The 268,778-nt window shown below is 60.9% G+C and overlaps 15 protein-coding genes across 23 annotated transcripts in view; 6 read left to right on the forward strand and 9 right to left on the reverse strand.

Moving 5' to 3' along the window:
- The first annotated feature begins 8,971 nt into the window (after positions 1-8,971).
- Positions 8,972-85,694, forward strand: FRMD5 (FERM domain containing 5). Of its 3 annotated transcripts, XM_068410282.1 has the most exons (15): positions 8,972-9,073; positions 66,103-66,207; positions 66,889-66,931; positions 67,174-67,252; positions 70,476-70,573; positions 71,458-71,581; positions 72,564-72,651; positions 74,482-74,570; positions 75,271-75,334; positions 75,972-76,063; positions 77,758-77,832; positions 78,496-78,564; positions 78,659-78,765; positions 82,813-83,165; positions 83,345-85,694. In XM_068410282.1, the coding sequence occupies exons 1-15, from the start codon at positions 8,972-8,974 to the stop codon at positions 83,390-83,392; spliced, it is 1,536 nt and encodes a 511-aa protein (XP_068266383.1). In that variant the 3' UTR covers positions 83,393-85,694. The 3 variants fall into 3 exon arrangements, with proteins under 3 accessions (XP_068266383.1, XP_068266381.1, XP_068266382.1); XM_068410280.1 differs by having other exon boundaries at positions 82,813-85,694; XM_068410281.1 differs by lacking the exon at positions 66,103-66,207 and having other exon boundaries at positions 82,813-85,694.
- A 1,326-nt stretch (positions 85,695-87,020) lies between these two features.
- WDR76 (WD repeat domain 76) lies at positions 87,021-99,126 on the reverse strand. Of its 3 annotated transcripts, none has more exons than XM_068410413.1 (13): positions 99,048-99,126; positions 98,301-98,639; positions 97,255-97,347; positions 96,501-96,556; positions 95,305-95,425; positions 94,239-94,340; positions 94,100-94,143; positions 93,863-94,016; positions 91,691-91,843; positions 89,943-90,157; positions 89,361-89,513; positions 88,172-88,225; positions 87,021-87,417 (listed from the first exon to the last, which is right to left on the reverse strand). In XM_068410413.1, the coding sequence occupies exons 1-13, from the start codon at positions 99,114-99,116 to the stop codon at positions 87,162-87,164; spliced, it is 1,809 nt and encodes a 602-aa protein (XP_068266514.1). In that variant the 5' UTR covers positions 99,117-99,126; the 3' UTR covers positions 87,021-87,161. The 3 variants fall into 3 exon arrangements, with proteins under 3 accessions (XP_068266514.1, XP_068266515.1, XP_068266516.1); XM_068410414.1 differs by lacking the exon at positions 99,048-99,126 and adding an exon at positions 98,832-98,913; XM_068410415.1 differs by lacking the exon at positions 89,361-89,513.
- A 998-nt stretch (positions 99,127-100,124) lies between these two features.
- Positions 100,125-118,256, reverse strand: BLM (BLM RecQ like helicase). The gene is made up of 21 exons (XM_068410334.1): positions 118,119-118,256; positions 117,357-118,045; positions 116,010-116,199; positions 115,460-115,581; positions 114,079-114,211; positions 112,375-113,099; positions 111,124-111,300; positions 110,562-110,680; positions 109,009-109,122; positions 108,166-108,264; positions 107,933-108,081; positions 107,302-107,408; positions 106,515-106,675; positions 105,928-106,123; positions 105,312-105,502; positions 104,126-104,273; positions 103,566-103,765; positions 102,622-102,814; positions 102,045-102,167; positions 101,062-101,269; positions 100,125-100,420 (listed from the first exon to the last, which is right to left on the reverse strand). The coding sequence occupies exons 1-21, from the start codon at positions 118,214-118,216 to the stop codon at positions 100,237-100,239; spliced, it is 4,326 nt and encodes a 1,441-aa protein (XP_068266435.1). The 5' UTR covers positions 118,217-118,256; the 3' UTR covers positions 100,125-100,236.
- A 398-nt stretch (positions 118,257-118,654) lies between these two features.
- On the reverse strand, positions 118,655-126,020 carry CTSH (cathepsin H). The gene is made up of 12 exons (XM_068410503.1): positions 125,905-126,020; positions 125,699-125,730; positions 125,496-125,601; positions 125,336-125,406; positions 124,718-124,822; positions 124,303-124,389; positions 123,540-123,595; positions 122,617-122,698; positions 122,459-122,527; positions 121,883-121,989; positions 120,034-120,159; positions 118,655-119,408 (listed from the first exon to the last, which is right to left on the reverse strand). Exons 1-12 carry the CDS (start codon positions 125,975-125,977, stop codon positions 119,333-119,335), a joined length of 990 nt encoding a protein of 329 aa, XP_068266604.1. The 5' UTR covers positions 125,978-126,020; the 3' UTR covers positions 118,655-119,332.
- Positions 126,021-127,009: 989 nt separating this feature from the next.
- RASGRF1 (Ras protein specific guanine nucleotide releasing factor 1) lies at positions 127,010-155,990 on the reverse strand. The gene is made up of 27 exons (XM_068410514.1): positions 155,715-155,990; positions 147,901-148,007; positions 146,798-146,945; positions 145,680-145,772; positions 144,838-145,091; positions 143,668-143,747; positions 143,197-143,390; positions 142,648-142,757; positions 141,375-141,493; positions 140,545-140,705; positions 139,906-139,969; positions 139,285-139,421; positions 138,345-138,427; positions 137,309-137,557; positions 136,644-137,014; positions 135,536-135,661; positions 134,853-135,023; positions 134,456-134,562; positions 133,772-133,884; positions 133,596-133,656; positions 131,937-132,040; positions 131,506-131,590; positions 130,883-131,080; positions 130,152-130,231; positions 129,433-129,550; positions 129,057-129,125; positions 127,010-127,102 (listed from the first exon to the last, which is right to left on the reverse strand). Exons 1-27 carry the CDS (start codon positions 155,988-155,990, stop codon positions 127,010-127,012), a joined length of 3,771 nt encoding a protein of 1,256 aa, XP_068266615.1.
- Positions 155,991-197,824: 41,834 nt separating this feature from the next.
- On the forward strand, positions 197,825-199,369 carry ANKRD34C (ankyrin repeat domain 34C). Its single transcript, XM_068410785.1, has one exon. The coding sequence runs from the start codon at positions 197,825-197,827 to the stop codon at positions 199,367-199,369; it is 1,545 nt and encodes a 514-aa protein (XP_068266886.1).
- Positions 199,370-202,018: 2,649 nt separating this feature from the next.
- TMED3 (transmembrane p24 trafficking protein 3) lies at positions 202,019-204,605 on the forward strand. The gene is made up of 3 exons (XM_068410515.1): positions 202,019-202,191; positions 203,009-203,257; positions 203,755-204,605. The coding sequence occupies exons 1-3, from the start codon at positions 202,054-202,056 to the stop codon at positions 203,989-203,991; spliced, it is 624 nt and encodes a 207-aa protein (XP_068266616.1). The 5' UTR covers positions 202,019-202,053; the 3' UTR covers positions 203,992-204,605.
- Positions 204,606-205,733: 1,128 nt separating this feature from the next.
- On the reverse strand, positions 205,734-207,629 carry LOC137668388 (gonadotropin-releasing hormone II receptor-like). Its single transcript, XM_068409832.1, has 4 exons — positions 207,597-207,629; positions 206,922-207,491; positions 206,307-206,499; positions 205,734-206,173 (listed from the first exon to the last, which is right to left on the reverse strand). Exons 1-4 carry the CDS (start codon positions 207,627-207,629, stop codon positions 205,734-205,736), a joined length of 1,236 nt encoding a protein of 411 aa, XP_068265933.1.
- A 1,748-nt stretch (positions 207,630-209,377) lies between these two features.
- LOC137668982 (mesoderm posterior protein 1-like) lies at positions 209,378-210,769 on the reverse strand. The gene is made up of 3 exons (XM_068410810.1): positions 210,026-210,769; positions 209,798-209,947; positions 209,378-209,440 (listed from the first exon to the last, which is right to left on the reverse strand). Exons 1-3 carry the CDS (start codon positions 210,767-210,769, stop codon positions 209,378-209,380), a joined length of 957 nt encoding a protein of 318 aa, XP_068266911.1.
- A 3,195-nt stretch (positions 210,770-213,964) lies between these two features.
- On the forward strand, positions 213,965-215,047 carry LOC137668389 (mesoderm posterior protein 1-like). The gene has a single exon (XM_068409833.1). The coding sequence runs from the start codon at positions 213,965-213,967 to the stop codon at positions 215,045-215,047; it is 1,083 nt and encodes a 360-aa protein (XP_068265934.1).
- Positions 215,048-216,048: 1,001 nt separating this feature from the next.
- On the reverse strand, positions 216,049-224,969 carry ANPEP (alanyl aminopeptidase, membrane). Of its 3 annotated transcripts, none has more exons than XM_068410032.1 (21): positions 224,798-224,969; positions 220,836-221,488; positions 220,533-220,678; positions 220,307-220,443; positions 220,097-220,223; positions 219,853-220,007; positions 219,661-219,774; positions 219,392-219,535; positions 219,246-219,311; positions 219,083-219,148; positions 218,818-218,990; positions 218,656-218,732; positions 218,406-218,539; positions 218,264-218,319; positions 218,018-218,165; positions 217,818-217,909; positions 217,569-217,679; positions 217,325-217,492; positions 217,106-217,246; positions 216,831-216,912; positions 216,049-216,545 (listed from the first exon to the last, which is right to left on the reverse strand). In XM_068410032.1, the coding sequence occupies exons 2-21, from the start codon at positions 221,423-221,425 to the stop codon at positions 216,387-216,389; spliced, it is 2,886 nt and encodes a 961-aa protein (XP_068266133.1). In that variant the 5' UTR covers positions 221,426-221,488; positions 224,798-224,969; the 3' UTR covers positions 216,049-216,386. The 3 variants fall into 3 exon arrangements, with proteins under 3 accessions (XP_068266133.1, XP_068266132.1, XP_068266131.1); XM_068410031.1 differs by having other exon boundaries at positions 220,836-221,747; XM_068410030.1 differs by lacking the exon at positions 224,798-224,969 and adding an exon at positions 223,316-223,430 and having other exon boundaries at positions 220,836-221,747.
- A 738-nt stretch (positions 224,970-225,707) lies between these two features.
- Positions 225,708-231,796, reverse strand: AP3S2 (adaptor related protein complex 3 subunit sigma 2). Its single transcript, XM_068410261.1, has 6 exons — positions 231,602-231,796; positions 231,072-231,163; positions 230,875-230,986; positions 230,002-230,073; positions 227,193-227,300; positions 225,708-226,366 (listed from the first exon to the last, which is right to left on the reverse strand). Exons 1-6 carry the CDS (start codon positions 231,668-231,670, stop codon positions 226,238-226,240), a joined length of 582 nt encoding a protein of 193 aa, XP_068266362.1. The 5' UTR covers positions 231,671-231,796; the 3' UTR covers positions 225,708-226,237.
- A 2,000-nt stretch (positions 231,797-233,796) lies between these two features.
- On the forward strand, positions 233,797-254,076 carry ZNF710 (zinc finger protein 710). 2 transcript variants are annotated; one of them, XM_068409953.1, is made up of 5 exons: positions 233,797-233,880; positions 250,331-251,696; positions 252,186-252,377; positions 252,511-252,685; positions 253,187-254,076. In XM_068409953.1, exons 2-5 carry the CDS (start codon positions 250,359-250,361, stop codon positions 253,357-253,359), a joined length of 1,878 nt encoding a protein of 625 aa, XP_068266054.1. In that variant the 5' UTR covers positions 233,797-233,880; positions 250,331-250,358; the 3' UTR covers positions 253,360-254,076. The 2 variants fall into 2 exon arrangements, with proteins under 2 accessions (XP_068266054.1, XP_068266055.1); XM_068409954.1 differs by lacking the exon at positions 233,797-233,880 and adding an exon at positions 234,097-234,159.
- A 948-nt stretch (positions 254,077-255,024) lies between these two features.
- Positions 255,025-259,441, reverse strand: IDH2 (isocitrate dehydrogenase (NADP(+)) 2). Its single transcript, XM_068409955.1, has 11 exons — positions 259,291-259,441; positions 258,046-258,137; positions 257,547-257,712; positions 257,039-257,199; positions 256,816-256,959; positions 256,554-256,690; positions 256,292-256,443; positions 255,996-256,108; positions 255,821-255,918; positions 255,620-255,715; positions 255,025-255,391 (listed from the first exon to the last, which is right to left on the reverse strand). Exons 1-11 carry the CDS (start codon positions 259,370-259,372, stop codon positions 255,304-255,306), a joined length of 1,329 nt encoding a protein of 442 aa, XP_068266056.1. The 5' UTR covers positions 259,373-259,441; the 3' UTR covers positions 255,025-255,303.
- A 5,534-nt stretch (positions 259,442-264,975) lies between these two features.
- The window catches only part of SEMA4B (semaphorin 4B), an 8,772-nt gene continuing 4,969 nt past the window's right edge, over positions 264,976-268,778 (forward strand). The window contains exons 1-2 of one of the 2 annotated variants that reach the window (XM_068410267.1): positions 264,976-265,026; positions 266,710-266,854. In XM_068410267.1, coding sequence (XP_068266368.1) covers positions 266,746-266,854 — 109 coding nt within the window. In that variant the 5' untranslated portion in view covers positions 264,976-265,026; positions 266,710-266,745. Of the gene's footprint in view, positions 265,027-266,516; positions 266,568-266,709; positions 266,855-268,778 lie in introns of those variants that run through there. The other variant, XM_068410265.1, reaches the window with a different exon arrangement.

Here is a 268,778-nt window from a genome sequence, read left to right on the forward strand (position 1 = left end):
TCTGTCGGTCCATCCAGGTGTACGTTTGGGCTGGACCAGCCTCTCCTGCTCATGCTACGTGCAACCGAGTGGTGAGTGCTGATCCCCGGCAGCCCCCGTGCTGCTCAGCTCCTCTTTATTCTCCTCTCAAAGGCCAGAAAAGAGCTGCAGCCTTTGGGCTCTGGCTCAGGCCTGAAGACCCCATGTCCCCCAGCACCCAAGTGCAGGAGCCAGGATGTGCCCCCGCCTGGCTGGGTTGGAGGAGGCAGTGACAAGGCAGACCGAAGGGGGAGAGGAAAGCTCTCTGCGTCGTGACCCTGAGCAGTGTCGTGATAATGGCCCAGATCAATGGGCTTCTTGCATTTTGGAAACCAGTCACTACAGATGCCAGCTGCTTTCCTAAATATACTTCCACCAGGGTATCTTTTCCTTACGGGAACTACTTCCATTTCCCATGCACAATACTACTCTTTAATTTCTTTTCTGCAGCTCGGCACAGTCTCTGGCTCCCAGACAGCATTCAGAGATCCGCAGGGACAAGAGAATTTCATATTGACTCTAAATAAAAGGGTAACTTTACACATAGGGAAAAAAAAACCCAGACAAAGCAGAAGCAAAAACCCCAGGGTTTCCTGAAGTGGAAAGGAAGGTTTAATTTGTTACCCGGTGCCGCTGCGTAGCGCGAGAACAGCCCTGCTGCAGCACCACGAGGCTGCGTGAGCTTTCATCCTCCCCTGTCCTCCCCTGTGAGTAAAACCCCCTGAAATAAATCCTTTTCTTATAATTCATTAACCTTAAAAAGGATCCGTTTTGTGGAGAAAAGGGCATTTACTGCAATAACAAGTGGACATCATCGCTGCATCGATTTTCCAGGGTCTTATCAATAGAAGCAGTATTGACTCGGGCAGATGGAGGCTGTGCAGTAGCACGCTGGATTTACCTCGTTAGGCGCTAACGAAGGCCGGCATAGAGGATGGGGTGCTTTCAGAAGGGCAGAATGAAGCCAACGGCAGTGCTGGCAGAGCTGGCTGGCTGCATCCCCCCAGCCCACCCGTCGTTACCCCGGCTTGCTGCACACCCCGAAATGGTCAAATAATTTTGTGTCATCCAAATGCCACAATTTTTGAGGATCATCCATAGGGGCAGCAGCAGCTCAGCGCGTTCGCTGCCTTTCCCGGTGGGCCCGAACAGCTCCTGCAAATCTCTTTATCTCTTCCCCGCCGAAATGTGCAGTAAATGCAGGAGCCTCAGGAACGCAGGGGATTATCCGCTCCCTGCTGACGGCCTGATGACGTGTCCGCAAATGCACAAATTATCTGTGCAGCGACAATTGCCCCAAAATCTATATCTAAAATGAAGATAATAAGCAGTAAATATTCAACCCAGGCTGTTGAATTTTTAGATGGGGAAGCACCCCAGGAGCCCATTTTCTTCAGACAACAGCGTTCTACTGGAAATATTTTGAAGATAGTGATTTTAAACATATTTAAGAGAAAAATAAAAGCAAGTTAGGAAAAGCAATGCCCATTGCCTGAAACACTCATCATGCAAATGCATTTTCTTTACACGGTGCCCAAGCATGGGTCATTCTAGGAAGATATCAGAGGCTGACCAGCTCCCTCCCTCCCTTCCCTGGGCAAACACGGTTTTAAAGTCTCTTGGATTTGCACAATGTGTGTTTCAGTCTCGGAGCTTCACCCGTTCCTCCTTCCTTTGGAAAAATACTGAGCGTTGGATTCTCCGGCACGTCGGCAGGGCAGTGCCCGTCAGCAGCGCGGCGCGTCTCAGCCTGCGCGGGGATGGCAGGATGAGACCCGCGGGCTGGGAGCGCGCCCGGGCAGGCAGCTGTCATCCCGCATCCGTCTGCGGAGCCACCGCGGGGGCAGACGGCCCCTTCCCACCGAGGCTATGGAGATGTGTTGCAATTGGAAAGGAAGGTTCTGGAGCCCCGTTTCATGGAAATACTCCTGCGCTCAAGGTGGTGCGGCGGCGGCGACCGGACAGCCCGTCCTCCCCACCGTCCCTTGCTGTCCCTGCCCCGGGCGCTGCGGCCGTCCTGCCCTGCCCGCGGGGCAGCTCCGTGGGCAGAGGGACTCGGGGGTGTTTTGCCCATATGGGGAGCCTGTACGAGAGCCGAAGCGACAGCCCCTCCGCCTGCCACTGGGCGAATCAGGCAGAGTTCAAAGCAGAAATGCCATGAGTAGTTTAGATTAAATCCAAATTAAATCCAACGCTTGTCAAACCTTGTGCTATTAGGAGGAGCGGCTGGAGCAGAGTGCTCGGCTATTTGCTATTAATAGGGTCAGGCTGCTGCTGAGCAGACTCGCTCTGCCTCGGGGCAGCGCACCTCCCTGCCTGCCTCAAGGAAAGCGGCATTTTGGGAGGGTTCCCAGAGCCTCGTGTCCTGCCATCCCCTCGCAGAGGCTGGGGAGCAAGCTTGAGTTAACGCTGGAGGGTGAGCCGTGGTTTTTTCCGTGGGACACAGGCCAGCTTGGCTGCACTCTGTGCACAGCTCGGAGCCTGGCTCGGCTCAAACCGTGGCTGGCAGCCCACAGGCAGATGGGGCCCGTGGCGGTGGCAGCGGCTGCTCCTCTGTGGTTTGGAAAAACACAGAGTTCAGGCAGTTGTGGGGTTTTATTTGCAAGGGCTCATCAAGTGTCGCGCTATGGGGTGGCCTGTCTGGGTAAGGTGGGAAGAGTCACACCTGATACCTGCCCCCATCTCCCGGTGCCATCCTCGCTTGCTGACACCCCACCCATCACACCACGCACGGTGGGACCCAGGACCACGTGCTCGGCTTCTCCTGCTCCAGACCCAGCCCTACAGCTCCTGAACCCAGGGCTGGGCGGTCCCCACGTGCCTGCCTTGGCACCTGCTCTAAGTTAGTACCATCTTCCCCTGCAGTGAAAGGCCACCCAAATTCCTGCAGCGCCTGGGCCCTCCCAGACTTGGTACCCTCCCGCCCCTTTTGGCTGGTCTGAACGCTGGCTCTAGCATTGTGAGGGCTTTTCTTCTGCCTCTCAGCACCCAGTAACACCTGACAACGCCCGGGGAGCCCGGTCCTGGTCCCGGGGAGGCAGCAGGACGGGAGCCCTGCACAGACGAGGGTTCCCACAGCACTTAAAGGATGGGGCTTCAGCAGAGCTGAACAGTTAGGGTGCCCAAATCTTGCTGGGTTATGTGCCCAAGTCCATCAAGAGCCATTGAAAAGTAAGCATGTATTTACACTTAAACTCTTGTGTGCACATCAGGGACAGCATTAGCAAATTCAAGACCTCATGCCTGAAAATCAGGAGCCAGGGGTGCGGAGCCTGAGATGGAAAGCAAAGGACCCCAGGGCTGCTTTCCCTGCTGTCTTATTTCCGAGCCCTGCTGAGCACGCTCTGGCCCATATGCCTCCCATTTTCAAGCCTTCTTTTGCCATCAGGAGGGATAGATGATTTTTTTTTGACAGAGGCTGTGATTACTTCTTAGTCATGGAGAGCAAGAAGGGGGACTTTCAGAAAAATACCACTAAATATCACAAGGATCGTAAAAGAAATGACAAGCGCTGGCCATGATGCACAGTGGTGGGTCATGGCAAAATTTCACTGGGTGTGTTGGTGGGGACATGCGACCCCAGTAACACCTTTGGACCCTCCAGTTCACAGCACAGAGTCCTCAGACACAGACAGAGATACCCTTCGCTCTGCCTGTTGCAACATTGACAGAAACTGTCTGTAAATAGAATTATAGGAATATTTTTAATGGATTTCTGGGCTGGAGTCAGGCCTGTTCCCTATTTGTATTCCTTAGATGGAAACCAGAGCGTACCTTGCTAGCAAAAAACTGCCGAGAGCGTTTTTCAGTGTTACCTCCGTGAGGACCCAAGGAGACTGGAAGTTGTATTTGCACTTTTAAGGGCTGGTGATGTAAGTGTCTGCCAAGCCAGTGACTCAGAAAGAGGAGAATATCCTGCGTGCCCCATCCAGCCAGTCACAAGCAGAGTGCCTCCAGTCTGGAGTCTCTGCCGCCAGCGCGTGGAGCAAAGCTTTTCCTGACATGCTTATGATTAGCTCTGCAAGCAGGGGAAGAAGTCAGAGCGATTGTGTGCTGTGGATTGCTGACGGGAACAGCCACGCTTGGTGCTGTCTCTCTCCTTCACAAGCGCCTTCGTCTACGAGGGGAGACGCGGTGGTGCCGCGGGCGCGATGCGGGGAGCAGGGACTGAGCTCCCCACCACGAGGGGCTCGGCCGTAAAGAGCTCCCTAAGGAAAGTGAAGGGATCCAGGGGTGAAGAGCCTTAAAGTGCTCTTTAGGACCAAACAAAGGCTGATAACTTTGAGCCCACAGGGAACTGCATAAAAGGTGCAGGCTCTGCACCTTCCCCACCCCGAGAGCTGCTCTGCATCCCTGCAGCTCAGGGAGGACTGAGAAGGTCTGTGTGGCCGACTACTGCGACCTGCCTAGCAGCACAGGCTCTAGAATTACTCCCTGACATAGTTGCCTCAAGCCAAAAATTGCGTGCTAGGACTGAAGGAGACCTCTGCCTAATGAGCCTGTCCCTGGATGTCAGCAGTAATTAATGCGCATCACCCTGCAGGTTCCCACCTCCTCCGAACAGGCTGAAGTCTTATCCTCTGGTTGTAATTGCAAATTATGGCTAAAATTTTAAATGCCTGGGAGTCGGGAAGCTGGATGCTATGGCCTGTTCACCCGTGGGTACATGTGGGGCGGTTGCTGGGACGGTTCTAGCCCCTTCTTCCCCTCCTGGCCCTCTTACAGTTGACTTCCATCCTCACCACCCTTTTCTCCTCCCTCATCCCCTTTTCTTCCCTTTCTCTTTCATTCCGAGTCTCCTCCTTTCCTCACCTGTCTTTGCCTCCTTCTTCTCTCTTCAGCTCAGCATGAAACACCCTCCAGGAGCGTGGTGGGGGATGATCAGCCCTTGTGGCACAACCCGTGTTGGTTACCAGAGTGTTTATAATTCTTCATTATTGTGGAAAAATACTGTCTGAGGAATATACGGGCATTGATTCCAGATTCAGAGCAGGGGAATGTAAGGGAACCCCGGCACGCAGCAGGCTGGTTGAGCCTCTTTTGGGAAGAGGTTAAGTCTTCTTTTCTAAAACTTTTCATCAACAAAAAATAATTAAGGGATAACAGAGAATTTGGTCTTCAGTTTCTCTCTCTTGTGTATAGAAAACCGAGAGCAAGTGTGAATGGGTGAATCGATGCCTGCTCCACGCTGCAGGTAGCCTGGGAGAGCAGAGGAGGGACTGGGAGTTCAGCTGGTTGGGAAATACAGCGATAAGGCTGACAGCACTGTTGACTCTTTAAATTGTGGGCAAACCCTGTGAGCTGGGCCCCGTCTTGACATCTCGTCTGGATGGTGCTGGGCTCGTGCTGGAGCTCAGTTGATAAGGACAGGCTGCAGCTAACCAAGAAGTGCCAGTTAAAGCAGAGGTCCATATTTTGGTCATCTTGAGCACAATAATAGTTATTACTTACAAACATTAGCATCATTTAGAGATGAACAGCCATCCTTTAACGCTGTGCAGGTCAGAGTGGGGGGCTCCAGCCACGGCCAGGGCCAGGCGCCGGGGCAGCCCCCCGCGGGCAGGTCTCCGCTGCCAGCTCTGCCTTCGGAACCCCCAGGGTTTGTTCTCTGTGCCTCGTGTACCACTGCGCCCGCTCCCAAAGCTACAGCTAGTTGGGGGTGATAAATTAGAGTGGATGATAAAAATGTGGATTATGGATGGTGAGTAGATAATGCGTGACATTTTCTATTGAAATACCTGAGACAGGTAGAGCGATGCATTGCTTTTGAATTTAAGGCAGTTATTGCATCTTTGCTTCTGTTAATGTTAAATATTCAGACAGCTGAGGACTTCCCAGACATCACTTGAACAGAATCACAGAATCAAGGAGGTTGGAAGAGCCCTCTGGGATCATCGAGTCCAACCATTGCCCTGACACCACCATGGCAACTAGACCAGGGCACTAAGGGCCATGCACCAGACTGGGTTGGTGTTGACTTTGTCAATGCACCATCTATTATTGCACCAAAGAAGTGCAAAGCGATACATGTAATTGGCTGTTTATGCTTTGAGATAGATCAGAGATATATTAGATATCAGAGATCAACCAGCCTGACCGTGCCGGTTGAACAGGCGTGTTCGAGCCAGCGCCCAAGCCAGCCCAGCAAGAGAATTTGTAGGATTTACTGTGTTAATTATTAAAAAGAAAAAAAAAAAGCACATTACTCATCAAAACTGCATTCTTGTCGATGAAAGCTGGGGAGCAGAGAGCATTGTGATAAAGGCATCTCCCAGCCTTTGATGCACTCGGTGGAAACCTTTTCAGGTAGTTTGAGAGGGGAGCGTGGAGCTGCCCTCACATGTCTGGCTCCAGCAACGCGCCCTGTTCTGAGGATGAGTTGAGGGGGATGAACTCGGCCAAGGGGCTCCTGCATTGCCTCAGCGAGGGTCTTTTTAAAAAAAAAAATGCGCTTTCTCTGCCGAAAACTGGAACCTCAGCAAAAGCGTTCCCTTGGTCGAGGACCCAAGTTAATAGGCGCGCCATGGCATGGGTGAGAAGCTCCGTGACAAAGCCGTGGCTGCTGTGGCATGAATGCTCTCTTCATTAAGCCGCTCAGCTGGCTCAGAAGCTTCTGTTCGTGGTGAAAGCAGCACCTGCTAATGCTGAGGATCCCATTCTTCATTAACAGTTCAGCTGGTTCGGAGGGGGAGCTCTGAGGCAGAGCAACAATTTATGCGGAGTGGGATCCATGACAAAGTGGCAGCTACTTTAGTGAATACAAGCATCTTTGTAAAAGCGCCCAGATGGTTCAGGAGCGAGGCCCGCTCTTTGTGAACAGCGCCGTTGTTGTTCTGGGCTCTGCATCACGCCTCCTAACAACGTGCCGGGCACGGCCCATCCTCCTGGGGAGCTGCAGAATTCGCTCGCCGTGGGCAGCGCGCACAGGCCGGGTCTCGGGGTTTGCCATCGCTTTCTCCAGCACAATAACACCCTCTCCAACATGTGGCCCATTGTCTGTGTCTCACTGCTGCAGCACCACTGCCTGAAACATCGTGTTCCCACTCTGTCATCTACATTAATTGGACATTTAGATTAATTGCCTATTGGATACTAAGATAACCGAGCCTGGTCCTCCTCTGTGGTCCCTCCACGAGCACAATCTGGTGGGCAGACGCAGTGTGGCCAGCCTGGCTGGGACAGGGAGGCAGGGGCTGGGAAAGACTCATCTCTTGTTACCCATCATGGGGACAGCTCCTGAACTGTGAGATCCCAAACAAAAGCGCCCGGGTCCCAGCCCTACACGCCAGAGTAGGGACAGTGTGTCAGGGATGCGAGAGCCCAAGAGCCACCAGTGCCTCGGAGCAGTTCTCCTTTCGAGCAGAGCTGGGAAGAGCTCAGCTGGAAGGGACGCTGCCCTGCAGCCAGGAGAGGTCTGGAAGGGTTGGTGGGGAGGGAGCCTGCGCTGCCTGGGGAAGGGCGAGGAACGTGGTTTTGTAAACCATCTTTCAGGCTGGGAAGGCAGGGAATGAGCAAAGCTGGAGCAGAGATAATACGGGGACCAGTTAGGCGGCTGCACAGCTCGAGTCTAAGGCTGGGGCTCCTGGAGGGAGGCCGGGAGCTGCACTGCGGCCTGGGAATGCAGCTGGGGGGGATGAAGGCGAGTCTGCAGGCAAAGATGAGCTGAGTCAGGCAGGCGCAGCGGGGACAGGGCCTGTGGTGCAGTGGGATGGGCCGGAGGCAGCTTAACGCAGACCCTCACTGTGGCCTGTTTGGTTCGGGCATTTGTCAGCATCGTCATTTGGGGTGGCGGTGGGAGGGCTGCTGAACCCCCCTGTGCAGGGTGGCCGTGGACAGAGTGTGACACCCAGGCGGGGAATGGCCAGGGCCAGAGGGGGGATCTGCAGCACTGCTGGCTGGGCTCCCGGCCCTGGGCGCTGCTGGTGCTGCCACCAGGTATTTCACTTCTCCGGAGCAGCCCCAACTGCATCCGAGCGAACACCGATCGCTTTGAGAGTCCATTTTGTCTAGTACCAGAGATTTAAAAGTTTCCTTCTGTAGCAAATGAACGCTAAGAGAGAAGCTCGTGCCCTGGGGACCACCTCAGCGCTTGGGCTGGCATACTGCTCTGCTCCCAGGGCCACGCTGGCTGACCCCGCCGTGGGAACACCAACCCGTTAACCCGAATCTGGCCCTGGGGAGAGGGCTGGGTGCACTGGGTGCTTCACTGGGTCGGGCTCGTTCACCTGCCGGCCCCGGGGGCACAGCCCCCGCTGTCACGGGATGGGAACGGCAGCTCCCCACCTCTCCACTCGGGCAGTCCGGGGCGAGGGTACACCCCAGCCTGCCTGACACCGCTTGCCACACGCAGCGCTCGCCCCAGCAGCGATGCTCCCAGTGCCGGCTGCCCCCGCAAACTGGGGGCTGCCCGCGCCGCCCTGCCCCGCTGCCCCCGCGCGGGGGGAGCCCCTCGGAGGGCGACAGGTTGCGGGCAGGAGGCGAGGACACCCGCAGCCGAGCCCCGCTGTCCCCGGGGACCCTCGCCGCCCCCTCCCGCCGGCCGCTGCCGCGCCGCCCCCCGCCCCTCCGCGCCCCTCCGCGCCCGCGGAGCCCCCCCCACGCGGGGCTGCCCAGCGCAGCGGCGGGGCCGCGCCGCCCCTGCCGCATTGGTTTGCGGCGGAGCCCGTCAGCGCCGCGGCGCCGAGATTGGCCCCCGCAGCCGGCGCCGGGCTCCCCCCCGGGCCTGCCTCCACCCCCCCCCGCCGCCGCCCGCCCTGCGCCGCGGCCCGGGCACGGGCACTGCGCTCCGCTCCGCGCTGCTCCGCCCGCAGCGGGGCCAGGGCCGGGCCGAGCCGGGCGGGGGGCTCGCCGCACCGCACCGCACCGCGCCGGCAGCGGGGATGTGAGCGGAGGCTCCGCCGGCAGCGCCCGCCGCTCCGCGCCCGCTCCGCGCCCCGCCGCCCGGCTCGGGAAGATGCTGAGCAGGTGGATGAGTGGCAGCAGCAGGAACCTGGACCGCGAGTACAACTGCACCGTGCGGCTGCTGGACGACAGCGAGTACACCTGCACCATCCAGGTCAGCGTCCCGCGGGCGCGGGCGGCCCCGGAGCCGCCAGACAAAAGGAGCGGAGCGGCGGGGGCGGCCCGCTCCTGCCCCGCCGCCGCGAACAAAGGCGGCCCCCCCGCGCCCGCCGCCCCCCGGCTCTCGGGAGGTGACCGGGGCGTCGCTGCGGGAGACGGGACCGCGGCTGCCGGCGGAGCGGGGCCCCGGGGCAGAGCCCCCCGCCTGCGAGACCCCCGCCGCGGAGCCGTGCGGGGCTGGCGCGGAGAGCCGCTGCCCGCCCCCGGCGCGGGGATGCCCGCAGCCCCCGGAGCGGGGCAGGGGCAGCCCGGCACGGCCGCCCCGGCACCGGGGGTAGCCCCGGCCGTGCCCCGCGGTGCTCGCCCTCCTCTGCCGGCTGCGGCGGCTCGGCGCATCGCGGGGAGGACTCCGGGGCGAAGTAAAGTACCGGGGATGCTCCGGGGCGGGGATGGGCTCTCCCCGGTCCCCGCCGCATCCCGGGGTGCCCCGGGCAGCCTCCCTCATTAGCGCGCAGCTCTGCCCTAATGAGCAGTCGCGTTCGGCAGCGGTCCGGAGCGGCGGGGACGGGGGGTGCGCATCTGCCGCGGCCCGTGTGCCGGGCGGGGCAGGACCAGCACCGGGACCGGGACCTGGACCCAGACCCAGACCCGTGGCCGTCGCCCCCCGCCCGGTTGCTGTCGGGGGCTGCGCGGGGCCATCGCTCGGCGCTTGTAAAAACCAGCAAACCACGCTCGCTGCGTCCCCTGCAACTGGTGAGGTCCCGGGACCTGGTGACTGGGGGCTCAGAGGAGCCTCCCTGGCTCCGGCGGCTTTGACTCTTCATCCCTGCAATTACCATCATCCCTGCGAGGCAGCTCGCCGCAAACCTGCCCGCTGGAACACCCGCAGCTCTTCGTGCTGGTGTGAGCTGGCCTCAGCCCAGTCCGTGGGCGATGGAAAATTCAGGGCAGAGTTTTGAGTGCAGGTGACTCAACCCGTCGGTAGCAGCAGCTCCCACCTTCCAGCGGGGTCCCCCCGGTTCTCGCTGCCCTCCCAGGAGCAGCTTTGCATTTGCAGGCGGCACCACGCGTTACATGATGATGCTGAGGAGTGGGTGCCGAGGAGTGGGTGCCGAGGGGGGCTGCGGGCTGCGGGAGGCACCGTCGTTTTCGCTTAAATCGTCTAAAATAGATAAATAGGCTGTTTTATGCAAAAAAACGGCTGAAGAATGCTAATGCCGCTCCTTCCTCCCCCACCTGGGTTGTAAAGTGTGACCCAGTAAACAACCATCACGGCAGCCTCGGTGGTTTTGCATAAGCAAAACTAATTCATCTCTCAGAGGCTGTTTTTAATACCAATTAAATGGAAGGCTGTGGTTTGGGAGAGAAAGTGTGGGCAATGCAGTTCAGAAAAATCTGGATTTTCTGTCCTTAAGATAATTTAACAAGGTGTCGTCATTTTGCATGTCTTTTGTTTCTTTTTTTAAGAGAAAATACTACTTGATCATGTATGTCAGTGGCTTATTTTATGTTCAGCATAGTAAATAGTGAATCCTGGTATTTAGTATGCGTGACCTAAGGTAGAAAGAATTCGCTCCTATTTCCCTCACAATGAAGGTTACCCCACTTGAATATTTGTTTTCTGTTGCTTTCATGCTGCCTTATAAGCCAAGGATTTACAGTCCGTGCCCAATTAAAGCGTAATAGGTGGAATGTATAATGTCTCGCAAGTGAGGAAGCCCGTCCCCATACGGGCTGCGAGCAGTGAGTGAGTTTTGAAGGTCATTCCCTCACGAGTGCAGATATTTCACGTCTTGCCGAGCTCCGTCGTGTTTCCTCACCCAGGCTCTTTCTGCGCCTCTTGTTTCTAATTGATGTATTTCTATTTTTACTTAAATATGGAGAAACCATCCAAAGCCTAAGTCATCCTTCTCAGTCGTGGTGCTGTTCATCACGGCGCACGTCTGGGGAGCGAAGCTGCTCGCTGGAAGTTGGTGCCGGGTGGTTTTGCTGCTGTAGCCGTGTGTTCGTGCCGCTCGCCCGGCAGCGTGTGGGGCTGTGGATGGGCCTTTAGCCCTCCCTCACTTGTGGCCCATCTGACGTGTCATCTGGCGTCTCCATTGCTGGGGAAGAGAAGGAAGCTCTGAGGCAGAGCTGATTTTAAGAGGTCATATTTATGTTTCAGATAATGGCACTGGTTAAACCTGTCAACAAAATTAACCTCTGGCTGTGCCCATAAAGGTGTGTGAGTACGGGTTTGGTGCTGCTAGATAACACCTGGACATTCTCTTTCTAAATAAAGCCTTTTCTGTTTGATTGCCCGAAGTTTACTGTGGTAATATTCCCACGTTGAACTAATGGTTCATTTTCTGAGCTTGGATGAATCCTTCCTCTCTTTTGCCCTGATTTTCACTCCCGAGCAGCCCATCCGAGCAGGCGGAGGACCCTGGAGGGCTCGTCCCTGGGTCCCCCGGCCCTGGTGGGCTCAGGGATGGTGTTGGGGGGACAGAGCTTCTGCAGGCAGTGCAGTGGGTTGGGGCTGCTGGGTCGGCACCTCCGTAAGCAGTTTTGTTTGGGTTTTTTTTTTGTATATTCTAGTAGTTTGCTGGTTTGGGATGGACATTGTCCCAGCATCCATCTCCGCTGGCCCCAGGGGATGGACTGTGTCTGCTGGCGAGCAGGGCTGCGGGTCCGGGCCACTTGCCAGGACTTGAGGGCTCCCATCCTGAACATGATGACGTTGGGCTTTCTTGACTCAGAAAAGCTGCTGTTTTAGTAATGTTACAGGCCACGGAGGCACCTTTCAAAGCCCTAAAGGCAGAGGTTTGCAGCGTAGGGACCATGAGATGTGAGAAGGCATCAATGCCCATTAATGCTGCATCCCTTGGCGTTGTGCTGGGTGCTGGCCATGGGTGCTGGGGACCCGCTCCCGTGGGTGTCACTGCCCTGAGACGCATCCCCGGGGAGCGGCTGGGCTGGCAGAGAGGGGCAGCCATTCCCGAAGGCATTTTGTCTCCATGGCACGGGTCTGGTCTAGCGGTGTATTTAATTCCTATTTACCCCCTTGTGCTCCGTGGCTCCCACCCAGCGCGGGCAGCGTGCCAGCGAGGAGCCCTGTGGCCGCGGGCGGGAGAAAGCCAGCCGTGAGGGAACGGAGCGACGCTCTTGCGCTGCGGTTTTGCTGTGACTGAGCCGCTTGTCTGAGGAAATGGTTTAAATTCTTCACTGTGGTGTCAGTGGTGGTATAAAAGGCTTGAAATAATTAATGATTTGCCATTGCTCGATGCGTCAAGCATTTTCCTGAAAAGACAGTGGCGTTTTGTTTCAGACCTCACTGGTACTACAAGAATGTGGAGACGTGAGAAAATAAACACAAAAATGCAGTTTCTTAGTTTCAGAGTGTAAGAAGTTTCTTGCCTAAGACTGGAAATAAATGAAAACGAGCTCTTGACTGTGCTCCTGGACAAACTCCATGTTTTCCACATGAAGCACAAAGTTCATTAGGAGACCTGACAGGATCATTAATAACAGGCAGTCAACACAAAGGGGAACCTTGGGTTTTTGCAGCGCTGGCTACTGTGAAGGTTATTTGTTCATTATCTTTTTATCTTCTGAGGGTTTCCAATTGCTTTTGCTGGGAAATAGGTGAGCCGACGGCTGCTCGCGCAGCGGGGGCTCTGTCTGAAGTCCTGAGCACAGGTGACGTGTCCTGCGCCGGAGGCTGCTCCCCGCTGCCGACAGCGCCCGCAGCCACGAGCCTTCGTGCCGCGAAGTTCACGTCTGCTCCCGGAGCCTTCCCCTGTGTCCCGCAGCCTGAACCACTGCGGCATCGCCAGCGCGTTGTGGGAGCGAGGAGAAGTCCTGGCCCTCGAGAAGTCCATCAGCAAAGTCTCTGGGCTGCAGCGGGTGCCGGATCGCCCCTCCGAGCCTGCGGGTCCCCGTGGTGGTGGAAGCCACACTGCGAGGTTTCTTTGGCCGGTTTGCTGTTGACTCTATTCAAGGGAATGTTTTTATTTGCAGTGTTGGAGATGTATTTGTGACAGAAACCTGTCGTTCTCGCTGGGCTAAATCCCAGCAGAGCTGCCCGCTGTCAGGGCCCGTCATTCCCTGCTCACACATTCACATACAGACGGTTCGTGGGCTCGGAAGAAAACTGCCCGAAATGGACAATGTTTGACGACAAAGTAACAGCCAAAGCTGGGAGTTTCTTGCATTTCATCTCCTTTTCCCTTTTAAATTAATTTCCAAGTATATGATTTTAAATACAAAGGATACAAAAGTCAGCTCAGGAAAACATCCACTAAATGTCCACTGAAAAAACAGTGACTATTTACTCGCATCTTAATGGGAGGCAGAAACACAAGTTGTTATGGAAAATATTTCTAGTGCTGCTATTTCTTCCCGGGCTGAAATGTCTGTTTTCTGTTAACTTTTCATACCTGTTTTACAACGTTACCTGCTGTGAAACTGCGGGCTGTCCCCCTCGGAGGAGCCAGCTTCCCTGAAAGAACTACTTTGCTGATCACTTACCCATGTAAGATGTTGGAGACAAGTGTAGATACGTGCACACGCACGGTAATACCGTTGTAGAAAGCTGTGTGCAACGGCATCATGAAAGAAGGAATTTTCTGCTTCTGTCATGTAAAAATTAGGTAATGCACAGTAGGAGGCTTTTTTAAGCTGCCTGGGGAATATTAAAAGTGCCTTGAGCAGCCCATTTATTTTTAATTTTTGACTCACTCCTCGGGAGCTCAAAGGGATCGTGAATGACGTCTGTGGGCACACTCCAGCAAAGCCGAGCCGTGCACGATGCTTCGGTTTGCCCCGTACAAGACTGGAGGCACCGAACGTGTCTGTGATCCCTCTCTGTTGACCTGGCAGATCTGGTTTTTGCCTGAAGCCTTGCAGGTTGGCTTCTTCTGGAAGCCATGTATGAAGATGGGCAAAGACTGTGCAGCGAGCAGGACCCTCCCTGAGATGCCGTCAGTGGTAGTGGGCAAGGTCCTGATGGAGATGCCATCAGTCTGTGGGAGCTCCTCCACAGCTCGCGGAGGGCGGGTGTCCTCTCCGGGGTGTGTAGCATCATGTGTGAAGGGGGTTCCTGAGCACGGGTCGGGGCACTGGGAATGGCCTCTGCCTGCGCAGCGGTGGCTGAATTTGGCATCAATGGGAAGCAGAGGCCTTGTTGGCTTGGGGGTAGCTACTCAAGAGCTGACAGACACTTGGTCCTACGTGTTGGAGCATGGCGTATGCTTATCTTTGTCTCACACTACATGAGGTGGGGGTTTGCCAGTGGGAAAAACCAAACCCTGTGATACCCTCGACACTTCAGCCTTCTGGGGGGCTTGTAGGAACATCACGTACCCCGTGGTGAGCACAGTTTGTGCAGGACTGATGGGAATCCCGACCTGACATGCGTGTGCTCCCACCGAAACGGGAGCAATCCCTCTGCCTCTGTCTCCGTGTAGGGGCTGGCGTTGGCGAGCAAACCCCCCAAAACCACCGCACTCCTGGTTTCCAAGCGGCGGAGGAAGCGCGGCGCCTCAGTCCCTTGTTAGCAGCGATGGCACATTACTGGAACGAACAGATTTGCCGTGCGAGAAGAAGTGCTGTATTTTATTTGCTATCAATTTTGTCAAGATTAGACAATACCTCGTTAGCACAAGGGGCAGGCGTTGGTGCTGTTGCAGGGAGAAGTGAATGGTGCTTCTGCCATCAGCCGCTTGTTTGTGGTCAAAAAAACCCAATTATTGTTTGGTTACAGAAAGCTTGGGAGTTGCTTCTGCAAATAAGGAGGTTTCAGGTCAAATTCTTTTCTTTGAAATTTTTCCAGAGCAGATTATCACAGCAGTATGAGAGCGATTTCATACTGATGATCTGGGATTGCTGGCAAGGCTGGTGAATCCCCAGCAGACGTGGCCCTTGCATGGCGAGAGGGAGGCGGGGAGCAGGTTCTGGTGGGTACAGTTAGTGTGTGCGGGTACGTGGGCCTGAGCTTGTCCTGCCAGGGCTGCGGGGGTGACTTCAAAGGATGGGGCTAAATCCCCTCTTGGGGCAGGATTGTAGTATTTATTTATTTTTGGTTGCTGGTCCTACCAGCCTCTTGGAAGCTTCAGAACTCAGGAAAACAGATCCTAGTTTGTTTCTTCATCAGACACCTCTTGTGGGTTCCCCCCTTGTATTCCCAGCGGAGTTACGGCTGATGTGGCTCTTGGTGACTTTCTAGACTCTGCTCAAGTTGATGTGGCACCTCCATCATCCCAGCAGATGTGTTTGCTTGTGCTCCCTCACCGCGCCAGCAGAGCTCTGCCGGAGCCCAGGAGAAAGGCAAACCCTCCGTCCTCGGGCACAACAGAAAGGAATTAGTACTTGGAACGTTTTCTGGAGCTTTCACCTAAGCACGGCAACATCTTAACCAACCCCAATGTTGCACGGGGCGCTGTGAGCTGGTGCAGTCGGGCTTTATGAGGTCCCTTACAGAACTGGATAACGAGCTACAGACCTGCCCAGGGCTACAGAGCAAACTGCTGGTGGAGGCCAGGCTGAAGGTTGCTTTGCTCCGAGCACCAGGACGAAGGAGGAGGGGGGGAAGAAATGGGGTGAGTTTTCAGAAGGGTCTGAAGAGGTGAGAAGACTCCGTGCGTGCAAGTAAGGATGTCAGGGTTGGGGTTTATGTGGTCACCTGCATTTATACAGAAACCTACGGGTGTCTTCTGAGCACGGAACACGGGGTTTCCTTTAGGAGGTGGTGGTCTGCCAAAGCCGCTCCGAAGTCCACGGGCCGACGTGACGGCGTTGCTGCGGGCTGGGCGATGCCGCAGCCGAACCTCCCGCGCTCACGGCCGTGCCTTCCCGAGGGCGCAGGGCACACGCACGGGGCGAGAGCAGCCTGTCGGGGGACGGAGCGGCGCGGAGCGAGGAGCGAGCAACCCCCTGCGGCTGCCAGGGCGTCTGCGTGGCGAGGAAGAGGAGCGCGAAGGGCAGCGGCCGGGGCGCTGCGGGCTGGGGATGTGCGAGCTGGCCCGACGTGGGAACATGTTCGCTGGGACTCAACGGACACGAAAGCTTCGTGTTGTTACGCTGCGACGAGCGGGTTGCGATGGCAGAGGGAAGATCCCGGGCTTCGCGTGTCACCGCCCGTGCGCTGAGCCGTGCGCCGGCGGCGTGTAAAATACCGGCGCTTCCAGGAAGGAAAAATGTGGGTATGAGACAGTTTTATCTATGTTTAAAATATTTTGCTTGTAAAAAAAAAGAAAAGAAATAAAATTGAAATGACATCTCGTGAAATACGTCACCCCAGAGGTGTATTTGCCTGTGTGGTTTGTGTTGGGGGGGGCAGGAGCGGGGCAGGAGACGTGCTGGCTCCTCTGCACAGATCCCAAAGCTCAGCTCCTCCGTCGCCAGCAAGGGACGCCCTCGGAAGCACCCTGCTCTCCCGAGTCCTGCGTGTCTGTGCCCGCAGCGGGGCCGGGGCAGAGATGGTCCTTCTCCTCCATCCTCCGCACGGGACACTGTCGATCAGGGGTTTGTGTGTGCGTGAAACCACTGCCCGTAAACCATCCCCAGGCTGGCGGGCACGTGCCTCCCTGACCATCTCAAATGAAAACGTATTTTTAAGCTTCACACTCAAATTCCGCATGTCTCCACCCGCTGCCTCCACCCGCCTCCTGCTCCAACAAGCCTGTCTTTTATTTTGTACGCTGTGGGACATGGACACGAGGAGTTCTCGCAGGTGGAGGTGGCTGTTAAATATCCGTTACGGCGTTTTCATTTCTAGCCAGAAGCGTAACCGCTGCCTTTTGCATTCAGCAGCGCTGGAAAGGAGCAGGGCAGCGAGGTCTGAAGTCGCTGCAGCCTCGTCCCCCGGGTACGCGGTCGGGGGGTGGATACGTGACAATCTTTCTCTCCCGTTGCACAGATTTTGCAATGATCTGATTTCCCAGTTTACCAGGTGAGATGGACCAGGATATGGTTGTTTCTGAGGTGACCTGTGGGATTTGGGACTGGCCGGGCAGTTTCCTGCATACACGCAGCGGTGGCCGTGTCTGGTGTGTAATTACGGCCAAGACTGAACTATCTGCAAAAACCGCCTGGTCCTGGGAGGTTTTGGTCCTCCTGCACTGTCATTTTAAAGATGCAGACTGTCCTTTGTCCTTAATTACCCTTCGGCAATTACCGTCGGTGGAGATCACCTTCACTGGTAGCCGCTGCCTTCATTCACAAGTGACTTGGAGCTGACATTTCTTGAGGAATGCAGTTTGTTCTGCACACACACAAAATGCAAGGTGGCATCGTGCTTCCTCGGGCTCGTCGTCGGTAGGGGACAGCAGGGTACAGTGCAGTGACATCTCGTTTTACTCCCCAAAGGCAGCAGCTGTCTGTCTCTCCAGACACGCGTCAGGAGCTGGAGTAAGATGGTGCCGTTTTTACCTCACCAGTTTGCAGGGCAGAGCCGTGTTTTAACCCGCGGGATCTTCTGGCTGCTCCGAGGATCAACTTTGTGCTTCCATTGGTGGGTGTCCCCAGCTCTCCGTGTGGAAACCGGGGGGTCTGTTCTCCCAAATGGTTCAGTCTTTGCTCCCGACCAGGGAAGTTGTGGTAATGTTGGTGTAAATGGAAACTGCTCGTCTGCAGCAAGGGGACGGGGCTGTAGGATGACCTTGGTGTTGTGAAAATGCAAAGGGTAGGAAGTCCCTACTGCCAGTGTATCTGGCAGTAAAGCAGACAAGCGCTGGGCTCCTGGGGACGGAGAGAAACCTCAGGCTGCTTTGGGAAGGAGTGAAATCCAGTGGGTCAGAACTCACCAGGTACCGGTGTCTCACCAGGTAGACGAGGCATTTTTATAAATGATAATTAACAAAGTCTTTGTGGCGTTGTGCTTTGTGAGGCCAGAGAGACCTCAGCTAGTTAATGCTGGGTGTCAAAACGTGATCAATGCTACAGCTGGAAATAGAATAATTTGGCTGCATAATGTCTGTTACCAAAGACTTTAATTATAGCGGCATATCTGTCACATCGAGGAGGGTTTTCTATTTTTCAGGGGTTTATAGCACGGCTGTTTCAGATCGTATTGGATTTTAGCTTGGCACATAAGCTGGGATCCCAAAGGAAATATCCATCTAGCTGCCAATAAGGAATTTTTCTTTAATAAAAAAATCACAAAAATTGACTAAGCCACTCTGGAGCCAGAGAGAGACTTTAGGAATATATAGATTAGGTAGTTCATAGCGATTGTAACTATTTGTTATCTATATACTGAACTCATAGAACAGACAGTGTATTGGAACTGAAAATAAAGGCAGAATCCAATGTAGTTCTGTTTGAAAAATAGATAAGAAACATGCTGAGCAGGTACTTTTCCTGAATCGATTTACTTCTCATTAACGATGCACTGTGTAGTATGCTGAGCAATACTCCTGGCTTGCAAACAACAATGGCTTTCCAAAGGGAATGTGTAATGAGAACAGAGTGTCTTGGGATCTGGGAACCTGGAGCTCCAGGGGCTGTTGGAGAAGAGAAACTGGGAGGGTGGTAGAAAGCGCAGCAGCGGCGGAGAGGGATGGGATTGGAGGTGATGGTGAGATGGGATGAGGGCGATGGGGGTGAACAGCGGCCCCGCACAGCCTCCGCGCCGGCTTCTGCGTGGGGCTGGGGAAGCCGTAAATCAGCCTGAAGGGGGTGACTGCACGCTGACCCCCGCCGACACGGCCTGACTGTTGGGTTTTGCTTTGTTCCGCGGGTCTCTATGGAGAGAGAGAAAGAGTCCACGTCGTGGGGCCGGGGATTGCCATGGGAACGGCGGAGCGGGGCTGATGGCAGGGGCCACCGCCATCGCCCGGGAGATGCCCTCGTCCCCGCTGCCGCCTCGGGGACGTCGTGCTGGAACTTCATGTCCAGCCCGTGGCAGTGACAATGAGGAGCCGTAACCCACGGGTGTTGGTCCAGATCCAGCCTTGTCCCAGCTGCTGGGTGGTGGGGACCCCTCCGTGGGGCTCCTCAGGTCCCGGCCAGCGTGGCCCTGGGCATCGGTCACATCCTCAGCACCAGCAGTGGAGGGAGCTGAGCTCCGCCGTGGACCTCACCCCAGAGGGGTGCCCACATCTAGCACAGGGGATTAGGACCGCTGATGGGTGGGATCTCGGCCCACCTCTTTGTTCCTTATTTATTTCATCGGTCAAACCCGCAGTTCCCTCTGAGTGGGACACTGAGCTCACGGAAGCTGCAGCGTGGAGCTGCCGCCTGCGCGTGGGAGGTGTCCCGGGGCGGGCTGAGGGCTCTGATCCTCCAGGCTGGGACTTGTAGGTGTTCCCTACACCTCAGACCCTGGTGAACCTCACCCTGTGGGCTTCTGGAAAAGGTCACCTGGGTTTAAAGCACCATTTAGGCAAATAAATTGTGCTAAAATAGCATCTCTGTAGTTCGTGCTGTCACATCAACCAGCGCTACAGATAAACCTCTCCTTAAATGAGTTGTTACTTGAGACTTCACTGTCCTGGCATGGGTGGGTTTTTAAAGCACTGCCAGCAGAGCAGCAGAAGCAATTCAGCTTGGAGACTGCAAACCCCCGCGGTGCCAAAGGCAGCAGTGCCTGTCCCGGGTGCTGTGCCAGGGGACGCGGGTCTGGTCGCTGAAAGGCTGAGCCTGGCAGGGGGACAGGAGTTCAGGGCCAGAGGGAAAAATCACCCTGGGGGCACATCTGGGTGTGTTTGACATCAGTCCCTTGCAGAAGGCGTTTCAGAGCAGAGTGGGACCGCTTCTGGTGGCGATGCACGGGGCGAGCGTCCCAGCACTGGGCGAGTGTCCCAGCTCAGGGTGAGCGTCCCAGCTCAGGGCGAGTGTCCCAGCTCAGGGCGAGTGTCCCAGCACAGCACCTCGGCGAAGGCCACCTTCAGACACGCGGCTGATGAGCAACGTCCTTAAGGCAAGTGGGGAAGGATCCAGCTTGTGTTACAGGAAGGAAGGAAGCAGGCGAAAGTAAACGTGGAAGGAAGTGAATAAATAACCCCTTTCCACTTACTTTTGGGATAACTAAACATGCAGCTCTAAACTGACCCCTGTCTTGGTGCTGGGAGGGCTTCGTGATGCGATGCAGCTTTGCTCTGCGGTCTCAATGTGTTTGAACTTGCTGGTGGCAGGGACAGAGGGGCAGGGACAGAGGGGCAGGGACAGAGGCAGCAGGCAGGAGAGCACACAGACGCTGGCTGGGTGCTGCGGCGCGTGGTTGCTCTGTAGGGTCTGGGGAGCTGTTCCCAGTCCCACCTCCTGTCAGGTGCTGTTGTCGTTTTTATACACTTTTTCCTGCCTGCCTTGCTGAGACGCTCTCCTGCCCCGTGCTCAGGCAGTGCAAGCTGCCGCCAGTGCTGCTGCTGCCTCTTCTTTATGCTTTTATAACGGTATCCGCACTTGCATGTCTTGTGTGCTACAATAATCATAAATAAACTGCATATCTGGGTGATTCTCTTGAGTCCTTTAAACGAGGGCAGGGGAGGGGTTGCACGGGTGCATCCCGGGGCTGAGGGGCAGCGGGGGGGTTTTTGATGTCCCTGTTTCGCAGGGGTTGCTCCTTCCTCCCCACCCCGCCGCGGCTCCCCGTGGGCCTGAGCCCGCTCCTCGCTGCCGGCCAGAGCGGGGCTGCGCCGCGCTTGGGGACGGGCACTGAGGAGGTTTTGTCAGGGCATGGAGATACTGGTGACGCTGCCATACGTTGTGGGGAGGCGGATTCTGTAAGGGCTGGTGATTTACAAGGCTGTCTTATTTCTGCTCACTGTTTTCCCCGCGCTGGCTCTGCTGGCTGGTGGCATCCTTGGGGCGGGCGTAGTTGGCTGCTTTACATACCTGTGGCTACAGCCTGTGTATTTTTTACCATCCTATGATGGCTCTAGAAGGTCGGGTCCTCTTTGGCCAGCCTCTCACGCGCACAGACCTTGGCAGGACGGCTGGGATGTGACACACCACACAGCAAGGGTTGTTTTGGCAAAACCAGATGTCCCCCGATCACACCGGGTAACACGGCTGGGGGGACGCGTGTTCCTTCACCTGGCAGCAGGCTGGGAGCGAACTCCCCACCCCTGCGGTACCTGAGCAAGGGTGGGCACAGGGACCGATGCTCTGTGCTTGTTGGAGGACGGGATTTGCAAATCCTGCGCCTGTTGGGTGCTCCAGTGTGCCCCTTCCAGAGGGATGAGTTGGTTGGATGCTCCAGTGTGCCCCTTCCAGAGGGATGAGTTGGTTGGATGCTCCAGTGTGCCCTTCCAGAGGGATGAGTTTCTCTTCAGTGTCGGGCAGAATCGACCCAGATTGTTCCCGATGACCGTAACAGCTTGTCTGCAAATGCCGGGGTTATTTAGGATCTGTGACAGCTGCCTGGGCAAACTGGCACCCTGTGCCGTGTGCTGGTAGCGCTGGCGTGTCGATGCTGCTGACGGGGCTGTGCCGTTCCCTTCCCTTCCCCGGTATTTTCTCCGTGGCTGGGCAAAGAAAATACGGTGCCATTTTGCTGTTGTATTCTTCCGAGTGAGCAAGCTGGCGTGAAATAACACACAGAGCAAGCACGAAGAGGGCGAGTGTTTATGGCGTGCTGTCTTTTAGGTGTGTTGGGGAAAATAAAATCATCTGATAAACTACAGAATCCAAAATTTTGAATGCACGTGGTTCTTCTGTAAGTGCTGCGGTTATTCTGGCCTTTATTTAGAGTGTCAGACACGGTGATAGCACTGGGGTCAAAATGTGATGCATTTGCCTGGGTGGCATCCACCGCCGAGGGGAGGGCTGAGAGGGCCAGCGGAGCCTGGGGCAGGGTTAGCAACAGATCCACTCAAGCCCTTAAAATATTCATGCCGTTGTAACCCATACACGTTTTAAGTGTATTTGGCATCATCCTACGCTGCTCTAGTGTCTGTCGTTGCTTATGGAGAGAGTCCAGAGAGCGTCGCTGGGCGGCTGGTGGGAGGTAGCTGCAGGTAGCCGTGTGTTTTTACAGCTGAGATTTCGAGGGGAGTCATAAAGTCCGTGCCTGGAGAGCTCTCTGTCGTGAGGAGGGGCTTTGCGCAGCACTTGCAGAGGTGCAGCGGGTGGGAGTGGGATGCAGGATGCGTGCCGGCGCTGGCTGGGCGAGGAGGGGTTTGGCTGCGGGGCTCGTCCCCCTCTTGCACGCCCAGCCGCCCCCCGCGCTGCCCCCGGCCCTCGGGGAAGTGCAGCAGCCTGGGGATAAGAAGGTGTCTCAGATGTTTCTGCAGTGTCTCAAAGTCACCCCGATGTTTGCTGCGTTCCCGAAGCGCCTTCCCCTGCCCCGGGGTGCTGGAGGACCTGTCACTGCGGCTGTGAGCGCTGGCACCACGGGGCCTCACGGGCTGCCACATCGCAGCGGCTGCGTTGGGGGAAGCTGTGCGGCTCTCGGCGCGGCTGGGAGGATTTTGGGTTCCTTTGAAGCTACCAAAACCCAGCTACATGGGGTGGACCGTCTCTTCGGCTGGGGGATTTGTCTGCGCAGCTGCAAGGCAGCACCTCTCTCTCCCTCCTCCCTCCCTCCCTCCTCCCTCCCTCCCTCCCTCCTCCCTCCCTTCTCCTCCCTTCCTCCCTCCATCCTCTCTCCATCCTCCCTCCTCCCTCCCTCCTCCCTCCCTCTTTCCTCCCTCCTCCCTCCCTCCTTCCTCCCTCCTTCCTCCCTCCATCCTCCCATCCTCCATCCTCCCTCCCTCCATCCTCCCTCCCTTCATCCTCCCTTCCTCCATCCTCCCTCCATCCTCCCTCCATCCTCCCTCCTCCCTCCCTCTTTCCTCCCTCCTCCCTCCCTCCTTTTTCCCTCCTCCCTCCCTTCATCCTCCCTCCCTCCATCCTCCCTCCATCCTGCCTCCCTTCCTCCCTCCCTCCATCCTCCCTCCCTGGTTTTCGGTCGTGTCCTGCGTGGCCGAGGGAGCAGCCTCCTGCTCCTGTGGTGGAGAAACGCCGCCGAGGGCCGGGACACGCGGTGCTGGTTTGGTGGGACGGGCTGGGCATCCCGCAGGCCTTGGGCTGTGGGTTCCCCCGGGCAGCGCCGGTGCGTGGAGGGGGACGGCACCAGCGCTTGCACGTGGTCCGAGAGGCCCCACTGGGTGCTGGTTCCTTGGAAACTGGGCTCAGTTATTGTGCAGGAGATTAAAAAAAATCATCAGCACTGAAATGTTCATGCCTCCTTCCTCTCTGCCGTGGCACAGGGGTGCATTTTTTAATTTACAAACTGCCCTGATTTTTTGTCTCTTATGGCAAAGCAGTTTATTTTTAAAGGGTAGCCCAGAGAAAACCCTCTTATGTCACATTGCATCAGACATACTCCAGCATCTTCCCCTTTCCTCTGCACGGTGTCTCCCCCATCGCTCTCCTCACTTCTGCCCCTTCCATCACGCCTGAACTGCCGTAAGCAAATGCTCCTTGGGACGATGTCCTCCTGCTTGGCTCCACACGCGCTGTGGTTTTTCTCCAGGGTTGATATACAAAACCACCGAGAACCTGGGAGATGGACTGGGAGAAGCAGCAGCCCATTCCTCACCCATCTCTTGGCTCATTGGCTTCGCGTGTGCAGCCCGTTGGCGTGGTGGGGACATCGCTGTGCCACCCTGAGCCACGGGTAACGCATGAAGCTGCTGCCTGCCGAGTGGCCTTGGCACTGATCTGGGGCGGAGGAGGGTGGATGGCTGCATGGGGTGGAACCCCTCCTGAACCCACTTCAGCTGGTGGGAGCTGTGACGGGGACAGGGTGGCCGGTGCACGTGGCAGAGCTGCAGCTCGGTCCCTATGGAGTCTGCAGCCGTGGACGCGATGTCCTCCCTGCCGGGTGCTCAGCTTTTTTAGGAAGCTCCTGCAAGGCTCTGAGGTGGGGCAGAGGAGCTGCTGAAGACACGGGTGGGTGATGGTGGAGATGGTGGTGCCCAGGGGTGGCTGATGGGACTGGAATTTATCTCACCTCCAGCACCCTGTGGGATGATGTCCTGGGAGGACGTTTCATTGTGTCCATAGCACGCTTACCTCCATGGAGCACCTTACGCGGTGCCGTCTGCCTGCTGCAGGCCGTGCCTGGGGAGCAGGAGTGCCGCTGTCCTGAGCTGTGTCAGCGTGGCGAGAGCCTCGGTGCTCTGCAGGGCTGCAGGGACGTGCCTGTGCCGTGGGCGCGTGAATAAATACCAGTGTGCTTGGAGCTGCGGGAGGGAGGGTGGTGTGAGACCGTTCCCTGCTCCCATGCGCTGAGGAGGAGAACGGGGAACTCTTGCCGGGGACGAGGGAGGTTGGCTGCTCCCAGCCAGGGACACCTGCGTGAGCATCGGCCCTTTCTTTTACCTTTTTCTCCCTCGGAGGCTCAAATCTCCAAGCGTTTCACCTCCTGGGCTTTCTCTTGACCCAGAAATATTTCTGCCTGCCTGCAGTTGTCCGTGGTGACCGCAGGCTGCTGTGTGCCGGGCTGAGGAGCACAACGAGAGGGTTTTGTGCTCGTGGTGGTCCCCGTGGGAATGGGGCAGTAGGGCTTTTTCTTTTTTGGGAAGACCATTCCCATGGCCCCTTCCCAGGCAGCCTCGTCTGCCCCATCGGGGTCTGTGGTGCCGCAGCCACCACGGCTGCCGGCACGTTCAGCTCACGTGCGTGTCCCCAGGCTGGTGCAGGGTGATGCCCTGGGGTTTGCCATCGGGACGATGCCTGTAACAATCATAGTGGCAGGGTATTCAAAAGGGTCTCCTCAGACACAGGGGGCAATTCCAGGGACCTGAGCAGCATCTTCGGGGTATTTGTCATTATGAGTGTCCAGTTGGGTGTCTTCCTGGGCGCTGCGCCGTTCCTGGGGTCATCCTCTGTCCCCACCTCCTTGGCCACGGCGCCGTTTGTCTTTGTGTTTTGGGGGCTGCCGGGAAGGCGATGGACCAGGATCCCTCCCCAGGTCTGGAGGACACCCACGATCTCTGCATGGATCCCTGCAGGAGGCAGGGTTGCCCCGATGGGGTGGGTGACTCCGGGGTGCTGTCACTGCAGACAGGGGACACTTGGCTCCACGCCAGCCCTGGAAGGGGATGTGACCCTGGCCATGGTGGCCCTGGGACCACGAAGGGGTTGCTGTAGCCAATCCACACGTGAAGATACGGCAGAAGAGCAAGAGGCAGAGCAGTGGATCCCCAGCCCAGGGGCGTCCACCGGCGGGGAGCTGGGGCAGGATGGGCGAGGGGCCGTCGGCGGTCGTGGGCTCTGCCCGGCTCTGCTCCTGGTGCTCCCAAGGGACAGGAACTTATTTTCCAGTCAAAAAAGAAGTCAGTTTTCACAAGCTGCTGCCTTACTGCTTGAGGGATAATTCTTGTCAATCTGCCACTTTTTACTCTGATGTGCTAAAAATAGCGCCTTATTTCCAGGCAGTAATTGCACATCCTGCAGCCGTAATGAGCTCTTGAGGTAATTACCTTTTGGTGGGAAGGAGCTGAAGAGGGGGTGTGGCTGGCTGACAAAGGAGGGGTTTCAAGAAGCCTGGTGGACTCAGCGCTCCCAGTAAAGGGCAGATGTCCCCCAGCAGGGCTGCAGCAGCTCGGGGTGCGTAGGATGGTGGTGGCACCTTGGCCCTTCCCTGGTTTCTCGGTGGGTGTTGGGGAGTGACGGGCTCCATCACACACCAGCCCAGCCTGCGCCGCTGCTCGGGGGAAGCCTGGAATAAGCAGCAGCATCGTGGCCGTGCTTGTTACCGAGGGTGAATGTCACCTGGGGAGGTGGCAGGAATCAGCTTCCCATCTAGAAAATAATGTTTTAATGTATTTAATTTCATCAAAACGGTGTTTAAAAGTGCTTTTCCATAGCTAGGCGTTGTCTTAAGAGGAATTATGGTATAGATTGAGAAAGTACAACGTGCCACCCTCCCTGTCAAGCTTTGCCCTACAAGAGGCTGCCCTCAAAGCCACCACTGCCCCGTGCATCCCCTGTGCCTCTCTGCCCCCGTCAGCTCTCGGTGCCCAGGGGGCTGCCGGAGCGGGCAGGGAGGGGATGGACCCACCTTTCCCCTGCGCAGGGTTTGCTGTCCCCGGGTCAATGAATAACCTCTCGCAGGACTGCTTTGCCTCCCATAAATCAATTTACCGTGTGGTAGAGCATCCAGTGCTTGCTTGAAATAGGTAAATTACATCTACCGCTGTTACATCTTTGTACCTAATTTGATAACATATGAAGAATATAAACCATTTAGAACGTTTTTGTCCGAATCAATTTCCCTTTGTGAGGCAGAGGTGCTGATCTTACAGCACAAAGCGTTCCCCAATCCTGTGTAATCCGGTGGCTTTTCTTTATCGCGGTCTCCAGCGTATTCCCACAATTACAGCCAGATTTATCTGTCTGCAGCTCCGTGCCCGCGCGGCGATGCTGGGATATAACCTCTCCAGCTGCGGTTGCTACAGCCGTGCGAGCGCCTTGCTACAAGGGGAGAAGCTTGTAGAGCCATAACTCGTGTTTATGGAGACAGGATTTCCGCTGGTTTCTGTTCTTTCCAAGCGTGGCTACAGCCAGTGAAGTGCTCGGATAAACCCACCGCCTCCCGCCGGCGTCGGTGAGGTCCGTGGCTGCAGGTTAAAGCTTTCTAGTGACATTCTAGTGACATTCTAGTGACAAGTGACGTTCCTGAGGGGTCGGGATTGGGACTGGCACTGTTTAACATCTTTGTCGGCAACATGGACGGTGGGATTGAGCGCGCCCTCAGCAAGTTTGGGATGACACCGAGCTGTGCGGTGTGGTGACACGCTGGAGGGAAGGGATGGCATCGAGGGACCTGGACAGGCTGGAGAGCTGGGCCTGTCAGCATATTATTTTGCACAACCTTCTTTAAAATAAAGGCCCTTATTAGAAATCAGGCTTAACAGCCACGTCGCAACCATTGCTCGTCAGGCAGAAGCTGTCAGAGAGGATCGAGCGCGGTTTGCTTGACGTGCCTTTGCCGGCTGCGCGGCTCCGAGGACAAACCCCGGCTGCTTCTGCAATCGCTGCGGAGGGGGAAGGAGCCCAGCCCTTCCCTGGGCCCCCCTGAACCGGCTCCCGATGCGGTTGGCAGAGTGACAGCCGCTGTAGGACGGACTGACGGACTGACAGCCGCTGTAGGATGGACTGACGGACTGACAGCCTCTGTAGGACAGGCTGACGGCTGCTGTAGGATGGACGCAGGTGCTGTCCTGAGGCTGCTGCAGCTCCTTACAGGGTGTAAACTGCCGTGGGTGTGAGGGAAGAGGCTGCAGTGCCTTTGTGCAATTAGAGCAGCTCCTTTGCAATATAAATAGCGTCACTTTAATAAAAGCAGAGTGATCTGTTGCTGGCAGGTACCAACCAGAGCAGGGTATCACCATGAGCAGAGCCTTCTGTTAACAGTAATCCCTGTCCTCGCTGTTAGAAGGACGTGGCAGGGGCGTATGCGTGTGGGGTTACAGGCCAGGGCATGAAATCTTCATCTTTTAATTGATTAACACCGTGTTCCATCACCTTGGCTGGTGCAGGACGTTCGCCGTAATTAATACTAATGACACGTCTGTTGGAGGATGCGGAGGGAAGCCCTTCGTCCTGGGCTTCGTCCTGGGAGGAATAACCTGGGGGTTATTCCTCCCCAGGTGCAGGACCCTACACTTGCCGTTGTTGAACTTCATGAGGTTCCTCTCCCCCAGCTCTCCAGCCTGGCCAGGTCACGCTGGAACTTAGACAGGGAGCAGTGGATCTCAGAGACAGCGAGTGGCCTGAAGTGTGTTTCTGTGTGAGGCCCGATACGAGGACTTGCTGGCAGCGAGAGCTGCCGTGGTTGCACAGGGAGATCACAACTCCTGCAGGTGCCCGGCAGAGCTGGCCTCTCTCCCCTCCCTGCCACGCGATCAGCACTGACCGTGCAGCCGCCGCAAGTTTGTAGTAGCTCAGCATGACAGGATTGTGCTCCTCTGTCTACTTACCCGGCTATTTCTGCGGGTAGGGACCTAATTGAGCGAGTAACGTATGAGCTGACGGCTCTGGAAAGCCATCGCGCAGCACTCGGTGTTTTGGGGAAAGCTTTTTATCCTGAGCCGTTTGCGGTGTGTCTGGACCATGGCCCAGCGTGTGTCACGCGTCCTGCCAGGGGCCCGGTCCCCGGGGGTCTCTGGTGTGGGGGTGACTGCCCCGTGGGGACAGGGTCCTGGAGAAAGGCTGCGTTGGCCCCAGGGGTCGCAGGATCAATCCCTGCTCGTTCAGACCAAGCCCAGGAAACACCCCTGGTACAAACATCCCCGTTCCCCTCGGGAAGGGGAGATCAGACCGGGCAGCTCGATGGGTCAGAGCGGCTCCTCGGTGGGATCTCGGCGCTGGTGCCCCAGAGCTCACGGGGCCTCTCAGCCCCCGCGAAGATGCTGAGCGAAGGCAGCACCCGATCCAGGCGTGAGCAAAGCCTGGTCCTTAGCAGAGCGTTGGAAGCCCGCTGAGCCCCGGGGAGTGGTTCCTCTCTTAACGTGGTTCAGTTTTTGCTCTGCGAACATCAGCTCTTGCAGCTGGAAAAGTGAAATCTCCCACCAGAACCCCCCGTGCAGCTCAGTGAGAGACGATTGTGTTGTGTAATCAGGCGAGTGACACAATTTGAAAAGTCCTTGAGGGTTTTTAGAGGTCGGTGATGTGCGATACGTAACCAGCCCAGCGCGAGTCGTGTGCTGAGCCGCTCTTTGCTGAGGTCCAACACAGTCTGCTCGGTTTCTGCTTTACCTTTCGTGCTTCTCCACGAAAAGCAGCAGCTGAGAACGGATCCGTGTGCTCCAGGCGTCACTGAAGGGGTCTCGCTGCTCCGTGGGGTTACGAGGAGAATCTGGGCAGACGGGGTTTGTAGTGAGACCCACCGAGGACTGAGTGCGGGCACGTGGAAATCACAGACTGTGCTGCAGGGTGATTCGGGGCCGTTTAACGGGGCAGCTGGCGGGTGGCGGGGGGACAGCATTGCCCACGTACCCGCTGGGCCATGGGTGACGTGCCGCAGCAGCAGCCGCGCTTCGCACGCACACAGACGCTGAGCTACGGCACCAGAGCAGGCTGCAGCCCGGCAGGTCTCGCTCTCGCTTCCCCCTTACACGGCACAACTCCTCGGGAGCCGCCCAGCGCGTTGCCGGAGGAAGGGCTGCAGGCAGGGCACTGCCCGGCTCCGGGAGCGGGATGGGGATGGGGCTGGATGGTGCTGAAGGAAGGGCTGCAGGCAGGGCACTGCCCAGCTCCGGGAGCAGGATGGGGATGAGGCTGGGAACGGGATGGGGATGAGGTGGATGGTGCCCCTCTGCCTCCCGCTCCGGAGCAGCATTGGCAGAAGGGACTGTCACTGCGGGGGCAGAAACTGCCCAGATTTGGATCCGTTCTGTGCAGTAAAGCAGCTTGAGCAGCCCGTGCGTACGCAGACTCGACTCAGCCTTCCTAAACCCGTTCTCCAGTTTTACACAGCGCTGGGGATGCTGTGGACGCAGCCCTGCCTGGGACTGCTGCGAGTCCTTTGCTGTTCTGTTCCCAACTTTAAAGCAGACTCTGGTGTCTCGGGTGCTGCCTCACGTGGCTTTGTGATTTTCAGAAAAATGCCGATGAAAATGGCAACGATGCGGCCGCGTGTGCAGGGAGCGGCGGCGGCAGCAGCCCCAGGCACAGGCGTGTGGTGCCTTTCTCATAACCCTGCGTCTGTGCGGGATGGAGGGAGGGACAGGGGACGCGGGGTGGCTGCCGGCCATCCCCACCTGCCGAGGAGCCGGGGGTCTGGCTGGGAGCTGGGTGCGGAGGGGGCGGTTGGGTGAGGTGGGTGGGCAGGATTCAAGGTGAGTGCGGGAGCCGAGCTGGGTGCGCCCAGGGAAGGGTACAGCGCACGTGCGTCATTTTTAAGGGCTGCACTTTCTCCAACACATAATACAAAAATCACTTCTCCCTCTTCATCTACTACCGACACATGTTTTGGGCTTATTTGTGCCAAGACACGCTGGCATCCATGCGGTTGTGTGGTCAGCAAGCACGGCTCGTCTCGGGCAGCAGAGCCAGGGTGCTGGTGCTTTCTGCACGATGTCTTTTCTCCTGCTGACGAATTAGGGACCCCTGTGTCCTCGTGACTTTAATTCTTCGCTCATTACTCCAGTGTAACTTGCTCTGAGTTGGTGGATCGCTCCACCGTGTCCCCGAGCGAGGTCCCCACGGCTGCAGTGGGTGAGTTTGGGCACGCTGCCGTTGCCTCCGCGGGCAGCATGAAAGGGCCCTCTCGCCTCCCCCTTGCCCAGCTATTTAAGCCCAAATTCCTCTGTGGTTGCAGTGGGTGGGCAGCGCACCCGTGCTGCGAGGCCTCTCGCGCTCTGTAGGGCCACGCACAGCAGCATGTGGTTGCATATTTTTACTGCTGTTGTCAGCAGCAGCATCTCATTCTGAAGAACCGCATCTCCCGGGGATTTTCTAATACTGGAGTTTCCAGAAAATAAAAACCCACCAAACGCGAGGTCTGTGCATCGCCAGCCCCTCCCTGAGTCAGGGGTGGGGAACCCTCTTCCCTTTATTTCTCTGTCCCTTACATGTGTGTACACATGTAAATGCGTACTGGTCTGAGACCCTTCAGTGGTTCTTGTAGCACAAATAATACATCAGAGAAGGAAAATGTAATCAGAATGTTTATTCTTGATTAAATTAGGGCAGTTTGCATTGATTTCTCTAACCCGTGCGAGCGTTCCTTAGGTATATTTTCATTTTTCTTCCCGCAGGTTTCACAAAACATTGCTTCCCTTTAGCAGAGACACTCTAATCATACGTGAAGCCTGGTCTGATGGGAGTGAGTGGAACGGGCAGACAGAGCCTTTACTACATTAACCTCGAGTCGCAGAGCCCTGTGCACGCCCTGTGCCGGGTGGGTGGTGTCTGCAGACGCGATCCCTTGGTTTACGCGCTCTCAGGACGCTGCAGGAGCAGCACGGCTCCGTCGCTCTCTGAGAATGACGAGGTTGAGCTGTTTGCAGAGAATCCCTCGTTTCGCTTTGTTCTGTCTGTTAAAACCCATCCCTTTGGCCCGTGTGGGTTTCTGTTCCGATCTGATCGCTCTCTGCGTTAAGTGCAGCTCACAGGGGTGGGTTTTTAAGCCCCAACAGAGAGCCGGGGTGAGGAATCACAGGATCACAGAAGGGTTTGGCTTGGGAGGGACCTTAGAGCTCATCGAGTCCCACCCCCCTGCCACGGGCAGGGGCACCTTCCACCAGCCCAGGTTGCTCCCAGCCCCATCCAGCCTGGCCTTGAGCACTGCCAGGGACACACTCACTGTCACAGGCGCCTCTGAAGCTTTCACCTGGGGTCCGGGAGACCCATTGCTGCAGGGAACGCTCCCTTTCTGGTTTGCTTCTGAGGGACAGCATAAAAATAGGAGTTGTGCACTGCAGTAGGGTTCGGAGCGCTCCACCACCAGCAGCACCTCAGATCATTAAGCCTGAAATAATTTTAATTGGATCCAGAATTCACAGGAGATCTTTTTTTCTGTGTCTCTCTGCTTCTGCTGCCGTCGTGGAGCTGGGCTAGTTTCTCTGGTATCACGCCAACCATCCGAGCCCAGGAGAGGAGAGAGTCCCTGCTTGGCCGTGGAGTGCCTTCAGATCATGAGTTACTGGGTCTGGGGCAGAGGGTAAAGATTGAGAGATAAATATTTTGTTTCCTTTGGAGTGGATAAACACCACCTAAAGAGCTCTAGGTTGTTGATTTAAGTTCTTGAAACAAATTCTCTCGTTTAATGCCCAGACAGCCTCTTGACAGGCCGTTCGCAGGGGACCAGGTGTGTATCCGTGGGGCAGACGTGCCTGCAGCTCTGCTGGGATGCTTTAGGTGTGTGCAGGAAAGATAAAATTTCAATTAAACATTTTGCGTGTCCCAATTAAAAACGAGGCATTTGTCTTTGCAAACGGGTGTCAGATCAGTAGCCCTCACCCACGCAGACAGGCTCGTTCAGTTAACGTGTCGTTAGAGCGCGTGGACTTCTTAAAATGAGTTAGGCATTAATCAGAGGGGCTGACTCAGTGCGCTGAGTCTGCAGGGGAAAAGTAAACGTTAAAAATTTCATTTCAATAGACTGGCCTGAGCACATTTGCAGCCTGTAATGCAGGTCTCTATATAACAGTGATGAAAAGCTGTAGCTTCATCTGCGCACCTTGGAGACAGCAACAGATTACTGGAGGAAAATGCAAAAAATGCCATGAGGGTTAAAAATGAAATTGTACTGTCACAGAATTCGGGTCTATTTTTGGAATGACATCTGTGTAGCAGCTCACTTCAGTTCCTTTACCTGCAGGAGAAGAGCCCTTGTAGGAAGGTCCATAGGATGGAGAAAAGCCTCTGTAGGAAGCTCCGCAGGACAAGGCACGTGGAGGGGCTTGTTGAGCTGGACTCCTCCCCGACGCGGCTGTTGCTCCTTTCAAAAGTTATAGGACAAAACTCATCTTCTTTTATGGGAGAATTGTGTCTGGGAGTCAGGAAGGTGGGTGTTCCCCACCTTCCACCGGCCGAGTGGTTAGAGAGCGGCCCGGCAGAAAGAGCCCTGGGGGTGCTGATCGACAGCCGGCTGAACATGAGCCAGCAGTGTGCCCAGGTGGCCAAGAAGGCCAATGCCATCCTGGCCTCTATCAGCAATAGTGTAGCCAGCCGGTCTGGGGAAGCGATTGTCCCTCTGTACTGGGCACTGGTGAGGCCGCACCTTGAATCCTGTGTCCAGTTCTGGGCCCCGCACTTCAAGAAAGATGTTGAGGTGTTGGAGCGAGTCCAGAGGAGGGCGACCAAGCTGGGGAAGGGTCTGGAGGGTCTGAGCTGCAAGGAACGGCTGAGGGAGCTGGGGGTGTTTAGCCTGGAGAAGAGGAGGCTCAGAGGTGACCTTAGTGCAGTCTACAACTACCTGAAGGGAGGTTGTAGCGCAGTGGGAGTCGGCCTCTTCTCCCAGGCAACCAGCGCTAGGACAAGAGGACACAGCCTCAAGCTTGGCCAGGGGAGGGTCAGGTTGGACATGAGGAAGCATTTCTTCTCAGCAAGGGTCATTAGCCATTGGAAGGGGCTGCCCAGGGAGGTGGTGGAGTCACCATCTCTGGAGGGGTTTAAGAAAAGCCTGGCCATGGCCCTTAGTGCCCTGGTCTAGTTGCCATGGTGGTGTCAGGGCAATGGTTGGACTCGATGAGCCCAGAGGGCTCTGCCAACCTCCTTGATTCTGTGTTCTGTGATTCTGTGAGTGGGATCTTACCCAGCAGCCGGGTGTGTTGCACCTCCTGCGTCCCCAGTGAAGAAGAGATGGGCACCCAGAGGGGCCCCCGGTATTGCAGCTGCACGTAGGCTTCCGTCTGGGAGCTGGGGGCTCCTTGGGTCTGATCATCACAATAAACTTCCCATTTTGTCCTTCCAGTCTAACACTGGGACTGCGGTTGCGAATGCCGGTGCGTGTCTGCTGGCAGCCCCGTGGCAGGGCGTCCGGGCACCCGTGGGCGCGGCGGGGGGAGCCAGCCGGGTGGCTGCCACGGAGGGATTTATCACTTCTCTGAAGTGCCCGTGACAAACGCTGGGGTTTGAGTGGGAGTCAGCTCTTGTTCAGGTGTCTGCGTCCCTGCTGATAAGCAGCGAGGGGAATTAAGAGCTGAACTTGCGTCGAGAAGCCCTGTCTTGTTTTTGCTGTCACCGTGTGAATTGACAGGGTATAAAACCATCAGTGCTGATCGAGTGGTGCCGGGGCAGCGACGGCTCTGCCGGAGCACGGGGCTCGGGGCAGCACTTTGGGGTATTTACCGAAATACGGCGACAAATGTGTTGATTTGGGAATGTCAGGGGGATATTTCTTGTGCTAAACTGCAGTTCATGGAGCACCTGATGGGAAACTGTCAGGGCGAAAGCTGCTGCTACTGGCACAGCTCGACCGGGTGCCCGGGAGGGGGCTGGACCTCGGCAGCGGGGTTAAAACGGGACGAGGGGATTCTTCCAGGTGGTGAAGATGGGGCTGCAAATGGTTTGTTTCCCGGCACAGGAGCAGCCAGGGGATGATTTAAAATGTATGCCCGAAAGCCCCAGAGAGCATCAGAGATTTAGCCGTGTTTGAGGAGGGCTCCGGTGTGCAAACAGCACGCGGTGTTTGCATGGCAGCCCTCCTCCAGGTCGCAGTCGGGTGGTATTTGTGCAGCGACATAATGCAAACACGGGGAAGGGTATGGCCGAACCCCGGGAGGGTGAAAACCTTGGGTGCTCTGGGTGCTGTGCAGGGTGGGAGCAGGGGGATGTGGGGAGAAGGGGCTGAAGGACCCTGGGGACGGGCAGGAAGGGCAGGCTGGCCGGGGAGGGCAGGCTGGCAGGAGCTGCTGGCAGAGCAGCCAGGGACACGGTCCCAGGCTGCGCAGGGTGCCGGCGCCGGCCCCAGCCCTGCCCTTGGCCTTGGTCCCTCTCGGTGGGCGTCTGGCGAGCGGCTCTCGAGGAAACGCCGCCACACCTGCGCTCGCCTGCCCGGCCTGCCGGGGCTGCGGCTGCCGAGACCAGCCCGGAGCAGGGCCAGGGGCTGCCCATCGCGGGGGAATGAGGGGACGTGGAAGCTGGTGGGTAAACACACGGGGGGAAACTGGTGCCGTTTGTCACCGTGAGCCCCAGCACCACGCGCTGCGTCCGCCCCGTGCAGGGAATCGGGCCCCGGTCAGCTCGTGCGAGGGCGGCAGCGCCGGCACGGAGCGGTCCTGAGCCGGGGTGCCCTGGGCAGGAGCCGGAGGGCTCTGGCTGGGGTGCTCCGTCCTCCACCCGGGTGGGCGTTGGGTAACTGCTGATCACCTGGCACAAAAACCGAGGCCGCTTTTGCACGCAGGTTTTACAGCCGGAGTTTTGTTGCTGACGTTCGTTTTTCTTTCCCTGACGGACTCTGGTGATGCCGTCGGGTCGCCCTCAATCTGAATGTTTAATGAGATGCTTACATATTTAATTGCGCATTGCGTGCTGCGAGCGTGCGTGCCACGGAGACGTCGCGCCGCCGGTACAGCGTTACCCTAACGTGGTTTGTTCTGCTCCAGGCCAAGAGGGCGGCGGGCAGCCTGCGGGCAGCGTCAGCCGGGGGCATGGGAGCCCTCCCAGCCCCGGGTCCGGGCAGAGCTCGCCCGCAGGAGCCCGGCTGCTCCTCCGCGGGGACACGGACACAAGGCCGTTCCCCGGCGTCAAGCCCCGCTCCTCTGCCGAGCCCCCTCTGCCGTGGAGCCCCTGGGGGGTGGCTGGGTCGGGATCACCCTTCCTGCTGCTGGAGCGGGGTTCCTGGTGCTGCTGGCTGGCAGCCACCACTCGAGGCCGTTCCTCCCCAGATAAAAGCTGAGCTCGACCCTCTCCAGCGCGGGCAGAGCCGTGCCGCTGGCGGCACACCCAGCCCTTTCTTCCACCTTTCCCATTTCGGAAGCAAACTGGGACCCCCAGTTTCCCTTCCCCACATCAGTTCACTGTGCTGGCCTTGTTTGCAAAGCCCCTTTTTATTCTTTTTTCCTGACTTCATAAACATCCCTTCCTGCTGCGCCTTAAATGTGGGTTCATGCCGCCGTCCCGGGGGGCTCCTGCCCGTGCCCTGGCCCCCGCGCAGGGCTGACCGACCGTGCGCTCTGCAGCTGAGCTTGAGCAGAGAGCAGCTCATCGCTCCCGTGTCTCGCTGCTCCGGGCCAGCTGCAACTTTCTGGACTGTGGTGGCTTTTTTGTCCTCTTCCTGGGTCCAGCTGCCAGCCCAGCTGCGCTCCCAGCTCCCGCAGCAAAACAAAGCGCCGAAGCTCAGAGCAGTTTGAATGAACCCGAGCATCACCCCGGCTTGGTCCCCCGGGCTTGTTGTGCCACGGTTCCTCATTATGCAGCCCAGAAACTCCAGTCCTATTTTTATTCATAATTATTAGTTTGATCCAGTCAGAGCCTCAGCGTGGGTTTCCGAGGTAGGTTGCTTGGCCCTCGCGTGCCCTGGGAGGATGGCAGGAGCGCTGGGGCACGCACACGTGCTCGTGCCGTGCAGCTCTGCCCTGCCCCGGCTGTGTCACCCCCGAGCCCCCCTGCGGTACCGGGGCCGTGGGGGCTGCCCCTTGGCAGGGGTCACGCAGAAGTTCCTCGTGAGGTCCCTCCCCAGCCTGCACCGTACGGGCTTTAGCTGAATGTGGCTGCTGGGAGCGGTGGCTGGTGGGTGCCCGGGGGAAGACCGAGGCAGTCCTCGGTGTTTGAGCTGCCTCTGGAGCCGCCCGAGGTTAATGAGCTGTTGCAGAGCAGCAGCGTGTTCGTGCGTCTGCCAGGAGCAGGGTGGTTTTGAGGTGCCGCTGTTGCATGGGTGCCCAAGCCTTTGAATGTCGTGTTTTCTGGTAAAAAAACCTGCAAGTCCCCAGTGTCAGAGAGATGCATTTTGGGGCCGCGATGTGTGCTGGAGGTGACGCACCTTCGCTCTTCGTTCTCCATCTGCATCACTCGCCGACACCGCCGTCTCCCTGGAACGGGCAGAGCCGGGTAGTTCGTTGTGGTGACGACCAGCCTGACCCCCACTGACAGGAGACGCTGCTCCTGCTCCCTGGTTATCGCAGTGCCCCAGTGCAGGAGCAGCACTGGTTTCCATGCTGGGGCTCCCCAGGTGGGAAGGTGGGAGCGGGGGGAGCTGCTGGCACAGCCGTGCCCTCGGCTCCGCCTCGTTGGGTCACTGGTGCGGTGGCTGTGGTGGCTTTGGGGGATTTGGTTCCCCTCTGCCTTAGCTTGGAGGAGGAGGTGGGTGTTGGGAGCGGTGCCTTGACCCGGCTCCCCTGGAGAGCCCGTGGGCCGCGGCTGGGCTGTGCGGGGCTCAGCGAGGGCACCGGCGTGGCCCCCGACGTGTGCTGGTGGCTCTTGGTGACACCCACGGAGCGATGGGCAGCAGCCGGGACGGGCGGGTGCATCATCCTCACCACCTACCTGCTGTGACAGTGCTCCTCAGGCAGGAGTGGAGGGGCTGTGCAGCAGCGAGGCGGGTCTCACCCGCACTGCTTCTCCTCCTGCCCCGCGTCCGCGGCAGCCCCGGGCTGGGGGTTTCTAGCACTATCGCGATACAGGTGCCGGTAAGCGCCTGGCACGTCTTCAGACAGGCGGGCCCTCCTGCACGGGCCTGTGCCTGTGCGTTGCGTTTCTGGGGATGAAGGTGGTCAGTTTGCGGAGGGAAGGAATGACATTCCCTGGGTTTGTGTGCTGGACGGGTTCCCGTCGCCGCGGGCTGCGGGACGTGAGCAGCCTGCCCATGAGCCTGCCGAGCAGCAGGGCCGGCCCCCGGGCCACGCCGCGCTGCTGCAGGCCCAGAGCAGAGCGGCAAATCCCTTCTGCCACTTTATTTTTCTGGAATTAGAAATCAAAATCTTTTTTAGTAAATGCTAACCCTTAAAAAAATAGTAATTCCCAAGGCAGGGATCCTCCGTTGCGAGTTCCATTCAGCGCCAACGCTCTCAGCTCCCCACTCCTGCAAAGCCCTTATTGCCAGTATAAATCGTTACACAATCCTAATTCTCATGCTGCAAACGGCTTCATTATGAAAACATAACATCAAAGTAGACCCAGAAACAATCAAGTTTCTGGTCAGAATCCAACATGTTTCGGGAGGATCAAGAGTTCAGCCTTGCAAACTGCTCCAGAGAGCAGGTTGGGCTGGGTCCGGGGAGGGCGAAAGCGGCTCCTTCCCCCTGCAGCCTCCAAAAAGCTGTAGTTTATCCTGAATTTGTAAGGGGGGATGAATGTGGAAATCCTTCCATGCCCCAGTCGGCACGCTGAGTTAGCGTGGAGTGAATGTGAATCATGTGTGAAATAAATGAACAAGGAGTCCCCGTGTCTGCTGCCTGGAAGACCTTCCCAAAGCTCATGGGAAGCCTTCCCGATGCGGCAAAGGATTCAGCTTCCCGTTTTTCTGGCTGTGGCTTTGGATGGTGATAGCAGGAACATCAGTGCCGTGGTGACGGTAGTGATGGTAATTAATGAAAACACTTTTTCATCTTTAAACCTATTGCTTTTCTCTCGCCGGGTGCTCTGCACGCACGGGCTGGTTGATCCTCCTGCCCCGCCGAGGGTACCTGGGCCGCGGTGTTCGGTGCCGTATGGGGCGATGCCGCGGCTTTTCGAGCGTGGCCGTTCTGCGCAGGAGCTCGGCTGGTGCGGTGGGTTTGACAGTCTCCATCTTTATAGTTTCTTTCATGTTTTTGAAAGATTTATTTGGATAAATTGCCAGATGAAATAGTGCTTTCAACTTGTCATCCTGCTGGGGTATTGCAGCCTTCCAGCGGTGCCATCAGGGAAGATTCAAGCCTTAGAAGTTTGCCTGGTATAAACGAATTGCTTGGAGGTGTTTTGATGCAAAAAAAGCAGAAAGGGGGGTTTAGTGACTGTGTGTGTTGGGTAAAAAAAGAAAACTTTTCCCCACGTCGGAAGGGCCGAGTTGTTTGGCACGGTCGGCTGGGGCTGGGGGTGGAGCGGAGAGCTGGCAGTGCCGTGGAGCTCGTGGCACACGCTGAGTGCAAACCCAAACCTCGTGCTCAGTTGGTGGCAAGAGTTGTGCAGGCACGTTGGAAGTTAGGAAGCATTTCTTCTCAGCAAGGGTCATCAGACATTGGAAGGGGCTGCCCAGGGAGGTGGTGGAGTCACCATCTCTGGAGGGGTTTAAGAAAAGCCTGGCCATGGCCCTTAGTGCCCTGGTCTAGTTGCCATGGTGGTGTCAGGGCAATGGTTGGACTCGATGAGCCCAGAGGGCTCTTCCAACCTCAGTGATTCTGGGATTCTGTGATTCTGTGGCTGCTGGGATGAGGAGCTGCTCGGGATGCGAGTGTGTACGTGAGATGAAACGTGGCTTAACGACATTTTTAGGTGCTGTTTCTCCAGAGCCTTCCCAAGGGTGATGGTTTCAGACTCCACGCCAGAGCAGGGCAAGGTGAGAACGTTTAAGCTGAGCCAGGGCGGCAGAGGTGGTAAATCCCAGGTCTTTGGGAGCAGCCGGGCTGCACGGGGGTAAAGCTGCTGCAGAGCTGGGCTTGGCAGTGCCTGCTGCCGCAGGTTTGCCGAGCTGATCCCTCTTCCCCAGTGCTGAGACAACCGCCGGGGTTTAAGCTACCAGCCTGGGGTGAGAGCGTGGCCAGCTCGGCACGGGGGCTCGGGCGGAAGCACCTCCAGCTCAGCAGCAGCACGACGTGCTTTTGCCCCATTTCCCTCTCCCTCCCACCCAAGCCCCCGCGCTGGGAAGGTGCTGGGGGAACCAATAACCCCCGCTGGCAACCGGCTCCCTTCCCCAGCCACACCTGGGAGCGTTCAGCGCTTCAGGGAGCTTGAAGACTGAAAAGCTGATGGTCTTGGGATGTTCATCCAAGAAAATTGCTCCTAGAAGCAGCGCGGTAACTGAGATAAATCCCATTCAATGAGCACGAGCGTTTGTTTTGTGCAGAGATGTTCCGAGCTCCTCCGTGCTGCAGAGTACGTGCCCTTGCCCTGCGTGGGGTTGTGTCTGGCTCTCAGGAGATGGTCACGCTGGAGGCCCCTGGTTTCAAGGCAGATCTCAGCGAGGGCGGCCGGCAGTCACTGCTGTGATGACCAGGGATAGGGGATTGCATCCGTTGGAGGCAAACCTTGCTGGAGCCAGCCAGGATTTCCTTCTGTACAGCAAATAATTTAACAGCACAGCAATAGCTACTGCCGTGTTTGTAAGTAGGAAAGGAATTCCAGGCTTTACTCACGTGGTTGTGGCGTTATCCTCGAGGTGCGCTGGGTAGCTTTGTGCGCACAGCCATGCCCCGTCCTTCATCATCATCATCATCATCATCATCATCATCATTGTCATCCACCTGAGCTGCTCCTTGCCCAAGATGCCGGGGCGTGGAGCTCCTGGCGTCAGGCCGTGCTGCCCCCGGGCTGCTCCGGCACGGTTTGGAGCGAGGTGGCATGAAATGGGGCATAACATGTTGGTGACTGACCCGTTGTTAATCAGCCCGCTCCGTATTTCACGGCGTGTGGGCGTGGGGGGGAATCGCAGCGCAGCAAACCGCTCAACTTGGAGCTGCGTTGCTGGCCTTCAGCCTCTGAGGAAGCGCTCTCCAGGTTTTCCTGGAGAGCTCGTTACAGAGACAATAAAGGCCCGTGACAAATAGGACGCAACCGTTATTAACACGCGGTCCCTGGAAACCGGTCTAAAACACTCGGTGCCTGGGCAATGAAACCGCGTCCCTGGTTTGCGCGGTGCCGTGTTCCCCCCGTTGCCATGGCTGCGGCAGCCCCCGGCGATGCTCCCGGCTCTGCCTCCCGGCCTGCTCACATCAACGCTCTCCGAGCTGTATCCTCTCGGGCAGAGGCGTTTGCATCAAACCCCCAGGAATGCCTTCACGCCAGCCGCCGGATTCACATCCATTTTACAGAGCATTCCCATTCCTTCCCGCCCCCTTTCCCCAGCGCCGCGGTTCGTGCGAGCGGGGTACCCGGGCGTTGCGTGCCCGCTGCGGGGGCAGAGCTGGCTCCGAGGGCAACGCTCACAGCGGATGGGATCGTTGGCCTTTGTTTAAAAATCTGCCTACGTGGAGGGCGGTGGTGGGGAGTGGGCTGGGGACCAGAGGGGCACCTCTGCGCCGGCCCCTGCGGCAGGGGCGAGGGTGGCTCCAGGGCTGGTTCGGGGGCCGGGTGGGTGCCCCCGTCCCACCAGCCTCCCCCTCCTTCTCCCAGCAGTTCAGGTTATTTAAGACCACGGGTGACGTGCGGGGAGGTCTCCAGCACGTGTGCCAGGTCGGTGGAGCATCCCCTTGGCGCGCGTCCCCGGCCGGCGCTGGGCACCCGGACCCGTGCCACCTCGGGGGGCTGCAGCAGGGCTGTCGGCTGCGGGTACCAGTGGCAGCGCAGAGGCAGTGGCAGCTGGGGATGTTTTCTGGAGCCTGCATTCGGAGCAGGGCTGGTCTGTATTTGGGGGCACCATGAGCCGCAGATCCACCACCTCCCGGGGCAGTTTATTCCTCTATTTAATCACCCTTATTTTTAAAACCTGCGTCCTGTTTCTAATTCAAATTCGTCTGCTCCCGCCTCCCAGAGGCTGGTTCTTGTGCTGCTTTTCTTCACTTGATTGAAGAGCCCTTTAGTAGCTGATATTTCCTCTCTGTGAAGGCACTTACCGATGATAATCATGTCACCTCTCACTCCTCTTTGTGATATATTAGAGACACGGAGCTCTTCAGCCCTCCCGCTGCCAGGCAGCTCCTCTGGCTGCCAAACAATTCGTGGCTGTTTTTGCAGCCTCCCCAGTGGTGTCACCTCCCTCTTGGCGATGCAGGTGCCGGGGCCGGGCTGAGCCAGGTGGGCTGTGCAGGGGCAAAGCCTCTCCCCGGCGCTGCCTTGGAGCCCCCCGCTCACAGCCCCAGCTCCCCGCTGCTGTTTGGTGCCCGTGCCAGGGCTGCCCCGCGGCTCCCCGCACCGTGCCATGCCCTGCTCCTGCTCCCCCCCAGCTCTGCGAACGCAGCCAGGTAGCGCCGGCATCGCCGACTTGTTGCATCCTTTATGTCATTATCTTTTCGGTCACCTAGGCAGGCGGCACAGCAGGTTGGGTCTGGGGGGCACCTGGCTGGAGCTGCTGTGGCTGTGCTGGTGGCATCACTGTGTGGCACCTGCGGGCCCGTCTAGTGCTTCTCCTCGAGAGCAAAGCCGCTTGCCAGGATGGGTCCCTGTGGGCACCCGGCACCCAAAGCCAACACCGGCACAGAAGTGGCATCGAAACGACCACCAGCAGACCCCGAATTCAGCGGTGTGCTGGCCGTGCCCATGCCCGGGGATGCGGCACGCGGCAGGGAGCCTCCGCGCAGGCGGTCACACAGCGCAGGTGCTGCTGAAGGGAGGCAGGGGCACGGCGGCGTGACCCTCCTCTGCTCCTGGCACTGCCCCGGCTCCCACCCTCCCTGCCCAGCCCCTCTGCAGCGTTTGGCTCCCCGGCTCCCCGCATCTGCCTGGTGCTGCCTGTGCCAACCCCCTGCGTCTGCCTGGTGCTGCCCGTGCCCAGCTCCCCGCGTCTGCCTGGTGCTGCCCGTGCCCAGCTCCCCGTGTCTGCCCGGTGCAGCCCCTGCCCAGCTCCCCGTGTCTGCCCGGTGCTGCCCGTGCCCAGCTCCCCGCGTCTGCCCGGTGCTGCCCGTGCCAAACCCCCGGTGATGGATGGGGATGAGCTCCATGGTCTTTTGCTGCCCATCCCACCGCCCCGCTGCCGAGGGGCTTTGCCCCAGGGCCCCGGCTGCTCTCCCTGGGTCAGGCTGTGCCCTGGCACGGGGCACGCACCCGCCGTCGTCAGAGGGTCCTGTGGGTCAGAGGCAGACAATGTTGCCCTGATAACTGGTAAATGCTAAAAATCTGCGTGTTTTGGTAAAAAAAGCTCTCTCTCAAAAGGAGGATTGTAGTCAGAAGAATTTCTTTCTGTTCGTCCTACGCCCAGGGTCTCCTCTGGGTGCGTGTCTCTCCAGTTACCGCTTCTGACAACGTCTTAGGGATCTGCTGCCGTTCTGCATTAATGCCTGTTTGTACGAATTCCTGCCTGAATCCTGTGGTTTGGTGCCAGCGTCCCCTGGGGGAGCCGGCCTGGAGCCTGCCCCGCTCCCGGAGAGCTCCCGGCTTTGTTTGCCTGAGTGGAAGAGCTCAGCGTGAAACAAAATCTGGTGGCAATATTTCCTCTGTCCTGGAGAAGAGACGGGAGCTCATATACGTGGTTCCTTCAGCCGAGTACACCTATAATTCACTCTGAAACCACGAAGGGAAAAATACAGACGGGCTAAATTGAATAGCTGAAAAGAGAGAGCAGCAAAGGCTGGAAGCGTCGCTGCTGCTGCGGGTGTTTTCACGGCGGAGGGGCAGGAGGGCTCGTGGCCAGGCGGGCAGGGGATGCTCAGGGGGCTCTTTGGCCAGAGCTGGTGACATCGCGTGGGATTTCTCAGCTCCTTTCTCATCCGACGGGTTTTTTTTTGCTCAGGAAAGCAGTGAAGGTGAAAATTTAAATGAAAACACGAAGGGAGGCTTTAGAGCGAGCAAACTGGAAAACAAACTCAGTGGAACAAGGAGAAAAGGCCCGTGGCACAGGAGGAATCGTGTGGTTAGAAACAGAGCTCAGCCAAAACGGAGCCAGGCACAATTTCCCCCCCAAGACAATTAATGGAGGGTTAGCTCCTGCGTTTTGGAGGGGCTTCCTGGGCTACTCTGCCCGCGCTGCTCCCTCTGCTCCTCACTCTGAGGTTTTGCTGTTCCTGAGGGGCCTCGGCAGGTCTGGGCTGGTCCCACGCTGGCGAGGAGGAGGACGGAGGCAGCAGAGCGGGTGCAGACCCGCCGCGAAGCTCTTGGGCACAGAGCTGGCGGCATCTGCCTCACCCCGAGGGGTTTGCAGCGGGTCCCCACACCCCCGGGCACCTGCCAGAGACGGGCACAGAGGGTTTGGGAGCACATCTGCCCACCGAGCCCCTGCGCCCTCGGCCCCGGGGGGCTCTTTGCAGCCGCGTGGGCTTGTTTGTGATGTGACCTTCTGGTCGCGCTGCAGCAGCAGATTGCAGCTTCCCCTCGGCAGGCGCGCGGGCTCGTTCGGGGACGCCCGTGTGACATAAACCAATGTGACACTTTTGCGCATGATGTCACGCTCCTACAAAAATACTCGCGGCTGTCCACCGAGATCTGCGTACGGCCGCATCTGGGCCATCCGCGGCGCCCGGGGCAGCGGATTTCCATATTGTCGGGTGCGGTTAATAACCGTGTTCACGGCGAGCCCGGCCCCCGCCGGCGCGCGAGGGAGGCAGGCGAGGCCCCAGCGCTGCACGGGCTGATGGTCTGACTCCTGCCAGTCGTTGGCAGGGGGGCAGCGGGCAGGCACGGCGTGGCTGCGGCGGGCAGGACGTCCGATGGGTCGGGGGACAAAATGATTGTCACTTGTTTGTATCTGTGCTGGGGTGACGGTACCCAGGGTGGTTACGCGCTAGGAGGAGACTCGGGTGAGCTGCAAACGCCCTTTTTGTCCCTTTTCTTCTCTCCCCGTCGTTTGCAATCGCCACCAAGCCCTTCAGGGCTGGCCCGTGGGCAAGCAGAGCTGTGGGTGCCGTGGGGAGCCGTGGCCTCGTGCCCTGCGGTGCCGGAGGGGGAAGGCAGAGCTGTCTGCAGCGCGCGGGCCCCTTCGCTGCGGGGAGGCACAGCTGGGATGTGGCCGCGTGTCGTGGGGTGGCCACGGTCTCTCTCAGCAGAGGTGCCTCTTCCAAACCCTGGTCTTCCTCTAAAAACTTGTCCGAGAGCTCCCCCTCGGCGTCCTGGCCTCCCTGGGTGGGATGGTGCTGCCTGGGCCTGTCTGAGGGGGGTGTGTGTGTATATATATATATTTAAAAAACACTATATATACACTCTTTATGAATCCTTTGCAAGGTCACCTTATGTGACAAAGGACATCAGCACTTCAGTGTACGGCACCGAAATGATGTCGAAGGCTCACGCAGACGCCAGGCTATTACGGGGGTCACTCCGCAAGCGTTGCAGCGCGGGGACATTTTGTGCCAAGGCGTATTGCGAATTGAGGAGGTGAGGGCTGGGGTGAGGAGGAGGAGGAGGAGGAGGAGGAGGAGGCAGCACAGCCGGGAGGGATGCGGGGCTGGCAGCCGGGCTCAGGCAGGGTGGTGGATGGTGCAGGGGCTCAGCGCTGCTGGGGCACAGAGGATGGGAACGGGATGATTTATAGTTCGTGCTTGGCAGGAGGGATGGGGAGAGAGGGATTAGCTGTGCAAGGGGAGCGGGACTGGCAGGCAGAGCAGATGGCAGAGCTCAGAGTTACGGGGAAATACTCTAAGTTTGCTGCTGAGGGATGGGCTTTTGTGACCGACAGGGACGATACGTGGGGAATGAAGCTGCTGCTGCTGTTTCCAGATGACTTGGCTGGTAATAAATGAAGTCTCAGGGCGATACCTAAGGCGGTGTTCGGCAATGCTGCTCTGCCCTCCCCTCCCCGTGCTTCCCCGCAGAGGCGAAGGAGCAGCAGCCGCGGGGCAGGACACCCGAGGCACGGCTCTGTTCAACCCCGATGCCTCTGATAACACAGGCCTGTTCCCAAGTGCTGGGCTGTGTGGTGCCAGGCTGTGCGGTGCCGGGCTGTGCGGGGCCAGGCTGTGCGGGGCCAGGCTGTGCGGGGCCAGGCTGTGCGGTGCCAGGCTGTGTGGTGCCGGGCTGTGCGGTGCAGCCCCATCCCTGCAGGCACCTCCTCTCCATCCCCTCCCGGGGCCGGGCACAGCCTCAGCTGAGCATCTGCAGCTTTACAGGTGCACCCATCAGCCCGTGCAAATGATATTATTTCCCTATGAGAACCCCATTTTGCACTTTATTTTCACTGCAGAGGGGGGGCGAGTCCCGCCGTAGCGTTGCTCCGCATTCCCGTACAAGCGAAGCTGAGCAGCAGGACCTGCACGTGGCTGCTCCTGCAAACGTGCTTCCGCGATGTGACCTTGTGGTGCTCACGCTGGGTCCTCTGCCAGGACAAACCCTCATTCATCTCTTGCATTGGACCAGGCTACAACAGCCAAGGCCCATCAAGGCCTATTTTTTTGTCTACACATGCGTGAGAAACAGCCGGACACAGCTTCTGTATTGTGCAGAAATATTAAGTATCAGTAATATTAAAATAATGGTGGATATCACCAGCGACTATCAAATAGGTTCATCATAGAACAATATTTTGCAGCATTCCCGTTTGATTGACTTCTGTGGTAGGGCAGAAAAGGTGATGAACGATAACCCGTGCTGCTGATGGATGGTGGAGGTTTGCTGAGGGTGGCGTGGAGCTGTTTAACATTCTGCTTAATCCTCAATTACTGCTGGGGGCCGTGTGCTGTCCTGGGTAGAAATAACCAGCAGATATTGTTGCCTCAGCTGCTGCAGTGCTGCAGTTGGCACCTCTGGTGTTGTAGCTTGGTCTGGGCAAAGGCACGGACGCTGGAGGTGTGTAAGCACCGAGGCTGGCCACGGGCAGCCCTGCACTGCCCGCTGCCCATCCCCGGGGTGGTGGGGGCCCCTCGCAGCCCCGGGAAGGGCATCGGCGCCGGGTGTCTCCATCCCCATCCCCACCTCGGGCTCGCAGCCTGGCTCTCCCCATGCCTCTGTCCTCACTGACAGTCGGCTGGAGCCTGTGCGTTCCGAGGCTCGTTTCGTGCCTGGTTGAAGCTGGGTGGTAAGTGTGTTTTTCTTCTCAGCAAGGGTCATTAGCCATTGGAAGGGGCTGCCCAGGGAGGTGGTGGAGTCACCATCTCTGGAGGGGTTTAAGAAAAGCCTGGACATGGCACTTAGTGCCCTGGTCTAGTTGCCATGGTGGTGTGAGGGCATGGTTGGACTTGATGAGCCCAGAGGGCTCTTCCAGCCTCATTGATTCTGGGATTCTGTGGTGGGGTGCTCTTGCCAGTTTAATGGCAAAGCTGCTTTGGAAGATCTTGGAGCACCACGCACCACCTCTGCGCCGACTGCGTGGCCACAGCCTGCGCTGGGTTTCTGAATGGGAAACACCCCTCCCTCGCTGTGTCCCGGGAGGTTATCTTCCTTGTCCCAGGAGGTTATCTTCATTGCCAGTGGCGTTATTAAGGTGTGGGGTTTTATTGAGTGTCAGACAAGGAAAATATCTCATTCATCTTTGGGACAAATGTTGATGAATGTTCACACCTGAAAAGACATCACATGAAGTCCGAGGTGGCAGTTGCGGTGGACAAGGATGAGGACTTTGATGCCACCATGAGGACACAGGAGATCAATCAATCAATCAGTCAATCAATGAGGTTGGAAGAGCCCTCTGGGCTCATCGAGTCCAGCCATTGCCCTGACACCACCATGGCAACTAGACCAGGGCACTAAGGGCCATGTCCAGTCTTTTCTTAAACCCCTCCAGAGATGGTGACTCCACCATCTAGATAGAGATGAACGACTGAGAAATCAGCTGTTTTGCTCTCCTGGCATTAATGGTGCTGAGAAATTCTATTTTACCCCCAAAAAGATTGCCACTTGTGTGCACCAGCTTCTTCTTGTCACGGTATACGGAGATGAATTGCGACCTGGCATTGCAGCTCAGTGACTCCTCCAGGACTCTCGTGGAAACCAGCGATGAACCTTTGCTGAATATTTACAGCTTCAGACTGTCAGTGAGACCTGGGCAGGCGGCTCTTGCAGCAGCCAGAACTGGGGGTGAAATGCAAAAGTCAGGGTAGGAACTCTGGAGATGGTCCGTCCCAGCAGCCTGACCCCACAGAGGTGCCTCCGTGCCCCGCAGCAGGTGCTCAGCCCTGTTCCTCCCAGGTGGACCCAGCTGGGCTGGATGGGGTGGGGGCTCCTCCCTGGTGTTAATGGGTCCCAGGTGCACTGAGCTGGGCTGGGTGTGCTCCACCCCCCTGGGGTGGGACCAGGCACCATTTATAGGGAGCAGCTGTGGGGCCAGCAGCTCTTTGGGGCTGTTGGCAGCAGGTAGCTGTGTGCTGCTCCAGGACACTTGTGAGGTCAGTACAAAGCCCTGTACAGGGTCCTCTGGTGGTGCTGAGCTGGGTGGGATGGAGCCCCTTGGCTTCCCAGGAGATTGGAGAGGTTTTTGTACTTCTGCAAGCTGTGGGGCTGGTGGTGCTCCCACGGGTGCTGGGCAGGCGGGTGGCATCCCTGCCTCAGTGTCCGTGTCCCGCTGGCACCAGCAGCTCCCATAGTCCATCGTCCCACCACCCCGTGGTCTTCAGTTCCTTCTCTGCCGTGAGATGAGGACGCTTCGTTACCTTAACGAAGGAGGAGTGTGTGTGTGCTTCCCATCCCAGGTGCGTGCGCTTCACTTGGCAGAGAGAAATGTTGATTTTTAATTTGGGTTTAGTTTACCAAGCGGTTCTGATTGCTCTGTACCAGCGGCCTGGCAGCTTCAGGTGTGCTGCTCTGTGTTGTCTGCTGGGTTTTCTCACAGATTTTTGGTTAAAATCTTGGGAGTTGGAGCCGTTTTCTCGGGGGTCCCTGTTAAACACCCACCCGGCGGTTTCAGCATCCGAACTGTGTCACAAACAGCCTTTAATCCGTTTAGTGCGTGTCATGTCGATGTTGTATCGTTCTAATTTTTAATCAGAATGTCATGCAATGCCAAGTGAAGTGCCTTACGGAAGTCTGACTATATTAAATCAGCACCATTGCCTTTATTAGCCAATTTTAAACCCATCAAAAATCAAATAGGTTTGACAGGGTTCATTTTTCACGAGCCGTGTGTCGTGTCAGCAGCTTGTGTTGGTGGTTCCCTTATTTCCCCGTGGTCAGGGATGGGCTGGAGGGTGCTGACACCCGTCAGCAGAGCGCTCTTCTCCTTCAGGCCTCTGCAGCTTTCTTGTGCAGAGGAAGAAAACGAGATAAATTTCTGATTGTGAGGGAACCTGCATAACCCCGGAGTGAGCGACAGTCCCGAGCCCGAAGAAATCGCAATTTAAATGCTTAAACCTGGAGTCTGCCAAGAGGCTTCTCTTTCTGAATGCAAATATTTGAATCCTGCCACTGACTGCAAGCCGTGAGCTGGGTCCTGGCTCCGCAGGGGAAAGCTCGTTGGGCATTGACTGATTATTGCAGGTTTGGTCACCTTGAAATCCATGACTCGGAATAGGAATGTGGGGAAAAAAGGGTTTATGGCAACAGCTCCTGGAGGAGACCCAGCCTTTGGTTCCTCCGTGGGGCAGATCCGGGGCTGGAGGCAGGTGGGCACATGGATTTCCCTGGGAAAGCGGTGGCGACATGCCTTCCCTCCCACCCGGGGAGGTTCCAGCCTAATTTATTGTAATTATTTTTAATATCGCTTTTATGTGGCGATGTATTGTTTTACTTTCATAGCAACGCAGCATCTGATGTTGTTTCCAGCTCGACTCCAAGCTCCCTGAGGCAGTATTTATTAAAATCTTTTTTTTGTCCATTTTTCATGTTTATTACTGCTGTCTTTAATTAAAGGAGGTAAATATTGCTGGTGGGGGCTGAGGGGCCTTTTTAACATGAATAATTAGAAATGCACTCAGTCATAGGAGACGCAGGAGGGGGACAGGAGCTCTTGGGTGTTCTTGCTGCCTCTCCCCACGCCAGAGCCGGCGGCTTGGCAGGGAAACGGGTCCTTGCACCCAGGAGCTGGTGGTGTTTTAAAATTAGCAGTAAGGTTGGGCCTGTGCCAACTGCATGGAGTTCAACAAGGCCAAGTGCAAGGTCCTGCACGTGGGTCAGGGCAATCCCAAGCACAAACACAGGCTGGGCGGAGAATGGACTGAGAGCAGCCCTGAGGAGAAGGACTTGGGGTGATGGGTGATGAGAAGCTCACCATGAGCCGGCAACGTGTGCTGGCAGCCCAAAGCCAATGGTGTCCTGGGCTGCATCCCCAGCAGCGTGGCCAGCAGGGCGAGGGGGGGGATCCTGCCCCTCTGCTCCACTCTCGTGAGACCCCCCCCTGCAGTGCTGCGTCCAGCTCTGGGGCCCAACAGAAGAAGGACACGGAGCTGTTGGAGCGAGTCCAGAGGAGGCCACGGAGATGCTCCGAGGGCTGGAGCCCCTCTGCTCTGGAGACAGGCTGAGAGAGCTGGGGCTGTTCAGCCTGGAGAAGAGAAGGCTCCGGGGAGACCTTCTAGCACCTTCCAGACAGCCTCTGCCCGCAGCGATGGGCAGGGACGCGCTTCCTCACCAGCTCACCACAGAGGAAGGAAAATAGTGTTTGAGATTAAAGCTCTGCGGGGAGCTGTGCCGACCCTGGCGATGCTGGGGCTGTCCTGGCAGCGCTCCTGGCTCCCTTTGTGAAGGGAGACACTTCCTTGGGCCCAATCTTTTGTCAGCCTTGAGGCAATTGGATGTGATAGTGCAGGCACAGTGACTTCATTTCTGTAATTACATTTATTTCTTCTGCAGGCCTGTGTTGTAAAATAAACTCGGGAGCCAGTGCATTGAGTTACCTCTTCGTCTCCTTTAGCTCATTTTACTTCAAGCACTGAATGCCCAGTTGTTCCTCGGTGCCAGGTTTACCAGCTTTACTTGCTTTCCCCCCTCTCTGGGTTATTGGGGTGGGCTCAGACATCTGCCACACAAGGCTATACCAAGGATTTTGAACTTAGGCTTTGGTCTGAGGGATGGGAAATGCTCCTGCAGAAGCTGGGACCCCATCGTGACGTTGGGAGGATGGACAGTACTCACAGGTAGGACTTTGTAGGCTTGTGACCCCATTCTAGTTTCACTTGAGAAGATAAAACCCACCGGCAAGCTCATGCCTGCATCCGCTCTGGGTGCATCCTGGTTCTCCACGTGCTTGCCCACTGTTGAGGCTCTCCTGCCCTTGCCCTCCCCATCTCATGCCAAGGGTTTTCTGGAGGAAACATGGGCATCTGAACCGGCTTCTGTAACGTGTGCCTTGTGGGACACGGGGAGAGCGGCTCTACACGGTGCAGAACAACAACGAAATCTGTATTTAGTGTAGAGCTGTTGCCAGCAGAGTAATCTCGTGTGTCACGTTTGGATATTCAGCTCGCGTGAGCTTCAATCAAGCCCTCGATCGGAAGTCTCCTTCCATTAAGTCGTGCAATTCTCGTCTGCTGATCCGGGCTGTGGTAAAGCTTACGCAGCCATCTGGGCTTAAAACAATGACTTTCCGCATGGACATGAGTAATCCTCCTGCCTGACATCATTTAATCAGGATTTTGTCTGAATGCATCCTAAATGCACGGGGCCGTGGGTGGAGTTTGGGTTCCCAAAGCTGCTTCTGCCCTGAGAGTGGGGGTCTGTGGTGCAGAGGGGCCGTGTCCTGCGCCCGGGTACCAGGGCTGTGTGGCAGTGGGGTGCTGAGGTCCCCGTGTGATGTTGGTGCTCAGGGTGGGTGTCCCTGGGACCCCTGTGCCCCAGGGGGGTGCAGCAGGGCCAGCCCCTCCTGGTAACTGCTGCTGTCAGTGTGGATCTGTCCTACAATTCAGGCTGTGTACAAACTCAGCTGCTTCTGAGGCCATGGGAGAGCCCTGGGCCATGTTCTGTGGATTATTTTTATCTCTAGATACGAAATTCTCTCTAAACAGCATTTAAAACTAATGTTAAAATAGATGTGTGGGGTTGTGAGAGTGGGGGCTGCCCTGGGCGCAGGCGGAGGTGATGCTCTGCCAGGTTCACGCTGCCCCTCCTCGTGCCGGCAGGACCTGATTTCTCACTTATTTCCCCCAGAATCGGCTCAGATGGGCCCCGTCAGGCAGGACACGGGCTCTGCAGCGCAGCCCTGCGGTTCCTGTCACGAGAGATCACCCCGATTTATGCAGTGAGGGTTCAAATGACATCTCTGTCATCCTGCTGTCATGTTTTCAGCCAGGCAATTCAGCATTGCAGTAATGAGGAGGGGTGACCTCGCCCCACTTAGTGTAACGAGGCGGCTGCTGGGCTCAGCCCGCTCGGGGCATCCTCCTCTGGGCAGCCCTTGTGCCCCTCTGTTCCCCTCCTGCCAAGGGAGCGGTGGAAGCCGGGCGCTGGTCCTGCTGCCTGCACGTGCTGCCTGCACTCCTGTGTCTGCCCTGCCACGGTCCCGTTGCCAGAGCGCCTGCCTGGCAGCCGGGCACTGCCCCGGCACATCCCGCTCCACGATGTGGCCAGGGTCTCTGGGGCTCGGCCCCCCTCCCCGCAGCGCTCCCAGGGATTGCCCCTGGCACTCGCCAATGGGTCGGGGCATGGCAAGGGCTTTGGATTTCGATTTAAAATGAAAATCTCAGCAACTCTAAACCACTCCTGTTGGCCCCTCTGCCCGGGCACGCTGGCAGTGTGCTTCCCCAGCTCTCCCTACGGCCCCGCTGCCTGCAGGGAGGGCAGCTTTGAGCTGTGCCCTGCAGTGGGTCCATTCAGATGTGCTCGAATGAATACTGGTACCCAAAAGTCCTGGCACCTGCGGGATGGGCATGGTCTGCAGGCTGGCTGTTGCAAAGATGGCATCTTTAATTTGCATATAAATTGGTAGGGAGCAGCCATGGCCGGAGCCTCCTGCAGGGAAGGGGCAGGGGAGCCCTGTGCTGCCAGACCCCCCCGAGGGCCGCGGGGAGCGAGGTGCCCCCGCGGAGGCTCAGCCTTTGGGGTGCAGGCGTGGTGGGACCGGGCTCCTGCGTGGCCTCGCAGACAGGACTTTGCGTAGTGCTTGTGGGTACGATATAAAATGAATTAAGTCGTAAGAGCTTCTGCAATTTTAGCAACTAAAGGTTGTGCAGAAGTGCCAGAGCCGCAGGTGGTGGGTCTGGGTCCCCGCGCACCTCTCCCTGCCCGTCCCACTGCAGCAGGAGCCCGGGACCTGGCATTTCTGGGGCTGTGCCTCTTGGCGACCTTGGCAAAGGCTCTTCACGCTGCAGTTCTCCACCCACCTGCTGGGTTTGAGCGCTTGGGCTGTGGGGTGGGATGGGAGATGCTGGAGCTGCCTTTTCTGCGGGGCCAAGAGCCCGGGGGGTCCATGGGGGGACCCAGCCCTGCGGAGGGGCTCAGCACGGAGGGTTTGAGATGGGCTGTGCATGGCTCCGGAGTGCCAGGCGCTTGTGCCCGTGGCCTTGGTGGGCTGTGGGCTCATCCATGAGCCGCGTGGCAGCGCCTTCGGTCCCTCCTTGGCTGGGTTTGGCCCATGGTTCTGGGGGCCTGGTGGGTTCCCCCTCCCTGGGGATGCTCCTGTCTCTCCCCTGTTGTGCAAATGCAGCAATAAGCCGCTCTGAAGCTCAGCCCACCCCATCTTGCTGCCTCTCATCTCTAGACATGATGCTTTGTCAAACGTTTTGTTGTCGAACGGAGCTAAGAGTCCTTTGTTCTGTCTTTTTTTGATATGGAAAGTAAACAAGTTAGCGTGAAGGCGTCTTTCTAAAGGGGTTTGGGTTTAGTGTGCAGCAAGGCTGGGCCTCGGCTCCTTCTCTGCCAGCCCCTGAAGCCGTGTTCGGGGGGTGCCCTGTGCGTGGTGCCCCTGGACGTGGGGAATCAGATGGCTGTAGAGCGATGAAAGCAGGGCACTGCCTGCGAGGGTGGTGGCACGGATTAGATCATTTTACAGACTATGATGTGGGAAATGCCTCTGCTTTTGGGAATCCAGGCTGGTTTTGTGTGCTTTTCCCGTGCACAACCTCCAGTCCCTGCTCCCCTGTTTGCCTGCCAACGATGGGTTGGGGGTTTGCAAAGAGGCAAAGTCGTGTTTTCTCACCAGACTTTTCCATGCCCTTCCTCGTAACCTGGCAGCAGGGGGGAACAGCCCCCAGCTCTGTGCAACTGCCCCTGCTCGGGGGTGGGAGGGGGCCAAGGGGGTAAAATACCCCAGTGCTCACAGAACGGAGGAATAAGGTCACTTGTTTCTGTTTAAAAAAAACCCACAAAAAGAAGTAATCCTGCGTAGGGCTTGCTGTGGGTAATCAGATCCTGCCGGAGGACTTGGGAAATGCACGGAACAACAGTTTTCTTTCCGCTTCCCCAAGGGTTTCCGTGAAGGATGGCACATCCTTCCTGCAGATGTGAGCTGCGGATCCTGACTAAACCCGTGGCTTTAAATACCAAACCAGCCCCTTGTCTGTGTTCACAGTCTGCGTAGGGACTGATTATTCTTTTCCCCAGCTGGGTTTAAGCTGGGCTGCATTTTCTCCCTGCAGCTTCGGGCTCTTGCTGCCCCAGTGCCCTCCAGCTCCCCGAGGGGTGCTGCGGAGGGGAGGTGGGGAGCCCCCGAGGAGAGGGCAGCGAGGCGGGGGCTGGCGTCAGGGGCAGCATCGCCCGCTCTGAGCTCAGAAGGGCCTGAAGTTCCCTGACGTGTTTTCTGCAGAACACCAGCGCTGTGTCCTGCGGGGGTTGCTGGGGGAAGGTGTCAACCCACGTAACCCTTCCCCAAATCACGGTGCCAAGAGAAGGTTTTTTGCCCTCTTGGGTTAATCTGAAAAGGTCGCGTCTGATGCTGGCGTGTGATGGGAAGCAGCACCACGAGGGCTGTGTGCCGAGCCCCCCCAGGCTCACTCCCCCGCGGCACGGTGCTGTGCCCGGTGCTCTAGCAGGGTGCTGGGCTGGACCTGACCCCGGGGGTCTGTGGGGAACAAGCACCTTCAGCAGGATGGTGTCTTGCCGACCCCCGTGCCTGCGGCTTGTCCCCAGAGCGGAGCCACCGACTGCGTGGCACAGGGAGGTGTGGAGGGTGGCACGGGCCGTGACGTCCCTGCAGGCCCCTGGGGCTCCTCCGTAGCTGAGGGGTGGCCCAAGCGATGCCAGGGGGCTGCCTGGGCGTCCCCAGGGAGAGGACTGTGGTGTCCTCTGCCCGCTGAAGAGCTGCTGGGCAGTGCCACGTTGCTGACGCTCTGCAGCTCCGCGGGGTTTGTGCCCCAGGCCTGCCAAGGGCCTGCGGTGGCTCGGGTTGCTCCCAGCCCCGTCCAGCCTGGCCTTGAACACTGCCAGGGAGGGGGCAGCCACAGCTGCTCTGGGCAACCTGGGCCAGGGTCTCACCGCCCTCACAGCAAAGAATTTCTTCCTCATATCTCATCTCAATCTCCCCTCGTTCAGTTTAAAACCGTTCCCCCTCGTCCTGTCACTCCAGGCCCTTGTAAAAAGTCCTTCTCCCACTTTCCTGTAGCCCCTTCAGGCACTGGAAGGTGCTTGCTGCCTGGCAAGGTGAAAGGTCCAGGTCATCTCTAAAGGCTTTGATTTACAGCAGAAAGCAGGAGAGATGGAGAGTCAATGGGAAAGGTCAGCATTCGTTTTGGCAAAAGCTTTTGTTGAAGGTGGAACCAGAAATTTGCATTTAAATGAATATGTATTTTGAGACATTGAACCCACAGGCGAAACAAAGGCCTTGCTGAGATGACAAATAGGCAGCTTCTGGTGCTTGTTCCTGACGTTACAGCAGGCAGCCTTTAGAAATAAAACCACGTCAGCTAAAGCAGTTTTTCTTTCTTTTCTTTTCTGAAAACCAGAGTAAATATTTGCTGTGGACCTGAGCTGCTGGAGCTTTACATGATAAAAGAAATGAACTGGTGGATTTGCAGGCTCTGTGTGATGCGCAGGAGAGCCAGTCTGCAGTTCCAGGTCAGCTTCTTTTTCACCCTAAAAATCTGAATAAAGGGAGAAAAATCTGCTTGGAGAGAGGTGGAAAAATAAGTCAGCTCTGGGTGATGTGGGGAGCAAAGTGGGCAGCGGTCCTGTACAAACCAGAGCGGCTCCTCGGAGCAGCGGGCACCGTGAGATGAACAGTTGCGGGGCTCCACCGCCGTTACCAGTTCTCATCCGCACGTGGTTTTATCTCTGACTTCTGATGAATAAAACAAGGCTCTTTGCTGCGCTCTGAAGTCGACACCCAGCTGCTCGACAAGCTTGTAAAGCGTTTAGTGGAGGAGCGGAGCTGTGATCAAACGTGCCTGGGGCCGACAGCTGGGGAGACTCAGAGACTCAGCTCCCCCCTTGGCACAGGCGATGCTGCCCGAGCCCCTGCTGCTTCCCCCAGCCTTGGCCTCAGGGGACAAGGGGCCGGCGCTGGTGCCCCTTCCCTTGGCGAGGTCCTGTTTTGTGCCCACCCTGCCAGCTGCTGCGGAGGGGCCGGCCGGTCCGTGTGCTGTGGGGCTGGCTGCTGTGCTGCATCCCTGCGGGGACGGGGCCCTCGTTCCTCGGAGGTGATGCTGGGGACGGATTCCCCTGCCAAAGGTCTCTCTGCTGTGTCTTTGCTATATCCCAAAGCCATCCAGCAGCGTCTGCCTGAGCTTCCTCCCCCTTGGCCGAGCCAAGGTGGTGGTGATGGGGGCTTGGTGACATCCTTGGTGGTGGTGATGGGGGCTTGGTGACATCCTTGGTGGTGGTGAGGAGGACGCTGGCAGTAGAGCGCAGGCTGAGTGTGTTTGCCCACCGAACCCCCCGAATTGTGCATCCCTGGCTCGGGAAAGGGAGAGGGGAGCAGCTCCTGGAGCTGCGTCCCCGGTACCCGCAGCATCCCTGTGCGGGGCAGGCCGGTGCTGGCACAGCCTCCCCCAGACCCCTGTGTTGGGAAGCAGCGTTTTCCCCCAGTTTATGCTTTTCCAGCCCTACAAGAGGCTGCTCTCACCAAGGATGGGCTCTCTAAAAGGCACTGCAGGTACTCTGCTCAGGGTGTTAGCTAAGGTTTATTCCACGGTGTTATTGGTACAATGCCGTTGTCATCGTGGAGATTTACATCACGCAGCGCTTGCGTCTATATGTCATTTTCTGCTGAAGGCAGTACCAGATTTATTGGACAGTTTCTGCTGTGGATTGTTTACACCTTAAAGGGGCTCTCCTCCCTCTCCCAAGGAAATCACCTTTTGGGGGATTAACAATCTTGCAGTCAAGTGATATCCGTGGTTATTAAAAAAAAAGTCATCTTTGGAAATAGGCAGTGAGCAATGCGATGTCTCCGAGGACAAAGACCTTCCCGTCGCTGGGTAAATCAGCGTTCGTTATCATGTTAATCTGACTGATTACAGTCTCCCAAAAGGGTTCCACATATGGTCATTGCTGTAGCACAAATAAGATCCATTTTGCCTTAATCACGAGGCTCGCGCTCCTCGCCTCCTTCCCTGATGATCTTCATTCTTGAGCTGCAGTTCCAGGAGATTTAATTATAATTGCTTTTGAACCTGCTCTTAGTTTTGATTCCGAATCAGGGGTTTGGGCTTGTGCCTTGTGTTTGGGTTCAGGATTTGCCCTTATATTTTGTTTTATTTTGGTTCTGTTGTTTCAGTCTCTGGGCGCCCAGGCCGTACCCCCTCCCCTCCATCCTGGAGGCTGCGCAGATGAACGTCTGATTAATAATGGTGGGGGAGGCTGTGACCCTGGCGCTGGCCTCCGTGGGGTGCAGGGGGGCTCACGTTGGGCTCAGGGGTCTTCTCTGCTCACTCCGAGGTCTTACAGACGCTGCTGGCCCAGGGCGTTAGTCAAACTGCTCACACCAAATTATTCCAGTGGTGTATATGACACGATACCCAGGGTCTGGGGACGCTTGTGCGTTACAAACCAATTAAACATCTCGTTCCATCTATCTGGCCACGCTGGGATGCCTGGGCTTGTCTGCAGCTCCATCCCCGGGATGTAACACTCGAGCGGTTGGTCCGGGGCGGCTGCAGGGACCCTCGGGGGGTGGCCGGTTTGGGGGGGCCGCTGCCGTGTCCCACCGCAGCAGGACGGTGGAGGGGAGGGCGAAGGAGGAGCCCGGCCGGACCGCGGCTTCTCCAGGCGTCACAGCAGCTCTCGCCCTGTGCCGCTTCCAGCGCCTCGCTTCGCTTTCATCAAAAGTAAATTTTTTATGAACCATTTATGCTCTTCTTTCTTCTCTCCCATGAGCTTTTTGCTGCGTTCACTTGCTGGAAGAGAAGCGAGCTTCTCAGCAGGAACGTTGCCAAGAAAGCCGAAGGTGCCTGGTTTAGTGGCTGTGAGTAGCACGCACGGATTTCTATTTTTGTTGTTTATTTTATTTTTCATGGGTTGTGTGTGCAATAGCACTGACCACAAAGCGCAGAGCTCGCTCCCGCAGGGTCTGGACAAGGACACTGATTTGAAAGGGAGATTCCCCGTGGGACCTTGCAGATCCCCATCCCCCCACCGGGCAGGGCCCAGGCTGTGCCCTCGGCTCGGGGTGCCCCGAACCCGGCGTCCCCAGGGCTTCCCCAGCAGCTCTCGGGGGGTCGCAGCGGTGTGGGTGCCGGGGGTGCTGCTCAGCACAGCTGGTGCGAGCGCTGCCCGTCCCTCTGCAAGCGGCTGCTCGGTTTCACAGGGTCTGAGGCAGCTTTGCTGGAGTGGGAGGACGCTGAGCTGGCGGTTCTGGGATCCCCTGGGCACACGGGGCTGGGTACCGGTGTGCGCAGGGACCGGAGCTGTACGAGCCCAGGTGCAGCATGACTTGACGCCAGGCTCGTGGCATTTCGCGCTGCCCTGCGGATCAGAGGGTGTCTGCAGGCGGGCACCAAGACCTTGGTTTCATTTGAGTTTAGAAGTGCAGTGATCCCGTTTGCAGAAGCAAAACCCGGCAGCTCCGCCGTTCGCTTGCTCACGCAGCCGTCGCGAGGGAAGCTGTCGCTAAAGCAGTTTTAGAATCACAGAATCAGTTTGGTTGGGAAGGACCTTTGAGATCAGAGTCCAACCGTTACCCCAGCACTGCCAAGGCCACCACTAACCCCTGTCCCTCAGCACCACATCTACACGGCTTTTAAATCCCCCCAGGGATGGGGACTCCACCACTGCCCTGGGCAGCCTGTGCCAGCGCTTGACAACCCTTTGGGGAAGAAATTGCCCCTGATCTCCAACCTAAACCTCCCCTGGCACAACTTGAGGCCGTTTCCTCTCGTCCCATCACTTTTAGTTCCTATGTGCTACAAACATCACAACTTGTGTGAAAAGTCTCTCTCTCGTACGCAGCACGTGGGGCTTACCTTGAGACAAGGCACTATTCCTCATCACGGGATTACTATGAACATGTTTATCAGCCTCTAAATAATACATACCAGAATTAGTTGCACCAAGGATCTTGTGCATGCTAATGGGGAAGAGTGCCAATTTAAACACGAGCGCACATGGAGCCACTCCAGGCTTGCCTGAATGAAAAAAATTACTTGAGTTATCGGAAAAACCAATTTGGTTTTATGGAGGGAGGTGTTCAGTGCCTCTAAATTATAGACTTATAAATTCTAAATTTAATTCATACAAGTTATACAGTAGCAATGAGTAGCAAAATGTAAGGTGGCGTGTCTTCAGTCCGTGGGACTTAATGTGTGGGTTGCTGGAGAGCTGTGTGGGGCTGGAGGAGGCTGGGAGCATCCTCTCGAAGGCTCTGCGGCAGGACCCACACTGATGCCAGCGAGGACCTCATCACCCCAGGCCATAATTAGCAGATGGGGACGTCCTGCCTTGCGCTGGCTGGTGTCAGGAGGGATGGAGGAAATGTCATTAGACACTGGAAGGGGCTGCCCAGGGAGGTGGGGGAGTCACCATCTTCACACATGGACCCACTCGAGCCCTGTGTGGCTGCGCCGGGGATGGTGCGGAGGAGTCGGAGCTTTCACGGGCACCGCGGCGGTTTGCTGCCTGTGCTGCCTGCGGCTGCTGACCCCGCAGAGCCGGGGGGTCCACGGAGTCACGGAAGGCGCTCGCCCCCCTTCCCAGCAGAAGCACGAGGTACACATCGGGCACTGCGGCTTCGGGCGGGTGGATGCTGGAGCTGGAGCAGAGCGCCCGGCTCCCGCAGCCCCGAGCAGCACCCCGCAGTGGGGTTTGGGGTGAGCCAGCTGAATCCCCCGTCCTTTTAACGGAGCTTGTCCGGATTGGGCTAAAAATAATTAGAAGTAACAATGGAGTCTTCATTTAACAATTAAATACAGCTCCAGGGCTCAGAGGTGTCACAGGGACACGTTGCCATTACTGGGTGATAACGTCCCTTGCTGTGGGGTCGATGGGGTCCTGCTGCGGGGGGTCACCCCTGCTGCTCCGTGCAGCCTCGCCAGGGAGCTGCGGGTGACTGCAGCGCTGCTTAGGATCGTTCTGAAAAATTAAGTATTTTTTTCCTTTAATTAATTTTTAAAAGCCCCTGTATTTATTCCATGATAAATATTTGAATGGTGCTAAATTCGCCGTTCTGGCAGACACTCGTGCCATATGTGTTCTTAACCGGGACTCGCTGAGGAATATTTTGCTGTGAGAACAGCAAACAGATGGCCCCGTCGCCGGCACCGAGGCGGCAGGGCTGGAGCCTGAGCAGGCGCCGTGTCTGGGGGAACTGCTGGGGTTCGTTTTGGTTTGTGTAGAAGGCGGCAGCCGGCGGTGGCTGGCACCCTGTCCCCTGGCTGGGGTCTCGTGTGTGCTGGCAGCCCCCTCCCTGGCAGTGTTCAAGGCCAGGTTGGATGGGGCTGGGAGCAACCTGGGCTGGTGGAAGGTGTCCCTGCCTGTGGCAGGGGGTTGGAACTGGATGGGCTTTAAGTTCTTTCCTAAATGGGGACATGAGCAGAAATATCAGCAGCTGAAATTCAGTGATGCAGAGCCGTGAAGGACCTTTCGCATACACCAGCGCGTCAAAGGTTTTTGAAAACCTGCTTGTGGATTAAAACAAGGAATCGATAATCTGGAGTTTAAGGCTCCAAGAGCCGCTTCATTAGGAACTTTCCTTCTCAAGCTTTATAAACTTCTGGAGCAAACTCCTCGGATAAGTCTCGAAGACAGAAATTACTGTGTCAGCTAGGAGGAAGGATTACAGATAACAGGGAATTAATACTGAAATGCATACGCTATAAATATAGCAGGATTACATTCCATGTTATGTAAAACCCTTCTCCTCGCCCTTCGTCTCCTCTGGGGGGCCGGGTGGCCGTGGGGGGCTGGGAGCTGGGGCTGTCAGGGCACTGCTCTGCATTTCCCACTTCACTTCTTGCAGCTGCCCTTTGCTCAGCAGACGACTCTGCTCCTGGTACCACCTTTGCTGAACGGGCTTTTTGTGCGTTTCATGGAGACCTGTTTGTTTGGCACATGGTGGCCCAGGGCAGGGTGGGCTCGCTGGGGTCCAGGCACCAGTGCATCCCAGCACCTCGCTGTTGGGGGCCGGTGCTCCTCAGGATCCGCGTATCCCTGTTCCAAGTCCTCCCCAGCCACCTGGTTCTCCACGGCCTTTTATCCTCCTTTTTCCCCGCGCTGGGGCTGCCTTTGGAAGCCATCTGCAGCATCCCCCCAGGAAAAATCCTTCCCCTCTTGCCATCACCCCTCAGAATCACAGAATCACTGAGGTTGGAAGAGCCCTCTGGGCTCATCGAGTCCAACCATTGCCCTGACACCACCATGGCAACTAGACCAGGGCACTAAGGGCCATGTCCAGGCTTTTCTTAAACCCGTCCAGAGATGGTGACTCCACCACCTCCCTGGGCAGCCCCTTCCAATGGCTAATGACCCTTGCTGAGAAGAAATGCTTCCTAATGGCCAACCTGAACCTCCCCTGGCGAAGCTTGAGGCTGTGTCCTCTTGTCCTAGCTCTGGTTGCCTGGGAGAAGAGGCCGACTCCCACTGCGCTACAACCTCCCTTCAGGTAGTTGTAGACTGCACTAAGGTCACCTCTGAGCCTCCTCTTCTCCAGGCTAAACACCCCCAGCTTCCTCAGCCATTCCTTGTAGCTCAGACCCTCCAGACCCTTCCCCAGCTTGGTTGCCCTCCTCTGGACTCGCTCCAACATCCTTCCCGGTCGCTGCGGCACCGGGGCTCAGGGCTTTGACTGGAAACGCGCCAGCGCCCACCCCTCTGCTCCCCGCTGCACCGGGCTGCTCGAGCTCAGGGCTCGTCCCCCACTGCGTCTTCTCAGAAGCCAAGGGACCATTCCTGGGAGCGGTCCCTTGGTGCTCTCCTGATGCTTCACCGATGGCTCTGAGAGCAGCTTCCCGGGGGCTTTGTGTGACACTGTGGCTCCCTGGTGTTGCTCAGTCATTTCTGGAAACGGGTTGGAGCCTGCAGCACGCTCGAGCTCGGCAGCCTTTTGCTGAGCTCTCGCTGACGGCGGGGTTCTCCGTGTGTCTGAGTCGGGGGTGTCCTGGGCAGGGTGGGTGACCCCCTCCCCTCCTCATCACTGCAGGGTCCGGTGCCGTGCAGCCTGGGCAGGCACCCAGTGCCCTGCTTACACGGAGCCAGTGCATCAGCTGGTGCAATAGCAGCGAAATAGCCAATAATAATACATCAAAATAGCCAATAATAATAATAATGCTGCTGCTTTCTGGTGGGGGACACCCACCCCCATCGGTGGGGACCCTCCGGGCTGGCGCTGAGGCTGCTCCTGCCCCTCTGCAGCCCCTCTTGGGGGGCCGTAGGGACAGAGGGGTCATTGCGGGTGACGCGCCCTGTTAGAGGCTCGCAGATGGAGCACTCTGCCCCGGGCACGGGCACGGATTTCTGAGCTGCTGGTTCCCTGCCTGGAAATGAATATTCTCAGGGGTATTTTTGCCCATTTCCTCCTCGTGCCGCAGCTCGGATGAGATGCCAGCTTACTTTGAGGGCTGAGAGCTGTCAGTTAGGACTTCGCCCTGCCTGCACAGTGAACATTAACTTTGTCCGAGGGATAATAAATCCCAGGCTCTTCTGGTACAATGCTGAATTTTGAACATGAAGCATTTAAACCACAATATTGCAATCAAATTGCTAGCGAAAAGCTCGTCACGTTGGCAGAGGAGCTGGCGGGTCTTTGATCTCTCCCAGCTCAGATGTTGCTGCCAAAGAGACTTAAGCTTAAACTTCACTTTGTAAAATAGACTTTTTTTTGATAGTTTCTTTTAAAAAAATAATCTTCTCCAAAGCTCAGGAAGCAGGGAGGAACGGCCAGCCCCACGAGGAGATTTCCAAGCCAAATAGCACAGAAAGGAGCCGCTTTCAACTGCTGCTATTTCTGCCGTAAATCCTGTGCTGAAGCGGCTGCGGGGTAATCGCCGTGGCAGCTCCAGAAGTGCTGACGTTGTGGTGGGGCTGGGGGGCTGGCAGGGTCGGGCTGGGGCTGGCAGGGTCGGGCTGGGGCTGGTGGTGGCCAGCACTGCTCCGGGTGAGCAGTGTTTTCCCACAGCCCCAGGGCCGGTTGGGGTCCCTCGTCCCGTGGGCTGTGCCCTGCCAGGAGAAATTCAGGTTTGAGGTTTTCTGTCTGCCTGTGCCATGGTGCAGCCCTCTGCGAGGGGCGGCCCGGTTTCGTCTGGTTTAACACGAGACCGGGCAAAACTAGGGGCTAGTGAGAATGAGAGGGATTCGGTGTGGTACGGCAGGGCTGGCGAGCCGTGTTCTCCTCCGCAGCTCTGCGCTGGGAGCAGCAGCCCAGCATCGGCACGGCCGCGCTGGCTCCTGGCACAGCCACTGCGTCTGCAAACCAGCCTCCACCGTGAACGCTCCATATCACAGAATCACAGACTGGTTTGGGTTGGGAGGGACCTTAAAGCTCACCCAGTCCCAACCCCCTGCCCCGGGCAGGAACACCTTCCACCAGACCAGGTTGCTCCCAGCCCCATCCAACCTGGCCTTGAACACTGCCAGGGAGGGGGCAGCCACAGCTGCTCTGGGCAACCTGGGCCAGGGTCTCACCACCCTCACAGGAAACAATTTCCTCCCAATATCTCATCTCAATCTCCCCTCTTTCAGTTTAAAACCATTCCCCCTCGTCCTGTCACCCCATGCCCTTGTAAAAAGCCCCTCTCCAGCTTTCCTGTAGCCCCTTCAGGCACTGGAAGGTGCTAGAAGGTCTCCCCGCAGCCTTCTCTTCTCCAGGCTGAACAGCCCCAGCTCTCTCAGCCTGTCTCCAGAGCAGAGGGGCTCCAGCCCTCGGAGCATCTCCGTGGCCTCCTCTGGACTCGCTCCAACAGCTCCGTGTCCTTCTTCTGTTGGGGCCCCAGAGCTGGACGCAGCACTGCAGGGGGGTCTCAGGAGAGCAGAGCAGAGGGGCAGAATCCCCTCCCTCGCCCTGCTGGCCACGCTGCTGGGGATGCAGCCCAGGGTGTTGTCCTGCTCCGTCGCACAATTGACATTAATAATGGCCATACCCCACCTTACAGCATCCAGGGGTGTCTGGGCTCAGTCCCGCGCTTATCTGCAGGTCCTCGAGTTTTTATACGTAGCAGAGCAGGGAGTGCTGGGGTGCAGCTGGTGACAGTCCCCCCGTCAGGCTGCTGCGCCCTGACAGCCCAGCCTCAAACCTTCAGACAGATGTCAGCCTTATTTTGTAAGAACATATAAAGATCAAAACGTAGAATATTTAAGCCGATATTATGCAACAGACAGCTCTTTTAAGTTGTGATTTGTAGAGACAGTTGGGATAATATCCTGAAAGACGTACTCGTGATGATTAATTTGGAATATGTTTAATTCAAGTTAGAGAGATCAAAGCGAAAGCTTTTCCCCCTGAAATGCCGTTTGCTTTTTTGCACTTTCACCATGTTCTGTTGGACTGGGGGGATGTCTGCTGTGTCCTTCGTTGTGATTTCTCTGTGTTAAAACTGCAGAGGAAAGCGTTATGCGGGTGTTCGTGCTGCTTTGGGGCACGGGTAGGGAGAGGGAGAGGAGCCTGCAGGGATCCCTGCAGGGCTGGCTCTGGGAGGGGAGGGCGCGGGGTGCTGGCGGTGGCAAAGCCCCTCTGCTCTACCCTTTAGTTCAGCCTGCGCAGTGAGCTTTTCTAGGGGAAGAAAAGAAAAAATCAGTATTACTATTTTCTATATAATGCAGGAGAAGGTCCAGTCTTCCTCATGCACGTAGCAGCTGTTCTGGGAAGGGTGTTTCGTGCCTGACAGGTGAGCAAGGCTCAGGTGAAGCATTTCTTCTCAGCAAGGGTCATTAGCCATTGGAAGGGGCTGCCCAGGGAGGTGGTGGAGTCACCATCTCTGGAGGGGTTGAAGAAAAGCCTGGCCATGGCACTTAGTGCCCTGGTCTAGTTGCCATGGTGGTGTCAGGGCAATGGTTGGACTCGATGAGCCCAGAGGGCTCTTCCAACCTCAGTGATTCTGGGATTCTGCTGCTCAGAAGATGCTGCTGCAGTTTCTCTCTTCTCAAGCTCCGTGTTGCTGCTTCGGTCCTCGCTGAAAAAATTAATAGTATTTAATGAAAGAGCAGTAAGTTGCTGTAACTCAGGACGAGGGATTTGGGTTCTGGCAGGCTCCCTTACCCCGTTTTGTCCCGTGCCCTTGTCCCTGAGCCGGGCGCACAGCCTGTACCGGGCGGTGGTTGTGCTTGACAGTGATGGATGATGCAGCGGAGCCTCAATTAGCCTGGTAATAAAGCACAATCCAGGCCACGGGTTTCCAAGTTTGGCACCTGAATCTGTATTTGGGCTCATAAATGAGCAGCCTCATTTCCCAGGAGGCTGGTGGCAGTGACCACGGTGTGCTGGTGAGCCTGGCCGGCAGCTCCCCGCGCAGCCAACCTGGAGGGACTTTGCTCCACGTCCCCGGGCGCAGCTGTGGAGGGGCACAGGGCAGAGGGGACCTGCTTTGGGGTGGGAACGAGTGGGCTGCGCTGATGGCTGCGGGGCTGCGACAAATGCAGCTCACCTGAGTGGTTGGGGGGACCGACCCGCACCGTTAACCCCCCCCGGTGAGGGTCCGGCGTGCAGGGCTGGCTGCGGCTGCTGGCAGCTGAAACACAAGTTTCGGTATCTGAGGGTGGAAATGGGAATCTTCCGTTTTCCCAGCGCCGGGTGAACAGCCCCAGCGCCCTCAGCCTCTCCTCGGAAGAGAGATGCTCTTCCCTCGCCGCTCCGGCTGCCTGCCCCTCTCCTCCCTCCTGCCTGGGCCGCAACCGGAGCGGGCTCCGCACGCCCCGCGTCCCCCAGCCCTCCCTGGGCGCTGCACAGCCCTTACTGCTGCTGACTGCGAGACACGCCATCGGCCCATTGCTGCTGGCCGAGGGCCAGTGCTGCAGCAGCCGGGCGAGCAGGACAGACTGTGCAGCCCGGGACTCTCTGCACTGTTTATTTAAGATGCAGAGACATTCACAGTACTGCACCGAGCGCTGGGAAGGGGTTAGTGCCAGACCCACGGGGTTCCCTGATCGCACAGCCCGGGTCTGCTGAGCGATGATTTGATCAGATGATGCTTGTATTAAATGTGTTTGTTGGGACACAGAATCCTGTGTTATCCCAAGGAGGCAGCCTTTGATCTGCGGAGACGCAGCTCTGCCGTGATTGCACCTCCTCTCCCTCCCTGGGCCCCGGCAAGGGGGTTCCCAGGGCAGCAGCACGTGGCTTAAGCTTTTCAGAAATAAGTAAAATACTGGTTTTGACCCCAAACCTGACACAGACTGAGAGGACCCCACTGTCAGCTGAGCCTCAGGGAGCGAGACCCCCGCGGAGGTACAGGGCAGCCCTGCTGAGCTATGGGTGAATTATCAGGGTTCTTGTCTGTGAGCACAGGGTTACAGTGGTTGTTTATAAATTGGATGGGAAATTTTGGGGTAGTTAAATTGCTGTTGTGTAAGGGGTTCCATATACGACATCACCCTTGGTCTGGGTAAATCCCATTGCTGATACATCAGCTCTCGGGGGGGCTCTGTGGCACCAGGGAAGTTGGTGGGATTTGCACCGTCCTTGGGGTCATTTCACATGTTTCAGACCCCTCACCCGCCCAGCGTGCCCCAGCTCCTCTGCTCCACCGCCCTCCTCCTCCTGCTGCTTGGTAAATGAGTTTCTTTGTCTTGCAGAGAGATGCCAAGGGCCAGTACCTGTTCGACCTTCTCTGCCACCACCTGAACCTGCTGGAGAAGGACTACTTCGGCATTCGGTTTGTGGACCCTGACAAGCAAAGGGTGAGAGCCCTCGGTGCCCAGGCTGGCTGATGGGGCTTCGTGTGGCTCGGTGGCACCAGACGTGTCCGTGCTGGGGCTTGAGGGAAAGGGCTGCAATAAAATGGGGTTTAGGCAGCGATGGGGGGGTCCTGCCCAGCAGTTCTCCCTGCCCCTGCTGTGGAGCAAGGGGGGTTGTGGGTGCCCTGGCAGGTCGTTGTGTTGTCCATGGGAAGAGCATCCACTCATGCTGCCCTGAGCACCCTGGGGAGACCCCCCACCCCTTCCCACCTCCTCTGCCAGAGCTGGGGCTGAGTCTTGTGCTGCAGCCACGGGCAGGGGGGGGCCAGGGTGCACCTGGTCCTCAGCGTCTGTCAGGATGTGCGAGCTGGAGGAACTCGTGTGGGTTTTCTCACCCAGAGTACCCTCCTCTTCCTCGTCCTGCCCTCGTGGCTAAGCTGGGGCCATCAGGGAGCACGAGATGCTGCTGCCTCTCACAGGTCTCTGGACCATCACCCCACCACGTCACCTGTGCCCCCGACTTGTGTTTCCTGGGCTCTCTCCCTCCCACCTCTGCCATAGCACAGGCTTTGACGTCAAGCAGAGCAGTTTTTTGGTTTCTTTCATTTTGCCCCAAAGAGTCAGTGTTGTTAACTGCAAGTATTTGGTACTGATCTGCTTTAATTACCTTCTTTTCCGTTTCAGCATTGGCTGGAATTCACCAAGTCGGTTGTGAAGCAGATGAGGGGTGAGTATGGCTGCGAGCAGAGGTCGGGCAGGCGGTGTGCGCTCCCCTCACTTTAGGTGTGTTTCCATTTCCTCCAGTCCCTCCAGCGATGCCCCTCTCGCAGCTGGGTGTGTGTGTGGGTAACGGGGAGGGCAGGAGAGACCCCAGGCAGTATCTGACCGTCTCCTTGTGTGGGGTTATTCGGGAGGACGAAGGGGACAAGCCCTGTCACTTGGTGACCGCGGTCTCTGTTCTCCCTGCAGCCCAGCCCCCCTTCACCATGTGCTTCCGCGTGAAGTTTTACCCCACGGACCCCGCTGCGCTGAAGGAGGAGATCACCAGGTAGGGACCGATCAGCCCAGGGTGGTGGGACCGGCCAGCCTGGCGTGGTGGGACCGGCCAGCCTCGTGTGGTGGGACCAGACGGTGGGACCGGCCAGCCTGGCGTGGTGGGACCAGCCAGCTCCGTGCTGGCTGGCACCGGGCAGTGGAGGCTTGGCCAAGGCAGGAACACTCTGCCGAGCTTCCCGTTGTAGCCGAGGCAGAGCAGCAGCCGTTTAGATTTCCAAACCAACCTGAAGGTTTCTGGGGTGTCGCGGCTGTGGAGCCCACCCCAGGATCCCACTGGCCTTCTTGGCCCCAGGGGCACATTGCTGTCCCATGGATAAGTTGTTGTCCAACAGGACTCCAAGGTCCTTCTCCCCGGAGCTGCTCTCCAGCAGATCGCCTCCTCACCTGGGCTCGTGCATTTTATTCCTCCTTCCCAGGTGCAGGACTCTGCACTTATCCTTGTTGACCCTCGAGGTTCCTCTTTGCCCAGCTCTCTGGTCTCTCCAAATCACACTGAATGGCCACACAGCCCATTTTCTGTGTCTGCTGATGCTGCTTCTGAACCTGCTGCTGGTGCCGCTGCCTGAGCCCACCCTCAGCTCGGGCTGTCATTCTGTGTTCTTGGTCTGTCGGGAGGGGTTTGAGTGTCTCCAGCGCCCTTGATGTCCCCTGGAAGTAATTAGCCCCGTCCCGTTTACGTAAGGGGCGTGAATGCTCTGGGAGAAACGGGTGATAAACCACGATGCAGCAACTTGACGGCGCCTCTCTCGAGTTTCTATCTTTAGGGGCTCTTCGTGCCGCTCTTCCTGCCAGGAGGAAGGAGTGAAGAGCACTCGCAGCAGCTCTGGGAAACAAGCTGGGGCTGTGGATCTGCGGGGCCCGACAGCCCGGGAGCAGAGGGTTGGGTCTCTGCCTGGGGCAGCTGGGCCTTTGCCAAAGGTTCTGCATTTTCCCCTGGGACCTTTTGCCGTTATTGCTGCAGATAATTCTTTAGTTGCTTTTGCAAGGGGTTTGCTGGGGAGAAGGTGATAAAAACGGTGCGGGGCGGGTGCAGGCAGGCTGGAGGGAGCATGCCAGGGGCACGGAGCGCTGCCGTGGCGTGGGCACCCACCGTCCCCCACCAGCACGTGTCAGTGGTGTTCCCGTTGAGGCTGCAAGGTCCCTTGCCAGCCCTGCGCCCAGGAGAGGGCTTGGGGTTTGCCATCAGGGTGCTTTGGCTGGTCAGCGGACTGGCACCTTTTGGGCAGCAGCTCCTGCTTACCAGCTGCCCTCTTCCAATGTCCTGCAGAGACCAGGGGCAGCTCATGTAGGGACCTCTCCTCTCCTCCGGCCCCAGGGATGGAGGCAGGCCAGCTGCCTGCTCTGTGTCTACCCCAAAACACCTTCAGTTCCCCTTTACCCTCTGTTGTATTGTGGGGAAAAGTTGCTGCTTCTTAAAGGCATCCAAAACTTTATGGTGAAAACCAGAGAGAAGTAAACACTGAGTAAAGGGCTGGCAGCCTTCCCGCGATGCTGAAGCAGCCCAGCCCAGCCCTGCTGCCACCAGAGCTCCGGAGCACCCACCAGCTCTGCCCGGGGAGGGCAGCAGGGCCCCGGCCGGGCGCTGGGATGCTGCTGCTGCCTTCGCCCTGGCTGCCCTTACCCATTCCCCATGAGTAGCTGGGGTCTGTGCTAAGCGCGTGGAGAATTAAGCAGGCTTACTGCTAGAGCTAAATATACTCCAGGATTTAATTCTTGGGATTTTGGGTCTCTTTCTGCGGGCAGCGAACGAGAGAGGATGTCTGGGCTTTTGCAGCGTGTTTGGAATGTACCTGGGCTCAGCTTTTTGCTTCAGTTTTGCATTAGTGATACCTGTATTTTTGCTGGACAGATCAGTTAGAGGATGGTGAGGTGTTTCAGAAACTTTCTGGAGTTTGGTTTCCCCATGATAACGTACGACACTGATGAAAGCTTTGCTTGTGTTTCACAGAAGGACCCAAAAACAAAAAATCCCTTAAGATGTGATTTGGGAGCCTGGGAAAGTTCAAGTTCTTCAGGGTCTGGTGTAGAGGGGCGATGCAGATGAGGAGGAAGGCTCTTGTGGAGAGCCCTGTGCCCCCTCGCTGGGCCTGGTTTGAGGTGTGTTCATGTCCAGCTGCAGGCAGCTGCCTTGGATAAGACTGAGGTGGGTTTTGGACAGGCACGTTTTAGGGGACCCGCTCGAGGTGTGCCTGCACCTGCAGCTGAAACCTGGGCTGAAAATCCGCTTTCCTCTGGACCGAGTACACTTTAATATCTGGATTTCTCTTTAATATCTTTTATCTGTGAAAATTAGTGGTTTATCTCATGATAAATACAGACTTGAGAAATGAAGCGTGACAGAGATATTGCAGAGTGCAGGTCTGAGTATTTAAACACATTTCCCAGCTCCCCAGTTCCCATTTTGCTCCTTCACTCTGTCACTTTTACCATCAAAAGGTTTTCCCAAACACGTTGCCACGTGACTCAGCCCAGACTGTCACTTAGGCTTAAACTCATTCAAATATGTGATTTTCCAGCGTAGTTTATATTTTCACTGGGCTTTGGGGCATGGAGATGGGCGAGCGCAGGAGGCAGCTCGCTCTGGGTGGGGTGGTGAGCACGGAGAGGGCAGGGGGTGCGTACGCAGAGACCTGGAGGGTGCAGAAAGTTGGGGAAGGAGAAAAATCACCTTATGGGGAGGCTGAGCAGTGGGCAGGGATGCAGGACTGGGATGCAGGATGGCAGGACCAGAGCATCGTCCCTGGGCGCCTGGGCTGGGGCGGTTGCATCGCGTTGGGCATCGCTCCCCGAACCAGGGTGAAGCATGGCGGGGAGCACCGGGGCTGGCAGGCGGGAGGGACCAGCAGCCCTTGGCTGTGGGCTCCCTCCCTTCGTGTCCTCCCTGCTGGGACCGCGCGGCCGAGGGTCTCTGCGCCGAGGGAGCTCTGGGCCAGCAGCTCTGCCGCGCTGCGGGGAGCTGGGGCGGTGGAGCCCTCATCAGCCCAGCGCCGTGCCCCCGTCCCCGCGGGCTGGAGCGGGGCTGGGACAGCCCCTGCCCCGGGGAGCTGCCCGGTGATTAGCACTGGTTCACTCCTAGCAAGCGTCATGTCTTAGAAATGGGCTGCTCGGAGAGAAGTGTTAGTGCAAGTGTCTGGTGGCAGATATTCCACATCTAAATTGCCTGTTTAGGTAATTTAAACTTTGCTTAATAAATGGACTCTCTCGTCTGTCCTCAGGTATTTAGTCTTCCTGCAGATCAAAAGGGATCTCTACCACGGCCGCCTCCTCTGCAAGACGTCGGATGCTGCTTTGCTGGCCGCCTATATCCTTCAGGGTAATGCTTTGTGACAAGATAAATTTGCTTTTCATGCTAAGTCCTGATTACATTATTGCACTTACAACAGATCACTGCACCCAGAATACAAATGTCATCCCGCTCGTGCTTCAAGACTGTGCTTGTGCTGTGCGGTGCTGGGCTAGTGGAGGGTGGTGCTGGGCTAGCGGGGGGTGAGGATCGCTGGTGGGGTCTCTGGTCCATCCTCCTGCCTGCCCTGCCCGCAGTGCCAAGGTGGTGTATGGCCATTATTAATGTCAACTGTGCGACGGAGCAGGACAATACCCTGGGCTGCATCCCCAGCAGCGTGGCCAGCAGGGCGAGGGGGGGGATCCTGCCCCTCTGCTCCGCTCTCCTGAGACCCCCCCTGCAGTGCTGCGTCCAGCTCTGGGGCCCCAACAGAAGAAGGACACGGAGCTGTTGGAGCGAGTCCAGAGGAGGCCACGGAGATGCTCCGAGGGCTGGAGCCCCTCTGCTCTGGCGACAGGCTGAGAGAGCTGGGGCTGTTCAGCCTGGAGAAGAGAAGGCTCCGGGGAGACCTTCTAGCACCTTCCAGTGCCTGAAGGGGCTACAGGAAAGCTGGAGAGGGGCTTTGTACAAGGGCAAATAGTGACAGGACGAGGGGGAACAGTTTTAAACTGAAAGAGGGGAGATTGAGATGAGATGTGAGGAGGAAATTCTTTGCTGTGCGGGTGGTGAAACCCTGGCCCAATTAATTGGGCGCAGTTAATGCCTTACAAAGGATCCCTCCTGCTGGGGAGGGTCGGAGCAGCGTCCCCGGGGTGCCCCGAGCCCTGACCCTGCCAGGCCGGTGCTGCCGGGGTGGGGATGACGCTGCGGTCTGGGCTGTGCTGCTGCTCCTGACCAGTTCTGTCTCCCACCAGCCGAGATCGGGGACTACGACCCGGGGAAGCACCCCGAAGGCTACAGCTCCAAGTTCCAGTTCTTCCCCAAACACTCGGAGAAGCTGGAGAGGAAAATTGCGGAGATCCACAAGTCGGAGCTGAGGTAGGGCCGGCGCTGCTGGGGGGGTTACTGGTGCTCGGCTGGTTTTTATCCCTGTTTGGGGTTTTTGGTCGTGCCGTGGGGTGAGCACTCACCGCTTGGGTCTGTCAGACCCAGCTGAGAGGCAGCAGGGCTCCTGGCAGCGTTGGTGGCAGCAGGGATGCGGAGCAGGGCAGGCTTGGGGAAGGCAGGTGGTTAGGGGGTGTAGAGGCATCACAGCAAACACCCCACGAGAGGAGCGTGACCGAGCGGCCAAGGACAAGCTGCAGAAAGTGCAGACAAATAAAAAAACACACCAGCAACTCAGCAGTCCAGTCCTGCTGCAAAATCAGCCCCGATCCCTCCTGCCCCAGGGAGGTTTTCTCCTGCTCCTGGCTGTTGGCTCAGCTAGCGCAGCCTGGGGGATCCCTGGTCTTCCCCAGTGGGACGGGGACAGTGACCAACCCCCCCGAGATACCCTCCTGCCATCTCCCCTCCTGCCTTTGCCCTGCTTGGGAGTCACGAGGTGTGAGAGACCGTCAGCAGCGCCCCGTCCCCCCATGGCACTGACGGGGCCTCCAGGGCCACGTCCCGACCGGGCAGCCCCGTGCTGGTCCCCGGGCAGGATGGGGGGTGGCTTTTAACCCCCCAGAACCCTGTCATTACGTGGGCTGCTGCCCTCTGCCCAGCTACCTCCCCTTTCCTCCCCGCTGAAGAAATGCCTGCGCTGCATGTAGGAAGTTCAACCCTAAATTTTGCAGATGCTCCTGAATTTGGGTCCTTGCTGGTGCTGCTGGTTCAGCGCGTCTCCTGCTGGGTCCAGCTGGCAGGAGGAGGGCTGGGTGTCAGCTCTGGTCTCCTGCAGATTGACTGTGCTGACGAGTGTAACGGGAATATGCCGTGGCTGGTGCCTCTCGTCGTTAGCAGAAGCCCCGTAGCCGAGGGCTGACTGTCACGTTCGTGGCTCCCATGGAATAGCCTTTTTTTCCTGTTTTCCCTCCCGTAGTGGGCAGACACCAGCTACTTCAGAGCTGAATTTCCTCAGGAAAGCCCAGACTCTGGAGACCTACGGGGTTGACCCACACCCCTGCAAGGTAAAACAGTTTTGTGAACACCATCCCTCGCTCCAGCTGGTAACACGCTGCAGAGGTACCAGTGACCAGTCCCAAGCGCAGCCCTTTGTCCCCTGCCCGCGGGCTGTGGCGGGGCAGAGCCGTGGTGCGTGGGACGTGCTGGAGCCAGCGGCCCCCCCAGCCTGTGCACAGAGGGGAGCGGGGAGGGGGGACTGCAGAAGCCTTTAGGGGAGCTGTAAGAAAGCGGTTTCACACGCAGACAGCTACAAAAGACAGCGGCCACCCATCTTCTGCTGGAGCGTGTCATCTGGGGTGGGAGCAGGGTGAGGAACGCGTCTGAGGAACCACCACGTGTTGACCTGCCAGAGACAGCCCATTGCTCTGCCCTCCCCTGGCCAGTGATCCCCTTTGCTGTTGAAGTGCCCTTTACTGACTGTGGGTGTCATTGCTGTTGGGTCCCTCTGATCCCTTATAATCCCATCGGACGCAGATGGATGCGGGATGCAAAGCAGACGGGGAATTCTGCATCCCCAGCCCCTGTCCAGCCTCTGCGCCCCCAGCTCCCGTCCCCCAGCGCGGGGGGTCCGGACCCACCAGGACGGTACATCCCTCTGCCGAGACCCTTTCCCAAAGATTTTCCCAGGTTTGGGAAAGAGCCAAAGCGCTTTGGGCAGCCCGAGACCTGCACTGCGGGAGCTGCTGCCGGGCCGGTGCGTTACCCACGGGCTGGTTTCTGCACAGGAATGTTCCTCCGTGAGACAGAGCTGCTGCACCTTGGGCACGAGGAGTTTGGGGGTTCACGTCTTGCCTTGGGCAGGGCATTGAGTTGAGGTTCAGGGCTCTCTGCTTTTGGCCATTCACCTTGGATACATTAAGATGGATTTTTTATATAATCTGGACTTAAAACCCATTTGTTCTCTGCTCAAATTCACATGTCTCATCACGACACTGGCTCCCTGCCATCCCTGCACCGCGATCCAGCGTCCCAGGGTGGAAAGCAGACAGCAGAGAAGGTGTCTTGGCTCTTGATTAAGCCAGAGAAGGGCACAACTGGGAGCAGAGGGGGAGAATTGTACCCCTGAGCTGGGAACACCCTGGGCACGGGACGTCCCCGCGGCGAGCAGAGCTGCCCCGCCGATGCTCTGTGTCTGCTCATCGCTGGGATGCCCCGTGCCACGCTTTCCCCCGAGAAAACATTGCAGACACCAAGCGGGCATCACTGTTCTGTCACTGCCCCTGTGAAATTCCTTGCCTGCTTTTCCTGCCCAACGCACAGGAATCCCGAGCCTGGCACACACCTTCCCTTCACTGGGCGTCCTCCGAAAGCCGCCTGGGCGTCTGCCGGCCGAATAAAAGTCAGGGCGAATCCAACAGTTGCTGATCAGCCGCAGCTGCATCATAATATTGTTAAAATTCAGCATCTCTGTGCGCACCAGTGCAGTTAATGATCGCTTCCCTCGAGTCTAGACATTATGATTAAGTTAAACTGCTGCCTTGCTCCGTCCATGACACTAATTACTGGTTTTAAACCGTCTCGGTGCCGCCCAGCTGCACTGGCTGTGCAGGGCTCGGAGGGAGTCAACTGTGACGGGTTTTACCATTTTCTGGCTTAATTATTAGTGAGAGGGCTGGCGGGGCATCGCCCCCGCTGTGTGCCCCCCCTGAGCGGTGGGACCGCGGGAGCTGGGAGCTGCGGTGAGGCTCCTCCTCGGTCGTGCTGCTGGCCCCGTTGTTTGGCTGCGGGTTTTGGTGCGGGGCGCTGGGGTCCGGGTGAAGCTGGACAGGTCGCCGAGGGCGGTGGGCTTGGCGGGCTCGGCAGCGTTGTGCTGAGGTGCTGCTGTTTCCTTCCAGGACGTGTCGGGGAACGCGGCGTTTTTGGCCTTCACTCCCTTCGGTTTTGTTGTGCTGCAGGGGAACAAGAGGGTTCACTTCATCAAGTGGTGAGTTCCCCCCCCGCCAGCATTGCCCGCGGTGCCCGGCTCACTCCTGCTCGCTCAGCCCTGGGGCGTGCGGGGGGCTGCGGGGCAGGGGCAGGGGGAGCCCCGCGTCCCCCCAGGGTGTTCGGGGATGCTCAGGGGAGCTCCCACAGAGGGGGCATGTGGGGATCTCAGTGCTGGGTGCTCACACCGCACTGGGGCAGGGGCGATGTGCCAGTACGGGATGGTGGTCAGCGCACCCAGTGCCCACGTCTGAGCTGGGACGGGGTCTGAGCAGAGGACACGGAGTCTGTTGCCCCCAGGCTGCTTGTTTTCTGCATTTGTCAACATTAACCTGCACCACCCATGTGTTGGCCGAGTCCCCCGAAAGCCCCCCCAGCCCCTCTGAACCCAGTCGCGTTGTCCCTCGGTCCTTGCTGTGTCCCAGATTTCGGCCGGTGGCATTGCCACTGACGAGGTCCCCAGTGATGCTCAGCTTCACCCCAGGGCATCCCCCTTCCCAGCTGCTGGTCCCTGAGCTGGGGCTCCTCTCACCACCCCGTGGCACCTCCCAGGGGTCCCGAGGCTGCCCCGCTGCCCCCCCAAAGCACCAGCCCACAACCGGCACCTCCCGGCAAGCGCGTTGGCCGGGGCCGTGCCGTGAGCCAGCCGGGCTGCCCCGCGCTCCGCGCAGCCCCTCACCTGCCCGGCCTTCTCCTTTCAGGAACGAGGTGACCAAAATGAAGTTCGAAGGGAAGACTTTCTATCTGTACGTAAGTCAGAAGGAGGTGAGTGCTTTCCCCAGCACCCCCCTGGTGACCCTCTGTGGGCGTTAGAGCCTGCGGACGCCGGGTGAGCCCCAGGCTGTGCCGGGGAACCTGCTCTGGCAGGGCTTGGGCTGGATGATCTCCAGAGGTGCCTTCCCACCCCAGCCAGGCTGGGAGTCTGTGTGATTCTGCGGTGAGAGCTCTGCCCTCAGCACCAGCCTGGGACCTCCTGCAGCTGCTCGCTGTGCCTGCCCACAGCGGCCACACGCTGCCGTTGGGGTTATCATGGTTATATATAGATATATATATACACACACACCCCCCCCATCCCACTGGGTCAGCCCTGGTTAGTGAAACCAGCCTGAAAACCTCTGGCTGAAGCTGGCTCCCATGCAAGCCATCAGCATGATTTTTTTAGAAACACATATTTCTGGACACTCAAAGAGGCAGGCGGGCGGGAGGAGGAGGGTGACAGGTCGCGGCTGCCCATCCCCGGTGCGAGGTGCCGTGCCGGGGCGCTGGCCGGTGCTCCAACGTCTCCCCGTGTCCTGAGCAGCTCTCGGGGAGGATCAGCCCCGTGTCACCGCCGCTCGCCACCTCTGTCCACTCTGGCACCGCTCACCCGTTCCCCTGCCCACTCCTTGTCGTTCTCCTTTAGGAAAAGAAAATCGTTCTCACGTACTTTGCCCCGACGCCAGAAGCCTGCAAGCACCTCTGGAAGTGCGGGATAGAGAACCAGGCGTTCTACAAGTGAGTGCCAGGCGTGTTTGGGCATTTTCCCTGTTAATGGCAGCTCGTCTGGCACCGGTTAATTATTCATGGGAAACATTCAAGGGCCTGGGGAGGTGAGGTGCAGTCTGGGCTCCAGCCACGAGCCTGCACAGCTGGGTCGGTGGCTCAAGGGACCATCCTTGACCGTATCTTGACCACAGGACAAGAGGACACAGCCTCAAGCTTGGCCAGGGGAGGGTCAGGGTGGACATCAGGAAGCATTTCTTCTCAGCAAGGGTCATTAGCCATTGGAAGGGGCTGCCCAGGGAGGTGGGGGAGTCACCATGTCTGGAGGGGTTTAAGCAAAGCCTGGACATGGCCCTTAGTGCCCTGGTCTAGTTGCCATGGTGGTGTGAGGGCAATGGTTGGACTCGATGAGCCCAGAGGGCTCTTCCAACCTCATTGATTCTGGGATTCTGTGATCCCTGCAGCCTCCTCGCTCTGGGGTCCTCCGGGCTGGTGGTGGGAGCTCCTGTCTGGGTGGGACAGGGAGGGTTGTCCCCCTCCCCAGGAGCTCTTGGCTCCCTGGTTCATGGCAATCGAGGCAGCTTTCTGCTGATGGCTGCTGTGGAAGGGCTGTCACCCCAACAGGAGGGGTCATGGACTGGCCTGTGCCCAAAAACCAGGGAGGTGCCAGGGGGAACTGGTCAGTTTGACCCTCCTGCTCGTGCTGTAGGTAAAACCAGCCAGTTTTGTGCTTTGTGATGGGTTTTATTTTAATCAGCGAGATGCGAGATAGAGCGTGTGCTGTGTTCTCCGTGGGAATGCTGCAATCAGCAGGTCTCATTTCTCATTCTATTAACACGAAATGAAATTGCAATATTGCTTTACAAATCTTTTTATGATTAATCACGCCAGTAAATTACCGCTGGATTAAGCACCCGGTGGAGTGGACTGAGGGCTCGGACGAGGTGCTGCTGGGCTCCTCCCGGGGCGAGGGAGGGGCTACCCCGGGATGAGGAGGGGACAGGACGGTCCCTCACGGTGGTTTTACCCACTGCTGGCCAGACTGACCCTGGTGGGTGCCATCCTGCCTGGGACGGGTGATTCCTGCACCCTGGGCTGGTGCCATCCTGCCTGGGACGGGTGATTCCTGCACCCTGGGCTGGTGCCATCCTGCCTGGGACGGGTGATTCCTGCACTCTGGGCTGGTGCCATCCTGCCTGGGACGGGTGATTCCTGCACCCTGGGCTGGTGCCATCCTGCCTGGGATGGGTGATTCCTGCACCCCGGGCTGGTGCCATCCTGCCTGGGATGGGTGATTCCTGCACCCCTGCGGTGCAGAGGTCATGGCGAGGGTTTTAGTCCCCCTGGAGAGCATCAGCCTCGTGCAGCTCCTGCATGCTGGTGGCCCCCGGGGACCTGGCATGAGCTGCAGCCCCAGACCGCTCCAGCCTCCGGGGAAGCCGTTGGCAGCGGGTCAGTCTAGGATCCTGGGCACAGGCTGGGCAACGCTCCCGCTGCCAGCGGAGAGGTGCTGTGCTGGCAGAGAGGGCTGCGGGGTGATGCCACGATGGTCTGGGTGCTCATGTCCTGCCAACCAGTGCCACCCCACCGCTGCCGGCAGCTTGTTTGGTTCCTGGTGGCGTTTCGCATCTCCAGGGCTTTGCTCTGGTCGTACCCCACCCCGCCGGTGCCGCAGGGCGCTCACGCAGCTCTCGGTGCCGTTGCAGGTTGGAGAAGTCGAGCCAGGTCCGGACGGTGTCCAGCAGCAACCTGTTCTTCAAGGGGAGCCGGTTCCGGTACAGGTAAATAACAGCAGCAGGGGCTGTGTGTGTGTTGGGGTGCTCCCTTGGATGGGCTGGGGGGAGCAGGTCAGGGCTGGGGGGAGCAGGTCGGGGCTGGGGGGAGCAGGTCGGGGCTGGGGGGAGCTTCCCAAGGGCCCTCCTGGTACCATCACCGCTCCTTTCTCTGCTCAAATCTGCCATCCCTGTCCCCAGCCCCAGAACTGCAGGTTTTTGGAGGGACAGGCGTGGAGGAGGGGACAGGATGGAGCTTTGGGGTTTGTTTTTTTGAGAACAAGGAGCGAAACGAATCGCTGCAATTCCTAAATGCTGGGGGGTGTTGCTCCTCCCTGGCCCTGGGACCCCGTATCCCTGCACGACGAGAGACCCCAGCGCGTCCCCAGCTGCGAGGTGCAGGATGCTGGCACGGGAGGGCTCAGGCACCCGTGGCGTGTCCCTCCCCAGAGGGGAGGTGACCCCACGGTGTCCAGCCCCAGGAGAAGCAGGGAAACGTGGCAGCAGAGGTGTCAGCCCAGCCTTGCCCTGCTCTTGCCATCACCCCCACTTCCAGCAAATATGGAGCCGTGGGCAGAGCCCCCCCGTACGGGCCCGTGTGGTGGGGAGGGGGCTGTGCCAGGGGGGGTTCACGGCTCAGTGCTCATGGCTGCTCTTCTTGAACCCCTGCAGTGGCCGCGTTGCGAAGGAGGTGATGGAGTCCAGCGCCAAGATCAAGAGGGAGCCCCCGGAGATTCACCGGTAAGAGCCCGGCGGCAGCGGCGTGGCGTGGTGCAGCCTCCCGGCGCTCCGGCACCCCCCGGGGCTCTGACGCCGCCCCGGTTCTCGTCCGCAGGGCCGGGCTGGTGCCGAGCCGGAGCTGCCCGTCCATCACACACGGCCCCCGGCTGAGCAGTGTGCCCCGCACCCGGAGGAGAGCCGTGCACATCTCCATCATGGAAGGTAGGCGCGGGCGGCTCGCGGGGGGCACCGGGGACAAGCACACGTGCGCCCACGCACACACTGTGCCCACGCACACACGAGAAGCAGGCACTCACCACCTGGCTTTTGCAGCCCCTGATGGCTGGTGTGAGGACGCCGGGGCAGGGATGGGCCCCGACGTGTCCCCAGGGTCTCACAAGGCTCCGCACACCCCATGTTGCTCCTGCGGCTCGGGGCCGTTGGTGGCTGAGCGCAGGCGACGCGGAGGACGGCTGTGGGACAGGAGTGTCCAGTGGAGGAGAACTGCTCAGCAGTGCTGGGTCAGACTGAACTGGAACCAGAGCAGAAGGCGCCGGGGTGCCCTGGTAGGGAGCTCCCGGGAGGAGCTGAGCCCTGCTCCTGAGCTTCCCCCCAGCCCCGTCCCTCGCTCTGCTCTGCCCATGCAGGGTCCCAGCAGGGCTGGCGGCACTGGGAGCTGCCAGGCTCTGCCCCTGTGCAGGATCAGCTGCTCTGCAAAGAACTTGTCACCCCCTGGGAGCTGCTCCTGGGTGGCCGGTGGCCACCGCCGATGGCTTGCCAGGCCGGAGCGCTGGGCCAGCCTGCGTCGGGGAGGCTGGTGCCCCTGTGCCCGGGGCTGGGGCTGTGTGGGGATGGGATGTACCAGGAAGGAGGGTTGGCAGAGGACAAACTGGGACCAGCCCTGGAGCTGCCCCGCGGGGCTGGGGACAGCGCTGGGGCTGGGGCTGTGCCACAGTCACCAGTGATGGCAGGGTCTGGCTCCCGGGGACACGGGGGTGACGCAGAGCAGGGTGTGTGGTGGGTGCTGAGGGGGTGAGTCGGATGCGCAGAAATTTGGAAAACGGAGGGGACAAGGGCCCAGGGACAGCAGGGAGCGTGGGGCCGGGGTGGGGGCACCCTGCGGGGCCAGCCCGTGCCCTGGCACAGCCGCACCGATCCTGCTGCCTGGGCTGCGGGCAGGGACAGGGTGCGGGGACGCTGCCTGCCCGCGGGGACGGGCCCCTCGGAGCGGGGGGGGTTCATTTCCAGGGAGGGAGCCCGGGGCTGACGTCGGCGCTGATTTTGGGGGCAGGAGCGTGCCTGGCAGCTGCCAGACAGGGTCACCAGTTAAATGTGAGCACCCTCTCCCCCCCGCCCACGTGCCGTTGCGAAGCGGCCAGAGCATTAAATAGCCTCCCACGATAAACGACCCCGAGCTGGCACAGGCTCCCCGCACCACCCCTGCCCCGGCAGCCCCCGCCCTGCCGCCAGCTGCTTTCCTTCGCTCTCACTTCAGCTCGGTCCTGGGGAAATGCAGGAGCCCAAAATAGCCCCGACCCTGGGCTTGCGTCAGCCGCGCCGCGGGCGAGCGGCCGTCCCCGCTCCCACCGCAGCCCCAGTGGGTGCCCGGTGCCGCGGGCCGGCCCACGCCGCCATGGTGAAGTGCCTGGTAAAGATTAAAACCAAAGTCAGCGTCCACCTGCGGCTCATCAACCACTGCTGCCGGGAGGTGCGGGTCCGCGTGCTGGCCCTGGGGCCGCGGCTGCTGGCCCGCGCGCTGGGGGCTCTGCCGCTCCTCCCCGCTCTGCCCGGCCTCGGCCGCGACGCTCCGCGTGGCCCCGGGGATGTGCCCACACCAGGTAACGCCGTGCCGCTGGGCTGCACGGGGTCTGGGGTCTCACCCGGAGGGATCCCCGTGGGCTCCCCCTGACCGCAGCCCCAGGCGGGTGTAGGGTGTGGGGATGTCGGGTGCGGGACGTGCGCTGCGGGGCGCGGGCTGGGGTCTCCGTGCTGGCTGGACCCTGGGTCGTTAGTGCCATGAAGCAGCTCCAGTTTCGGGGCCGGACCCAGCTCTCCCCGGGTTCTCTGGCTTCTTACATCCATCCTGTGGAGCGAGCTGGTGGCAGGAAGGTTTGGGTCTGGGGGGAGCAGCACCGCTCTCACTGCAGTGGTGAGCAGGGGACCCCATCGGCTGCCCGCCCCGGGGGGTGCCCACCCCGCTGGGGGTGCAGCAAGGGAGGGGATGTCCCCATGAGCTTTGTGACACCCCAGCAGACAGAGCTCTCGGGGTGAGGACACGTCGGTTCCCCCGCTGTGGTCGTCGCCTGGGCTGCCCCTCGCGCTCGGTGCCCGCGGCAGCACCCGCGTTAAGCCGGGATGGATCCGGAGGCATCTGGGGAGGATTTACAGCAGGAGGCTGCAAAGCCCCGGGGAATGCAGGCGGGACGGGCTGCGGGCTCCTCGCTGCACCCTGCAGCAGCGTGGGGCCAGGGCACCCGGTGACACCGTGCCGTGGTGCTTGGGTGCACTGTGCCCCTCACAGCCAGGTGGCACCGGGGACCCGCTGGTCCCAGCCACCACCACCTCCAGACACCATCCCTGACGCACGGGAGGCTGCGGTGGCACGGTGCCCCGTCGCCTGCCCCGCTTGCTGTGAGAGCTGCAAGGACCAAGCCCCACATTTGTGGGGTTTCTGGGAGGGAGGGGTTGTGATGGGGGCGGCTGGGGGGGAGAGGAGCTCCCCTCGTCCTGCCCGATGTGCCCAGCCTTGGCGCGAGGGGCAGCCTGCCCGGCTCTGCGCTGGGCTGGCCCACGGCTCGCCCTGCGCCTCTCGCTCCTCCGTGTGCCTCAGGGGGTGTAAAACACTTTATTTTTGGTAGTGAATCAATAGAAATCGGAGGCGTCAGTGACTCCAGTGTGACTCCAGGCCCTGGGCAGCCTGCTTGGCACGGGATGGGGCTGTGGCTCCTGGCGTGTCCCGTGGCCGGGCAGGCGCAGCCCCCGCGGCCGCCCGTGTCCTCCCGGGGGGTCTGAATCCCCACCCCGGGCGGGCGGGTGCTGGTCCCGGGGCCATGCTGCGCGTGGGGCTCCGGCTCGGCCGGGACCCCACTGTGCCCTTCGGCGTGCGGGGGTCTGGGGGGGCTCGGCTGTCACCACGGCGCCGGGGGAGAGCTCACCTCCCGTCCCCGGCTCGGGGCCAGCAGGGACCCACCAGCTGCCCAGCGCGGACCCCTCGGGGTGCGTTTCTGCCCCCCAACCCCTCCCTGCACCCCCCACCGCAGCTACAGCCCAGGGACATGTCTGTGATGGGCTGACGACAAGCCCCGGCTGATGGCCAGCGGGTGACAGTGACAGGTCACGCGGGTGTTTGAGCGTCGCTGCTGCAGTCACGAGCCGCAGCGAAGGGGCTGCCAAGGGCTGCGGCTGCTGGCCCCGAGGGGCCAAGAACAACAACAAAAAACAGCCGGTGGGAGCTGTGCCCTGTCCCCGTGGGGGACACCGCCAGTACAGGCTGGAGAGCAGCTCTGCAGAGAAGGACCTGGGGGTTCTGGGGGACACCAAGTTCCCCATGAGCCAACAATGTGCCCTTGGGGCCAAGGCCAGTGGTGTCCTGGGGTGCGTGAGGAAGAGTGTGGGCAGCAGGTCGAGGGAGGTTCTCCTGCCCCTCTACACGGCCCTGGTGAGGCCACACCTGGAGTAACTGTGTGCAGTTCTGGGCCCCCCAGTTCAAGACAGACCAGGAGCTACTGGAGAGAGTCCAGCGGAGGGTACGGAGATGGTCAGAGGGCTGGAGCATCTCTGCTACGAGGAGAGGCTGAGGGAGCTGGGGCTGCTCAGCTGGAGAAGAGCAGACTGAGGGGGGATCTTATCAATGCTCACAGATACCTCAGGGGGGTGTCAAGGGGATGGGGCCAGACTCTTCTCAGTGGTGCCCAGTGACAGGACAAGGGGCAACGGGCACAAACTGAAACATGGGAAGTTCCATCTGAATGTGAGGAGGAACTTCTTTGCTGTGAGGGTGCCAGAGCCCTGGCACAGGCTGCGCAGGGAGGGGGGAGTCTCCTTCTCTGGAGATATTCAAACCCGCCTGGACGCGACCCTGTGCAACGTGCTCTGGGTGACCCTGCTTGGGCAGGGGTTGGGGTGGGTGATCTCCAGAGGCCCCTTCCAACCCCAACCAGTCCGTGACACCGGGCTGGGGGCAGCACCGGGTGAGGGGGGGTTCCAGCGGAGGGACCCCTCCCTCCACCCCACTGAGCATCTCCCTTCTCTCCCCTGCCGTCCCCCCAGGCCTGGAGTCCCTCCGTGACAGCGCCCACTCCACCCCGGTGCGCTCGGCCTCCCACGGCGACGCCTTCGTGGCCCCCGGCCGGAGCGGCCGCGCCGAGAGCTGCGAGCGGGTGGCCGTCATCGCCGACGAGAACTACAGCCCGGCGGACAGCGTGCTGCCCACGCCGGTGGCCGAGCACAGCCTGGAGCTGATGCTGCTCTCACGGCAGGCGAACGGGGCCCCGTGCAGCATCGAGGAGGAGAAGGAGTCGGAGGCCGGCACGCCGGCGGCGGCCGAGGCGGAGGAGGCGGGCGGCGAGCTGCGGGCCCTGTGCCCTGGCGCCGGCGGCCTGGGGGCGGCGCAGGCCGAACAGGTGAATAAGTTTGTTTTAAGTGTCCTCCGTTTGCTCCTTGTGACAGTTGGACTCCTCTTTGTTTTGCTCCTCCTCCTCATCGTCCTTACCGAGTCCGACCTTGACACTGCCTTTTTCCGTGATATCCGCCAGACCCCCGAGTTCGAGCAGTTCCATTACCAATACTTTTGTCCCCTCAGGCGATGGTTTGCCTGCAAAGTCCGCGCCGTGGTAAGCCTGCTCATTGACACCTGAAGGCTCGTGACTAGCCGGGGGCCTGGGGAGAGACCTGCCGCCGTCCTTCGGCACCCACCCTCACCCTCCCCTCCCGACCCAGAGCACAGCGCGGCCCAGGAGGCTGCCCGGGAGGAGCGGGGAGGGGGTGGGCGCAGCCCCCGGGGCCTCCTCCTGCCCGTGCTCCCACCCCCGGAGCCCGCACAACACTCCACCGTTTCAATTCCTACGACTCTGGAAGCACCGAGAGGGATTTGTTTTGTTCTTACCGCCCCGAGCAGCGCCCGGCGATGCGTCTTACGCAGGAGCTTTAGCACTGGTGCTACCGAGGGTTGATTTAAACACTCGTGTGCTGTGTTTAACCCGCCACTGTGCACACCACCGCCTCCCCGTCCCGCTTCGCAGCCACCCCCCCCCCGCTCACCGGAGCCTCCGAGGCGCAGCGGGACGATATCGGGGGATGTTTCACCCAGGGGGGTGTGAGCCGGCTCCCCACGGCGCAGCATCGCCCGGTGACCAGGAGCCCTCGCCCCGCTGCAGGCTCGGCCTTTCGCTGCTTTCCGAAGCCTTGAGGTGGCTCGGAGGGCCGGGAGGGCGCGGGCAGGCGAGAGCCCCCCAGGCACCCTCGGCCGAGCCTGGGCGCGCAGCCGGTGGTGACCGTGTCGGCTTTATTAGGAAGACCTTTAGCCTCCAGCAGTTGTACCTGTTTTGTACAAAACAAACAAAAAGAAAAAAAAAAGAAAAGAGACTGTTTCAACGTCTATTTTAACAACAAAACGCTATTTTGTTATCGAATCTAATCTTTTTTTACTGTACGGATTGGGTGAGCTGTACCAAGCGGCTCAGGCTGAGCAAATGGTTTAGGAGTAAACGCTTTTGTAGCCCGGACGCCTAACACCAGATTAACCCGTTGCTAGTTTTGAAGCAGAGAAAGGAGCTCTAGTTTTGTGACTTTCCTGAAGATAAAGAGGACGGGAGTGGAGGTGACACTGAACAAGCCAGTGGACAACCGTTAGACCCAGCTGTTGTGAAGCAAAAATCAATAAACCCGACTCATCGTACTCGTGACACACCCGCCGGGACGCCAGCGCCGGGGAAGCCGCAGTCGATTCACAAGGGAGCAATAAAAGCCACTTCTGTTGAGTTTGGGGTGAGGAGTTGGCCATACTTAACAGAACAAGGTGAACACAGGTGAGCAAGTTTTTTCTTTCATCTCAGGGAGAGATTTTTCCGTAAGCTGGGGCCATAACTGCAGTTTTAAGCAGCCTGATCTCCATGGTCTTGTCTCTGAGCATCCCACCGCCGGCTCCTGCCCGGTCCCGACCCGCTCAGCTGGCGCCTGGCGAAGGAGCGTGATGATGATGATGATGATGCTTGATCCGACACCACGAGTCAGCCAGACTCGGATCATTTGTCACTGCAATAACGAAAGGGGTCCCATTAACTGCTCTCTGCCGGGGGGATCAGACCGAAGCCGAGGACGCCGCGGCGGCCGCCCGCTTACAGCACAAGGGCTGAGGAGGGGCTCGCGTGCGGCCCCCGGCTCCCGAGCGGGCAGGAGACGCTGCGAGGAGACGGGAGGAGCGATTTGTATGTGATAATCCTGTTTTATGCAACACAAGCAAACCGAACTCTTAGTGTAGTGTTCCTACCTCAGTCTGTAGTTACTGGTGTTTCTATGCAGTGCGTGGTAGTCCCGAACCTGCCGTTTTTCGCCCCGGGTTGAAGATGCAGCGTTCCCTCCTCCTCCTCACCGCTGATGTACCGCGTGACGTCGTTAACAGCACAGCCCCGTCCGCCCCGTACACGGGATCATCCTTCCACACGGAGCCTCCGAGTAGGGCCCTTGGCACCTTCCACACTGGCTTACTCTAGACTAGCGCTGCCCGACCTCGGTTACCTCTGCAGTGTTCACCCAGCGTTTTACTGCAAAACCACAAGAACTGGTGATTTTTTTTCATTGTATGTTTTTCCTGTATGTTCCATATTACGTCTCGTGTTTCACTACCTGTTAGTTTTACCTGTCTTTATATTAAAATGTTGTTTCCATAGATTCTTATATCAGAAAAAAGTCATACTAGCATACTGCATCTTTAAGCAGTAGATGGTCAAATACCTGAAAATGTGAATTTCTTAGTTTTCATAAAAAAAAAAACAAACTAGGAATTAACCTTTCATGTGCCAAATACTGTAAGTTACATTTTTTCCTTCAAAAAGGTACCTTTTTCTACATATTCAATATCTTAGTTAGCATAAAATCATTGGTGCCATTAAAAGTATTTTTAAATTTAAATAAATATTTAAATATCATGAGAACCAGAGTTGGTATGAGCTTTGTACAGCATTTATGGTGTCGGGACCAATTATTTGACTTGAGTAAAAAAACTCAGCTCAAAACCCTCGAGGAATTTGGCCTTTTAGCAGCCCACTCACCCAGGTCACCAGGAGCCTCCCATGGCCTCGCCGCAACTGCGACACAAACCCCCCCCTTTCCTCCTGGTCCCCCAAGCTGCTGCACAAGCCCGGTCTGGCCGTGATGGTTGTCCAAGGACTTGCCCAGACGTGGGTACCTCCAGCTTTGCTTTATTGCCAGCTCCGAGCTGGGCCACCACCTCCGTGAATGGCAACTCAAAGAACCCGCACAGTTTCTATACTACATGAAGTCCAAAGCCTTTATTATTTCCATTTTAGTTCTCAAAACTCCTCATTTATTGAAGTCCATCACAATCCCTTGTCTCAGGTAAATTCTTCTTTTCTGGTTCCAATTCCTGTTCCAGTTTCACGGTCGTCTTTGGGTCATCATCTTCTTAATCACGTCTGCTGATCCTGTCTCACACACTTCTGAGACTTCAAGATGTACTATTAAGAGTTTAGCTAAAGCAAGCACCCTCTGCTTACTAATTTCTCTTTATCTAGCAAAACACCTGTTTCTAATTAATTAATTGTCCTTTGTTTAAACTTCTCTCCATGATTAGCTTGTGTGGGTTTTAAACCAGCCCTGGGTTGGGTCTGTCCAAGGAGGAGGCTGAGAACAAACACTCCAGGCCTGGTGAGCAGCACTCTGGTTGCATCTGGTAACGTATTATAAGATAGCTCTGGCCTAAACACATCTTCCTAAACCCAAACTCAGATCAAAGCTTATACTAAAGGTTGTGCTTAAAAATTCTTCTACAACAGCGCAGCGGCAGGTTCCTGCTGGACCCCCCCGTCAGCACTGAACACCGGGGCTTGGAGACCTTCCTTCTGCCTCCAGGAAAGATTTAATTAGACATCAGACACCTTAAGGGACAAATTCTGCTCAAGACGGGGATGCTGAGCACCTGCTGGAGACCCTGGGAACCCCCCCAAGCTGGCAGAGAACGAGTGCTCCAGGTTCCCTAACAGAAACCATTGCACAGGGCCCCTGACCCTTAGCAAGTACCCTGCTGAGCCCCCATTTTTTTCCTTTTCTTTGAAAAATTACTCCAGTATTGGGGAAAAAAAAATATCTATTTTGGTACAAACTGACTGTCAGAGCAGGATTAATATATGAAGAAGAGAATGCCAAAGACAGGTTAGAAGAAGTTTTTATTTTAAATTTATTTTTATTTTTATCCTGAGTGTCGTAGCAGGATTAATATATAAAGAAGAGAAGGCCAAAGGTAGGTTAGAAGAAGTTTTTATTTTAAAGCTTTTACAATACTTTTGTCCTGAGAAAATACAGTTAGCCTGGCAACAGCTTAATACAGATTAAAGAAATTTAATGCAAAAAGGAAAAAAAAAAATATATCTGAGCCACTTTTTTTATTCTTTGAACACATGAAGGCGGCCACTGGCGTTGCCACCCACTAAGATGTTCTTACTGGGATGAACCACGGTAATGGAGCACACGGAGCCCAGGCAGTCAATGTTACAGAAAGAGTGCAACAATTTCCCAGTGTCTTGGAAGACTTCGATTTGCCTGGGCCGCGCCATGCTGCCCACCACGAAGCAGTCCTCCTGCTTAGGGTCCCAGATTGCTCTGAACCTCGTTAGCCAGCGTCCCGTGTTACAGTTACGCCTTCAGAGAAACAAACAGGGAGAAAAAGAGAGAGAGAAACGTTCCTCTTATCAAATCCAGTATTTTTCAGTATCGTCACTGATGCCGTGTTTGCTCCAGCCCATCTTCCTCGCCTTCTAAACCATCAGCACTTCCACCCCCCGCTCGGATCCACCCAGGGGGTCACCATCCCGCGGCGGGTGGGACGGGACAAAGGAATGTAATGGAGCAAAAAGATAAAGCAGAGGGGACTGTGACAGAAGCGGTTGTTGGTCAGAGTAGTTCTGCTTCAGGGTTGTGTGTTTCAGTAAAAATAGGACACGCACACGTCGAGCCTTTCGCTAAACCACCAACTATGAATTTTCAAGCCAGTCCCTGATCTAGTTCCAGCCCCGACGGTGAGGTGCCCTCCTGGAGCACAAAGGTGTTGAGACTACCCCAACCCATGCGATTTACCGTTAAGAAGTAACCTTTGATATTTAAAAAATGCCCAAAGAAAAAGCATCCTGAGACAAAACACGTTTCAGACGTCACAGAACGGTCTGTTCCAGGCACGCAGGAGACATCAAAGCTCCCCCGCAGCCCTCCCGGCTCAGAGCAGGCTGTGCCCAGCCGTGCTGCATGCAGGCACCCGTGAGGACGAGGGCAGGGAGGGTCCCGGGGCCGCTCTCGCTCCACAGATGCCCCGAGGCCGGGGGGGAACACGCAGCCCCTGCGCACCCACGGCTCGTGCCACGAGGGCACTGGAGCAGCACGGCCCCAGCGCTCAGCTCACCTGATGGTGCTGAGAGCTGCGACTGTCGGTGCCAACGAGGAGGTGTCGTAGACCCTGGAACGCACAAGGGTGAGTTAATAACGTGCACAGAGGCAGCCCTTCCCTCACAAAGCTCAGCACGGGCCAGACCTCACAAGACTCAGGATAAACTCTCAGGATCCCACCCCCCCCAGGGCAAAAAGTCCAACGAGCTGCTGGGTTAAAAGCCGCTTTCTTCTCCCTTGGGAGGAGGCAGTGAGTAAATGATCCTGGATCTGTTTTCTCCGTTCCGTCAAGCACAAACACCTGGTTTGCTCCTACCCACTCTGTACCCTGACACCCTGTCAGCGCCAAGGATTTAAGATTTTCAGAACCAACTTACTACAGAGAACAAATCTTCAGTTACGTAAATACATCACAGGAAAGAAAGCGTTACAGCAAGGCAGAACTCACACAAAACTCTTCCCTGCGCACGTGGAAGGGGAAGAAAGAAAATCAAATTTCCAGACAACACATACAATGCTGTGACAACTGCACCACGGTCAGACATTTCCAGAACACGTGTGCTTACCCCACCTTTTAAAACCACACGCAGGCTGTGGAGTGGGGCCTGATTTTCAGCCTGGCCTTAACTGGGGCCCTCAGTTTGTACCTGCCATTCGCTGGTAAAATTCAGGACTTCTGAACATGTACATGGTGAATATGCAGGTGCAATCAGGCATTTACATGAATAAATTACCTAAATTATGGTCACAAAACTACAAAGTAGAAATAAAAACTAGATCTCTAATACACCTCACAGCAGTTGGAATTATCAAGTGGCAGACTAGTCACAGAAGAGCTGATATTATCAAAATTTTAAGTACCAGCAGCTAAAGATAAATTCTGTTTCCAAGCATTTTGTACTGGTATTCATTAGCTGGGATTTTGGTTGGTTGGGTTGTTTGTTTGTTTGTTCTGGGTTTTTTTTGAAGACTAACAGCACCTGCATACTTTACTGCTCACTGTTAAATATTCTTCAGGAAAATGAGAATTAAAAAAAACCCCACAAAAATCATGCAACGTTAAAGATAATGCAAGTAAGTCTTTTTTTAAGAAGTGATAAGCCAGAACGCTCTCAATGATGGGGAATGCAGATGGGAAATAATAATTATAAAAAAATACCAGCTGATATTTTCCATACAGATTATTCCCTCCCTCGCTGCCTTACCTCAGCTTGTCGTCAGCACACACTGTCACCACCCTGCTCCCCGTCACAGGGGAGAAATACGCCGAAGCAACACTTTTTGTGTGTCCGTTAAGGGAGCTCACAGGCTTGTTCCCGTTAGACTTCAGGTACCGAACATCATAAATACAAACATCCCTGCAACACACAGCGCACACAACACTTACAGGGTGACAGGGGAACAGCCAGTTTTATGTTCCATTTACCAAGGAAAGCTCAAGGGACCCCACAGGTTTTACGTGAGCTGCGGGGATTTTGAGAGCACCAAAACCCAGCCCAAGCCAACAGCCCAGTGAAATCCCCTGTGGCTGTGATCTGTCAAACCACAGCCACTCCTACCACCACTTTGTACCCACTACCAGAAGGTGAAGGAAAGTTGAAGTGCATCACATTAAATCCTGCTTAGAACTAAAAACTTGTTCTCTAAAAAGCTTTGACTATACAGAGGCTGACACATCGTCTGCCCCATCAGCAGCTGCCCCCGCCCTCCATCCCAGTCAGCCTCAGCCACCGATGCAGACAGAGCACTGAGCACAGAGGAACTGCAGGTCACGCTGAGCTACGTACACTGAGCCAGCAGCCACGAAATACTGTTTGTTCACGGGGTGAACGTGCACTGTCCTCGTCCTCCTGAAGCCGATGTCTGCAGAAAGCTCTGAGGACGTCCCTGGGGTCCGTCTGTCCACCACAGCGACGTCGCCATCCCAGTACCCCACCAGTGCCGTGGAGGCATTGTCTTCCAAGAAGTCAAAGGAGGAGAAGCTTTTTTCACTTCTGCAAACCTGAGCACAGAAAAGGGCAAATGTAACCAGAACTATGTGACAAAACCAGAGTTCTTCACAATACCCAAACCACTCCACGGGCTGTCGATTTCCTGCTTTCCCCTTTTTAATATACTAAAAACACTAATGAAGTCTACCTAATTGGATAGCTCCACCTTAGCTATCCATGCAGGTAACCCTTCTGTAAAACTGGTGTGCTTTCCACAGAGGAGCTAATTAACCACCCAAACCAAACGGGCAATAACACACTCTGAGTTCTGTCAGAACTCTTACAAGGCCCTGCCATCACCTCTGTGTTCCAGTTACCAAACACTGTCATCCTCGAGCGCGTACTGAGCGAGGATTAATGATACTGGTCCTTTCTCCAATGCTACAAAAGCCTTTAACTCAGTGCACAAATGTGAATTTGGCTTCCTATAATTTGGAGATCAGAGTCAGGCTGCCAAGCCATCTTATCCCATGGCAGCTTCCTCTCAAAGCAGCACTTGGCCACCACTATAACAACGCTGCAGGAAACCTTCCCTGTCCCTGCTCTCTCCAGGTGTGCAGACTCTCCCCAGGAGCAGCTGTGTTCTTTCCAGGGGCAGTAACACTCCCAGAGGTATCACAAGGCTGTGCAAGTTGGCATAAGGTAAACGGAGCAGGAGAGCAGACGTTCTCTTCTCCTGACCTCTAAAGCCACATTCTTGCAAGCATTTGTCTCCAAGAGTGAGCCCCCCTGGACCTCCCTGGCCTCTTGACCAAGCAACTGGTCAAGGCCAGGTTGGATGGGGCTGGGAGCAACCTGGTCTGGTGGAAGGTGTCCCTGCCTGTGGCGGGCGGGTGGAACTGGATGATCTTTAAGGTCCCTTCCAACCCAAACCCTTCTATGATTCCAACTGCAGACACTTCCCAAGTGACTGGCCTGCCTGCAGCCCCACCACAATTATGGTGCCTGTAAGGGCTGGGGGAAAAAAAGCTTTAGACTGTTGTAGCTTGTTATATTTTGCAACACTGGAGAGCTGATCAATGCAAATGTATCTGTCAAAAAATAAGCAACCAAAGCAAGCACCGAGAACCTGCTCAAGTTGAGCTGTCTGGCTCACCGTGAAGACAGTCACAGCATTTTGCTCACTTGAAGCCTGAGAAAAGCAAAGTCAACTCGTGTTGGTTTACAATGTTCATTTGGGTGAGTTTTTTTCTCTTAAGATTTCGTTCTTTAAATCACTCTCATTGGTCATTGTTAAAGGTCCTGCTTTTGAAAAGAGGCACACACTGCTTAAGTACAGAGATATGAAATTAAATTCAATAAAACAACTGCCTCTGCAGGAAGGGAATCAGGAGTACCCAAGCTGTTGCTATGTTTTATTGACTAGGAAGCACCTCCATATTTTTATGACGTTAATTAAAGGTTACTTCATGTGTCCTTGTGGAAATGCAATCTTGAACTTCCTCATTAAGAAAACAACCAACAAATAACACCTTGTGTACAACAAGACTAAAACATCCCAGCAGTCCACACTAAGAGACTTCCAAGGAGGCGGGAGCACTCACCTCATCAAAGATAGCCCTGGTAACGTCACCACACCGCAGAGAGTCATCGCTCAGGGACAGCAAGTGAGCAGGGTTAAAGGGAGAAAAATGCATGCAGTTGACTGGATAGTTGTGTGGAGTAAAGGCATGTGCTCCTTCTTCAGCCTGACAGTTCTGAAAAAGAATTGAGATTCAGTGCACACGGATGCTGATCACTGGAGTTGTTTCTATTAATTACTGCAACTTTCAAAGTAAAGTTCTCGGTCTGCTCTGGGTAACTGCATGGAGGAGGCAGTAGGTGCGTGATGTGTGGAGACACCAGCACAAGTAGCAGGCAGCAAGGCTGCCTCGGGGCACAGCTTGGCCAGGCAAAGGGAGTTCCACCTCTGCACAGGAGAGAGAACTGCCCTCACAGGGACCACTCAACACAGCACTGCTGGGCTCTGGCCTCCCTCTGCTACCTTCTTCACCACTACACGAGTAATTTAGCTCAGAAGAGCACTAAGAATTTACTCAGTTTCAGAATTCTGTTTCCTAATTAGGAAAAGCTGCGACTTCCTGCTGTAATTTCAGTGCCCTTCTGTCACTGCAGTCACCAACACTGTACCCGGACATCGATACCTGGCTCTTTTCCACTGACACAAATGGTTTCTCAGTTACTGCAGCTGAACACCTTGCTGAGGAGCAAACGTATGCATTTACATCAAAATATGTACATATTAGGTTGCTTAGAACTCAAGTTAAATTATAGTGACCCAAACAATGTAAAGCATAACTCCCAGTATCTTCTCTTCTAACTGTGGCATCACTCAAGCTCTGTTACTTCAAAAGACAATGAATAGATCATTTTGGAACAAGTACCAGTTCATTTCACAAAGATTACTCTGCTCCCAAACCTGGCCAAGTCCAACTCACTTCAGGAAAAGAAAAAAAAAGGGAACAGAGCAGCTTTAACAACTCCAGGCTTCCACTGAAATGTCTTTGCAAGGCCACAAAGAGAGCCTGCAGCACTCGGAGACCTCAGCCTCCCCGTCTCCAGATCACACTCTTCGACAGGTAGTAACCTCAGCTGCACAGTCAGAGCTTTCTACATTGTATGGAGCATTATAAACTTCTTTATAATTGAATAAAATAATTGAATTTGCAGCCTACAACTACCTGAAGGGAGGTTGTAGCAGAGTGGGAGTCAACCTCTTCTCCCAGGCAACCAGCGACAGGACAAGAGGACACAGCCTCAAGCTTGGCCAGGGGAGGTTCAGGTTGGACATGAGGAAGCATTTCTTCTCAGCAAGGGTCATTAGCCATTGGAAGGGGCTGCCCAGGGAGGTGGTGGAGTCACCATCTCTGGAGGGGTTTAAGAAAAGCCTGGACATGGCCCTTAGTGCCCTGGTCTAGTTGCCATGGTGGTGTCAGGGCAATGGTTGGACTCGATGAGCCCAGAGGGCTCTGCCAACCTCAGTGATTCTGGGATTCTGTGAATACGAGTCTCAGAGCTGAATTTAGTTGATGTTTTCCTGAAGCTGTCAAAGCAGAAATGGCTCGAGAGAAACTCGAGAAGTTAATGGCACTGCAAAAAACGAGCAGAAACTCTGCATGGCTGTGAACTTGGAGGGTGTGGGATCAAAGCGGGGGGTGCAGGGCGAGGTTACGAAGGTGTAAGTCGAGGGCATGAATAAGGATTCTTGCTGCAGGAGTAATTAAGGCAGCGTATATATTAGCACAGCAATTTTATGTCTGCTGTCTGGAAAGACAGTGACTCGCTGCAGCCACCCCAAATCTGTACAAACTCAAAAAACAAGTACTTGAGCATCCATCTCCCCTCACTCTCCAAAACCTAGTTGTGGTGTTGCCTCAAGGGTTCTGTAATTAGACCCTGAATCTCTCGATGCTGAATTGCAATTTTAACCCTCACTGATAATCTTATTTCAATTAGTGATCCATTTTCTTCTGCTCTGTCCCCAAAAATTACCAGTACAACCTTTCCTCCCATTACCCCTGGGCTTGCCAAGGACCAGACAGACCTTTCAAGCAATTCTGGTGAGCCTCAATTTAACAGACACCCTGGTGTTATCTGCAAGAATGGGGAAAGGACAAAATACCACGGCCAGCCCGACAAGCCACTCCAGGCCGTGCCCCATCTGCGCCCATCCTGCAGCAAACAGCTCTGCCAGGTGCAGAGCACTAACAACTCACCACATTCCAGAGACCGATCTGCCCGGACTTGTCTCCAGCTGCCACGAAGATGATGCTCTCAGAAGGATGGATGGCCATGGAGCACACTCGGTATTTCACAACCTTTTTAATGTTGTTTTCACTGAGGACCATGCTGTTCAGGCTGTCCTGGTACCTAGACACCATTAAAACGTCAGCTCGTCAAGGGAAGGAGGAGAGCAAGACAACACCCAGTCTGTAGCTCTGCCTTGGCATTACCTTTCCATGTCACACGTGCGCTTTTCAGTCTCATTAGCTTTCATCTACAGACAGAAAGGAAATATTTATCAGCATTAGATTACTTAGGACTCAAGCTAAATTCGATTATCCAAAAATAATTAATTGTAAGTAATAATACCTCACTTATCCTCATCCACGTCGCCAGTAAGTCCTCTGTCAATTTACTGTTCTCCATCTGATCTTCTGGAATCATTGGCAAAGGTCCCTCTGGAACCCGAAGCTGGAATAACATCAGCAATTTTTGTAACTCAAATCAACTAAAACTACGAGTAACATGAATTGTTACTTTCCACATACCAGATATTCTGAGAACACACCTATGACAGTACAAGAAATAAACATAACAAGTTTGTATCATATCTTATTAAAAAGATAAATAGAATTTCACTGAACACACCACCAAGACAAACAGCTCGCCCATGGTTTTTCCTCTCCTTCCTCACACTCCAGCAAGGCTGATCTTCAAGGACAGTATGACAGAGATTTAGCTTTATTCTACAGCACCATGGAAGATTTAAACTCCCATCTCTCAGAGCAATAGAATTTTCACTTGTTGCTACATAACTGATTCAAAAAGGTAGTAAATATTTCAAAGGAAAATAAACTAGATCAAAAGCTACAGTGAAATAACATTAAAACAGAGAAATAAAACTTTGAATTTAAAGCTGCTCAAATCTATGGGCTGTTGAAAAATGCGTAACGTTTTACCTCAGGACCCTTCTGATCACCCAAAACCACACTGCTTCATCAGCCTGAGCCACAGAGCACTGACTAACTTTCAGAGAGGACGTGGGAAGCCTGCTACTCCAGATGCTTGAGGGTGAAAGAATTTACCTTTTATCATTGCCACTGCATAAAGCACTTCCCAAATGCCTAAAGGTTTTTCCATGAGCTCAGCAATGACAAGTATTACCAGCCAGCTTCACCAGCACCATTTTTATAAAGCTTCTGTGTGTACCCACACACATCTCCTCTAACCCTTCCCCATCTTCTCAGCAAGGGTCATTAGCCGTTGGAAGGGGCTGCCCAGGGAGGTGGTGGAGTCACCATCTCTGGAGGGGTTTAAGAAAAGCCTGGACATGGCACTTAGTGCCATGGTCTAGTTGCCATGGTGGTGTCAGGGCAATGGTTGGCCTCGATGAGCCCAGAGGGCTCTTCCAACCTGGTTGATTCTGTGATCTTACATATTCCTCTGCTTCTGGCTGGGCAGGCACGTCGGGCACTGTAACTCCTGCTGGCTCTACCCTCTGCAGGCGCATAGACCTTCGCCGGACTGTCTCATCTTCTGCCTTTTTAGGCTTAGCTCTAGAACAATTAAAACATTTCAAAATCACGGGCACAGTCAAATAACATAAGCCCTCTGCATTGACGTACAAGACTACAGAGGAGGTTCAGACACAGCTCTGACAACGTGGCCCAGACCTAACCAGTCCTGGTTCACTTCAGGAGGGCTGTGATGGCTTTTTCCTTCAGCAACAAACAACAAGAGCGTGTCGCAACGCATGTGTGTGCATGCACTGCATTTTTGTTTGTCACACTTTGCTTGTAATACATCCTGCCACTGTCACTTTTCTTCCCAGACCTCCTTATTTATAATTCATCCTTCCGCTCATTGATCTAGTCATCTTTTCCCACTGTCTTTCATCACGTATCTTATTCCTTGTTTTGTACTTAAGCTCATTTTTGTGCTTTGCCTGGCGCTGTTTTAGCACTGCCAGATGTCTTGTCTTCTGCACTAACTGGTTACCCTGTCCCTTGCATCTAGTTCTCCCCCCGCCCCTTCTTTCCCATGCCGTTTCCCATCACTTAGCATTTCTTTCTTTAGCCATCATGCAAAAATATCACCAGAAAAAAGAAATGCACTTAAAATACCTTAATACAAATATCACAAAAAGGAACAAATTCTGTAATTTGACAAAAAAGAGAGTAATGGAAAGCATTTCTTCTCAGCAAGGGTCATTAGCCATTGGAAGGGGCTGCCCAGGGAGGTGCTGGAGTCCCCATCTCTGGAGGGGTTTAAGAAAAGCCTGGACATGGCCCTTAGTGCCCTGGTCTAGTTGCCATGGTGGTGTCAGGGCAATGGTTGGACTCGATGAGCCCAGAGGGCTCTTCCAACCTCATTGATTCTGTGAAAAAAATTCTGTAATACTGTCATTTTCTTTCCAAAGGATTGCAGAGGAGAGGCACTACCTAGAGGAGCTCTCTGTTCCCAAACACACACAGCTTAAGGCAACCAGTTATCCAGATTTAGCTTTATAGGGAGGCTCCTCACTAGCTCTCCCTCTTCGCAGTATCGGGTATGTGCAGACCCAAGTGCTGAAACACTGAAGCCAACACAACGAAGGAACAGTGCTACAAATCTCATACACAGTTATTTTACCTTTTGGTGACATGAGACTGTGTTTTACTTGCCATTTGGTGAAGTCTTGCAGCTGACTTAAAGAGAAAAAAATATATTAAAAATATATATAACAAGCATAAAAGATCAACCTATGTAAAACACAATTCTCTAATGGCTGCAATAAACTATATTGTGACTATTTATAACAATAATAAAAAGGGATTTTTAAGCATCACCTTAGGGGTGGGTGTCAAGGGGATGGGGCCAGACCCTTCTCAGTGGTGCCCAGCGACAGGACAAGGGGCAACGGGCACAAGCTGAAACATGGGAAGTTCCACCTGAACATGAGGAGGAACTTCTTTGCTGTGAGGGTGCCAGAGCCCTGGCACAGGCTGCCCAGGGAGGGGGGAGTCTCCTTCTCTGGAGATATTCAAACCCGCCTGGACACGACCCTGTGCGACGTGCTGTGGGTGACCCTGCTTGGGCAGGGGCTGGGGTGGGTGATCTCCAGAGGTGCCTTCCCACCCTGAACCATTCTGTGATTCTGTGAACCTTACTGCCTACTAGACAGGCTCAACCATCTCTTGCAGCCTGGTATAAACAGCAAGCAAGCGTGCAGTTGCTCAAGGAGGTAATTCAGTCCCTGCTGCCAGAAAAGGGACACGTTATGAATTAAAAAAAAAAATCTGAGAGAACAGAAGAGTGCAGAAAGAAGGGTAAAGATTTGGATCTATCCAACTATCATCACACAAGGAGAGAGCACATTCTGAGGCTACTTAGAATCTGTACAAACCTCATGCAGCTTTAAGGCAGCAAAGAATTTAGCATTTTCTGTAATGTTCTTTAGCCTTTTCCTCTCATAAGCTGACAACTGTGAGCATTCATCCTACAAAAAGAAAAGCCAATTACTCTTCATCGTACAGGTACACGGCCTGCAAGAGATGTCTCAGGCTTCTGGGACGTGAGTCTCTAAATTGGTTGTCTAAATTATTTAAAAGTGGTACGATGCACTTGTAAACAAACAAAAAACCACACAAACTGGGGTGATCCCGTATCAATACCAAAACTTGTCCGTGTAGGTCCTAGCTTGTGCTACAAAACCTACTCCTAGCATTAATTCTACAAAAAGGGTCAGTTCATCAAAATCTTGCTAGAACAAAAACAGTACTGAAGTGAAGCAATAAACAACTTAATAAATAAACAACTTCAGCAATGCAACACATGTTACAAATCCTTCCGCTTTGTGTTTCTGCAATGTCTGATTTAAATGGCTGTGGGGAAATTGGTGGTTAATGAGGCTTTGAGCAACCTGGTCTGGTGGAAGGTGTCCCTGCCCATGGCAGGGGGTTGGGACTGGATGATCTTTAAGGTCTCTCCCAACCCAAACCATTCTATGATTCTATGATCATTTTTATCTTTCATAGAGGATACGGTGGACTTGACAAGTTGAAATGATGACTTAAATATAAATTACCATTGGCAAAACTTTCATATCTTATGACTGTAGCCATCCATAAAATTATTGACAGCACACGAACACACTGATGCTTTTGCTACCGGGTTTTACGTACTCTGAGAGCAAGAGCATTTTTTTCATCCCTTATACATTCTGAAAGGGTACAATGAAGTGTTATGCTGTCAGAGAAGCTAAAAAGAAAACAGACTACATGGAGAGGAAAAATACTTCCCACCTTTACTCTTACAAACACAACAAACGTGCGTCCTGAGAACCGCAGCCCCGCTCTCCTCCTCTGCTGCAGCCAAGAGCAAACAGCTCCTAATGGCCACCGCTGCTGCTGCGGGAAGGCAGCGGGGCCCGGGCCCCCCGCGGGCACTCACCGGAGCCGCGTCGCCCCCGTCGCTCCCGTCGCTGTCCGCATCCCAGACGCCGTCCGAGCCGTTGGCCGCCGGGGTGCCCGCGGGCGGGGTGGCGGGGGGCGAGGGGGATCCCGGCGGGCTGGGGAGGGCGGCGGGGGGCTCCAGGCAGAGTCTCTTGCCGGCCGGCGCCCTGCCCTCCGCGCCGCCGCCGTAGGCGCCCAGGAGCCGCTTCTGGGGCGGCCGCCGGCCCCCCACGGCGAGCGGCGTGAGCAGCACCCGCAGCTGCCGCTCCGCGCCCGCCCGCCGCTCGGCCGGCTCCGGGCTCGGCGGGAGCTCGGCGCTGCCCCGCGGGGTGGACTCCTGGGGAAGGAAAGCGGGAGCTCGGCGGGGATCCGCGGCCCGGGCCGCCCCCTGGGCCCCCCTCCTCACACACCCCTCCGCCCTCAGCAGCCCCGGCCGCCCCTCCTCCGCGCCCCCCGGCCTCCCGGCGCGGACCCCCCCGGGCCCCGCTCCCCACAGACCGGACCCCCCCGGGCCCCGCTCCCCACAGACCCGGCTCCCCCGGCCGCCCATCTCCTCGCAGCCCCGGGCCCCCTCCTCGCCGCCCGGCTCCCCAGGCCCTCTCCTCCTGGGCCCGCCCCTCCCCTCACAGCCCCGGCCTCTTCCGCCCGCCCTCCCTCCCCTCTCCCCACCGCCCCGCTCGCCCCCTGTCCCCCGCCCTGGGCTGACAGCTCTGACGGCCGCCCCCGCTCCCCACCCGCCCCGCACCTGCATCCGTTGCCGGCTGCGCGGCGACACCTCCTCGGGTTCCAGCGGCCCGGCCTGCGAGAGCGCCATGGCGGGCCGGGCGCGGGGGCGGAGCGGCCGCTTCCCGCTCCGGCGAGGGGCGGCCCGGCCGCGCTCCCGCCCACGGCGCCTTCCCGCCCGGGCAACCGCCGCCGCCGCCGAGCCCTCAACCCCCGCCCGGCTCCCGGCGGCCCCGGAGCTGCCGTGATCGCACCCCAGCCCGCGCTGGCCCCAGCGCTTGGGTGCCCCGGGCTGTTGTGTAAGGGGTGTAAGTGCGGACAGGCGGAGCCTGGGCGGCCCCGAGGGATGGAGTTGTGCTCCACAGATCATGCTACAGCTTGGCACGCTCCGGCGAGAAAACCTGAACGTTTTTAGCCGTGAGGTGAAGTGAAACGGTCTGAAGGCTTGCGAGGTGCGTGATAAACTACCCCAGAGCAGCCGGCACGGAGTCGTGGCCCAGAAGTGGCTGATGAAGCGCTCGGCGAACGGTTCATCCAGGTGTTTCATGGAACAGGGGGGTCTCCAACCCTCTCTCAGGAGCTCACCAGGGTTACCTTGTGCAAGGCAGGGAAGTGGGAGCTGAGAGCAGCTCAACTGTCTTTCCCCATGGCTGTGAGAAGAGCACAGTTTGTAAAAAAACCCCTAAAAATAGAAAAATAACAACTAAAAAAAAAAGCACACCCGGGGCAGGGCTCTCCTGGGCAGCAGCCAGGGAATAACATTTGAAACTGACAAATGTTAATGATATTTTCTCTCTCAGGTGAGCATCCCCAGACTTGCCTCTTCAGAAGAGCAGCTCAGCTCTCGAGCGCTGAAGTCCTTAACGCACCCAGCAAGGGAGAAGAACAGAGGCAAGCACGGCTTTGGGGTGAGCAGCTCCAGTAACTGCTTCTGATGTGTGGTCTCAAGTGTAGCCCGAGGCAGCTGTAAAGCAGGCTCACAGTGATCATTGCCACTGGAACAGCAGGGTTTCTAGAACCAGTCAGAGCTCTGTTTACAGTAGAAAGAAAGGTCTAAAGAAGCTTATGAGTTTAAAAACGTTGATTTAATGTGAGGTTTTTGTACTTGACAAACGTGCAAGTCTCAGAAGGTTTAGCAAATGAAACAAAGATTTAATAAAAAATGATTACACACTCAGGGGTTGCTATTATACATATTTACATTCTCCTAGTTACAATATTGAATACGAAGGCTGAAGGAATTGCCTGTTTCTGGGTTTGGGGGGTGCCATAATCCCCAGCTTTCCAGCAGCTCCTTGTGTGCCACTAACACTGCACACTGCTGAGCCGTAGCCCGACGAAGCTGGAGCCTTGGAGCTGGGCGGCCTGTTGGTCCTTCTGTTCCTGCCGTAACCACTGCAAAATGCAGAGAAGGTGTGTGTCAAAGCTGCTCTACTTGCCCCATTCCCTACACCCACGCTGTACTTACATATCATCATTAGATTTTCTGGAAGACTATGCTTTCATTTTTAAGAAGTTGGGTATTTTTAATACACATGGCTGCAGAAATACCTTTGAAAGGTAAATCAAGTGTAGCTGTTGCTCTGGCCTTTGCCTAAGGGCAAGAAGCAGCCTGAAACAGGGACAGAGAATGCTGAACCAACCTGACTCCTATTAATCCAATTAGAGTATCAACATTAAGTGACACTTCAGGGTCAACAGCACTTAATGACTAATATTTTAGCAGATGGGAAGGTGAAAAGGGCAGGAGTAAAACCTACGGAGCTGGGAACTGCTATTTGCTACAAAACCCAAAGACCAGAGTGAGGAAAAACAGGCAGAGGAGGAGACCAACCAGATGCATCCAAATGCTGCGGTCTTGATGCAGGCATTACTTTGTATGGTACAACTGGAGGGAGAAGTTCTGAATTCACAAGGGTCTGGGAACTGAAGTTCAAATATTCCATCAAATCTTTGAAGTTTCAAGCCATCTTTATGGGATCATCATCATGCTATTCTGGACTAAGAAAAGTTACAGATGACCACAAGCAACGTACCCTTTGGGACGGAAGTGCTGGTTGCCACCATTATTTGTCTTTTTCCTCTTTGATTCTCTGAAGTTTGGCGGCCTTTTCCTTTTCCTCCTTTGGTTTGCATCATTGCAAAAATAGCTTGAGGTTGTCACTACATCTTCTGCTTCTTCATCACTCTCGGGTGTGCCAGTGCTCCCCGGAGCTGCGTCCATGCTCTGGCAGGCAGCGTCTTCTACAGACAGACAGGGAGTCAAAACTAATGAAATCAAGACACTGCCTGGGCCTGTCAGACAGAACACACTGACTGTACCAAAACTCCTGTCCGTGCTGTTCAGAGCCTCCTTTGCCCTGCTTTCATGCTGGTGGTGCTCCAGGCTCAGCTAAAGGTGGTTCATGGGTTGGTGCAAAGCAAGGACAGAGGCAGTTTTGGTTTATCTCATGACATAGAGGAATACTGCCCAGTCCTATTTTCTCTAGCTTGGCTTCTTGTCTGAACTATTTTGGCAACACTGGACTTTCTGCGTTTACACTCTCTTCCCTATGTCAGCTGGAAAGAATTATGGAATATACCATAAATACTACAGTCAAATATGGCACTTGTTTTTAAAAACAGCATCAGGAGACACTGATACCCCATACATAGTAGATGCAGGTGTAAAAGTATGCAGGAGGTGCAAGATCTTTAACCTTAAGGTCAGACTTCTCATTATAACTAAGCATATTACATAAATCCCAATAACTAACAGGTTAGGAGCAGAGCAGTCTGCTTAGTTCTCATTTTCCTTTTTTAGCCTTTCAGAGATATGCCGAATTTAACTCGTGAAAAGATTGCAAAAACCTCTGTATGTTCTGAAAGCAGGCAATTGCTCCCTTTTGGTAATTATTAAACTGCAAGAATGAGTTATTTGCTTTTAAAACGAGGTAACTTTTGTGTGAAACTTCTCACGGAGGAGGAGAGAAGGGCATTGAACAGTAAAGCAGCCATTTAGGTACAAAGCATACTAAACCTGGCGTGGTCCACTCAGAGTACTTATCCAGCACTTTAATTATTTCTGCACCGTATTTTTCCAGTTTGTCTTCTGTGACACCATCAATCTGCAGCAGAACCTCCACATCAGATGACAAGGTTTCTGTAACATAACAAAGTACCAATTAGACATGTCAAACAAACTAACTTTATTTAAGAGAGATGATGGTAGAGTATTCTGGAGGAAACTGATTCCTTTTAGTGCCACACTGCATTAAGTCCTTAGGGGAGTAAAGCCTTTCTTGCAGCAGATTTGCTTCTGCTTGGTTAGCACAAAAACTAGTCCAAAAGTCTTTTCTGACACCACTTCAAAGTTTGTGTTGCAGTATGATTACTTGGGTGGCTCTTGTACTTCTCCAGCAGGACTGCAGCGTCATAAACTGCAGCTCCAAGGGACCTGTGCTGTGCCAGCTCCTTCCCCAGGTCTCACCCAGTTACGTCTGCTTAAACCTGTTCTTGCCAAGTGTTAGAAACTAGAATTTCTGTCAGAAAAGGGGACAACTGCACACGCAGCCTGCTGCCGACGGGGGCTCCCAGTAAGGAAAAGCTGGCCTTACCTGCTATTTTCTTTAGAGTTGAAGTATTGAAAATATTGAAGTAATGCACATCAAAGACTTTCCCGAGCATTTTGCACGTGTCCGTAAGCTCCCCGAGGCACTTTTTAACCATCTCTTCCCGCTGGGACATCTTTGCCACAGAAGCCCTTTGCTTTCTGATGGCACTGGCGCTTTCTGTCTCGTGAAACTCCACCTGTTAAAAGAAGCCAATCAATAACTTCAGTCAGGGCAGTTACTGCAGAGCCATCATTGGAATATTGACTGATAACACAGGAAAACAATGAAGGAAACAGAAAGTATTCTTTGACAGACAAAAATAAAAGCTCTCTACCCAGTATACGCTTTTTAAATTATTTTTTTACAGGCTACTCAACCACCCCTAAGTTTCTTCTACAAGGAACTAGCAGAGCGTACACAACACAGGGAAAAAATCCTGAGAACCCAGTTTACAGCTAGCTTTAAAGAGAGGTCACTAGGTCTAATGCTGAGGGCTCTTCTCCAAACACAGCACTAATGCAGAGGAGACACTGCCTCAAGCAATTCTGGGACTGGTTCCATGACCTTCTTGAAGTGCATTTTCCATCAGAGCTCACCAATGACTGAAAAAAAAATGGAGCAGAAAATGCAGGAGAAGGTAGCACTGTTCCTTCTTCTTAGCTAGCTTTTTCTGTGTTGGCCATAACTTCCCTTTCTTGTCAAGCTGGAATCAGATGGATGTGGGGAGAAGAGAAAGATTTAATCCTCTCCAGTCCTCTCAAGCTCACCTTTTGCCTCACAACACTATTATTAGAATACTGGACTGGAAATCATGCTTGCTGGACTCTGTTCCCTGCATCTGCTAAAGATTAGTTCCTGTACTTCAGCTGGCAGGCAAGCTATGTTTCACCTAGCACGTCCCTTACAACAACACATTAGAGGAAAAATAAAAATTAATTGTTACACACCTGCAGTGATCCATCTAGCACAGCCTGAGCTTTCTCTCCGAGAGTTACATATGCTACTGCTTGGTCGTTAGCCGTGATGTACAAATCTTCATCCAGAATCTTGTCCAAGACCAGTTTTCTAAACAGTCTTTCAACATTATGCCTTGAGTAGGCAGCTCCCTTCCCAAATATTCCAGACTGAATCTTCGCACTCTTTGTACCTGTGCAACAGCAATCACAGGGTTACCCTGCCATTCAGAAGCCTACATACATATGTATTTGCAGACCTGTGGAAGATTCCCAAGGGTATTCCATAGTCTAAGCACATAAAAAAATGCATTTAAGCACCAAAAACCCCAAGCACCACCAGAAAACTAATATCACTATAGCAACCTGAAACGGATTAAAGCTTTAGCCTCATTTATTTTGTATCATTTACCACCGAGAGATTCCTGGGAAGAATAATTTTGCAAAATATATCTTGTTTTAAACCACTGCTGGTATTGCGCAGACCTGATACTTAGTCAGGGATTTATGCACCAAGTCTACTCAGGTGTTGTGTCTGGGAGAACAGTACTCACCTAAGAAAATGTCTACCATCATATTCAATGTGTATCTGCCAGAACCTGTGTTTCTCTTCCCATTTGTTCGGCCCATTTGCCCACAATGCTCTTGTACAAATCTTATAATGCTCTTCACTTCATCCGTTACATTTCTTGATTTGTAATCCTATTAAAACAGACTCGATGAGGAAACAACGTTATGTGCTTCTGTCCTGATTCAAGTTGTTACTGACAACCTTGTTTTTCATAATTGAGCTTTCTCCAGTCATTAATTCATTTTGTTCCAAACACAGAAACAGTGATTTTCTAGTTCATACACCTACAGGGATAAACTATAGTCACAGGAACTCTGGGTTTAAGATAACTCTGGAAAATGCAATAATACCCACCAACTGACAGTGTATCATCTCTATTGTGTTAATTCTATGGGGTGAGCTGCAAGATTGCTGGTGAATACTCATAATCAAGGTAAATTGTTTGGAAAGCATTCCCGTAATTACTCTCCTGCCATGCACTAGAACTTACACCTCCAATATGCATTAAAATGAGAAGAATGGACCAAATATGCATGTTTCTAGTCAATTTTTATTACAGTCACAGCTGTGTAAGGTAATGCTTCAAACACAGGACTGAGAAGCACTATCATCAGGTACAAAACTGATCTGGTTTATAGAGACCAGTAACCCCTCCCCGTCTGTTTCAACAGCTGTCTTCTCTTCTACTCCCTTTCCTGCCATTAACAAGTTTGCTTCAGTCCTTGGTGAGCAAACCCTCATCTTTGGCCACCTCAAGCAGCACACACCTCCTAACGTGGCACTTGTGCTACTCTGGCAGCACAAAGCTGCCCTGAAAACACCAGAAGAGGCAGCTGAAGGGATTTCCCTGTAGCCATTCCAGTGGATCCCATCTTAGCTCCTGCCTCCTATAAGCACTGTAGCCAAGAAAATCAACACTAAGGAACACCCTCACACCTTGCTAGCCCTCCTCTGACAGAAATAGGAGTGTCGTAAGTCCACAGATAGCCCGTGTAATTCCACTCTAGGTTAAACCCTGGAAATAATTCGAAGCATCCAGCATCACCAAAACACAAGACATCTTACTCATTTTCTCCATTTGCCTCCCCAAATGTCATGTAAGCATTTTTTAATGCAGCTAAATGCAAAATCAGTTTAACACCACTACAAATAAAAGCTGTGATTTTTACCTTATTTCTGCTGCAGTTATCACAAATTACTTCTGGGTGATCTTTACAGAAGGTGGGATTAAAATTAGTTTCCCCAAAGTAGGCCAAAAGCTGAATTCTCCGGCAATCAACTACGTTCTCACAGTAGTGAACCATACTGTACAGGTTGTTAAAGTGGGTCTGTCTCGTGTGACTGTTTCCATCTTTCTCCACTGAAATGCAATAAATTCAATTGTATTTGTTAAATCTGCACCTCTGCATTTTTTTATATTATCAGATAGACAAAACACAATATTCTTTTTTGCTTCAAAAAAGATGAGTAGGTTAGTACAGAACTAACCTTGGACAGATTTTACCTCTAAAGTTTTAAAGAATGGAGAAGGGAAATAAGACCAGAACGACAAGAATCAAGAGATGGCTATGTATGAAGCAAAATGTTTCTGACTAAAATTAAGTGACAAAAATCTTCCATTACAGAAAACCATTCAGGTAAAGACACACAGTTCTCCCATCCTTGCAATGCCAAACTGTATGTGGCACTTCTAAACGAGCAAGTAACACAGTCTAAATAAACCAGAGACCTGTGACTAAAGTGACTTAATATTGTCTCTATTAGGTTACAACCATGAGAACTCACTTAGTATCAGCCTTCTAAGTCTGGTGACATCACTGTAGCTGTAGAAGAGCAGACAGTGAGACATGTCACCGTCTCGTCCAGCCCTGCCCGATTCCTGGTAGTAACCTTCTATAGATTTAGGAAGGGAAGCGTGGATAACGTAGCGTACATCAGGTTTATCAATGCCCATTCCAAAGGCAATTGTCGCACATATAACCTAGGAAGGAAATAATTTGTTACACAGAGTTATGGAAGTTATTCATGCAGCACTCTGCACCGAAAATAGGTGATCAGAAGTAGGAAACTGTGCAGAACCTAGAATTTCAGTAGTAACACTGCAAGATGAGTACAAAATAGCCCAAACACTTCTCCTTTCAGGAGAGCTATGCCAGACAAAGAGAAAATTCCAAATTTGAGTCTCAATATACAAAAGCTCCGAATAAAAAGACAGCTAACATGTTTTGGCAGATCTGTTCAGATCAGTTACTTAATGCTGCATCTGATTTGGCAAGAACGTTACACAACTTCGCTTTTATTTACTAGGCCAAGAGGGATACAAGTGCTCTAGATTCTATTCACTTTTTTCCCCCCAGTTGCTTTTCTTTTACCTGGCATCCTTCTTGGTTAATCCACTTCTTCTGTACAAGATCTCTGTTGGAGTCAGGGAGGCCAGCATGATAGGCAAGCGCAGCCAGACCTTCCTTCTGCAGAATAGCCGCTGTTGTGTCACACTCATGACGTGAAAGGCAATAAATTATTCCAGAGTCATCTGGAAATATATAAAAAAAAGGATTTATGCTACGATACAGCTTTATTCCCTTTCACTTGCTTAACAGTCATACCTGTGAAGCAAATACATTTATTCCAATAGGGAGAGGTTGGTAAGTGTAATGCAATAACTGCTTAATAATAACGTAATTTCATTAATATCAGATGTTTTTGTGAGCCTGGTGTAGTCAGCTTCCAGCGGCAGGAGCTGCAGGACTCCAAAAGGCAGCCTACAAAGATAATAATCTCTGAAGAGATCTTCAAGGGGAACCACAGATAAGCAGACCAACAGAATTAAACAATTAAAACAGTACGGATATTAGATGTCCTTTATGATCTGAAGATACGATGCTAAAAGGTCTGGCAACCTCCAGAAAGATTACTCAAGAGCATCACCATGATTTACTTTTCCATCTTAACTTGAACTCTTAACTTTAGGATGCCCATAAATCTGATTTCCATTATCAACGATATCATTTTGCCTCCAACATGTTGTTCTTGTAAGTATAGTAGCTGCTTACAGAAAGGCACAAGTTTGGGGTTTTTACAGCATTATAGAAGCTTCTCCTGCCTGAAAAAGTAGTCCATAAAAACGCACGCAAGCACACTGTGCTGCCCAGTACTCACGTGGATGATATTTTTTAATCCATTCCAAGCAATCCATTGCCACCTTCTTTGGCTTCTTGGGCAATACATCATACTTCAAGTTATGCCTGTTGAAGCTCATTGTAAACCTAAAACACGACAGTTCATGGGTGCTCGTCAGCTTTATGGGTGCAGTAATACTTTCAACTAGGCATTGACTGGAACGTCCCAAATTCAACTAACTACTATTTTTCCATTGTGTACAACGAAAACACCACAACACAATCCAGGCCCGATGGCATCTCATTGTCTGTGTTACTGCCAATGCTAATTAAAAACCACTTCCAGCTTTTACAGTTTTCCAGCATTCTCATGGAAAGCACCCGAAAATACAAGTTGCACATTTTGTCAGTGACACAGAAAATTTCATAATGTTATTTTCTATTAAACAGCTTCCTTAATCATCCAAGGAAGAGTTTGGTAAGTTTTTTTTCTTGTTACTTTATTATTTTGCATATAACTCCCATTAAATTCCATGCATACATTCTCATTTAATCAGACACAACTACATCAGTATCTCAGATGGACCTGGCTTCTCTTACTGTACTAAGTTTTCCTCTCAAAATTTCTGCAGCACAAACAAAGGGTTTCAGGAAACTTCTGAGCAACTTACACTTGTGGTTTTAGCATCTCGAGCTGGTTCTGAATGTCCTTCTGTACCCTGGGGTTGGCAGTGGCAGTGAGAGCCATCATAGGAACAGAGTGAAACCTCTTGCGGAGCATATTCAGGCGTTTGTAGTCTTGTCGAAAATCATGACCCCACTAGTTCAAAAACAAAATTTAAGTGTGAGTGAGCAAGATGCTCCAAGTCTTCTGCCATTTTGAAAAACAACTCAGGGTTTTTACCTGGCTGACACAGTGGGCCTCATCAATGACAAAACGTGCTAGGAGGTTCCTGTTGTAGAGGTTTTCCAGGGCTGACATCAGTCGGCCGCTTGCACAGACCTAGGTGCACACCCACCCGTGGCGTTAGAAAGCAGAGTAAAGCCTCACCCTACCTAAGAGTACAGAAATAATTGTTCTGTACAGCAAAGTTAATCCTGAATGCCCAGGTAAAGCCTGACAGCATAAAGGAGATGGCAAATCGGCTTCATTCTGATTGGCAACGAAGCAGCTGGTGTGGGAGTACCAAAAGGTTCTGGATCATCTACCCAGACATCCTACAATCTGAGTAAATTTAAGTGACTTATGTCACGAAAGACAGGGAAAGACAACGCTGAAGAAAGAAACAATCAGCACACTAAAGACTCCCCTCTTACACAGCTCTTGTAGAATAACATAATTTTTTAAGGCAGCATCTAATTAAGTACAGGGCAATCTTTAGACAATCACCTATTACCTTGACAGAGTTACATATTTTTCCCTGTATTATGCTACTCATAGTAGTCTAGATTTTAATAGCTACTTGACAGCAATTAGCCACTAACATGTAGTAAGATATATTGAAATGGATGGGTATGGGGCTTTTGTTTTAAGAATTTAAATTGTACTGATGTACTCAGTTCTCATTCTTTGTTAATTACTGATTAAAATTAGTTACATCTGTGCAGTCTTAACGAATTATCTAAAAAATATTTAACATTTTTTTTCCCCAGAAGCCTACTCTAAATTCAGTGTTTCCCCTTCAATACTTTGTAGCATCCACTTCTTGTTGCCTCTCTGATTTTACAATTCAAAGCAAATACAAACCTTCTCAGGGGTAACATACAGAAGCTTTATTACAGGATCTTTCTTTGACAATTGCATATATATTTTTGAAGCATCAGCATCTGTTCTGTCACCAGTCAGATATGTTGCAGCAATCTATATTAAAAAATACATATTAAGTTTTAATGTGTGCAAAACAGAAGCATCTCCAAATATAGTCCTATGTCTAGTTATAAACCAGATAAAAAAGTATATGCATTTACTATCCTCAGTGAATATAACATTTTCTGTGTCATTACAGATAACACTCGAACCCCCACTGTACTCTAGACATCACAGAATTTTTCTAATGATAAAAGCAAAAGACTTAAGCCAAATTCTATTCTTCTGCTCCCAACTCTACCAACAGACCAAGAGCTGACATAGGGGATGTGTCTGCTTTCTTTGAACTCTCTCTCCAGTAAAGAAAAGAGAGGTGGTGTTTGTTTATTGCTCAATACACTGTAAGTTTGAGATTTAATTCAGAAAATAGAGATCTTAAGAAACAGAGTTTCCAAGCAGCACAAAAAACCAAGAACACCCTCAATAACAGTGCTCACATAGAACAATATTGCATCAGAAGAGATTGAATACAACTTGGAGCAGCAATTTACTATTAAATCTGAACGTGTAAGTTACTATTCATGCTAAATAGTAACAAAGGAATTAGATCATGAGCACAAAAGCGATGTAAGAAAAGGTCACATCAACAGAGCTAGTTCTGCTTCCGTGTCTCCTCTTCCTCTCGCAAGAGGCAGCTGCAGCTCTGCAGAGATTTCTTCTGGAGCTACAAATTCCCAGGAGTCACAGAGCCAGTTCAACTGTTACAGCCATGGCACCCTGAATGCCAGACAGAGCAAAGAGCAGGGCCAAAGCTTGGTGTTGTGCAATAGTCACTCAATGGTGGACAACCATTCAAGGGCCACGTCCAGTCAGACTATCAAAAACCGTACTTCATGAGGGAAGGATTTGTCTCAGCTTCAAAACCCTGTGTCATAGTCCCTTCGGTCTCCTACCCCAAAGCATCTCTGTATTTTTGCCCTAAAACGTGTTATCCACCTTTGTTTCCCCGATCTCTCAATCCCAATAATACACTAAGGATGAAAAAGACACTTCACTGAGGCAAAAGCAGTTCATAAGTGGTCAGCCTTAGGGACACACATCTGCACTTGCATTTCTTTCCTCTGTGTATGACTTTTCCAGAAATGCTTAGCATCTCCAGAACCCTCCTAGCTCAGGAATCGTTAGTGCTTGTTTCTGCTGCTCCTGTTTAGGTGTCTAAATACAAGTCTCACAATCTAAGAATCAAGTGTCTGTACTTGAAAACTAAGCGCCAGTAACAAATGGACACAAGTATCAATAAATCTAGAGGTTAGACTGCCAAGATACTCGAGTTCATCTAATTTAGTTCTTCCTACACAACTCTGTGTGCCTTTTGCAGTTTCCATCTAATCAATTTTTGCATTTATATTTGAGAGACATAAGATTTACTGTAAAATTTCAGCTAATTCACTTATCTGCAGTTTAACTAAATAAAGTAAGCTGGCTGAACTTACATCTAAAGTCTTCAGTTTCTGAACTTGATCTATTATCAGCGACCTCAATGGAGAGATGACAATAGTGACTCCAGCAGAGACACACGCTGGTAACTGGTAGCACAAGCTTTTACCACCTCCTGTAAGGATTAAACAGAACATAACAAATGTCAGACACCAAGAGCAGACACAGTGTGGAGGAGCAGAATAGGGGAGACCTATTTCTTACTTCCCCTTTTACAGCCCTTTCAGAAACAAGGAACTTTTACCAATGACTGCCTCTAACGTGATACCTGTAGAGGTAGTTAGGAAGAGTTATCACGTGAAAGGAAGGAAGAGTTATCACGTGAAATATTATGGCAGGCAGCAATTCAGTCACCTTGTTCAAAACACCACAGTGTATATAATATTCCAGAAATCCTGCAGCCACAGAACTCAAGCAGCACAATTTATCGCCACCTCCACAAAGGCACAGAGAAAGAGAGAAGTTTGCCACGGGCCTTGCAAAAGGAGCTTCAGGTGTTTATTTCTCAAGTGCCAGAGCTCAAAAGCCTGCAGCTGTGTGGTGTTTGGAGACACATACCAGTGGGCATCAAGATGAAACAGTCTTCACCCAGAAGAGCAGCGTTGATGGCCTCCAGCTGATTTGTCCGAAAACAGTGCAAACCAAACTTTTTGTGAAAAATGTTCATCATTTCTCCAGAATGGGAAAATTTCACCCCCCTGAAACGTTCCAGGGCAGGGTTATTAACCAGCGGATCTAGCAGACAAAGAAAATGTACTGACAATAAGTTACACTATCAAGCTGTGCTATCCCTCGTGCAACATAAAACTGCTTCACTGTAACAGATGCCTTAGGCACCACCTCGGCCCTTTAAGCCTTTTAAACTTAAATCATGACTTACTAAAAAAAATTGCATTCATCTACAATTTAAGACCAGCTAAAGTGTGAATTTTGATTATATGTGAGTCTCTGGAGACAAGCCTCTTACCCATAACTGTATAAAATGCATAGTCTTAGGCTGACAAACTTCCTCTCTGTCACAACTGGCTAACATTTCCACCTCCCCCTTTACCAACCCCTTCCTACAGGAGCCACAAATAACACCGACCCACCCCTGTGCCCCAGGGGATTAGGTCTGCTTCAACAAGTGCCCATTTTTGAATGTTTTGCATAAACAGCTACAATGGTTGCACAGCTTTGAATTAGCAACTGCAGAATCATTATTTAATTAAACCACAGAAACATTCTAGTTTCCAATTTTAGCAGCTTCATCTTCCCAGCAGCCTGCAACCTGCATGGCAAATAAACATTCAAGAAGTTCGGCATCTCTTGGAGGAAAGAGACCAGAAGATGACTTTGCAAAGAGAAACCAAAAGAACTTTCCACAGAAACAAAAGGCATTGGTGTCACCTACAATAAGTTACTTGGCTTTAGGTTTAAAAATAAGTAAATAGAAATTTAAAAAGGGAAAGACAGTAATCCTAATGAGCATAATTTAGCACAGCCTGAAGGGAGGTTGTAGTGGAGTGGGAGTCGGCCTCTTCTCCCAGGCAACCAGTTCTAGGACAAGAGGACACAGCCTCAAGCTTGGCCAGGGGAGGGTCAGGTTGGACATGAGGAAGCATTTCTTCTCAGCAAGGGTCATTAGCCATTGGAAGGGGCTGCCCAGGGAGGTGGTGGAGTCACCATCTCTGGAGGGGTTTAAGAAAAGCCTGGACATGGCCCTTAGTGCCCTGGTCTAGTTGCCATGGTGGTGTCAGGGCCATGGTTGGACTCGATGAGCCCAGAGGGCTCTTCCAACCTCATTGATTCTGGGATTCTGCGATTTACCTGAACGGTTCTTTGTTGCCATGAAGCAGCTTGATTTTGGAGCAGCAGGAGTTGATACACCAGCAGATCCTTTGGCTCTGGACATTATCTTTGACAACAGCGATTTGGCAGGTGGCCCTTCCCTGACGGGCTGATACAACGGCGTAGACGGCGTCTCAGGCGCCGAAACGTTCACCGAATTCTCCCAGCCCTCATCAAAATCATCAATATCGAAGTGATCAAGGTCAAAGTCTGTATCGTTTATACCTAAACTGTCCCCTGCAGGAGCTCTGCCCTGACCTTTCAGGGCTGTGCTGGTAATGGGCCTCTCCAGCAGATAACCCTTCCCACCGTTTCTCACCCCTGGTTTTTCACGCCAGCTGCTGTCGAAGGACCTCTCTGAAGGGAGCCTGAGGGAAGGTCCCTCTGTGCCATTTCCCTTGGAAGAAGACAGTGCTGCAGTTTCTGGGCAGATGATCTCCTCAATACTTTGCTTAGAGGCATAAGAGGTATCCAAGGTTTGATTTTTTTTAGCAGAAAAACTGCTTGAATTAACAGTCCCAGAAAGCATAGAGGGGAGGTTCGGTGAGTTTCTGTCAGAACTGAAGCTCCAGTTTGGGCCAGAACCCCGAGCAGTGACGGGACGTGCGAGAGGGCCCCGCTCCACACATGCCTTCCCGTTCCTAGGAACAGTGGTGTTTGTGCTACCGTGGTTCAAAGTGACAGAATTAGCCAGCAATTTTCTCCTGGGAGAGAAGGGAAGGAAGAAGAAAAAAAATATTTAGTCACAAGCAATGATTGATCAAGTTCTACAACATATACTGAACAGTTTTGTCTCTCTCCTATTAAAAATATTAACATATGGTGGTTCCATCGTATTCTGTGTCAGTATGTTTTAAAAATATTTCAAACAAATCTAGGGAAGAAAGAATAATACTCAGTTGAACAAAATAATTACAAAATGACTACATCTTCTCTGCAGATATAAAATAAAAGAACTCCTAACAGCAAGGAACTGATCCAGGCAAGGTAGAGCATGAAACAAAAACAAAAACCTTAGAGGCACAAACCTTAAGTTAAAAAGTAAACATATGCTTCAACCAAATTATGTTTTTATGTCCTTCTGAAGCCTATGTCTGACTACAGTAATAAGAGGAAATACCATAAATTAGTTTTACTGAGTGTTCAGAAAAAGCACATAGTCCTGGTCCAGTAAAAGAACAAAACAAAACCCCAAATCTCAATACTTTGTCTACAGATTATGTCATCAGATGATGTTAAAGCAGCAGGTTGCAGTAGCAGTAATCAGATTGAAAGATGACAAGTCCATGGATATCAGAAGTCATAATCGCTGTAGTCAGTGACAGCAAGTCTTACAAAGGGAATATGAAGTGAATGCCTCCGGTTACAAGCAATCAGGGTGACACATAGCAGGTTATATCACATCACCCTGCTGCTTTGGAAGCATCTGGTGCTAGTCACCTTCCAGAGGACAGATGCAGGACTACCTATGCCTCAGACTGAACGTGGAACTGGAGAGAACACTGGGATTGTTACTACTTCCAGCAGGTTTGGGGATTATTTTTAATTCATTCACTCAGTAGTTTTAAGCTTTTAAAAACCTCCCTCTGTATCGCCTTTTCCAGTGTGACAGAGGAGACACCTGCAGGCACACCACCGCCTCACAGGGGCGCAGCGAGGCAGGGGCTGCTCCTCAAAGCGTACCTGAGATCTCTCTGCTGCAGAAGCTCTTTCGCACACGACAGAGACTGAAGCTCGTGGAGTGGAATGGCATCCACCAGCGTACAGATACCATCCATGACGCCGTAGAGGTGCTGGTCCAAATGCAAGCCTTTGCCTGGCAGATGGAGTGAGTTTAGCATACAGCAATACTAATTTTTGTTAGAGTATGTAACAAGATGATACCACTCTCTCAAAAGAGAGAGTAAAGGGCAGTAGATCAGTCTAAATAATATCTATTTTGACTTTTTAAAAAGTCCATTCACATAAAGAAACTCTGTGCATAATTAGTCTACATATTTCTGCCCTTGCCTTTTAATTCTCTCTCTCTCTCTCTCTCTCTCTCTATTTTTCAAACCTCATCACAGTTCTTTCAGACTTATTTCCAAAACCCACTCAAGTTCACGTTTTGCTTATCTCAAATTACCCCTCTCCAAACACACTAAAACACATTTTATCAAATATTACATTGCAATTCTAGTCTAGAAAGTACCATAGAAAACCTCCCACGCGTGAAAGTCAGCGTTTGTCACCTCTTGACCTTCCCTTCCAAGCTTGGTGCCACTGCAAACCACCCAGATTTTGCCAGTGAACTGCACTTGACCTCAAAATGCTGCTACCAGGGGTGTGATCCCTCGGACTAAATCCTGGCCTCTGCTACACCCGCCGAACTCCGCTGTACCTGGTGGTCAGAAGGGCCCCTCTCACGACAAGCTAACGGTCCAAACTGCCCAGAGTTTGCCACAGGTACACTGAAGTATGCTGAGATGGAGCTTGACTACATCGATTTCCAGAACAGCATTGTTAAAACATAAACATAAAAACACTGCTCTGGGTATTTATAAACACAACCCTTTAAATGCCACTGTAGAACAGTGCCATAAGCTACATTTGTATGTATCTCGAGAGGAGAGATCTGCAGCCTTAAAACCAGGCTGGGCCACACCTATACTGAGTAACTTTTCATTCTGCAAGTGTAACCCAGGAACATGTTAGCTCAGCCCTTCCCAAAGGCAGCACCTGTGGGGGTCACGGGGAAGCACTGCCACAGCTCCAGCTTACAGGGACGTGTCTGTGCCGTAGCTGACTTGGGGAACGATTTGGTCAACTTGTGCTTTTAAGTTCTGGCAAGGAGGTCTGTGCAGTATCCCAGGCTGGTACTGAGAACCCCAGAATCAGTGTTGGACAACAGCCCCGAGTCCACACAACATCTGACAATCCTGTACGAGACTCAGTCCACAGCTTCCTCGTCCCCGTCGGTCACTGTTAGTTAATGCTCTCAGACTACTTGGGATACGCAGGAGAACAAGAAGCTGCAAACCATCCCCAAAATCTAAGGCATAAAACTTCCAAATGCTTCGTGTACCTGCATCCTCCACACCAGGATCACTTCCAGCAACAGGCTGCATTGTGGCCATCTGTCCAGGCTTGGACTCGATGCTGCTGGCTGTGGGTCTTCCACCGGTAGGAGATTCTTTGAAAATATTACTAACATTAAAAGAAAAAGTCATTAAAATAAGAAAAAGTCATCTGTAAACTAACGTAATTCCATAAGAGAAGTTTATCTTTTAGAATAACACTTAAGATGTGTGGAAAAGATAAAACAAATTTCTGAAAACCCCGTTAAAATCGAGGCAGCTGAGCAGTCTGTCACTCCTATGCACCAACACGTAGAGGCTTGTTTCAATCATTTTTTTTTCCTCCCACTACAAAAGGAAAAATAACTCTGCTTTTTCTGAAGCACAAGCCACCTTACACCATGGCCATAAACCAAAAAGTATTTCATAAAACATTAATAGCAGCTGTCAATGCTCACCTGCCAAGCAACAAACAGACACCATCGACTCAATCTGTAACTTCTTAACGAGTGTCACATCTGTCTTGGTACTTTTTAAAGTCAATGAGCTTTGTTTTACCTAATGCTTTTCACAGAAGGCGAGAAGGAAGGCAGCTCTTCTTCAGGGGAGGGTGGGACAATATCTAGGTAATCACCCTCATCAAGCTCAGTGCCTGTGAAGGGCTCGATGTCGGCCTCACCCCACTCTGGGGGGCTGTTTTTCTCATCACTGCTTGGCTTCTGGCTCACACCACTTTTATCATCAGCAGCTGGAAGAGAAGTGTGTTAACATTGCTGGGTAACACTGCAAACTCATTCTAGTATAAACAAAAATGCAACTGAACAGAGGGAAAAAATTACTCGCCAGATTTCAAAACACTCGTTTAATAGAGTTTCTGACTTTTAAAGGACAAAAAAATTTATTACTGCTCCCTTTTTCTCCCCATTAAAAACAGAAAAAAAGCCCACAAACCCTCTTTAAATGGAAAAGTTACACAGCTTGCCTATAGTTATCTTACCCTGTCAGAAGAGAAAAACTTAAGAAGTATATTTTCCTGCAAGAAGTTTTATAGAAAACTATTGTTTGATTATATACTAGCTTAAAAAGCATGTAGACTCATCAACTAGCATAGCCCCTGTACTGGAATTAGAAGGTAAATTTACATGCATGATGCCTTATAAGATAAAACCTACTAAGAAAGGCCAATATCATTAATGTATTAAAATTCATTTCACAGAAAGCAGGGAAAAGGCAACAAAATATTCTTAAGAAGAAAAATACAGTTCACAAATCCTTTCACCCTTTAGTGTAACGGCAGCATCACAGAACACCGCTCAATATCATCCAGTTGCAGAAGTGTATTCATTTCACAACTAAAGATCAAAAGTTTCAAAACATAACAGGTAAGGCATGTCAAATAGAGAAGCTAAGAGGAACCCAGAGCTGCCAAGGAAGCACTGACTGGTGCTCATCAACTTCTTGGTCATGATCAAGAGTTGGAGTTTTTTGGGGGTTTTTTGTTGGTTGGTTTGTTGTTTTTTTTTTAAATCAAGAGAGATTTCTTTTTCTGGTTTAATATTTCTCATCATTACATTTAGGCATATGATTATTTTATGATTCTTTTGTATGAATTAAGTGCTTTTCTTTCTGTAACATGCCGACAGATTGTTGCTCTTCGTTTCTGGAATGCACTATGGGAAATCTTGCAACTCCAACGCTACCGTGGGACCAGCTGCTACTTCTGCCACTCTTTACAGCCCTGCACTCCACAAGCTGTGGTTACCAGAACGAGATCCACGTACCCACGACCACTTGGCAGATATAAGCCCACAGCTCCCTCGGATTTCTGAAAAAATCAAAGCCCTTGCTGTGCAAACATGAACCTATTTTCATCTAGCTCACTGGCGCTTTACAATAAATCGTTACCTGGGTGAGCCTCTCCCCTGTCGTCATCCAAAATCACGTCAGCAGATAAATCCTCCCAAAGGCCCTCGCCCACAGCCTTGTTAGCGCTGCAGGGAGCGGAATCCTCAAGACAGATCAGAGATTGCTGCGACAAGGGTCGTGGTTCAGCCTCTGGAGAGGTCTCCCTGCGCCCCAAGGTGCCCGTGTCCTCGCCCACGGCCCCGGGAGAGCCGGGCGGCTCCTCCAGGCGGGGCTGTGGCCTCTGCGAGGCCTTGCAGGCGGCCCGCTGCCCCTTGGGGGACAGCACCGGCGGCCTGCCGTACTTCTTCTCGATTCCTGATAAATCAAAGTCGTCAATGTCATCCCACTCATCCTCTATGGTGATGACGGGGCCAGGCGCAGGGCCGGGCCCGGCCTCCCGGGCCGGAGCGCCGCGCAGCCCCTCGGCCACGCTCCTCTGTGCGGAGACCGCGGGGCCTCTCGCCGCCTCCCGAGGCCTGGCACAGGCCGGCCCGAGGCCCCGTCCCCCGGACACCGCCGGGGAGAACCCGGGGATCTGTGTCCTCTTGTCCTTGGCGGCACGGAGGGGCGAGGCGGGCGCGGCCAGGGAGGTGTTCACGTCTTTGTCCCTCAGTGCCGAGGCGGCGGCGGGGCCCCGCGGCTCCCTGGGCCCGGCGCCGGCCGGAGAGGTCTTCTTGAAGGTAAAGCCCCTGCAAGAGACGAGCCCCGTCAGCGCCCCGCCGCCTCCCGCTGCCCTCCGCCGCCCGCCGCCGCGGTACTCACGCCGGCCGGTGCCGCGGCGGGGGCGGCTTGCTGAGGGCTCCGCGGGCCGAGTGGAGCTGCAGCTGCTCCCGCAGGTTGTTCTGCGGCACAGCCGCCATGACGGGACTGGTGGGGGGGGGGGACGAGGCCGCCCCGCCGGCGGGGGGCGCGCTCCGCGGGGCCGCCCTCACCGCCCGCTCCCCGCCGCCCCCTTCACATTCGGCGCCAAAACACGGCCCGCCCCGCCATTGACTGGACGCGCCGGAAGTGACGGCACGGCGCTTCCGCTTCCATGGCGAGGGCGGGCTTTCCCCCCCCCTCCACAAAATGGCGGCTCCGGCGGGGCCTTAAAGCCGGTTGTCAAAGCAAGTCCCGTCACCGCGGGAAAGTTTTTTAACGCTTTGCGCCCCCGTGTCGCTCGCAGGAGTTGTGTGAGGAGGACGGCGCCCCCCCCAGACCGCCCCGGCTGCGGCACAGGGGAAAGCACCGAGTTAACGGCCCAGCTCCCACCCGTGACCGTGCCGGGACCGCGCGGGGCCGCCGAGAGCACACACCGCACCGGGGACGGGGCGTCTTTATTCAGTCAGTGGCAGGTTTTAGCGTGCAGTAACACAAGGGAAGTGGCGCCTGCGGACACGGCGTTCTCTCACCATTGCGTGTTTATATGCTAGCAATAAGCCTCCTGCTTTCTTCATTGATTCATAAAAGAAAATCATCCATTTATTCTCTATTTGCATTAAATATACAAAAATACTAAAAACATTTAATTAAAATAGACAAAACAATACAAATCTCAGCGTTCATCTTTCTCTAGAGAAAGGAAAAATCACCTTCAGAGAAAATTAAAAATCCCTAGAAGTGATACGATTGAGAAACACCCACCTTAAGGAAGGGGGGAGCTTTGTGGAGGCAGCGTCTTAAAATCGGGTGACCGTGTGGCATTGCCACCGCCCCAGCAGCCCCTCGCTGCGGGCACCCCCGGCAGAGGTGTGGGGCCTGGGCTGGGACAGGGCGAGGAGGGAGGCTGGCGCTCCCCGTTTGGCTGGGGAGAGGAGGCACGGGTCTTCCTCCTGTGAGCAGCTGTGTGGAAGCGGAGGAATCTGGCTGCGGGTAACGACTTTCAGCAGACTGGTATTTCATCTTGTCCTCACTTTCTTGATTTTAGCATTCAGAAATCAGGACACCATCAGTCGCTCCTTTTCCTATGCCCACTTTCCCCAGCCTGCGCTTTCCTCTTACACCTGAGGAACTGGGTAAGATGCACAAGCAGCAAGACCACACATATTCTTGCCACGTTCAATAAGGAAGTACCTAAAGAGAGAAAGAAATGAGTGAGTGTTCCCTCCTCCTGCAGAGGCAGCACGACAGACACTGGCGTAAGGTGACTGCTCTCATTATGTGCAAGCTCCTTTCTCATGCCAGCACAAGGAGCAAACACCTCTGACGGAGCTGTTACTGCAGCCCTTAGCCAGGCAGTGCTATCCCTGTCCCCCTTATATCACAAACTGGCAGAGTTAGCACCTGACTCCCAAAAATGTCACCTGCAGCTGGAAATATGTGCGGAGCTGGAGTGAAAACTCACTCCTCTGTAAGCCCAGAAGAGGCACGGTGCTCTCCTGGCACCAACCAGCAGCACGGCAGCTCTGCACGCTCTGCTGGCCGAGCCCCTGGTGACAATGGCAGGTCCACGGATCTGGGGGTCTGCTCTAACCAGTCACCCCAGGACTGGTTTGCAGAGCCGTGCCTCCTGCGCTGCCGAGCCTGGGGTGATTTCCTCCGTGTCCTCCCAGAGCATGAAACAGCTGCGAAATTTCAGCTTGGGAGCGTAAGGGCGACCCGGGGGCTGATGAGGGTGGGTGGATCCCACGCACGTGACTGTCCTTTTACCAGGGACAGGGAGACTGCGGTGGGTCTGGCAGCGCTGGGACCTCCTTACCCATCCATGCCCCACAGCGGGCCCCAGGAGTTCTTCACAATCCAGTAAGGAGTTCCATTTTCTTCTCCATACCCCACGGCGAGGACAGCGTGGTTCACCTTGTCAGGCGTGTGCTCACATCGCGGGCTGCAAAGGAAAAATAATGCAGATTTGTTACATGAAAAAACAGCCTAAATTAATTGTGGCTTAGTCACCATTCTTGATTGTGCTCCAACTGCAAGAAGAACTAATGGGTACCCTGAACTTCCAGCTGTGGAGAGCAGGGAGGGAAGCCAAGAAAAGGGTGACAGGCGACGTGCACCTTTGATCTGAGCCCCTGGTCACACGAGAACGAGCTATAATGAAAAAAACTGAGCAAAGGAATTTTTCCAGTGAAAACCAGAAGCTCTTAGTGCATCCCAGTAATGGTTTGTTCTGCCCCAAAGTTCAGGGTACTGGTCTGTATTTTTCACAGGGAACAGCGAGTTCCTCAGTCTAAATACACGTTTGTATTTCCTCTGAATTTCCAGCTCTTAAGTTGCACTTGGTAGAAGTTGCTGCCTGTGATATCAAACAAGACAACACAAGGTACAAGCTCCCATCTCTACAGCACCTATTTTTAAACATTTTCAGATTGCAGGTAACTAAAAGATCGATAATCCCCACAACAGATTTACTTTTCTTGAATCTTAATAGCTGGTCTGGGGAGCACAGGCTGAAGCCACTGGAGCATCAATTATTCCATATGCTCTGACCTTAAATCTACCTTAGACTATAAATCTACAAGATAACTTTATGTGGCGTATTCCTCGAAGTGGAATCCTGTTACAAAGCATCTCGCCCATCTGCCTGTTGCGGGCAGTTAACTTGGAGATTATTTGGAGTCTTTATTGCAGCAGCAAAGCCACTCGAACTCGCAGTGCTGCCTGCTCTTCCCCTTGCTGCTCCCTGGGGCAGATCACTCGTGCTTAGACTCTCACTTTAATCTTCCCTGCAGTTTTACGTGACTGAGGATTCATTACTCTGAAGTATTTTTCTAGTTCTCTCCAAACATGCACTCCTCCCATTTCTTGCCTAATAGAAATCTATCCTGCTGCTTCCACAGTCTTTCCAAAACATAACAACTATCCTTTTAAGTGCCTTTTTGCCTTGGCTGTTGAGCTGACGCCACACTTGAGACCTTCTCCTGCGAGGTCCCTTGTGTCTCAAACTGATTTTTCATCTCTGCTACTTTTCCTACACGTCCAGCTGCAGAGAGGGGCTGGCACGAGGTGCTCGGGGACCTGTCTGCCCCGTGGAGAGCAGCGGTGCAGGGCCCCTGCTTTAGTAACGCAACCTGCAAACGTTATTTGAGCAGTGAGCTGCACTGCTCACCACCCCCCCTCCGACGTCCAGCGCTGGAAGGGCCGCCCCAGTCCCACAGAAAACTGACTTTGGCTGCGGCTTACCCTAAGTAAACCACACGTGTTCAGCTGCAGCAGCTGGGCTGACCCTGCCACTGTCCCCAGCTCAGACACACACCAGCCCTGGGACAGGCCTCCCCCAGCTCTGTGGCAGGGCTTGGGAGGATCTGAGCTCACCGACTCGCCGAGTTTCGTTCCAAATACAGTCTGGCCTCCAGCTTGGCCTGGCTCCTAGCAGTAAATTGGCTCTAAGCACACTGTTCCCTCCTCCCTGTGCTGCACTCTCACCCCCCTGGGAAATCAGCACATCAAGGCTCCGTTTACTCCTGTTTGCTATTTTCTGTTTAAAAGAAAACGCAGTCCAGTGTCCCTGCGTGAGCACCGCAAAGGAGGAGGAATGGGGATGTGAGTGATCCCAGCCCTACACCTTCCCCTCACCCTCACCTCCCAGGGTCAGAAACACTCACTTGGAATAGACTCCTTTTCTGTAGTGCATGAAGTTACCCGTCACCTCAAACGCAAAGCTCACCGGGTTGTGCTTCCCCACAGCTTCTACCATGCCATCCTCGTCATACTGCAAGAAGAGGATCCCAGGGTCATTTATCTCCCGATGACACCGGGACCAGCAGTCAGAGCAGAGCAGGGAATGCCAACCCCAGCTTTCTGCTTGCAGGCAAGGAGACAAGTGCTTGTTGAAAGACAAGAACCAAGACTTTGGTACAGTCTGGAGGTGCATGTGCTGTGGGAAGCAGGCAGAGACCTAGTCCCTGTATTTTGACTACAGCGCTTCATTGGTGCCACCTTCAGACAAGGGCGTCCATGGCACACAGGAGAGGAGGAGTGCACAGGAGAGGAGGAGTGCACAGGAGAGGAGGAGTGCACAGGAGAGGAGGAGTGTGCACGCCAGCATAGCTCCATTCCAAAGAGCAAGCAGGCTGCAGCTTGCGCTGCAGAGCCTGGCACGCCTCAGGGCATCTGAGCACCTTCCAGGTCAGGCTTGGCACAGCCCTGGAAGTTCAGAAACATAACCCTTGCGGCCTTACCTGCGTGATATTGATAACATCCTTGACAAACGCAATGGCCTTCTCCGGCTGGAACTTGCACGTGCCATTCTGGGCAGACAGAAAGGGAGCGGTGTTAGAGCCCGCTCTGCACCCTGCTCTGCCGCTGCAGAAGTGCCTCTGAGCTGCGCTGGGAATACCTTGGCCCGGTACGGGTAGGTGTCCTCCCCCATGAGCCCTTTGTTGTACAGTATGTACTCGAAGGCTTGGCTTGGCAGCCCCCTGCAAGACAACACAGCCAGAACGCAGGTTAATTAGGACAGTAACGCTGAAGCCACCTTGCCCCCACAGCACCAACCCTGCCAGCTCAGCTCCGCAGCCTCGCGCGCTGAGCGCTGCTTTGCCGTGACCTCTGCCGGCCTGGCCGGGGTCCCCAGCTACGCAGCACGGGGGAGGACAAGGGACCCACACCTCCAGCAAGCAGCTGCCTCCTTCCCCGGCCACCTCCGGGGAGCACATCTTGCAGAGGGAAGAAAAGGGGAGCGTGATCAGGGTGTGCTCACAAGGAGAGGACTAAGGAGGAGTCAAGAGAAAACCAAAAAGCACTGAGTGGTTTTTCTCAGCTCTCTGAACATTCCTGTGACCGCTTATCTTACAGAAAACACAAGGTTTCAGAAAGCTTCATTTTCTGCCCTCTCTAGCAATGCCAGTAGGAATTTACCAAAGGGGAAGCAGAGGTTTCTGTGGGTTCCTCACAGCACCTGACCCACGGGCAGAACAACAGATAAAACTTCCCTTGTTTTCCCTGGGCATGTTAAAGCCTAGCACTCGTGACTGCGGCGTCAGAAGACATCGTAACAAACAAATATCAGAAGAAAAACTAATAAACAAGAGAAACACCAGAGATTAGGAAACGCTGGAGATTCAGTGAAACATTCTAACCTCTCGGGAGGCCGAAATTAAAACAAGCAAACGAAGCCAAACCCAAAACTGTTTTCCCTGACACGTCTCAGCCGAGCGGAAACAAAACCCATTCCAGGATCCCGACACTAGACCTTGAGGAAGGCTGTCATGGAACATCAGATACTCTCATTTCTATTTTTTATTACTTTATATTACTCACCCGCTGCAGCCATGGTTGTTAAAAGCCTGGGCGCAATCAACTAACTGTTGTTCCGCCTGTGGAGAAGGTTTTTCAGTCAGTGTCTATTCAACACCTGCATTTGGAGTGAGCCAGACCACAACCCGAGCGCCGGTTCTACCCGTGCAGCTGGCTCTTCACCCCCCGTGAGCAGGGAGCACCCAGCCGGGAGTGGGACGAGGCAGAGTGGAGCCGGCGGCCCAGGCTGCCAGAGGCATTCCTGCCTGGACACCGTCCCACCCGCCGGAGCGCTGGCTGGGAGCTCTTTCAAAGGTCAGGTTTGTTTTTAACACTCACACCCAGCCCTCAGCTATTCCAATAAGTGATATAAGCGGCTACTGTCTTTCTAGTTCTTCAAGAATATAAATTCTCTGGGAGCTTAAAAATAAACAGTCTCACAACATGCTGCTTGCAGCAAGGAGCTCCTGCTGGCTGGCAGCACCAGCTCTAGCTCACCGTGCCTGCTCCCGGCCGCAGGGACCCGCCAGCCTCCGGCCCCTCCGGTTTCGTCCTGCTCCAAGGGCTCTGCCCAAGCCCGGGGCAGTTTTGCTCAGCTTGTGAATTGCTGCGAGGTGTCTGCAGGGCCAGGGGTGCCTGCCACAGCCACACACAGCCACGTACAGCCGGACTCGGAACACGCAGCCGGTGGCTGTCCCAGCCAGGAGCGGGCTGGCCCTGCCAGCAGCCCCAGTGGACAACTCGGGGCAGGACTTGCCCTCAGCGCACAGAAAGGAAAATCTCTTACCAGAGAGAGGAGCTTCCCCGTCGCAATAGCAATAGCAGACTCCAAACACCCCGTGGTGGAAAAGGTCCAGCAGCTCCCGCAGGGGCCCTGCATTAGGAACCGGAGAGGAACTGGTCCATAACGTGCCGCAGGGTCACCGGCCTCCCCCAAACGCCAGGGCCAGGGCAGAAGGGCACTGCCAGCGCTTCCACTCCCTACCGGCAGCTGGGCTTTGCCTTCTGTGAGCCCCTGCCCCAGGGCCGATGGCCTCCCCCTGCCCCAGCCCCCCCGGCCCAGCCACGGAGGGGGTCCCGGGGGAGCCGGCTTCCCTGCGGCACGCGCACCCCAGCACTCCTCCTCCCGGCACGGTGCCCTGCCCGCGGCAGTTAGCCCCTCTCCCAGCCCGCTCTCAGTGCCGGTGACACGTACTCCTCACCTGGTTTTTCACGGGTGTCACATAATTTCCCTTCTTCCTCCAGTCGATGGCGTCGGGATAGGGCCCGGAGCTGCGCAGAAAATGCCCCTTCGTGGCCGAGCAGTTCTGCAAGAGAGGCGGGAGGCCTGCGGCAAGCTGCCGTGCCGGGGATGGTGGCCCATGGACGGGGATGGTGGCCCATGGATGGGGATGGTGGCCCATGGACGGCCGCCCTCTCCGGGGTGGAGGGAGCAGTGACTGCCGCACTGCGTGTGCAGCCCCGGCCCGCTGCATGCCAGCCGTGCCAGCCGGGAAGACCCGGGCCAGCCCCGGGGGAGCCCTGCTAGCCCGCACCCCCGCGGCTGGGGCTGAGGGAGCCCCCAGCTCCCCAGACAGCCGGGATCAGGCCTCAGGTCTACCCACAAACATACAGATCAGCCCGCAAAGCTGGAGGCAGAAGTAACAATTCGGCTCGAGCCGGGGTCAAGAGGCAGAGGCGGCTGGAAGCCGGGAGAGGAGGGGCTGGGGGGTCCCCTCGCCCTCACCCAGGCTGCAGCGGGACAGGGCACGGCACCCAGCGAGGTGGGTTTCAGGGGTCCCCGTCCTGCTGGCCCCCTCCTCCCCACTGCCGTCACCTACCTGGGGCTCTCGCCACAGGTACAGCTTCTTAAACTCGGCGAAGGTCAGATCTGAGAACTGGTTCAGGCCCACTAGAAGGAGGAGGAGGAGGAAAGGGGAGCGTCGCCGCGGCCCGAGGCCCAGCGGGGGCCGGGGGCGGGGGGCGGGGGGCGGCTCCTACTCTGGAAGCTGTGGTTGCCCGCGTTGTGCTCCTCGATCCGCCTCTTGTTGCCCACGAAGACGCGCAGTCGCCGCGGGTACTCGCCCGGGCCGTACCGCCGGCCGTTCTGCGGGGGCAGCGCGTCAGCGGACCCCCCCCAGCCCGGGGGGCCGCGCCCCGAGGGGTCCCCGGTGTCCCCCCCGCCCCCGCACCCGGGGCGTTACCTGCAGCATCCAGGCCTTGAACTGCAGCTCCTCTGCGGAGAGAGCGGGACGCGTCAGCGGCTCCCCCGGCTCGGCTCGGCACGGCTCCCCCGCCGCCCCCCCGGCCCAGCCGCGGGCCCCGGCCCGGAGAGCGCCCGGGGCGGCGAGCCGAGCCGAGCCGTGCCGAGCCGAGTCGAGCCACCCCCTCCCTCCCGGTGCCCCTTTACCTTCGGCGGACGGCGCCCAGGCGGCGGCGGGCGCCAGCAGCGCGGCCGCGGCCAGCAGCAGGGCCCAGGCCATGGCCGAGCGGAGCCGGGCCGAGGCGAGCCGAACCGGGCCGAGTCACCGCCGGGAGCGGGGCAAGGGGCGGGGAAGGGGCGGAGCGTCCCCGCGGGGCGGGGAGAGGGGGGGTGATGTCTGCGGGTCCGGCTTCGACCCGCCGATAAAAACACCCCAAGTCCCGGTTCACCCTGAGATAGAATAGATTTATTAGCAAGAGGTAATCAGGAAACATATATTTTTACAAAAAAAATGGAAATATTTTTCCAAACAAGCTGTAAGTTGAAATAGTTTTAGGGCTTGAAAGAGAATTCTCATACCACGAGGTATTGCTTACAGCAAAGTGTTGTGGTCAGAGTGGAGCATGCCTGCCACTGCCAAGTTAAACTGTGTTTATATACTGTACAATGTAAAAAATACATGGTAATATTCACAGAATAAGCACTACATTACTATATTCCTGCTAGAAGGTGGTTAGACAGGATTACAGTATATGTAATAAAAACACTCGGTCATCTGGGTCTAACTCTACATCAGGTTACTCAGAGCGGTCACAAGGAAGACGGGTCTAGAGCATGTCCACAGAAGCTGGTCAGGAGCCGTACGCAGCGGGGGGACTTCGGCGGGCCCGAGGGCAGCAGGGGGCACGCAGAGAGGGCAGCTCCGCACCGAGGGATAAACCTTCCCGTGTTCTCTTCCCTCGCCTTAGGGCCGTTACTGCCCACGCTGCCTGAGCAAGAGCTGCTCCGCGCTGCCCCAGAGCCCCCCGGGAACACCCGGGGTTCCCCTGCCCCACCGCCAGCCCCCTCGAGAAGAACAAATGACAAAAATAACATCATCGAAAAGAAACCGGGACTGCAGCGAGGTGTGGATGCGTGAAACCTTAAACGATGCGGGAAATCCTACGCGAGGTCTACTGCGGCCTAAGGAGGAGGGGGCGGTTTGCTCGGAGAAGCACAGACGTGGAAGTCACTCCAGGGCGTCCAAGAGAAACAGATATATACAGTATGGTATAGCGTGTGTACACGGGCAGCCGCCGGCCACGGCCCGGCCTCAGGAAGGCAGCTTGGGCTCTATTCGCAGAGAAACTTCGTAAAGGGTTTCTTCGTCCATCACAAAGGAGTGGTCCAGCAGGTACTGCGTCACCTGGAAACGGGAGAGCCGAAGCGTTAACGGGCAGGAGCCACCGCCGCTGCAGCCCACGATAAACACCGAAACTGGGACACGAGAAAGGCCTGGCCAGTAAACACCGAGTGGCAGAGCAGTGCCTGCCGCTCCTGCCGAGCGACACAGGCACGGCACATGCTTTTCTCATCCCAGGGTTGCAAAGTCTCGCCTAGTTATAGGAATCACAGGATGGTTTGGGTTAGAAGGGACCTTAAAGCCCATCCAGTCCCAACCCCCTGCCACAGGCAGGGACACCTTCCACCAGACCAGGTTGCTCCCAGCCCCATCCAACCTGGCCTTGAACACTGCCAGGGAGGGGGCAGCCACAGCTTCTCTGGGCAACCTAGGCCAGGGTCTCACAGCCCTCGGCTGCTCTTCTGTTTTGCTTGCTTAGTTTTCCTCCCTGGTACTATTTGGTCAGCCACAAAGTTCTCTCCTGTTGAGAACACAAAATTCTGATAATTGAGGCACCACCTAAGTGGGGAAGGCAGGAAAGCTGCTGCCGGGGCAGGACGTCTGTTCTGGTGCTAGCAGAAAACCTGCTCGCAATTCCTGGTGGATTTTTCCCCAATTACTTTCTGGCCTTGTTAGCAGTGTGGTGTGTGCCAAAGGGGGGCACAGCCCGTGCCGGGGCAAGGCGCCATGCCCGGGCTTTGGAGCCGGCCGGTGCAAGGAGCAGCCAGCAGCAGAGCCTTTGCCCGGGAAGTGCCAGCAGCGCAGACAGGGCTTCACCCCATCACCCCAGACAGGGCTTCACCCCATCACCCCCAGGAGCACTCGGGAGCTTCTGCACAGTGTGTCCCACCTCTGCAGGGCAGCAGGGCGAGCTGCGGGCACGCACGGCACCCCCTGCGCTACCCTTCCCTGCTGCACTTAGCATTGGCCGTGCTCAGCCGGGTTCCTCGGGGCGGTGGGCTGCTGTCACCGAGGTGGGTCCCCTTCCTGAGCAGGAGAGGCTGGGAAGAGGCAGGGGTTACCCAGGGTGCTCGGTTGGGACACGGCTGCAGTGTGAGCCCAGCCCCGGGCAGTGCAGAGGGCAGGGCTGGGGCTGCCCAGTGCTGCAGAGGCTAAAATCAGAGCCCGCAGCTCCCCGACCTCCACCAGCCCGGCCAGGGGCCACGGGCCAGAGGGACTTGGGCTGCTCCTGCCACCGCACGCGGAATCCGGTGTCCTCAGAGGGTGGTTTGGCCCAGCCTGATGGCCAACAACACGGCAGCCGGGGCACTGGGCTGCGGGCAGCGCCGGTTCAGCGGGGTTTGCTGCTGCTGCAGAACAGCTGTGCCAGAGGCAGCGGAAACCCCCCGGCAGCCGGCCCAGTTCCTGGGTGGCTCCGCAGTGCTGCGGCAGAGGAAGCGCGAGGGCGGCCGAGATCTTCCATCTCATCACACGTGTGGGGCTGCCACGAGGCAGAGGCCACCCAGCGCCAGGCTGCGGGGGCGGTGGGACGTGCTCTGCTCCCAGCCCGGGGAGGGGGTGCTGCCCCCAAGCACCTACTGCTGGTTGCCTCCAGGGTGGGCTCAGCCGGTGCCAGGATAACTCAGCTGTGTGCAGGCTGGTGGGAGCGACCCGCGGGGGTCTGGGGGGACAGAGGGGGCCAGTGCTGACTTGTTCTGGCCAAGGCTTGGACGGTGGGAAGCCGCATCCTCTTGCTCTGCCAGCAACACCACGCAGGCGCTGAGCATTTTGTGGTCTGCATGGCAGGGCACACGCATGCTGAGAGGAGCAGGGAGGTTGCTACCCGTCCCCCTCCGTTATGCCTTCCCTGACACAAGCCCCCACACCTGCACTGCTCCTGCTAGTGTGTTCTGTCTTAAATTTCTTACAGAAGGAGTTTTTCTTCCCCAAAGAGCTGCCAGAAATGGAAGGCTGAGATGCCGTGATTTGAGATGGAGACGAGGAGAGGGAGTGCGTGGCTCTCAGGCCACGGCCGTACCTTAGGCTGGTGCTCAATCTTGTAGGAGGTTTGCTGGAACTGGCGGATCTCTCTGATGATGTGTGAAATCTGTCCGGAGATAAAACACAGGAGCTGTTTACGGCACAGCCACCACCACCGGCACCGTGTCCCCGCACCGGGGAGGGTGACGGGCAGCCAGTGGCGCACGCTCCGTCCGCACCCTTCAACCACAGCATGAGGGAAAGGGCGTGTTTGTTCCTTCCAGGCACATCCCTCACCAGGGACAACCCCGGCCACGCGCAGGGGGACACGTGTGGCTGCCTGGTGCTGTGGGGACCGCGTGGGGTGGGCACGGACCTGGCCAGCACCGAGCCACCGCTCCCTCCGACCCCCGCAGCGGGGCTGGGCCACTCACCATCCTCATTTTGGAGAAGTTCACCAGGCCGTCCTCAGTGTAATTCGGGGTCCCCTCCTCGATGAACGCCAGGTCGGTCAGGTACATCCCCAGGTAGGGGACGCACGGAGGGTCACAACTTCGGCAGCAAGCCAGAAACAAATGAGAAAGAGAACTGCCTTACTGCGGGGCTTCGGAGCGGGGAGCAGGGTCGGCCTCCGCAGCTGGCAGAATGTGAAGGGTTCTCTCTAACACACAGGAACCCTAGACAGAAGCCTCTCCCGGGGAAGGCTGCTGGTCCCCTGGGCCGCACCCTGCAGCCACCGTCCCCACGGGCAGGGCAGGACAAGCTGCGGCCGTGCCCCAGCCCAGCCTCCGCGGGGGATCGCGGTGCGCTGCCGGTGGGACACAGCCCGTGCGCAGGGACGCACAAACCCATGGGGACGCACCAGCTCTGGGGCAGCTCAGCACCCTGGGCCCACGGCACTGGGCTCCTCAGCTCGCGGGACCAAGAACACCAAGATCTGGGGAAGCTGCGCACGGGCAGCGAGGCCCGTTGCCGGCCCCGGGAGGGTGCGGGGCGGCTGCTCTTGCAGCACCTCCAGCCCTGTTGTGCAACGCTCTCACCCGGGAGCCACCCTGGCACGCTGCCCAGCTCCGTGCTCGCTGGGATCCAGGCACCGAGGGGCCCCGGCCCACGGTCGGCAGCAGCAGCCGCAGGAGAATCGTCGTTCACTCACTTTTTCAGCGCCTCCCGCAGGTTCTTGAACCTGCCCTCCGACGACACCAGCTTTTGTAGCTTATCGATCAGAGCCTTCGTCTGCAAGAAACCCAGAGGGGCGCCTGGAGAAGGCCCTGCAGGAAAGCCCCATCCCGCCCTGCCCGCAGCACCCTCGTGGCATCCAGAGGAGCTGAGCAAGCACCTGAAAGCAAAGTTCCTCCAACACATGCTAAGGTCAGGCTGTGCCCTGGTTTCCTCCCCCTGCCTCCCACCTTCGCCTTCACCAGCGCCTGTTTTAATTCACACGTTTATCACTTTGCAGGGAAAAAGATGGTGTTTCCCCTTCAGAGGAGCCCACCCAGTGGCTCTGGCCCGGCAGCCCCTGGGCTCCGGCAGGCTCTGCACCACGTCTGTACCAAACAACTCAACACAACAATTCCTTTTGCTCATCCACACTCGGTCTGAGGAGCCCAGAAATCCAGTTTAAAGCAGCGCCTGTGTGTGTGCGTGCAGCTACGACTCTAGAAAAGGTTTCTTTAGCTGCACGTGAATCAACCCAACAGCAAGGCAGGGTCTGGCCTGCTTGCGCACCACCTCCCTCCTGGGAAAGCCCCACCAAAACCTGACTCTATTTTCTGTAGAGTTTTATAATGGTTTTATAACACACGTGTCCCATGTCACCCCGACGCCGTCCCACCGCCCACCAACCCCTCCCCTGCCTCCCAGACGAGGGTCGGCCCTGGCCCCTACCTGCTTGGAGACCTTGAGCCAGGTTTTCTTCAGGCGGAAGATGGCACTGCGGTTGAGGGAGGAGGTGATCTCCAGCACCGCGTTGTAGTTGTGCAGGCACCTGCAGATGTCCGCCACCGCCACCCACTTCTCGATGGCGCTCGCCCGCGCGTTGAGCTCCTCGTTGCGCAGGATCTCCGACGCGATCAGGTTACTGACCTTCGGGGAGACACCGGGACCCTGGGCAGCAGCTACGCGCCCTCCAGCCTCGCGGCGTGTTGTAAAAAGGTTTCCCTTCATGCAGGAGCAACTGCACCAGGCGATGCTCCACCATGGATGTAACATCCCATGGCTGCGCTGCCCCATCTTTGCCCATCTCCCCGTCCCCCGCTGCGGCTGCACTTCACAGAATCCCAGAATCACTGAGGTTGGAAGAGCCCTCTGGGCTCATCGAGTCCAACCATCACCCTGACACCACCATGGCAACCAGACCAGGGCACTAAGTGCCATGTCCAGTCTTTTCGTAAACCCCTTCAGAGATGGTGACTCCACCACCTCCCTGGGCAGCCCCTTCCAATGGCTAATGACCCTTGCTGAGAAGAAATGCTTCCTGATGTCCAACCTGAACCTCCCCTGGCACTTACATCGTTAAAGTGTTTTGTGTTCTTCATGATGTAAGGAGTCCTTTCGTTCTTCTCAAGCTTCATCCAACCTTGCCCAAAGAACTCTCTGCAAACGACAACGTTCAGGTCAACGTTTATTCCCCATTTTTCTGGGACGCCCAAGCCCTGCGAGCTCCACAGGATGGAGGTGCCGGGGCCTTTGGGAAGGGAGAGCACAGACGTGCTCCAAACCACGATGGCCATGGGAGGCTCTCCCAGAGCCAATCACCCCGGGGATGCCAGTGGGGAAGCCACAGGGTCAGATCTGGGCTCAAGCCCAGCCTGGGCCACTTGCAAAGCAGGCGGCAGCCAGGAAGGGTTTTCAGCTGCTGGGTTTAGCCTGGGCCAGGCTGGCTGAGGGGGAGGTGGGCACGGAGCCCTGGGCGACCAGAACCCCCCTGGGGATCACTCACTCATACGGGATCTTCTTGAAGACCAGGTGGTCCAGCAGCGTCAGCTGTTCTGCTATTTCCAGGGCCGAGTGGTTTTCAAAAGGTTCTGCTTTGACTCCCTCAGCCTGAGCGACAAAGGCACCGACGGGGGCTCGTGGGTTAAGGGCACAGTAAGAACCTCTCTACATTTCATGCACATAAAATCGAAGCCCAAGTCGGGCTCCCAAGCCAATGGCTTTTCCCCATTGTGGCACCGCACCGCAGCCTGCGACCCACCAGCGCTGGGCAGTGCCGGCCACACACAGCCCGCGAACACAACGGGTTTAATTACGTTATCATCTCAGACACAAAATTAATTAATCTTCTCTAAGTAATCAGGCTGCCGCCTCATGCCCGGGGGGCTGGCAGCTTCTGGACCCTGCTGCTGCTTGGGACGGCTCTTCCAAGGGGGCCCAGAAGAGCAGGAGAGCAGGGACATCCCCGGTCCCGCTGCCTGGCTCGGGCCAAGTGGCGCTTGCAGGTGTAGGGGGCACTCGGGGTGCCCCCCCGGGCTGGCAGCGAGAGCCGGTGGCCCCAGACCCACACAGAGTGTGCGGGGCCATCGCCACGCTCCAGCACAAGCACAGCCCGGACTCAGGGTTCTCCCAGCTGGGAACTGTCCCAAAGGCTGCCACAGCATCCCCCCACCCGGACACAGCAGCGGTGGCTCTGGGGACAGCGGTGCAGGGGGACAGCAGCGCACGGGGACCACGCTGCGGGGTGGCTGGGGGTGCAGGACGTGCAGGCGATGCCGTGGCCAGCGGAGCCCCCTGCTCTGGGTGCTGCTTCACCCTGAGAAGAGGCAGCTCCTCCCTCCAGCCCCCTCCCCAGAGCAGGGGCTTCATTCGGGGAAGCAGCGGCTCCAGGCACCCCCGGGGTGCCGGTCCCCGGAAACCCTCCCGGGAGCACGAGGTGACAAGGAGGTGACAGCCCCTTGCACAATCCCCTCCCGGCAGCAAGAAGCGACTTTCGAAAGCAGCTCCTGCGCTTCCTCTGCTCGAGGGCCCGTGGAGAGGCTGCGGAGGGGGTGCAGGCTGCGGGGGCAGCCCCGGCCAGTTTCCAGCACTCCTGGTTGCAGACAAAGGCTCAAACCCCCGAGGGGCCCCCGCCACGCGCAGCCCCAGGGCCAGAGCTGCTGCTGTCCCGGGTGCACGAGGCCAATCTAAAGGGGCTCTTGAGTTTTTTGCATGCAGGAAGGCGGCAAACACCCCGCAGCCACCCCCAAGGTTTAAATCCATCGCACGTTCCCAGGGCTCTGCTCCCGGGGGAGCAGCTCCCGTCACTTGGAACCAGCACGTGGCAGCACTGGCACAGGTTTGGGGACACAGGGGACACGGTGGAAACCCACGGGGTTTTCCTGCGTCCCTCGGGCAGGCACATCTCCATGCCCACCACAGTCACCCTGCCGGCGGTGCGGGAGGACCAACATGGCCAGTGGGCAGGACTGGTGTTGCCTCTGCCAGTAACAGATCCAGCTGTGCTCACAGCTGGCCCCATCCCCAGAAAACCTGTCCCTGCTTGGCAGCCACACGCCCGGACAGCGGGCTTGGAGAGCCACCCTCCACCGCGCTGGGTGTGCCGGGGCGTGGGGGCCTTCAGCTGCTCCCCGTCGCCACACCGAGCTACCAGAGAAGTATTTACCATCTGCAGGACCTCCTCCAGGGTTATCTGATTGTCTCCTGGATCCTCCTGCGTCAAGGTCCTACGGCACGAGAACACAGCGTCACTCGGGCTGGGAAAGCACCCGACCGCACGTCCCCCTGCAGACCCCAGCCCAGGCGAGAGCGGGACGCAGCCCCCCGCCCGCGGCCCGTCACCTGATGATGTTGGCGGCCGCTTTCCGCTCCTGGGTGAGGAGCTCGGGGTCGTGGATAACCTCCTCCAGGAAGCCGATCACTCTGAACTTGAGCTCCTCGTTGGTTTCAAAGTCCTGCCAAAGCCGGCACAGTCACGGTGTGAACGCGCTGTCACGCCGTAATGGCGATGCCCAGCAGCTCCGCTCACACGACGGCCCCGCGGTGCCCGGCCGGGGCAGGGGCTGCCTCTCCCCTGCCAACTCCCACCCCGCAGCGCCCAGCAAATGGGAACCAGCCAGGAAGGCACCGGGCTCGTTCTGCACCATCGCCTTGGCATCACCCGGCCTGGGAGAGGCGTGGGGGCTTCCCAGTGACAACCAGTATGGCACTGCTCCCAGTGCCCCCAGCAGCAGAGAGGGATGGGGACAGTGAGGAAAGCCACGTGGTTTCCTAACCCCGACCCCAGCGTGAAGCCCTCTAACCGGAGCCCCGCTCCCACCGAGCCCAGCCGGGGCTCCAGCTCCCCCCCCTCGCAGTTTGCATCTCCTCCCCACGGCCACTCATTCACTTAATTAAAAAAGAAATGCCAAATTGTCTTTCCAGCTGGAGCCTGGCTGAGCCACCCGGCACAACGCCCAAATTCAGGGCGGCAGGGAAGGAGGGTCCCCCGCAGCACCCACCCCCCGCCAGCCCCCCGCAGCCCACCTGCGAGTGTTTGGACACCCAGTGCCGCAGCACGTTGAGGACCCGGTTGGTGGCCGCTCTCCGGATCACGAACTCCTTGTCCCCGTTCCGCTGGTCCGTCGGGAAGCCTGAAACTGCCCCGAGCCCTCAGCACGGCTGCAGCCCCCAGCACCCCTGAGCTGCCCAAGCCACGCTGGGGAGGCTCCGCGCTGGAAGGACACCCGGGGGGGCACGGACAGCCCGGCCGCGGGGGCGAAGGGCTGAGCTCTCTGCATCCCTTGGGCACCCCAGTGCCCAGGCACCCAGGAACCGTGGGCAGGCACTGGGCTGGGGGTGCTCCGGGCTCCCAGCCAAGCAGGGTGGAACCGGGCACCCCGAAAATGCATCCCCGCGCCCTGGGCAGCCCGGGGCAGGGTACCTGCGCTGGCCAGGGACATCCTGCGGTACTTCTCCTTGGTGGGTGTCCCCTCGTTGGCTCCCGCCGTGGCGATGGCAAAGGCAGAGGCAGCGGACAGGGCGCTGCGGGTGCTGTCGAGCTCCCGGCAGGACGTCATGACCACGCCGTTGTTGTAAGAGAACAAGGAGAAATCTGGGGGGAGAAGGAAGCCAACACCACTGCGGCCACCGCCGCGGCCCCAGACAGGTCCCCTCCCGCGGCCCCGGCGCACGGGCAGCCCCCTGGGTCGGGGCAGGATGGGAACGGGGGTCACGGTGGTGGGTGCAGACAGGCAACGCGGGGCTGCTCCTCATGGAGGGCTGGGGCGAAGGGGTGGGCAGCTCTGGGTGCCCCCGCGCCATAATAAGATCATCGACTCCAACTGTTACCCCAGCACTGCCCAGCCCACCACTGACCCATGTCCCTCAGCACCACATCTACACGGCTTTTAAATCCCTCCAGGGATGGGGACTCCACCACTGCCCTGGGCAGCCTGTGCCAGCGCTTGACAACCCTTTTGGTGAAGAAATTGTCCCTGATCTCCAATCTAAACCTCCCCTGGGGCAACTTGAGGCCGGTTCCTCTTGCAGGACAACAAAGGGTTCGAGGGCAGCAGGCAGCCCTGGGTGACCCCCGCGCCGGACAGCTCTCGGCTCACTCGTTACCTGATGAATTTTTGCACTTGATGGACTTAGGGGTCGTCGGGGATTTTGTTGGGGAAGTTTCGGCTTCAGCTTCATCGCTCTGGTTGGGCTCCGTGTCCGACTCCTCCCTGACGGACACCTCCGAGCCTGGGGGAAGAGGGGACACGGTCACCGTCACCGCTGGGCACATCTGCCTCGCAGCCACGTTCCAGCTCCTCCCGATTTCCCTTAAGCCTGAACCATCCCCGCCAGGCACGGAGCAGCCGGGCACGGGGAGGTCCAGAGTCCCGCAGGTACCGGGGGGTTTTTTGGGGTGGGTTTTTTTTGTGGTGAGGGATTTTTTGGGTGGTTTTTTGCTTTGTTATTACACCTCACTCAGCTTTCAGGCAGCGCAGAACCCCCAGGAGGGAGGCAGGAGCTCCCCGTGCCACACACGGCGCCAGCGTGGCCAGCGCGGAGGCTGTGCTCACCGGCTCCGGCCCTCCCACCCCAACACCCCGTGGCTGAGCCTCCCAGAGGCCACACCACGAGTTACCGTGTCACCAAGAGCACCACCACCGCCACTGTCACCACGAGTGCCACCATCACCGCCACCACTGCCACCACCACTGCCACCACCACTGCCCACCACTGCAAACACCACCGCCACCACAACCACCACTGCCACCATTGCCACCACCACTGTCACCATCACTGCCACCACCACTGCAACGATCACTGTCACTACCACTGCCCACCACTGCGACCACCGTGACCACCACCACTGCCACCACCACTGCAATGATCACTGCCACCACCACCCACCACAACCACCACTGCCACCATCGCCACCACCACCGCCCAACCACCACCGCCCAACCACTGCCACCACCACTGCCACCACCACTGCCACTGGTCTCCCCAGGGGGCTTCTGCGTGCCTGTTAGTGGGGCTGGGGGCTTCCCGCGCCCACCCCTCCCCAGCACACAGCCAGGCCGCTTGCCCCAGCCCGGGGCTGCAAAGCCCCCGGGTGCAGTGTGCCCGATCCCCTACACGTGTCCCTGCACCCTGCACCGGGCGCCCACCAAAACCAGCCCCCTCCCCACCAGCTGCCGGACGCCCACCCGCCCGCTAACCCACCGCGACTCACCCTGTTTGCTTGGCAGCGACTCCTCTTGCTTCTCCAAGGCTGCTTCCCCTTCGTCGGGGATTTTATTGGGGTAGTTACTGGACACGTACAGCTTGTTGATGTCCAGGGTAGTCTTGCTGAAGGGCGCCATGGAGGAGTACATGCTGGCGTAGCCGTTGGAGGAGCAGCTCAGGGCGGCCAGGTCCAGCGCCTTCCCGCCCGTGATGATGGGGATGTTGAGGGAGAGCTTCCTCCGCCGGCTGGGGGACGAGGACTTGGAGATGGAGAGCGGCGGGGGCGAGGAGAACTTGCGGTTGGCTCGGGGGGACTTGGGGGGGTCGCCGTACAGCAGCTTGTTGTTCTGGCTGTTGGCAAACAGGAGCTCCAGGGACCTGGGTGGAGAGACGGGGGAAGGCTGACCTCACGCCTGCTCTGCCCGAGGGGCCGTGGGGGCTCCGGGGCGTCCCCCTGGGCACGGCCAGCGCGAGCCCCCCGCTCCCACTGCTCAGCCCCCCCGGAGCAGGGACACTGCAGAGCTCGGGGCGGGTCTGGGGAGCAGAGGCCTGGCTTGGGACAGAGGAGGGGACAGAGGAGTGATGCCGCAGCCCCCCCATAAACTCCGCCAGCCCCTTAGGGGCAGGCCAGGTCCCGGGCACGGGCACTGCAGCGATGCCCCACAGCCTCACCGTGCGGGGATGGCACTGATGGGCTTCTTGTAGATGGTGATGAGCTTGTCGAGGACGACGAGGGCGGTGGTGAAGACGCGGTAGGAGTGCAGGAACGTGTTCAGGAAGTCGATGCTGAGGAAGCGCAGGTCCGTGAGCCTCTCCAGGAGCCGCTCCACGCTCGCGTAGCGGATCTGCAGGACCTTGCAGGAATTCATCGTTTTACTGAACCTAATGTCAACATCATCACAATACAAGCTGGCATCAGACCTGCGGGGAAACAAGAGATCTGTGGTTCCAGCCTGGAACGGAACCAGGAGCTGTTTCGCGCGGGCAGCTTCCCCCCGAGGCGTGCGGGGACGGCACAGCCCCCCGGCAGCCAGGGGGTCTGCGGCCCAGAACAGGGTGAGGGTGGTGAGACCCTGGCCCAGGTTGCCCAGAGCAGCTGTGGCTGCCCCCTCCCTGGCAGTGTTCAAGGCCAGGCTGGATGGGGCTGGGAGCGACCTGGTCTGGTGGAAGGTGTCCCTGCCCGTGGCAGGGGGGTGGGAACTGGATGGGCTTTAAGGTCCCTTCCCACCCAAACCAGTCTGTGATTCTATGATAAACTCTGCCCAGTGCTCAACAAGAGGGTTGTGCAAAAGCCGTGGAGTGACAGACAGTCCCTGCCCCCCCGCCAGGAACCAGGACCCTTCCCTGGGGGTGCCAGCAGGCCCGCAGCAGCGGGGACACCCCCACGGTGCCCTGTCCCACCGGCTGTGCCGCCCACATCCCACCTCGTGCCAGGGCAGCCCTCGCACCCCAGCACCCACCGAGCCGCAGCCCTCCACACCCTTCTCGCCGGGGGTTTTCCCCCCTACTCCTTCACTACTCCTATTTTTTCTCTGACCTCCCCCCCTCCCCGAGCACAGTCCCACACACATCTCCCCTCCCAGCTAATTAGCTCTCCTAATCACCGGGCTGGGCGCAGCACACCCGAGTGCCCCAGCACGCGACGGGCGGCCGCGGGGGCCGTGCCGTGGGGCCGGCAGGACCCAATGCTCCCCGCCACAGCACTCACTTGATCATCTGGGGGACGGTGACCTTGGAGTTCTCCTCGAAGGCGTTCATCATGAGGCCGTTGCAGCGGATGTTGTCCACGCACTGGAAGAGACACGGTGTGAGGTGGGGGATGGAGGCGGCGAGGACGGCCCCGCTGCCGGCCACGCTTGGATGGGCCATGAGAGAGCCCGAGCCTGGTCCTACCCAGACAAGACCCGTCCCTGCTGACCCATCTCCCGCGCCCGAGGGGACACCCCGGCTGGGAGCACACGGCTGGAAGGGCAAGAGCTTCTGCCTGAAAACAGGAGCTTCATGACCACCCTCCTGCACCCCTGGGGAAGCGTCACCCCGCGCTGCTCCCTGCTCCGGCCCCGGCGCAGGGCGTGCTGGCACACACCAGGCACCACAAGAGCTGCCAGAAGCCCCCTCCCCTCCTTCAGCATTGTCACCAAACTCCCCTCCCCGCCCGCACCGCTGGATGCTCTCGGGGCAGAGCCGGCAGCACCGCGGCACCGCTCCCCTCGCTGCTGGCGCCGCGGGCTCTGCTGGGCTGGAGACCCCAGCGTGGGCAGGGGGAGAGAGGGGGACCAGGAGCTGCCACCTCCCCGCGTGGGGCCGGCCCCAGCTCCTGCCCACGGCTCCCCTTGGGGACCAGCACTCTGCAGGGGGATGCAGGCAAGGACACGGCACAGCAGAGGTGGCCAGGAGGCGATGCTGACTTCACCAGTAACCTCTCTGCCGCTTGGGAAAACATATTTTCCAAGTCATTTGCATAAAGCAAACAAAGAGCAGGTGTAAGTTGTTACAAGATGCCCGAGGGCGGGCAGCAGAGCCGCAGCAGCCGCTGAGGGTTAATCCTGGGTGCCCAACGCCACTGCAGCCGAGCCGGGACTCCATGGGGGCTGCGCGTCCCCAGGGACCCCGTGCCCCGACACCTCCTCCCTGTGGGTCCCTCCTACCTGGCTGATGTCGCTGGTCCACGCAGCCTTCTCCTGCCTGGATGAGGCCACAAGGATAACCGTAAAGGACGAGGAGTCTTTGGGCTCCACCACGATCTTGAAGTCGAGATGGTCGATGTCTTGCCCCGATGCTTTTGCTTTGGAACAGAAAAAGCACACACAGTGATTGTGAGAAGATCTCCCAGCCCTCTGCCCCAGCACGGGTTCTAGTAAGGTTTTAAGGAGTTTGGTGCATTTTGCGGTGTCAAGGGGATGGGGCCAGACTCTTCTCAGTGGTGCCCAGTGACAGGACAAGGGGCAACGGGCACAAGCTGAAACATGGGAAGTTCCATCTGAACATGAGGAGGAACTTCTTTGCTGTGAGGGTGCCAGAGCCCTGGCACAGGCTGCCCGGGGAGAGGGGAGTCTCCTTCTCTGGAGATATTCAAACCCCACATGGACGCGACCCTGTGCAACGTGCTCTGGGTGACCCTGCTTGGGCAGGGGCTGGGCTGGATGAGCTCCAGAGGCCCCTTCCCACCCCAACCAGGCTGGGAGTCTGTGACACTATGTCCATGACAGAGGACACGGGCAGCGCTGGCCCCGCTGCCATCAGCCCCCAGCCACGGACACGGCACCTACCGTCCTCGTCGGTGCTCTCGGGCTCCTCCACCAGCGTGCAGTCGATGAGGGAGATCACGCCGTTCTGCGGGGATGGGAGTCGGGGCTCAGTGGCAGGATCCCCCCCCGGGGGGCTGCCCCGGCCCCCCGCCCCGTGTCACAGCCCACCGCCCCCGGGACAGGGCGATGCTGCCGAGGGTGCGCACGCAGCCCGCAGCCAGCACAGCGTCTGCCTTCACTGGGGAAAAGCAGTTCCTGGCTGCTGGGATGTGGCAGTTTTCCTTGTATAACCGATAAATAAAAATTAGTTTATAAATTATTTAATACAAGCTTTAAATTAAATTTTTCCTCAAGTCTGTTGCTGTAATTATCAGCTCTTTGCCACGGACGGTAATTTTTCAAACTGATAATTTAACGCCAGCGACGCGCCGTCCCTGTAAGATTCCTGCTCAATTAACTGCAGAACTTCCACCGACAAACGCGAAGAGAAATCCCATCACCCACCCGCTCCCAGCCCAGCACCCAGGGGAGGGCAAGGCAGCCCCCAGACCCCGGCGTCACCAGGAGACCCGGCCAGTACCCAGGGACCACCCTCTGCCCCCTCCCCACGCCCCGGGGAGCACCCACAGCCCCGAGTCCCCTCGCGCCGGCCCCTCGCACCTTGGTCAGGTGCAGTTTGCCCCCCGAGCCCCTGGTGCAGATGATCAAGTGCTTGGAGAAGAGGAAGCACTGCCGCTCGCCCTCCTTCCGCAGCGAGAGCGAGCCCAGCCGCCCCCGCGTGATCTTCCCCTTCTCTGACATCGGCACCTGGATGAGGGACCCTGCGGAGGGGAGAGACCCGGCCCTGGCACCGGCACCGGGACCCGGCACCATCCCCGGCAGCGGCACTGGGACCCATCCCCAGCACCAGCATCAGGACCCCTCCCCGGCACCAGCACCCATCCCTGGCATCAGGACCCGTCCCTGGCACCGGCTTTGGGATCCAACCCCAGCACCGGCATCCAACTCTGGCACCGGCACCAGGACCCCACCCTGGCACCAGCATCGGGACCCATCCCCGACACCGTCATCGGGGCAGCTCTCAGGGCACGGTCCCTGCAGCGGGGCATCGCTGTGTGCCCCAAGTGTCATCCCCAAGCGCCCGGGCTGGGACTGGGACCACCCCCATGAGCCACCAGCTGGGCGGGTTACGGGGCCCCAGAGACTGGGTGGGCACCAGCCACAGCCCCCAGCCCACCCCTGCACCCCCAGCGCGTGGGTGCTCCCCCGGGACCAAGCGTGCCAGGGGGTAGGGAACCAGTAACAGCTAGAACGCACGTCCTGCCCTGCGATGCGACTGAACGCGGCGCTGAGGCCGCCCGAAGGCGCTTTGGGGCAGAGAAAATGCAGAAATGTTCTGTTTGTAACCGTCCCAGCTCAGCAGGCATGGGGACGGGGGCACGGGGGCTGTGTCAGCGCGGGGCGGGGGGACGGCGGCACCAACCCCGCACCTTGTCTGACGAAGGTCTGGCTGGTGTCCAGCAGGATTTCACAGCCCTCGATGATCATCCTCTCTATCGCCAGGTTTTTGCGGATGTTCTCGGTCTCGCTCACTTCGTCGTGCATTATCCTGGAGGAGGGAGGAGGGAAAATTGGGGCTGGGGCGAGATCTGCGCTTGTCCCAGCGCATCCCTTTGGGCACACGAGGTAGGAGCAGAATCAAAGGGTGTTATAGCAGTGATCTGTGTCTGCACAGACCCCGGAGCCCAGGTAACCCCCACGCCAGCCCGGGCTGCGCCTCCACATTTCTACATACAGGAACACAAGCGCTTCTTGCTCGGAAATCACAGAATTCAGAGTCAGGGCAGACAGATCCTCCCCCCCACCGACATCCCGGCTCCTCGAGGGGTGGGAAAAGAGATGGGAACTCTCCCTACGGATCACCCCGGGCTGGTGGGTTTGGTGCCGTGGCAATAGGCTGGCATGGACACACCGACACGTCGGCCCGTGGCCTGCGGAGGGAGAGGGTCAGAACGGGGAATCGCGGCCAATTGCCGGGTGCTCGTTGCAGGGACCTCGGGGGCACTCGGCCCCTTGGCATGGGGCAGCCCCAGCAGCACCGGAGGGGCACAGGGCCAGACCCTCAGAGCCGTCCCAGCCCTCCAAACCCCTATTTCATCACTAAGGAGCCCTGGAAAATGCAGCCCTGGCCAGAAGCCACCAGGCTCCAGGGATGGGCTGGCACAGGGAGGGCAGGAGGCGGCACTGGAACGTCTCAGCCTTCCAACCATGGAGGATGAGGGCGATGGGAGGGCAGGTCCTGGCTGAAGCAGTGCCGGGCACCTTTGGCACAGGGCTTGGCTCGCTGCCTGCGCCCGAGCAGCGGGCAGGGCCGGGGCAGCCGGGGGCACCTGGGCGAGCTCCCCGCGATGCCACCCCCAGCAGCCCTGCCCGAGCAGGCACATCTCCCCGGGCCAACGGCTCCCAAGAGGGTTTGTCCTTGTTGGGGACAGCCAACGGGCTCCGAGCGAACGAAGGACCGAGCTTCTCCCGCGTCCCACCCCAGCGGGATGGCACAGCCCCTCCGTCACCATCCCCACCGCCTTCACCCTGTGGGTGCTGTACGAACACCCAGGCCAGGCTGGTCCCACCAGTGCCGCACCCTCCATAAACCCTGTGGGTCGGGGTCTGCCCACCCCAGCCCCTCTCCCTGCACACCGTGCCCTCCACAGCTGAACCACCCAGGTGCCAGAGCTGCCCCGGCCCCGCAGCCCCGGCTCTGACCTGGACAGCTCTTCCAGCTTGGACTTGGCGTAATCCAGGCTGTTCCTCTCCACGTGCTCGTGCGGGGTGTGAGCCAGCAGCTCGTGCAGCGTCAGGATGTACCTGGGGATCTGCGGCACAACGGAGCAGAGCGGGGCATCAGCCACGGCACAGTGTGGGGGGCAGTGGGATGGAGGGGGGCACAGAGGGCTGTGGGTGCTACTCCCAGAGCCACCGTGGCTGGGGACACCATGGCTGGGGACACCCTGGTCTGGGAGGTTAAGAAAGCTCCAAAGCTCCTTGTGCTAACACCTAACGAAGCGGGGGAACGGCGTGGGGTTGTGCCCAGGGCCCTGCTGTGCCCCACCCGCGTCCCAGAAGCGTGGGGTAACTGGGAAGCCAGCAGCGTCACCCAGAGAGTCCTCCCGCAGCACCCACCAGCCCAGCAACGGCCAGAGCAGCGTGGGACCACGCGGGGTCCAGCCCCAGGCCACCTTCGCCCGGGCTGTGCCTCCCCACCACCCGATGCTCGCTGTGGGGCCAGGGTTTGCCCCCGACATCAGCGGTCACCTGGAACATGGGGTAGGTGAGGAAGGTCTCCAGGGTCCTCTCCTCGCAGTCGGGCTTGGCCTCGTAGTGCTTGAGCAGCTTGTCGAAGTCGCGGTTCTGCTTGCAGTGCGCCAGGATCTGCAGGCTGTACTGGTGGTTCCGCACGAACTCCTGGTAGATGTTCAGCATAGGCAGGAGGATGTCGAAGAGGTCGGCTGCAGGCAGAGGGGCGCGGGGAGGTGGGTGTGCTGCTCCGGCCTGCGCCCCGGCACGGCCCCCCGGCCCCCACCCGCGGCCTCGCGCTGCTCCTGCGAGCCCCACGTTGGGGTTTAGACACCCCGCAGAGGGTCTAACCCATCGCAGCCCCCCTCCCACCGCCCCGCAGCAGCCGGGTGTCTCCGTCTCTTCGCTCGGGTCCTCACTGCCGTGACCGACACGGAGGGAGGAGCGTGGGGAAGGGGAAGGAAACGCGCGAGGGGCCGCGGCGCTCACCCAGCACCAGCGTCGGCCAGCTGGAGATCCGCGCCTTCAGGCCTTGGTAGAAGATCTGGTGCAAAAACATGATGGTTTCGCTGGAAGATAAACCAAGGGGTGAAAAGAGAGATGAGTGAGTGGGAAGGAATGAGGAATGAGATGAAATCACCAGCCCAGAGGGGAGCAGGGGGGCTCTCAGACGGGCTGGGGAGGGGGGGGTGCAGCGAGGGTCCCTGGTGGCACACGGGGAATGGGGGGTGAGGGCAGAGGAGGAGGGGGAGGGACTGAGCAGCCCGAAGCTCCCCTCAGAAGTGAACCCCAAATGAGGGGGAGCCCAGACCCCTTCCCGCAGGGGAATGAGCAGGACCCGCTCCCAGCCCGGCCCCGCAGAGTGAAGGCACCATCTCCAAGAGACCCCCCGGCGAGGGACCCCTTCCAGGCCACGGAGACGAGACAGGGCAGAGTGGGGGGCTCGGGCGCATGCTGGCCCCAGCCAAGGCCCTGGCTCCACACGAGCCCAGGTGTGGGGGGAAAACTGGGACGGGGGTTCTGCAGTTTGGGTCCATCCCAGATGAATGGTTGGAAAGGACCTTCGAGATCATCGAGTCCAACCGTTACCCCAGCACTGCCAAGGCCACCACTAACCCACGTCCCTCAGCACCACATCTACACTTGGATACATCTTTGTTCAGCCTGGAGAAGAGAAGGCTCCGAGGAGACCTTCTAGCACCTTCCAGCGCCTGAAGGGGCTACAGGAAAGCTGGAGAGGGGCTTTTGAGAAGGGCATGGAGTGATGGGATGAGGGGGAACGGTTTTAAACTGAAGGAGGGGAGATTGAGATGAGATATTGGGAAGCAATTCTTTGCTGTGATGGTGGCGAGCCACTGGCCCAGGTTGCCCAGAGCAGCTGTGGCTGCCCCCTCCCTGGCAGTGTTCAAGGCCAGGTTGGATGGGGCTGGGAGCAGCCTGGTCTGGTGGAAGGTGTCCCTGCCCGTGGCAGGGGGTTGGGACTGGGTGAGCTTTAAGGTCCCTCCCAACCTAAACCATTCTATAATTCTACACGGCTTTTGAATCCCCCCAGGGATGGTGACCCCACCACTGCCCTGGGCAGCCTGTTCCTGGGGGAGGGCAGCGGCTGCGGCCACCAACACCTGCACGGAGGCTCTCGGGGCCCAGGATGACACCCACCTGTTGAGGAATATGCTGCTGACATCGTCGTGCGTGATGGGAGGCTTCTTGGAGCTGGCGGCCATGCGCAGCGGCCGCAGGAAGTTGTTGACGAGGATGTGGAGCTGCTGGACGTACTCGGCCTCGGCCTCCAGCATGCTGAACACGACCTGGTTCCTCTTGCGCATGCTGTCGGCGTGGGGGGACCTGATGTAGTCCTGGATGATCGTCTTCCACTTCCTCCGGCACAGCCAGCCCCGCAGGAAGCTCTGAACCTGCCGGGGGAGCCGCGTCAGGGCCCGGGGGACGAACCTTACTGCAGACAACGGCCTCTTTTCCCTCGCAGAGGGATGCACGGAAGACTCCCACGGGAAGCAAGGATCCCTGTTAACTCCTGACCTCCCCGGGCACAGCCCTGACACCGGGTAGCACGACTGGAGACCCCCAGCCCTGCCCAGCACCCCCCGGTGAACCAGGGCACCAAAGCCCCCAGCGCCGGCACGTCTGTGCACCCACACACGCAGGGATGGATCAAGACACCCACAAAAGCTTCCAGCCCTTCCTCACGTGAAGGAGCATCCGCAGCACATCCCGCTCCCTGCCCAGAGCTCTGTCCCTGCAGGCAGCCGCTGCCCCGAGCCCGTGGGGTCCAACCCCACGTCCCCTGCGCGGGGCAGCACCCGGGGAGCACCCCAGGGAGCAAACACACCCAGCAGAAGGGTTTCCAATTTTGCAGAACACATTTTCCTCCTCCAACAACCCCTGTCAGCAGAGGCACCGCCTCAGATGGCTCCCCCAGGCCAACCAGCCCTGCTCAAAGCGTGTCTGCCGTGCCACCATGATGCCCGCCCGCCACCACCCACCTTCTTGATCTTCTTGATGTCGCTGTCGTCGTCACTGGGCGCGCTGGTCTGGCCAGCCTGGATGCGCTCGTGGTCCTTGAGCAGGGAGGCGATCTGCGGGCACAGGGGGGGTGAACCGACCTCCATGAAACCCTGAACACTCGAGGTGAAACGCCTCTTCCCAACTACACGTTTTCACGCCGTAAGAAGCTAAAAATGCCGCGGGTCAACGTGGTCACCCGGGAATGGGGCTGGCCCCCGGCACGGGGACGGGGCTGGCCCACGTGCAGTGTTCAAGAGCACCGAAGCCATTCCCCCCACGGCTCCGGCTGCGTCTCGGCCAGGACCCCCGGAGCGGGTTTGCCGGTGCCACGGTTTTATTTTGGTTTTGATTTTTTTTTTTTTTCAATTGAGTGAGCAAAATCTGCACATTAAAGCAGAAGCTGATTATTTGATCTCTGCTTCAAAGCACGGGGAAGAGTTAAATAAAACCCAAGCCAACGCAAAGTAAAATCCCGCGTACCTGGGCGCAGGGGAGGGGACAGGCGGCAGCTCCACCCGGCGCCGCTGATCCCGACCCCTCGGCTCATTGCAGGGTTCACATCTCCCCCCTGCCCTGACCGAAAGCCCATCAGGATGCCCATCGCCCCACCGCTTCCCCCCTGCCCCTCACGCCGGGGGAGCAGAGCTCGCCCCGACCCAGGGCTGGACCCAGACCCCCAAGCATCCCCCTCCCAGTGCCTTAGAGACACGAGCTGCCCTCGGCACCGTTGTGCCACCCTCCCTACGACCCAGCACCACAAACTACTGCACAGCCGGCTGCTGCGAGAGCTGCTGGGACGAGCCACGGGCACTGGGTCTGATGGGCAGCTCACACTGAATCGATGCCCCCTCCTCGGTGAAGCGTCCGAGCCCCACGCACACACTGTGCCAGGGTGGCACCGGCAAGGAAAACCTCCAACACAGGCGATGCCCTCGCCCCTCTCCGCAGGAGAAGGGCCAGCCTCGTGTCACTAAAACAAGTGTAAATGCCAGCTGTGACGTCCCCCAGTCCCTGCCAGCGTGGCGATGCCGCCCGCAGCCTGCCGGTCACCCCGGGGAGCGGCAGCGCATCGGCAGGGCGACGCCGGGCTCCTCACCTCGGCCTTCAGGCGCTCGATCTCGATCTCCCCGTCCTCGATCTGCTGCCGGAGTTGCTTGGCAACGGTCTTCTCCGTCTCCACGATCTGCAGGAGATGGAGGTACTTCTGCATCAGCGCCTCGTGCTCCGTCGCCAGGTTCCTGTAGCTGTGGGCAGACGCGGCCGTGAGCACCCCTCATCCCCCCGACCCACCGCCACGGCCCCCCGGGATGGGCACACCGATCAGGGGTGTGCACGCTGCGGTTTGCTGGCGGGGGGGGGTCTCCTGCCCGCTGCCCACGCGCTGCCCCTGCCCCCTGGGTACCCACAGGGCAAGCGCACCGGGGGGCGGCTCTCGCAGTTCGGGATGCTGCAACTCGGACCTGAGCAACGTGGGCGGGACTCGGGGTCCCCGCGGGGGTGCAGACAGAGAAGACCACACGAATTTTCAGCAAATTGTAGGAGATTTGGGAAAAATAAACCCCGTGGCCAACCACCTCGCGCCTGCCACATCCCAAAGAGTGTAACGAGGAGGAGGACCCGTGTGGCGCAAGCTCTCGGGAGCATCTGCTCCCGTTAGGGTGCTGCAGCAGATGGGATTTCTCCGATCCCCTGCGTATGACACCCCCCTGCCCCAGCCCACCTCGCTGCCAGCCTGGCACCCTCCTTTGCCGGACACGTGGCTGTGCCATGCCGCCTCCCGACCGCTCGCCCCTGGGCAACAACCGGCTGCGCCAGCATCCCCCCAGCACGGACACATGGGCCTGGAAAAACCTTCTGACCGTTCTGGCTATTCCAGACTAAACCCCTCCCGATGGTGTTAGAGCCTGGCAGAGAACCGGGCATCCCTCTGGCACTGGGCTGGGACAGGCAGCACAGGGCGGCCGCGCTGCACGGGATGGGGACGGGGATGGGCAGGCACAGGGATGGGGGGGGCACATCTGAGTGCAGCCTCCTGCTCCGCACGAGGGTCCCCAAAGGTGCTCTGCCCTGCTCTGCCGGCTGGCAGTGCCCGGCCGGACGGCTCCCTGCCCACTCCCTGCCCACTCCCTGCCCGCAGCCGCCCTTGGGCTTCGCCTCCGACACCCCCATCCCCGTGTCGGCACTGGCGGAGGGCGATACCTGGCATGAGCTATGGCTGCCACCCACTCGTCGCAGTCCTTGGCATCCTCAGTCCTCAGCTCCAGGGTCTTCTGGTTCTCGTGGTTGAAATTAACGGTGAAGTAATGCTGCAAGGGCAAAGGGAGGGTGAGGTTACCGCTCGCTCGCACGCGGCCGTTGGAAAAGCGCTTTAGGATCCACCACAAGTCGCCCCATTTAAAAAAAAAAACCATTTTAATACACCAGGACACGCTGCTGGGGGCGCTTGGGGCAAAGCTGCCCCTCGCTGCTGAGGTGGCACAGCCATGGCGCAGGTGGGGACGGGGCAAGAAACACTCCGAGGGGAAACCCCGCTGGGCAAACTTGAGATGACCCTAAACCCACCGAGGACTGGCATCACCCCGGGGACAGCCCACACGTGGGGAAAGGGATGGACACACACGGGCATCGAGCCAGACCCAGCACCGGGCTGCTGGCACCCTGCCCGCCGGTGGCTCCGACGGGTGACACCGTGCCCGGGGCTATATTTAGCCTCCCCGGGCAGTGACGGGGTCTGCGCTGGCTGCGGGCCGTGGCAGCCCACGTCGGCCGGGCTCTGCGCTGCTCCGGCGCATCCCTGCGGTCTCCAAGGAAACAGGCACGGATGCTGCCCGGAATAGCCGGGCTCCGGCGAAACCCACCAGAAAAAGCTCATCCCGACATGGATGCAGGAGGCTTTCGGTGAAGCCGTGGAGCCGAGGTGCAGCCGTCTCTGCTCCTGGGTGATGCTGGTGCAGCAGCACGGTTGGACGGACAGACACCCAGCTCCCCCCCACCCCGCACTGTGCCCACCCAGAGGTTGGGTCTCGCTGGGCAGCACCCTCTGAGCTCGCTCAGCACGTTGGGGTCCCGCAGAGGAGCCCGGGGACCCCGCACTGCCCCGGGGCCACCCCAGACCCCCCTCACAAACAGCTCTTTCGCCTTCGGGGGCAGCTGGTTGTTGCTGCGACCCTGTGAAGATGCGACTCCTTTACTCCTGCCCAGGACCCTTGAGGTGCAATATCTTTTTATTGCTGATCCTGCAGACAAGTTTTCTCCTTATGGACACCCCGTCCATCTCCCACCCCTTCCCCAACCCCGCAGACAGGCCAGCACGAGCTCGGGCAGCGGGGCCAGCAGCTCATCCCCGTCTGTGGGACACGGCTGGAGCTGCCGCAGCCCCACAGCCCCTCACATCCCATCCCCTTTCCTTCTCCCTCCCACCCCAAAGGCTTTTATTGGCAACAAGACATCTCCGACGGAAAATCCACCAGGAATTGCTGGTCTCTGAAACCGCGTGGGTAGTCACGCCTCTGCCTCACGCCCACCTCCCCGACATCCCTCCCCCTGCCAACGGCGTTAGAAGGAGCTCGCCAGGTTGGCGGGTCTGGAAATCCTCCCCCTCGAACACCCGCTCAGGACCGTCACCAGCCGTGCCAGGGCACTGGTGTCCTGGCCGCAGGGACACAGGGTGGGAAAGCCTCTTCCCAGCCCCCGGTGCCACGGGGACGAGCCACCCCAACGCCCCCCGAGCCCGCTCCCCAAACTCCGCTCCCTCCATCACCTCTGCAACAACTCCCTGGCGCCAGCTCGGCTATTTTTACCGAGGGGAGGGTACAACAGCACCGTGCTGCCCTGTGTCCCCGACCACAGCCACCAGCACACCGGGAGCGCCCGCGGCCCAGGACACCGGGAGCAAAGGGCTGGTGCCGCGGGACCCTCGGGCGGGCACCGGCACCGCGGCGCCGGGGACAAACCAGCCCGTTTTTGGGTTTGTGGGAGTGAAGGTGGAGAAGGGCAAAGCAGAGCCAGGCATGCCATAACCAATAAATAAATTTTTAAAAAAATAAATTAAAAATAAATGAATAGATTAAAAATAAATTTAAAGTTAAATAAATAAATAAATAACTTTAAAATTAAATAAATAGGTTAAAAATGAATTAAAAATAAATTAAAAATAAAGTAAAAAATAAATTTAGAAATAAATAAATTAAGAAAGAAAGAAAGAAAGAAAGAAAGGAAGAAAGAAAGAAAGAAAGGAAGAAAGAAAGAAAGAAAAAGAATCCTGCTCCAGCAGGGGGATTGGACTAGATGATCTTTCGAGGGCCCTTCCAATCCCTAACATTCTGTGATTCTGTGATTCTGTGAAAGAAATAAAGAAATAAATTAAGAAAGAAGTAAATTAAGAAATAAATAAATAAATAAAGGAATAAATAAATAAAGGAATAAATAAATAAAGGAATAAATAAAGGAATAAATAAATTAAGGAATAAATAAATAAATTAAGAAATAAATAAATAAATTAAGAAATAAATAAATAAATTAAGAAATAAATAAATAAATTAAGAAATAAATAAATTAAAAAATAAATAAATTGCCCAGAGCAGCTGTGGCTGCCCCCTCCCTGGCAGTGTTCAAGGGCAGGTTGGATGGGGCTGGGAGCAGCCTGGTCTGGTGGAAGGTGTCCCTGCCCGTGGCAGGGGGGTGGAACTAGATGGTCTTTAAGGTCCCTCCCAACCCAAACCCTTCTGTGATCCTGTGAATCTAAATTCAAATAAGCTTTAAAACGACGCATTGTTTCCAAAAGTAAAAATCAGCATATTCCAGTATTTTTCTTAAATTCAGAGCAGAGCATTTTCCAGCCCCAACAACCTGGATGCTGGCAGAGCAGCACGCAGGCCTGTGTGGCACCGGCGAGGCCTGCGCGGTATATAATGCTGAGCCAAAATAATCAGTAGGATAATCTCCAAATTTATAACGACTTCAGGTTTAGGTTCACAAATTGTGATTTACGCTCCAAAAAATCAGATTGCACGTAAACAGGTTTAGGTTTCTGTGCTGCTGGTATGAGTTACCGCCGCGTTCAGCTCGTTGCGGGAAGCCTAAAAGTACACAAACCTAGGAAAAAAGTTTTAAATTAAAGTCTATAAAAATCCCACAGGACAATCCAAGAGGCTGGCTGGCATGGCAAAGACCCAAGCGAGCGAGTCAAGGGGAATTAAGCTGATGGGAAGAGCCAAACAGCTTAAGCCAAGAGATCTCTTAGTGGTCCGTACATTAAAAAAAAATATCATATTGAAAAATGTCCTTTTCAACCTTTTAATACCAGTTTCTTTTTCAGAGTGTTTGTTTTACAGGTGAAAACGCTCTTGGCCTTTTTGCTTTATCAGAAACCAACCTCTACTGACTTTGGCAACCAAAATATTTCAAAACCTATTTCACTTCTCCAGCTCAGAGTTTGGATGCACAAACCCACTTTTTCTCAACAATCCAACCACCGACAGCGTCCCCACGGCCTGGCACAGAATCACAGAATCGATCAGGTTGGAAGAGCCCTCTGGGCTCATCGAGGCCAACCATTGCCCTGACACCACCATGGCAACTAGACCAGGGCACTAAGTGCCATGTCCAGGCTTTTCTTAAACCCCTCCAGAGATGGTGACTCCACCACCTCCCTGGGCAGCCCCTTCCAATGGCTAATGACCCTTGCTGACAAGAAATGCTTCCTAATGTCCAACCTGAACCTCCCCTGGCCAAGCTTGAGGCTGTGTCCTCTTGTCCTAGCGCTGGTTGCCTGGGAGAAGAGGCCGACTCCCACTGCGCTACACCCTCCCTTCAGGTAGTTGTAGACTGCACTAAGGTCACCTCTGAGCCTCCTCTTCTCCAGGCTAAACACCCCCAGCTCCCTCAGCCGTTCCTCGCAGGTCAGACCCTCCAGACCCTTCACCAGCTTGGTCGCCCTCCTCTGCACTCGCTCCAACACCTCAACAGTTGCACAGATCACACGACATTATCCTCTCCTTTGAATAAGCATCTTACGAATAATCAGAAAGACGGCACCCAGGCAGCAGCACGCTCACAGACACCCCGAAGGAAAGACAGACTTTTCCAGAAGACACGAAGCGCGTTACCCTCCTGTGCAGAGCACGCTTTGCATGGGCTCGGCTGCAGCTGGGTGTGGGGCTGGCACGGGATGCCCGTGTGGCAAGGGCACTGCTGCTGGAGGAGAAGGCCTGGCTGCTCCAGAGGGGCCGTCACCACCCACTTCATCAGAGGGAGCAGCGCCCGTCCCTGGCTCACCCCCAGCAGCCCCTTTGAGGGTACCGGGAGCTCTGCCCAGGTGAGCCCCCCGTGCAGGGACAGGCACGGCCGCATCCCGTGGCTTGCACTGCTGCACCCTCAGAGAGGTGCCCGAGCTCTCCTGCTGCCAGGGACAGCTGCCAGCGGGGCTGGGGCTCCGAGAGAGAGGGCACGTCCCACGCAGGGAGACGGAGCTGCCGGGCTGGCTGGGGCTGCTGCAGGTGCCTGACATCCCACAAGGACAGGCGTCCCCGAGGTGCCCAAGCACCCCATGTCGCCTCCCTCCAGCTCTTCCAGTGACCCAGGGACAGGTGCCACCAGACCAGGTGCCCTCGGTGACAGCGCTTTGTCTCTGCTCAGCACCCGCTACCCTGTGCTGCTGGTGCTGAGACGTGGCTCTCCCGTGCCCTCCTCAGCTGTGCAGGGCAGCGAGCAGGACTGGGGCTGGGCACACGCCAGGGAGATGGGTGACAAACTCCTTCCCTGCTGTGGCGGTGGGAACTGTTCCCACAAGCCTTCTCCCATCCTGCTGGGAGACCCCCGCCACGCGTGCCCACCCACCGACCGCTCGCCCTCACCTTTGCATCGTGGCACAAATCCCTTCCCCAGACGATAAACGTTACACCCGTCCCTGGCAAAGGCTCAGAGATGGGGGGAAAATCTCCAGGCACAGGCTGTGTGTTCACAAGGGCAGCCCAGGCTTCGTGGGGAAAAAAAGACTCACGGCTCGAGAGAGCCTCTGAGCTTCCAGTCAAGGGTTTGGCACAGTGCTGCCACTTGACCCAGCACCACGTTGGCTCTCGTCTGCGACACAGAGGGCTGCTGGCTCGGAGTCACGCACGGCACCGGGGGACCAGTCTGCAAACCCGACTCAGGGGTCTGCAAACCCGACGCAACGCAGACCCAGGGGGTCCCTCACGGCCCCTTCCACCAAGGGGCGGGGGATATGACCACGGGAAAGCACATCCCAGCACCCTGACCCTCGGGGGGGCCGGCGACGGAGGGTCCCTGGGGACACCACGGTGGAATAAAAGGGAGGGGTCATCCACTCAGGCGGACCCCGCAGACCACAGCCCACAGCCCACCCAACAACCAAACATCTTCCAGATTGAACGGGTTTGAAGAAAATTTCATTTGCTGAAAAATGTAACAAAAGCAGAAAATAAAGTTTCTAGAGGTGTCCAAGTCAGAGGTGTCCAAATCTAGAGGTGTTTCAGCTCTTCAAATAACTTCGCTCCTTTATTCCCACACATACACGCTAAAAACACACCACGTCCCCAGCAAAAAACGTCCCAGCAAAGCAAAATACATGAACTCTACAGAAGAGAGGGTTTTGAAAGACCCACCTTCTAAACCTTCTCCTTTGAGGAGAATTTCAAACCTTTCAGGCTCTACTCCAGTGAAGAAGGAATCTAAACCTGACACTCCTCTGCTGCAGGGAATATTGTCCTCGTAGCTCCAGCTGTAACTGCCCGGATAGATAAATACCCTCAGAAAACAATTAATGCTGAACACGGGCAATGCTAGAAATTTCCTCGGCACCTTCCCATCACAGGAAGATCCGGCGATGCCGAACGCAGCGCGGTACTGGGTGAGCTGGAGGGAAAGGTTTTACCTGGCTGGCAGAACTCGGGCCCCTTCCCCTCGCAGACCCCGTGCTGCAGAGCTGCACCATCAATATTCTGCTGCTCATCCCACCTCACCCCGTGCCATTAATTAGTTTGCAAAGCAGCCGGCATTCAGGTGCGTGAGCACTTTCATTTCAATTTGTCCTAATGAATTATACAAAATTACAAGGCAGATGCTAAGCCTCGGTAAAGCGGCGCGGATCGGCGGCCTGGTAAATATTTGGTGTGGTGGGATCTCACCGTGACAGCAGCCCCTCGTTTACCCTGAGGATGAATCTCACAGGTGAATTCTGAAAGGGGAAGGGGCTGCGACACCCTCCCCTCTGCGTTCACCTGGGGGAAAATCCCTGGAGTCAGAACCTGCAAGCAAGCCTGGTTAAGCCAAACCCGAGATACCAACAACATTTACTACATCACTACCTGAAGGGACAGGTCAGCAGCGTGCCCCCCTCGCAGACCCAGACCCCTCCCCACTGCCACCACCCAGCGTGGTGCCCGGGGGCTGCCCCAGCGCAGGGCCAGGGCTGTGAGGAGGCCCCGCTGCTGCAAAAAGGAAGGGTATTTTGATCTGAACAGGGAAATATTCCCGTGACCCTGCTGGGAGTGAGGAGAGGTGCCCGGAGCGGTGGGGCTGCGCTGCCTCGCTCCTGTGGCTGAGCGGGCCACGATTAGCCAAAGGCAATTAAGGGGCTTGCCTCCTTGGAGCCGGCCCCTTGCCCAGGCGGGTCCCGGGGGGCCTGTCCTGCACGCTGCCAGCTCACCCCCACCTCCCCGGAGCCTGCTGAGCCACAAATTATGCAAGACCTGCAGAGCGGGCCCCGAAATGCAGGGTGCTCCCGCACGCACCCAGCCTGGGCCGCCAGCGCGGAAAACCGCCCCGCTCCTCCCTGCGAGGGGCTGCCCGGTGCCATCCGCCCCGCGGGCACCCGAGGGGCACGCGGCCACGCTCCACGCACAGCGGTCGAGGGGTGACTCCAGCCGCCACGGGCTCCTCTCCACGTCCGTGACACCGAGGGGATGCTGGACGTTACGGCAGCAACGGACGGGGATTTGCACCCCAGGTGCTTCCTCGCCCCCGACCCGGCACCAACCCCAACTCGGTGGCGCACCCTGAGCCCCAACCCCACCAGCCACGCCGGGGATGCCAGCACTGCCCACCGCGCGGCTGGGTGCCACCGTGCCCACCCGGGAAAGGCACACCCGGGGAGAGACACCCACCCTGGGGCCCATGGGGGGCTGCCATCCCCAGGCCCCGCCAGGGAGCCCCGCATCCTCCCAGGCCCTCGCGATGGCTTCGCTGTTCCAGAGCGGTTCCACCCGCAGGCGTCACCACCCGGCGAGGGTGCCAGCCCCGCGCGTGGCACGGGGGGACCCCAGCCCCGCTTCTCCCACCGCCCGGGGAGTGGGTGCGCGGCCTGGCCAGCCGGGTCCCCGCCAGGAGCGCAGCCCGCGGGGTGCGGGGGGCAGGAACGGGGCGAAACCCGCGTGAGAACAAGGCCCCGCGCCCCCCCCGCACACCCACGGCCCAGGCTGCCCACGCCGCGGGGCCGGGGGGGGTTTGCCCCCCGCAAACCTCGGGGGGGGCTGCGTGAGGCTGGGAACCACCGAAGCCGAGGGGCCGAGCCACAGCAACCCCCCGGGCCCCGACCCCTCGGCCGGGCCGCGCCGCGGACACGCGTGGGGCCCCGCTGCGCCAAGCGCGGCCCGTGGCCGCCGGGGGGCGCCTCTCGCCGCAGCCCCGCCGCCAATTACCGGCGGTTAATTAACCGCGATGGCGGGGGGGGTGGGGAGGGGGTCTGGGCAGGGCCCGGCACCCCGTACGGAACTCACCCGCTGCCCCGGGGTGCGCTGGCAGCGCGGCCGGGGGACCGGCACTGCAGCCCCGGGCAGCATCCCGGCCTCATCCCCCGCCCCGGTCACGCGTGGGGCAGCTCCGCGGCGGCGGCCGGAGCCCCGGGGAACGGGGCTGAGTCTGCGGGGGAGCGCGGGGCCGCGGCCGGAGCCCCGGGCGGGACCGGGGGCAGGGACGGCCCCGGGGCATCCCCCTCCACCAGCGGCCGGTGCGGGAGGGGAAGGGGGGCGGCGGCCCCGGGCCCCCGTCGTGCCCACCTGCTTCTCCAGGGAGTCCTTGGCCGAGAGGGAGGGCTTGGGGGAGGGCGCCCGGTCGCAGACGCAGCCCTCGAGCAGGTAGAGCCCCGAGGGCCGGGAGCTGGAGTCGGTCTCGAAGTAGAAGAGCATGTTCTGCAGCAGCGCGAACCACTTGGTGTGCCATTTTGTGTTGTCGGAGCTCCGCTTGCTCAGGTAGCCCTTCCTGGCGCCGTCCTTCTTCGCCAGCAGCCCCAGGTAGGTGACGTGCCCGTCATTGAGCCGCATCCCCTTCTGCATCTTGGTGGGCACCGCCAGCTCCTCACATGGTCGCCGCCGGGCGGTCCCTGGCGAGCAGCAGCAGCCGCAGCCCCCGCAACCCCCGCGCCCGCATCAGCGGCGCCCGCTGCCCCCGGAGAACCGGCGGCCGCCGCGGCGGCTCATGCCGCGGCCGAGCCCCGCCGCCGCTCTGCCCGGGGAGCGCCGCGTCCCGGAGCCGCGACTCCCGCAGACGGGCGAGTCATGTGACGCCGGGGCCGGCACCGGGAGCCCGTCAGCGCCGAGCCGAGCCGGGCCGAGACGAGCCGAACCGCTCCGTGCGGGGCCGGCCCTGCCGCCGGCTGCGGAGGCGGCCGCGCTGCCGTTCCCCGGGGCCGCCCCCCGGGCCAAGGGGTGCCGGGGGCGCCCGCCCCGCTCGGGACCCCCACGCACAGCAGGAGCCCCAAGCCAAGGGGCACCCCCCGCACACGGGACCCCCCGGTACAGCCAGAGCCCCGGGCCAAGAGGGACCCCTGGCACAGATGGGACCCCCGGCACAGATGGGACCCCCGGGTGCGGCAGGACCCCCAGCCAAGTGGGGATGCCCAGTCTGGGATCGACCCGGAGCTGGCACAAGCCCTGGCTTGCCATGAGCCCCAGACTGAGCAGGACCCCCAGGCCAGGTGGGACCCCCAACCTGTGGGGGTGTGCTCAGCTGGGCACCAACCCAGGCACCCACTCCAACTGCCCCAGGGAAGCACCCTCCACGTCCAGCCCTGCACATGTTGCTGACCACGGGACGTCCCCACTCGTGGCCTTCCCCTTGGTGGGTGTTACACACAGCGGGGGGCTGATCCGTCCCCGCACGCTGCAGTCCCTCGAGCCACCTGGTCCCTCTGCATGCAGGGGCATCGGCACCCCTCGACACCATCCTCTCCAGTCCCACCCTCCGCCTCTCATTAGGGCACCCCGGTGACTGCGCAGCCACTCCCAGGTACCACACGTGGGACAGGAGAGGACCCAGTTTCTCCATCTATTTCTCTCGTCTCACTTTGATTCCTTTGCTCCATCCTGGCCCTGTGTGCTGTGCCAGGGCAAAACTGGGTGCTGGCAGTGGCTGGAGCCCGTGCAGGGCAGGGAGGGCCCTGGTGCTCCTGTATCCCATGGGCTCCCCGCAGCCAGGAGCACCGGGTCGGTCAGACACCACGGTGATGGGCACGCACGAGACCTGGGGAGGCTGCGAGGCGGCACATGAGCCCTGCTGCCCGTGGGCAGAGGGACCAGCCCCAGGTGTGACCAAGCCCCTGCGGACAGGGTGGGCATCGCAGGAAAACCGCGTTAATTAGCTGTGCTCCCACTGGAAACGCTGCCGGATCTCCAAGGAATTCAGTGAGGTCACGGGTTGCCGTGGCAACAGGAGGGAACGGGCTGGAATTGGGAAGGGTGCTGGTGTTCCCAGCATGGAGCTGCCGGGACCGGGACGTGCGCCCGAGGGATGCAGCCTGAGCGCCGGCTGGGTGCTAGGGAGGGGCAGAGCAGCCCCAGCGGGGCCGCACGCTGCCCTCATCACCCCGTGCCTGCTGGCCCCTCCGGCTGGCACAGGGGCTGCCGTCCTCCCTGCTGCTCCCCACATCACAAGCGGGTATTTCGCCCTAGGACGTTCCGCCCGGCACGGCTCACTCTCCTCCTTGGCCTGGGCTCTCCTCTCTCCCATTTCTCCAGCCTGGTCAGTGAGGTCCCGCATCCCGTGTCATCAGCCACAGCCTCTGCTCTGTTAGCTGGGTGGGTGCAAAGCCAACTGCTGTGCACTGAGTCCTCCTGAAACTCATCCTGGGGTTTCCACGCCAAAATGATCAGTTGTGGAAAACAGCCCTTGCTGCTCTCAGCCCAGGCTTCACCCTCCTGCGCTCGTGGGGCTCATGCTCACTCAGCTGGCAGCAGCTCTTTAACACACCAGCATCCTCCTCACCGGCTCGGTTCCATACAGCCTCCTCCCTCTTTCAAGCTGGGATGGCAGAACCAGTTTGCCACATCCAGCTCTGGTGGGGTCCACTGGCCGGGTGCCCCACGGCTCCCATCCACGGCTGACACCATGGACACGTCCCCATCCCTGTGTGCGGGTGCTCCCCGCAGGGCTGGCGCTGGGCACCCACTGAACTGCCCTTGGGAGGGGTCCCACAGGGCACCTTCCCAGCACGCTGGGCACAGCCCTGCTCCCCCGGGGCGTGACAAAGCTCATGGCATGGTCACACTTGCTGCCTGTTGCATTCGTGCCTCCTTTCCCCCGGGATTTCGGATGCTGCTGAGCGCATCTCGCGGAGCTGCAGGCTGAGGGTGCTGACGCTAAACATGTGCACGACAAAAAAAAACCCCACAGCCTTCCCGGCTGCCCGCACGCTGCCGGGTGATGTGGGCGCTGGTATTTATCGGCGGCTCCCCCAGCTCCCACTCAGCCTCTCCCGTAAAGGCCAGGCTCGGCTGCTGCCCACGGGAGGCTGCCGGCAGCGGGGGGAGGCAGCAGCACAGCGAGGCGCTGCCTGGGGAGCTCCCAGCCCCACAGCACAGACCCAGAACGGGAGGTTGTGCTGCCGGTGACAAACTCATTAAATGAGTAAAATGGGTGTTTTTATCCGGGGAGGCTCCAAGGCATCAACCCGGGGCTGAGCATCAACAGGGCAGGTGCCGACATGTGTGTCACTAAAAGGTGTTTTCCCAGGACACAGCGTCGTCCCAGGCTGCTCAGAGCTGGGCACACGCTCGCGGTCAGTGCTGAGCCTGGAGACGTGTTTGATGCCCCTGAGAGCTCCTCCTCTCTGTGCCATGTGCTGTGCTTCCCGCTGCCGAGGGACGCAGAGTGCCTTGAGCTGTGCCCAGCCGGGCTGTCCAAAAGGAATCCCAGAATCAATGAGGTTGGCAGAGCCCTCTGGGCTCATCGAGTCCAACCATTGCCCTGACACCACCACGGCAACTAGACCAGGGCACTAAGTTCCATGTCCAGGCTTTTCCTAAACCCCTCCAGAGATGGTGACTCCACCACCTCCCTGGGCAGCCCCTTCCAACGGCTAATGACCCTTGCTGAGAAGAAATGCTTCCTAATGTTCAACCTGAAGCTCCCCTGGTGAAACTTGAGGCTGTGTCCTCTTGTCCTAGCACTGGTTGCCTGGAGCCACCCGATTCAAAAGGCACCCTCATGCAGAGCTGCTCTCACACGTGCCCTTGATCATCACTCAATTCCACGCAGTGCCCCAGAGCTTTCTCAGTGTTCTCAGAAACACCCCTGGGGCAACAGCAGGGGAGAGCTGAGAGTTTCAAAGCACAAGTGGGCATCTGGTGTGGTCACCCAAAATGCCAGTGCCGTGGCCTGGGGAGCGATGCCCTCCCCGATACCCCCACGTCGTTGCACAGACAGCTCTCTGCTGGTGGCCCCATCCCATGTTTCGTTCGGGCAGACCCGGTTCCCATCGCTGCCGTCACACAGGTCACCTTCCCCGACAGAGAGGCTCCGGGGTGCAGATGAAACCTGGCTCCCGAGGACAATCTGCAAGCACAAATCTGCACCCAGCAGCCCCAGGCACCGCTGCTCTCCTCACCCTCATCTCCCACCCATAACTCACCCCACGCCGGGGAGCAAACACCAGGCTGAACGCGGGTTTGCTGAGCGGTTTACGTGGGAAAAGCATCTCCTCTGAGCGCGTTATAAATCCCTCCGTAGTAACCAGTTCCACCAGCAAATGGCTCTGGCAACCTGCCAGGCGCTCCAGCTATTTTGAGCCTCACTAATTCGGTGGCTGGTGAAAGCAGAACACGAGCCCTGCAGAGAGGCTCTCCACAAGCGCGGCAGAGCTGGAGGCAGCCTCCTCCCTCTCCAAGGCAGCTCAGGATATTATGTAAAAATGCAAATAGTGTCCGTGCGACGCTGTGGAGCCACGAGTGCCCAGAGCAGAGCCCCGGCGAGGAATGACCCGCTGCTCCCGGCGGCGTGAATCACAGGCACAAGCCGCTGGGTTTACAAGCCCTCGCAGCACGATGTGTGCTCGGGGCCGTAAAGGGCCCTTAACGCCCGGGCTGTGTGCCAGGAGGGCGAGCCGTGGGCACCGCGGGGGTTTAGGGGCTCTGCAAAGCTTAAACATCAGTGAGAGCTGCCCGTTGACCCCCCAGACATCGCTGCCCTCCAGCAGCACGTTGTCCCCGTTCAGCCCGCACCCAGGGCTAAACAACAGCAGTTCTCTCACCCAGTGTCCCTTCCCCAACCGAGGAGGGAAATTGGGGAAAAGAGGGAGATTCGTGGGTTAAAATTAAACAGATTTAATAAAATAAAGAAACCAATATAAAAGCTAGCACAAAACACACAAAAGTGTACTTAGCTGCAGGGCTGGAGCGGGTTGTCCTAGGAATATCCATCGTCAGCAAGGAGGGAAAGGGAGACCAGAAGGGAGGAGAGCAAAAGCAGCCCCTCATCTCTCCCCAAGCCCTCCCTTTTCTACTGAGCTCGATGTTAATGTCCCAGCACACACCTGGGCCAGCCTGGGGCAGCTGCCCCGGGTTTAGCTGCTGATGGCCCCAATCACCATCCCACAGCTGGGCACACACAGAAACCAAACCCCAGTGAAACCAGGGGATGTGTTAGTGCTTCGTGTGTGCCAGGCAGGAGAGGGGCAGGGACAGGGGCAGGAGGGGTGCCAGGGAGGTGGCACAAACTGCAGCCCAGGGACAGTCCTGGCCATGGCACCATGCTGGTGGTGTGTGGGGCTCACCGGGGAGCAGAGACCCCTCTCCCAGAGCCCCACTGGTCCCAGTTGCCCGGAGGAGTGGGGAGATGCGGCCCCATGGGCTGGGTGAGTGCCACCAGCCCTGCCACCAGCCCGGGTGTCCCTTCTCATCTCTCCCCGCTTCCCAACCGCCAGAGCTGCGCAGAAGGAGGGTGACATTTGCGTGAAGAGCTGTGTGGGGAGAGGGGTGTGTAAATCAGGGCTCCTCACCGGCACGGAGACGCTGCGAGTTCGTTAGGCTAATTTGTCATTTAGAACCAACCCCTCGGCGCGGGGTGTCGGGAAGGGGCTGGCCGTGCCTGACCCCGGGTGCCCGCAGGTCACCGCACTGCAGAAATCGTGTGTGTGTTGACATTTTTGAAGTGGAAAGCTTAAGAGCTGTTATTACGCCGTGCAAAATTCTTCCAGCAGCCCTTTGAACCGCTAAGCTGTTCTCTGGGAGGCTCAGCGCCGGGGATGACAACGTGGGAATTTATGGCAGCAGCTCCCGCTCGCTGGGAGCCGGCGCAGAGGGCTGTGCCATGCCGTGCCTTGCCAGGGCAGCAGCTGCTTCTCCTGAGATATGAGGGGGGAAGAGCTGGCAGGGGACAGGATGGGGACATCCCTCCTCCCGGTGCTCAGGCCTGGCTTTGGGTGTCCCCAGGTTTCCTCGGTGTCACCCCACCACCAGGCTGTGCCAGGCTGTGCCATGAGGGCTGGCAAGGGCACCAAGAGCCAGTGGCTGGGCTGCCTGCCTCACCTCCCAGCCCCAGGGCTCGTGGATTTGCTTTCTCCACAAACCCTTTGGTTGCCCCAGGAAGCTGCAGCCTCTCTCAGGCAACCGAGAGCAGCCCAGCACGGTCCTGGTGAAGCGTGGCCAGGTGGCACAGTGCCCACTGGGGCCAGTCGCCACGCCATTGGGATGATCCCTGCCTGTCTCCCCTGGAGACACCTGGAGCTGAAGCCCAGGGTTTTTCAGCCCCCTCCCAGCCTGGGACAGACACCTGCATTGATGCCACGGGAGAGTTTGGCACCAGGTACCGGGAAGAAGCTCTGAGGACAGCGCCCGCTGAGCCGGGCGCTCGGCGTGTGCTGGTGCGGAGGGTGCTGGGCGGCACGGCTGGATCACCTTGGGCAATCCGTGCCAGGGCCAGACACGCCGTGCCGGGGCGGGTAATCCCCAGGGCCAGCGGGATTAGCCCGAGGGAGCCAGGCCAGCACGCTGTGCTGCCGCCGGGAACAGCCCTGCCAGGGGCAGCTGGTGTTACCGCACGCTTTAGCCCATCTCTAATTAAGAATTTAACATCTGAATCTCTGGAAGCAATTAATTACTTATTGTCGTGGAGAAATTGTTTCTCCCTGTCTCTCTACCAGCAGATTTGGGAGACGACAAAGCACTCCTGTACCTGCCAAGAGGTGATGGTTTAAGGAGGTGCAGGACGTGGGTGAAACGAGCCCCGACAGCAGACGACGCTACAAACGCGGCAGGTGACGCAGGTGGCCGTGGGCAGGACACGGGTGCCCCTCGCTGGAGCAGTTGGTTCCCCCCTTGCTCCACCATCACCGACGATCAGCCCCGCGTTAGCTGCTTACGGGGCGGGTGGGATTATCCGCCCCAAGGGCACGGGGCGTTTGCCCCACACGGGTCCTCCCGCACCCCCTGCGCTGCACCGGGGCTGCGGGAGCGATGGCACAGGGAGGGTGGTGCCCACACGGGTCGGGCAGGGTGCCCCGCTGCCCCCAGCACCACGCAGGGCAGCCGGCCGGGGTAATTACCCCGCTGCATGATTAGTGCTGCAAGGGGCAGGGCGCTCCGGCAGCACCCCGGCCACGCTCGGGGAAGGAGCGGGGCGAGCCCCTGCCCGGGCGGGCTGGGGGACAGACCGTCCCTGATGGCAGGTTGCTGGTGCAGGGGCACGAAGGGGCCAGGGATGGAGAGATCAGGCAGCCAAGGCTGGATTCCTGCCAGGGGCTTTTGAGCAGCCCTGGGGAGAGCAGCAGCCCCCTCTCCACGGGCAGATCCCGGGGCACAGGGAGCTGCAGCTCCAGCGATGCAGGGTCGTGGCAGCCGGGGAAGCACCCCAGGGCCAGGCAGCTTCACCCGCAGTGGGGGGCTGGCAGGCTGCAGGAGGTCCCGCTCCCTTCTGCTGCGGAGACGGGGTGATTTGGCTCCCCCACGCAGAGCCGTCCCCCTGCCCAGCCGGGATCCCCCTCGGTACAGGGGCTGGGGGGAGCGGACCCCAGGGCACTGCCCGCTCACCCCAGCCCTGCGGCACCAGCTCTCCTCCCCGCACGCGGTGCAGCAGCTGCCCATGGCACAGTGAAAGGTGCCCACGTCCCGGGCACGCCAGCCCGCTGCCCGGCTCCCCTTGCCCTGCTGGAACAGCTGGACCCGCGGGCAAGGAATCAGCCCTGGGCCAGTGGGATGAGCCCCGCTGACCCGTGCTGGCCCTCGCCCAAGGCAGTGCACGGTGCCAGCGGCCAGACCCGCCTCTGCGGTGTGCCAGCGACACGCTGCGTCGGTTCCTGCTCTCCCAGGGATGGTTGGTGAGCCCGGCGATGCCGCAGCAGCCGCTGCCCCCGGCACCCACCAGCTCTGGCTGCCCCTGTGCTGGCCGGGACAAGGTCAGTGCGGGGGCTCCCTGCCGTGCTGGGAAGAGGAACGGGAGCGTTTCCAGGCACCCACCAGATTCCCAGTGCAGGAGCCAGCCCAGCTCAGGGGGAAGGAGGGGACCCCACCTCCCGGCAGACAGGACCCCCAAGTCACAGCTCCCGAGGGATGGAGCCTTCGCTGCACTTTCCCCCTGAACCGGGTCCTTTCCCTGCTCCCGTTTCCTGGAGCAGAAACAACCCCCAACGTGTTCCCCGTCATTCAGGGATTTAATTAGCTCGTTACCCACCAGATGCAGGGCAGAGACCCCCCCCCGCACCCTATGTCACCTTTCTGGGAAGAAAATGCTGTGTGGGACCTCCAGCACTGGCCCTTGTTTCAGCAGGGGTGAAGTCCTACGTGTCACTACGGTCCCTCAGCAGCTCCGTTGGGGTTTTTCTGGCTGCTGGACAGAGCTGGTTCCCCGTGGGCGTGGGGACCCTTCTCCTTTGTCCTGCGTTTTCCACGGTGCGTTGTAGGCACACGTGTGCCATCACCCTCCCCTCGCGATGACGGCGCACAGAAGGCCGAGTGATTTGCCCAAGGTTGCCCAGGCAGAGCGAGGAGAGGCCCCAGGTCTCCTCGTCCTCGCTGAGTGTCACGTGGAGCTGTGCCAGTCAATGGGCACTGACGCGTGCAGGGAGCAGCCAGCCCCCGGGACCCCCAGCAAGGGCACCCAAAACCTTCCCTGGAGCCCGACGGGGAGAAGGTGCCCGAGTTTGGCACAGGCTGCTCAGTTCCACGTTACAAAGGGATTTGCTGTAACAGATCCCCATCAGTCACAGCAGAGTGACAGATTTATTTTTAATCGGATTAAGCATCTGCTGCTGACAGAGCACATCTCTGCGCAGCCCAGGCAGCGAGCGGTGCCCACGGGGGAAACGGAGCAGGAAAACACCGGGGTGGGCAGCGACCGAGCTCGGCTGGCTCATAAATATGCTTTAAGACCATTTTAAGCCAGATGTGGGTGTCCCATCAGGGCTCGGCCGATGGCTTCACCCTGGCACGCTCCGGGGGGCTGGCACCGCCCGGACGCGGGTGCTGGGCTCTGTAGGATGTTTTCGTGTTGGTTATAGAAAGAAATAAAACAAAACATTTGCTAATTCAGGGAGATTCTTCTGGATAAGGCAAATTAATCAGATGTGATTCACTCTTGTGCTTTCTCTGCGGGACAGAGGCGGGCTGGGGGATTAGCGAGACAGGGCGCTGCGGTCATGTGAGGCTGAGCTGCCCGAAGGCTCCCCCGCCTCGGGCCGGCCGGGCTGCGGCTCTCGGGGCTGATTCAGGCACTGCTGGCAGCAGAGAATCAATTAGAGGCTCGTTCAGCTGTCCTAATGAATCCAGAATTAGCCAGGAGACACGTAGGAGCTGGTTGGTTTGATTCCCGTCTCCAGGCACGGGCCTCCCTGTCCTTGCTGGCTCAGGCGAGGAGGTGCCCGCGGCCGTTTGCTCTCAGAATCCCAGAATCACTGAGGTTGGCAGAGCCCTCTGGGCTCATCGAGTCCAACCATTGCCCTCACACCACCATGGCAACTAGACCAGGGCACTAAGTGCCACGTCCAGGCTTTTCTTAAACCCCTCCAGAGATGGTGACTCCACCACCTCCCTGGGCAGCCCCTTCCAATGGCTAATGACCCTTGCTGAGAAGAAATGCTTCCTCATGTCCAACCTGACCCTCCCCTGGCCAAGCTTGAGGCTGTGTCCTCTTGTCCCATCGCTGGTTGCCTGGGAGAAGAGGCCGACTCCCACCCCGCTACAACCTCCCTTCAGGTAGTTGTAGACTGCACTAAGGTCACCTCTGAGCCTCGCAGCCCCGGATGGCCACATGTGCGGGCTCGAAGAGAAGCAGAGCGTTTTTCCTACATTACTGTTGTATCCACAGCTCACTAAAAATACAGATTGCTTTTGTGCAGCGGGTGAAAAACCGCTGATGAAAATCCCCATGAATACTTCATCAGGCCGCCTGCTTTCCCATAGATTTTCTGTCGCCAGGAGAGCGTTTCCAGCAGCCGCTGGTGCCTGGAAACCGGGACCGTGGGGGAACCCAAATCAATTGCATCTGAAAGAGGGAATTTTCTGCTAAATCCTATTGCTCCCGCTGGCATTACCCACGGGGGAGCTCTGGCGGGAGATGGAGAGATGTTTTTTCCCCAGGACACAGAGCGAGGGGGTCGGGGACCAGGGCTGGAGCATCCTGCCACGCACTCCTGGGCACCTTCACCTCCCCGGCCGGAGGAGCGTGCACAGAATCACTGAGGTTGGAAGAGCCCTCTGGGCTCATCGAGTCCAACCATTGCCCTGACACCACCATGGCAACTAGACCAGGGCACTAAGTGCCATGTCCAGGCTTTTCTTAAACACCTCCAGAGTGTCCCATGGGGTTTGTGGGGTCACCCCATCACCCTCGCTAGAGGGGACCAGCATGGAGGGAAGGGGTTTGCTCCCTAGGACAAGGCCTGAGGACCAGCATCCTCACCACCTCGCGTCTGCCTGAGCAGACACTGAATCATAGAGCAAGCTGGCATTTAAAATCCTTGAATTCTTCTTTTTAGCACAAGCGTTGCTCGGTCCTGTGAGGAGGAGGCTGCAGGGGATGTGCTCGCTGTCCGTGCCACAGCGGGTGGGCACGGCGAAGGCTCTTCAGAGGGACACGGTGGAGGACGAGGGACACGGTGGAGGACGAGGGACAGCGGGCACCGGCTGCAAGAGCAACCCCGACCAGGCTGGTCAGGAGCCAGGCAGGGCCGAGGTGCCGGGGAGCTCCATCCCACCCCAGAGGTGCCCAAAGCCCAACCGTGGGAGGCCCTGTGAAGCGTGAAGCCTGACCTGAGCCTTGGGCTGGGTCTAGCCCAGGGCTGTCCCGCTCTGAACGGGGGTGGGGGGCGGACCAGGGGCAGCTCCCACGCTCTTGCCCATGGTCACAGCAGATGCCATTTCACGCGGCGTGACACCACACCTCCAGCCAGCCAAGGGCACGGGAGCCCCTGCTGCAGTGATGGCTGCGGCATCTCGGGTCCAGCCGTGGGCTCAGGGCTGTTTGTCACCATCCCGGCTCCCTGGGACCAAAGGCCTTGCCAAGGGGTGAGCAGACACCCTCCCCCGGTGCGCTGCACGGGGAGCTGAGCATCGCCCCCCGCACAAGCAGCCGCCCCCCACCCTCCCGGCCCCCCTCTGCCGCTGTCCCTGGGGACGATCTGGCTCTCAGGAGCCACCAGTCCCTGTCCTTGGCCCCACCAAGCCCTCCCGCGGGGACAGGTACGGCTCGTCCTGCGTGACCTAGTTAGCACCAACAGCAGCGAGATGCAGCATGGGGAGACGAGCAAAGTCAGCTCCCACCACCCGCAGCACCCAGAGTCACCCCGAGCTGCCATCCCCGGGCTCCCCACCGAGGTGGCATTTCCAGGTGCCTTTGGACACCCCAGATCAAAGCACGCGTCCCAACAAGCCTGGCTGTTGTGCAACCCGGGTCACCCCACCGGCGTTTACATAACCTGGGAACTTCAGCAGCAATTATCTGTTTCCCTCTAAATTGCTCATAAAAACAAACCCCAAAGACTGATCCCGGCTGCTCACTGCATCGGGGCACCAGCCCCTGGCCAGCGCTGGCCGTAGCAGGTGGCACCTTGTAGCCTGCCCTAACACATCCCCCTTACCCCACTCAAGCATCCTCCGCAGCGATGCTGCACCGAGGGACAGGGAGCAGGAATCGCCTCGGAGAGGAGTTCGCAATTTCTCCTGTTCATCTCACACACGCAGCTGAAGCCGGAGCTGCAGAGAGAGAGATTCCCCCGGGAACCACCAGCACTTGGCCCTGGGGGTCCCTGTGCAGCCCCACAGACGTGACACAGGACCCACACAACCCCCTCCAGCACAAACAGAGCAGCATTTTCCCCTTTTATTTCCAAAAATACCCCAGATGGTTGGGTTACGGGGTGATCCCAGCATCTTTCTGGCTCTTGAACCACATCCCACCGTGGGAATGTGTCCCAGGGGCAGGCGGTGGGGGCACCGGCCAGGCTCTCGGGCTGCTCTGGCAGGGTCCAGCTCTTCAGTCCCAGGAGGAGAGAGCTGGGCAGCGGCTGGAGAGCAGAGCCCAGGCGGGGCGGTGTGCTGGAGGGGGTGGCACAGGGTGCCCACTGCACCCTTCCCACCCCGTCTCTCCCACTGCATCCCTCCATCTCCATCCCTCCTGCTCCATCTCTCCATCCCCATCCCTTCCACTCCATCTCTCCATCCCCATCCCTCCAGCTTCATCTCCATCCCTCCATCTCCATCCCTCCCACTGCCCCAGGCTGAACATCCAAGGGGCAACTTCTGTGCGAGGGGGAATGGCCCTGGGATGCACGAGTGCCCCCGGGCTCCTCAGTTTAAGGTGCAAGGGGAATAGAACAAAGCTCCGTCCCTTCGACGGAAGATTTTGGGCAGCAGCAGCGCACGAGCCAGCTTCCCATCACGCCCAGGGAAAGGTTTTCCATGCACGCACATGGCAGCACCTTGGAGATCATTATTTAGCGCATGAATTAATTCTAAAAAGCCAAACATCGACTAATCTTTTAAAATTTCACATTTCACGTGCTTTAGGTGTTCGGAACAGCGATATAATGGCTGCACACACCCCCAGTGCAGGTGGATGCGGGCGAGGAACAAAGCAGGCGTGTGGGTACCCAGGAGCCCCCCCGAGCCCGGAACCACGCGGACAAACCAGATTTCTGCTATTTCAAAGCCAATTTTATTCTTACAGCAGAGATTTTTTTTTTTTTTACCCTGAGCTGGTCTGTTCATAATGGTCTGAAAGCAGAAAAAAGTAGGAATTCCTGCGCTGAGGAACAGCAGGAAAAATCCAGTATAAAGACATAAGGTTTTGCCTGGCAGTGAAGTAAGTGAGCTCCAAATGTCAAACCTGCTGAGTCTGCTGCGCTCGGAGGAGCCCTTCCAAGCTGCCGGAGATGGCACAAACGTTGGGGTTTGTCTCCCTGTTCCAACTGACTCCAGTAAATGGCAAAAAATGCCACTAAAATACAACAATTGGCAGCACTGGCTGCACAAATAAATAAGCTTGTCATCATTTTAGTGGGGTTTTTTTTTCCATTTTCTAAGTTAAAAATCTTCTGGATGCCAAATGCCACCAGCTGGACCGGTCTCTGTGTGTACACACAATTAGCAGGAGCAACAGGGCTGGAACAGAACCGGAGGAGGTGTCAGTGTGACCTCTGCATTGCTGCACCTCGGCTAATTAACATGCATTTAAAAAATAAAAAAAAAGGAATAAAAACCCAAAGTGATTGGCCAAAAGTTGAGCAAAGAAAATAACTGCTGGGAAAGAGGGTGTGGGATGAGGGCTAGCTGTCCAGGCGATGGCATTGCAGGGTGGAGGGACCCCAAAGCATCCTGAGGTTGTGGGTGTCGGCTGGGGCAGGGGACCCTTCCAGGAGCCCTTTGTCCCCCCCAGGCTGATGGGGGGGGGAACGGGCTGCTGTAGGGATACGGGTCTGCCCAGCATCCCTGGTCACCGCGGGACAGCGAGCGCCTTCGTGGTCCTAAACACGGGGGGACAGACCCTGGGCTCGAGGGAGCTGCCCCTGGGGAGAAGCCTGGTCAAGGGCAGTGGGGCCGGGATGCTCCAGCCCCCCTCAACACCCCCCGGGAGGGACGGGGCAGCCGCGGGGATCAGGGACGTGGGGGGTCGGAGAGCCCAAGGATGCTGCAAATACTCGCCAAGGCAATAGTATATTTAGGTTGTCTCCGCCACAAAAAGGCTGCCATGGAGCCTGGTGGCCGCTGGGATCGGGGAAGCTCGTTAGCGAGTTGTCAGAGCAGATATCGCTGGTGGATCTGCATAACAGATCAGGTGTGGATGGCTGGAGCTGTTTGTTTGGGGATGGATTTAGAAATTCAGCCGAAAGAGAAGGAGCCGCGGCTGTAACGGGAGCATACGGTGTCGGCTCTCACGGAGGTTTTTGCAGTCACAGAATGGTCAAGGGTTGGGAGGAACTTCTGGAGATCACCCACCCCAGCCCCTGCCCAAGCAGGGTCACCCAGAGCACGTTGCACAGGGTCGTGTCCAGGCGGGTTTGAATATCTCCAGAGAAGGAGACTCCCCCCCTCCCTGGGCAGCCTGTGCCAGGGCTCTGCCACCCTCACACCAAAGAAGTTCCTCCTCATGTTCGGATGGAACTTCCCACATTTCAGTTTGTGCCCGTTGCCCCTTGTCCTGTCACTGGGCACCACTGAGAAGGGTCTGGCCCCATCCCCTTGACACCCCCCCTGAGGTATCTGTGAGCATTGATAAGATCCCCCCTCAGTCTGCTCTTCTCCAGCTGAACAGCCTCAGCTCCCTCAGCCTCTCCTCGCAGCAGAGATGCTCCAGCCCTCTGACTGCTCCTTGGAAGAAGGGCCCCAAGCTGGAGAAAACCCCAAAACCAGCGTGGCCCTGCAGCTCTGGCCCATCTGCCCGGGCTGGTGGGAGGCCACCGGCTGCTTCCCGCATTCGCAGCATCCCCAGGGAGATGCCGCAGGACTGGGACTCCCACCTCCTCCCCTCCACATGGCTCTGCCCCTCTGCAGCCACCAGAAGTTATGGTTATGAAAGAAAAACACAGAGCAAAACACATTCTCTGCCAGAAACTGGCAGGGATCAGACCCCTCCAGGCACCTCCCACCCCGCACCGAGGGTTATGTGTGCCCCTTGCAATGCCACACCCCAGGGCCCCGCGGGTGGGCACAGCCCGGGGGCTGGTACTTGTGTCCCAAGCATTTAGAAGCAGGAAAATCAAATCAAATCACATCACCAAACTACCCTGGTGCAGCAACAGCGGATGCAGCATCTCCTCACCGGTCCAGCGCCCAGGATGCAGAGCCAGGTACCCCAGGAGACACCCCCTCCCCGCTGCTGTTGCTGACCCTCCCATGTATCCCACGGGCAAAACCTCCTTGAGGGGGGCATGTGCCGAGGAAGAGGGCAGGAAAACGTGCCAACCCCTCCCTGCAGCCCCCGGGGGCTGGAGCTGCCCGGGGCACCCACGGCAGAGGGACCCCGGACCCCTCGCAGGGGCAGGGCTGTGCTGGGTGCGGGGCAGCGACCCGGGGCTGTGCATCACCCACGGCCCGATTTAGCAGATAAATTCAGGCTCTTTTGCCTTAAATATCCGCGCTCTGCAGAGTCAGCAGGCTCAAAACACATTTTAAACATGTAAAAATAACGTCTCGGTGTTTAACTCCCCCTTCTCCCAGGTTTTCTTTAGCCAACATCCCGCAGCCCCTGGAAACCTCTCTCCTCAGGTCAGAGCCCCCCGAGCCCCATGGCGTGACCCCCACGTCTGCAGGGCCCTTCTCGGGGGTCTGCAGCACCCAGCACATCACAGGAACCCTCCGGTGAAGCCCCCCGGGCAGGGCTGGGGTACCCACACAGGCAGCCCCGGCTCTGCCCCCACCTCTGCTCCTTTTTCCAGCTTTGTAATACAAGTGGGGAGTGTAAAACAAAAAAAAAACCACCATGATCTAATTAGCAGCCTTCAGCTACAGCATTGAATTAGCGAAGAAAAGTGAAAGTGGGTTTAATTAAAACTGTTGCTGGAAGTGAATTTTGATTAACTGATGTAACGCGTTAAAATTGCAAATCCCAGAAGCTGAAGTGACAGATAAAATAGCGCAAATGGTTTACAAATTAATTTACCTTTTTTTTTTGAAAACAAGCACATTGGATGTTATTAAAAATTAATTAGTCGCAGAGAAGATCTCACACAAAGGTTACAACAGCCCGGGCTGGTGAGGGGATGGAGGTGGTCCACGGCAGCACCCGGCTGTGCCAGCGACGGGTGATGTGGGAGCGCATCCCCCCTGCCCCGTGCCATGCCCCGGGGTGGTGGCAGCAGCACCGTGCCCTGGGGTGGTGGCCAGGACTGACCCGCCAGCGGCCACGGCAGCACCAACCCCTCCAAAAACTGAGACTTTTTCCCTTGATTTCACTCCCCAACGGACAGGACAGACCCGCGGGTGGCTCTGCCGCAGGCCCCGCAGGGAGCTCGGGGACAGGAGCGAGGTGACAAGTGACACGAGGGCGCAGCCGAACGCTGTCAAGAGCAGCAGTGTCAAACCAAACTGTTCATCGACACCACAGTGTATTTTTATTTTTTTGATTCCCCTCATTTGACACGTTTGGGGATGTTTCCATACCCGGTTGCCACGGCAACTCACATTGGCCTCCCAGCCGCTCCGTGCATCCTTGTCTGCCGAGAGCTGGTGGCACATCCCGGTACCCCACAGCCGCAGTGGGGTCCGGCCGGGCACAGGGACCCCCCTACCCCAGGGCTGCCACCACATGGCTGTGCCACCCAGCCCTGTCCCCGGCACCACAAAGTGCCACCAAAGCGACGCAGGTGCATGGGCTGCCCTTCAGACGTGGGCACAGCCCTGCCACCTTTGTCACTCGACATCCCCCCACTTCACCCATCCCTGCCAGCCCCCGGGTGCCCAACATGAAGCCGACAGAGACCAAGCTGGGAGCATGTGGCTGTGCCTTCATGCCATGCCTCAGCACCACGTGAAAGGGGGCTCAGCATAGACACAGCCCCCTTCCCCACACTGTGTCCCTCCTTCCACCCAAGCATCCCCCCCCCCATATTCCCACCGCCATCCCAACGTGACACACAACCGCTTCATCCCCCAGATGCTTCCCCAGCCCTTCTGCCCCCCGAGGCTCCGGTGCTGGGGGAAGCTCCCCTGCCCTCCGTGCCTGTGACCCACGGAGGTGACTTACTCGGGTGTCACGTCCCCATCGCACCCAGCTCACCCCCCTTTCCCCCACACCCCCTATTGCTGCACGCTGGGGTGGGTAGCGCAGACCCCACGCACCAAGGCCAGTTTTACAGGAAAACGCCATAAAAAAACCCAACCAACCTCCAATTCATGGTTTGCTGCCTAAAGGAGTGACCTGCTTTCGAGAGCATCCTGAAGAGAAGGCTTCATACTTCGGCTGGTTTCACCATGCAGACCCCGAGCCCCTCTTTGGGGCTGCAGGGATCCCTCGCCACGCGTCCTGCGTGACAGTGAGGGCTCGAGAATGACACCGACAGCCTGGATGGGGACTGAGGCCAGAGCTTCCCCCCACCCAGCACAGCCCCATCCCAGTGTCACACCCCGAGGTGGACGGACGGGGCTGGGGCAGCATCTCCTAAACCTGCCCTGGTCTCGCTCTGCCATCGGTGCCTGCTCCCGGCTGGGTTGGGGATGGGGTCCCAGCCAGTCCCAGTTCTGCCTTCACAACCCAGGGCTGGGTGGAAAAGCCAAACCATTCACCTACTGCCTCGCGTTTAGTGGCACATGAGAGATTTTTTCCAGGCTCTCGCTGTTTTCCTGGGTATTTTGTTGCGTTGCCAACGCACCATCACGCTCCCAGCACAGGACCAGCCTGTTCCAGGGGTACCTGCAGTGCTGGGTCTGCCCTGGCTCGATAACAGATCCTTGGAGCATCCGAGGAGGTTTTGTTTCTGCTGGCAAAATTAGCACTAACGAGCAGGACATAAACCAGCATCTACAGTAAATCCGGTACCTCCGTGTGCTGCAGGAGCTGCGGCTCAGGCAGGAATTTCACTGTACCCTTTCGGCGTCAGATAAAGTTTCTAAAAGATACAGCAAAATACAAAGCAACGGGAGTGTGCCGGAGCGCTGCATTTCTCATGGAGCACGGCAGGGGACCGAGAGCTGGGAAATGTGTCCTCAAAGCACCCCGGAGCCCTCCGCAGCCCGCGCCAACGAGGAATCGTCCCTCGAGGTGCAGCAGGAGCTGGGCTGGCTGCACCCCAACCCACCCCCCGTCCCCCCTTCGGTTCCCCCGTGGGGAGACAGACACACGGACTGTCGTTACGTTCCCCTCTCCTTTCCCTAGGAAACCTGGCTGAAAACTCCACGGAACACAGAAATAGGAAAATGTTCTTCAGGGAAACAGGATACGGAGCAAACACCGCTGAGCAGACATCCAGGCCATCCCCCACCGCCTGTCCTCGCAAAAACATCCTCGCAGTCTCCCTGCTTTGGATTTATACTCAGCCAAAACGGTCCCATCTCTCCAAAACCCCACAGAACGCAAGAGACTGCAGCCAAGGCGTGAGCAGATGAGCTGGGACGGTGCCCAGGCGCCAGGGCCAGGTTTGTCCCTGATCCCACAGCCCAGCGCCGCTCGGGAGCGGTCCCTGCCAGCACAGCCCCGCAGGCACAGCCGGCCCCGCTGCCAGCCCGGCCCCCAGCAGCCCCCCAGAGCAGAAGCCGCTGGAGATGCTCCCAGGGCTGGCGGTGGGGAGTGAGTTTGGAGCTGTTGGAGCGAGTCCAGAGGAGGCCACGGAGATGCTCCGAGGGCTGGAGCCCCTCTGCTCTGGAGACAGGCTGGGAGAGCTGGGGCTGTTCAGCCTGGAGAAGAGAAGGCTCCAGGGAGACCTTCTAGCACCTTCCAGTGCCTGAAGGGGCTACAGGAAAGCTGGAGAGGGGCTTTTTACAAGGACATGGAGTGATGGGACGAGGGGGAACGGTTTTAACTGAAAGAGGGGAGATTGGGATGAGATATTGGGAAGAAATTCTTTGCTGTGCGGGTGGTGAGAGCCTGGCCCAGGTTGCCCAGAGCAGCTGTGGCTGCCCCCTCCCTGGCAGTGCTCAAGGGCAGGTTGGATGGGGCTGGGAGCAACCTGGTCTGGTGGAAGGTGTCCCTGCCCATAGTGGGGGGTTGGAATTGGGTGAGCTTTAAGGTCCCTCCCAACCCAAACCCCGCTGTGATCCCTGCTCCCCGACGCATCAGCGGGGTGAGCCGCGGAGGGCTGGTCCGGCGTGAGAAAGGCGCTGCGGTTTCCCAGCAGCCGAGCGGCGGTTCCAGCTGGCTGGGCTCGTTTTGTGGCAGATCACGGCACCGTTCCCAGGAAGACGGGCTGTCACATCCCATCTCGTCACGCGTCCCTCCGCACGCCTTGCCGCAGCGGCGCACACGGCAAAGGCTGCTGTGAGACCTAACGCATCCCAAGGGTGGGGACAGCCACCCCCAGAGCCACCCTGCCCTCCACCCCACCGCCTGCCTCCAGGCAGGAGCACCCACCGATGGGCTTTGCAGGAGATGCAGATGTCACAGGCACTCGGAGCATCTCTGGGTGACACCGAGCCACTGCCCCAGCCTGCGGCCAGCCACCACATCCCCCTCCCTCTGCAATGTGCCAGGCACTGTCCCCCCCACGCTTGAGCCGGTGTCCCTGGCGGTTGGCACAGGAAAATTCATTCGGGAGAGGTGCCCGGGCGGGTCAGGCGCTGGCAGCACAAGCGGCAGCAAGTATTTTAATCCCATTAATGTTTTGCTAATTGCTGACAGTCATTTCCCAGGCAGCACAGATGCCCTTTGACGCTCCCCATCTCCTCTGCCAGGGACCCTCCAGAGGGCACATCTTCCACGGGCTCCCCTGCATCCCGCTGCCATGGCAGCCGGGCTGGGGACCACGGGCTGGGCACCCCCAGCTCCCAGCCCTGCCACACCAGGGGGCACCGGTGCCCACACTGGGGACCAGGGAGAGAAACAGCACCTCCAGCACACCACCAACAGCAGCTGCTTTGGGCAGATGGGAACGGGGGGCTGGGTCGGTGGGGAACGGCGCAGGGAGGGCGGCGCTGACCCCTCCCCAATCCTGCCTCAGGCCAGCGCTACACGAGAGGAGCTCACTGGTCTTAGGGGTGAGCAGCAGGACCCGGCTACAAACACCTTCTTGCTAAAACCACCCTGCAGAGCTGCCCCCCCAGAGCTGCCCGTGCTCAGGCCCAGGAGGGGCACCGAGGGAGCCCACCCCCCCAACGCAGTCCCGTACCTCCTGGGCTCCAGGCTTCACCGACGGGTTCCTCTGGTCCATGCCAGCATTCAGGGCTGGCTGGGGACGGCGGGGGGTCCTGGGCAACCGGAGCAGCCGTGACCCCAACGGACACCTCTCCACAGGAGAAACAACAAGGAGAGCCCAAGCCAAACGCCCGCTGCTCAGCTGCTTCAGGCACCACATCCTCAGGGAACACACAACCCACGGCCCAGCCACACGCCAAAAGCCTTGTGGCACCTTGTTGCTGCCCCAAAGAGCAAAGAGCACACAAACCCCCCCAGGAAGAGCCCCTACCCCCCTCAGCCCGGCTGATATAAGGGCTGTGGGTCGTTAGGGCTGAGCAGCATCCCAGCTGAGGATGCCAGAGCCGGGGACGTGGTGTCCCTGTCCCTCGCTCCAGCGTTTCCCCAAGGCACAGCCGGGTCTGCGGGTCCCCCCTCTGCCCGCAGCTCCACTGGGGCTGGCCCCGCCGCCCCCCATCACCCGCACAGGGACACAGGGAGAAGGACCCAGCTCCTTCTGCCGACCGGCACCACGTGCCTTCGCTGTGGGAACCAACCCAAAACACCACGCAGGGGCCAGACTCTGGTGCAGCGGGTAAAGTGAGGCTGTGCTAGAGGAGGCGTAGGGCGAGAAACCCCCTCTGCCAACTTCCCTGGCCACACGTGGGTCCTTGCTGCGACCGAAACACCCGGCTGGTCCGAGCCCTCGCATCCCTAAACCTCACTCCGAGGAGATCTCCATCGTTTCGCGGCCAGTTTTGCTCATGAATAACCACAACCACCAACCCCACGGTTTGCGCTGGCCCCCAGGGAAGCGTTTTTGCAATTTTGTGCTAGAAACCCTCTAAATGTATCAATCCCCTGATCCCCCGTGGAGATGTTTCCACAAACAGACACCGCTGGGCTGCTGCACGCGGGTGTAACCTACTGAATCCTTTAAAAGCCCCGTATCTCGAGGAGAGCGGCAGCGGGGAGGGCTCAGGTTGTCTCGTGGAGGCATCAGCTTTGCTGAAGTCTACAAAACCCTTCTGTCTACCAGCTCTATGTCCGGGGAGAAGATCCCTGCCTCGGACTGGGAAAGGAGCAGCGGCGACAGGACAAAGATGAACAGACAAGTGGCATCGTGTCTGTGCTGTCGCTGGTGGGAAACAAACCCTGGCTTCTGGGCTGCGCTCTGCTCACAGACTCAATGAGGTTGGAAGAGCCCTCTGGGCTCATCGAGTCCAACCATTGCCCTGACACCACCATGGCAACTAGACCAGGGCACTAAGGGCCATGGTCAGGCTTTTCTTCAACCCCTCCAGAGATGGTGACTCCACCACCTCCCTGGGCAGCCCCTTCCAATGCCTAATGACCCTTGCTGAGAAGAAATGCTTCCTAATGTCCAACCTGACCCTCCCCTGGCCAAGCTTGAGGCTGTGTCCTCTTGTCCTAGCGCTGGTTGCCTGGGAGAAGAGGCCGACTCCCACCCCGCTACAACCTCCCTTCAGGTGGTTGGGGGATAGTTGTTCCCCCACGGTGGCATCTGTGAGGCCTCGGAAAGCTCCGCTCGCCCACCCAGGCCACGGGCTGGGCAGCAGCCCCGGCCACGCAGCCCGAGTCTGAAAACCCCCGACGTGCCAGGCTCGCTCCCCAGCGCGTTTCGGAGCGCCCCGCAGGCAGGTGCAGGTGCCACATCGATCTGTCAGCGCCCGCGTGACGAGTTCATCATATTTTCTGCTCGCATTCCGCTGTCTCCGCGGATTAGCAGCCGGGCTGCTCCCGAGCGCAGCTCCCCAGAGCCAGGGCTTGTGATTTAACAACAAAAAATCATCGTCGTAAATCGTTAGTTGGTGATTCAGCGTGGAAATGCCTCATTATCACTTAGGCATGTGCAGTATGCGGCTTATGAAAACCCTCTGAATTATGGCTAATTAAGGGCAGGGCAAAAAAATACCCCGGATCAGAACTATAGTGATCCACGGTGGGGGATAAAAGGTGCGAGGCCAACGGGACTCCCGGGCGCTGGGGATTGGATGCAACGTACGCGGGTCTCCTCGACCAGCACGTGGAGAGGAGCAGCGTGTGGCTCAGAAACCTCCTTCCACCCCGAGGCGCTGGGACGCTGAGCAACGGAAACCTCTAATTAACACTTTAAATCTGCAACGTGCTAATTGATTTCAATATTAATCACGAGAACTCTGAGTGCCAGCAGGCTCAAAGCTCCCGTGAAATAAATCCTGTTTGCTTTGCTGACCCCGAAGAGGCCGGTCCCTGTGCACCCCGCGCCCACCCAGCACCTCCCAGTCTGCGGTGCTGAGACCCCCGGGGGGGTCTGGCTGTGCCCCCCCACCCGGGACACCACACTGATGGCTTGGGGGGGGCTTCAGGTTCACCCCAGGCCCTCAGCAGGGAGCAGCACCGAGCCTCTGGCACTAAAAAAGGGTCTAAAAATAAGCTTTTAATACACTCCTGCATCCTGTCGAGGCTTTAAATAGCTGCTCGGAGTTCAAATTTTAAAAAACTGTTGAGCTCAAATCATTTGTGACAACTTGGGAGCCGAAAATAAATGGGAAGGAGGAAAGAGGAGGAGCCCGTCCCCCGGCAGAGCTGCCGAGGAGCAGTGCCCGTGGGCTCAGACGGCTCCATCCCGTCCCACGGCAGCTGCATGTCAGACCCCACTTTAAACCAGTTCGTAATAAGGAGGGTGCAGGGTGCCCACCCCAGAGCCCCCTGCCCACCCCCAGCAGCCCCCTGCCCACCCCCAGAGCCCCCTGCCCACCCCAGCAGCCCCCTGCCCACCCCCAGCAGCCCCCTGCCCACCCCAGCAGCCCTCTGCCCACCCCAGCAGCCCCCTGCCCACCCCCAGCAGCCCCCTGCCCACCCCAGAGCCCCCTGCCCACCCCAGCAGTCCCCTGCCCACCCCCAGAGCCCCCTGCCCACCCCAGCAGCCCCCTGCCCTCGCCCTCTGCCCGGGGCGGCTGTGCCCGGCTCTGCAGCTTGCCCCGGGCCCGCGGGCTCTGGAGGAGCGGCTCGGCAGGGGGACATCTAGGAGCAGTCTGTCACTAAGAGCAGCCCCTTTGAAGCCACCGCACAGCGAGGGCTGTCCCTCCTGAGCTGGGGACATGTCTCCATCTGCCCACGGGTCCCTCCTAGGGCCACCTCGGCCGCGGTGGGCTCTCACGGCGAGGTGTTTCGGGGCCAGGTCCTCACGTGTGTGCAAACCTTCCCCTGCGCCACAGAGCGGTCCCCAGAGCTGTTGTGACAGTTTGTTTTCTGGAAGCCCACCCGAGGGACAGGGTGGTCCCTATGTGGTGCCAGTCTGTCAAGCACCATCACCGGTGGGGTTGGGTCTGGGGCAGCCCCACATCCCCCCTCCCGCGCCCGGGCGCGCGCCGAGCCGTAAGCAATCGCTGCTCGTGGGCTTTCCAGAAATATCCTGCTCTCTCGTTCATTGAACTTTGATCTTTTATTCAATTTTCATTCTTCTGGAAAGCCAAGAGACACAAAGGATGCCCTGGCGCTCCCCGTGCGGGGAGGGGGCCGCAAACGACGGCGCTGCTGTAAAAAACAGCGGCGTGGCTGAGCACCGAGGGGGCTCCAGAGCTCGGGGTCTGTTATTTCATGTTCTCTGGGCTTTGCAGGAGCCAAGGAGGAGGGGATGGAAAAAACATGTTTTCCCAAATCCCCGGCACTTCCCGCGGCAGCACGCGGCTCTGGCTCGCCCGCACCTCGCCGCGCAGCCCAGCACCCTGGGGCTGGCCCAGCACCGCTTTTCCCTCTCACACACGCGTGTCCCCGGGGTGGGAACACGCTGCTTCACGCGTGGGGTTTTAACCCTGCTCCGCGAAGCGCCTCGGCGAGGGGCTGCCCATCACCGCAGCGGCAGGGCTTCCCTGTGCCCCCCTCCCGCGGCACTGCCCGCACCCGGCGAGCCGAGACCGCGGGCAGAAAATCCCCAGCGGTGTCTGATCAGCGTTTTCCTTGATGGTGTTGGAAACCTTTCAGGAGCGCAGCTTTGTTCCTGCCTGTTTGGGTTGAATGGCTTTTAGGGGGCTAATTCCCAAGCAGATGCCGACGCAGGTGCGTGCCAGCAGCCCGCGGGCACCATGGGAAAGGGCTGGGGCTGTGCCCGGGGTGAAGCTGCTGCCTCTTGTAGGGGCGAGGAACGAGGGAGCCGGTGCTGGGAGCAGCCCCGGCCTCGTGCAGAGCAAGGAGAGGCAACGTGTGGGTCTGCTGGTGGGGGGGACGTTAACCCTGGTTGGCATCTGGCTGGGGAGACCCCCAGGCTGGCACCCACTCGGGGACGGGCAGGTCTGGCAGGATCTGGTCACCCGAGACCCCACTGCTGCCACCCCCAGCCCTGCACAGGCTTTGGGACCCCCCCCTGCCCCCTCCTACCACCCTCACCCCACCGCTGCTGCCACCCCCAGCCCCACACAGGCTTTGGGACCCCCCCCCTCCTGCCACCCTCACCCCACCACTGCTGCCACCCCCAGCCCTACACAGGCTTTGGGACCCCCCACTCCTGCCACCCTCGCCCCACCGCTGATGCCACCCCCAGCCCTACACAGGCTTTGGGACCCCCCCCCCTCCTACCACCCTCGCCCCACCGCTGATGCCACCCCCAGCCCTGCACAGGCATCCCCGGGGACAGCGTGAGCGTGGCAGGACCCGTGCAGGGAAGCAGCGATCACGGTTCATGGTGGCAGAAACGGGTGGTGGCAGATGGGGCTGGCAGAGCAGCAGCCCCCGAGGAACCTCGGGTACCCCAGGGAGTGAGGGGGGCAGCCAGGGCGGCTGGTGGCAACGGCAGCCCCCCGGGGAGGTTCTCCCAGGCGGTGAGCTGGGACCTGCCCGTCTCCTCCCGGGGTCAGGCAGCAGCCCGGCGTGGGGACAGACGTGTCACACAGTGACAGTGGGGTACACACCGCTGGCAGCCCCAGCGCCCAGCAAGAAAAAAAAAAACCCTGAAAACAGTTTTCTGTGCAGCTCTTTCAATTACTGATCTCAAATATTAAAAGGACGCATCCCACAACAGCAGAACAATGTGGCTGTGAAAATGAAACTTAATAATGAATAATTTGCTCTCTAGGGGGAAAAAAATACCGAATGGAAGCGTGTTGTGCTTGCCGGCGTGTCAGCACAGCGGGAGTGGGTTGGTGGCTCTCGCCAGCCCCTCAGGAATGGAGCACCCAAAGCCCCGCTGCGGCTCCGTGGGGTGCCCCACAGCCGTCCCCGCCGGGCCCCCCCGGGACCCCGCTCGCTGCCCAAGCGCCCGCAGGGAGCATGTGGGCAACCAGGAGAGAAAGGGCACGGTTCATGCCACGTCATTGAAATTGGTAAATCACGCCAAGGAGAGCAGCGTCCGCCGCAGATGTGCTCGTTAGGCTCTGGTCATGCATTAATATTAACGGGCTCTCTCGCCCGGGGTGAGCCGGGCTGAGCACCCGCATGCCCGAGCCCTGGCAGCCCATGCCGGGCACAGAGCTGAGCAATGTGCCACAGCAAAACCAGCCTGGCACGTCCCACGGAGCCACGGCCCCGCTCTGGTCGAGGCTCAGCCCTCCCGGGGCCGGGACACGGGGCAGGAAGGTCCTGTCCATCGCCCCTCACCCTCCCCGCCTTGGTGGCACAAGGACAGTCATGTCCCACTGCCAGCTGCCCGGCGCAGCCCTGCTCTTGGCCCTCGCCGTGGCCAGCCCGGCAGGAGCCGTGCCATGTGCGGTGCGGTGCAGGTGAGGGGTGGCACAGCAGGCGAGGGGCTGGCACGGGCTGGCACCAGCGTGTCTGAGCACCGCAGCGGTTTTCCCGGTGGATACCCAGCACCCGCCGTGCTGGCAGCGAGCTGGGCACCGGCCGCAGGACACGGCCTCTGGAGAGGCTTGTCCGGACCGTCTGTCCCGGGCTGTGTGTCCCCAGCACCACCCGGTGCCAGGACGCGTCGGGGTGTCACACCCGGGTGCCACCCTTCGTGCCCGGTGGCTCCGGTTGTGCCAGCCCCGGCCGCGGGGCTCTGGGTGCGGCACGGCCGGATTTACCGGCGTTGGCCCCCGGGTTCGCACCGGAGCCTTTTGAGTCCCGGGGCCGGTGCTGGCAGCCCCACGGCTCCGGCAGCCCGGGCAGGAGCCCCGCACAGCCCATATTGCAGGTGACATCCAGCGGCTGCGGGCAGCCAGTGCAGCCCCGCCGCCGCCGCGGGCACCCGCACCCGGCACCCGCACCCGGCACCCGCACCCCGCACCCGCACCCAGCACCCCGCACCCGGCACCCGCACCCGCACCCCCGTACCCTCACCCCCCCTACCCGCACCCCGCACCCGCACCCCGGCACCCGCACCCGGCATCCGCACCCCCATACCCGCACCCCCCTACCCGCACCCCGCACCTGCACCCGGCACCCGCACCCGGCACCCGCACCCCCGTACCCTCACCCCCCCTACCCGCACCCGGCACCCGCACCCCCCTACCCGCACCCCGCACCTGCACCCGGCACCCGCACCCGGCACCCGCACCCCCGTACCCTCACCCCCCTACCCGCACCCGGCACCCGCACCCCCCTACCCGCACCCCCGGTACCCGCACCCCCCTACCCGCACCCCCAGTACCCGCACCCCAGCACCCGCACCCCGGCACCCGCACCCCCGTATCCGCACCCCCCCCTACCCACACCCCATACCCACATGCCCGTACCCACATGCCCGTACCCACACCCCAGCAACCACACCCCGGCACCCGCCCCCCCGCACCCGCAGCAGGGCACGCAGCCGCTGGCATCCCGCACACCCCGTGCCAGGAGGCGGCAGCTGCCGGGGGACCCCTTCCTCCTCCCCCTGCCCCGCTCCTGGGGTCCGGCAGCGCCCGGCACGGCCGTGGCACTGTGCTGGGGGAGCGCGGGGACAAGGGGCCCGTGTGGGCACGCTGGGTGCCCGGCTGTGCCTGCTCTGCTCCTCCGGGACCTGGTGCTTGCACAGGAGACTGGCACCCCCCCCGGGCACCGGTGGGTGCCTCTGGGCCAGGGAGAAGCGGGATGGCCATGCCAGGTCAGGGCCGGTGAAAACCAACTGGAAGCCAGCCCTGAACTGGTGCCTCAGGAGATTTTGCTGCCAGCCTGGAGCCCTGGCACATCACCCCAGGGGTGGGCATGAAGCTGGATGTGCCAGGGCCGCCCCGACCCCGGGCAGCCCGAGGGTCCGGCTGCTCGGAGCAGGGGGGCACCGGGGAGGGGAGGCAAGGGCAGGTATTCGCAATTTCCTCCCACCCCAGGGGGATTTGCTCCCCCCTCGCCAGGGAAAGCGCCCGTTGTCTCCCTCCAGGAGCTCCTTTAATAACCGAAGGATGTGGGGGGAGGCCAGTGGGCACAGACAAACCCCAGACGGGAGCGCCAGGGAAGGGAGCTCACCTCGCACCCCGCGCCGTGCCCGAGCCCTGCCCCAGGCCCCCGCGGCTCCCACACCTCGGCCCCGCGCCCGCAGCGTGTCCCGAGCTCTGCTGCCCCGCGGCCAAAGGGGGTCTATCCCACAGGCAGCAGGCGCCGGCCAGCCCCAAATCCAACCTGGACAGGACACCCCGGCCCCGCAGAGATGGGACCTGATGGGACACCCTCATCCTGCAGAGAGGGACCCAATGGGTCACCCCAGCCCCTCAGAGTGGGATCCAATGGGTCACCCCAGCCCTGAGAGTGGGACACAGTGGGACACCGCAGCCCCACAGAGCTGGGACCTGATGGGACACCCTCATCCCGCAGAGAGGGATCTGATGGGACACCCCAGCCCTGCAGAGCAGGACCCAACAGGACACCCCGGCCCAGCAAAGCCTGGACCCGGACGGGCCAGCCCAGCCCCACAAGCAGCCCAGCCTTTTGCTTGGCCGCCGGCAGCTGCGGGAACCGGTGTGTCAGCACCGGGCTGTCTGGGTTCACGCGACATCTCGGCAGACAGACACTGCCCGAGTCCCTCGCCACCCTGCCCGAGGCTGGGCTTGCCCCGGGCACAACCAGTGTGGCACGGCTGGGGGACAGCAGGTCCCTTGGTGCCACCTCCCTCCCGGTGCCGCTCAGCCCCGTTCTGCCCCTCCGTTCGGGGCACCAGCCCCTGGCACCCTGAGCGAGCAGCTTCTGCAGAGAAACCCGCGCTGGGAGCGAGCCTTGTTTACTCTGACACGAATGTTCACATCGCTCGGGGCTGCTCAGCTGCATAATCACCAAAACCAACACGGGACCCGGGGCCGCTCGCTCTTTTTGTGCTTGCCCACTGGCCGCTCACGGAGATAAAAGCCTTGGCTCCGGGCGCAGCCGGTCCCGCGGGCTCTGTCTGGCTGCGCCCGCGTTCCCACTGCCCTGGGAGAGGGGCTGCGGGAGGTGGGATGCTCCTACAGCCCTTCGGTGCTGCCGTGGGTTTGCCGTACCCCCCTTCTCTCCCCCCACCCAAAGCAGCGATTGTCCCTGTCACCCGCTCTCCCCCACCGGGGGTGGCTGTGGAGGGGTCAGACCCCGAGGCACAGCCCAGGGGGACGGGGGGTCCCAGACCTGGGGGCACCCAGGGAGCGCACAGCCCACAGCTGGTTGTGGGGAAGGCTGGCATGGGGACAGCTTCTCACAAGCCCCCGTTTGCCCAGGAAATACCCCGGGGACACCGTGGGGAGGGGGGGTCACCCCAGATTTGTGCTCGCAGGCACAGACCCTCACACAGACGCCTGTGGGGGTTTTGTTGATGCAGTTTAACCTGGTCCAACCTGACCCCGGTCCTGCTCTGCACCCCAAGCGTGCCAAGCTGGGACTCTCATGGCACTCGCAGCGCAGCAGGACACACCTGGCACAAGCGGTTGGGGTGCGGGGGCAGCGGGTGCTTCTCCCCGGCACCCCCGGCAGCGCGCAGTGCCGCCGGCCCCAGCGCAGGGAAACATCTGTCTGCTCTCCCTCCTCCTCTCCCCGCAGATGTTTTCAATGGGACGGTTTGTACCTTCCAGCAGCGTCAGACCCTGAACGTGGCCTCGTCCGACAGCCCGAACCCGCGGTCAGGGGGGGCCACAGCGCTTCTCGTGCCCCCTGCCCCAGGCCCCGGGGAGCCACACGCTCCCGGCACGCTCCCGGCTCGGAGCAAGGGTCCCCTGTGCACGTTACCTGCCCCTGGCAGCGTTTGCTGACCCCAGGAACCCCCCCCCAGCTGTGTTTTCCATGCGGGAGGGGGCTGGGACGCCGGGGCAGGCTCCTGACTCAGCGGGACGTGCGTGGGATCCTGAGCGAGCCTGTGCCGGAGCCCGAGGCCAGCGGCAGATGAGCGAGGGCTCAGCGTGGTGGCAGGCACCGCAGCAGATGCCATTCCCGAGCCAGGGGTGGCCACTGCCCATGGCCGGGCCACTGTGCCCCGAGGTGACGGCCCCAGCCGAGCCCCCCGCGAAGCGCAGAGAGACAGAGGGGCAGCGAGGACGGGCTGCAGCCCCCTCCCCACGACAGGTTTGCCAGCGCTGTCACCATCTCTTGTCGTGACAGTGGCGAATAAACCTGAGTGGAGAGCAGAGCGCAGGGAGGATGCGGCTGCCCCAGCTCCGGGGCCGGTGCTGCGAGCCCGCGCTGGCACTCCCCGAGCTCACGGGGCTCTGGCTGAGGAGATACACAAAAGTTTTAGTTTTGAAAAAAAAAAGGCTGTTTCCACACAAAAGGTCACCCTGCGCTCACTGCGCGCTTGCAGGTGGCCTGGGCAAGGGGGACAAAGCCCCTGGGAAAGCGGGGGGTGAGGGGGAAGGGGGAGGTTGGGGCGGGGGGGAGGACGGTGACCCCAAGGGCGGACACGGGGCATCGGTGCCCACCGTCCCCTGCAGACCTTCCTCATCGCTGCCTTCGAACCCGGGTTACATCTGCTGTGCAGAGCGTGAGGCCAGCGGAGGAGCCGGGGACGAGCCAGCCCCAGGGCTCTGCCCCCCACCTCCCGCCGTGCCTCTGCGTGGGGGGCATCGCTCCCAGCTTGGGGACACCCAGAGCCGTGACCGAAGGGCAGGAGGACCCCGGCTGCGGGGCGGTTAAGCCAGGAGCACCCGCTTGGCATCACCTCGCCAGCAGCTCCAGAGTTCTGGGGGTTCATCTGCCGCTGGCTCGTGCCAGGAGAGGGTCCCTGGTTGAACCCACGCGCCTGGGCAGGACCATCCCCGGGGCTCGCCGGTGCCTGCGCGGGGCGGCTCGATGGTGACAAGCTCACACACGCCTGAGCAGGGGAGCGAGGATCCGGATTCCTCGGCTGCGCTGGGGCTGAAACAGGAGGGGTTGGGGGGCCAGGGCCAGCCACCCCGGCAGGTTCGGGTTCGGCGGGTGGTGGGACGTTGCCCTCGAGTGTGCCGAGGGGGAGGAATCACTCACGAGAGAATTGGGGGGCGGTGTGGGGACACGGTGACACGGGGGGAGCTGCCTGGGGCATGGCGTGGGGTGGCACCAGGGCAGCCGGTGCAGCGAGCGGGGACGGGGGTACCGGACCCTTCCCAGCTGCCCGCGATGGGGTCTTTTGTCTTTGGGTCCCCTGGCACCGCCACAGCGGCCGTCGGGGCCTTTCTGCAGCGTCAGACGAATCCTCCCCGCCGAACCCCCGCGATTTATACAGCTTAATCCGGCGGCGGGCAGGTCCCCACCCGCGCCCGGCCCGGGGTGCCGGGGTGCCGCGCTCAGCCCCGGCGGGCGCAGGGCCCAGGGGGCCGGTCCCACCCCGCAGGGAGGGGACTGAGGTTATGAAATTTGTGAATGGGGAGTGTCTGGGGGGCTGGAGCAGAGGGAGCCCCGGGGCGCGGGCACTGGCTGCGGCGGCGGGGCTGGGATGGGGCTGGCGCTGGGGCTGCGGCGCAGGCAGAGGCAACCCGCACCCCGGGACGAGCGGCTCCTCCGCCCTCGCCGGCACAAAACCCCATCGCCCTCCCGCGCCCCACAGACGGCTCCGACCCGGAGAAGAGGCAGCCGGTGATGTCCTGACCTTCGCCTCGCGCGTTACCCGTCCAGCTCGCTCCGCGCCTTTTATATTCTCAGGTTTTAGGGGGGGGGAGACGTCTCCTGAGGCCATTCTCATCCCCTTATCACTTTTCCAGCCCAGCTTCTTCACTGTAACTGTTGGACGGAGAACTGATAAGGGTGTGCGGGTGACACAGCCACCGTCCGGCGCGCCGGCCCCGGGTGGGATGCGGCAGGCGCTCGCTCTCTCTAAGGAAAACCGACTGCAAAGGCACCTCAAGGGTTAAAGACACATATTTGTTCCCCTGAGAGCTGGCGGGTCCTGTCGTTCCGGGCTTTTTCTCTCTCAGCATCTCCAACATGTCTCCTGCGGGAAAAGGCGTTTGTTTGGAAAGGTCTTGAAATACTGTTTGTACGAGGGGTCCTGAAGTGCTGTTTTAGCTTCTGTTCCAGCTCAAAATTCTTCGGAATCGGTATAAAGAGTAATTACGATGTAAGAACTAATTGTTGCCTAAGTGTAAAACTCTTTCTATGTGTGTAAACGTCTTTATGAAGTGTAAAACATGCTTGATGTGTGTCCGGAGTTGTTACATTAAAAGTTATTCACTCCAAATGTTCACATGATTTTAAAGGTGGGTGCTCGCAGCGCGGCTCCAACGGCAGCTGGTGAGAGGGACGGCGCTGCCAGAAAAGCCAACACCCCCCCGAGGAACAGGAGCACAGCCGGGACCCCGGGAGGCAACCGCAGCGCCAGGTAAGGGGGTCTTTGCTGGCCACGGAGGCGAGCGGCAGAGCCCCGCGCTTGCCACGGGCTCGGCGTGTGGCTGGGGCACGGCTCGTGTCCCCACTGGGCTGGGGGTCCCGAGGGGGCTGCCCCCCCTGTTTCACAAACCTCTGCTCTAAAGCACCTGGGATTTGCTTCCCATTTCCAGCCTCTTTTTTCCAGTTTCCCAGTTGTCCCAGTCAGGCAGATCTGCCCTGTCCCCACTAAAGGGTTTTGCACAAAGGGTTTTGCGGGCTGGAGAGGGGACAGCTGGCACCGGGGGGTCCCTGCAGGGGGTCAGCCTGGCCTGGTGACACCCACCGGCCACACAGCCCTCGCCCCGGGGATGCCCCGGCCCATGGGTACCTCCCAGCCCACGGGTACCCCCCAGCCACAGACCCCTGCGGCCCCGCAGGGCTCCCAGAAGCATCATCATCCTCACGGGGACCCTTCGGGGGGACCCCAACGAGACGCTGGGGAAGGGGCAGCCCCTGCCCGCAGCCCCCTGCACGCCCCTTGCCCTGACCAAGGCTGGAGCCCTGGGGGTCCCGGAGCCGCCCGGAGGTGGGTGCCCCAAATCCCCTCAGTTTCCAGGCGCGGGCACCAGGGAACCGGCATGGACGAGGCAGCTCCGCGCCAACCACCAGCTGCCCTGGGGAGGGGGCGCACCCCCAGACCCAGGTGCTGCCTTAGGCACCCTCCTGCCCCGATCTTCCCGTGCCCAGAGCCTGGGCCCGATCCTGAGACCTGGCCCAGCCCCAGACTGTGAGTTGGAGGCACAGCACCATCTTGGGGGTCTTGGTCCTCCCGTGTCCAGCAGCTGCGTTGCCTTGTGCAGGGCACAGCTCACTGCACCCGCTGCAGCCGTTTGGGGGGCACCAGGCAGCACCCTGGGTGCTCTGCCCCGATCACAGGCTGTGCCCTGGGTGCTCCCCCCCGATCCCAGGCAGCACCCTGGGTGCTCCCCCCCGATCCCAGGCAGCCCCCGCCGCAGCCAGGGGCCGGGGCACGGCCGCTGCCTCATGCTCCCGCGGCAGCCAGCCCTTCCCAGGAGATTCCAGCATCCTCTCGGAGTGGAGAAGGAAGAGTCAGCATTTGGGACAGGCTCTACTGCCCCTCGCCTTTGGGACGGGTTAGTGGGGGTGGCAGCAGGCAGACATCCCAAGCAGGCTGGCACCAGCGGGCGCGGGGCACTCAGGGGTCCCAGGGCGTTCCCCCCAGCCCACCCACCCACCGGGGAGCAGGAGGGGCAGAGGCTGCTCCACAAACAGCCCCCCCAGCTTCTCAGCCGGGCAGGGCTGCTCCCAGCACCCAGGGCGATGGGGAGGGGGCTGTGAGCCCCGAAAACAACGTGGGGGAAGAGGAGGTTCCTCCTCAGCGTCCCCCACGAGCTGGTCCAGGAGCCACGAGCGTCTGCAGCACAGAATCCCAGAATCACTGAGGTTGGCAGAGCCCTCTGGGCTCATCAAGTCCAACCATTGCCCTGACACCACCATGGCAACTAGACCAGGGCACTAAGTGCCACGTCCAGCCTTTTCTTGAACCCCTCCAGAGATGGTGACTCCACCACCTCCCTGCATCCTCGCAGCCGCTTCTGCATGAGGGGTTCAGCGGTGGGACGGGACCTCGTCTGGTTCCTCTGCAAACAGAGCCCAGGGGATTGTCGGTGCGCATCGGGATTTGGGTGCGATGAGCCATGAAAAACGGGCTTAGTGTGGGCTGAAAACTCCTGAGGCAGCCGAATTCCCGGCGCTGGGGAGCCGAGCCGGGGGGTGCCAGGGCAGGGGGGGCGATGGCTGAGCCAGCCCCGGCACCGCCGCGCAGCCGCTTCCCTCCCGGAGCACGTCGCCCTTCTATTAAATCCATAAATAGGAAATTCCACTTCTGCAGAAAAAAATACAGAATCCGGATGTTTCATAAGCGTCCCGGCGGACATGAAAGCCGGGTCAGGAAATTTCACTCAGCAGAGATATTAAATCGCCGCAGCCCTTCGGCCAGCCGTGGCATGGCACGGCGCGAGGGCCGGCTGCGGGGACACGTGTGTGCCACGGCCCCGGCCCCGCACACGCGGCTGCACGTCCCACCGCCCCCCCGTCCCACCACGGCCGCTGCTCACCGCAGGTGACCCCAGGTCTGGCAGGGCTGGGTTGTGGCGCTGGGGGGGGCTCCCAGGGGAAGGCATCGCCCCCCACCCATGGCACCCCCATGGGAAGGCATCGCCCCCCACCCGTGGCACCCCCAGCTGCAGAACCGTGGCCCCATCATCCTGCGTATCCACTGCAAGGGCAGGGACCAATGTGGCAGCACGTCCACAGGCCGGCGTGGGAGAGGGGGGAGAGGCGGCTCGGGAAGGTGGGCACCCACCCTGGCACTGCTGGGGCTGCACCTCGGTGCCCGCAGCGGGGCTGGTGTTTGCCCCACGCTCCGCTCCCCTCCGGGCACACGGAGCCGGGAGTTCTGGGGGGAGGCACAGCCCCGCCACGGGCTGCCCCGGGCTCCCCGGTGGTCCTTGCCCACCTCCACCCATCGGACACAAAATGTCCCTTCGATCGCCAAGAGGCCAAGGACCCCCCCTTGGAACCCCCCTGCCCTGGGCTGGGCTGGGGCATCCTCGGAGGAGGAAGACAAGCAATGGCTACGCAGGCACCCGCCCCGTTGCCGCAGCCAGGACGCAGGGGTGAGGGGCTCAGGGGGACCCTGCGGGCACGAAATGCAAAGGCAGCAGCAGCCGAGCTCCCCTCGTGGCACGTGCCAGGTTGGGGTCCTGCAGCTGGCTTCGCCCGGGCTGTGGGAGGATGCCACCCCTGGGGACTGGTGACGGGTGCCCACGGGGCTGGGCACAGAGGATGGACTGATGGACTGCCACTGCCTGGGGCTGTGGCTGCTCCTCCACAACCCCTCCGTGCCCGTGCCAGAGCTGTGCTGCCCACCAGCCCCAGCCCTGCGGCCCCAGCCCTGCCATCCCCAGCCCTGCCAACCAGTGGCTCTCGCAGCCCGTCCTGGTGCCCAGCGGTGCCAGCGCTTGCCCACACTCTGTGCACGCCGAGCACGGTGCCTTGCCCCAGCCCCGAGAGCCCCGCACCGAGGAGGGGGGACACGGGGAGCAGCCCCCGTGCCAGCAGCACACCCGGCACCGCGGCGCTCACCCCCTCGCTCTGCCAGGGAAAGAGCCGCCCCCGCCGGCTCCGCGCAGGGTAATTGCAGGGTGTACCCAGCTCTGTCGTTAAATACGCATCACTCCTCTTCCGACAGGCGCTCTGTGTAGGGCAAACTCAAACCATCCTCCACCGAGCACCTCTCCTCACCTGCCAGGAGCCGTGGCAAGTCACGGCGGGGCAGAGGATGCGATGGGCATGGTCACAGGGTGGCAGAGGATGCCACCACAGCACGGGCCGAAGCGATTGTCACTAATTACATGCTCGTAGTGATGAGGGGAAAAGGTTGGAGTCCTGGAAAGCCACGGCCAAGGACAAGTCCATCTGTCCTGGCCCCCACCCACCTGGTCAGGACGTGGTGCCACCGCTGCCTTCTGCTCCCACGGAGAGTCATCCTGAGGCAACAAGAGAAAGTTTCATCCCAGATCAGAGAATCACAGAATCAATGAGGTTGGCAGAGCTCTCTGGGCTCATCGAGTCCAACCATTGCCCTGACACCACCATGGCAACTAGACCAGGGCACTAAGGGCCATGGCCAGGCTTTTCTTAAACGGCACACAAGGACCCCAGACCCCTCGGACATGGTGACCTCTGCTCTGTGAGAGCCCCACACAGGGGCGGCTGCTCCCCTGGGCCGTGGGTCACGGAGAGACCCCGACCCGACAAGGGACAGAGCTGAGGCAGGAGCACAGGGCCGCTGGCTGTCACCCTCCTGCCCCCAAACTAAAGGTTAACCCCCGTCCCCCCCGCTGCCCTCCGCCCTTCTCCAGCCACTCACGGGAATGAACATCGCATCAGGCAGGGAGGGGGTCAAAACAAAATCACTTTCTATATAAACAGGCTTAAATCAAGATGATTTTTCGATGAAACTCTGTTTGCCCTGATGGGTCTCGGGAGTGATGCCAGGGCCCGTGTTTACCCAACCCACCTGGAGCACAAGGAATGTCTGGAATGGGAACTCGGCAGAGGACAGCGAGGGGACGCGGACGCCAGCTCCTGGCACGCCAGGACGCGTGCTCTGCGCATCCCCCGTGCTGCCACCCCCAGGGGTAGGAAATTGGGCTGGGGGGGAAAATCCTTCTGCGTTTTGGGGTTATTGTGACAGCGAGTCCAAACGAGCTGGTTTAGCTCCTTAACCCTTCGCTCTGGTGAGATAGGGGTTGTCGGTGAGGAGCACGGAGGGTCCAGCACCGCCGGGGCGGGGGGACCTGCTCCTGTTCCCCATTAGAAACCCTGGTGGTTCCCCTCTCTGCCAGCCCAAGGAAGAGGTGCTGACGTCCCCCTGCTGCTGTTCCACACACGGGTACGTCTGGGATCCTGATGGGGTCAGGAGTGAAACGCAGCCCAAGGAGTATTGCAGTGCCTCCTTGAGAGAAAACGAGTTTCTAAAATTAAACCGGCAAAACGAGAGGATGGAATATTTTTGCATCGATTTCTTTGCCATGAATATTTATAAAACATAGTTTGATGATATTAAATAAAATAAAAAGAGGACTACTGCCTGCATCTCTGCCCCCAGCAGACAGCCCAGGACGGGGAGAGCCCGGGCGCCGCGGAGCCAGGCAGGGGCTGGGTGTGGGAGCAGCGGGGGGTCTGCAGTGCCGTGCCCCCCGCCCGAGCCCCCCGCCCCACTCCCCAGCTCGGACAGCAGCTCCCAGCCCCACATCCCCGGCGCTCTCCCCGCCAGGCCCTGCCAGCTCCAAAAAGCTGCTGCACTATTTTTACGCCGCGGTTGCTATAGAGACCTCGGCCCCGCTCGCACGCTGCGGGCTCTGCATCACCGCCTGCTCCGACCACGCGCGGGGCAGGAGCCCGCTATTTCGGGCTGAGCCCCACCGGAGCTGGAGATAACCCGGCCTGGGGGCACGAAGGGTTGAGGGGAGATGGGACGGGGGGAGGAGGAGGAGGAGAGCAGTGTGTGGGAGCCCCGGGAGCCTGCCCTGGCACCCCACCGCCCTGCGCGCCCCGTCCAGCTGGGATGTGGCACGGCTGGGACCTGCTGGCCCCAGAGGCTGCACCCACCCAGGGGTCATCAGCCCTAATTAGCAGCAGACACCCACAGCGTCTCCCGGAGCAGCAGAGCATGGGACAACCCCACCATGGGGCCAGAGCACCAACTGCTGCGGGTCACGAGCACACGGAAGGGCTGGGACCCCCGGCTGCCCCATGCTGGACCCCCGGGGCAGCCCCAGGCCCTGTGTCCCGCTGTGCCCCGTGGGTCAGGGGCCACAGCCCATGCCGCAGGGCGGCAGCAGCACCCACAGCAGAGCTGCTGGTGCCCTCCGAACCCCCCCCATCACCTGCGCTCATCCCTCCGGGGAAGCGCGGTTATAAAAAGCGGCCGTGCGTGGATGAGCCGGCAGAAATAGCTGCACGCGGCCGTCTGTGGCGCAGGGGATGATCACCAGCCGTGCTGCAGGCACCCAAAATAGCACCAGCGCCAGCGCAGCCCCCGGGGAGACGCTCCCTGCCCAGCCATGGCAGCCCGAGCCCCCTCCTGCCTGCATCCGAGCCCTGTGCTTTGGGAGAAGCCCCTTCCCCAGGAGACAGACCAGGCTCTGACAAGTTGCAGGCTGAGCTGCTGCAGCTCCTCCCGGGGCTTTAGGGCACATGGAGCCCTGACTGCCCCGTGGTGTCCCACCCCTGACCCTGTGCCCATGGCCTTGTCCTCCCAAGGCATCACTACAGCCCCTGCTCGCACACCCCTGGGGTCACAGAGGCACCACGCACCCACCAGCCAGGCCCTCTACAGTCCCAGCGAGCAGCCGAAAGCAGCTCCCTCCTCCCCTGGGCCGGGCCAGGCTCTAATTATGACTTCAGAAAGCTGTAATGAAGGGGGGAGAGCCGCCCGACAGCTCGTCTGCGGTGAGGCATCGCTGGGGCGGCCCCACAAAGCACCCAGCATCTCTGCTGTCCTCTTCGGGGTCCCAGCTGTGTCACCTCCACCCCTCCCTGCCCTGCCCAGGAGGAAGGAGGGAGAAGGAGCTCCCAGGGCAGACCCGAGCAGGATGGCACCCTGGGCACCCACAACGGCACCTCCCTCTTAGCCCTGCCCCGACCTGGCTGGGTCCAGACCCCACCTCGCAGCCCCCCAGCCTGCCCAGGGCACCGCCGAGGGTCAGGCCGAGGGCTCAGAGCCCTCCCACCCGAGCTGCAGCTCCTCCGCCAGCAGCCATGCCCGCCGGCCCCGTTGCCATGGCATCCTCAGGGATGGCACGGATGGCGGTGAGGAAGGTGAGGAGGATGAAGGTAGGTGGGCACGTTGGCTCTGCACAGCCAGGACAGGGCTGCTGTGGATCCCAGTGCCCCCCCCCACAGCCCACAGGGGCTGTGCCCCCGCGGGATGCCCCAGCTCTTGGGGGTACCCAGCAGCAGAGGTTCCTGGAGAGCCCTTTGCTGACTGGTCCCACGGCAGAGGTGACGCAGAGATGCTCAGTCCAGGACAGGGGTTAAAGCCGGGATGACACCGGTGACACTTCCCAGGTGTCTGTACACACCCCCAGGGCTCAGTCGAGCCCCCTCACCTTCACTGCTCCCAGCAAACCGAGGCAGGAGCGGGGATATTCAGCCCAAATCTACTCAACCCATCACCCATTGAACAAAAATCTCCCATTTTAGGCTAAATCAGTCACAGCAAATGAACTGTGTACTCGGAGCCTGGCAAGCTGGCACGGGGCATGCGGTGCCCAGGGTCCTGGTACCGGGGCGGGGGGCTGGTGGGTCAGGCAGAGCTGCCTGCACCCCCCTGCCCCAGACCCCGTGAAGCGAAGCGCAGCCCCAGGAGCCACACAGACATTACTCAGCAAATCGTTACGAATAACTAATAGCTCTGGGAAAATGCAACCTGTGATCATGTGCGAAGAGGAAGCGAGGGGGGGGCACCTCCATTAATCACTCGTGATGAATTATTCATCAAAAGAGGAAGCCGAAGGCAGACACAGCAATGACTGGGGTAGGAATGGAGCGGGTTATCACCAGTGGCACCACGGGCTCCGTGCAGGCAGTTGATGGGGACACAGAGCCGGTGTCACCATCCCTCCCTGCAGAGCCAGGGCATCTCCCACCCCACGGACCCACGGCGTCTCGGCAGCCCCCTGCTTCCAGCCACGGCCGTCTCCCTCCATGCAGCAGCTCATGCTGCCCACTGGGACCCCCCCCATTTTGAAGCAGCCCCCCAAACCTTTCCATGGAGCTGCTGGCAGATCTCCTGGCCTCCGGGACGTGGCCAGCCCCGGCGCTGCAGGGAGAGCCCGCGGGTGGGAGACGTGGCCCCTCCAGGGTCATTTCTGTCACCTCCACCTGTCCCGAGGCCGCAGCTTTTGTCCCCGATGACCCAACGGCAAAGGCACAGCAGAGCAGACCTATGAATTACCACAAAGCAGTCTATTTATTATAAATTACCAATCATTTATGCAACCCAGTACGTTTGGTGGGAAGCCCCAGGTGGTGCCGTGAGTCTCTGCCTTACTGGAGTCAGCAAAGAAGCTGCCATAAGGTTTTCCCAAAAGCTTGCTAATGTAACAAGACCTACTTCATTTCTCTTCTAGCTCTGATTATTATTATCATCATCTTTTTCCAATGAAAACTGCAATTTTAGATTATATTTCAGTAATCACAAGAGAAATTTCCCCTAATGTTAATCTAATCCAGGCGAGTGCTGTGATAAACCCCGTGACAGGCAGCAGTAGCTGCTGAATTACAGAGCCGAGGGTAACGTTGTGTTTGTTGTGCATTTATGACCATTTCCCCACCTTCCACCCCATCACCTGTTTCTGCTGGGACTGCTCCTAAAGAGCAAATCTCAGCAGCCACGGGGTGAGACGGGCTGGAGTCTGCCTGCATGAGATTGGGGGACCAGAGGGGTCTGCCCGGGGCAGCCGAAGGGCGCTGGTCCTGGTGGCTTCTCACCGACATCGAGGGGGGCTTTGTGCCCTGGAGAGCCGCACACGGGGGCTCTGGTGTCCCCCCACACAGCACAGAGCACCCTGGCACCCGAGATGTGCCCTCAGACACAGGGTCATTAACACTGGAGGGGACCTGAGGGGGTCTCTGGTCCGAACCCCTGCTCCAAGCGGGGTGAGCTGTGGGCTCAGACCAGTTTGCTCACGGCTGGGTCCCACTGGGGCTGGGAACCCTCCTCAGACAGAGCTGGCACAGCCTCTCTGGGGTCCCATCACCCGTGCTGGGTGGTCCTGCGGTGACACCTGGGCACTGTGGTGGGCACGGGGGCACCGGCAGCACACACGTACCAGCGCACGCCCACCCCCAGTGCCCGGGCACACACGGGCATCAGCGAACACACGTGGCACAGCCCCACAGCAACAGCCCCGTGCAGACACACCCCTGCGTGTGGGCACACGCTTGTATGTGGGCACACACGCAAACACGCGTGTGCAGGGACATACAGACGTGGGCACACACACACGGGGACGCAGCCCCACAGAGGGTCACACACCCACACCCCCCACGTATGGCACACGCACAGCTCGGCCCCTGCCACCCACCCGCGTGTGACACCCCTCGCACACGCACGGGGACACACTGTGCCCCGCACACGGACACAGACGCCCCCGACGTGTGCGCACCCGCCCCGCACCCAGCGCCTACACACCAGCTCGCCCCCACGGACATGGACCCACTCCCCCGCGATCGCTGCCCCCCTCCCGCACCCGGACACACGCACATACCCACGCACCGTCGCTCCCCGCACCCACCCGGGGGCGGACCCGTCCCCCCCCCCCCGCATCCCCGGCGCGGGGCGGGCAGCGGGTGACGCAGCCGCCCGGAGCGCACATAAGGGACGATGCGGGGCGGGGGGGGGGTGGCGCCGGGGCGACAGCCCGGTACCGGGAACCGGGCAGCAGGTAACGGGGCGGGGGGGCGCCTGCCCCCCCCATCAGCACCTCGGACAGGGGCTGGCGGCACCGGGACGGCCCCGGTGCGGGGGGGGGCACTGCCCCGGGGGTCCCGTTCGCCCCCGGTGTCCCCGCGGACCCCCGGCGGGCAGCGGGCTGGGACCCTCGGGCGGCAGCGCGGCGGGGGTGGGAGCCGTCGGGGGAGCGGCTGTGGCCCCCGCAGGGGCAGGGGACCGTGGAGTCCGCACGGACACGGCTCCGGGGAGGGGGTGGCACCGGCTGTGCCTTTGCGGGGGTCCGGGGGTGGTGCCCCCGGGGCAGCACTCACAGCACATCCCCGGGGCAGGGGCTGCGCACCGCGGGGGGGGCGGGCGAGGGACCCGGTGGTCCCGAGGGAAGCGCCGGCCCCTCGGAGGTGGGGGGGCTCCAGGGGAGGCACGGCCCGAGGGGTGGGAAGGGCTGCTCGGAGCCGGGCAGGCAGCGAAGGGCCGTGGGAGCGTGGGGCGAGCGGGTGGCAGCCCCCGAGGGCACGGCGGAGGGTCCGCTCTGTGCCTCCGCGGTGTTTCCATGGCACTGGGCATCCGCTGGGCATCCTCCAGCACAGCTCCGAGTGCCACCCCGGCCTCGTGCCTGGAGCCCTCCGAGCTGCAGGGTGCTGTTCCCCGGGGACACGGGCACCCGGGATGCCGTGGAGGGATGCGCGGAGCCTTACCTGGGTGGGCTTCCCGCAGCCAGCCCGTGCCAGGCAGCGGCAGGGAGGCACTTGCCAGCAGAGACGCTGCCTGTTGATCCTCCGGAGCCGGTCCTGCTGCAGAGCATGGCGAGGGGAGCTGCTCCTCCAGCACGCTCCTACACGAGCAGCGTGGGGTTAGACAGCATGACCACAGCAGCTCGACATTTCCCCCAGCAGTGAGGAAGCAGAGCGTGGCTCCAGCCCGAGACGCCACGGGAGTTGCTCACACGGTCTCCAGCCTGAGGGACCCAGGAGACGCGGTGGAAGCCACCCCGGCATCAGGACCGTCGGGATTTCTGCGGCGCTCGGGGAAATCGGCTGCATCCAGGCAGATGTCAGCGCGGCTCCGGGGGAGGCAGAGCTGGGAACGAGCAAGGCAAGATGAACGGAGACGTGTCGCCGGGGAGCAGCGAGGGCAGAGCTGCTCGGCGAGGGGAGGCGAGCCGTGAGCTGGGGGTGACCACGGCACAGGCTGGGGGCGAGACCCACCAGCAGGGCAGGGGCAGGTCCCACCACAGCCACCACCAGGCCAAGGCAAGGTGGCAAGCGAGGGCCCAGGACAACAAGGGAAGTCCAACAAAGTCTAGTCTGACGGGGTGGATGGAGCCTCAGGCACCTTCAGAGCTCAAACCAGGGCTGAGGGGCTGGGCTGGTATTTAACCAGAGCCCCAGGGCCAGAGGGAGGCTGGGGGGGTGGGTGGGGGTCTCAGGTGAGGCTGATCAGGGCAATTAAGGGTAATTGGTGCACCCGGGGCCCTGGCAGCCAAGTCCTCCGGCACGTCTAGAGCAGAGGAAGGCCAGAGGCTCTGTGGGCAATGGAGGAAAATACAGTACGTCCTAAAGATGAGAGTATTGGGAGGGCAATGCCATAAAGTAAACGCACAGTACGGCTGGGCTGAGGCGTCTCCCGGCTGGCAAAGCTCAGCTCTGTCTCCCCAGGAGCCCCCTGAGCACAGCAAGCCTTTCCCCCCGCTGCCGCCCTCCTGCCTCGCCCCCCAGGCACCCCCACGGGCAGCAGGAGACCCTGGGTGCAGGGGGGATGGCTTCGGGGTCTCCTCGTGCCACGGGGAGGGGGTGGACGTGGTCAGAGGGGCAGTGGGATGCGGAGCGGTGCCAAGGGGTGCCAGCCCCGGGGAGGCAGGGCGGAGGGGTGAGGCTCACGTCTCCCTCATGGTTCCTTCCCCAGCCGCCGGCCGACGCCGTCCCTGCCCACCCGTGAGCGGCAGCCAGCGCCATGGAGGAGGTGACGGAGCTGGAGGTGGGGGGGAACTCCCTGCTGAAGGCCGTGTGGCTCGGCCGGCTCCGGCTGACCCGGCTGCTGCTCGAGGGGGGGGCTTACATCAACGAGAGCAATGAGAAAGGGGAGACCGCCCTGATGGTGGCCTGCATCACCAAGCACGTCGACCAGCAGAGCATTAACAAGGCCAAGATGGTGAAGTACCTGCTGGACAACAGAGCCGACCCCAACATCCAGGACAAGTCAGGGAAAACAGCCCTCATGCACGCCTGCATCCGCGGCGCCGGCGGGGACGTGGTGTCCCTGCTGCTGGACAACGGGGCGGACCCCAGCCTGGAGGACCACTCGGGAGCCTCGGCCCTGGTCCACGCCATCAACGCCGACGACAGGGACGTGCTGCAGCACCTCCTGGACGCCTGCAAGGCCAAAGGGAAGGAGGTGATCATCATCACCATGGACAAGTCGGCCTCTGGCACCAAGACCACCAAGCAGTACCTGAACGTGCCCCCCTCGCTGGAGTTCAAGGAGAGGGCCCCCCCCAAGGAGCGCACAGCACCCGCCAGCACCCACCTGAAAACCTCTGTCTCGGCACCGTCGCCCACGGAGAAGGAAAGCGCCATCCTCAGCCCGCACCCGTCGCAGGCCGGGGACAGCCCCCCTGCCTGGGCCGCCGCCGAGCCCCCCTCCCCGGGGCACAGAGCTGGCGCGGCCAGGAGAGCCCGCCTGCCCCAGCTGAAGCGGCTGCGCTCGGAGCCCTGGGGGCTGGTCGCGCCCTCGGTGCTGGCAGCCTCCGCGCACCGCGACGACACGTGGGTCCGCGCGGGCGACGAGGCCGCCATGGGCATCGCCGACCTCTCGCTCTCCAAACGGGCTCCCCTCGCCCGCAGCGGCAGCGGCAAGAGCAAGGACCCCTCTCTCTTCCCCCCGGTGGATGAGCAGGCTCCAAGGGTGCCGCTGGCGAGGAAAGCAGCCTACGAGAAGAGCCAGGCCACCCTCCAGCGCCTGCCCCGGAGGAGCACGGTCCCCGAGGAGCTGGAGAGCACCGGCTCGGCCGCGGTGATGGACGCGCTGCACTGGCGGAGGCTGGGCGCCGAGCACCACGACTGCGACCCCCAGGTGCCCGGCCCGGCCGAGGCGGGGATGGTGCCCCCGGAGAGGAGGAAGCTCAGCGGGTCCCACCTGGCCTTGCTGGACGGCTCGCGGGAGTCCCTGGACTCATCGCCCAGCACCGTCCGGCGCCGACCGCCCGGCCTGCTGGAGAGGCGGGGGTCCGGCACCCTGCTGCTGGACCACATCTCCCACACGAGGCCGGGGTATCTGCCCCCCCTGAACGTGAACCCCAGCCCCCCGATCCCCGACATCGGCTCCAACAGCAAGACGCCCTCTCCGCTTGCCGCTGGCCTCAAGTCGCTGGTGCCCGTCGCTCCCAGCTCGCCCAGACGGGGTGATCCCAGAGGCAAAAGGAAGCTTCTCCGGAGACACTCCATGCAGGCGGAGCAGATGCGGCAGCTCTCCGATTTCGAGGAAATAGTGGCCCAGTAGCCGTGTCGCCGTTTGCTTTCCAGGGAGGTGACCAACCCAGCGCTGTCCCTGCGGAAACGTGACGGTTCCCGCACAGAGCGGCCACCCGGCTCCAGGGAAGTGCTGGCAGCCGCGGGGGTCAGAGCTGTGCCCAGGGGTGAATCGGGAGGTTCCTGCTGTTCGGAGAGCCCGGCCATCCAGCCCAGACTGCTGCCGTCCCTCTTGTACCTGTCAGTCACTTCTGGACCCTTCCCCAGGAGCAACCGCCTGAGAGATGGACCCCAGGCCACCTGAGACCATCAGGCTTAGCACGAAGGCTCCTGCCTGCGGTTCACTTATTCCTCATTATTTACAATCCAGTTTTCTTCCATCCCGCTCGTTCTGACACACGAGAGCCGTGGGGTGACGTGTTTGTGAAGTGCCTACCAGGAAGGAAAGGAGCTTAATGCCGCGTGAGGCTGGAAGAGCAGGGACACCCCTGATGACACCTCTCTTGGGCTGCCCCCGCTGCAACGACAGCCCTTTGGGGCCGAGGCAGAGCTGGGCGAGGGCGGGTGGCAGGAGGAGGGGGGGACAGGACTGCGTGGCAGCTCTCTGCACAGCACCGTCCTCGTGCAGTGTGAGTCCCGGCCAGCAAACGCGTCTGCACGGCTGGAGGTGGGGATGTGGCTGCGGTTCCTTCATGATGCTCAGGGACCTGGGCACCCAGCCCTGCATGGAGATGTGTGGCACCCCGCTGCGGGACTGGGCCCGCACCAGCAGCACGTGCCAGCTTTACAGCATCAGGGCGGTGAGATCGTGGACCCCCAGCCCCCTCCCACCCCGACCCACGCAGCCCCAGCCCCAGCCAGGCACCGGCCAGCGGTGGGGAGCCGTCCCTCTCCGGGCTGTGGCAAAGCTGTGCCCAGTTCCCACACAAAGCAGCGTCACCGTTTGGTTTTAACCACACAGGATTGTTCTCTTTATATATTTAGATTTCAATAAGCTATTTAGAGCAAAGGTGGGCTTATATTTTTACAGCCTTAAAGTTTATACTCTCTGTAGGTCAAGTGTCTTATCGACTGAATTTCAGGTGTATTTTCCCTGTAACAACAATTGTCTTACATTTTAGAGCGTGGAATTTTAAATCCCATAGTTCACCTTTCCCATTCATCTCAAAATATTCCAGTATTTTGCATTTGTCCTTTTTTAAGTGGTTTGATGCCTTTAGCTGGCCATCGGGTGCCTGCAGAGCGCGGGTCACCACTGAGGAGCCTCCTGCGGTCTGTGCTTTGGACCTGGGGAAGGCGAGTGGTGCTTCTCCGTGGGGATCATAGAATCATAGACCAGTTTGAGTTGGAAGGGACCTTAAAGCCCATCTAGTCCAACCCCCCTGCAGTGAGCAGGGACACCTTCAGCTAGATCAGGTTGCTCAGAGCCCCGTCCAGCCTGACCTTGAATGTTTCCAGCGATGAGGCATCTCCCAGCTCTCTGGGCAACCTGTGCCAGTGTTTCACCACCCTCATTATAAAAAATTTCTTCCTTGTATCTAGTCTAAACCTACCTCCTTTCAGCTTAAAACCATTACCCCTTGTCCTCTCACTACAGGCCCTGCTAAAAAGTGATGTAACGTCTTCTCCACCTTCATTATAATGTTAGTTACTACTATCAAACCCATTTTAGGTGTGGCCAACACCAAAATGTCAGTGATTTCTTCCCACAAATGTCCATCCAAATAGTTGAATCTGCACAAAACACCAGAAGTTAATGGATACACATCATCTGACACGCCTCTGGGAGACATGCATTCCTGAAATGAACTGAACTTATATCCCAGAAATGAAACCTGCAGAAATTTCAGCCGCCTCCTGCAAACTCTTCACAAAGGAATGAAATAATCTGCTGCATGGGAAAGGTGGAGAACTGGGAGATGTGTGATGAGTGAGTCCAGAGGAGGCCACGGAGATGCTCCGAGGGCTGGAGCCCCTCTGCTATGGAGACAGGCTGAGAGAGCTGGGGCTGTTCAGCCTGGAGAAGAGAAGGCTCCGGGGAGACCTTCTAGCACCTTCCAGTGCCTGAAGGGGCTACAGGAAAGCTGGAGAGGGGCTTTTGACAAGGGCATGGAGTGACAGGACGAGGGGGAACGGTTTTACACTGAAAGAGGGGAGATTTAGATGAGATCTGAGGAAGAAATTCTTTGCTGTGAGGGTGGTGAGAGCCTGGCCCAGGTTGCCCGGAGAAGCTGTGGCTGCCCCCTCCCTGGCAGTGTTCAAGGCCAGGTTGGATGGGGCTGGGAGCAGCCTGGTCTGGTGGAAGGTGTCCCTGCCCGTGGCAGAGGGTTGGAACTGGATGGGCTTTGAGGTCCCCCCCAACCCAAACTGTTCCGTGACCCGGCGGTTTAACGCCTCTATCGCCCCGAGCGATGTCACGGGCCTCTATCGCCGGTGACGTCACGGCCAGGCCGGGCTCTCGATATCATCGCTGCGATAATTAAAACCTCCGCGTGGGCCTCAGACCCCCCGCGCGGCCCCGGGGGGGGGGTACCGGAGGGGGGTGCCCAGCCCCGCAGGCGGGGGGTCCCCGCAGCCCGGCCCGCACCGGGGCCGCCCCCAGCGGAAGCGCCGCCAGGGCTGGGCCGCGACCGGGCGCCACGTCAGGGGGGCGGGGCCGGGGGTGCGGAGCGGTGCGGGGCCGGTGCGGGGTGCGGGGCCGGTGCGGGGTGCGGGATGCGGGTGCTGGTGGTGCTGGCGCTGTGCGCGCTGCGGGCCGGCGGCACCGAGCTGACCTTCGAGCTGCCCGAGAGCGACAAGCAGTGCTTCCACCAGGAGCTGGAGCGCGGCCTGCGCTTCACGCTGGACTACCAGGTACTGCTGCCCGCACCCCTGCCCACACCCCCTGCTCACACCCCCTGCCCGCAGCCCGTACCCCCAGCCCCGTGCCCCTGCCCATGTTCCCCCACCCATGCCCTGCCTGTATTCCTCCAGCCCCGTACCCCCTGCCCTGTGCCCCCAACCCCATGCCCCTGCCCACAGCCCGTACCCCCAGCCCTGTGCCCCTGCCCATGTTCCCTCATCCATGCCCTGCCGGTGTTCCCCCAGCCCCGTACCCCCTGCCCGTGTTCCCCCAGCCCCGTACCCCCTGCCCGTGTTTCCCCAGCCATGCCCTGCCTGTATTCCCTCAGCCCCGTACCCCCAGCCCCGTGCCCCTGCCCGCAGCCCATACGCCCAGCCCTGTGCCCTGCCCATGTTCCCCCACCCATTCCCCTGGCCCCGTGTCCCCCTGCTCGTGCCCCTCACAGCCCCAGGCAGGGCCACAGCTGCACCTCTCCCCTGCACCCCCCCAGTTCCCCCCATGCTGCACCAGGGGATGTTCCCAGCCCGGGCCCCACGCCTGGCAGCACCCGCCCCAGAGCCAGTACTGGGATGTGCCCCCAGCAGCCCCTGACCCAGCCGTCAGGGCTGTCCCCCTGTCCGGGCACCCCGCCTGAGCTGCAGGCACCGTGGGGCACAGCTCCCCGCGGGGCTCCCCCGGCCTGGGCGCTGCCCCGTGGCAGGCAGCCGTGGGCATGGTGCTGGCTGGCTGAGGGCACGGCTGTGTGCCATGGGGCCAGGCAGAGCCGCTCCCTCCAGGGCCAGAGGCTCTCGCCATGTGGTTTGGCAGGTGCCACCTGCGTCTGTACAGGTGATCACCGGGGGACACTACGATGTGGACTGCCACGTGGAGGACCCCAACGGCAGGACGATCTACAAGGAGACCAAGAAGCAGTACGACAGCTTCCCGCACCGCACCGAAGTCCAGGGCGTCTACACCTTCTGCTTCAGCAACGAGTTCTCCACCTTCTCCCACAAAACCGTCTACTTCGACTTCCAGGTGGGCGACGAGCCGCCCATCCTGCCCGACATGAGCAACCGCGTCACCGCCCTGACGCAGGTGGGTCACCGGGCGCTGCCACGGGAGGAAGGTCCTGCTGCAGCTCCCGCTTGCAGCCAAACAGCCCCATGGGACGGCAGTTGGGGGCTCCTCCACCTTCCCCTCCGCCAAATGCAGAAGTGCCAACCGCCAGCCAACGGCCCTGCTGTGTGTGCAGGCCACATCCTGCTCCCAGCGCCGCGGGCAGAGGGACAGGGAGGGCTGCTCCGGGTCTGAACCTCCCCTGGCCACCGCACCCGTTGTCCATCCCGCACAAGGGAGGTGCAGCAAAGCTCTCCCATCCCTTGGCGGGGGTGGCTGCACCCCAGGCTGGGACCCAGGCCCTGCCCTTGGCCCCCAGTGCCTCGGCAGGGCTCCCAGTTGTGCCCAGTGCTCGCAGCAGGCTCCCCGCTGTCCTGCTCGCGGGTGCCCCGGCACGGTCCGCGGCTCCCGTGGCCGCCAGCCCCAGGCCTGAGCCACGCGGCATCAGGAGCGATGGCACGTGCTTGTCCCCGCAGATGGAGTCCGCCTGCGTCACCATCCACGAGGCGCTGAACACGGTGATCGACTCCCAGACCCACTACCGGCTGCGGGAGGCGCAGGACCGGAGCAGAGCCGAGGACCTCAACGGCCGCGTCTCGTACTGGTCGGTGGGGGAAACCCTCATCCTCTTTGCGGTCAGCATCGGGCAGGTGGTGCTGCTCAAGAGCTTCTTCACCGAGAAGAGACCCGGCAGCGGCGGGGCCGGCACCTAGAGCCGCCGCCCTGTGCCCAAACCGCGGGGGGAGCGGGCTGGCAGCGCTCCTGGGCCACGCGTCACCTCGGTGCTGCCGTGGGGAGGAGGCCGGGGGGGAGCAGGGGGTGGTGGTCACAGGGGCATCCGCCAGCGTCACCTCCCGCCTGCCCCGTGGCCCCCTCCCCTCGCCCAGCCCGTCCGTGCCCCCTCGCCACCTCACCAGGGAAGGGGGTGGGTGCGCTGGGGGTTGGCATCAACACCCCAACGCCTGCGGCACCTTCAGAGCCTGACGTGACTGCAAGGTGCAGCCGGCACCCGGCAAGGCCCCGCGCTGCCCACACGCACCCAGCGGGGCCGGGAGCTCTGTCCAGGCCAGCGAGGGGACGGGGCAACGCTGACCCCCCCAGCACCCACCTCCAAGTGCCCTTAGCCCAGGGGAGAGCTGCCCCGCGGGGCTGGTGCCTGCGGGCAGAGGGGCGAGCACAGCCCCCTGCGTGCCCGCAGGGCCGAGGCTGGCAGCAGCGTCCAGGAGCCCTGGGGACACCACTGCGCTGGCCACCAGCCCTCCTCTGGAGCCGGAGCGGCACCGCTGCCCTTCTGCTGTGCCACTTGGTAATAAACCCTGTGACCGTGGCTCGTGCTGCCGTTACTGGGCACCGCTGTGGGGATGGGCAGCCAGGGACGACCACGGCCGCTGCCAGGCTGGGTGCCCTGCTTGCCACGGCCCTGCTGCTCCTGCCGCAGGGGCACTCGCCCCCCCAGCGCTCTGCAGCCAGGCTCAGCGCCCGCGGGGTGATGCCCATCTCCCCTCGGCAGACCCCTGTCCCAGAGGAGGTGTTTCGCCTGGCAGCGGGGACCAAAGGGGCGAGGGAGCCCGGGGACCCCCCCCAGCACAGTGGGGACCCCCGGGCAGGCGCTGGCTGGGGTCAGCCTCTTGCTCCAGCAGCCCCCAGCTCTGCTCGTAACCCTCCCGCGGGGCCGTGGGGTGCCAGGGCCGTTCCCAGGAGCCATCCCTCACCCCTGGCACCGCTCCCGGGGCCGGGGGGAGGGCTCAGAGCAGCTGCTGCAGGGCACAGGGGGGAGTGAGGGGCGCAGGCACCAGGGCTGCAGCCCCCTCTCCAGCTGCGCCAGCTCCCGCGGCAGCGCTGGCCTTGGGGCAGTTGCCACGCAGCGGGAGCAGCCGGGCCCCCGCAATGACCTTCGTCGGGAGCCAAGAGCTCCCGTTCGGAGCGGAGCCGCCAGCGGGTGCAAGGCTGCTCCCGGCAGTGCAGGGCCTCGGGACGGCTGCCAGCCCCGCTCTGCCAGCGGGGACACCGGGAGCCCCACGGGGACAAACAGCCCCCCAGCCCTGGGCAGCCTGCGGGGTGCCCTCGGAGCTGACCCTCCCCAGGGCCCTGGGGGCACCCACAGCACGGACCGGAGTAGCCACCCCTGTGGCCAGTGGGTCAGGGCTCCCACCCAGCCCATGCCCAGCAGCGCTGGCTCTGGGGACCCCTGCCCGTGCCCGGGGACACCGGCAGCACAGGAGGTGGCCACGGGACACTTTATTGCTGTGTGGGGCTTGGCAGGCGCAGAGGGGAGAGGGGACCGGGGGGCACCCGTGCCAGCCCCACAGGCCACAGAGTGCTTTGGGGCACGGGAAAACAGCAGGAGTGACCCCATCCTGCCCTCGCTGTCCTGCCGCTGGTCCCCTCCTGCCCGCAGCCTCGGTGCCCGCTGAGCACCCCGGAGTGGCCCCGTGGGCGCGGGGCCATGCCCGGCTCACAGGGAGCTGCTCCGGCAGGAGCCAGCCCCGGTGGGCAGCCCCGGCCCCCCCCGCACCCCCGGGATCCCCCGCTTGGGCGGCAGGGAGGAGGAGGAGCAGCGGAAGGAGCCGGTGGCCGGGGAGGGCGGCTGGGGCTTGGGGCCGTGCCCGCAGGGGCAGCGCCAGCCCCTCGGGAAGGGGATGGTGAAGAGCCCGTAGGTGATGGGGTCCAGGCACGCGTTGAAGAGGCCGAAGATGAAGAGGATGTGGGTGAGGGCTGGCGAGACCCTCTTCTGCATGGCCCGTGGGCAGAACCAGTACCAGAGCCCGAGGAGGTAGTAGGGGGTCCAGCAGAGGATGAAGGAGGAGACGATGACCAGGCTCATCTTCAGCATGCGCAGCCGTGCCCGCGGGATGTTGTTCCTGGAGCACCGCAGAGACACGTCCCGGGAGGAGACTGGGGGGGACACGGCCCGTGAGCGGGGTGATGCTGGCTGGGACAGGGACCCCATGCCCTGGGGGAGAGCTGGGGGGGTCCCTGCACAGCCCCCCGGGCCGGGGGACAGGGCAGCGGCTGCCCAGGCACTCACAGAGGCCGGAGCCCATGCGCAGGAGGATGCGGGCGTAGCAGCAGACCATGATGAGCAGCGGGAGCAGGAAGAGGCAGGCAAAGCCCAGCATGTTGTAGAGGGTCTCGTGCCAGCGCCGGGGGAAGCTGCCGCGCGTGGTGCACTGGGTGAAGTTGTGCGGGGGGCGGAGGGTGACCGTGCGGAAGAGGAACAGCTGGAGGCAGAGTAGAGGGGGCCATGGGGTGATGGGGGCTCGGTGCCTCCCAAGGGCAGGGCACCAGAGTCCCACGGGGTCAGACCCTGCCTGCAGGAGTGAGACCAGCAGCCGTGCCCCTCTGCCACTCCTGGGGGGCTGGGACGTGCGGGGAGGGGAGCAGAGCGGGGCGGAGGGGGCACGATGCCACAGCCCCTCCTTGACTGCCCAGCTCGGCTGCCTCCCCTCCGAGCCCCCTCCATCCTCACCCCGCAGGGCTCACGGCAGCACCGGTCCCAGGAGCAGCACCAGCCCCGGGGGCACCACCAACCCCGGGAGCATCACCAGCCAGCGCAGCCGGGCACCCCGGCAGCGGGCACAGGGGCCGGGTGGGCATCTGCCCCGGGGGCACAGGGCCAGAGAAGAGCCCCGGGGAGGGGTACCTGCGGCACGGCGAGCCCAGCGCTGAGGAGCCAGGCGGCGCAGAGCATGGTGCGGTTCCTGGCGCGGGCGCGGGCGATGGCCAGCGGGCGCAGGATGGCGGCCTGCCTGTCCAGGCTGATGACGACGGTGACGAAGGCGGAGGCGTGCATGGCCAGCAGCCGCAGGTACATGAGGAGGCGGCAGGCCAGGTCGCCCGCCCGCCACTGCAGCGTGATGTTCCAGACGGCGTCCAGCGGCATCACGGCCACCGTCACCAGGAGGTCGGCGGCGGCCAGGTGCAGCAGCAGCAGGCGGGTGTGGGAGCGCCGGCCGCCCCCCCGGCCCCCCGCCGCCCGCAGCACCGCCGCGTTGCAGCCGGCCGAGAGGGCGAAGAGGGCGAAGGTGACGGCCACGCGGGCCTGGGCGGCGGGGGAGAAGGTGGGCAGCCGCAGCGGCTCCTCAGCCTGGGGGCTCCAGGAGCAGCCCCGCTCGGGGGGGGACAGGCTGCCGGGGGGCTCCGCGCTGGCGTTGCCCACCGCAGGGTCTGCGTGGCCCCTTCCTGCTGCGACAGGCAGACAGGCAGCGGCCCCCTGCCCAGAGGGGTGCCGGGGTGGGGGCTCCGGAGGGGACGGGTCACGCTCAGCGTAGGAGGTGCCATCCCCTGGAGCCCTGCTCCCTGCCCAGGGCCACGGTACCTGCACCACGACCCCAACCCCAGCTCGCTGCATCCCTGCCTTCAGCTGCTCCCTGCATCCCCGCTGCCCCCAGAGCCCCCCCACACCCCACAGAGCTGCCCAGGTCCTTGGCACCAAGCAGGGCACAGGGACACAGTCTCCGCCGCCCCCCACCACCACCCCCGGCCATTCCTGCTGCCCGTCCGCATCCCTCCTGGTCCTGCACGGGGACAGGGACCCTCCCAGCCCAACGCCAGACCCCCGCTGCCCCCACCCACCTCACCTCCAGCCGGGGTGTCCTGCCCCGCGCCGCTCAGCCAGGCCATGCCAGGTCCCTGCTCCGAGAGCTCCCGCACCCGCGCCGTGCCCGGGACAGGGGGGAGCGGGGCAGGTACCTCTGTCACGCTGGCGCCCGCAGCCCCCTCTGCTCCTGCGCGGGGCCACGCTCCGCAGGCGCCGGTGGGGTGCCCTTGGTGGCTCGGGTTGCTCCTTGACGTAGCTGGAACGGCTCGGTCCTGCACCCCGCGCCACCCACACACACACACGTAAGTGTGCACAGGGCTCACACACACGAATGCCCGCTCCTGTCGGTGCACACACGGATGCACACACGTGTACACGCGCACACGCAGCTCTGTCCCGAGCTCTGAGCCCCTCTACCCCCCGCAGGCAGCTCCATCCCCCTGCCCACACTCACCCCAGTCCCACCCTCGGGGCGCAGGGCTGGCCTGGCCCCTTGTGCGGCCCCAGGACACCCACGGGGCGGCCCCCACCCGGGGCAGGGCAATGGGTGCCCCTTGGCAGAGGGGCCAGGGAGCTGGGTGAGGAGCTGGGCAGGGGGAGCTGCCCCGCAGCCGTGGGGTCGGGGGGACCCCCCAGCCCCAGTGTGCCCCAGGGGGAAGGACCTGCCCCAGGGACTGCTGCCAGGGCTGGGCATCGGGGCACACAAAGGCTCCTCGCTTCGGGGTGCGTCATTTGGGGGGGGTCCAGAGACCCACAGGTCCCTTCTCCCAGCCCAGCCTCTGCCAGCTGCTCCCCCAGACCGTGGCTGTCCCCGCAGCCGCAGCATGTCCCCATGGCCAGAGCTTGTCCCCATGGCCAGAGCATGTCCCCAGGTCCCTTGAGCCCTGGGAGGGGAGGGGGGAGCTGCAGGCTGGGGGAAGGCAGGGGGCTGCTTTGCACCTCAAAGGCTTCGCCCCCCCTGGCAGAGGGCATTAACGTAATTAGCAAGTCATTTCACAGGTAAGTGGGGCTCATTAGCCCTGCAGACCCCCTGCCCCCGAGCCCCCCACCCCGGGGCATTAGCACCCGGCTGCCAGCCCCCACCAGGGTCCCTGGGATGGACCCTCCAGACCCCGCAGGGAGCTGCCGAGGGGGCTGGGGGGCAGAGGGGCCCCATCTGCAGCCCCCCGCGCTCCCCTCCGCCTGCGGGGTCTCCAGCCCCACGGGGCAGCCCCGGCCCCGCGCATCCCCAGCCCCTCCCGTGTTGCTGGACCCCAGCCCCACATTTAACCCTGCACTGTGGGGGCTCTCACGGGCATGGGGGCAAGCAACGCTGAGCTCCCAGTCCCAAACCTGCTCCTGCCCCAGGGACAGCCACGCGGTGACACTCGGGGGTGACAAGGGTTTATTTATGTACAGACACAGCTGCCCAGCACGTCCAGCGCCGCCCCAGGCTCACCCCAGAAGCAGCTCGTCCCCCCACCCCCCCGCTGTCCGAGGGGGCACACGTGCCCCCCGAGCTGCAGGCGTCCGGACGGCGCGTCGTGGGGCTGGTGGCACCGGGTGCTCCGGCGCTGGGGTCAGTCCTGGGGCTGCGGGGGGAGCAGAGCCTCCAGGAGCGAGAGCAGGTCCACGGAGAGCTCCTGCGGGGAGCAGAGGGTGGGTGAGAGGGGGACCAGCCAGGGCAGGGGTCCGGGTCAGGGCCGGGGGCTGACAGACCCCGTTGCCTCAGGTCTGTCCCGGCTGATGAGACCCCAACAAACACGAGGGAGGGTGGCACCGGGGAGGACTGGGGCAGGTTATGGGATCCACATGCACCCGCCGCAGGGAGGAGGGGGCACCTCTCTGTTCCCAACCCCACACAAGGCTGCTGTTACCCCAAACCAGCCCCCACACTGCCCCAAGCCAAGGGCTGGGGGGCTCCAAGCACAGCCCTGTCCTGTGCCAGCCCCATGCTGGGGGACACCCGGGCTCACCCTGCCCCCTGCCAGCGCACGTACCTGGGTGACCGTCCCTGCATCCATGAACTCCGGCAGCATCAGCCCCGCATCCAGGAGGGGGCTGCCAGGGACGTCGGGGGGGGCCCCTGCCCCTGCACCGTGAGGAGGGGACAGCCAGGACGGCGCGTTGGAGGGGACAGCGGCGTGCGGCTCCGGGGGGGTCCCCGTCGCAGGGATGTAGGGGGGTGACCCCCAGGCCCCCGTCCCCATGTCGGGAGCCCCGAGCACCTCTGGGGGGGTCCCCGCAGCGGGGCCGTAGGGGGGTGACCCCCAGGCCCCCGTCCCCATGTCGGGAACCCCGAGCACCTCTGGGGGGGTCCCCGCAGCGGGGCCGTAGGGGGGTGACCCCCAGGCCCCCGTCCCCATGTCGGGAGCCCCACGCAGCTCCGGGGGGGTCCCCGCCACGGGACGTGACCCCCAGCCCACGGTGCCGGGGGGCGAAGCATCCCGCGGGGCCGGTGGGTGCGGGTGGGGGGCCGGGGGCTGGCAGCACCCCAGGCCCTGCGGGCAGAGGGGGCAGTGCCGGGGGGCCGCCCCCCGCCGCCGGGCCAGTGCCCCCTCGCCCGGCCCCAGCAGGGCCGAGAGGTGGGCGATGTAGCGGGTGGCGAGGCGCAGGGTCTGCACCTTGGTGAGGCTCTGCCCCGCGGGGGCCAGCGCGGGGGGCAGGTAGTGCCGCAGCCGCAGCAGGGCCTGCGCCAGCCGCCGCATCCGCAGCTTCTCCCGCTCGCTGGCGCTTTGCCGAGGGCCCCCCGGTGCCCCGCACCGCCCCCGCGCACCCTTCCTGCCCCCCGCAGCGCCCCGCAGGCGGCAGGGTCCCCGGGCAGCGGCGGGGGACGAGAGGCCGCAGGAGTCTGGCGAGGGTGCGGGCGAGCTGCTGCTGTAGCCGTCGGGGTCCGGGGGCCCGCGGCAGCCCCAGCCCTGCAGCGGGGCGGCGGCGGGGAGCGGGAGGCCGGGGGCTGCCGGGCGGGCCATGGCTGCGGGGCCGAGTGCCGGCGTCCCTCGGCAGCCCCGGCTTTATGCGGGCCCCGAGGTGTGAAGTGGCACCTTCGCACCGGCAGCACTTCAAAGGGCTGGGGGGGGGGCGAGGGGGGGCCGCTTTGAACCGGCGGGTGACGAATTTTACCCCGGCGGTGGGAGGCGGCTCCGTGCTGCCCACCCCCCCCCGCACCCCTCACCGCGGCACCGGCCTGAGGAGGGGGCTTGGGCCCCACGGGGGGCTGCGGTGGGGCTGAGCTGGGGGCTGCAGGGGTGCCAGCCGCAGCAGTGCCAGCTCTGGGGGTCCACGTCCCCCACCACGGACCGTGACCCTGTCCCGCACCACCGCGGCCCCAGCCGGGCATCCCCGGTGCCCAGCGTGGCTCTGCGGGACGCCGCCCCCAGCGCCCGGTACCGGGGGGGGGTCTCACGGCCATCCCGCCCGCGGCAGGTCCCCCGCAGCCCCGCTGATGGAGTTTCACCCCGAACGAGCCCCGGGCGGAGCCGCGGCCGCAGCGCGGGGCCGGCGGGTGCCGTGGGGGGCGGCCGGGGCGCGGGGACCCCCGGGGGGGGCTGGGAGGGGCCCCCCCGCCGCGTTCCCAGGCTCCGCAGGTGTCGGGGCCGGCGGGTGCGAAGGTTTCCCGGGAAACGCGGCGCGGCCGCAGGAAGGAAAATCCATCAGGGAGCGGGGCCGGGGCCGGGGCACAGACCCTGCACCGGCACCGGCACCGACCCCACACCGGCACCGACCCCGCACCCGCACCGGCGCAGCCCCGCGGTGCCTCGGGGTACGACCCCCCCACGGCGCCGTGCACAGCCCCGGGGGTACGGCGGTGGGCACAGGACCCCCAATACCAGGTGGGCATGGCCCCGGGGGTATGGCAGTGGGCACAAGACCCCCGATACCGGGTGGGCACAGGCTCCCCCAATATCAGGTATCAGGCACAGAGCTGGGCACGGGGTGAAGAGCTGGTGGTGGGGCACGGAGCCAGCAGTGGGGCACAGAGCTGGGCACAGGGCACAGGGCCAGGCACAGGGCACAGGGCCAGCAGTGGGGCACAGGCAGGGCACAGGGCCAGCAGTGGGGCACAGAGCCAGACACAGGGCACAGAGCCCAGCACAGGGCACGGAGCCAGCAGTGGGACACAGAGCTGGGCACAGGGCACAGGAGCCAGCAATGGGGCACAGAGCTGGGCACTGGACCAGCAGTAGGGCACAGGCTGAGCACAGGGCCGGCAGTGGGGCACAGCACCAGGCACAAGGCACAGGGCCAGCACTGTGGCACAGCGCCAGGCCCAGGGTCAGGTGCCAGCAGTGGGGTGCAGGGCCGGCCCCTCCCCGGGGCAGGGTGGGTGGCACGGCGGGTGAGCCAGCGCCTCATTGCTCACGGGCTCGTGTTTCCCAGGGGTCACATGAAGCTTGTTCAGTTTTCCTTGGCAGTGCCGTGACACGGAGGCCATGAGATAAATCCTGCTTATTGCCCACCCCCAGCTGAGCGCTGCTGCCGTCCTCGCCGCGCTCACCAGAGCCGGGCACGCTGCTCAGCCCCGCGGCAGTCCCGGGTGCCCCGGCCTTGCGGGGAGCCTGGGCAGGGGTATCCTGGGCAGGGGTATCCCGGGCAGGGGTATCCGGGCAGGGGTATCCCCAGCATTTCAAAGCCACGTTGTGCAGGTGTCGTAGGGCCCCGGGCACCCAGTGGTTCAGAGGCTGCAGGGACCCGGTGCCCCCTGCCATGGTCCCTTCCTGCCACCAAGCACCCCATGGCACCGCTGCCCCATCCACGGCCCGAGGGTGCCAGTGCCAACCCGGACCCGCAGCACATCTCGGTGCACGGATGTCTGCCGCCGTCCCAGAGCCCATCTGCGGGGCTGGGGGCTGCAGGGGGGGTCTGGCAGCAGCCTGGCCCCGGGAGCACAGCGGGGTGCTCTGCGGGGTGCTCTGCACCCGACAACACAGCCTGGGGCACAGCCCCTTCCCCACGCCCCCCTGGTGCTGCCCTGGCCCCGCTCCCCCCCATTCCCAGGCCCCCTCCTGGGTCTCATTAGCTGATGAGCTCCCTGGTAATGAGTTCTGCGGCCCCGCTGGGCAGCCGCTTCCCACCTCCCTCCGTGTTTAGACAAGTGCTGGAGCGCGGCGGGGCTGTGACAGCGCCGGTCGTGGGGTCAGAGCCCCCCGGTGGAGAGCCCGCCGCCCCTCACCCCTTGGGGGAGTGGGGTACCCCCACAGCCCTCCTGTCCACGCTGATGGCGGGTGGGCACGGGGCCGTGGGGTGGATGTGGTGGGGGCACTGGGGTTGCTGCAGGGGCTCCTGATAGCGCAAGCCCTTCAGGGTGGTTGGTGCCCAGCTCGGCCCCATGCCCCCAGAAGCAGCCAGCTCGCCCACTGAGGGGGTCCTGCCAGGCACTGCTGGGGACGGTCCCCAGGACACCTTGCTGACCACCTCAGACCCACCATCCCTGCTCCAGCACCTCCTGGGGTACTCCTGTACCTCCAGCTGGGATGGGGACGGCTGGCAGGGACGGTGCCCGGAGGCTGTGCCCAGGCCAGGGGAGAGCACCGGGCAAACGGCCCTGTGCAGCCGGGAGCGCTGCCCACCCCGGAGCTGGGCCAGCAGCTGCCTCCCCCCACCTCTGCCGCGTCCCCCAGCCCCAGTCACAGGCAGGGTCCCCTGCCCCGCAGCACCCCAAAGGGCTTGGCACCCACCCCGGCGCTGCCCGCTGCCCGCTACCCCTGGGAGCACCCCCAGGACCCCCGACCCTGGGGCTGGGAGCTGTGCAGGGCGCAGGGGAGGTGTGGGCACACAGCCGGGTGTCGGGGCTGGCTGCCCAGGGTCCCGGCGCTGGAAGGTCAAGTCCCGCTGCCCCCGCAGCCCCTCGGGCCCGGCAGAGCTGCGGTGCGGGGCGGTGCGGGGCTGGCAGGGCTGGCCGGCGCGTTAGCATCTCTCACGACCGTGTGAATTGGTCCCTGCACACTTCCCAGCGCCGGGCAGCGCCAATTAAGGGCCGGAGGAGTCAGAACCGACACCTCTGCAAATGGGCCCGGCATTCCCAGGCTCCCGGCCGGCCCCGGCCCGGCTCTGTGGGGTTTGACACCTCCAGGCGGTCACGAAGGTGTCACCTCGCATCCCGGCCCCGCATAAAGCCGCGGCTGCCCGGGCACCCCCAGACGCGGGCGGCAGAGCGGACCCCAGCCATGGCCGGACCCCCAGCCCCGCTCCTGCCCCGGGACCCCCACCATGCCCTGCTCCGGGACGGGGACGGGGCCACCGCCACCGCCACCTCCCCAGCCCCTTCCACGGAGCCCCCCGGAGCGTCTCGGTGTCCCCCACGGGGCCGGCAGCCGGGGCCTGGGGAGCAGCGGGGTGGTGGGGGCCCGGGGCGGTGCGGGGCACCGGGGGGCCCTCGGCAAAGCGCCAGCGAGCGGGAGAAGCTGCGGATGCGGCGGCTGGCGCAGGCCCTGCTGCGGCTGCGGCACTACCTGCCCCCCGCGCTGGCCCCCGCGGGGCAGAGCCTCACCAAGGTGCAGACCCTGCGCCTCGCCACCCGCTACATCGCCCACCTCTCGGCCCTGCTGGGGCCGGGCGAGGGGGCGCTGGCCCGGCGGCGGGGGGCGGCCCCCCGGCACTGCCCCCTCTGCCCGCAGGGCCTGGGGTGCTGCCAGCCCCCGGCCCCCCGCCCGCACCCACCGGCCCCGCGGGATGCTTCGCCCCCCGGCACCGTGGGCTGGGGGTCACCTCCCGTGGCGGGGACCCCCCCGGAGCTGCGTGGGGCTCCCGACATGGGGACGGGGGCCTGGGGGTCACCCCCCTATGGCCCTGCTGCGGGGACCCCCCCGGAGGTGCTCGGGGCTCCCGACATGGGGACGGGGACCTGGGGGTCACCCCCCTACATCCCTGTGACCGGGACCCCCCTGGAGCCGCACGGGACCCCTGGCTCCGTCTCCGGCTCCTGGCCGTTGCCACCACGCAGCCTCGGCGCAGTGACCCCGCCGGAGCCCCCCCGGAGATGTGCCACGGGCACTGGGACGGCTTCTTCATGCTGCGTGGAGCCTGCAGCCCCCCCGCAGCCTCCCAGGGCCAGAGCGACTGACACGGGGCCCCCAGGGACCCCCGCCCGCAGCTCCCAGGTACGCCCGGCCCCCTCCCCAGCCCCCCCTGCTCCCGCACCCACCGCCCTCGTGGGCAGCGGGGCTGGGGGGGAGCCGAGGACGGGCGGGATGGGGACAGGGGTGGAGGGTCCTCGCGGGGTGCGGGCAGGGCTGGGGGGCACAGCATGATGCGTGCTGAGCCAGGGTGGGGGGCACGGGGTGCGGGCTGGGGGGCACGGTACCACCCCACGGGCGCTCACCTAACACAGCTCTTTCCACGCAGCTCGACAGCCCACCGGCCCCAGACAGGCTTGTCACCCCAGCCCCCCACGCAGCCCCCGTCCTGCCCAGCTGCGTCCCAGCATGGCACTGGGGGTGGTGGGGCTGATCCTGCACCCCCGGTCGGAGAGGGGGGGCCATGCCACAGAGCCACACGGGATGGACACTGTGGGGGGTTCCTCATTAAACTGCTGCCCACCGCTGCACCCTGACTCGTTACTGTGGGACCCCGGGGCACCCCAGGGGCTGGCACCCCCCCACACACAGCCAGGCGCTGCCTCTGGGCGGGGGGCTCGGTGCCCCCTCCCAGCCCATCCCGCACGTTGGAGATGTCCCCAGAGCTGGGCTGACAGAGGGACTCATCACCGGGGGCTTCCCCAGCCCCAGGGACCCCTGGAAGGGCAGCCCCCACCCACCCCTCGGGGCCATCCCTTCCCTGTGCCCAAAGCCCCCCCCCGAGGGTTTGGGCCCGGGGCTGCGAGAAACGCCCTTGTGCTGCTGGGACCCTCCAGCTGCGTCCCTTTGGGGGCCTGGATAGCCCATGGGGACAGTCCCGGGGTGGCCCCCCCGGCTGCTGGCACCCCCTCCTGCCCTGAGCCCACAGCATCTGCCCCGGGGGGGACCCACGCAGAGGCATCGCGGCCCGGAGGGAGGGGGCCCGGCAGCCCCCCGTGCGGGGCGCGGGGCAGGGGCTCAGCAGGAGAGCTCGCACGCAGCCGTCAGACGGAGGGGCCGGGGGGCTGGCGTCGGCGGAGCCCCCAGAGCCACTTAGCACCAGGCTCCTAACGGCCCGGGGGGCTCCGCGGCCCCCGCCCCGTGCCCACCGCGGGGTCCCGGGCGCTTCCTGCCCGCGCCCCAGCGTAGCCCCCCAGGCTGGCACCCCCCAGCACCGCCGTCCCCCAGCACCAGGGTGAACGCTGGCGTCCAGCCTTTATTTACACCCCAGGCCCCGCAGAGCCCAGCGCTGCCCCGGGACGCCGAGGGCAGCGGGACCCCCACCCCGTGCCCCCCGCGCTGCCCATCATACAGGCGCCAGGCCCTGCCCGTGGGCAGCGGACCCTGCCCCTCACCAGCAGCGAAGGCCCCGGCTGGGCTGGGGGCTGCGGAGGATGGAGTGAGCGGAGGTGGGGAGCGGGCGAGGGTCCAGCCCGGCCGTGGGGCGGTGGGCTCGGCCCCCGCTGCCCATCCCGCGCCAGCCGGCCCCGCGGTGGGGCCGGGAGGAGGGTGCGCGGCGGCCGCGGCCGTGCGGTTAGCTGGGGGGGGTCTCTCCCCGGAACCAGGCCAGCACCGTCTCCTGGTTCTCCTTCACCCAGTTGATGTTGGCACGGGTCCTCTCCAGCGCCTGCTCCAGCGCCCGCGTCCCCGACCCGAACCCCACGTGCTGGTTGTCTGCCTTGAACTGCTCCAGCTGCCGGGCAGAGGGGGGGCTGGGGCAGGCGGGGGGCACCCCGCAGCCCCCAGCAGACCCCCACCAGCCCCCACCAGCCCCCACCAGCCCCCACCAGCCCCCGGCAGCCCAGGATGGGATGGCAGCAGCCCTGGGCACAAGGGGCAGGGGCAGGACCCCCCTCCCAAGGCTGCTGGCACGGGGCAGGTCACAAGGGGCCGGCAGCGCAGAGCCGTGCCCCTGTTCCTGCCAGGGCTGGGGTCCCTGGTGCCCGGTCCCACGGCCCCTGCCAGGGTCCGGCCTCACCTGCTGCAGCTCAAACTCCGTGGAAAACCGCTGGGTCACCGATAAAATCAGCCGGGAGAAGGAGAAGGAGCCGCCCCCGTACCTGGGAGAGCAGAGGGGTGGCTGAGCCGGGGACCCCGGGCAGAGCAGCCCCCAACAGCCCCCCACAGCCCCACACAGCCCCCTGTAGCCCCCACAGCCCCCAACAGCCCCCCACAGCCCCCACAGCCCCCCACAGCACCCTGCAGCCCCCCGCAGCCCTCTACAACCCCCGCAGCCCCCTGCGCAGTGCTCACTGGCCAAAGAGGGTCCCCCAGTTGCCGCGGATGAAGTCCCAGGCCAGGGGCTGCCCCACCACGTTGCTGGCGATGCTGTTGATGGTGGAGGTGGCGTCCTGCTTGCGGATCTTGCTGGGGTCCAGGGTGTACTGCAGGTACCTGGGGGGACGCCGCTGGGTGAGGGGCCGGCAGGGGCAGAGCCGTGGCACCCACCCAGGCCCCCCCACCAGCACCCACCGGTTGAGGATCCAGGGATGGCGGCTGCAGGAAAGGGCCGTGCGGAGCTTGTCGGCCTCGGACACGACGGTGGCCTCCTTGAACCTCTCCCAGATGAAGTCCCAGGCCTCCTCCCCGCCCGTGGCCACCATGGTGCAGTAGATGGAGGAGCGCAGGTTCGGGGGGATCCTGCGCCGGGGAAGAGCAATCTCAGCCGGGAGCCCCTCGTCGTGCCACGGCACCGGGGGCACCCCAGGGGACTCACGGGTTCCTGGTGACGTTTTCCTGCCACTGGCGGGAGTAGTTGGTGGCCAAGTCCTGGCACTCGGTGACGCCGTAGGAGCAGGCGGTGCTGATGGCGTTGACCTCGTTGTACCTGGGGAGGGAGGGGGGGTCTGCGTGGGGCTGGGGGCCAGCAGGCGGCAGCCGGGCACCAACCCGGCACACGCCGTGGTGACCGTCCCGATGTGGTCGGGGAGACCCGGAGGGTCCACCCTGGGGCCGCAGCACTCACTGGTCCATGAGGCCACTGGGGATGGTGGCCCAGTTGTCAGTGATGGTCTTGTAGTGGTTGAAGAGGGGTGTCACCTGCTTCCGTATGTAGCTCTGGGGGGCGGGAGGGCGGTCAGTGCCCGGCGGCACCGGCAGCGGCCCCCTGCCCGGCTCGGGGTGCAGACCCAGCCCCTCGCCCCCCCTGGGGGCAGCACCACTCACCGTCATGGCCCCAAAGACCTCGCTGCGGTCGAACATCAGCTGGAAGTAGTGGAGGTTGTTGAGCGCCGCCTGCCAGGGCATGTACTCGGTCTCCTGGCTCAGGAACCGCGTGGTGCTCAAGGCCAAGGTCACGTTGACGTACTTGGCCCTGCAAAGGGCACGGTCAGCATCAGGACCCCGATGGCCACTGCCTGCTCCCAGGGCACCCAACCTGCCGTCCCCCTCGCCCCGGGGGGCACTGCTCACCTGGCCAGGTTAAAGGCGTCGTCGATGATCTGGGCACGGTTGATCACGGGGATGGCCTGGGGAAGGGCAGAGCCAGCGCCTCAGGGCAGCCCCGAGTGTGTGGGGTGCGTGGGGTGGGGGCCCACGCCCCGGCCCCGCGTACCTGGTGGTTGGTGGCCAGCTGGCCGAGGAGCTGGTCCCAGTTCTCCTGGTTGTAGTTGACGCGGAAGTACCCGCTGACGTTGAGGTTGAGCAGGAGCCAGCTGGGGCTGCCCACCTTGAACTGGTCGTTGGTTACTGGGAGGGGAGAGGAGGGTCTGACAGAGCCTCCCCCCCGCCCCCAGCCCGCGAGGGGGGCCAGACTCAGCCCCCCCCCCCCCCAGTGCCCCCCGGGGGACCCCAACCCACCATACCTGAGACCTGGCTCAGCCAGTACCTGTCCCCGGTGGTCTCGCGCGTCATCCAGGTGATGGGGACAATCCAGGTGTAGCTGTGCCGGGGACAGGCAGGCAGTGGGACCGTCCCTCACCTCCCCAGCCCCCCCTGAGCCACCGACAGCCCCCCACCCCGCTCACTTGAAGACGGAGGGTCTCTCCACCACGGAGCTGGGGTCCAGCAGGAAGTGGCTCTGGCTGACGGTGCCGGTGAGGGTGTTGACGGTGACCACGGGGAAGCCCATCTGCAGCGTCCAGCGGTCCATGATGGCACTGATGGAGTCGGGCAGGGGCACGTTGTGCTTCCCGGCGGCCTGCGGGGAGGGCAGGATGCAGGTCACCAGGGCGGGGGGGGGGCACGGGGCTGGGTCGGGGGGAGCAGCCAGGAGCAGCAGCCCCCTCCTACCTCTTGCAGATGAGACCAGAGGTCCGTGTAGACGGTGTTTCCGTAGGCGAAGGTGTGGAGGTAGGACTGCGGGGGAGAGCTGGTGGGCAAGGGCAGGACACCCAGGGAGCCCCCCACCCCGCACCAGGGCTCGGTGCCCCCCCCTGGTCCCAGCAGAGCTCACCTGCAGCCCCTCCTTGAACACGTCCTCGGTGAGGAAGTCCGAGAGCATCCGCAGCACCGACGCGCCCTGCGGGGACGTTGGGTGAGACCCTGGGGGGCGTGGGGCACCCGCCCCACCACGCCGGGACCCCCGCGCCCGGTGCCCACCTTGCTGTAGGCGATGCTGTCGAAGACCTCGCTGATCTGGGCCGGGGTGTTGACCTCGTCCTCGCGGAAGGAGAGCGGGTGGGAGGTGGTCAGGGCGTCCGTCGCCATCACCGCGTACACCTCGTTCAGCACCATCAGGTCTTTCTGCGGGGCGGGGGGGCACCAGCACCCGCCTCAGCCCTGCTGGCACTGTCCTGGGGCAGCCCCCCGGGGTGCAGGGATGCCAGCACTCCCCTGCCCACCCCCCTGCCCACACCCCCAGCCCTCACGATGTGCCAGGAGCTCTCCGCCGAGTCGGCGCCCAGGTACTCCACGTAGGAGGCGAAGCCCTCGTTCAGCCACAGGTCGTTCCACCACCGCAGCGTCACCAGGTTCCCGAACCACTGCAGGGGGGGGACACAGCCCGCCGTCAGCCAGGCTCGGACAGCCCCGTGGGGCGGGGCGGGGGGCCCGGCACGTACCTGGTGGGCCAGCTCGTGGCCGATGACGGTCACCACCCGCTCCTTGTTGCCGATGGAGGAGTAGGCGTCGTCGAAGAGCAGCGAGTTCTCCCGGTAGGTCACCAGCCCCCAGTTCTCCATCGCGCCCGCGTTGAAGTCAGGGAGGCCGACCTGGTCTGGGCGGGGGGGGGCGGAGGGGTCCCGTTGGCACGGCGCTGCCGGGGTGCCACGCTGCCCACCCTCCCCGGGGACCCGCGGCACCCACCGGACTTGGGCAGCGGGTACGGCGTGTTGTAGTGCCGCTCGAAGAAGTTGAGGATGGGGCCGGTCACCTGGAGCGCGTAGTCGCCCTGGCCCTCGGCGATGGCCGTGGGGCGGCCCCAGATGCGGATCTGGAGGGGGGGGACGCGGGGCTCAGCCCCTGCCCGGGCTCAGCCCCCCCGGGCGGGCGCGGGGGACCCCCACCCCAGCCTACCAGCACGTCCCCCGAGGTGTTCTGCACGTAGCTGAACTGGCTGACGATGAAGGCCAGCAGGTACGTGGACATTCTGGGGGTGGTCTGGAACTCGGTGACGTTCCAGCTCTTCCCATCAATCTCCTGCTGCCGGGTGCCTGCGGGGAGCGGAGGAAGGGGGGGGGGGTCACCCCGCAGCCCTGTGGGGCCCCCAGACCCCCCCGTGGGGCTCCCCCGCCCCACTCACTGGTGGCGGGCATGTTGGAGATGGCCTCGTGGTCGGAGGGGTGGATCAGCGTCACCGTGAAGTTGGCTTTCATGGCGGGCTCGTCGAAGCAGGGGAAGGCTTTCCGCGCGTCAGCCGCCTGCATCTGCGTGGTGGCCACCACCTTCCTGCGGGCAACCGCCGTCAGCGTGGAGGCCAGCACCCCCCAGCTCACCCCACGCCCTCCCCGGTGGGGCGGCCTGTGGATGCCCCGGTGGGAGAGGAGCCCCAAACCCAGCCTGTGCCCCCCGCCACCCCTGGTGCCCCCCTGTGCCCCCCACCTACTTGACGCCCGCCTCATCCACGTATTCGCTGCGGTAGAAGCCGGCCAGGTCGTCGGCCAGCTCCCCGGTGAAGATGCTGAAGAGCCGGTAGCGCTGGCCGGGCTGCAGCGGCCCCTCCAGCCGCACCACCAGGTACTGCGTGGGGGTCTCCAGCCACGTGCTGGAGATGGGGGGCGCGGCGGGGCCGTCCAGCGCCTGCAGCGAGGCGTGGAAGGAGCCCTGCAGCGTGTAGTTCAGCTTGTTGCTGTGGATGAGGATGAGGTCGGTGGCTTCCGCGCAGAGGAAGACCACGCTGCTGTTGCCCTTGAAGATGTACAAGCCGTCGGCGTCGGGCGTGAGGAAGGGCTGCAGGGTCACCTCGTAGGACTCGGGCGTCAGCGCCGTCGGCAGCCTCCAGCGGTTCCAGGGGTTGTCGGGGGCGGCGGTGGTGGTGGGGGCGGCCGGGGTGGTGTCGGCGGCGCCGGGCTCCGCCGACCTGTTCTTCTCCTGGGCGTAGACCACCGAGAGCGCGATGATGGTGGCCACGGCCCCCAGGGCCAGCACGATGGCCACGATGCCCACGCTCTTGCTGATGAAGAAGCCGGCCGCCATGGCGAGGCTGCGGGAGCGGGGCTGGCGAAGGAGGTGCTGCCCGGCTGGCACGGCTTTTAGCCTCTTGCTCCCACGAGGATTATCAGTCCAAGTTAATGGGTGAAGGATTAAATGACCATGAGGCTGAGGGCGGCGACGGCCCCCGGGATGAGCTTTCCACCCGCCCGCCTCCCGGCCTTGCAGGAGCGCTAACACCCGGTGCCGCGGCCGCGGGGGATAAAGCTGGCAGCTCGGGATTGCACCATCAGGGATGGGCAGCGTGGGAGCGGGCACGGGCTGCGGGCCAGGACTCCCAGGGTCCCTCCCGGGCACCGGCCTGGCCCTGCAAAAGGAGGGACAGAGCGGGTGGTCACAGCCGGCCGCCACATCCCCACCTCGCTGCGGGGCAGCCCCAGCACCCAAGCCCAGCCCCTGGCTCAGCGTCACCCTGTTTGCCATCACCGATGGGGTCTGAGATGGCACCGGGGGGTCTGGGCAGCGCGGCTGGAGCCCCGGGAGGAGCCCGCCCTGCCCGCGGCCCTCTCAAAGTCCAGGGTTGTATCGCCTGGCTCGCACCTGCAGATCAAACTCCACATCCCGTGGACCCAGCCCAGCGGGCGCGTGCCCGGTGCCACCAGCTGCGGGGCACCCAGCAGCCTGCACGTGCCACGGCCACGCTCAGTCCTCGCACCAGCCACAGCTCGGGCGAGCCGGGGGTCTCAGCCTGCATGGCACACGGCTGGGACACAGCGGGTCCCACGGGCACAGCCCCACGGCGCTGAGCCCCCGGCCGGGGCCCTGGCTGGAGCCAAGCAGCCACCCCAGGGCGCGGGGTGCCAGGGTGCAGGGCACACGCTCCTCTGGGATGCTCTGCCTCGGCAGGGAGAGCAGCCCGAGCCCCCCAGGCGTGCGGGTCGGCCCTGGGGGCTCTGCCAGCGGCTTCCCAGGGCTGGTGGGGGGCAGAGCGGGCACAGCAGCCAGGCTCGGAGCGGGCACAGCAGCCAGGCTCGGAGCGAAGTCCCCGTGCGGGGCAGGGTGGGGAGGGGCGGCACAGCACCTCGCCCCGGGAACAGAAACTCCCCTTCCCCAGACCCAGCCTCTCCCGTGGGGAGCCGCCGCGCTGGGGCAAGGGGCAAAAGCAGGCATGGGCTGAGCCGTGTCCTCAGGGAACCGTGCCCTGTCCCCGGCAGCGCCTGGCTGCACCCGCCTGGCACCGCGGCCAGGGTCTGGGGGACAGCGTGCGCCCGATCACAGCTGGGACAGTGTCCCCGGGGGCCACAGCTGGCCAGGAGGGTGCTGGGCACCCCGCACCCCTCCGTCCCGCACCCCTGCCCACACAGACCCCCGCGGGCACGGCGTGCGGGCGCTCACCCCCGCGCTGGCCGCCTTCCCCCCCCCAAACACCCGGTGCCGCTCCCCACGCCCCCTCCCCAGGCTGCCCGCACCCCCCACACCGCCTCACCCCCAGCCCCAGCGCACGATCCTGCTCCCCCCACTCCACCGCCCCCCCCACGGCCCCCTCAGCCGGCGCACACGCGTGTCCCACGTCGCACACGCACACATCTGGGGTGCACATGTAGGGCGTCACCCTGGAGGCTCTGGCCCCGCACGCCCGTAACCCCACGTGCACCCACGTCCCAGAGCCCTCCATCGCCTCCTGCACCCCCACGGACCCCCCAGACCCCCCCATCCCATACGGGCTCTATAACCCCCCGCACACGAAGCCCACGGCCCCGCCGCCTGCCCCACAGCCCCGTGCCAGCCCCCGCACGCACCCGCACGGCTCCTTGTCCCACTTGGCCCAGGCCAGCGACCCCCCAGGGCGGGGACCCCCAGGACCCCCCGCTCGGGGTCTGCCCCCCCCCCTCCTCCCCGCCGGGGGTCTGGGCAGCGGCATCGCCCCCCACTCACCTTCTGAGCAAGGGGCAGGGGGGCTCCTGCCCGCCCCGGCCCCACCGAGGCACCCAGGGCTGCGCCCCGCGCCCTGCCCGCGCCCCGCTCCCGGCGGCCCCGATCCTGCTTCCTCCGCAGCTCCGAGGGAAGTGCCCGGAGCCTCCTCGGCCCCTTAACCCCTGGGCTGCTGGGGGCAGGGCAAGGGGCTCTGCCGGGGGAAGGCACCTCCAGCCCCGGGCAGAGCGGGACCCCCACGCTGCGGGACCCCCAAGGCTGCGGGACCCCCACGCTGCGGGACCCCCGGGGCTGCGGGACTCCCCCCTGTGGGACTACACCCCAGCTGGGAGGGGTTTGTCGGGGATGTGCCCCAGAGGCTGCCTGACACACAGCCTGGGCACCAACCACCCCCGCCTGCCCGGCCCCTACCCCCGGAGCCCCCCCGGGGTCCTGCTGGGGGTCCCCTCCCTCACACCAGCCTTGGCCAGGAATGCTCATCCCGGGGGGTGGCAGAAAAGGGGACAAACATCACCCAGCAGGCACGGAGCTGGGCCAAAGCGCAGCTGGCTGGGGACGGGGTCAGGGACAGGGCCAGCCCCAGGACCCAGCCACAACTCCCCTCTCCAGACCACGCAGGCAGCTGGGCCAGGAGAGCGCTGAGCCCCCGGGCAGCCCCTGCCCTCCACATCCCTGCACACGCCGCATCCCCCCAGCTCGCCTCGGGGTGCAGGAGGGGGCTGGTGGCCTGGCCACAGCCCCGTGGGGCACACGGGTCACTGCCAGTGCCGGGGGTCTCACAGCCCTGCCCTGGGCAGGGACGCTGCTGCCCGCGGCAGGAGCCAGGTCTCACCCTCGGCGCGGCCTCTGCCCTCTGCAATGCCACGTCACTCGGGGCTCCTGTCCCCTGGGGTCCCTGGGCAGTGCCCTGGGGTAGCTGGGCAGAGCTCTGGGGTCCCTGGGCAGCCAGCGCCAGCCCCAAGGAGCCAGGGCTCGCCCAGCCACCGCTGCCCCGGCCAAGCTGGGGCTGCAGCCCTCCTGGGTGGGGAAATGGGGGTCCTGGGGTCTGGCTCATCCCGGGGTGAACCACCCCATCATCCCTGCCCTCATCCACACGGGCAAGGGGCACAGGAGCAGCAGCAGGACCCCCCCTGCCCCAGCACGGCACTCAGCCTCCCGCAGCCCCCCGGGGCTCAGGCAGGGTGTGGGAAGGGGCAGCAGGGCCGTTACCGGGGGCGGCCGTGCACAAACATCTCCTCGCCGCAGAGGAAGCACGTGTGGCCGGACACACCCTGCACCGGGGATGCTGTGCCACGGCGCGGGGCAGGGGCCACCGCCTGTCCCAGCCTGACCCCCCTGGCACACCCAGGCCCGGAGCAGAGCGGGACACGGGCACCGCACCGAGCTCCTCGCCGCGGGGCAAGCCGGAGCGTTCCCCTCTGACTGCCCCAGCAGCTGCCAGACCCCGTGTCCCAGCCCTGGGACGTGGCCCGGAGCCCCGCTCACCTGCTGCCTGCACCGCGCCGCTCCAGCAGCCGACAGCACCACGAGGAGGAGGAGGAGGAGAGGAAGCAGCAGGTTGCCCGGCTCCTTGACCTTCAGGAGTGGCCAGCGGTGGCTCGTGGCCAGCTGGGGAAGGGTTAAGCTGCAGGGAGGGGAGACAGCAGGAAAATTCCTTCCAGGCAGAGTCACGGTTTCCCTGCCAGGGGAAGTGGAGGCAGAGCCCCGAGCGCAGCTGGCCGGCCGAGGGGAAGCAGAGGAAGGGGCCCCCAGGCCAGCCCCGAGGTCGGTGGCCAGATGGAGCCGTGATGGAGCCAGGGGCGCGGGGCAGCCGGCTCGAGGAGCCCTGCGGCTCAGGGACCTCGCTGCCTGGCCCATGCCCTGCAGCCACGCTCGCTTGGACCCCCAGGACCAGCCCCGCTCCCCCCAGGCCTCGGGGGGACAGGAGCCCCAGCCCCACAGCCCCCCCACAGCCCACAGAGCCGTCCGGGGCTCACAGCTGCCCCGAGAGTGGCCCAGGGATGCTCCGCAGCGGAGGGAAGGCAGGAGAGGTGGCAGGAGGGCATCAGGCAGCGGCAGGTTGCGGGCTGGTGACCCTGCCTCCAGAGGGCCAGAGCAGGGGACGCTGCTGTCACAGCCCAAGGGGGCCATCACAGCCCAAGGGGGCCATCACGTTCCCCCCACCTCCTTCGGAGAGCCAGGGGCCCTGCCCCGGAGCCCACACCGTGGCAACCCCAGCCCTGCCCTGGGTGGGGTCCAGGGCCCCATTGCCCACCCCCACGCATCAGCCTCCGCCAGCCGAGACCCCCCCAGGGCTGCACCCACCCCGTGAGAGCTGCACAGGGACCCCCAGCCCCCACAGCCCCCTCCCGGTGCTCCCCAGGGTCAGGCCAGCAGCACCCACAGCAGGCACAGACACGGGTTCACAGCGTGGTTTATTAGGACAGGGGGACACGGGCCAGGAGCCCCCAGCCCAGCCTGGCCCTGACCCTACAAGCTGGCTGCTCTCTCCCCGCAGCCTTGGGCACAGGCTCGCCCAGCTCCTTCCCATCTCATGGGCCAGCAGTGCCACTGCCACGGGCCACCAGTGCCACCACCACGAGCCACCAGTGCCACAGAAGCCCGAACAGGCTGGTACCAGTCCCAGCCTGGGGTGCCAGACCCCACGAGCAGGACCAGGGTGGGCACGGGGATGCTGGGCAGGGGAGGATGGAGCAGACGACAACCTACGGCTCCTCTGCGAGCCATCAGTGCGTTTTTGTGACCAGGAAGCCCAAGAAGCGCCGGGGGAGGCAGGACCCGGCTCGTCCCCGCACAGCAGGAGAGGCTGCGCATCCCTGGGCAGGGAGGAGGGAGGGGAAGAAAGGCCACCCTTGTCGCTGGGAGGTGGGAGAGCAGAACCGTGCCCCCCTGCACCCCTGCGCAGCCCTCCCCGCCGCCAGGCGCTCACATGAACTGGGACAGGTTGGGCACTTTGATGTTGATGTCCCCGATGTTGATGTTGCGAGGGATCTCCGGCAGGTTGATGTTCTTCACGGCCGAGACCGCGCGGGAAGGAGCGGCCGAGAGGCCTCCCTGCCGACGGAGGGACCCGTGACCACTGGCCCCACGGCCCCGCAGCCCCCCGCGAGGGGCTCCAGGCTGCCCCGGGCTCAGACCCCAGAATCCCAGAATCACTGAGGTTGGCAGAGCCCTCTGGGCTCATCGAGTCCAACCATTGCCCTGACACCACCATGGCAACTAGACCAGGGCACTAAGGGCCATGTCCAGGCTTTTCTTAAACCCCTCCAGAGATGGTGACTCCACCACCTCCCTGGGCAGCCCCTTCCAATGGCTAATGGCCCTTGCTGAGAAGAAATGCTTCCTAATGTCCAACCTGACCCTCCCCTGGCCAAGCTTGAGGCTGTGTCCTCTTGTCCTAGCGCTGGTTGCCTGGGAGAAGAGGCCAACTCCCACTGCACTGCAGCCTCCCTTCAGGCAGTTGTAGACTGCACTAAGGTCACCTCTGAGCCTCCTCTTCTCCAGGCTAAACACCCCCAGCTCCCTCAGCCGTTCCTCGCAGCTCAGACCCTCCAGACCCTTCCCCAGCTTGGTCGCCCTCCTCTGCACTCACTCCAACCCCTCCACATCTCTCTCCAAGCGCGGGGCTGCCCCATGACCAGCTCACGTTCACGGTGACAGCACAAACAGGGGCAATAAACCGTCACTACCTCGGGCTATTAACCTTGATGGGAACAGCCAGTTCCCTGCTCTGGCTGCTCCCTACGCTCCTGAACAGCACAGAGCACAGGGGAGGAGAGATGCCCCCAGCCCCCTCCCCGAGGACTCGGGCAGGAAGGGACAGGGACAGCAGGGACACCCCACACGTGCCAGCGGGGCAGAGCCGTACATCACCACTCACCTCCGCCTTCTCCACCTTGCTCTGGGCCTCCACCTGCGCCACGATCTCGCTCATGTTGGTCTCCAGCACCATGCCGCCGATCACCATCTCCTGCAAGATGTGGTGGACCTGCGAGGGAAGGGACGGGCGGGTGGGCGCCGAGCCCAGCTCATGGAGCGGCAGCAGCGCCCACGGGCTGGTGTTTGCCCAGGAGATGCAAACCCAGCCCCGTCCTCCCCTCAGCCCACACGGTCCCCAGTGAGCCCAGCAGCCCCGTTTACTGTGGGTACTTGTGCTCTGGGGGACAGAGGCCGAGCAAACATCACCCACTGACCCGCTGGGCAGCCCCCGGGGAGGCCAGGTCCGACCCGGCCGTGCCACCTCCGACACCTCAGCTGGAGCCTGATCCCTCCCCAGGGCCTGGGAGCAGCTCCCTGCCCAGAGAGCCAGAGAGGAGCCCACAGGGACCCCAGGGCCTCCCGGTGCCACCGGGCAGGACGCTCCTTCCCAGACCCAGGCGGTTCTCCCCTCGCCGAGCTGCGTCGCTTTCTCTTGGAAAGACAGGACTGTGGCACCCACAAAAAGCCCCGGGGTGGCCGCGGGGCCGGGCCGGGTGGCCACAGCACAGCCCTGCTGAGCCAGCAGCTCCCAACAACCCCCCGGCACAGATAATGGATTTATGGGTCCCCGGTTACTTCCGTAAAACGGGCTGTTAGAAGATAAGTTGTGATATTGTTTTACGGCTTCACGAGGGCGGGTTGCCCTGGCAAACACCGCGCGGCCAGGCTGGAGAACCTGCTAGAAGGGGAAAGCGGCCAGCCCGATGCCCCGCAGGGCTCCCCGGCAGCACCGGGAGCAGCGAGGGGTGCGGGGCAGGGCACGGGTGGCACACCCCTGGCACGGGAACCGCTGTCCCACATCCTCAGCTCAGCCCCAGCAACCACCGCAGCGATGGGGCGAGCGGCTCCCCGCCACGGGAGAGCATCTGGGCTGCAGGAAACGCTGTTCCTTCGAGATCTGGCTTCAGCCCAACTTGGACCAGCACCAGCAGGGCAGGAATCCCAAGCTTTGTTTTCCAAACCGAAACACAGCACTTCCCGAACCGCCCGTGTCCTCCCCGGGACCTCGCAGCTGCTCAGCGAAGCTCACGTTCTCCTCCGAGGCACGAAGCACAACCAGGGGCTGGGCAGCAGCCTCCCCCGAGCCTCCCGTGGCTCCAGCGAAAGGGGGAAAATCACGGGACCCAGACACGGCTGCACCCGAGTCCCAGCCAGACCCTGCTGGGCTGGGGGTGTTCAAGGGGATGGGGCCAGACCCTTCTCAGTGGTGCCCAGCGACAGGACAAGGGGCAACGGGCACAAGCTGAAACATGGGAAGTTCCATCTGAACATGAGGAGGAACTTCTTTGGTGTGAGGGTGCCAGAGCCCTGGCACAGGCTGCCCAGGGAGGGGGGAGTCTCCTTCTCTGGAGATATTCAAACCCGCCTGGACACGACCCTGTGCAACGTGCTCTGGGTGACCCTGCTTGGGCAGGGGCTGGGCTGGGTGATCTCCAGAGGCCCCTTCCCACCCCAGCCAGGCTGGGAGTCTGTGATTCAAGGCTGGGAAGCAGCGGGAGCACAAGAGGGGAAGCAAACACGCCTGGCTGCCAGGAGAGCCTCGCCGGGGCCTCCCCCACCAGCCACCCTCCCGACTCCCACCTCCTCTGAGCCCCTCGCTGGGCAGGAGAGGTCAGAGCAGGGCAATCCGTGCTGCTGCTGGCAAAACAGACGAGCTCCAGGGCGATCTCTCCTGCCTGTGGGCTGCTGAGTGTAAAGCTGCTGGGTCATGGTCACACACAAAGTGAGTAACTGGGAGCGCATCCTCCCCCAGCTGTGGCCAGAGGTGACGTGGGCGGCTGCTGCCACCTCTCCCGCAGGTTCTCCTCCTTCCTTCTGACTTCCTCCTTGCTTGCTTTGATAAGAGCACTTTTGCTGACGAGATAATCAGCCTTGTAGCATTTCTGAAAGTTTACAGCCGGGCAAGTTATGAAACCCAAGTCTTACTTCACCCGCTGCTCGCACACGCAGCCGATCCCGAGCGCCTTCGAGGATCTGCTAACTCCATTCCTCTGCCAGAGCTCATGCGCTGGAATCGCCGACAGAAAGGGAACGTTTTACAGCCTTACTGATTTTTTTCCACTCCTCTTTTTTTGTTGGCATGTTTTGTCTTCCACAAAGCAAGACAATCCTTATCAACAACAACACAAGCCCAGCACGCACCGGCCAAGTCTCTCCCTTCTCTAAGCACACTCCTGGCATATCATCCTCTAGGAGATGATCAAAGAGGACGGGTTTCCGCCCAGAAACTCTGTCCAGCGAAGGAGGAAGCATTACAGGCTGTGCTCAAACCAAAGTTTACCAAACACGCTGTATCCCAAACACTCCCACTGTTCCTTCCCTTTTTTTCCTCCTGCAGCTCCAGTAAAATGTTAACAAGACCCCAACGAGTCCCACAGCGCAGGGAGAAGAGGCAGAACGTCCCTCCTCACACTTGTGCTCCAGACCCTTCCCCAGCTCACCCATGGAGGACCCTGAACAGAGCCCAGCGACTCGGATCTCTTGGAGGACACGATGTGAGCAGCTTAAGACCCCACGCTGACAACTTCCCCAGCCAGGATTTCAATCTCTCCCCAAAAAGTGACCCCTAACACATCAACAGCCTCTCCTGACAGGCTCCAGAGGTCAAGGCCGGGCGAGCTCCTGCCCACGGGAGCGCAGGCTCTAGGGAGGGCACGGCTCCAGGGCAGCCAGGCGCTGGCCTGGAAGAGCACACAGAGCCTACGACCCACCTTGTCCATGTGGAAGATGAGGTCCAGCTCACAGACGTTCTCAAAGCACTTGTCCAGCGTCTCCACGAACACCTGAGGTGGCAGGAAGGGAAGGTCAGTACAGAGACCACCGCAAGCTTGGTCCCACACACATCCATCCCTGCAGGCACAAAAAGCCGCAGCCCCAACCAGAAACTCGTTGCACCCCAGGGTGTCACCATGACAAAACCCTCTCAACAACCCCATGTCCCTTTGGTGGTGGGAAAGCGAGTCCAGAGAACACAGCTGGTGAAGGGTCTGGAGCACAAGTGTGATGAGGAGCAGCTGAGGGAGCTGGGGGTGTTTAGTCTGGAGAAAAGGAGGCTGAGGGGAGACCTTCTAGCTCTCTACAGCTGCCTGAAAGGAGGGTGTAGCGTGGGGGGGTCAGTCTCTTCTCCCAGGTAACAAGTGATGGGACTAGAGGAACCGGCCTCAGGTTGCACCAGGGGAGGTTTAGATTGGAGATCAGGGACAATTTCTTCCCTAAAGGGTTGTCAAGCGCTGGCACAGGCTGTCCAGGGCAGTGGTGGAGTCCCCATCCCTGGGGGGATTTAAAAGCCGTGTAGATGTGGTGCTGAGGGACATGGGTTAGTGGTGGCCTTGGCAGTGCTGGGGTAACGGTTGGACTCGATGATCTTAAAGGTCCTTTCCAAGCAAAACGATTCCATGGTTGTTTTTTAAATAAATTAATTCAGATTGACTTGCCCTGCTGCTTCCAGGCAGAGGAGCTGTGGGTTGGCTAACGGCTGGGCCAGCTGGCAAGGGCTGCGCTCCGGGGGAAGGCACCCACCGGCCGCCCCGGGGCTGAGCGGAGCAGCTGCCCTGGGGCAGGGACCTGCCTGCAGAGAGACCCACCTGGATGAGGTCCAGGATGCCCAGCTCGCTCTCCGAGGAGTCCACGCAGAACACGAAGTACAGCGTGGCGTAGTGCCGGTAGATGAGCTTGTAGTCGGAGCCGCCGAACAGGCTGCGGGGACACGGGGAGACGTGAAGGGCTTCGGGGGGGGACCCGCAGCCCCCGCCGAGGGGACGGGGGGGGGACAGGGGGTCACCTGCCGCACTCCAGGAAGTTGCAGATGTGGTCGTCGCGCTTGAGCACGAGGTGGAAGGTGTCTCGGATGATCTGCTGCTGGAGCTCCTCCGCCTGCGGGGCGAGGGCGAGCGCCCGTGGGCCTGTAGCCGGGTGGGGCGAGGGCAAGCGCCCGTGGGCCCGCGGCCGGGGGGCGAGGGCAAGCGCCCGTGGGCCTGTAGCCGGGGGCAGGGCAAGGGCAAGTGCCTGGGGCCCGCGGCCGGGGGTACCCCGCTGCCCTGCTCTGCCCCGAGGGACGCCCTGAGCTCAGCCCCGGGCCAGCGGCAGGTCCCGCTCCCCGCCAGCCCCGGCACCGCAGGGGTGGCCACAGGGGTGACCCGGCTGCGGGGCATCCCCAGGGACCAGGCCGGGGCGCGGGGCGGAGGCAGGCCGGGCTCCCCGCCACACCGCTCCCGCACAGCCCCGGCCGAGCCCCCCCGCCCCGACACCCCCAGCCCCGCACCGGGTCCCCGCAGCCTCCAGCCCCACGGGCAGCCCCGGCGCGGCCCCTACCAGGTGCCGGTAGAAGCGGACGAGCCGCGGCTTGCCGTGGTTGTTGAACACCAGGATGGCGTTGATCATCCCGGCGGCTGCACGGGCCGGGCCGGGCCGGGAGCGGAGCAGAACCGGCGCCGGGAGCGGAGCAGAACCGGGGCCGCAGCGGCCGCACCGCCCCCCCCCGCCGGACACCCCGCGGCTCGCACCGGCACCGCCACCAGGGGGCGCGCCAGCCGCCGAGCGACGGGAGCCGCGCGGTGCCACGCCGCGGCGGAGCGGGCGGGAGGGCGCGCGCGGGGGGGCGTGGCCTCCGGCGGAGGCGGAGCTCGGCGGCAGACCACGCCCCCTCTTAAAGGGCCAGCGCCCTGCCTGCGCGGGGGGGCGTGGGTGGGGTCAGAGGTCACCGGCGGGGTCTGCAGGAGCCCCGGGAGGGGAGAGGCCCCCCAAGCGTGGGGACAGGCCCGGTCGTCACCGGAGCCGGTGGCCCCGCGGGGGCTGTGGGTGCCGGCGGGGCTGGAGACCCCCCAGCGCCCCGGGGTGGCACCGCCATGGCGCCAGCAGGGATAACCCATGGGACGGCCTCGGGCAGGGCGGGAGGCACCGGCCTGCCCAGCCTGCGCTGAGGGACACCCATTGGCTGGGCCTTTCCTGAGGGACGCTGATTGGCTGAGCGTCACCTCTGCCACCCCTGATTGGCTGAGACCTCTGAGGACGCCTGGTGGGCCTCAACTGCGAGAGGCCGTGGGCGCTCCTGGCCCGGCGTGCTGATTGGCTGAGGCTGCTGCAGCCTCGTGTCTCCACACCTGATTGGCTGAGGCTGCTGCAGCCCCGTGTCTTCTTGTCCTGATTGGCTGAGGCAGCTGCAGCCTCGTGTCTCCTCATCCTGATTGGTTGAGGCAGTGGCAGCGCTGCCCCTCGGCAGGCAGCTGGGCCGGGGCCTGCTCCCCACCTCCACCACCCCGGCTCCCTCCACCTGGGCCCGGTCCCGGGTGCGCTCTGGGCCTCCACGGGAATTTAACAGAGCAAATCTCCTCCGGCCTCGTTTGTGATCCTCCAACGCTCGCCCACGCCTGCGCCGGCAAACCCGGCCCTGAGCCGGGCCCGCGGGTGAGGCAGGAGTGCAAACGTGGGGAGAGAAACAGCGGTTTGGGTGAACGTTCACGCCGGCGGGGTCCGGTCCCCGTCAGGGCTCCGAGCCGCTCAGACAGCGCGGTGACGTGACGGGTCGCACGTGGTGGTGTAGGGAGCCCCAAGCGCAGGCACTGACGGCCGGAACGGATCGGCGAGATCCATTTTCACCCAAGAGCACAAAAAATCCCCACTGGAAAGGAGAAGTGCGTCTGCCAGACAAAGGACTGCGTTTGGAGACGAACTCCTCGCTGTCATTAGTCCGTCCAGCTCCACCTGCTTCCATGGAGATGAGAATCTCCGTCTCCCGAATCCCGGCTGCCTTCGCGTACACCTTCCTCCCCGAGGAGACCCCCACCCTCCTCGCCGTGGGAGCCAGAGCTCCCGGCCCCCGGCCGCAGCCATAAGACGCTTTGCAGTCCCCAAACACCCTTTACCACACCACGGCCACCTCCTGCCCCCCGCCGCGGGGGCCTCGGCCTCTCCACTGCTGCCTGCGGCCTCCCCAAGGGAGGAAACCAGCGTCTCCCTCCACAAGACCCTCAGATTTCTGGATCAGCCCAGATTCCCTCATCCCCTTCTTTTTTGGCGAGAGGGGGCCCTTGCCATCAGCGGGTACCACATAACCCCTGTGCCATCTCTAGGGCGCAGATGATCTTCCCCGCACCGTCACCCCGCAGCCACCCCGGGGTCCCACCACCCAGCCCAGCGCGTAACCCCCCCGAGCATCCCTTTACGGGGTGATAAGCCCCCCCAAAACTAAGCCATACCCATCCCCAGGGGCTGGGGGTCCTGTGGCCACCGTGGAGGAGGAGATGCTGCACCGGGGGGACCCCCTCAGCCCCCCCCGTCCCCGTTACCACCAGACGAGCCGCGCCCCGCAGCTTTGTTCCCCGCAACCGGTACCGAAAGCGAACGCGGTACCGAGCGGGATGGGGAGGTGGGAGGTGGGGGGGGTCGCGGTGCTCGGGAAACTTGGTGGGGGGGACGCGGGGGCACGGCGGGGAGATAAAGGGCGGCCGCCGGCGGCCGAGTTAGGAGGAGCTGTTTTGCATCCCTTCACGTCAGCCCTGCCTCACTCCCTCCTGCTTCCTTCCTGCGCACCCAGCGCCGGGCCCGGAGCCGCCGCCGCCCCGCGCCCTGCGGAGCCGCCGCGGGAGCGCACGGTGAGTCCCCGCCGCGGGGGAGGGGGGGGGGGGTCCGGTCCCGTCCCCCCCGTCGGTCCGCAGCCGGGGCCGCCCGTGTGTCGCCGTCGCCTCGTTCGCTTCCACCTTCCCCCCGCGACGGAGACGGGAGCGATGGCGGCGGGAGGGCCGGGGGGGGGGGGCCGGGGGGGGGCGGTGGCGGTGCCCGCTCCGCACGTGGGGCCGCCGCCCCCCCCCCCCGCCGCTCCCCGCAGACAAGTTTCCCCGTCGCCGCTCGCAAAGTTTCTCCGCGGTCGCGGGGTCGGTAAAGTTGCGGGGAGGGCGCGGGGGGGGGGCGGCGGAGGCATCGCCCCCCGGGCGGGCGGCGGGGGGGGTCCGGGAGCGGCGGGGGGGGGGAGCCCCGTAGGGAAGGGACGTGGGGGGTGCCTCGAGGGGAGGGGGCGTAGGGGGTGCCCAGCAGCACCCCGGGGTGCCCCGGCCCGGTGCGGGGCAGCCGCTGCCCCCCGCCCTCCTCGGAGCGGCCGCGGCGGGGGGCGAGGTGCGGGGGGTCCCCGCACGGCTCCGCCCGGAGTTTGGGGACAGTTTGCAGGTGCTGGGACCCGCTGTCCCGGGTGTGCTGCCCCGTGCCGCGGGGAGGGGGCTGGGATGGAATGGGGGGGGGTCACTGTGCGGGGCCCGGGCTGCCCCGTCCCGCACCGGGCAGGTCCCGCTTGCGCTGTCACGGAGATTTCCCGGTGTCGGGACCCCCCGGTGGCCCCACCGGGGGTCTGGGGGCACCGATGCTGCGGGGCCGGGGGCTGCTTTGTCTTCTGCTGCCCTGCCAGGGACAGCGGCTGGTCCCAGGCTCCCGGACACTCCTGTGCAACCCTTTCATAGCTCCCTTTTAATCAACAGGATGCGGTGGTTAAATTAGTTATAATTAATTAATTAGTCAATCATTAGTAGTTTCTTTGTAAGCAGCCTGTGCGGTCAGGGGAGGGGGAGTGATGGGAGCAGAGGGCGGCATCCCGGACCCTGTCCCCCTGCGGGGTCCAGACCTGGCAGCGCAGAGGGCACTGCCCTGACCCGTGCCACGCTCTCGGCCACGCTCCGGCCTCGGCGTGGTGGCTTCTGGTGTCACCGACTCCAACCAGCCTCACGCAGCCGGCTGTCCAGCAGACACGGTTTCAGCCTGGTTCGTGTGGGTCGCCCGGGCCGCAGCCTTTGTACGAGCGCGGCTGAGGCTGGAGGGGGCCCCCAGCCCCGCGTCCCCTGTGGAGCCCCTGGGGGTCCCCAACTCCCGGCAGTCGGCTGGGGAGGTGCAGCCGTGGCAGCAAACGCTGTTTCAGCAGCAGGACGGCAGGGCTGTGACCGGTCCCCCTCGCTGCCACCCCTGGGTGACAGCTTCCCCACCCGCGGGAGCCAGTGGGGAAGAGCCCAGATCGCGACCCGGCAGGGCCGGGCTCCTCTCCTGCGAGGAGGCTTCCATTAATGCCCTCTTTGAGTAGCGATCCCATTATACCCCTATAGAATGGTTAGATCACAGCGACCTGAGCTCTGCTGCCCCCCGAGAAACGTTCCCAGCCCAACCCTGGAGGTGGCTCAGAGGATCAGACGGGGGCACCTGCGGTGGAGGGAGCGGGAGCATCTCCCACGGTGTCTCCTCCTGTTCCCTTTGACGTTGGGGCAGGGTTGGGTTTAGTCTCTGAGACAGTGTTGTTGGTTGGTTTTATTGGGCCACAGTGCAAAGAAGGTTTTTCATTTACAAACTGGTTTAGGAAACACTGTAGAGAGGGATGAGCACGAACGTCGTCCTGCTGTGTGCAGCTGGGAGCGGTGAGGGGTGGGCAGGACGGTGGGTTTGTACCGCAGAGGACGTGCCGGCATAAACCCGTGAGCGAGGGTTGCCTGCGCTCCTGATATTCCCTTTGCAGTCACGCTTTGTGGAGGAGCAGGCTCTGGTTCAGCATCTCCTTGCTCTCGGTCTCCTTAACGTCGTGTCTGTGGTGCTCTGCCAGGCCAGGACCAGCCCCGGGGCAGGGGGAGAGCCCAGAGCCCCGTCCCCACGGGCCGGGAGCGGGGGGTTTCTCGCCGGTTTTATTGCCATCGCTTCCCCTCCGCTGCCCGCCGCGGGGTTTGGTTTCCCTTGACCCGTCATGTCTCCTCCTTCAACGCGACGCTGGCACCAAGGGCGGCACGTGGAGTGTCCTGGACACCTGCTCGGGGCCGATGGTGTGGGTTGGGCTGGGAGAACCTTGCTGACAAGTGACAGGAGCCCTCGGGGTGAGTGAGGGTCCCCGCTGATGCCCCTGAGCCTTCCTGCAGGGCTGGGCCCTGGGGACAGAGGAGTGACCCGGCGCCTCCGCCCTGGTCTCGGTGGGGAGCGGGGGTCCCTCCCGCTGAGACAACGAGCACGTCGTGCAGTTTCTTTCCCAAATTTTAAATCAAGGGGCAGGGGAAACATGACTTTGAATTTTCCTGATGGTGGTCTTTGCTCTCTACTGTCTGTCCGTCATTTGAGTGACATTGAAGTAATTTTAATGAATAGAAACAACCCGTCAGCATCCTGCCTAGAAACCTCTTTGTAAAGGGCTTCCACAGAGCCCTTGTGCCATCGCCATCCTCCCGTTTCTCTGGTCGTTTGTACAACGTTCCCCACAAAGTATCGTAGGTTTTTAGTAGAGAAGTGACGGTGGGAAAAGGCTGCTTGTTTTTTAGGTGCCGGGTCTCCTGGATCACTGTGAACATCCCCAAGTGGGAAGAAAAGCCTCGTCTCCCACCCTTCCTTCCTTCCTTCCTTCTCAGGCCACCTCTGATTTCACAGCAGGGAAAATAAGGAGACGGGCAGTGTCCGGATCGCCCTTTGAGGAGGGCGAGGGGAAACTTGTAGAAAGCTTGTCTGAAACTTTGTAGGACTTGCTCCTGAGATAAAAAAAGGGGTGATTGGGTGGCAGGGAGCCCCGGGGCCGTGCAGGGGCAGGGTGGTGCGTTAGAACAAGGGGTGTCCTGCAGCCCTGGGGTCTGTCTGGGGTCCTGGGGAATTAGGGGAATCCTGGTTTACCCCAAAAAGGGATCTGTGCTTTCCACGAGGAGGTGACATTTCGTGTGGGTAGCTGAGGAGTAACCTACAAAGGAGGAAATTTGTGACTGTTCTTCACCTTACGAGGTTAAAAATTAACTGAAGGGACCCCAGCTGGGAGCTGAGCGGTGCTGCGCGGGCGAGGAGCTCTGGGGATGGAAGTGCTGCTGGACGGGGTGCAGCTCCCTGGGTGATGCAGGAGGGACGGTGCCGCTGGCAGTGCCAGAGGTGGTCACGGTGTGGGTGACACGAAGGGTCTCACAAACCCACCCTGGAGCTGGCGGCAGTTTGGGGCCACGGGAATGAAAATCCTTCTGATGTGTTGGGGTGTAACGCCTGGGCTGGTGAGGACAGGCGTGCCAGCGGGCACGTTTGGGTGGAGAACGTTTAATAACCGGAATCCTGATGGCTTTGGGAGAGCAGCAGCTGCAGGTGGAGCGAGAGCGATGGCCGGGGCAGGTCTGGGCTGCACTGCCGGAGGGGGAGAAGGTCGGAGCTGCCCCAGGGGAGCTGCGGGCGCTGGCACGGGGCTGGGCTTTCGGTGGCCACGGCGGGCTGAGGACCCCCGGCCCCGGGCAGAGGCTTGGGGAGGGCAGGGGGTGCCTGCCCGGGGTTGCAGGGGGGTGTGGGGGTAGCACCGAACCCCCCCTCAGAGCAGGGGGCTGGAAAGGGCTGGGGACGGGTGAGTGATGCCAAACACAGGGCACAGCTCTGGGGTGAAAACGGCCTGAAAACGGCCCTGCCCAACAGTCCCCACTGCTGCGTGTGCCCGTGTGTTTGCACCTCGGGGTCTCGTGGTGCCCGGTGGATCCCACCCGGCCGGGCGCTGGGGTCGGAGGCTTCAGGGAGAAAAGCAGCTTCCAGCACTGGTGTGTGTTAAACGGGTGCTGGGACACGGGCACCGAAATGGGCGAACTTGGGTAAAAGCAAAACTCCGTTCTTCGTCCACTTCCCCTTACCAACAAAGTAAGATTTGACAAAGCAACAAAGGGGGTTTGACTCAGGAGGAAATATCAGCCGGTCCCTGAAGGCTTTATCTCCACGTCGGTTTGGGGAAGGAGGTGTTCTAGTGAGGAAGCAGCACGCGGACGCGCTCATTGTTTTACTTCCCCGTCTTGTGTGTGTGGGGCTGTTCCTGCACCGGCGTCGCACGCCCGGGCGGTGGGGGAGCCGCGGGGGTCAGAGGGGGGATTTCGTGGGGATCACAGGCTGAGGGCACAGAGATGAGGCGGTGGGAGCTGGCTGCTCGCTGTCCATCCTTCCTTTCGCATCCTTCCCTGCGAGGTGTCGCCGTCCCCGCAGCCGGCGCGGCGGCAGGGCTGGGTTTGTTCCACAGCAGGAGCCACCCGGGGCCCGTGTCCTGCCCGTGGCCATGGGCGACCCGGCGAGGGAGAGGAGGGGGAGGACGGCCAGGCAGGGCTGCGGGAGGAAGAGCGCTCGCCGGCTGCCTCTAAATTTATCTTTCCTGTTCCTTGGTAGCAGCGCGGGCTCGTGGCCTCGCGCCGTGCTGCCGGGTCACTTCTCTCTGCCCTTTCTCCTGACTCCTCGTCGCTCGCTGTGTTATCCCGGCTTTAACGAGCTCTGCCCTTGCCCAGCTTTTCCTTTCAGATTTTTCATCCTTTAGGTGCTCCCTGGCTGTTTTTCCCTTCCTTCACCCTCAGTCTGTTCTCACACTCCTGTGCCGACGCCGCTGTCTTGGGGCCCTTTTGGCAGCCCCTGCCTCCTCCTCCTCCTCCCGGGGGGTCCCTCGGTGCCCGTGGGCTCAGCGCTGCTGGGGCTGGGGGTGACGGTGGGAGCTGGAGGACGGTGCTGGGCTGTTTCCCCTTGGTCGTGCCCTCGCTCCCAGGTCCCCGCTGCAGAGCCGGGACCGGGGCTCGTAGGCTCAGGGAAAAACGCCTTTCTAGAGGCTGGAACCACAGTGACCCAGCTCTGTGCCCAGCCTCTGGGCTGAGTTTCTTCCCGTCCTTCCCCGTTTCACGCCTTGGCCGTCGAGCACACGCTTGTGGAGCCCGTCGGGGTAATTGCAGAACTCGTCTGCAGAGAGCAAGCCTTGATTTACGGGGGCTCGAGTGCCTTGGTTTCATTCCGTGATTATCAACAAGGGACACATATAAGCAAATTATTTCAACAGCTGAATATTCTGTATATTTATAGGACTCGCTGTAAGGAGAAAGAGTGCAAAACGTGGCAATTATGCAGATTGTGATGAAAACGGGGGCTGGGGTGGGTCAGGCAGACCCGAGCGTGAGCCGGCCCTCAGTGCTGCCACAGCAAAGGCAAAGCCACAGACAGAACCAGCCGTGCAGATACGTTGTGAAATATTTATTAAGATGAGTAAAAAGCACAAACACTCCCCCACCCCCCAGTGTTGCCCGCTGCATTTTCTTTACATCCCACAACAAGCTCTTCGGGGTGGGAGTTCTGTCCCCTCCGGTGCCCACGGCAGCTCCCTGCCCGCGTCTGCCCGACGTTTCAGGAGGGGGATGGCTGCGAGCCACCGGGCATCGCGTGGGGCGAGCTCCGGCCGTGCCCATCGCAGGGGCCACGCGCAGAGCGCAGCGCCCAGGGACCCGCTGCGGGACACGTCTCCTGGCGCTGGGACCACTCGTCCCTCCGCTCGCAGCTGCTCCAGCCTGGTGTGTTTTGGGACTCAGATTTAAACTCTGCGTTTCCACCCCCTCGAAGCCCCCCGGGAGCGCGAGGGGCGGCAGACCCAGCGCCCGCGGCGCCGGGAGCCTTCCCACAGAGATCGCCCCGGTGGGTTCTCACTGGTGGGGCTGGAGTGAAGCGAAAAGCAGCTCAGCTTAAAAAAACCCTCACCCCAATGTCATAAACTCTCTCAAATAGTCTGAAATTCCAGATACAGCCGTTATTTTCCGGAGAACCCGTCCCGAGAACAAAAGCCCTGCGGGGTGTGAGCCGTACCCCCACCTGCACCCCTACCCCACATGGGATGGCTGAAACGGTGCTGCCTGCACCCTCACTGCTCGCACCTCACTGCCCATGCCCTTGCTGCCTGTACCTCGCTGCCCACACCTCGCTGCCCGCACCCTCACTGCCCATGCCCTCGCTGCCCGCACCCTCGCTGCCCGTGCCCTCGCTGCCCACACCTCGCTGCCCATGCCGGGGCCTCTCCCAGGGTGGCACGGGGCAGAGGAGGGGACGCCCTGGAGCTGGGCAGAGCAGCCCATGTCTCCCAGGCCGCGTGGCCATTCCCCTGCCCCACAAACCCCACCGCGCTGCATGTGCCCCGTGGGCAGAGGCCCCCCAGGTGCCCGTGGCCATCCCGTGCCCCTCCTGGCCAGCACTCCGGGGGATGCCGTATTTTCCATCTCTGACTCGGCACCATCGCTTCCTCGGGCCAGTCCTGAGATTTCACACGCTGCCACCCGCCGGGACCCCCCGTCCTGACCCCGCTTTCCAAACCCGCGTCCTTCTGAGCTGCTCAGCGGCTCGGAAGAGGATCTGAAACATTTCACGTTGCGGATGTGAAAGTGTGGTGGCGTTTGCAGCTGGGCGCTCAGCTGCGCCCCCGGAATGGTGCAACGCGTCCAGTAACCCCCTCACCGGGGAAATCACGAGTGGGGCTTCCCAGAGGGCCCGGGCTGGTGCCTGGTGCGGGTGGGAGGGGGGCCAGTAACTCCACGTTCTCTGCATCCTCCGTCACCGGGGCACCCACCTCATTCAGCAGCGGGACCACATTTTCCCTAGTCTGCCTTTCGCTGCTGATGTACTTGAAGAAGCCCTTCTTGTTGTCCTTGATGTCCGTTCCCAGATTTAATTCCAAGCGGGCCTTACCCTTCCTCATCACATCCCTGCATACCCTGACAACCTTCCTGTGTTCCTCCCAAGTGGCCTGTCTCTTTTTCCACATTCCGTAAACTTCCTTCTTCCCTTTCAGGCCAGTGGTGTCCTGGGGTGCGTGAGGAAGAGTGTGGGCAGCAGGTCGAGGGAGGTTCTCATGCCCCTCTACACGGCCTTGGTGAGGCCACACCTGGAGTAACTGTGGGCAGTTCTGGGCCCCCCAGTTCAAGAAAGATAAGGAATTGCTGGAGAGAGTCCGGCAGAGGGGTACGGAGATGATCAGAGGGCTGGAGCATCTCTGCTACGAGGAGAGGCTGAGGGAGCTGGGGCTGTTCAGCTGGGGAAGAGCAGACTGAGGGGGGATCTTATCAATGCTCACAGATACCTCAGGGGGGGTGTCAAGGGGATGGGGCCAGACTCTTCTCAGTGGTGCCCAGCGACAGGACAAGGGGCAACGGGCACAAACTGAAACATGGGAAGTTCCATCTGAACGTGAGGAGGAACTTCTTTGCTGTGAGGGTGCCAGAGCAGCCCAGCGCAGGACAGAGCCGGGGGCAAGGTGAAAACACACGGGGAGAGTAAAAAATATATTAGAATTGTTCCCCAGGATAAGGGCAGTGATGCTCCTGAGAGCGGGACTGTCTTCCCACTGTCCTTCCCTCAGCCCCTCACCCCGAGAGGCTGTTCCCATCCGTGGGGCAGCCCCTGTCCCCTCGGGGCCGCACGCTTCTCTCATTTATAACCATTTATAACATCCCGGTTGGTTTTCCCCCTTTACAACCAGCCAGCCGGGTTATACATCCACGGGTACCAGAGCTCCTGCTTGTGTGTCGGTTCTCTGACCTCCAGCCACTTTTATTGCTCTGCCCGGCAGTCCGTGATTAACCCCTGGCACGGGGGGTGCGGAGCCGGCGCGATGCTGACCCGGGTGCTGTCGCCCCTCGCTCGGTTCCCCTCTGTCCGGGGGGACCCCGCTGGCCTGGTGGGCTCCGTCCTCAGTGGTTCCTTCTCCTGCATTGTCGCTCTCCCCACGTCCCACGTCTTTGGGTTCATCCCCACACTCGAGGGTCTGCGAACCCCCCCGCTGAGGATGCCCAACAGAGCAGGACGGCGCTGGGGTACGAGCCCCGTCGGGACCCCTGGGTGCGGCGTCCGCTGTCGCCCACGTTGGGGTTTGGGGTTCGCAGGGTGCGGGGGTTTTCCTGTGGTGGCTTTGGGGAGCCCCGACGGCGAGGACGGCCCTTCCCAGAGCCGCCCCGGGCAGAATTTCATTGACTTTTTTTTTTTTGCCTATCTGCATGTGCGACGCCTGGGAGAGGTGTTTGTAAGAGCAGCTCGGCGTCCCTCTCGGGGAGTCTGCAAAGAGCAGATTTATTTTCTGCTATGCTGAGAATTAGCTCCCCTTTCTTCCTCTTCCCTCTGCCCCCGCTGGAAAGAGAGAGAATGCAGAAAAGAAGAAAGGATTTACATTGTGGGGGTGATTGGCACAGGCTGTGAATGAGAGGTCATTTCATCGGGCTGTTCCTTTTCAAGGCGCTTTTTTTCATGCACACTGTATTCAGGCTGGGAGCATTCTTTCCTTTCAAAGCTGCTCTGTCTGTCTCTCTCTTCCCCCTCCTTTATTTTTCATCCCTTTTCTTTACTTTTGCTGTCTTTTCATTCTGTTTTTCTCCACCCCCTTGGGGCTCCATTTTTTCTTTCCTCTTTCCTCTATTCAGTTCCTTTTTTTTTCTCTCCCCTCGCATCTTTTTGAATAGCTCTTCTATTTTCGGCGAGGAAAGGGAGTGCGGCGCAGAGAAGTCGTTGCAGCAAGGAGGAACTTGAAAGTCTTTCTTTCCCTGTTTATTTCACTTAAAAGCAAAAAACTCTTTTCCAAGGGTTTCTGTGCGGAGCCTTTGAGGCCGGGCTGGGGTGGCCGGGGTGGGATTTCTCCCTGCTCCTCGCCTCGGTCCCAACCTGGTGACAAACCCGGTTGACGAGAATCCCCCTCCCCAGGCGCTCCCAGCCCCAGCGCTGCTCCGGGCACAAACCGCCAGCGGGTTTGGTGCGGCTTCGGCTGCTCGGGGAGCAAAGGTTTGGGATCCCTGAATCCTGTGTCCAGTTCTGGGCCCCGCACTTCAAGAAAGATGTTGAGGTGTTGGAGCGAGTGCAGAGGAGGGCGACCAAGCTGGTGAAGGGTCTGGAGGGTCTGACCTGCGAGGAACGGCTGAGGGAGCTGGGGGTGTTTAGCCTGGAGAAGAGGAGGCTCAGAGGTGACCTTAGTGCAGTCTACAACTACCTGAAGGGAGGTTGGAGCGCAGTGGGAGTCGGCCTCTTCTCCCAGGCAACCAGCGATAGGACAAGAGGACACAGCCTCAAGCTTGGCCAGGGGAGGGTCAGGTTGGACATGAGGAAGCATTTCTTCTGAGCAAGGGTCATTAGCCATTGGAAGGGGCTGCCCAGGGAGGTGGTGGAGTCACCATCTCTGGAGGGGTTTAAGAAAAGCCTGGACATGGCCCTTAGTGCCATGGTCTAGTTGCCATGGTGGTGTCAGGGCAATGGTTGGACTCGATGAGCCCAGAGGGCTCTGCCAACCTCAGTGATTCTGTGATTCTGTGATTCTGTCTCTCGTCCTTCCATCCTCCCCATGGCCAGCGGTTCTGGGGGCATCACGGGCAGTGCAGCGAAGGGGGGACTCCTCGACCTGCAGCCGTGGGGGGTGAACCCTGCGGACAGCTCGGGAGGGGGGTCTGACTGCCCCATCCCCACCGTCGTGTGGTGCGAGAGGAGGATTCTGCTCCCCCTTGGTCCGAGGGGCCGTGGAGGAAGGTTGGAAGGGCCCCACCAAAGCATCACTTTGCCATCCTGGGGCTCGGGCGCGGGCAGGGGTCCGGGGCCGTGCGGGTGGGCTGCGGGAGGAGCGGGAGCGGGGCCGGTGGCACGGCGGTTAATGAACTGGGTTATTTTTTTAAAGTGAGATTCAAATAATTGTAACGCCGAGATAGAGTAAAGGCATTGGAGGAGATGAAAAGGGAGAGAGAAAGAAAGGAAGCAAAGGACAGAGGTTTGGAATAGAGAGGGAGATTAGGAGATAGATGAAAGAGAAAGGAGAGAGATAAGAGGGAGAGAGGGGAGAGATCTGCGGCGGGAGATGGGCGTTGCCAGGGAAACGGGAAGAATGAGGGAGCGATGGAGGGATGGAGAGCGGAGGGTGCTGGGGGCGGGGAGCGACGGAGGGATGGAGCGGAGGGATGGAGGGATGAGCAGAGGGATGGAGGAGAGGGATGGAGCAGAGGGATGGAGGGATGAGCAGAGGGATGGAGGAGAGGGATGGAGCAGAGGGATGGAGGGATGAGCGGAGGGATGGAGGAGCAGAGGGATGGAGGAGCAGAGGGATGGAGCAAAGGAATGGAGGGATGAGCAGAGGGATGGAGGGATGAGCAGAGGGATGAGCGGAGGGATGGAGGAGTGGAGGGATGGAGGAGTGAAGGGATGGGGGCTCGGTCTCGGGGAGGAGGAACGCAGATTCTCAGCAGAGAGGGCAGCAGGAGCGGGATGTCCCGGCTTGGCGCGGGTGCCTGCCTGCTGGGAGGCCGTGGCAGCGCTTGGGATCGCAGCTCTGTCCCTCCGTGGGGAACGGCTGTGGCGTGTGCCACTGCTCCCTGACTGCACTCACCCCGGGTTCCCATCAGCTATAACATTTCTTACCCACCGTGGGGAGGCTTTCCTGGGACACGGGGCACGCTGCACCCGCGCCTCGTCAAGCACGTGGGTGTCCTGGAGGGCTGGCGGCTGGCTGCCGCGTGTGCCCGCGCTGGCCAGTGCTGGTGGGCAGGGGTGAGCCAAGGTGAGCCCCTAAATCCTCAGGCCTGGTACAGGACAAACGCTCTGGATTGATTTTATGAATAATTTTAGTTGTGATTTTTTCAGGAAAAAAATATTTTTCTGTTTAGACTTTTTGTGGGTGCTTTGAGCAGCTTCGTGTGAAAAAAAGATGAAAGACGGATTTTTCCTTTATTAAATTTAAATGAAAGCTGCTTTTAAGAAAGGGAGAAAAATAAAATCCAAGGTATTCTCACACATATCACAGATCTGTTGATCAGCCATTTTCCATTGAAAAGTGTTGAAAAGATTTAACACCTCCTCCCCCCACCCCATCACCCCCCGTGCCCAACCTCGCCCCGTTGTCTTTAGCCCCAATTTATGCTCGGGCTCGACCCCAGCACCCCGGGAGCTTCGCACGGTGCCTCGGCAGCCGCGTCTGCCCCACGCACCGAGAGCGGCAGGGCAGCCCGCAACCCCCGGGGGGGGGCTCTGCGGAGGGGGTCCTGCAATGGGGGTCCCACAAAGGGGATCCCACAAAGGGGGTCCCACAAAGGGGACCTGCAATGGGGATCCCACAAAGGGGGTCCCACAAAGGGGACCTGTAAAAGGGCTTTGCAAAATGGTGCCACAAAGGGGTCCTGCAATGGGGGTCCCACAAAGGGGGCCTGCAATGGGGGTCCTGCAATGGGGGGTCCCACAAAAGAGGTCCCACAAAGGGGACCTGCAATGGGGGTCCCACAAAGGAGGTCCCACAAAGGGGACCTGCAATGGGGGTCCCACAAAGGGGGTCCCACAAAGGGATTCCCACAAAGAGGGTCCCACAAAGAGGACTTGCAATAGGGGTCCCACAAAGCGGGTCCCACAAAGGGGACCTGTGATGGGGGTCCCACAAGTGGATCCCATACAGGGGGTTCCACAAGGGGGATCCTACAAAGGGGACCTGCAATGGGGTCTGGCAGCCGCCCAGCCCTGATGGCACCTTCCGTGGGTTGGGAGCCCACCGGGGTGAAGGTGCGGGGGGTGCAGGCAGGTTTAAGGCAGGTTTAAGGCAGGTTTAAGGCAGGTTTAAGGCGAGGAGCCGTGCGGGGGGTGCTCTGCCCACCCGGGACAGCCGGGTTGCATTGCTCAGGTTGCACTATCGATTTTCTTTCAGCAGGGAACGAGTCCTAAAGGTGCTCCCACATGGCTGTGGGGTTTGTCATACAGCTGGTAAGGGGTGTGGGGGTGAGTTAGGGGAGATAAGCTGCTGCTGGTACCACCTGGGCCCTGGCCCATGTGCCTCCACTTACCCCTGATGGGGCAGAGATAAGAGGGGCGGCACGAGGAGGGCTCCTGCTCCTTGGGAAGGCTGCGAAAGGTAAATCCCCCAAACCCTTTGGATTTTGGGAGCCCTTGGCTTACTTTCCTGTGGGAAGTTTCTGCTGAGGGAGTTAAAACAGTGAAGAGAAGGGAAAAGTGTCCCAAGCTGAGCGGCTCTTGGTCTGGGGCAGTGCCTGGAAGATCTGGAATCCAGCAAGGAATGTCCTGGGGGGTGAAGGGGCTGTTGGCAAAGCACTGCTGCGGGAGGGGACGTGTCTGGTGTGAGTCCTCGGGTGCGAGTAGGTGTTTGGGTGGTTGGAGATGAGGCAAGAGAGGTGAATAGAAATGAAATTGCATGAAGAAGTGAAAGCTGTGTGAAAAGTGCCTGAAGACCAGGAGGTGAGTGAGGAGCTGGTGGAGGCTCCGTCGAGGTGGTGGGATGGGGCTGGGGCGGGCAGGAACCGCAGGGGTGGGACAGGGCAGAGCCTGACCCTTCCCGGCTGCGTTGAGAAAGACGGGAGGGGAAGAGAGATTGCACCGAGACAGAACCCTCCCGGGAGTGGGAGGGGGAATGCTGAAAGAAAAGCGAATTTCCCAACCTGCCGAGGCACCCGGAGAAGGGCCGGTCCCCTCGGGCTGGGGACAGGAGGCTGAGAAAGCTGCAGACGTGGTGTGATACCGCAGAACCAGGAGGATTTAAACCATCGGTACCCGCAGCAGAGCCGGGACCCCTTTTTACAGCAACATTCACAGCTCTTTCTCCTTGTACGTGGCGAAATAGGTCTGGACTTTGCCCCCGGGGAGGGACAGTGGCAGGGTGGGACGGGGCGAGCACTAAGGCACCGGTGCCTTGCCCGAGCTGCCCCATCGCTGCCCGGTGTCGCCGAGGCACGGGTGTGCTCTAACGAGAAACCTGAAGAAATCAGTGTAGTAGCAGATTTTTTTTTTTCTTTTCCCCCCTGAAAAGTTGTGGATTTGTTGAAAAATGGGGTGATAGAATTTGTCATTGCTGGTGCGGTTGTTTGTCGGCAACCAAGGAGAGATGGAGTGAGAAAGGGCACAGGGATGGGCACGTCCTGCTCGGTGCCCAGAGTTTACTTGTTTATTAGGGGCATTATCAAGGCAGTGCAGCCCTTTGTGAAGCTCATGACCGTCTCCTTTTCCACAGAGGGATGGAGTTTACTTGTTAAAGCATCCTTACAGCTCCAGGAGCCCCCACCTGGTGCTCTGGCACTGGAGCAGCGCTGGGGCTGTTGCTTTGCTGGGACAGACTGGCAGAATCCTCTCCTGTCCGTGCCCTGCCGCCCGCAGGATGGGAAGCGGCTCCCTGGAGAGCGGAGGCTGAGGTGGTGCCCTGCACCCCGAGGGGTGTCGGGGCGTTTGCTGGGGGAGCTGGAATACGTGACCCAACCTCGCTCACCAGTGTTGGGAAATGGCATTTCCAGCCCGCTCCGCGAGACCCGAGAGGGTTGAACGGGGAAGTGAGAGCGAGAAGTGGAACAAAAGCATCTGTCCCGTTCCCCACTTCCCTCCCTGTGGTGTCGGCAGCTCTGGAGCTGCTGCGGCCTCGCTCGGGGGCAGCGAAGCTCCGTTTCCCTTGTGCCAGGGCTCGTGCGTGCAACGGGGAAACGTGCACAGAGCGGTTTGTGCAACACGAGGCAGAAGTAAAATTCTGTACTGAGGGCACGGGGGAGCGGAGCTCGTCCCCTTTCTCAGAGCGCCCCGGAGTAGGAATCTGATTTACTTCCTTCTAAAAGCCCCTGGTTTAGGGTGGTTGTTCTTAAAACCTGTCGGTGCTGTCTTGGGAGTGTACGTCAGCGGGTCGTTCTTTCAGCCTCCTTGTCTCGTGGTGCTCGTACTCGGGGGCAGAGACCCAGAGCTGTGCTGGGGGGTCCTGCTGGCCCCTCCACAGAGCTGGAGATGAGGGGAGAGCAGCTGGGTCCTGTCTCGTGTCCCTTGTCCCCTCTCCTGTCCCGGAGGCTGCTGCGGGGCTCCCCATGCAGGGTGTGGGGTGTCCAGGTCGCGTGTTGCCCTTGCACGGCACACACTGGCACCAGTGGTGGGGAGTGGGCTCCAGCGGTGCCCCCCTGTCCCCAGCCAGGACCTGGGGTCACAACCTGCCGCTGCAGGAGGAGCCGTGGGGGTGTTCGTCGTCCTGTGTGAGTGGCTGTGGGGAGATCAGTGGGAAAAGCAAGATGTGAACCGGCCTGGAAGAGACATCCAGTGTGTGTGGGAATAGGAACTGTGCCCCCAGCCGAGGAGGAGGATGAGGAAGATGATGACAACGGTGACAACCCGCCCTCGCCCCGCAGCTGCCTGGGCGGGGGCGATGGGTCAGCCCGGGAGCCTCCCCGGCTGCTCCCTCCTCTTCCTCTTCTTCTTCCTCCCCATCCTTCCTTCTCCTCCTCCCGCTGCCGCCCTCCCCCGCTCCTCGCTTTGTTTCGCTGCCTCCGCACTCCCCCTTCCTCCATCCTTCATCCTTCATCCTCCTTCCCATCCCCTCTCCACCCGCTTCCCCAGGGCTTCTCCCCGGCTCCTCGCCGGGCGCAGGAGGTGCGAAGGGCTGAAGCCGCCCCCTCCTCTCCCCTCCCCTCCATTTCTGCCCACCCCGACCCCCGTCTCTGCCCGCTGGCTCCGCACAGCCCTGCTCATGGCCCCCACAGGCACGGGGTGCTTGGCAGGGCCGGAGGGTGCTGGAGCCGCTGGCAAAAGCATCCCCACGGGCACCGGCGCCCACTCCCACCCCCCAGCACATCCCCCTCGCTGGCAGGTCGCACGCTCAGCCTCGGGGAGGGTCCCCTTGCCGGGTGTGTCGGACGCTGGGTCGAGGGTGCCCAATCCTACGGTGGGGGCTGAGCAGCCCGTGCTGCCCGCGTGGGAGGGGCACCAAGGAAGGACCCGGTACCCCGGGTGCCAGCCCCACGCTGTCGGTGTCTCTCCCCTTCTCTGGCTCTTCCCGTTCTCACACTGGTTCTTCTCCCCTTCCCCATCCCTTTCCCACAGGGATGTGCGCCGTGGCCGGGCGTTTGGGTGGGCACGGAGCTGGCGTGGGAGGGTGCACCGGCCACGGGTACGATGAGCTGATGCAGCGGGGGGGTTTCTGCACTCAGAGGGTGGTTGTTGAGCCCATGGTCGCCTCTCGCGCCGTGCAGGTGCTCCTGGGACTGTGCCTTAATCTGGTTTAGAGTTTATTCCTGTTTTCTCTCCCCCGTAGGATTTCTCTTTGTTGTAGCTGCAGAAATAATTATATTTAGGAGAACATTCTTCACCGCAGGAGGAAGCGGCGGCCTCCTCGCTCGCAGCTGGTGGTGGCTCTGCGAGTGCCTCCCTGCCCGTCCCCCAGGGCTGCTGGGGGGAGGCTGCTGGGGGCCCTGTGCCGCACCCCGTCCGTGGGGCTCCTGGGCTGGCACTGCCCGGGGGAGTCGGGCATCGCCGCTCCAGGCTCTGCATCCCTCCATCCTCTTGTGCCACCTCTCCGGGGCTCTGGCACGCTCCTCGCAGCCGCGCCTGTGCCCTCATCCCTCTCCCTGTGGTCTCTGTCTCTCGGGGTGACCTGCTCAGGGGATCTTGTGGTGCTTGCATGCCCAGGCAGGCTGTCCTGCCAGCGTGTCCCACGGCAGCGTGTTCCTCCCCACACAAGCCAGCGTCACCGTGTGTGTCACCCTCTGACTTCCTTCCTGAAAATGGATGGAACGGTTAAACAGCACGAGGTCAGGGCTGGGGTCCTGTGGGATCCTGTCGTGAGCCCTCCCTGAGGGCGGTGGGGACGTGTCCCCGGGTCCCAAGAGCCTGAGCGGTGACAAACCAGCGGCGGGCCACTCGCCGTGTGCCCCAGGGTGGCACTGGTGTTGAGTTGTCCCACTCTGACCCCGTTGTGCCCTGTGCCCCTTCCCTGTGTAACTGCAGTGCCGGAGCTGGCGTGGGCACGAGCACTCAGGGGCACCTCGGAGAGGGGGACAACGGGGGGGGAGAGAGGTCTCTTCAACCTCCACAGCCTGGGGGGCATCGGCTGCTGCTCTTGTGTTTGCACAGGGCCCTGGAGCACCACGGGGGTTTGAGATGGAAGGGAAATAGAATGGAAATATACTAGAAATATACTAGAAATAGGCTGGAAACAGACTGTTTCAGTTGGAAGGGACCTGCATGTGCTTGGGCTCGCAGGCCGGGCAGCTTGGCCACTGCCGAGGTGTTCCCAATGAGGAGGGTTTGGGCTTTGTTTCCTTGGGCTCCCCGTGCCCTTTGCTGCCAGGGAGCACAGAGCCGAGTCCCCAAACCGCACGGGCGCCTGTCCGGGGAGCTCGGGGGCACGCGAGGAGCCAGACCCCGGCCTCGGGGTTCAACAGCCAGGCCAGGAAGGGCGACAGCAGCCACAGAGCCGAGCTTCCCCCGCCCCCAGCCTGGCTCCTGCAGCCGAGACCCCCGAGGCCACGCTGCCCCGTGTCCTGGGCAGGGTCCGTGGCAGCAGGGGCACCGGGAGGGCTAACGGCCGTCTCCTTCCCTCCCCAGCCATGACAGCGTAGGCCGGCGGCGAGAGATGGATCGCTTCACCGAGTGCGGGACGCAGACAGACGCGGTGGTGGTGCTGTCCCTGGCGCAGGCCGCGGTTCTGGGCCTGGTGTCCGAGAATGAGCTGCTCGGGGCCACCGTCGGCCCCGCCGGCTTCTTCCCGGGGCTGGGCGGGGAGCTGCCGGACCCCACCACGGCGGAGCCTGGGGAGCCGGAGGGCGAGGGGCAGGCGGCGGGGGACGCGCAGGAGGAGGAGGCCTTGGAGGCAGAGTCCTCCCTGGAGAAGCACGCCCGGAGGAGGAAGCGGCCTCCGGTGAGGCTGGTGCCCAAGGTCAAGAGCGAGAAGGCGGAGGCGGAGGACGAGGCGCCGTACGAAGCGTCTGTCCCCGGGGATGAGGAGGGCGAGCGGCAGCGTGGCCGCCCGGCCCCGCCGCAGGACCCCAGCCAGGAGCAGGCGGTGCAGAGCGGCGCCACGAAGATGATCGACCTGGGGGCCTTCAGGAGGCCCCGGCGGCTGCGGCACCTGCGCCGGCACGCGCGGCAGGAGCCCGAGGGCACCGGCACGGCGGGGGCTGAGCACGCCTTCGAGGCGGGCGCCCCGTCCCCCGGCGAGGCGGAGGCCGCCGAGGGGGTGAAGAGCGAGCGGGGCCGCGGGTGGCAGGAGCCCGGGGAGCTGGAGGCGGCGGGTGCCACGGGCGAGCGCAGCAAGAAGGCGCAGCTGGACCGGCTGGACATCAACGTGCAGATCGACGACTCGTACCTGGTGGAGGCCGGGGACCGGCAGAAGCGCTGGCAGTGCCGCATGTGCGAGAAGTCCTACACGTCCAAGTACAACCTGGTGACGCACATCCTGGGCCACAACGGCGTCAAGCCCCACTCCTGCCCGCACTGCGGCAAGCTCTTCAAGCAGCCCAGCCACCTGCAGACCCACCTGCTGACCCACCAGGGCACGCGGCCCCACAAGTGCGGGGTCTGCGGCAAGGCCTTCACCCAGACCAGCCACCTCAAGCGGCACATGCTGCTGCACACCGACATCAAGCCCTACAGCTGCCGCTTCTGTGGCCGCGGCTTCGCCTACCCCAGCGAGCTGAAGGCGCACGAGGTGAAGCACGAGAGCGGCCGCTGCCACGTCTGCGTGGAGTGCGGGCTGGACTTCTCCACGCTGCCCCAGCTGAAGCGGCACCTCTCCACGCACCAGGGCCCCACGCTCTACCAGTGCCTGGAGTGCAGCAAGTCCTTCCACTACCGCAGCCAGCTGCAGAACCACATGCTGAAGCACCAGAACGTCCGGCCCTTCGTCTGCACCGAGTGCGGGATGGAGTTCAGCCAGATCCACCACCTCAAGCAGCACTCGCTCACGCACAAGGTAGGGGCCGGGCGCCCGGGGGTGCTGCCCGTGCCGTGCCCAGGGGAGATGCGCCGGCTCTGGATGCGGGTGCTTGGGGAGAGGGGTGTCATGGAATCATAGAATAGAATTACAGACTGGTTTGGGTTGGGAGGGACCTTAAAGCTCACCCAGTTCCAACCCCCTGCCACGGGCAGGGACACCTTCCACCAGACCAGGCTGCTCCCAGCCCCATCCAACCTGGCCTTGAACACTGCCAGGGAGGGGGCAGCCACAGCTGCTCTGGGCAACCTGGGCCAGGGTCTCACCACCTGCACAGCAAAGGATTTCCCGGTGCCCCGGGGTCTGGTCCAGCCCCGGGTGCTGTGGGAGGGCAGAGGCGCCCATGGTTGGCGTTCGCTGGGGGTCATCGATGAGCAGTGAAAGGGCATCGTTAGGGCAGGGGCCGGGGGCTGCCCAGCCTCCTTTCCTCCTGGGGGTCCTCAAGGAGGCTCTGCGGACCCCTCACAGGGCGTGAAGGAGTTCAAGTGCGAGGTGTGCGGGCGGGAGTTCACCCTCCAGGCCAACATGAAGCGGCACATGCTGATCCACACCAGCGTCCGGCCCTACCAGTGCCACATCTGCTTCAAGACGTTCGTGCAGAAGCAGACGCTCAAGACCCACATGATCGTGCACTCGCCGGTGAAGCCGTTCAAGTGCAAGGTGGGTGGCAGGTCCGAGGGGGGTTAGCACGGGTCCTGGTGCCAGGCTGGCCTGAGTCCTCGGCCACACCAGAGCAGCTTTGCGGTGCCTCCCTCTGTTCGCTCGGGCAAACGGCTCGTCCTGCTGCCGGCAGGTCTGCGGGAAATCCTTCAACCGCATGTACAACCTGCTGGGCCACATGCACCTGCACGCGGGGAGCAAGCCCTTCAAGTGTCCCTACTGCTCCAGCAAGTTCAACCTCAAGGGCAACCTGAGCCGGCACATGAAGGTCAAGCACGGGGTGATGGACGTCAGCCTGGACAGCCAAGGTGGGTGCGGGCTGGGGTGGTCCCTGGCGCAGGCTGGGTGCCATGGGCCTCCCCGCTGCAGCTCCGGGTCCTGTCCCCCGAGGGCTGCCCTCAGCTCGCTCGTCCTGCTGTCCCCCCAGCCTCCCCTCACAGAATCACTCAGGTTGGAAGAGCCCTCTGGGCTCATCGAGTCCAACCATTGCCCTGACACCACCATGGCAACTAGACCAGGGCACTAAGTGCCATGTCCAGCCTTTTCTTAAACCCCTCCAGAGATGGTGACTCCACCACCTCCCTGGGCAGCCCCTTCCCATGGCTAATGACCCTTGCTGAGAAGAAATGCTTCCTAATGTCCAACCTGACCCTCCCCTGGCGAAGCAGAGGAGGTGCTTGGCTTGGGCAGAGCTGCGGCTCCTGGGGGGCTTTGGGCTCTGAAGGTCGAGGTGCCCGGGGAGGGGGGATGCTGATGGCCCCAGACCTTCGTGGAGGTCCCTCATGGGGTGTCCCTGTGCTGAATCCTAGATCCCATGATGGAGCTGGCCGGGGCCGACCACGCCGAGCTGGACGGGCAGCCGGAGATGGATGACTTTGAGGAGGAGAACTCTTACGGGTACGGGGGGGTGGGCAACCCTCCGGCCGAGCACACCCTGACCGAGCAGGCCATGAAGGAGATGGCGTACTACAACATGTTGTAGCCAAGGCCAGAGGGGCCTTTGCGTGGTAAGAGGAGCTGCTGCCGGGGGGCTGCGGCACCCGGCCGGACTGCGAGAGCCGGGGGGGCTCCGTGAAGGAGAGAACAGGGACAGCCAAAGCCTCTGCCGGGAGCGGGGGCTGGAGGGGGCACAGCCGCGGGCACGGGGGGGCGAGGGCTCGGCTCGGGGCTGCCGCCAGGCCCTCGGTGGGGCTCTGGCCATTGCTGGGGTCCTGCCCTCCTTCCCCCCTGCCCGCAGCCCCCCTGCGTGGGCTCCTGCCCGTGCCACCACGCTTGTGCCGGGACCTTCCCCCTGCTCCAGCGTCCAGCACGCGGGCAGGCGCGTCCCAGATGATGACGAGCATTTACTAATTATTCTACCTCCTGGGTCCTCCCCCCCGGCTGTGCGGGGGCTGCAGCCCACCCCCTGCTCCCCCCCAGCGCCCCGCGGGGCAGGAGCCCCTCTGCCCGCTGGATGAGGGGGTTTGGGGTCCCGGCTCTGCCCCATCCCGCGGGCCATGGCACTGGCCGTGGCGACCACGGGGCTCGTACAGAGCAGAATATTTTCTTACAAAGCCGGGAGGCAGCAGCAGCTCGGGGAGGGGGCAGCTGCGGCCGGCGGTGTGCGTGGAGGGGGGCGAGCCCTGTCCCACTGGAGCAAATGATGGTATTTTGAAAGTAATTTATTTTTTTCAGACGTGCCGCGTGGTTGGGTTTATCTTTTCACTGAGTTCAGTTTCCTTCAACCAATGTGCTTTGTAAACCTGTGTGCCGTGTGTGGTCTGTGCAGGGGGGGCTCGGGGGGGGGCTGAGCGGGGTCCTGCGGCCATGGGGCCCCGCTAACGAACCGCAGCCGCTCTCTGCTCTGCCAGCACCCCCCCATGGCACCCCCCGCGCCCCCAGCGCTGCGCTGGGATGGGGAAAAGGCGTTTGCTGGGGCAGCGCAGCCCCGGGATGGGGTTTGCCCCTTCCCACGTGCTGTGGAGGGGGACAGAGGGGAGCTGGGGCAGCGGCTGGGCTGTGGGGTGGGGGGCCGGGTGGCACCCCCAGCATCGCTCCCTGTGCCAGGCACCGGTGCCTCCTGCAGGCCCAGGAGCTGGGGACAAGCCATGGGGCTGGCACAGGGTCCGGGACCCCCCACGCTGACCCCCCTGCACATGCTGCAGGTGGCCAAGTGCAGGCACGTGTCCCACCATGCTCCCTGGGGTGGCACCGCTCAGTCCCCCAGGCTGCCAGCCCCCAGCCACCCCCCAGGGTGCCCCCCACCCTTCCCATCACCTTCTCCCCCTGGGGCAGGAACTCCCTCCAGCCTTGGGGCAGGATGGAGGCGGCTGCAGCGTTCAGCAGCCTGGACCCCCACTGCTCCCCACAGCCCCCTCCGTGCTCCGCCCCCCACATGCTACCACAGCCCCGGTACCAAAAAGCCGTGACTCCCCATGCTGGGTGAGGACGGGCTGGCGAGGCCGAGCCGAGGGGTCTTTGCCGGGGGGAGGCAGCCCCAGGCGGCTGCGGCACAAGGTGGGGGGCTGGGGTCACTGCTGGAGCTGGGGCGCAGGGGCTGTGTGGCTCCCTAGTGTCCCCCCCCTCGGCAGCCGCCCCAGTGCAGAGCCCTGCCCCGTTTCACCTCCCCGCTTTGGAGTTGTTCAGCGATAATCCCCATAAACATGTGTTCTTCAGTTGCCTCCCGGGCCACCACGGGCCGTGGGCCAGTGAGGTGTTTAATGGCTGCTGGCACCGCGAGCTGGGGGGTACACGGATCAGTGCGGGACAGGCCCCCCCTGGCACCCCCCAGTCCTACACACCCCTGCTAGGAAGGCTTTAAAAACACTGGTAAGAAAACTGCTTATAAAAATGATTCGACTGTTCCTGAGCCGTGTTGGGCTGGAGGCAGCGCCGGGTCCCCGTCCGTCGCGGTTACGCCGGGGCCGGGTGGCCCCCCCTTGCCCCCCTACTGCTTGGCCAGGGCCTTGTCCAGGTTGTTCTTGATGGCGTCCAGGAAGTCGGTGGTGTTCACAAAGTGCTCGTTCAGCCTCACGCTGCGGGGACGGAGAGGGGCTGGAGGGGTCCCGCAGCCGGGATGTCTCGTCCCTGCCCGCTCCCCCCACCCGGGACGTCCCTGCCACAGCGAGACGTGGCCCCTGCCTGGCCTGACCCCACGAGCTGTAAATAGACACCCCGAGTCCCCAGGGACCGTCCCATGGCCACCCCGGTGGCCAGCCTGCTGTCGTGGCAGCCGGCCGCTCCGCCCCGGCAGCCGCACGTACTTGGCGAGGCCGCCGTGGATGCAGCCGGCGAGGTCCTTGGTCATCGTCCCGCTCTCCACCGTGGCGACGCAGACCTTCTCCAGCGTCTGGGCGAACCTGGGGACGGCGGCACTGTGTGGGGTCCTGTGCCACGGACCCCACCGCGGCCGGGGGCGGCTGCAGGCAGCATCCCCCACCCCGGGGTGCCCCCACCCCACTCACTTCATGAGGTCGGGGTTACTGTCCAGCTTGCCCCGGTGCTCCAGGCCCCGCGTCCAGGCGAAGATGCTGGCGATGGGGTTCGTGCTGGTGGGTCGGCCCTGCGCAGAGCGAGCGCTCAGCCCCCCGCCGCGGGCACCACGCCGCGGGCAGCGCCCCCAGGGCAGAGCGCACCCACCTTCTGGTGCTCCCGGTAGTGGCGGGTGACGGTGCCGTGGGCCGCCTCCGCCTCGATGGTCTTCCCGTCCGGACACACCAGGACGGAGGTCATGAGCCCCAGGGAGCCAAAGCCTGCGGCAGGACGGGGTCGGGGCGGCCCCGGGAGGGTGACTGCGTGCAGCCCACCCCACACTGACCCATACCACCCTCTCCTGCCACCCCACACCGCCCTACACCGCCCCAACCCACCCCACGCCACCCCACACCACCTCACACCACCCCAACCTGCCCCACACCACCCTCCTGCCACCCCACCTTGGGCCAGGATGTCCGACTGGACGTCCCCATCGTAGTTCTTGCAGGCCCACACGAAGCCGCCGGAGGACTTGAGCACCTGGGCCACCATGTCGTCGATGAGCCGGTGCTCGTACCAGATCTTCAGCTTGTCGAACTCCGTCTTGTAGTGCCTGGGAGCCCAGGGCAGGCGTCAGCCGTGCCCACCCCAGGCCCACTGCCACCCCAGGGTGATGCCCCCCCAGGAGGGGCTCCAGCAGCCCGAGCTCCTCCAAGTCCGTACTTCTCAAAGATCTCCTGGAAGACGTCTTTGAAGCGCCCGTCGTAGGCCTTCAGGATGGTGTTCTTGGTGCTCATGTAGAGAGGCCACTTCTTCTGGATGGCGTACTGGAAGCAGCTGTGAGCGAAGCCCGAGATGGACTGCAAGGGAAGCGCACGGACCCCCGTGGGACCCCCGTCCCGACCGCCTGGCAGGGTCCACCACGGTTGGCAGGGCATGCCACCCCACGGGGACCCCTCCTGCCATCCCCAGCCCGCCCCGGTACCTCGTCCGTGTTGTACATGCCCATGCCCACGCCGCCGCCGGGGAAGTTGTACACCTCCCACTCCTTCGCCCCGCTGCCGTCCTTCGGCGTGAAGACCATCTTGAACGTGCCGGATTTGTTCACCACAAAGTCGGTGGCTTTGTACTGCGAGGGGCAGGGCAGAGCGTGGGGCAGGGCCCGGCCGGACACCCCCGTGCCAGGGCAGCCGCGGCGCGGGGCTCACCTGGTCGCCGTGCGCGTGCCTGCCGATGGTGATGGGCTTGGTCCAGCCAGGCACCAGGCGCGGGATGTTCTTGCAGATGATGGGCTCCCGGAACACCGTCCCCCCCAGGATGTTCCGGATGGTGCCGTTGGGGCTCTTCCACATCTTCTTCAGCTTGAACTCTGGGGTGCACAGAGTGAGGGACCCCCCCGCCGGGCACAGCCCCAGCAGCCACCCAGCCCCTGCCAGCCCCCCCGGCTCCTCCGTGCCGTGGGCTGCTGCCAGAGCCCGCTGCTGGCCCAGCAGACAGGGACAGCCGGCGTGGGCTCTCGGGTCTGTCCCCACGCCCGCAGGGTCCCCACAGCACCCCGGGGCGGGGGGCACAGCACTGAGCACGGGGTCCCCAGCCCAGGCAGCGGCGCAGCCCCTGACCCACCACACACCAGAGCTGGCACGGGGGGAGGCACTGCTGACCCAGAGGGGCCGGGCACACCCGGGGGGCTCAGCACCCCCCTCGCCCCCTGCCCACCTTCCACCCTGGCCTCGTCCGGCGTGATGGTGGCACACTTCACGGCCACGCTGTACTTCTGCGTGGCCAGCGCCGAGTCGATGGTGACCTGGTCGTCCGTCTTGTCCCGGTGCGGCAGCCCCAGGTCAAAATACTTGAGCTGGACGTCCACGTTGGGCAGGATGAGCTGGGGGCACCGGGAGAGCGTCAGCGGCGGGGGACGGCGCGGGGTGCCCGGGGAGCACCGTGGCACGGCCAGCCCCGGCCCCCAGCCCAGCCCCAGCTGCCGGCACACGATGGTCCCCCCTGCCCAGGACGGTCCCCCCTGCCCGGGACCTCCTCGCTTCCAGGTCCCGACCTGACTGAAGCCGTGGTGATTTCACCACCTGCTTCCTGCAGGCGGATGGATGGATGGATGGAGGACAGAGGGACGGACAGGGCAGCGCGCAGGGACCGCCTGTACCACAGCCGCCCGCTCCCCGCGCAGCGCCCGCCGGCTGCCCGGGCAGGACCCCGGTACCTTCTCCTTGATGAAGGCCCAGATGATGCGCGTCATCTCGTCTCCGTCCATCTCCACCACCGGGTTGGCCACCTTGATCCGCTTGTCGGCATCTGGGGAGCGGCGGCGGGGCCTTAGGGGCGCACACCCGGCACCACAGCTCTGCACCCTGGCTCGGGGCCAGGAGCAATCCCATGGGGACCACGAGGCCCCGTCTGGCACGGCTGGGTGCCACCCTGCCCAGGGCCAGGGGCAGGTCGGGGCACAAACCCCGCTGGGGTCTGGGCCGGTTCATGGCACCAGCCCTGCTCGGGGCCGGGCTTGGGCACAGGTCAGGGAGCAAAACCCCCTGTGGGAGCGGGACCGGGACGGGGTGTGCACCCCTCTCGGGGCAGGACCCGGGGGCAAGCTGGGCTGCAAAGCCCCACGTGAGACCAGGACCGGGACCAGGCGCAAACCTGCTGGGGCCAGACCCGGGTACAAGCTGGAGCACAAAACCCTGCACAGGACCCAGAGCAAACCCCTCTTGGGGCCAGACCCGGGGGCAAGCTGGGGTGCAAATACCCCCATGGGACTGGGACCAGGCGTGAACCCCTCTGGGTGCCAAACCTGGCTGTGGGTCGGGCTACAAAACCCCGTGTGGGACTGGGACCAGGAGCAACCCCCTTGGGGGTGGGATCTGGGTGCAGCGGGGCTGCAGAGCTCTGCGGGGGACCGGGACCAGGAGCAAACGCCTCTGGGGGCCAAGCCGGGCTGCAGATCGGGTGGCAAAACCCCGCGTGGGTCCGGGACCAGGAACCAGCCCCACTGGGGGCCACGCCGGGCTGTACGTGGGGCTGAAAAACCCCGCGTGGGACCGGGACCAGGAACAACCTCCTCCAGGGTCAAAGCGGGTACAAGCCGGGCTGCCAAACCCCACGTGGAACGGGGACCGGTATCAAACCCCCCCGGGACCAGACCCGGGCGTAAAACCCCGCGTGGGTCCGGGACCGATCGCAACCCCCCCGCCCCGGGACCAGATCCGCGTGTAAACCCCGCGTGGGTCCGGGACCGGTACCAAACCCCCCCCGGGACCAGATCCGCGTGTAAACCCCCGCGTGGGTCCGGGACCGGTATCAACCCCCCCCTCGGTACCGGCTGTGCGCGGGGGGTCGGATCCGGTTGCAACCCCCCCCCCCCAACCCCCAAACCCCAAGCACCCGCCATACCGTCCCCAAAGCCCCCGGGGGGGTCCCTCCGCCCCCCTCCCCGGTCCCCCCCACTCACAATGCCGGCGCTGCCCCACGGCGGCGGTGGGGAGGGGGCATCGGGCCAGCGCCGGGGCGGCGCGGAGGCAGCGGGCGGCCATGGCGGGCTGCGACGGGGCGGACACGACGGCGGCGGGGGGACGGGGACTCGGGTTGCTCCTCCCCGGGGCGGTGCATGCCCGGGCCCCCCCCGTGGGGCCCCGCGCGGGCCCGAACGGGCCCGCGCGGGGTCCCCACGGGGGGGGACCGGGCAGTTGCTTCATCCCCCCATCACCCACCGCACCCCACTTCAAAACCCCCGATGCCCTCCCGGGGGGTGCAAGGCAGGAGGGTGCCACCCCCTCCCCGCGTCACCCATCACGGGGGGGGGTGTGATGCCACTTGCTGGGCACAACCGGTGCCAAAGCACAAGGTGACCGGGATCAGCTTTCAGCGGGGTCCTTGGGCAAGGGCAAGGGGGGGTGCGAGGGGTGGCACGTGTGCCCCCCCACACACACTGTGGGTGTCCCACCCTGGGGGGTGAGGAGCAGGAGGGTTTGCGGTGGTCCCCGTGGGGACACGTGTGGGTTGGGGACACGCGGGCTCAGGCTTTCCCTACATAGGCACGAGCGGTGCCAGCGCGTGACACGGGGCAGCTGGTCCCAGCGGGACGGGGAGGGCAGCTGCCACCATTGCCCCGGGGGACCTTCGCCTCGCTTGACCCCAGAATTGAGGGGGGGGGGGTTTCATGCACCGCAGGGGCACCCCGAGAACGTGCAGGAGGTGTGCCAGGGCGGGCAGGAGGCTGGCTGGCCCCCGAGGTTTGCTGTCCCTCCGCACGGGCCAAGCCAAGGGCTTTTTTTAGCCGCAGGGGATGGGCAGATCCCGCTGGCGGAGGAAAAACAGTCCTGGAGCTGGAGGGGCTGGGGGGAGGCAGGGCCGGGCGCGCTGACGTCTGCCCGGCTTTAACATTAACCAGAGCAGGAGCCTGAGGGGCTGCCAGGCGCTGGGGGGGGCGGCACCCCTGCCCCGGGGCAGCGCTGGGGTCCTGGGTGCCCTCCCCGTGGCACCCCGTCCCGCCCGCAGCGGGGCAGTGGGCAGTGCCCCCCCCAAGCGCAGGGCCCGGGGGGCTGCGCCCATCCACAGCGGTGCCCCCCCGGCTGCCCTCGCCCTGGCCCCGCGGTCAGGGCCGCCCAGCGCCCGCAGCCCGTGCAGGGCCGGGGTCACGCCAGCGCGGTGGCCGTCCCCCCGCGGCGCGCAGGCCCGGCCGCGCTGCCGGGAGCGGCCATGTGGCACCGTCCCAGGGCAGCGCTGCCTTCAAACAAAGGGGCCCAGCCCTGGCCGGGGCCCAGCCGCACACCCCAGGCCGCGGCCAAACCAGCTTCCCCCGAGCGCGGCCGGCCCCGGGGGGGTGCCCGGGGGGGCTGGCAGGGCTGGGTGCCGAGGGCCAGGGCCCAGCTCCAGGGAGCGACGTGTCCCAGGACGGATCCGGCTCGGGCGGGTGGGGGGCATGGAGAGCCCAGCCAGGAGATGGGCAAGGAGCTGGGGGGGGGTCTGCCCCCGTGTGCACCCCTGCCCACCCGCATCCCCGTGCCCGCGGGAGGGGGCTCTGGGTGGGAGGCTGAAGGGAGCCCCATGCCCAGTGGGTAATGCCCGGTGTGTCCTCAGGCGAGCGGTGCTGTCCCCAGACGTGGGTCTCCCTCGCTGGCACCGCTCTGAGCTGTAGCCTGCAGGCTGGGGGGCTGCAGCCCCCCTCCTTTGCACCAGGCTGCCTCCCTGGGGCTGCCGGGCAGCGGCGTGGGCCAGGGATGGCACAGGCCATAGGCCGGGGATGGCACAGGCCATGGGGCAGGGATGGCACGGGCCGTGGGGCAGTGGCACAGCCCCTACCAGCCACACCACACGCACCCCCAGGCCCAGGGGTGCACGGGGCGGGCAGCTGCCTGTGGCACGGCCAAGGGCTGCCCGCGCTGCCCGAGCCGAGGCGACACGGCTGCTGTGGGGACACGGTGTAACGGCAGGAGGAGCAGCCGGGCTGCCGAGGGGCTCGGTGGCGCAGGCGGGCAGATGGCAGCGCTCGGGGGCAGGAGGAGGGATGGGAACTGCACGCTGCACGGCCAGGCTGGAAGGACGCCCAGGAAGGGGGCTGCGGGGCCACGGCTGGCTGGCCCTGGGACCCCTGCCCAGGACCCCGGCCCAGCGCCGTCAGGTCGGTGCCCACAGCGCTGGCAGCTCTGCCCCAGGGACGGGGGGGTCTCTCCCTGCTGGACCCCCCCACTGCAGCCCAGCTGCGTGTCCTGCCCCATCACACCCTCACGGTGCAGCCCCCTGCCCCGCTCGCCCCTCTGTGCCCGGGGCACGGCTACCTCCACCCCTGCCAGCCCCTGCCAGGGCCACCGGCTCCTCCCGTGCCCAGCAGGCTCCGGCAGCGCTGCGCACCGCCGGCACGCAGCCAGCAGCCTCCAGCCCCGCGCGTGTCACCGTGGGGACACCCGGAGCCGTGGGGACACCCGGAGCCGTGGGCCACCCCGAAACCCGCCGAGCCGTGTGTCACCGCGAGCCGCCCGGAGCCACGTGCTGCCCCAACACCCCGGGGCCGGCTGTCACCACGAGGACCTGCCGGCGACACCTGGGGGCACGGGCACGGGCACCGGGTGTCCCTGCAGCCACCGCACAGCACTGGCACCTCCGCCCCGCTGCCGCCCCCTCCCCGCAGGCTCCCACCCCCCCCAAAGCCCCGCTCCCCTCCATCCCCTGGCGCTGCCGAGCCCCTCGGGGGGCAGCTCGCGGCCACCCTGGCTGGGGGGCACCAGCGCCAGCCCGGGGCCGGTGTCACCCCGGTGGGGGACAGCGACAGCCCCACACCGGGGCTCCCCTCCCCTGACGCTGAGCCAGGGCCCCCGCAGCTCCCGCACCCCTCGGGACTGACACCCCCCCCCCCGAGCCAGGAGTCCCCCCCCCGGGCTCCTGCCCCCCGACCCCCGCCGGGGGGGCCGCCCGCAGCGGTGGCGGAGCGGGAGTCGGGGCGGGGGCGGCCGGGCGGGGCGGCCCTTTGTTGCGAGCGGCGGGCGGAGCAGCCGGAGCCGCCCGGAGCCGCCCCGCGCCCCGCCGCGGGCGGGGACCCCGCCACCGCCCCCGCACCCGCCGGGGCCCGCACCCGCCGCCGAGCCGGTGAGCAGCGGGCGGGGGGCACCGGGGCGGGCGGGGCGCACCGGGCACGGGGCGGGGGGGGGGGGGGGTGAGTGTGCGTGTGCGTGTGTGCGCGTGCACGAGGCTGCGCGGGGGGGGGCTGCGTGTGCACGTGTGCGGGGCGGGGGGCGGAGAGCCTGGGGGTGCGTGTGCGCCTGTGTGTGTGCGTGTGTGTATGTGTGCGTGTGTGTATGTGTGCGTGTGCACACGTGTGTGCGTGTCCGCGCGTGTCTGTGTGCGTGTGTGTGCATGTACGTGTGTGTGTGCACATGTGTGTGCGCGTGTGTGTGCACACACGTGTGCTCACGGGGTGCCGGCGCGTTCGGGGCGCTGCCCACCCGCGGCGCGGGGCTGTTCCCAGGCGTGTGTTTGCCGTGCGGGGTGTGTGCAGCCCGCCAGCCTCCCCGCGTGTGTTTACGTGCGTGGCGGGGGTGTGTTACGCTCGGCCGAGCGTGCGGAAGTGCACGCTGGGTGCTCTGGACGTGTGTTGCGGGGTGCTCGTCAGGAGGCGTGTGTGCACGCTCGGCGCCAGGTGTGGGGCACGCGTGTGTGCTGCGTGTCCCACGTGTGTGGGTGTGCCGTGGGCACTCGCGGGCAGCACACGTGCTGCGTGTCCCAGGCGTGCGGCCGCTGGCGGTGCTGTGGGGTGCCCAAGCAGCCCTGGGGCTCGGGGACGCGGGGAGGGCTGGGGGGTCTCTGGGGGCTGGCACTGAGGGGGGGAGCTGGACCCGGGGATACCCCGTAGCGCCCAGAGCCGAGCCCGATGTCGTGCAGGAGCGTGGGGCAGGGGAGCCATGGGGGCGATGGGATGGGCGCGTTTTGTGCGGTGCATGACGGGCCGGGTCCGGGGGTGCCCGGGGCAGAGGGGATGCCGTGGGGCGGTGTGGGGCTGGCTGCATGCCACCGTCAGGCACCGACACCCCGGCCGGGAGGTCCTGGCAGTGGGGTCAGCGCTGGCTGGGGGGCACGGGGGCAGCCAGGCTTTGTGTGGCAGCCAGAGGGGCAGAGAGCAGGGCCCGTGGGAGGCCCTTGGCTCAGGCAGGGTGGCACGGCCGTGCCCACGGGACGGGGAGGATGCCCCGGGGTCCCTGGGCCCAGTGGGGTGCCCTGCCCGGCTGGCCATGCCCTGTGGGCCCTGCGCTGGGGCCAGCACCGGGCTTTGCCCTCCTGCACCACGGGCTGGCGGCTGCCCCAGCCCCTGCCCCTCGTCCCGAGCGGGGCCTCTCCCCTGGGCCCGCCGGCTGCGGGGCGCGGCGAAGCAGAGCCGGGGTGGCTGCGCCGCGCTGCTCCGTGCCGTGGGGACCGCGGCGGTGCCGTCGGAGCCAGCCCAGCTCCCCTGGGACACGCGGTGCTCGGAGCTGCGGGCGCCGAGCAGCTGGGGCTGGAGCATCTGTGCGTGAATCAGGCGCGGGCGCAGGTGTGCGTGAAGCGCTTGTGCTCGGTGTGTGCGGGGAGGAGGCTGCGGGTGGGGGGGCTCAGGAGGGGGGGCCTGTGCTGTCTGGCAGCCTCCAGCAGCGAGCCGGGCCGGGGGTGGGCGGGGAGCCCCGGGAGGTGCGGGGAGGGAGGAAGAGCCCGTGCGCGTAGGCTGGGTGCGAGCCGGGTGCGGGTCTGTGAGCAGGGGATGTGCCCGCGCTGCTGCCCGCACTCTGCCCGCACTCTGCCCGCGCTGGGGCAGCAGCAGCAGCAGCGCGGGGCACACGCAGCCCCTGCCCCGCTCCTCGCAGGCAGCAGCGCCCGGCTCCGGGGCCGCCTTCCCAGGCACCCACCGCCCGCGGGGACAGGGCGGCGGGCGCTGGCGTGGGAACTGGGTGCAGAAACCACCGCCCCGCCCGCCCGGTGACCCCGGGGCCACGGGTTTTGGGTGCTGCCCGGGCCTGGCACCCCGAGCCGTTTCCCCATCGCCAGCCGGAGGGTGGGCTGCGGCGGGGGGCGGCTGCCGCGCCGGTGCGTGCCGGTACCTGCAGAGCCGCGCAGGCACCCACACGCGCGGGCAGGGCAGGGTGCCGCGGGTGCCCCCGGCGCTGCCCCGCGCTGGCAGCTGCGTGGGCAGGCGGAGGGGAGCTCGGCGTAAACAGGCCCGGCTGCCAGCAGCGCTGGGGAGCGCCGTGCAGCCCGCGCTTAAAGGCGCAGGCTCTGGCCTGCTCCGCTGCCCGCTCGCTGCCTGCGCTGCCTGCTCACTGCCTGCCCTCCCTCGCTGCCCACCCGACAGCAGCCGGCCTCCCCGCGGGGGGGGGTCCCGTCGCTGCATGCCATCACACCCTGGGGTGCTGGCACGGTGCTCCCACGGCCACGCGCAGGCGATGGCCGGGTCCCCAGGGACCCCCGGGTGCCGTGGGGCAGAGGGGGCCGTGGCTGCGGGGGCGAGTGTCTGCTGCCACCCCACGCGGGGTGACGTGCCCGGCTCCGTGACGCAGGGAGCCCTGTCCCGTCTGCGGCACTTCCCGGGCAAAGGGTGCTGATAAGGCAGGTGGGGTGGAGCCGCGGGGCTGTCCCCGGCCCAGGAAGGGACGTCGGGAGCGTAGTGGGAGCAGGAAGGGACCGAGCCGAGGAGGGGGCAGGGGCACTGCCCGCAGCCCCTGAGCGCCAGGTACGGCCTGGGGAGCGGGCACCGGCCGGCAGTGCCGGGCGGGCAGAGCATGGGAGCGTGGGCACAGCCACCCCAGGAGCGTGGGGTGCGCTTCTCGTGGGCGGGGGGCTCGTGGGGGTCCCGCCGGTGGGGTGGTGATGGCCCGGGGCACCGGGGCTGGCTGAGCAGGGTGGTGTGAAGCTGTGCCCCGCGTGGGGAGGGCAGCAGCGGGGCAGCCCCGGCCCCAGGATCGCTGCGGGCTGCGAGACCCTTTCCCCCCGTTGCCATGGCAGTAGAGGCAGCTGTCATTAATAACGCGTTGCCATGGCGGCTGCTGGCCCAGCCGGCGGTTCTCTGGGGTCTGCGTGTGTTTCTGCCCGCACCACGCTCACCCCAGACCCCCAGGGACAGGCCGCTGGGGCTGGCAGGGACCGTGTCCTGCACCCCTGGGTGCTGCCCTGTGTGGACACTGGTGCTGGCCAGCTTTGCCCCATGGGGCTGCCTGGCTGTGCTGTGCCCCGAGGGAGGGCAGGGAGTGCTGGGCTGTGCCGGGGCAGGGGCCACAGCCCCCAGCAGAGACCACAGCTCCCAGTAGAGACCGTAGCTCCCAGTAGAGACCACAGCCCCCAGTAGAGACCACAGCTCCCAGTAGAGACCACAGCTCCTAGTAGAGACCACAGCCCCCAGCAGAGACCACAGCTCCCAGTAGAGACCACAGCTCCTAGTAGAGACCACAGCCCCCAGTAGAGACCACAGCCCCCAGCAGAGACCACAGCTCCCAGTAGAGACCACAGCCCCCAGTAGAGACCACAGCTCCCAGTAGAGACCGCAGCCTCCAGCAGAGACCACAGCTCCCAGCAGAGACCACAGCTCCCAGCAGAGACCACAGCTCCCAGTAGAGACCACAGCTCCCAGTAGAGACCGCAGCCTCCAGCAGAGACCACAGCTCCCAGCAGAGACCACAGCTCCCAGTAGAGACCACAGCCCCCAGTACAGACCACAGCCCCCAGTAGAGACCATGGCCCACTGCACACAGGGTGACTGCACCGCTGGGGAAAGCCTCTGCAGGGAGCGGAGATGGAGCAAAGCTGGAGCCGAGGGGCTGCGGGAGCAGCAGCGCTCCCGGCACGGCCACAGGCTCTGGCAGCGGCCTTGGGGCTGAGCTGTCCCCAGGACAGACAGACAGACATCCCCAGGACAGACAGACATCCCCAGAACACACAGATGTCCCCAGGACAGACAGACATCCCCAGGGCAGACGTCCCCCAGCCCACTGGTCCTCTCTGCGCAGGGAGAGGGGTGGGGGTGCAGGGCAGACCCCCGGTCCCGGGGCAGCTGTCGGTGCACGGCACAAAGCCCCGTGTCCCCCCCCCGGCACCGGGCGGGAGGGCCGGGGCACTGCGGGGAAGCTCACGGCACCGGGTGCCGCCGGGGGCGGGGCGGAACGGGGGCGGTGCCGGCGAGGAACCGGCCGCCTCCTCTTCCGAGCTGCCCGCCCCGCCCGGGGCACCGGCACGGCTCAGGGCAGCCCGGAACGGTCCCGGGCAGTCGGTAACGGCTCGGTACGGGGCTGGGCTGGGCTTCACGCGTTGGTCCGCCCCGTCCCGTCCAGCCTCCGGCTGCCCCCGCCCGCTCGGGCACGGCGGCGGGACGGGACGGGGCGGTGCCGGGGCCGAGCCGCTGAGCCCCTCTCTCCCCCCGCAGGTCTGCGGCGCCCGGCCCGGCTCGGCTCGGCTCGGGATGGCGGCGCGGCCGGTGCTGCCCGTCCCGGTGCGCTCGGTGCTGGCGGCGACGCTGCTGCTGCTCTCGGCGGCGCAGGAGCCCGTCCCGCGGGTCAGCCTGCCCTACGGTGAGTGCCGGCTCCGGTGGGTCCCCCCCGCATCCCCCCGGGTGTCCCCCCCCGCCTCCCCACGCCGCGGGACAGGGTGGCCCCGCGTGGGAACGCCTTGTGCCAGCCGGGGGTGCTGGGGCCGCACAGCACCCTCGCAGCCAGCCCAGCGAGCCGGGGCTCGTGTCACGCCGTGGGCTGGGGCCGGGGGCGGCCGCGCTCCCCAGGGACACGGGGGGGACGTGGGGCAGTGGGGTGCAGCAGCGGGCAGAGCCCCGGGGCTGCCGTGGGGCCGCGTCCCTCCCGCCGAGGGTCCGGGGCACCCAGGGGTGCTCGTGTCCCCGCACGCAGGGCAGCGGTGGCAGCCGCATCCCGTGCGGGCGTGGGACGGGGAGAGCCGGCTGCGGGGGCTCTGCCTGCTCTGCCGGGTGGGTTCGCTCTCGTTTGGGTGGCCGAGCACCCGCAGCCCCCTCCCGCTCAGCCGCGTCCCCGGGGCGCCGCGCAGCCCCTCGCCGTGCCGAGCCCAGCCTCGCGCCGCAGCCCCCATCAGCGGCACGGCCCTGGCAGGGCTCGGGGCTGCGCTGGGGCAGGGGCCGGGGAAGGGCGGGCGGGGGGCTGCTCGGCCAGGCAGAGCCCCTCGCAATGGGGGTCCTGGCCTGCAGCCCCCTGTCACCGGGCAGAGCCCCCCCGGCAGCTGGCGTGGCAGCGGGGCGGCTCCACGGGCAGCTCGGGCTCGGCACCAGCAGCTGCTGGGCCCAGCTCCATCGTCCGGCACTGGGGCTGCAGCACGACGGGGGCCGCCCACGTGTGTCTGGGCTGGCTGCGCTGCCAAGGTGGCTAAATCCAGCTGCTGCTGGCCAGCGGGGCCGTGCCGTGCTGGCGGCCGGCTGGGCGGCCTGGGAGGGGGCCGTGGTTTGGGCCGGGCCGGCTCTGGCAGCGAGGTGCGGGCAGCTGGGAGCTGTGGCTCCTCAGCGTGGACGTGGCCTCGCCACGTGCTCCCGTGACCGCTGGCCACGGTTGTGGTGGCACCAGCGGATCTGGGACCCGCCGAGCTGGACGGGAGCCTCGGGACAGCCCAGCTCGGCGTCGTGCCGCGCTGTGCCGCGCTGCCCGGCCCTGCCTGCACAGACCGGTTCTGGCCCAGCTCTGCCCACCGGCAGCGGCTGCTTTGGCTGCGGGGGCTGCAGCTCGCGGGCAGTACCCGGGGGTCCCAACGGCAGGAGCGGGGCAGGGGGTGCGGGCCGGCCACCGCGGTGGCACCGGCGGAGCTGGGGTGCACGGTCCGTGGGGCTCGCGGCTGGTGGGAGGGAGGAGCTGGCGAGCTGCTCCCCTGGAAGCGCTGGATGTGCCTCCAGCAGGTTTGTCTGGAAGAAGCAGGTCTTGTCCTAACAGGTCCCCTGGCAGCCGGCACCGGCTCCCCGGGCCGGGGCAGCTCTGCAGGGCACAGGGGCCCCCGCTGCCCCCCCGCTGCCTGCGCCGGGCCGTGCTCGCTGCTGGCGGCATCGCCCCGGTGCTGGGGCGTGGGACCCCTCACGGGGGGATGCCCTGGGGGGGGGGTCAGCACCCCTCCCTCTGCGCTGCTGCCGGAGAGCCGGGGCAGGAGCTGGGCCCCAGCGGAGCCCCCGGGGACGGGGGAGATGCCGCCCCGTCCAGCGGCAGCCGGGGCTCGTGGCGCAGCAGGAGGGGGAGAGGAGCAGGGTCCGGCCCCGCAGCACCTCGAGCCCTCGTGGCTTGCACCCAGCAGGGGCTCACGGGAGCCCCGGGGCCGTCCCGGTAGGGATGCGGGAGCAGGCAGGGGGTCGGGGAAGGTCGGGGGCGTCCCTGGGGCGCGGGGGGTCAGGGGTGAGGGAGTTGGCAGCGTGAGTCAGCCCGACGTGTCCCGCTGACACAGCCGGGCCCGTCTGATTCAGAGCGGCCGCGGGAGAGGAAGGGCTTCCGGGGCCAG

This window comes from Nyctibius grandis, chromosome 11, assembly GCF_013368605.1.
Source record: "Nyctibius grandis isolate bNycGra1 chromosome 11, bNycGra1.pri, whole genome shotgun sequence".
In the NCBI taxonomy this organism is placed as follows: domain Eukaryota; kingdom Metazoa; phylum Chordata; class Aves; order Nyctibiiformes; family Nyctibiidae; genus Nyctibius; species Nyctibius grandis.

Excerpts from the sequence above, each read along its gene's own strand:
- ANPEP (XM_068410032.1), bottom strand. The coding sequence starts at position 221,425 with ATGGCGGCCGGCTTCTTCATCAGCAAGAGCGTGGGCATCGTGGCCATC. Across the intron at positions 220,444-220,532 it reads CTCCAACATGCCCGCCACCA|GCACCCGGCAGCAGGAGATT; the intron begins GTGAGTGGGGCG and ends CGCTCCCCGCAG. Across the intron at positions 218,733-218,817 it reads GAGAGACCCTCCGTCTTCAA|CTACACCTGGATTGTCCCCA; the intron begins GTGAGCGGGGTG and ends TCCCCGGCACAG.
- LOC137668388 (XM_068409832.1), bottom strand. The coding sequence starts at position 207,629 with ATGCAGCGAGCTGGGGTTGGGGTCGTGGTGCAG. Across the intron at positions 207,492-207,596 it reads GGGTTGGGGTCGTGGTGCAG|GGGGCCGCTGCCTGTCTGCC; the intron begins GTACCGTGGCCC and ends CCCTCTGGGCAG. Across the intron at positions 206,500-206,921 it reads CTGGGCTCGCCGTGCCGCAG|CTGTTCCTCTTCCGCACGGT; the intron begins GTACCCCTCCCC and ends CTCTGCCTCCAG.
- ZNF710 (XM_068409953.1), top strand. The coding sequence starts at position 250,359 with ATGGATCGCTTCACCGAGTGCGGGACGCAGACAGACGCGGTGGTGGTG. Across the intron at positions 251,697-252,185 it reads AGCACTCGCTCACGCACAAG|GGCGTGAAGGAGTTCAAGTG; the intron begins GTAGGGGCCGGG and ends GACCCCTCACAG. Across the intron at positions 252,378-252,510 it reads TGAAGCCGTTCAAGTGCAAG|GTCTGCGGGAAATCCTTCAA; the intron begins GTGGGTGGCAGG and ends TGCTGCCGGCAG.
- BLM (XM_068410334.1), bottom strand. The coding sequence starts at position 118,216 with ATGGCGGCTGTGCCGCAGAACAACCTGCGGGAGCAGCTGCAGCTCCAC. Across the intron at positions 106,124-106,514 it reads TTAACCAAGAAGGATGCCAG|GTTATATGTGCGACAATTGC; the intron begins GTAAAAGAAAAG and ends TTTCCTTCCTAG. Across the intron at positions 100,421-101,061 it reads CAGCACTTCCGTCCCAAAGG|TGGTTACGGCAGGAACAGAA; the intron begins GTACGTTGCTTG and ends TGCATTTTGCAG.
- LOC137668389 (XM_068409833.1), top strand. The coding sequence starts at position 213,965 with ATGGCCGGACCCCCAGCCCCGCTCCTGCCCCGGGACCCCCACCATGCC.
- LOC137668982 (XM_068410810.1), bottom strand. The coding sequence starts at position 210,769 with ATGGCCCGCCCGGCAGCCCCCGGCCTCCCGCTCCCCGCCGCCGCCCCG. Across the intron at positions 209,948-210,025 it reads CTGCGGGGACCCCCCCAGAG|CCGCACGCCGCTGTCCCCTC; the intron begins GTGCTCGGGGCT and ends ACCCCCCCGGAG. Across the intron at positions 209,441-209,797 it reads ATGCAGGGACGGTCACCCAG|GAGCTCTCCGTGGACCTGCT; the intron begins GTACGTGCGCTG and ends TGCTCCCCGCAG.
- ANKRD34C (XM_068410785.1), top strand. The coding sequence starts at position 197,825 with ATGGAGGAGGTGACGGAGCTGGAGGTGGGGGGGAACTCCCTGCTGAAG.
- TMED3 (XM_068410515.1), top strand. The coding sequence starts at position 202,054 with ATGCGGGTGCTGGTGGTGCTGGCGCTGTGCGCGCTGCGGGCCGGCGGC. Across the intron at positions 202,192-203,008 it reads GCTTCACGCTGGACTACCAG|GTGATCACCGGGGGACACTA; the intron begins GTACTGCTGCCC and ends GCGTCTGTACAG. Across the intron at positions 203,258-203,754 it reads GCGTCACCGCCCTGACGCAG|ATGGAGTCCGCCTGCGTCAC; the intron begins GTGGGTCACCGG and ends TTGTCCCCGCAG.
- CTSH (XM_068410503.1), bottom strand. The coding sequence starts at position 125,977 with ATGGCCTGGGCCCTGCTGCTGGCCGCGGCCGCGCTGCTGGCGCCCGCC. Across the intron at positions 125,602-125,698 it reads TCAAGGCCTGGATGCTGCAG|AACGGCCGGCGGTACGGCCC; the intron begins GTAACGCCCCGG and ends CTGCCCCCGCAG. Across the intron at positions 122,699-123,539 it reads AACAACCATGGCTGCAGCGG|GGGGCTGCCAAGCCAAGCCT; the intron begins GTGAGTAATATA and ends GTTGTCTTGCAG.
- WDR76 (XM_068410413.1), bottom strand. The coding sequence starts at position 99,116 with ATGGCGCTCTCGCAGGCCGGGCCGCTGGAACCCGAGGAGGTGTCGCCG. Across the intron at positions 98,640-99,047 it reads GCAGCCGGCAACGGATGCAG|GAGTCCACCCCGCGGGGCAG; the intron begins GTGCGGGGCGGG and ends TTCCTTCCCCAG. Across the intron at positions 94,017-94,099 it reads CGCACGTGTGACATGGAAAG|GTACCAGGACAGCCTGAACA; the intron begins GTAATGCCAAGG and ends AATGGTGTCTAG.
- RASGRF1 (XM_068410514.1), bottom strand. The coding sequence starts at position 155,990 with ATGCAGAAGGGGATGCGGCTCAATGACGGGCACGTCACCTACCTGGGG. Across the intron at positions 133,885-134,455 it reads GGGTGTCCAAACACTCGCAG|GACTTTGAAACCAACGAGGA; the intron begins GTGGGCTGCGGG and ends CGGCTTTGGCAG. Across the intron at positions 127,103-129,056 it reads AGATTGAGCACCAGCCTAAG|GTGACGCAGTACCTGCTGGA; the intron begins GTACGGCCGTGG and ends TCCCGTTTCCAG.
- FRMD5 (XM_068410280.1), top strand. The coding sequence starts at position 8,972 with ATGCTGAGCAGGTGGATGAGTGGCAGCAGCAGGAACCTGGACCGCGAG. Across the intron at positions 9,074-66,102 it reads AGTACACCTGCACCATCCAG|AGAGATGCCAAGGGCCAGTA; the intron begins GTCAGCGTCCCG and ends TTTGTCTTGCAG. Across the intron at positions 76,064-77,757 it reads GAGAACCAGGCGTTCTACAA|GTTGGAGAAGTCGAGCCAGG; the intron begins GTGAGTGCCAGG and ends GTGCCGTTGCAG.
- AP3S2 (XM_068410261.1), bottom strand. The coding sequence starts at position 231,670 with ATGATCAACGCCATCCTGGTGTTCAACAACCACGGCAAGCCGCGGCTC. Across the intron at positions 230,987-231,071 it reads AACTTCCTGGAGTGCGGCAG|CCTGTTCGGCGGCTCCGACT; the intron begins GTGACCCCCTGT and ends GTGTCCCCGCAG. Across the intron at positions 227,301-230,001 it reads TCATCTTCCACATGGACAAG|GTCCACCACATCTTGCAGGA; the intron begins GTGGGTCGTAGG and ends CTTCCCTCGCAG.
- IDH2 (XM_068409955.1), bottom strand. The coding sequence starts at position 259,372 with ATGGCCGCCCGCTGCCTCCGCGCCGCCCCGGCGCTGGCCCGATGCCCC. Across the intron at positions 256,444-256,553 it reads TTCCAGGAGATCTTTGAGAA|GCACTACAAGACGGAGTTCG; the intron begins GTACGGACTTGG and ends CTGGGCTCCCAG. Across the intron at positions 255,392-255,619 it reads ATCCACGGCGGCCTCGCCAA|CGTGAGGCTGAACGAGCACT; the intron begins GTACGTGCGGCT and ends CCGTCCCCGCAG.